Source organism: Thrips palmi, unplaced genomic scaffold, assembly GCF_012932325.1.
Source record: "Thrips palmi isolate BJ-2018 unplaced genomic scaffold, TpBJ-2018v1 HiC_scaffold_8, whole genome shotgun sequence".
Classification (NCBI taxonomy): Eukaryota; Metazoa; Arthropoda; class Insecta; order Thysanoptera; family Thripidae; genus Thrips; species Thrips palmi.
The window spans coordinates 3241396-3507643 of NW_023144635.1; the positions used below are offsets into that span (position 1 = coordinate 3241396).

The window sequence follows — 266248 nt, forward strand, 5'->3', positions numbered from 1 at the left end:
TTGATCAAAACGGTCACAAATGTCTGAAAAGTCGTGTTTTGGGCCGACTTTAAGCATCCACTGCGTCTGATCCGAGGCGGTAAACCGTCCTCCGTCAACGGGCAATTGGTCTTTAGACCTTCCTTTAGCATGCCTTTGTTACGGAGTGCGATTATCTGCCTTAGTTTGGGAGCAGTTTTGCCACAAAGTTGATCAAAACACGATTTTTCAGGCATTTGTGACCGTTTTGATCAACTTTGCGGCAAAACTGCTCCCAAACTAAGGCAGATAATCGCACTCCGTAACAAAGGCATGCTAAAGGAAGGTCTAAAGACCAATGGCCCGTTGACGGAGGACGATTTACCGCCTCGGATCAAACGCAGTGGATGCTTAAAGTCGGCCCAAAACACGATTTTTGACAGACATTTGTGACTGTTTAGACCAACTTTGCGGCAGTACTGCTTCCAAACTGAGTCAGATAATTGCACTCCGTAACAAAGGCATGCAAAAGGAAGGTCCAAAAACCAATTGCCCGTTGAGGGAGGGCGATTTACCGCCTCGGATCAGAAGCACTGGATGCTTAAAGTCGACCCAAAACACGATCTTTTACACACATTTGTGACCGTTTTGATCAACTTTGCGGCATTTAAGCAGCCAGTGCTCGGCGTGTGGGCCAGCCGGGAAACCACCGCGACCCCAGGCGACCCCAGCCACCTCGCCGCGACCCCTCGAAATTTTTTCGCGACCCCATTTGGGGTCGCGACCCCAAGGTTGGGAACCGCTGACCTAGCCTCTGTGTCGCGCGCACCAAAGGCACCGAGGCTACCTTCCAACTCGCCAAAAAGTGAGCCCGCCGTTTTGGCGGATACGTCGCAGGGAGCCGGTCTCTTGAGCTAGTGCTCGGCTCCAGACTCACTCGGTGGCCGCCCTCTGCATTGCCGGCACCCCTCCAGCATCCAGGCCTTCGGGCCGTCGGGCCTTCGGGGCGGTGATGGATTAGTCTCGCGTATGTACGCCAATTACGGAGACTGATCCGTTACGTCCGCCCCGCCCCGCCCCGCGGTCCCGGCGGGTCAACACCTCCGCGTGTCTACACCCCCGCGGTACACCCTCGGTACGCCCTCGGTACGCCCGCCGCCCTGATTGGCTCCGAGACCCCCGCCAGGGACCGCCGGAAGTTATACGAAGTGAGAGCTGGGGCCGCGCGGCGCGGGGACGGGGACGGGGAGGGTGGCCGACGGGGAGGCGACCGTAAACGCAGAGGCTGCTCACCTCATCGGGGCGCCGCATTAAAACGGCAACGGCGCCATGTCCGTAAAATTGATGCTAAAAGTGTTAAGCTTGGGGTAAATAAACTGGGCCTGATGGGACGAGGCTCGGCCCTCGGCGAGGCCCTCGGCCACCCGGGCACCGTCCCTCTCTGGTGGTGGTGGCGCGGGTGGCCGGCGAAGCCTTAGAGCGACGGTGGTGGTGGTGGTCGTCGTCGTGGTGGCGGCGGTGGTGGTGGCTGGTGAGGGTGGCAGAGGTGCGGCGGGTTGCGCAATCGGAGCAAAAGGCAGCCAATCTCGGCAAAAGGCGACGCCAAGGCGACGCCGTGACGCAAGCCTGGTTATGGGAAACAGTGGCGCGGAAGAGAATGACGAGGGAAAACTCCGGGCCGGGATTAAATGAACTATGTAGAGTGACGCAACGGCTGCGGCGCTCAGGGCTTGGCGAAGGACTCCGGCGTCTTGGCGTCTTGGGCGAGCACCAGCAAGCATCAGCTGTTTTCACGAGAGTTGCAGCCAGAGGGGGATGATGGCTGAGTCGTTGCAGTGCCCCGGCCGGGGCTGCTGGGGCCGTGGCCGGGCCGGAGGGGTTGCTGAGTGGCTGCTGCATTGCGGGCGCCTCGACCAGGAACGCCGGGGACACTTTGCACCGATCATTATTTGTGTCTGCATCGTGAGCCCGTTCTTCTTTCGCAGCCGTTGCGTTTGCGAGATCCGCCCCGCCGGCGCCTCTCCGTCGCCCCGCTCGTCATGGCGTGCGGCGAGGCGCGGCGAGGCGCGGCGAGAAAGTCGTGTCTCTTTATGACGCCGACAGGGAATCCCTCTCGCTGTTATTGCCGGACAAACTCGGCCCACGCGTCGCCGACATTTGCAGCACTGCATTAGCGGAGTTGTCGCGAAGAGCAGGTCTGGATCGACCCGGCCGCGCCGCTGTGGACGCCGCCGTGGCCGCTCCTCAACGCCATTTCCAGACATTTGTCACTGTTTTGGCCAACTTTGCAGAGAGACTGCTCCGAAATGAATGCGAGAAATCGCACTCCGTTACAAGGAGGCGCGAAAGGATGGTCCGAAAACCAGCATCCCACCGAGGAGTGCCCATTCCCGGCTGGGAATAGACTCGGTAGCCGGTCAAAGTCAGTCCGAATCACGATTTGCAGACTTATCTGCCCTCTTGAGCGCCTGGCCGGGCCGGGCCATGCCGCGGCAGGGCTGGTGCCACTGCGGTCGAAGAAGGCCAAGAAGGGGCTGCTAACGACAGCCTAACGAAGGCCTTGTCTTGGCGTTCCGCGGCGCCGCGGTACGCCCTGCACGACGCCATGCCCGCCGCGCCGCAGGACCGCAGCCCTCGCCGCCGGTCTGTTCCCCCGCAGTATTTACTCCTCGATTTACACCTCGACGCCTCTGGATCCACTCGGCCGGTCGTTGGCGGATTCGTTTATAGACCGGGAACGATTGCAAATCGCTCGATTTCAAGGCAACGGCGTCACGGCCAGGGCCAGGGCCTGCTGCCGGCCGTGCAGGCCGAGTGTGCTTCGGGGTGTCAAACTGATGAGGCGCCCCGCCCAGCCACGCCCCGCGCCTTCGCCTCGCGACCGGATGGTGGTTTCCTTCAGCAGCCTTTCGCCGAGTTTGTGCTGCAAGTATTAGTGACGCAAACAGGCCAGGCTTGTTGGCTTGTTGCGTGCTGAGGGCTGAACACAGCCCCAGCGCGGGTCTGGCTGCCACATAAGTGATTCCCCTCGCAGTCATCAGGAATAGAGGCACAACATTTTTCTGGCAATGCATTGGCCTGCCTAAGTCATGCGGAAATCCTGATGACCAGTTATGAAAATGGGAACACCTTGCAATGCGATTAGCATTTTTTTTTCACACGATCCCAATATTGGGCTGCTTCCGCCATCCTGCTCGTTGGGTTTCGCGCTTCGCGCACCGCGAGGCTGCTTGTTGATCTGCCACCTGGGCTTCGCGGCCTGGCCATGGCTTCACCGGCCGGATGGGGAAGGGTGCATCCGTCATCGCGGACGCGCGGGCGGGGGAAGGGGGTGGAGAGGGGGAGGGGCCGCGGATGGAGATGAAAACGTCCTGGATGCCCCCGTCATCGCCAGCAGCGAGACCAGCGGGACGGATGGATGGCCGAGCCAAGCCAGCGCCTGCAAGCTCGGGGTAGGCAACAGGCAGCGCTGGTGGAGGTTGCCTGCACGTTTCTCTCCCTGGCGTATTGCAATCATCGTTCTGCCCGGCCCGCCCTGCTGCACGCACTGCTGCTGCCCCCCGGCGCCACGACGATATCGCAGCGGGCTGGCTGCAGGCTGGCGAACGGTGTTGGCTCCGTCTCTGTCACACTCATGGGCCTTCCTGTAGGGGTGCGAGGGAGGCAGAGCGACGAAGCGGCCTGCCGGCCGCGCTGCGCGGGCCGCGCCCCTCACTCGCCGGCCCCCTCCCGATCAACATGTGCCCCCGGGGGGTGGGGGCGTGCTGCGGGCTGGCGGCGGACGCTGTTGGCATGACCAGACCCACACGCCCCGCCGCGCGCCGCGCCACGACGCTGCAGGACGTCGAGGCCCACGAGGACGAGACGCGACGCGGTGCTGCAGTCCGCGCCCCGTCGACGCGGAGGCCGAACCGCGCACCGGTGTCGCGATGCCGGCGTGAGGACGCCCCGCCGACACGCCTCGACGCGGACCTCGGCGCCGGCATGCCGTCCGCCACGAAGAGCGCCACCGTCGTGCCGCCGGGCAGTGAGGCGCCGCAGCCATGGCCGTGAAGGACAGGAAGTGGCCCTCGACGTCCGGGCCGCTCCTCGCCGGCGTCCCCGGAGCCGCCGGGGCCAGGGGGTCCGCCGCCAGGAAGGGTACGTCGCCGTGGCCGAGGCCAAGCTCGTTACCGCCGAGAGGCACAAGTACGCCTGCTGGGCCGCAGTATTAATGCCGGGCTTGTTCCACGCGAAGGGACATCTCGACCGCCGGGCGGGCTATTTGTAACGACCTGCAACCAGAGGATCATGACTCGGCCGCGATCAATCTCGCTCTCAATACAGTGGGGCCGTTCTGACGCGGCACAACGCGGCACAACGGGGCACCAGGTGTCCCCCCGCCTCTCCGCCAGAACGCCGCAGTGCTCGCCAACCAGCGCCCTGTAAACAGAAAGACTGTCAACAGAAACCGTCCCGCCTATCCCCCGTGTCACTTTTAGATTTACTAGAGCAGCCTCATGGAGTTTGTCGTGTTGGCAATTGTTTCGCGGCTGCTGGTTCTCCCAGTGCTTCCAGGGCTGTGAGGGGCGAACCGCTTTGCAACGGTGGCGCCCTCCCGCCTGGTGGGCCGCTGAAATTTACAGGCCCGTTTGCCTTGTGTTTTCCTTGGGATCTGGCACGAATTTTTCTTCGCTAAAGTATAGGCGTCCCCTATTCCCCCGTTCCCGGCAACCCCCTGCGCCCGGCGGGCTGATTCCGAGCACTGTTTTCGTCGCTGTCTCTCTCGCACCCTTACGAGACGCCCTGCGAGTGCGAGAGAGACGGCGCGACGGGAGCAGTGCAGGCACCACGCCGCGTGATTCACACCTGGCCGACGACAGGTTGGAGGCCCTCTAGGCCCGCGGCGTGTTGAGTGGCGCGGCCACGCCGACACGCCGCGGACAATGCCAGACAGCCACTTCATCACGCCGCAGACGCTGCAGTAGCAGGCTCACGCCGAGGGGAGGTTCGTCTCTCTCTCGCCGGGGTGGTACGCCCCTCGAGTGAGAGAGAGAGACCTCCCCCAGCCCGCAGCCCAAACACCGTGCACCGGCCAAACGGCAGTCAAAGGACTCGCTGGGAGTTGCAGGCTGCCGATGGCCCGTCCGAGGACCAAGGCCGCCGAGCACCGCGTCAGCCCCTGATTGACGGCCAGGGTGGCGGCCGGTGGCGGCCCACCATCCGGATATGTACGAGTTATTTCCGCCAGTGGCCCGGCCGATTCCGAACACCGCTGTCGTCGCTCTGTCTCGCTCGCACTCGCGGGGTGGTCCGTAGCGGTGCGAGGGAGACAGAGCGACGTTGCGCCGCGCGGGGCCGCGCGTCGTTCACAGTTTGCATCTGCATTAAAACATCCCGCGGACGCACGTGGCGCGCGGCAACCTGGCAGCGTGCGTGCCTTGTAGCGGCGGGGCGGGGCGGGGCGGGGCGTGCGGGACCCCCTGGGACTCGCCGCCGTTTCCCCGCTATCCGTCAAGCACCGCCAGGGCCGCCAGGGCCGCCACCTTGCCCGGCAGCACCCCGTCCACGCCGTGCATGCCAATACGGCTGACAGCGACACGGTGCGCCACGCCCGCCGTCGGCATGCCGTCGGCCCGCGGCCCACATATTCTGCCGCAAAGTCATCGCGGAGGGAAAGGGGAAGGCGGCCACGTGCGGGGCGGAGGGGAGGGGGCGGGGCGGGGGGGACTCTCTTTGATCACGCATCGCGGCGGGGGCAAGTCGCGTGAACCGAGGCGCGGCGCAGCGGGACAGGGCGGCACGGCCAAGGCACGGCCAAGGCACGGCCCGCCGGCGCTCTGATTGACTGTCAACCAGAAATTGCCATTTTCCTCCCCGCCCCGCCGCGACTCATCTCGCCACCGTGTTGGCCGTGACGGCGTGGGCACCGCCAGGCGGCTAGCGCAGCGGTTCTCAACCTTTCTCGGCTCGCGACCCCAAATTTGTAGCCAAAAATTTCCGCGACCCCCAGGAAAAGTTTCGCGACCCCACGGGACCCCTCCTTTAGCATGCCACTGCGTCTGATCCGAGGCGGGCATTTTGCTCCCTCAACGGGCAATTGGTCTTTGGACCTTCCTTTAGCATGCCTCTGTTACGGAGTGCGATTATCAGTCAGTTTGGGAGCAGTTGGGTCGCGAAAGTTGGCCAAAACGCGTCGATTCAAAACAGTTTTGCGATCGATTTTAAGCAGCCACTGCGTCTGATCCGAGGCGGGCATTTTGCTCCCTCAACGGGCAATTGTCTTTGGACCTTCCTTTAGCATGCCTCTGTTACGGAGTGCGATTATCAGTCTTAGTTTGGGAGCAGTATTGTCTCAAAGTGGCCAAAACGCTCAGAAATGTCTTTAAAACCATGTTTTGGGTCGATTTTAAGCAGCCACTGCGTCTGATCCGAGGCGGGCATTGCTCCCTCAACGGCAATTGTCTTGGACCTTCCGTTAGCATGCCCCTGTTACGGATGCGATTATCAGTCTCAGTTTGGGAGCAGTATTGTCTCAAAGTGCCAACAGGCACAACGATTTTTCAAAGACATTACTGAGCGTTCGGCCAACTTTGAGACATACTGCTCCCAAACTAAGACTGATAATCACACTCCGTAACAAAGGCATGCTAAAGAAGGTCCAGACCATTGCCCGTTGAAGGAGGACGAAATACCGCCGGGTCAGACGCAGTGGCTGCTTAAAATAGGCCCAAAACACGATTTTTCAAAGACATTCGACCGTTTGGTAAACTTGAGACAATACTGCTCCAAACTAAGACTGAAAATCACACTCCGTAACAAAGCATGCTAAAGGAAGGTTCAAAGACCAATGCCGGTTGAGGGAGCAAAATGCCCGCCTCGGATCAGACGAGTGGCTGCTTAAAATCGCCCAATACACGACCCCAGCTACCTCGCCGCGACCCTTAAATTTTTCGCGACCCCACTTGGGGTCGCGACCCTAAGGTTGAGAACCACTGGGCTAGCGGCCAGGGGCAGGATCGGCCTCCCAAAGGGCGCTTTGCCCCATCGCACCTGTGTCAGGCCAACTCACCTTCTGACCGCTAAGTTCCCTTTTCAAACATTCGACCGCGAAGGACGCGAAGGGCAGCGCGAGGTTCCCGACATGACTCACACGAGGCGGAAGACTACCGGTGCACCGAGCACCGAGCCAGCTCGCCGCGGTGCACTCCATTTATTAGCGGCCGTTTTCGCTTCGTTTTCGCGCCGCTTCTATCGGGCTGAGCCGCCCAGCGTCCCGGGCCGCCATCCGTCTGTCAGACGGCCTGTGGGGACACGGCGCTGGCGTGCGCTGCTGCTGTCGGGGCGGCTGGGACGATGGGGTTAAGGAGGAGGCGGGCCGGGCGCTGTTTTCACAACCCCCTGCCCCTCCGCCTCCGCCCGGTGCTGCCCTGCCCTGCCCGGCCGGGGACGGCCGGCAGGCAAAACAAACTGTGAAGTGATTCGCATCGTCTGCACTTCTTCCCGAAGCCGCAAGGCTGCTGTTAATAGTGGCGGCCACCCAGGACTGCCGGACGGCCGGGACTGGCCGGCCAGGACGGCCAGGACCCCGACAAGGATTAATCCCATCGGCCGGCTGCGCGGCTCTGCGCGGCGCTGCGCGGTTTACACGCCACGGCCTCCTCGTTGAGCTTCCCTCGTGTTGCAGGCGGCGCCGCGGCCTCCACCCACGCCGCGCGCAGGCCCTCCACCGCGTCGCTCAGCAGCACCGGCAGTCGCTCCCGCTCCCGCCACGCCCCGCGCGTGCCCCGGCTGTACCTGCCCGGGGACGCGCCGGCCTCCGACGCCGTGCACATCCGCACCAGGCACGGCCACCACGGCCACGGCTCGGCGCGGCGGGGATACAACCACCACCGCGACAGGCACCACCGCGACCGGCACCGCAGGTCTCTCCGGCGACGTCCGAAATGTATCTCGTCGATCTTTGTGAAACCCTTCAACGTGTTCAATATTTGCAGGGGCAGCACGTTCCGGCGGGCGCGCCTGCCGTCCTTGCCGGCGGACTCGCTGGCCACGCCGGGGGACCGCGAGGACAGGCGCGGCGACCGGCTGGACCGGCGCAGCGAGCACACCCCGGACGCCGGGGCGGACCGACGGAGCCCCTCGCCGGACGGCGGCGGCAGGGCCAGAGACCGCGGGGGCAGCCTATCCGTACTCCAGGACGCGGCACTCGACGGCGTCCTCGACGACGACGACTTCCTCGGCCGCCACGAGGACGAGGACAGGCAGCGCAGGGAGGACGACGACGACGACGAGCTGCTGCGCAGGCAGGACGAGGAGCGGCGGTCGCTAGAGTCCTGGAGCTCGTGGACTACATCGTCGTCGTCCAGGTCCAGCACCTCCTCCGGCGCCATGTCGAGGGAACGTGAGTGTTTCTCTCTGTCTTCCCCCTCCTCCCCCTCTTGGAGCGCGCCGCAATGTGCGCGCGGTAACTCGCTGTCTTTGTCTTTGCGCGATATCGGCAGTCTCGATTTCCCAGCGGCGTTGCTCCTCGCTCCCGGCTTCGCCCGCTTGGCTCGTCGGCACAAACACGATCGCGCTCGCTCCGCCAAGAGCATTACTACCCGCCTACACTGTAAAGGCGTACCTCTGCACGCGGAAAGCAAGTAAAAAAAATCTCATTCAACGAACGTTAATGAAAGCAGATGATCCGTCACGTTTCACAACTGCTGTGATAGCCGAGAGGTTAGAGACGTGGGATCGAGTTACCGCAGGCGGCGTTCGAATACCAGCGTCACAAAAGTTTTTTCGACTTGCTATCCTAAGGGTGGTGGTTCGAGGCCATCCGAGCGGAGCCGTGTGCAACAGACCCACATGCCGGAGGTTCGACTCCTAACAAATATTTCCATTTAATTTTACTGCCTCACCCAGTGCGGTTGAAACCCGTGAACGTGAGCCCACTCCGTGCATGGGACGTGGTGGTCCAGGGAGTAGAGGCGTCGGTTCCCAATGCTAGGGTCGGCGGTTCGACTCCCCCAACTTCTTGCGAAATTTTGACCGGGTCGGTCGAGTCCTGTTGCGTCAAGAACCCACCTCACGCCGATCCCCTCATCATGGGCCGTGGTGGCCGAGAGCGTAAAGTCGTGTGATCCCGGGTCCGGGGATCGAATCTCATCATTTCGTTACATTTTTCGACTGCCTTCCTCCCACTGCAACTCAAACCCGTCGTCCAACACGCTGCCAGACGTACAAGCGTGATAGCGTAGTGGTCAGAGTCACATTCACCTGGCCACTCCGCTGTGGGTGTCTAAAAAGCAATCCGCTTCGGCGGGTTGGCCTCGGCACTGGAGCGATGGCGTATTTGATCCATCAATCCAGACCACCCGGTGTGTGGTTGCGGGTGGTGCCTCCTCGATTCGTCGGGGAGGCGATGATAAGTCCTTTGAAGCTGGCCTAAAACGCTGTATGTTCGGTACGGGAGCGCCGGACAGTGGGGGTACCATGGGGTACACAACCAACCCTACGAAAACAAGAAGCTCCCACCAAACCTCTTCTCTGTCTGAGTCTCTCTCTGTCTCTCTGTCGTCTCACTCTACGTCCCGCCCCTCTAAGAGCTTCACTGGGTGTTCGACCCAGCTGTCTGAGCTTTGGGGTCCTACTGGGTCCCCCGGCGAACGCTTGGGTCGCTGACGGGATTAACCCCAGGTACCTGATAGCACCGGTTCCCATCCCGAACACCGAAGTAAAGCAGGAGGCCTCCCCATTAAGACTGGGGAGGGGGTGTAGAGTTCAAATTTTTTTCTTTTCCCTTTCAAATTTCTCAGTCAATACTCGTTCGGTTTCCTTATACGGGGTAGTATGCGGGCTCATTCCAAAGATAGTAATTAAAATTGTGTATGAAACAAAATATATAGACCCGAGCGAGGTGGCCGGTGTTGGTACTTTGGTACTAGCCGTGCCGAGCTGTGGCCTGCACCGCCCGCCGCCGAGCCCGAGCTGGCCCGAGTGCCCCGGGCCGGGCCGAATCGGGAGGCATTGTTGCGCGATATTCCGCGCCGTGGGAGGGATTGTCAATGTTGCGCGCAGGCCGTGGCAGGCCGTCGCGAGCGAGGAGGAGGTGCCATTGTTTACGCCCGGTGCCGCTGGCGCTGTACCGAGGAGGGATTGTCGAATCCCGTGCAGGCTGCGCCTCATTGCCAGCCAGCCACACGCACCAGCCCGCCCCGGCAGCCAGCCCTTATTATATTGTTTAGGATACGCGCTTCGTTTCTGGACTCGAGAGTAAAAGCACGCTGACACCTTCATGTGTATAGTAGTTTTAAGTATGTTTCAAGTGTAAAGGTATCATCTGCTAAAAAGAAAAATATTTGTCACTGCAGTTTTTGTCTCCATTTTAGAAGTAAATTGACGTAGAGGTGCGTTCATGCTTCTACTCGAATTAAGAGGTGTTTCCAGTGGAGGCGCCGCGCCACCCCCCTATTGCTTCCACCCCCCACCCCTCCGCGTCCGCCACCGGGCCGCCTGCGAGGTAGGCAACCCATCGTGCGCCAGCGCTGGCGGGGTGGCGAGCAGGCGGGCGGACGGGTTGGGGCGGTCTGGTGCGGTCTGCGGGTTGGAGGGGGTTGGAGGGGTGCGGAGCGAGAGAGGCCCCTGACAGGTGCATCACGAGCGCGGCGAGAGTGGGGGAGGGCGCAGAGGGGGCCCTGCCCTGCGAGTGCGAGAGAGAGAGAGAGAGAGAGAGAGAGAGAGAGAGAGAGAGAGAGAGAGAGAAAGAGGGAGAGGGAGGGGGGTGCGTCGCTGGCACGGCCTGAATGGCAAGCGAGGGCGTTTGGCTGGATGTCAATGTCGTTCCGCGCCACGTCACATTAATGAAAATTACCATGTAATCAGACGGTGGCCACACGCCCGGCCGAGGAGGAGGAGGAGGAGGTGGTGCCCCAAATCTAAACAACAAACAACTACAAACTGAAATCTTCCGTAAAACCGGGCATCGGGCGTCGTGGTGCTCAACCCGGCCAACACGAGCCAGCGCGCTGCAGAAGGCGTAGTGGGTCGAAAGTGTGTCACAGTGGCTGCGGCGCGGACCGTACCGCCAGTGCTGCCGAAGGGCTGCGACCTCACATCCGCCGCGGAGAGAGAGAGCCATCCCAGTGGTGTTCCGAACGGCCCGTCGTCGCCCTGTCTCTCTCGCACTCGCGGGGCGTCCCGAATCGGTGCGAGAGAGACCGAGAAGTGCCGTCTCCGGCGCTAATTCACTTCCGCGCGGGCCGACGCGGCGCTCGCGGGGCGCGGCGCGACATGTTGATCTCGGCGGGGGTCTTAATGGAGCCGGTAATTGGCACGGCCATTGCCTTGAGCCGCGGCCGCGCTGCTGCGTTGCTGCTGCTGCGGCACCGCGGGGGGCGATGGTGCCTCGCGTTCGAATTGCCCGCGCGGATATTAGAGTCCGCCGAGATTTACCGGCCTGGCGGGGCCCGGCGGGGCGGGGCGGGGTCCTCATGGAGTCCTTGAGGGGCGCGGCGTGGCGCTGCTGCAGCGGGATCGCGGAGGGGGATTTGCAGCGGGGATCTATGAGGAACGGCCCGCCATAAATTACGTAACGTCGCGTACGCGGCGGCGCCACGGCCCGGCTGGGGCTGTGGGGGCTGCCGGGGCTGCTGGGGCTCATTATCGGCGGACAAACTGCACATCGGTGGCCTCGCGCTATTAATTAGCGCAGCCAAGCCTCGCAACTCTTTCTCTCTTTCCCTCCGGCACCGGCACGCTAAATCGGGAGAAAGATGAATGCTCGCTCTCTCTCGCACACACGCAGGCTTTGGGGCTCGGCCCGCCTGAATTAGCCCGCGGTGCCCCACCGGTGCGCTGCTGGCCCCGGCCCCGCAGGCCCTGCTTGGGGGGCTGAGTAATAGGCTAGATGTCGATCGGGGAGGGGAAAGGGACGCCACGAAACGCCCGAATCCAGATATGAATAGTGCGCGCGCGTCCCGCGTCGCGTAGCAGGGCCAGGCCTAGGCCCAGTCCGTCCCCCTGCGGGACCCCGAAGTCTCCCTGAAGGCTCTCCGAAGGCTGGCCGAAGCCTCCCCGAGGCCCGAGGGCGGGCACGGCGGCACGGCGGCGCGGGCATGCAGAGATAAATTGCCCCCGAGGCCGGTCGTGCCGCGCTGCCGCGTGCCGCACGGTGCCGCCGGCCGGGGCCAGTGCCTTCGAGAGCAGCTCCCCGTCAGGCCGTCGCGCGTCGCGTTCGAGGAGCGCCGCGTGGCCGCGGACCTGACGCGTGGCCATGCGCGGCGCCAACTGGCGGCGGCCGTCCACCACGTCCGCGTCGAGGCCGTCGAGGCCGTTTTCCAGGCGAGGCTCCGGCCGCCGGAGGAGCGTGACGAGCCGGCGGAAGGCGTCGGGCCGATCGAAAGGTACGTCACGTCGCGGACCTCGGCGTTGTCTGGCGGTAGGTCAAGAGGGTCTGGCGGGCCGAGGGCCGAGGGCGGCTGGGAGGCTTTGCGCGAGCCTCTTGACCCGCCGGGCTGCGCACATCACCGCACGCGGCGCACGCGTCCAGGAATACTCGGCGCTTATCGCCATCACTGCATCGCGGGGCCAGCAGACGCCCCCCCCCCCCTCCAACCGGCAGCCCGCCCTCGCCTGCGCGCCAAATTGAATCCGAGGCGTAGTTGAGATAGTCGCGGCGCTTGTCCGTCATCGCGCGTGTACGGCGTGCGCGCGGGCCGCGGCGGGGGGCGCGGCGGGGGGATCACGGCGACGGCATGGCGGCGTGGCGACCAGGATCCTGGGCCGTTATTTCGGGGACGCCGCCGACGCGGGGCGGCACACCGTCGGGGCGCCGCGCGGCACCGCCATGTCCGTTCGCTTCCGCCTCGAAAAAGATGAAGAGTTTCTCCACGACGGCGTTCATCACGCGGCCGCCGTCATTAGCGGACAGTGGCGTAGTGCGGGGAGCAGGGGGGAGGGGGGAGGACAACCCCCGACGCCTGGGGAGGGAATGCTGATCGGACTGCGGATGCGACATGGCAGCGTCTGGCGCCGCGAGTCGCGCCGACGCCGGGCTGTAAACCAGGCACTTTAGCCGAACATGCCGCGCCGGGACGCCTGTCGAATGACTCCTCCCTCAAGGCGCCGCGACGACGACGACGATGGCACGCCGCGGGCTGGCTGTTGTCAAACGCCGCACGAACGCACCGAGCAGCTGTCCCAGCTGCCGCTTTCAGGCGCGTTGAGCAGAGTGTCCAATGCGCGTCCGCGATTCCACTTGACGCGCCCCTCCCCCTCCCCCTCCACCGCCAAGGACCCGCGGACGCGCTGCAGGGCAGGACCGCGGCCGTGGCTTGCACAATGTTGTGTCGTGGTGCGTCCCCCCTCCTCTCGCCCATGTTTTCATCTGCCTCGTCACAATCCGCCTCCTACGCGGCCTGCTCCGCCTGCCCGGCCTGCCCGGCCTGCTGCGGCGGCGGTGGCGGTGAACGCATTAGCACGCCAGCAGCAGCCTGAGGCCGGCCGTGTCCTAGCGGGCCAGTCCACGCCGTCCCTCCGCGACATCGTCAGGACCGTCAGGACCGTCGGGGCGTTGTAGCTTCTGGACGTGCCAGCTGCAGCCCCTCGGCCCCGCTGCCCCCGAGGGCGGCGCCGCGCCTTGTGTTCCCCCTTCCGCCCCTCCCCGCGGCCGTGCCCGCGGTGCGCGGCGAGGTGCGCAGTGACCGCCGTGCTGTCAGAAGTCCGTCGAACGCGACCGCGCCTCGCGCCGCGAACAAGGCTGTGACAAGTTCCCGCACACCGTCGTCGTGGTGGTGGTGGTCTACGCGACCTGCGGCACGGTGCGGTTCGCGAGGCCGAGGCCCCGCCGGAGTGATTTGCTACGCATTCAGAGTGCAGCGCGCGCCGGCCTCGCAGTAGTGCACGGCGTCGGGGCTGGCATGGCGGCATGGTGGTGCCCAAGTCCCCCGTCAGGCTCTACGCCCCGCGGCGCCAGTCGTCGGGAAAGGCGGTCGGCTGCCCCTGCCCCGGCAAGCAGGGCGAAGGTGAGTGAGTGAGAGAGAGAGTGGGTGGCAGTCACTTGGTCATTCACGGCGCCGTGCGAGGCTCGGTCTCGCCTGTTCGCCAGTTCGCCGCGAAAACAGTGGCTTTGGCAATTCCCGCCCGCCGACTGTTTCGCGTCGCGTCGCCGCGTACACGCAAGAACGTAAACATTTCGGGAAAAGTGGTCGTTTATATCGTCTGGCCGGCTCAGGCCGGCGCCGTGTGTCACTTGCCGTGTGTTATTTTCTTGTTGGGTGTCGGCCAGAGAACGCCTAGCGCCTCTTAAGAAAGGGGGTGTGTCTGACACCGGCAGGCTAGGGGCCCGGGGACCAGGCTAGCCACGCTGCCCCGCCGGTTTCATTTTCGCCTGATTTATTTTTTCGTGTAGGGAAATTTATTTTCCATTCGGAAAGGACCGAGCCGTCTGCGTAAATCCGAGCCTTTTTCTTTCAGGGGGTTTGACAGCGCGCTGGCGTGTTGACAGACGCGGCATTCTCAGGAATGCCTGGGCTGTCGGTGGCCGGCGTACAGTGTACCGGCAGGCCAAAGGCAAGGCAGGCCAAAGGCAGGCCGCCGAGGGCGTCACCCCGTCGCCGTGATGGGATGCAATCGAGTGCACCGTGCACCGCCAAGCGGCTTCACTCGGTGAAAGCCCCGCAAGTGTCAGCCGCTTGCCTCGGCTTGCCTGCGCTGCTCCTAGACCTAGAACCCGTCGGGGGTGTCTTGACCGTCTTGACCCCGTGCCGCGGGGTATCGCCTGCCTTCGAACGCGCACCACGCGCACTCGCGGACGCAGAGTCTCTCGGGCGGGGAGTACTGCCGGCAGCGCGGCGGGGAACGCCTGCGGGTAGGCCAGCCCGCCAGACCCCCGCGCGTGGCGGCGCGGCCCGCCCGGCCGTCCGCGGGCGGCGGCAAGGGCAAGGCAGCGCAGCGCCGACTCTACGCTGCGGCCTCGTCGCTCTGTCTCTCTCGCGCTCACGGAGCGGGCCGGCGGTGTGCGAGAGAGACAGAGCGACAGTCAGTGTTTGGAGTCGCTGTGCAGGGGCGCCATCCCCTTCTCCAAACAACGCGCCTCAACGCGGCCCGGCCCGGCCCGGCCCAGTCACGCACACGTCGCCCTCGCCCCGAAATGAGTCGTCGCTTGCCGCCTCTCGCCTCCCGCACCTCGGCGACGTGACTTGACGTGACGGCAGCCTGGCCTGGCTGTCGGAGGCTGACGCTGACACTGACGGGCCGGGCCTCGCCGCGGCCCCGCGGCGCTACCCCGCGCGACCACAGCGCACGCGAATAGCTCGGGCACGCAGCACCGCGCCGCACGCAGCCACGAGGCCCTGCCGACGGCGGGTATCGCCGGCTCGCTTTGAACGGGCGTCGCGTCCAAGTCGAACCGCGTCTCGAGTGAACCGCTGCGACCCGCCGCCCCGTCCCCGCCTTGTGCTTCATTTGACGCGGGGGATGCGGCCCACCCCGGGGCGGTGCGAGACTGCTGGGGGCGCTCCGACGTGTGGCGCTACCTCCACCCCTTAGCATCACAACGCTTTCCGTCGCGCGCTGTCTCTCTCGCACTCGGTGGTCGTCGCCTAGGGGTGTGAGAGAGACAGCGCGACGCAATCCCGGTCGGGGAGAAAACAACGGCGTTGTTTGCAGCCATAAACTTTTGTCTCCACGCGCCCCCTCTTCCCTTCCCCCCTTCCCCTCCCCTCTTCCCCTCCCCTCCCCCGCCGCGGCCCTTCGATATGAATGTGTACCAGTAGGTCAGGAGGGAGGCGAGCGCAAGGTGTGTTTTGCTTTCTGTCAGGCGGGACGACTCAAAGCAGGAGAAATGGCGGCAGGGCACGGCGCGGCCCGGGCGAAGGGAATCAGTTTGGAATCGGAGCATCCCGAACGCAGGGCGACGTAGTGCCTCAAAGTTTCCTCGGCGTTGTGGCGGTGATTGTGTTTCAAGACCGCGTGGATGGAGGGGCCCCATTCTCCTGGCGTCCTGCAGACGCGATCCGTTGTTAAAGTCAGTCTGCGGTACGCGGCTGATAAAAAATGAAAAGCCCAGCCGCCATCATCTACGACCAGATTTCCTCGCGTTGGCGTGAACGCGTTAACGCGTCTGTTTTAACGGCGCGTACAGTGGCCCAGTGATTCAGCGGGGAGACAATGACCCCCACCAGGACGGCCGTGCCAAACCGCGACCGTGGCGGGGCGGGGCGAAGCGGCTCGTATATCGTGGACACCTCCGCCGCGGTCTGAGACTCGGTCCGAGGCGAGCCGCAAGTTATGTAGCGCCACGCCGCGTGAATAGTTGGTCTCTTGTTCGCGCCGTCGCGGCACTCTGAGCGCGCCAGCGCGCCGCTCAAATGAAGCGGCACTGTTACCGCGCCGCACTCAAAGCGGTTCCGCGGCCGGCGTGACTAGCGTGACCGGCCGTGACGGCGATACATGACGTATCGCCTGGCCGCCCTGGCCGCCCTGGTCGGCGCAGCGCCGTGCCAACGGTGCCAACGCGACGGGGTGCTTCGCCGGGCGGGGGCGCACAGCGCGCACAGTGGGCCAGAACACCGGTGGAGGCTGTCAATTTTGAGCTCCAGAGTCGCTAAATGGTACTCGAAGCGAACGTGGAATAGATTGCTCGCTCCGAACGAGGAATCCGTTGGTGGGGTCACACGTTCGGTTCGAGTCCCATTTAGCGACTCTGGAGCGCAAAACGTCGAGAGGTTTGGCCCACTGGTCTACTGTGGGGCGGCACGCGGCTACAAGGTCACCAGAGGAAGTGCCCCGTCAGCAGTGGCTGCTTACAGCGTCGAAGCGCGTTCGAGAACGTGCACTGCTTTGGGCCGGGCAGTTCCACTCCTCCAACTTCCGGCCGCCGCTCGACGACTCCAAGACCCCCTTGCCGCTCGGCGTGGCACTGCCGCACGCGCGTGCTGCCCCGCTGCCCGCGTGCGTCGCTATCCCGCGCCGCGAGGGACGCCACGGCCGCGTGCGCGCCGCCGACGCGGTCCTCGTCTGCTGACAGCGCCGACGGCGACGGCATGCCGTTGACGCACGCAGCCGGGTGGGAGGGGGTGGCGGCGTGGCCGCGGCAGGCATATTCACACATGAAAACCTGGGGGGCGGGCCCGGCTCGGCTGGCTCGGCGCACGCCGCTTTGAGACCCATTTGTTTATTTTCGCAATGCTGCTGGTAAATTTTCACCACTGGCTCACCTAGCTGCCTCTGCTGCCTCGCTGTCGGCCAGCGCGTTCGCGTTGTTTAGAGGCTCGACGCGCGAACCGCGGGAACGGCCGCGCTGGCTGGAATGGCCTGCGGCGCCTACGGCCTCCGCACCTGCGAGCGAGTCCGCCTTCAGCATGGCGGCTCGGCACGGGGACCGCGGGGACGCCCGGTACGGGGGACGCTCTCGAGGCACGCGGCCTCGGAGAGCTGCTCGAAGCGGGGAAGCCCCGCATGCGCGATGCGCTTCCCGTTATTTTTTTCCCAGCCTGCGCGGCTTATGAATAGCAGAGTGCGACGCCGTCGAGAGCCGAGGCGGCCAGTGCGGCCGGGCACGCCGAGCACGCCGAGCAGGCCGTGGACGCGGAGGCCCTCGAGGACCCTGCCGGGGCCCCCGCCACGACAGCCGCGATCCTGGCAGTGGAGGGCGTGGCGCGGCGCGGCGGTCGGCGCTGCGGTCCGCGCGAAGGCGAAGCGGCAAAGCGGCGAGGCCCGCGCCGCACCGCAGTGGGCCCGCGTTGTTGTGGTGGTGTGGCCGCCAGTGGCCGCGCGAAGCCGAGCCTGCCAGCCTGCCCGGCCAGCCGCGCGAGGGCGATGCGGTGCGATGCGGCGCGGCCGTCACGCCGAAGTGGACGCCGAAGTGGACACCGCGGAGCACCGCGAAGGCAGTGCCGGGGGACAAGGAGCGTCGTGAGCCGGTGTCGCTGATGTAAGTGTACCTGTGCTTGTGCGTGGCGGGGGCAGGCGAGCACCCTGGACGGACCACGTCGGCCGTGTGCTCGGAGACGCCGTGCTCGGTGTCCCGTCCCGTCCGTGTGTACTTACAGTGCGCCGCGCGTTCGAGGCTGGAAAGGAATGCTGCATCCACCAGGGGTGTTACCGAGTTACCGCGTGATGGGGGTTGCCGTCGTCATCGTAGTGTTATTGTCAACCTGTTTCATCATCATGTTTTCGTGAGAGTTATTTTTGTGATAAGTAGCTCTAAACATGTGGCCCTAAACTCCTGATTTTCACGTGTTTCGACACTGATAGTTTTCCGGAAAAGGTAAATGCAAAGCCGTGTTTTAACTTTGAGGAGGCAGGGCTGGTGGCAGGTGTTGACACCTGCATCGACTCCTCGTCGGCACTATTTCTGCGAGCCAAACGCCTCGTCGCGCCGCGCGCAGCAACACACCACACTGCAAACGGCCGGCCATTTCTCCCTCAGGGTCAGAGTCATTTTTCATGCTGGCATTCCGGCCGCCCCGCGCCTCGTCCGTTCGTCCGTTCGTTCGTTCGGCCGGTTCAGGTGTAAACAGTCGCAGCACTGAGGCTGCCGAGCCCCGCGCGGCGCGATCCCACCACGGCCAATCAGGGACTCGACTCCCTGATTGGGGGAAGATTCGGCTGAAAATTATCTTTCCCATGGAGGCGCAGCTGACTTTATGAATTGCCTCTGAAAATTCTGTGAACCTTATGAAGATATTTTATCGATTTTATTTTGTGATAATGGAGAAATCCGATACCATAATACTTTGGTGCAGCCTTTCACCGTAGGATATTTAGAGTGTGTGGCATCCAATTTCAGTTTTTTCAAACACTATTTCAAAAGTGGCGGATTCGTCCCGGCCAGCAGACTGGTTCCGAGAGTTGTTTTCGTCGCTCTGCCTCACTCACGCTCATGGGACTTGCTCGCAGCAAGCTCGCCTCCATTTCTCTCATGTCTCAAAAGACATGGCGTCCGCTTGTCCCCCCCCCTTTTTCCCTGCCCTGTCCCGCCCCTCCGCCATAGTTTTCCTATCCACTGGCACGGGTTCAAATCTCGCCTCGGACGTGGTTTTGTCTGTGTTAATTGCTCGTTGCGACCGAAGCGCAGCGCGGCCCGAGGCGCGGACAAAGGCGCCACTATTCCGAATCGCGTGAAACACGGCGAAGCGGCGGCAACGCGTCGCCCCGCTTCGCGCTGACCCATATTCCGGCATGTCTTTCGCATCGGGGAACAAAGCGGCAAGCCAGCCGCCCCCGCAGCGCGTTGACGGGCACCCGGGATGACGCCCACGCACGCCCACGCGGCAGAGGAACCGACCCGGCGCTACTCCCCGCGCCAGGGACTCGCCATGCTAACGCTATGGACGGGCTCCGCGCGAGGGGCATCGACAAGTCGCATCAGGCACGGCGACGGCGGACGGCGGGGCACTCCGGGACGCAATCGCGCTCTGCGCGCTCAGGGTGCATTCCGTTGGTCGCCAGCCCGGCCCCGCCTGGCCGCACCTGGTGTGCTGGGTGATGCCTATCTGCGTGACCATGTGCTCCACGACGATGGGAACACCCCGGTCGGGGGCACGCCGCCTCGCCGCCACGCCGCCGCCCAGCTGTCCTGGTCCTGCCGCGCTGCCGCGTACAGCCAGGAATAGCCAGGACAGGACCGCGGGGGCCACGCGCGGGGCCGCGGGGGCCACCGGCAGACGGACGCGGCAGTGCCAAATTATGAATACTTCTCTCTCCCCGCTGGCCGGCCGTCCCGCCCCGCGCCCACCGCGCGCCATTCTCCGCCCGATCTGGACCGCGGGCGGGGCGGGGCGGGCCGTGTAGCGATAATTGTGAAGGGCGCTGCCCGTCTGCGGGGCGCGCTTGGCGCGCTGGGTAACGAGGTGTGGAGATGGACGGCGGCGTCCGAAGCGTCCGAAGCTGGCATCGCCACCCTCTGCAGCGCTCTGCAGCGGACGGCGATGCCGGAAGGACGGGTGGCGACGCCGCGGACGCAGCCGGCGACTTTATGGTGCCAGCTGCCGAGTGTTTTAGGCAGCGCAGCACCTAGCATAGCGCGAGCCAGCGGTACAATGTGTGCCGTCGTTGCAGCGACAAAGACGGTGGCCAGCAGGCTGTTTTCGTCGCTCTGTCTCTCTCGAAAGTGTCCTAGTGGTGTGGTGTGAGGGAGGCAGAGCGACTGAAGCCCCGTTCCGAAAGAGCCTGCAGGAAGACCGGTGGAGGCGGTCGAAATCCCGGACCGCGTTTTGAGCCCCATACTCGCTAAATGGGACTCGAACCGCACGTGTGATCCCACCTATGGATTGCTCTCCGAACGAGGAATCCATTGATGGGGCCACACGTTTGGTTCGAGTATTGTTTAGCGAGCGACTCTGGAGCTCAAAACGCGTCTAGAGTTTTGGCCGCCGGCGCCGGCCTTCTGGCCCACTGTGCCGTGGCGGCGGCGGGGTGGGCCCCGACGTCGGCAGTGTCAGCAGGCAGCAGGGCGAAGACGAGTCGGCGCCAGTCAAAGTGTCCCTTGAAGTGTCCCGACCGTCTGGTGGCATTTCAGCCTGCCTGCAGGGCCTGCAGGACCTGCAGCCGGTGGACCGGCGGGTGGACCGGGGGGTGGGTGCGTCCAGCGTGCCGAAGTCGATTGGAGAATGCCGCGGATACCGCACCGTCCGCAGGCGAGGGGGGAAGGCGAGGGAAGGGGAGGGCAGGGCAGTGACTCCGAACACAGGTAGGGTAGCGCCACTGGCACCCCGACCGAGCGGCCCGAGAGAGCGCGTGTCAGAATGCACAACACGTGGCCGAACTGGCGAGGAATCAAAAGCGGCCGCCAACTTGGTCTGCGCGGTCCTTCTTCATTATCCCGGACCAGTTTGAAGCGACGCAGGGCGAAGGCGCCAAGTAATAGGGCAGCGGTTCTCAACCTTTCTCGGCTCGCGACCCCAAATTTGTAGCCAAAAATTTCCGCGACCCCCAGGAAAAGTTTCACGACCCCACGGGACCCCTCCTTTAGCATGCCACTGCGTCTGATCCGAGGCGGGCATTTTGCTCCCTCAACGGGCAATTGGTCTTTGGACTTTTCTTTAGCATGCCTCTGTTACGGAGTGCGATTATCAGTCTTAGTTTGGGGGCAGTATTGTCTCAAAGTTGGCCAAAACGCTCAGAAATGTCTTTGAAAAATCATGTTTTGGGTCGATTTTAAGCAGCCACTGCGTCTGATCCGAGCCGGGCATTTTGCTCCCTCAACGGGCAATTGTTCTTTGGACCTTCCTTTAGCATGCCTCTGTTACGGAATGCGATTATCAGTCTTAGTTTGGGAGCAGTATTGTCTCAAAGTTGACCAAAACGCTCAGAAATGTCTTTGAAAAATCATGTTTTGGGTCGATTTTAAGCAGCCACTGCGTCTGATCCGAGGCGGGCATTTTGCTCCCTCAACGGGCAATTGGTCTTTGGACTTTTCTTTAGCATGCCTCTGTTACGGAGTGCGATTATCAGTCTTAGTTTGGGGGCAGTATTGTCTCAAAGTTGGCCAAAACGCTCAGAAATGTCTTTGAAAAATCATGTTTTGGGTCGATTTTAAGCAGCCACTGCGTCTGATCCGAGCCGGGCATTTTGCTCCCTCAACGGGCAATTGTTCTTTGGACCTTCCTTTAGCATGCCTCTGTTACGGAATGCGATTATCAGTCTTAGTTTGGGAGCAGTATTGTCTCAAAGTTGACCAAAACGCTCAGAAATGTCTTTGAAAAATCATGTTTTGGGTCGATTTTAAGCAGCCACTGCGTCTGATCCGAGCCGGGCATTTTGCTCCCTCAACGGGCAATTGTTCTTTGGACCTTCCTTTAGCATGCCTCTGTTACGGAATGCGATTATCAGTCTTAGTTTGGGAGCAGTATTGTCTCAAAGTTGACCAAAACAGTCACAACGGTTTTTCAAAGACATTTCTGAGCGTTTCGGCCAACTTTGAGACAATACTGCTCCCAAACTAAGACCGATAATCACACTCCGTAACAAAGGCATGCTAAAGGAAGGTCCAAAGACCAATTGCCCGTTGAAGGAGGACGAAATACCGCCTCGGGTCAGACGCAGTGGCTGCTTAAAATCGGCCCAAAACACGATTTTTCAAAGACATTTCTGACCGTTTTGGTAAACTTTGAGACAATACTGCTCCCAAACTAAGACTGATAATCACACTCCGTAACAAAGGCATGCTAAAGGAAGGTTCAAAGACCAATTGCCCGTTGAGGGAGCAAAATGCCCGCCTCGGATCAGACGCAGTATCTGCTTAAAATCGGCCCAAAACACGACCCCAGCTACCTCGCCGCGACCCCTTAAAATTTTTTCGCGACCCCACTTGGGGTCGCGACCCTTAGGTTGAGAACCACTGTAATAGGGCGTCTGAGTTTCGCGTGTCGCGACGTCAGCGTCCTGACTTCAACTCATTATTCGAAAGACTCGGATTTGGCGCCCACTGTAATATTTTGCGTACAATGATTGTGGGAATGTGTTGGAGTGAGTGCAAGGCTCCGAGCGTATTTGCCACACATGTTGCCTACTTACTGGCGTTTTGCCACCTGAATGCGGGATGTGTTCAAATTTTGTACGAAGAATGTGAGAAGTTGTTCCCCCCTCGAATTGAACGCGGCGGCCTCAGTGAACCTGCTTCCTCCTCGTTTGGAACGAGGACAGGGCCGTGCCGGGAGGGCCAGGGCCGACCCGGCCAGGCCGCGACCCCGCGACGCCCCGCGACCCCGCGACGGGTGGCAGGCATCGCGATAAGTCGACAGGCGGAGGCAGCCCGGCCCTCGGCAACGCCCCCACGGCTCTATTGTTAGCGAGGAAGTGCTCCTCTCCTTCAAGGAGGTGTGTCTTGAGGTAAGTCTGGCCGAAACGCGAGCACTGCAGCCTCGCTGCGTTGGGGGCGGCAGCCCGGCTGGCACGCCGTTGGCAGCTCGGCGGCCGCCGCTCATGCTGGCGCTGCTGGCCATGACCCTGAGCGAGCGGGCCGAGCCGCTGGCCCCAATATCTGCATTGTGCACTCAGCCTGACGGCCTGCTCCTGCTACGGGCTGGCCGGCTGACGGCCGCCCCCAAAATACCGCCCTGTTGACTCTGACCCGCGCCCACTCGTGTGGTACACTGGTACAGTGGGTACGACGGGCTGCCGGCTGCCAGGGTCGCCCACATCTCAGCGCAAGCCAGGGAAGGCCACCCCGCGACCTACGGCACGGCGCCACGGCGCGACTTGTCACTGGGCGCGGAGGCAGGCCGTGGCCTCGGCGGCGACCCTTGACGGCGACCTCAACAGTGGAGGCCTTGACGGCGAGGCGGAAAGGGGCTGTTTACGCGGCCCAATCCAAACTGCAGGCTTCTGCACACAATGCCGCACCCGGTGGCCCGTCGACTGATTCCGAGAATCGCTTTCGTAGCTCTGTCTCTCTCGCACCCGTGGGGCGTCCCGTGGAGGTGCGAGAGAGACAGCGACGGAAACGACTCAAGGAGTCAGTCGGCTGTCGACACAGTCCGGTAGTGAATGTGTTTCCGCGAGAAAACTAGTGTTAGGTGGGGCGTCAGGAAGACTCGAAGTCTGACGGGGCAACGTCTTGGCCTGGCCTGGACGGGCAACGTCCTAGTGCAGCGGCTCCCAACCTTTTTCGGCTCGCGATTTCTATTCATTATTTCTATTGGGTAGGTCAACTGAGCGATGGTCAACTGAAAAGGGCAAAATATTGGAATTTCCAGAACAATATTTTTATAATATTCCTATCAATTTTTCTGGAGTAGAAATATGGGTGGGTCTACTGAGAGGTAGGTCAACCCCTAAAAAGGGTTCTCCGCTCAAATCCCCGCGTGGCAAGACAAAAGAGTACTTTTTCCTGAATTTCCAATCACGAGAAACTGACTCGCAGCCCTGCCCTGTTGATTCGATTCATTCATTGGGCCTAGCTTGGGCCCAGCGACGCGCCGAGGGTCAGCGCGCTGGGTATCGCCAGGATTGTTTGGAATTCCCCTTCCCCCTACAGCCACATTCCGCACGCGGGTGCGCGGGTGGCCGAGGCGGTGTGGGTATGCCCGGGGGGCCTCAAGGCAGGGGGTATCTCCGCGACCCGCCGTTGGGAATACTCCTTGCGTTCGAGAAGCGGCCTTCGCTTGTCGATAGATGATGTTGGTTGCGTGGTGTGTGTGTGTGTGTGTGTGTGTGTGTGTGTGTGTGTGTGTGTGTGTGTGGAAAGGGGGGGCAGCGGCGTAAAGCATGCACCAGAACCGAAGTAAATCTTTCTGCGTGGAAAAGAAGCGGCCGCGATTCCCGCGTTGACCGGTGGGTCCCGATGGCTCTCTCTCTCTCTCTTGCGGGCGGCTGAAGGCGGAGGCTGCTTCCCGGGCCGGCTGCTGGTTGGCCCGGATGGCCGGCCGGCTGGCCTAATCTCCGCGGCTTTACTGCCTCGTTGACGGCGAGGTGGCGCTGCGCGGCGGGGCGGCAACGCGGCAACGCGGCGACGCGGTCTCGTAGTTTCTGCAGCACTTCCGTAGGCTCTCCCCGCAGAGCCCGAAGCTTCAGGCCGCGGTCCCAGTGACCCACGGTGACAATAAACCTGCTTTTATTTTCGTCCGCGCGCGCATCACACGCACCGCACGCACCGCGCCGCCGCGGAGTAAGGCGTCGGCGTGGACGAGACGGACAGCGCCGCGCGCCCCGCTCGGCCCCGCTCCGTGCGGCGATGATGTCATCCCGATTGTCAACATAACCCGGTGCCGGTCCATGAGGGAGGGCCACGCCGCCACGCCGCGCCTTCCCCCGCACCGCGCACCCCCGCGCCAGCGCGCCGTCGAGCCCCGCGACTGAAATAGCCGGGGGAGGGGCGGCGATTGGTGATCGGCGCGAACACATGTGCTGCTCACGGTGTCTGCTAATGCCCGCACGGCTGTCTCAGGTGTGAAGGCGCCGAGTGAGATACACCACGCCTGCAGCCTTCAGGGCCTTGCGGGCCTTTAGAGAGGCTGGCGGCCTTTGGGGAGGCGGCCGTTCAACCGGCTGACAAACCGCGAGCTGAGGGACCCCGGCCGGCGTCCTGCGGCTCCGAACGGCGGTGGCCTGTTTGGCGGCGGCCTGTTTGACGCGCAGGACATTCCAGAGCGTCGCCGTCGTTGTGGCCGCGGTGCAGTGCCCGGAGGATTCCCCGCTGCAGAACTTTGGCCGTCATCGGGGCTCAGGGACGGCCACCCACACACGCACACAGTGGCAGCCGGATGGAGTTTGTTGCGCGGCCCGTAAACGCGAACGGGAACAAGAGGAACAAGAGGAGGGTGATGAAGCTGGCCTCGTAAACACGGAACCCTTTCCGGCTGTCCATTGGGCCCGTCCCTCCGGCCCCACGGCCTTCTCGAGGGCGCGCCGGAGCCGTGTGAACCGCCACGCCCCGCCACGCCCCGCCACGCCCCGCCACGCCCCGCCACGCCCCGCCTCGCCTCGCGGTGAGATGTGCTGGCCCACTCCGGCCCCGTCTGACTCAGCACCGGGGCCTCGGCCTGGGCCCCGGGGGCACCGCCTTGGGCACGGCCTCGGGCACGGCTCGGCGGGACGGACGGTGGGAGTGTCTGGTCCCGGGCACCTTGCACGCCCTGCACGCCCTGCACCGCGTTGTGAGTGAGGCCCGGTGAGGCCGCTAAATATAGGGCCGCACGGAGGAAACCGAAACGGCCAACGAGTTCGACGGAAAGGTTCAACGTGCAACCCGAACCAGGTGACTACTGCCCCGCCTGCCGTGCGGACGGTGCGGACCGGACGAAGACGTAAACAAGAAGCAGTGTATCCTTTCCAAAGTTCTCCTGCTCTCACACACGCACACGCACGCACTCACACGCGCACGCGCTTTGTGCGGGAAAACAATATAGGAAAGAGCGCGGCCTGGTTGGGTGGTGTACAGTGGTGTAGCCCTCGCGCAAACAGGACGGCCGGCAAACAAACCTCTTTGGGCTGGCCGGGCGTCGTTCTGCTTGGCGGTTCCCTCCGCCCCCCCCCCCCCCCCCGCCTTTATACTTCCCTGTACCCCTGGGCCCCTGGGTCATGGCAGTCTGGCCTCAAAAATTTCCTCAGATGTGTGTCCAGGGCGTTGCTCTCATCGTAGCCAAGAGGAAAAAATAAGAAAAGGGGAGACGAAAAGACAACTTTATTCGGCGATAAACCAAAAGCTACGCCGAAGACAGGTCGAGAAGCCACGGACACGTGTGAGCGGTGCTTGTTTTCTCTTGACCCAGCTCCTGTTTTCTCTCCCTGATCGTAGATTGAAAAAAGAAGAGCGACTGCGTTTAGTCTTTTGGCTCGTTCAACTGACGTCATCCGCACCAACCAGGACCGGCCCCTCGATGACGTACGCGTTTGTTCGGCCAATCGGTGACGCAGGCCGCCGCGGTCGGACCGGCCGACACCACCGAGAACCGAGGTGACGTTCAAGTCGCTTCAAGTGTTCAAAATGTCTTCGCGCTGTGTCCTGGAACGTCCTGGACACACGCACCATGGAGGGAGGCTGTGCCGCCGTGCCCCGCAGCTCAGCGGCTCCGGGCGCTCCCACCGCCTGGGAGGTAGGCTGTGCCGTCGCGTGCCGCTGCTCGGCGGGCTGGCTTGGCTCCGGGCGCTCCCCGTCGCCCGACGCAGCCTGACCGCCGGCGCCGCTATGCGTCCGTGACGTCATGAAGAATAGGTGACGTCGTGGCTGTGCCAGGCTGCGCCGTCACGATCGGCGTCACGCTTCCGCGAGACCACGGCGTTGACGGCGCGCAGGGCGTGGCGTGGGCGCGCCGCACTAATGTGTTTTGCGCTGCGGCGAGTTTACACTGCGCGGCGTGGCGGCGTGGCGGCCCCACCACGGCCTGGAGGCGCGGAGGGGGCCGGCGGGGGCGGGCAGGGGGCCGACGGGCAGGCAGGGCAGGGCAGGCAGCAGGGCCGCGGCCGGCGGGCACGGCGTGCAGTTATCGGCAGCCTCATTCACGCCTCGCATCACGCCGGCCGCGCTGGCTCCGCGTCTCCGCGCGCCGCGTCCATCCGCCGGCACGGCCTGCAGCGCCTCGTGCAGCGCCTCGTAGCGCGCAGGGCCCGGGGGTCGCCGGACCCCAGCCAGGTGCGGTGCGGCGCCCTGAACCGGACAAGCGGCCAAGCCCATGGTGTACATGGGCAAGTACGCCGGGCCGGGCGCCGTGGCGCCGCCTTCAAGTAAATATCCTCGCCGTCGTGCGTCCCGCGTCGGGCCTCGCGTCAGGCCCTCCCCCAATCAGCCCGACGGCCGAGTGCCCCGCCACGCTCAGTCATTTGTCGCGGCCGATGGCTATTTATCCCGGGATCATCTCGCCTGTCGTGCCTGTCACGCCTGTCGCCGGCCGCGCAGAGCGATTCCACGCAGTGCTTCGCCGCCCTGTCTCTCTCGCACCCCTCCGGAGAGGGGGAGGGGGACACTCTGGTCGGAATCAGCCGGCAGGACCGGCTATCGAGCGAGCGAACGGGTTGACGAGGTTGAGGTGCACCGGGTCCAAGCGGACGGCTAGCTTGGCCTCGGCCGGGCTGGCGGTGCGCGCGGTGCGCCGCGGCACTGTCAGCGCATCGGTCGTGGAAAACAAACGCCCTGGCCATTGTGTGTGGCAGTGCCGGCAGTGCAGTGCACGGCCTGCAGTGTTCCTGGGGTAATTCGGTGGGGAATGTGTTTGTGCTTCGAGGTCGAGTTGCCTGCCCTGCAGCGTCCCAATACCTGGCTTCCTGGTTTTGCCGGTGCACTATTGTTCGCGCGATTTCCCGGGGTGAATTTATTGTTCTAGAACGTGGAAACGTAGCGCGCGGTGCTGAGTGCCTTTTCTCTCCTTGTCGCAGTGCTCTCCGCCAGGCAGCGCTTCGGCTCGCGGTGGACGTCGTCGGGGTCGTCGTCGTGGTGCTCGGGGCTGAGCTCGGCGCGGTCCTCCCTCGGCGCCATGGCCCCGGGCACGTCCTCCATGATGCGCGCGCGGCGGCGCGACGTGAGCGTCAAGCCCAACCGCCGCCTGGACCGGTCCTCGACGCGCGGCATGATCTACGAGAACGAGGAGCTGCGCCTCAGGACCATCAACATCAGCGCCGAGGTGGAGAGGAGTGAGTACCACCAGCAGCCACCGCCGCCACCGCCGTAGCGCAGTCGGTTAACGCGAGGTGCTCGCCAGAGGTCGAGTCGCGCATCGACTCTGCATGACGCCACTCGGCCACACTTGTTTTTTGCGGGATGATATTTTCATGGGGTTGCTGCTTCTTCTTAAACCAAGGGAGCTGCTTCTCGGGGGTGGCTGAGGCATGTGCCTGTACGTGCAGAAGCCAGCTCGCCCCGCCCCCGCACCAACCCTGGGCCGGCCCGAAGAATACACATCATCGATGGAAAATTCGGGCAATCTGCACATCATAAAACAACCGTGGCCGCCCCCTGGCCTGGCCTGGCCCGTAGCCTGGCCTGGTAGCCTGGCCTCTGCGGCCGGGCCGCGCGAAAGAGCAACAAGCGACTGTGTATACAGAGCACCTCGCGGTCGGGAGCGAATAAGCATTGTGCGTCGCGAGTACACTGCATAACACGAGCACGGCCTCCACGGCCTCCACGGCCTGGGCGCGGCCGTCACCTTGGAGTGGAAAGGCCCTTCCGCAACCGGTTTACTGCTTTTACACTTTTACACTTTTCGGCGCGCTCGCGGCTGCCGCGGTCCTGTCGCGGAGGTAACGGCCACCGGCGTCGTTTTTGTCAGCGACACGCGTGCCGGCGGGGCCGCGCCGCACGGGGAGAGCGGGGAAAGGGCGCACGCCCCCCCCCCCCCCCCCCCAGCCCTCACTACCTTCCGGCGTGTTAAGATAAGACCCCGCTGTGTCGCCGAAATGCCCGACGCCTGCCACGGCCCAAGTGCCTTCTCCCTCGCAGCGGGGAGGGGAGGGGCGGGCGGGGCCGTTACCCGGTCGGCGCTTAGCATGCCGTAGAGCAGGTGGCTGAGTGCGGTCCCCTGTTGGCTCTGAAAAAGCTCTGGCCGTGCATTTGTCGCCGGCTCAGCCATCCCCCGGCCGGCTTGGCCGGCGTCGTCCTCGTCCTCGTGGTCTCCCCCGTCGTCCTCCTCGTCGTCGTGGTCCTCGCCCCGCGTATCGGCGCCGCGCCGCGCCACTCGCTAATTCAGTTACCGCGCTAACTGGGGGCTGGAGAGCTTGGGCCTCGACAAGGACAAGGCGGCCTGGCGGGGAAAGGCTGAGTGGAAAGGCCGGAAAGGCTCCAGGATTTCCAGCAGCGCGCTCGGCTCTGGCTCCAGCGCGGCGTGTGGGAGAGAGAGAAGGGGATAGGGCGCCCCGCTCCGGTTTGACCGCGTTCCATGGTGCACACCTTTTACTGGGGCTGGTCCCGCCCTGCATGCCTCCTGACACAAACACTCACTCTCACAACAGAGGCCCCACCCCACGTCGGGCTGTCACCTCCCGTTCGTTCTGGCCCTGGCGTGGCCCTGGCATGCCCTGGCCGGGGCGGGGTGGGGTGGGGAGGGCGGGCTCGGGGGAGAGTCGCCGGCTATAAGGCTGAGGATAGGGGAGGCCGACATAATTTCGTCATCAGGGCTTCTCGGCCGGAGAAGGGGAGGCCAGGCCCCCTCGCCGCCTCGCTGCCGTCCGGGCGGGGCGAGGCGGGGCGAGGCGGGGCGAGGCGGGCGCCATCCGAGCGATGACAAGAGTGCCAGTGATTTCGCTGATTAATAAGCCGGCTGCAGACTGATTCCGCTCGGCGTTGCATCGCCCTCTCTCCCTCTCGCTCCTACACGGAACGCCGCACGAGTGCGAGAGAGACAGAGCGACGAAAGCGCTGTTTGGAACGGCCTTGCTGGAGGAACCGGAGCAGCGGAGGGACGGCGGGCGAGTGGCTTTGGAGCCAGAGCACTGGGGGCAGCGGCAGCGGCAGCAGGGCGATGATGGACAAGCCGTTGTCCAGCAGTGTGATTCGGAACCCGAACGGCGCTTTGGCCGCTCTGTCTCTGTCGACCATGCTACCATTGCAATCACTTCCTCCTTTAAACAATGCTCAGATGGTCACGCGGTTCGCAACCCCCCTCAGCCACGTGGTGTGCGCCGTGCGACACGGAGCAGATTGGCGGTCACGTCTGCCGCCCGCGATGCCGCCCGCGATGCCCGAGGGGCCGAGGGGCCGAGGGATGTAGCGCAAGCCAGGACGCGACCCACCTTGCAGATGACTAGGCCGTCCCCGCCGTGTCGCCGTGCTCGGTGCTCGACCCACAAAGGAAACGCCCCTCCAAGGCACGCCGCTGCGCCGCTCTGTCTCATTTTCTTATCGTGCACACCTCGGCACACCTCGACACACCGCCTCCACAAAGCCCGCCGCCTGCCGCAGGTGTGGCGCGGTGTGGCAAAATGAAATTTGCATGGCGGTCGCCCCCGGGTTGAGGGGAGAGTACGGTACACCTGAATAGTTAAATTTTTGGGTTCATTACCCGGCTTGGACTGATTTTAAAAAAAACGGCTTGATCAGACTTTTTCTTGTCCAAACATAAGGGGGACATGTATTATTTTTCTCGTGTTACTGTCAGGGAGGACTTCTCAGCAAGTTTCGCTCATTCTGCTTATCTGGGGGCAGGTCAGGACGACGTGAAGAAGCTGCGGCGCGAGAACGACCAGCTTCGCCGCGAGCTGTGGGGGCTCCGGGACGAGTACGACAAGCTGGAGGCGCTGCTCAAGGAGAAGGAGCAGGGCGGAGAGTCGGAGGTAAGGAGTAGAAGAAGAGATTTCAGAGATTGGATCACCTTTTGGCCAACTTTGCAAGACTGGTGCTCCCAATCTAGCTGAGGCTAAGGCGTTCCCGAGTTCAGGCGTGAAAGAGTAGAGCCCTAAGAGAACCAGAACGTTGAGGGAGGCCTTTGACTTCAGCCAGATTGGACGCAGTGGCCACCCAAAGTCAGCAAATTTCGCAACTGTCAAAAGTTTTACTGTTTCCTAGCATGGCCATAACAGAGTTGCTTGCTGCTGGAGTGGTACAACGGAGTGCTTTGTTTGCAGGAATACTCCGACGAAGAGGATGCTGAAGACGTGGAGGGGGAAGAGGAGGAAGCCGAGGAGGAGGGTGACGAGGACCAGGACGGCGACGGTGACGACGGCGACCAGGGCGCGGAGGAAGGGAAACCCAGTCCCCAGGATGGGTCCGCGGCCGCAGCCCCCGCGGCGCAGGGGGCCGCCGCCTACCGGGAGAGGCAGGTGGACTTCGACATGCTGAGCGTGGTGCAGGAGGAGACCGAGAACGACCAGACCGACTCGCTGGTCAGTGTGGGATGCGCATCTAAACACGTGCAAGTCCGGGAACCACTCACAATTTGTTTTCTTTTTCCTCCGCGCAGACGGGCGGCGAGGACCAGAGCGTGTCCCCGGTCATCCCGCGCAAGAAGGGCGTCTGCTTCCTGCTGGAGCCGCTCCCCGAGAACCAGGCGCCGGAGCAGGCGGCGCAGGCGGCGCAGGCGGCCCCGGAGCAGCCCATGCACCTCGTGTGCGACCAGTACCTGCTGGGCGCGGACGGCAAGCCCCTTCGCGGGCCGGCGGGGAAGTTCGCCACGACGGCAGACCTCGCGCAGGACCCCTTCCAGTACCCGGACGCGTACGGCTACGCCACCGGCACCGTCGTCGGCGGCGTGCTCATCCCGGCCGTGGACCCCGCCACCGGCATGCCCTTCACGGGGCTGTTCCAGCCGCCCGCCGACGTCTACCTGGACGCGAGCGGCGACGCGGCGCGCGTCAACGGCGAAGCCGCCCTCGGCTTCGACGGCCTGCTCCTGGCCGGCGACGCTGCGGCCATGGGTCCGGCGGACCGGGCGTCGTCGGCGTCGCCGCTGTGGACGCAGCAGGACGGCGGCGACGTGACGCTGCAGCCGCGCGGCGCCCCGGACGTGTTCGTGGAGGGCGCCTACGCCGCGACCTCGCAAGCAGAGGCGCCGGCCGCGGGTAACATCGCGCAGCTCCTGCGTGACATCAACCTGGGCGTCGCCGATGCACCCGGGCACGCCGACGGCGAGGTGAGTCCCGTTCGAGAACCGCGGCGCGGCTGCGACTTGTGTTAGCCGAAACGTGATCGCGCGGAAAGCAAAATAAGCAAAGCGACCCGGCGATCATCTTGACAGTCACTGCTGCGCCGGGCCGTACTGTACCACCAGCATGTCAGCCAGCGCGTCACAACATTGGCCGCACCGTTGTCTTTAGACTCGTTACAGTCACGCCGAGCATCGCGTGTCACAACAGACAGAACCGCAGAGGAACGTGAAGGCGGGGCGAGGGCCTCGTAAAGCGGGGATGGAAAGATGGAAATAGGTCCCAGACGGTCCGCTTCCATGGCCGGCCGGACTGCAACAACACCGAGTGGAGGAGGAGAAGGAGGACGGGGGTCGGCAGTGGCAGTACCCCTAGCGGACGCGGACGGGACTGGCCCCAGCGCGCGGGGTAGGGGCGTGACCACGCGGGGGGTAGCGCCAACGCCGAATGGACGCGGTTCGGGCTGCTGCGGGGCTCCCCGCCAACGCACAACGCACCGCGAGCCAAGACCGGCGCGGGGCGGGGCGGGGCGGGGCGGGGCACGGTGGCGGCCGGCCAATGTTTACAGCTGCGGCATCCCATCCTGAGGAAACTGAACCCACTTTTCGCCAATCACGCGATTATCGCTCCGTGGGTCGCTGCAGGTTGCTTCGCGAATGGCGCTTCGTCGGTCCGCCTCAGTCGCACTGCCGTCTCGTAGGGCGCGAGAGAGACGGAGCGAAGACACGCTGTGCCGGAACCAAGCTGCTGTGTCGCGCGGGGTCCGCGGGGGAGCTACTCGGGCCGACTTGGCAGGGCAGACCGAGTCCAAAGAGTCGTTTGGTCGGCGTCTCCGTCGCACTCGTGGGGCGCCCCACGCCCCACCGCCTCTTCGGAGTTGCGGGGCGGGGGGCGGGGTGGCTGCAGTGCTCGGCTAATGCACAGCAGCACGCTCAGAGAACAAAGACGCGGCGCGAAGCAGCCCAAAGTAAAGAGGGTCGTCTATAAATGACGTACCGCGTCGCGCCGCGCTCCCGGGGATCTAATCGCGTTTAATTAATTCGCTCGGCGTCCCGGTGCCCCTCTCTCTCGCCGCGCACCCCGCGCCGTGCTAATGACGCGCTTCTTGGCGATGGTGCGCTCTGATCGAGTGATGGAGGGAGCCGCCGCCGTGGCCGTCGGGGCCGCGACGCGACAATGGTCCGCGACGCGGGCCGCGAGCCGCGACGGGACGCGACGTATTGACGTCAAGGTGGGCGGGCGATGACAGCCGCACCGCGCGGTGAGGGCGCGCGTCGCGCCGCCACCACACCGCGAGTATTTTTAGGCTCATGACTTTGCCCGATTACCCCGCCTGCACTCGCACCACTCTGCAATCTCTGTGCAGAGGTCAATGTTGCTAACTCGATATTAACGCGACGCTCTGGACGTGCTTCTCCGCGCACGCCACACGCACACCTGTCCTGTGCGACTGGCCGGCTGCAACTGGCCGAGTGTGGCTAATGCGTCCTCCCTGTTCTGCGCGCTGTGCGGCGCTGTGCGGCGCTGTGCCTCGGCGCGCGCCGCTCTGCCCCGGCCTGCCCCGCCCCCTCAGCCCACCTGGCAGTTGTTGTCTTTCAGAAGCCCTGGGAGCAGCCTGGATTTCCCTGGCGCCGCCGCCACCCGCTCGACAACAACACCGCCGCCAGCGACAGCGCCGCCAGCGAGAGCGCCGACTTGGGCAGCCCGTCGTGTCCGTGCCGCTGCGAACGCGTGCGACTCTGCGGCGTCCCTGCGGCCGCGGGTCCTGTGGGTCCTGCGGGCCCTGTGGGCTGCGGCGGCAGGGCAGTTACCACACCGAGAATAGTGGTGCGCCGGCCGTCCGAGCCGCTCGTGGTGCCAGCGTCAGAGGCCGCCGAACTAGGGTCGGCGTCGGGGGCGTCGCAGGCGTCGCAGGCGTCGCAGGCGTCACAGGCGTCGCAGACCTCAGGGAAGGACCACCGCCACAGCTACTGCTCCACGCTGTACTGGGCCGCCGACTACCCCGTGCCAGTGCCCGTGCCAGAGCCTCAGTCGGACGGCCACACCGCAGCGTGCCACAGCCGCGCCGCGTCCGACGCCGACGCCGTCGCTTGGGGCGGGCCGCAGCCGCCGCAGCAGCAGGGCGTCGCGGCCACCAGCACCGAGAGCCTGCTCGAGCGCCGCCGGAAGTCGTACCACGAGCGCGAGCTGCACAGTCTGCAGCTGTACCTGCCGCCCCCCGAGAGGACGCCGTCGCCGTCACCACCACCGCGCGGCGCGTCGCCGGACCCACCCGCCGGCGCCAACCTGTCTGCAGCGCCGACCGAGGGCCGCGTCGTCCACCCCGTGCCGAGACCCGGCTGCACCCCGTACTACAACACCCTGCCCGCAGCCCACCACCCCCTGCAGGTCCAGGGCCCCGGCGCGGGCCCCGCCGCCCTGACCCTGGGCGATGGCCGGCTCTCCGCCAGCCCCCCTCTGCACGCCGTGCACGCTGTGCGCCACGTCGCAGAGTTGCACCCGCCCCCCGGCCCCGGCTGCCCCGGCCCAGCCGCCCCCGCAAGACTGGTGCGCCCAGCCTCGAGTGTGCCGAGTGGTTTGCGTGTGTTCCGAGTGCAGTGCGAGTGCGTCCCCGAGTGCCGTGCCGGCCGTGCCCCTACACCGCCCTGTTTGTGCCTAACCCATTGCCTGTCTTGCCGTGTTGCTGCTCGCCGTGTGATGCCTATTAACCCTCGCTGGTTTGGCGCTAGCCTCCTTGCCTGTTGCGTGACGCTGTGCTGAACGGAGCGCTGTAAATTTTCGCCGGGCAACAAAAATAAAAATATGGTCACGGCCCCGTAGCTGAGATCACACGCGTCAAAGCATATTATATCAATTTTTGGACGCGTTCCACGGCGTGGGGAGGGTTGGGCCGGGCCGCGGGTGTGGCGCCGCCACGCCGGGCCGCCACGGAGCTGCCTGCCGGAAGGGCCGGCGCTGCTCGCCCTGCCCGCCCTGCCCCCGCACCGCCCGGGCCGCTAAACGCCGCAATGTCGTCACTGCATGCGCGTGGTGCGGTGCGTCCCGGTCCACCGCCACGGCGTTTATTTTTAAAGCGCAGTGTGGACGTGATGCGTGTAGAGCCATGCGACCGGGCCGTCGCCGTCACGGGGTGCAGGGCGGCCGACGGCGGCCTCCTCCCACGTCGTCGTGGTGCCGGACACAATGCTGCCCCAGGTGCGCGGCCGAGTATGACAAACTGCCGTGACAGCGGACTCGGTCTGGTCTCGGACGTCTCGGACGACGGGCCGCATTGTCGCCTCAAACGACGCGCGAAAAATGGCAGCGGCCGAAGGGCGCGGCGCAGCCATGCGGCTCGACAAACAGAAGAGGCGCTGTAGTACCTGGCCGCCGGCGTCCTCACCGCCGCCGTCCCCAACCCCGGCCCCGTCACGGCGGCCCCCGGGGCCAGCGGAGCGCGGCAAATTTTGAAATGATGAAACGTGGGACATCGTTTATAGCGGCGGCCAGGCCCCGGGGCGGGGCGGGAAGCCCTCAGGGAAACGGCGACGCGGCGCGCGACGGCCGGCGGCCAGGGCCCGGTGAAGACCGATGGCGGCGTGCGGACAGGGGGCGGCAGGGGCGGCCACTCCGACACGTCCAACGCTCCGCGCCGCTCCGCACGCAGCCGGCCAAGCGCTTCGGGGGATTTAGCGGGCGGGCAGGTTATTTGTGTGACGACTGCGACCAGTGATGTCTGACGCCATGTCCAAGCACTCCGACCCACTGACTCACTTCACTTCCCCCCGAGGTGGCCGCCCTGCACCGCCCCGCCCCGCCCCGGGCTGCTCGGATAACAAACGCTGCCGCCTCGCGCTCCGCGTGTTTAGCCGTGACGTGCCTAATCAGCCAGGACGGCTTGGCGCCAGACTCGCGCGCCAAGTTTGGCGGCATCAGGCTCCATCGCGCCACACACACGCACACTCACGCACTCGCACACATACACACACGCGCGTGGTGAGCGTGCGGGTGCGGAGATAATTAATGGCCGCCGAGTTACGCCGAGTTCGACTCGCGTGTCGTCGACGCGGTCCTCAACTCCTCGGCGCCGAGGATTACGCGCCTCGGCCGGAGAGGAGCGTGCCAGTGTGCCAGCCCGCCTGCCTACAGGTCCCAGGCCTGCTCCTGGCGGCACTCCAACCCGCGCCGTGCGGCGGGCCGTTGCCGTCGCCGTCGCCGTCGAGGAGTCAAGTCCACGGCAATGCCTGCAGTCCTCCGCGAGCTCCTCCCCCACTAGCAGCGCCTCGCCGAGCCGGGGAAACGGCCGCGGCCGCGGGGAGGGAAAAATCGTTGACGCATCGCTCATCGGTTTCGAAACGACTAAATGTGATTTTGTCGGCGTGGGGGTTGCTGGAGACTGGCGGGGCGGCCGACGCGCGTCTCCTCGTCTCGCCACCACGCGATGGAGTGCCTGGTAAAGCACGGCTTGCGCAGCCGCAGTCCCGCTGGCACGCACGTGCCGCTGAAAAAGCGGTAGCTTCCATCGGTATTCGAACCCACGACGACGCGAGTCCTCGCTGCGGAATGCACGCCTCGCGTTCGCAGGACTTGGGATTTCGCGGGACTCGCCGCGCCGCGCGCCGCGTCCGTGACTTACGACGGGCTTCTGGCTTTTGTCTCTGGGACTAATGGCAGTCCAAACAAAAGCCAGGCCGCTCTCTCGCAAGAATAGATCCGATACAAATTGGTCGTCGTCGTCGGAGGTGGTGCTCGCCGCGGCCCCGTGGCCTCGTCCCGCGCCGGCCACGCCCTCGGGGCCTCATGGCCACGGCTGGAGGCGCGGGGCTGCACAGGCAAGGCCGGCCGGCCGACCCTCTTCCATCTTGCCGCCAAATTGGAAAAGTCGCGGGGTGCCTTTTCAGGGCGCACTTATTCTGGCCCGCAGCGGCGGCCCGCCCGAAGGGCAGCCTAGGGCAGCACAGCGCAGTCCAAAGGGCCCGTGACGTTGAGCGAGTGCTGGGCGGCGGCTGGCCGTGCGCCGGCCGCGCCTGATGGATCATGAGCGTCGAGCTGGAGCTGGAGCACCCAGCACTGTGTGGCCCCGCCCCGCCGGGAATGTTCGCCATATTTACGCTTTCCTCGCAGCGACCGCCAGGACGCCGACACATGTCGCAGTGGCGTCTGGAGCCCCTGCGGGGTAGGCACCTCGCCGCTCCAGTGAACGCGGCGGTGGAGGTGGTGGCCTATCCTCCGTTCCGCAGGCGCCGTGGTAGCATCTCAATGAGTGCGCAGTTGGTTGTGGAAAACGTGCATGCTCCGTTCTCCAATTACAGTGCAGTGTTCCTTGCGTCGCCGAGCGGCCGTGTACGTAACGCGTGGCGCTCTTGTGTGTGACAGGCAGCGGAGGACAGAGGCGGCCCAGGCGGGGGCGTCGTCGTAGCGCTCAGAGGCGTCCCCGCCGACGTCCCGGACAGCGAGGTCCTCGCCGCGCTCGGCCAGCTGGGCGCTGTCGTCGGTAAGCCTGTCAGCCTATCTTTTTTCAAAGCCTGACCTCAGACGCAGTTTGTTGTTCGAACGCCAGCAGCGGCCTTTTGCATCTGCCTCGAGGCTGTCATATTTTTTTCATGATTGGCAGGTGGCATCCGTCGCCTGGGGGGTCCGCGCGACGGCGGCGCTGCGGGGGACGGCGACCCCGGCGGCGGAGAGGGCCAGGGCCTTGGCCAGGGCCTCGGCCAGGGCGGCGACGGCGAGGAGAGGCTGGCCCGCCTGCTTCTCTGGCCCCAGCACGCCCAGCACGCCCTGCCCCAGCAGATCGCCGTGGCCGGTGCCCTGGCTGAGCTTCGACACCTGTCTGACCAGGAGGCCGCGCTCGTCAACCTGGGAGGTACGCGGGGAACCTGATGCAGGGTTGCACAACAGCAGTAGGGCCACCCAACCCCCACGCTGCTGTTAATTCGATGCTCTTCTGCTCCTCAGAGTTCGAAGCCCGCGCGGAAGATATGCGAGAAAAGTCCCTGAATGCCGCCAATGACAAGCCGTTCCGATCCCAGATCCAGGTAAGACTGCTTCCCCTGTTGACGCCTCGAGCCCAAATGAGTGTGCGCGTTCTTGCGTTAGGTGCGCCTGCGCCATCCTGCCCCTGCCCGCGGCCCCCGCCCCGCCGTGGCGCCATCCCCGCCGACGGGCCGGCGAGCAGTGGCCACCCTGCCCCTGCGAGGCCGCCCGCTGTGCGCGCTCGCCCCCGCCATCGCCAATGCCCCCCTGCCGGTGCCCGGCCCCGCCCCGGCCGCCGCCGCCGCCCCCGCCCCGGGGCTTCAGCAGGGACTCCGGCCCAGACTCTTCGGTCCCGCCGGGGCCGTGCAGGCCGTGCAGCCGCATTTCATCCCCGGTTACCACGTGAGTGACGCTCGAACAACCTCTCGCAGGCGCCAAGGTGCGTTCCCGACGACTGTCTTGTTGCAGACGGGGACGCTGCGCCGCCCGAGCACGCCGTTCCCCATGGCCGTGCTCCGCGCGCCCCTGGCGCAGCACGTCGCGGGGCGCGCTGGCCTCGCCGGCCCCGCCGGCCACGCCTTGTCCGGGGCGGACCTCCCCGTCGTCGCCATGCCGATGCCCCTGGTGGCCGTCAAGAACGGGCGGCCGGTCCTTCCCGGCGACGTTCCCGTCGTACTGCCAGTGGCGACGCCGGCGTCCTCGGCCACCACGACCCTGGTACGTTTAAGTCGTCGCACATCTACGTCGTCTATCTCGTTTAGGTGCGGCGGGTGCGGCGGCATGACGCATGACGCTCTCCTGGACTCTTGGAGCAGACTGGCTTCGCCCTTCGCATGCGCCGGACTGCCGGACTCGATGTGCGCACGAACGCGACCTCTCTAGTCTCTCTGTATCAGTTCAAGCATGGCTTCTCATCTACTGGCCTTGTGCGGCTAACCACGTCCTGCAGGTCCCCGCCCTGGTAGCGTCCACGGCGTCCACGGAGGCGGCCGTCGCCGCCACCCCGACCCCGGCGACCGGTGGCGTCACTCCGTGCCCGCCTGCCACCCCCGCCGGACCCAAGCACGGGCTGCAGACCCAGGACTCCCTGGGGTCCACGTCGAGCGTGAGCGTCGACCCTGCGGCCCCGGAGCTCGGCGGCGACCGGGCGGACCGCAGCCAGACGTCCGAGTCCCGACTGGAGGTGAAGTTGCAGTTGCAGGCCTTGCAGGCGCGCATGCCCCGGGACAGCTTCGCTGCCTCTCGTTGTCGCATGCTCTCTGTGCTAACTGTCCTCACGCCAAGGACCCGGTCAAGTCCTCGCTCTAAACGCCGCTCTCTCTGACAGGCGCCCAACAGTCTCCGGTCGCTGCCGGCGAGCCCCGCTGCGTCGCCGGCACCCTCGAGACGCGCGGCGCACGGCAAGCGGCTTCTGCGCAAGCAGAGCTCGGCGCAGAGCCTGGAGGAGCCCGCCCTCAACGGGACGGCCCTTTCGGCGTCGCCGGGCACCCGGAGGAAGGCGGCCAAGAACAAGGGCCACAGCCACGGTGAGTGCGTTGGCCTGGGATTGGGCCTTGACGGCCATCAAGGACACGCGGCGATGACGGCGAGGTGTGTTCCCATTTCCAGGCCAGCCCGACCCTGGCACCCCGGGCGCCGCGTCGTCCAGCGGCTCCACGGCGGCCACGGGGCCGGGCACGCCCCTGGGCAAGCACCACGGCGGACGCCACCCGGGCGACGTGTCGCAGTCGTCGTCGTCGGGCCAGGAGTCGCCCAACAAGTCGGAGCGGCGGCGCCGGGTGTCCATCCTGAGCCGCAAGCCGCGGCGCGCGGCCTCGCCCACCGACGCCATCCTGCCCGCCGAGCACGCCGAGCACACGACCACGGCGTCGGAGCGCGAGCGCACCAACAGCGCTTCGTCCAGGGACTCGCACGTGTCCGTGTGGCGCGCCGCGGCGCAGTCGGGGCGCCGGCGCCTGTCGTCCCTGCGGAGGGGCAGCGCCGAGCGCGAGGCCGCCCGCGACGCCGCCCGCGACGCGGGGAAAGTGCCGTGGTGCGGTTGCTGGGGCAACGGCTGCCTCTGAGAGGACGCCGTCGACAACCGCTCTTCCGGGACCTCCGGCGGTGCCTCTGGAGGTGACTCGTTCAAGGGAGACTCCTCGACGACGGGGTCCACGTCGTCCTCGTCGTCCTGGGGCCCGCGGTCGAGGGCCTGGGCCCGCCGCAGCATGTCCCCGGCGCGCCAGGACAGCACCGCCTCGGGCAACGTGCCATGGTGCGCCTGTTGGGGCAACGGCCTCTGCTGACGAGAGATCCAGGGCCTCCCGCGCCGCTTTGCTTCAGTCTTAGTCCGAGGGCAGGTCCTGGAATGCATCTACAGAGGCCCCCGCCCTCGCAGGCCGCTCTGGCGCTATGCTCAATGTATTTTAGACAAGCCTCTTGCCCGCAAATCTCTGCGCTGCCTTAGTCGTTCGGCATTTAGATTTGTTTGCTTGGCGTGGCCGTGCCGCGCGCCGCGTGGGCGTGGGGCGATGCTGTCCGTCCAAGGCCAGGTCCGAGGCGTGGACTCGAGGCGTGGACGCCACGCCGGCCACCTGCTCATCGGGAGGTGAGGGTGGCCCTGCCGGGTACAGCTGCGGTGTGGATGGGCGGCGCGGCGCGGCGTGGCCGGCCGGGGGTGCGCGACGTGCGGGACGAGCGGAGTGGAACCTGTCGGGGTCGTTCCCCCTTCGCCTTGGTTGCCACTGCACTGCACCCAACGCCCCCCCGGCCGGACAACGGTCGCGCCTCGCTCGCCGGAGTGGTTGTCGGCGCGGCGCGCGCAGCGTGTGCGACACGCGAGCCGCGGGCCTCGCGCCACGCGCTGCCGCGCAGCCAGACGTGATGCTGGCCCCCAGCATGCCCAGGCATGCCTCCGGTGCGTGGCCGCTTCTGGCTTCGTTTACAGCTCCTCTGAGAGCGTCAATTCAATGTTCCTCTCTTTGCTTTTAATATTTTTTCAATTTCTCTTCCTGTGGTGTCTTCCCGACACTCGAATGTACCTGACTATCTGTAGTTTTCGCATATTTTTTTTATTTCTTCTTTTACTTTTCCTTTAAAGCAACATAAATGCTATGTTTTCTCTCTAATTTTAGCGTACAAAGCAACGCTGCGATTAAATTATGTGTAATGCTGTGATATCTCTATCGCTTCGCCAAGGGGAGGCCATGTCCTCCCTCTGAATGTGTTCGTGCGTCGTATGTTCAAGTATTAAAATAGTATTTTATTGAGATTTTTTAAATGTTCTGCACTCTGAATGGGAGTGTAGGTTGGTGTATAAGTATTTTTGTACCTTGTTTGTATCGTTTGTATCGTAATGATCATAACACGGAAAGAGAATTCTAGTCAATGTATTGGTAGGTTCATGGGATTCAAGGCAAAGAAACTGTAAATGCTATTGTGACCAGTTTATTGTTATCAAACTTCATGCTGACTGTGCTCCACGTAATTTCAAAAACAAGAACAACAACAGTATATCCTCGCTATAATCACTGCATTGTTTCCGCCGGGCTGTAGTTTTTCAACGGCCTTAACATATGCGTGTATTTAACATTTTGCATTTATTACATGTAGCATTCCATTTGTTTCTTACTTTACTCGCGTCGTGAATAATCTTTATTTCTTCCGGTCCATCGTGGTATAACTTTGTTAAAAGAGCATTAAGCTTGACCATGCCATTATCAGTGGCCGATTCTGAATGGAACCTTTTCTTGAAATGAGAAATAATAAAGACTCGAGCTCGGTGAAGGCGGGTAGCTTTGTTGCCGGAGGGCAGCCAATGATTTCGTCTCCCTTCCTCTCCTGCCTTGCTCCACTCGCAAGAATCGAATTACCGGGGCCGCCACCACGGGGGCGACAAGGACAAGGACAGCGCGTGTGGCACTTCGCGCCCTGCTTCGCCTGCAGACTGATTCCGAGAGTCGTTGTCGTCGCTCTGTCTCTCTCGCACCTACGCGGGACGCCCCATGACTGCGAGAGAGACAGAGCGACGGAAACGGCCCGCGGAATAAGTCTGCCGCTTCGCCCTGCTTGGGGGAGGCCGGGGTGGACGTCACACCATTGAAAATTAGGCACAAGGCGCCGGAAATGGCGACCCAATGAAGCAGTGCGCTCGCTACACGCTACGCTTGGCGGCTCCGGCCGGATTGCCGGATTCCTGCTCGGAAATGACTCGGCTCGGCGGCGTCCTGGAGGCCCCGGCCCAGCCCCGGCCGGTTCGCGCTTTGCACAGCCTGCCAGGCCAATCAGTGATTCCCCATTCCCTCCCGCGCCGCCCGCACCCCGACGGGAAATCGACTTTGTAATTTCACCCGCAGAAGACGGCCAACAAAAACGGAAAATAATGATTGGGAGGCTGGCTGGCAACCGCCGCCGGTCCGTCAGGGCGCCTCTGCGGCCTCGGCTCGGCTCGGCCCACCGGCTGGGAGGCAAAGCAAAGGTCAAGCCAAGACGGCCGACGCCCAAAGGCTGCCAAAGGTCCAAGGACTCGTCCACTCGTTACGTAACGTTTTTCATAGCCCTATCATTGTTGCTCCTTCTAGGCTGCCAATGAATGCGGGAATGTGGACGAACCCCAAGCAGGGGCACGATGGCGCACGATGACGGCGTGGTGGCTGCCGGCGGCCCGGTGCCATTGTCCCGGCGTGTCCCCGCCCCGGCAACGGCCGGCCTACCTCACGCCCGCCATGGCAAAAACCAAAATAAAAATGTAAAACCATAAACAGACGACAAAACATACGAAGGGATGAAGAGGAAGGGAAGTGAAACTGAGAAGGGAGGCGAAGGAGGAGGAGGAGGAGAAGAGGAGGACGATTAGGCAGAGAGGGTATGCCTGGAAGGTACGTGACGACGTGATCCAGTTGGGGAGAGGAGCAAAATGCGTGGCCGAGGCGGGGTGTTGAACCTGCGACCCGCCAGGTCGGCCAGGTCGACGAGGACGGGGAGTGAGCGGCTCGGCCCGGCGGGAGATGCGCCGGGAATGGCGGCCGCGGCACTTCCTCCCGAGGGTGGTGACGGCGCGGGCGGTGCTGACGCGCAAGCAGCACCGGGACCAGCTGTCGGCGCCCAACTTCCGGCACGACCGCAGCCTGCCGCAGCCCCAGCAGCCCAACGCCATGCTGGCGGTATGCTAAGCTCGCCTCCAAGACCGGCTCCGGCGGCCAAAACTCAAGACACCCTTTGAACTAGAGTTGTCGCTAAGGCTCGAACCGAGCGTGTGACCCCACCAATGGCTTCCCGTTCAGAGGGCAATCCATTGGTGGGCTGTTAAGCGACTCTGGAGCCCAAAACGCGCCTAGAGTTTTGGCCGCCGGCGCCGGTCTTCTGGCCCACTGTGCGCCGCCGCGCTTCGACAACAGCGATCACGTGCACGCTCTCGTGCTGCCTGTGCTCGGCCAGGCGCCCATCTGGCCGGTCGCAGAGGGCACCAAGTCCGCCGTGTGTTCGGACCGGCTCGGCCGGCTGGCTTACCCCAGGATCCACGCGGCCCAGCCCACGCCCTTGCTGTAAGTGGGGAGATGCGCTGTTGCCCGGCCCTCCAACCAAAGTACAACCTGAGCATTGCAACGCCTGCGGCCTGCGGCACGCTTTTGCAGGGAGATCGGCTCGGTGTCCAAGAGTGCGCTCAACGCCCGTCCGTCGGCCCGCACCATCGAAATGTCTCAGCCGAAAGTGACGTGAGTACAGTATCGCGGCGTGGCGGGGAGCACTGCCCGGGCCGGGTTCGAGTCCCGTTCAAGGCGCCTTTCGTTTTCCCCCTCCCAGGTACATGGTGGGCCTGACGGTGGAGATGCAGCACAGCCTGGGCGAGCACTTCAAGGAGCGCATGCGGACTCGCATTGTGGACACGCTGGGGACTTCGTACGCAGAGCTCTCCCTCGGGCCGCGCGCCTCCGATATGCGCCAGTTCTACCAACAGCAGGACAAGCAGTATGTGGGAGAGGGGGCGCCAAGGCCAGCCTCAGCCTAGAGCGCCCGCGGATCGGGTGATAGGCAACCCGCTGCACCTCCTTGACCGGAATGAGTGTCTTTCCGTTCGGCAGAGGCCCCTTCGAGCCGTTCCCAGCCAGCGGCCCCCATGGTGCGCCCCCGGTGGGGCCCGGTCCCGTGGGGCCCGGTTCCAACACTGGTTCCGGGGTGGCCTGCTCCGCCAGCACCCAGTCTCAGAGCAGGGAGGAGCGCCAGCAGTGGGAGGCAGCCCGCTCGCAGCCCAAGCGCGACTTCACGGTGTTCCAGCGCGTGCCGGTGCGTAGTTGTGCTTGTAGCTTCACCGGCAATGCGGCCCCGGCCCCGGCCGCCATGCGCCCCCTATCACGCGAGTCGCCCTGGCCTGGCGCCGCACTGGGGAGCGACGGTGCCTGGGATGTAATGGCCAGCAGACTGATTCCGAGCTGTCTTCGTCGCTCTGTCCCTTCCGCACTCATGGGGCGTGCCGAAAGAGTGCGAGAGAGACAGAAAGACAAGCAGTGTTCCGAATCAGCCTGCAGGGTAGGCCAACCCGCCGAACCAGGTGCGCCTCGCTGTCGACCGTTCACTTCAATGTTGCTGGCCCCGCTCAGGAGCGGAAGAGCATGCCGTACAAAAGACTGCTGCCGAGATTGGAAGTCCTCAGCACGCCGTCCGAGCGGTACCGCTGCAGACCAGTGGATAGCGATTGGGATCCGTTCAAGGTAATGTGACTGTGCTGGTTGAACCACCAGCCCAGCCCTGCACAACGCCATGCCATTGGCAACCCCTCGACCGGCTGGGCTGCAGGTATCACCGAGAGCCAAGACCTTCGTGGCGACTGCGCGGCTGGAGAGGCTGTCCAGGCCGAGATCTTACCCCCAGGTCAGATGAAGCAGCAAGGACCTGGACATGGGCTTCGCCCACATCGGTTAGGCCGGCGTCGAAACCACGCACTACCCCAACCACCCCTCTCTGGTGAGAAAAGAAATTTTGCAAGAAGACCATCCAGACAGCAATCGAGTTATAGCGTCAGCTTGACAACATGCATTTTAAGGGTTTAGGTTAGGGGATCACTAACCCGCAATAAACAACAAGCATCCTATTGTGGAATAGAAAATTAAAAATATTAAGAAAAACCCACTTGAGAGTAAATTTACAGTTTAATGAATAAAAATCAAACAAAAAAAAGTTTTTGATAAAAATATAAAAAATATTGAGCAATTGAGAAAACAGTACAAAATCAAGCTTATGGCCTGACACTAAATATTGGCACTCAAATGACACAAAAAGAACAAACAAACAGAAATGCGTACACAAATAAATAAAACTTCCATATATCTAATGACAAAAATGAGAAAGGAAGGAAGAGGCCAGCTCATTTTTCCTTAAAATGATTGTTAGTTAAATAAAAGCAGTCAACAATAATCAATACACCAATCACTAATCACTTTTGTGTTAATACAAAATGTAGATCGCTGTGTCCTGCACAGGCGGTAGGAGAAAACTAAGGCACATGAGGGGAGTTAAAATTATCTATAACCATCATCAACAATAACATGGGTTTTACCATGTTTTTCAAAACAATTTTCAGCTGTTGCGTAGATAGTGCGCAACCGACGATTTATTGCTACAAAGTGGGGGCTTGTCAAAACTGGAGAAATGTAGCTTGAGGCAAGAAGTTTTTCAAGAGATGCACCTAATACATCACCAGAAAATAGAAGAAGTCTTTCCCATGTTGTTTGGCGAATCCTGTAACAAATTTAGAGAGGATTCTTAAATATTAGGGAGACAAATTGCGAAGATGAAAAGAAAAGGTGTGACACATACAAACAACATTGATACAATGGAGCAAGTATGTCCAAATGGTCCTGGAATGGATGGCCAAAGCTAAAACAAGGAAAAACAGTAGTTTGAAAGGCAATTTGGTAGCTGAAATCAGACATTGATAGTGGTCTTACAGAGGAAAATACACATACCTTTTACCATTATCAATGAACATAACGGCAGCTCCAGAAACATTGAGGAGAACTTCATAATGATGTCTATCCCCATTGTCAATTAAAAAATCGAAAATAGCAGCATCAATCAGGTCTAATAACCTGGGTCCAGTTTGAGGACTATACATTTTATTTGATTTTATACTCTCACAGTAATTACTGTCTAACTCCCACCTAAAACAACATGAGCAAATTGAGAAATAGCTTATCTTGAAAGTGACCAGAAATAAAACGCCTGAAAATGATCACTTATTTGCTTGCTTACTTGGCGGCTCTGTTTTCTTTGTAAGTCCGCTGCCAAGGGCTTCTATACTGTTTCAACTTAAAATTCTGTGGCAGCATCAGAATTAAAGCACCTTCCATCAAAGCCTTATTTCCACAAACTGCATCACTGCGACTACAGTAATGGCAAGTACCATAGAAGCAAGTGTTGTTCTTGCCTGAAACAAAGAATTTAATTAAACAGAGAGTCTGCACCAGGGAGGTATATTTTCCTTCAAATGTGAAAGTATTATAAAAACAAACCATCAGGTACAAAGGTTTTAAGCAGAGATTTTGTGGCTACAGGCATAATATCTCTTAGCAGATTTACTTTCCGTCCAGCAGTTAAAGGTACTCTCCGCAGTCCCAACAGAGAGGCTAGCTGAAATGCAGCTACTTCAGCATTATGTCGGTCTTTGCCAGAAAACACTGGGCCTTCAATGAGCTCATCTCGCTTGTACCTTGATCAAACAAAAACAAATGGTACATTTCTAGCATGATTTGATACATTGATGCTACATTCCTAGGAATGGCACAAACCACTGAGGCTTGAAGAGAGCTCTCTGTCCACCCTCAAGGGTGAATAATAATTTCAACTGAGTTCCACCAGGCGCATTTTGGGCTTTTATAATTTTTGCAGTGCTAATCGTTTTTAGCAAGCTTCCCAGGAGTGGAGCTTGAGTTGGCACCACATGACGAGCTCCAACCCACTGTAGAAAACAAAAGCCTACATTAGCACTGCACAGTCAAATTAAACACAGCTACCTTAGCAGAACAGAACTTGCCTCTTTAGCAACAGACCACAGTTGAGTACTTGTGCCTACAGAAGGCTGCAGGTATTTCAATAATTTACCTACTTCACCTGGGACAAGTGTTGATTTCTTTAAATACTTAAGAGGTAATTTTTTAAACATGATCTCAATTTCTAAAGCAGAACTAATTGATGCATTTTTTATGGGTGGCACTATGTTGATATCAGACTTTTTGACAGGTGTGTCTAATAAAATAACTTGTTTACTTGACGATGAGGAAGAAAAATGGATTTTGTTGAAAGCATACACCTGATAAAAAGAATAATATTTGCATCACATTCTATAAATAACAAATAGTAAAAGAGCATAGGAGTAGCTTGACTTGAATTACTTACTGCTTTAGAAGATTCAGTTTGGCTTTGGAGCTTGTTTGAGTTCATTACAAACGCAAAGTAAAAGTTTATAATAAGGACAACAATGACAAGGCCAAACAGTGATAAGAACATCCACTTATGTCTGGGCATCTGGAATGAAAAGAGTGACTCAAGTGAAACTGAAACTAGTAAAACATGTGTATATAACACTATGCCCTAACCTTGTCTGGAGCCTTTCTGTTTCTTGTTAAACCCATAGACTAAAAAATGTCGAGAGAGAAAGGCTTATGAGTGGAAATAAAAAGCTTTGGGTTCGTTTCACAGCTACATCCACACCATGCCAAAGTCGTACAAAGAAAGTAATGGCAAATTTTTACAAATGTTAGGATTGTTTGTACTGTTTACGTTTTGTTGTCAGGGATGGCGGCATAAATGGGAAAAAATCGAAAGGGCATGATAAACACTGCCATGCACTAAACGGAAAGATAATGAAAGAAAATAATGAAACTCAAAAAATAGTCTTATCAAAATGCTCTCTTTCAGTGCGGTATTCAGTAATAGAATTTAAATGTATTTTTTGAAATGAAGTTTGTTGTTAGCGTTTGGCTATGCTGGGCGGAGACAAATGAAGGAAGTTAGCGTTGTCGTCTGCAGTGGTCTGCTGTGGGTTGCCTTGCCTTGTTGTGACTGTTAGTTTGCACCTTTTGACGACAGTTAGAACACTTATGTTGACGTCAGTCAATTATTACTGAAAAATGTTTATCGTTGGTTTAACCGGAGGCATATCTAGTGGTAAATCCACTGTTGCAAATGTCTTCCGTGAGAATGGAATACCGGTGGTCGATGCAGATGCAATCGCTCGTGAAGGTGGGCTTTATTAGTATTTAAGATTTTCTGAAACTTTGTCTTTCTACCGATGCATAATTTCAACAATATTTTCGTATGTCTGATTGTCCTTTTATAATGTTGTTATGAGCTTTTTGAGTGCTACGCTTATCTGGTTGCAGTTGTTGAGCCTGGCACGACAGCTTGGAAGAAGATAAAAGAAGAGTTTGGAGAAGAAATTCTACTGCCTTCTGGAAAATTAAATCGTGAAAAGTTGGGAGAGATCATATTTGGTGATATTGACAAGCGAAGAAAACTGAATGAGTGGACTCATCCAGAAATCCATCGTACAATTATGTTCGAGGTTCTCAGATACTTTTTGGCAGGTATGTAAACTTTCTCTAATGATTGCATGACTTTGTCTATCCTACCGTAACCTTTTCTTAAATTTATTGTACATTATGAAGGTCATCGTTATGTTGTTTTGGACCTGCCCCTGCTATTTGAAAGTGGAGTTATGCTCAGTTACATCTATAAGATCATTTGTGTAACCTGGTAAGTGGTCAATTTGTCAATTTGAAATTTAATATTATGCAATTATCTGTTGATTATTCAAATTTTTAATTTTCAGCACTCCAGAGCAGCAACTCGAAAGGTTGATCAAACGCAACAGTATGTCAAAACACCTTGCTGAGCAGAGAATTGCTGCACAGATGCCCTTAGAGGTCAAGTGTGAAAAGGCTCATTACATCATTGACAACACGAGTGACATTGAAAATACTCGCGTTCAGGCAAAGCGGGTCATTGGTATTCTTAATGACTCTTGGGAGCATTGGAGAATCCGTCTCTACATTGGAGTTTTAGCCGCAGTGGTGTTTTTACCAATCTTGTATTGGTGGTATTATGTATGAACCAATGAATGAGGATATGGCAAAAGGCTGCTTCAATTCGACATTTGATCTGTTTCATTCTTTAAATGATAAATTTGAATTTGTTGAATGAAATCTTTAGAACTGAATACAAGACTTTTGTAAGTATTTTCTCTGATAAACAGTGTGTAGTATGTTTTGTATATTGAACGCAAAGAGGGCCATGTATAGATTTCTAACTGCGTAGAATGAAGCATATTTCATTATTTTAACATTCCATGGTATTCCAAGCCTTAGTCGAACCCTTTCTAGAAAAACTTTGACTTGTCCAAAGTCAAAAATTTGTTGTCATTGACCAGTATGTATTTGGATAAGTGTTTATGCCTCTGTAAGATAATTTTAGTTTTCTTTCATGTTAATTGTTTGTTTCCCTTGTACTTCCCCCTTCTGTTGGTGTGTTTGAAATACAGGCACAAAATTAACAAGCTTTTCCACCAAAACTGAATCTTTACTTCCAATCAACATACAGTATCATACCCTGAAATTAAACCAGAGAGGGATGTCTTTGAGAGGCAGAAGAAAGCAATAATTTTCAATTCATTTTCTTTTTCATATTTATACAATCTGGTGCTTATGTAATCTCCATTTTTTACTTACAATCAATAAAAACAAAAAGGGCAATTCAGTATACTGAGTGAAAGTGGCTAAAATATCTGACTCTTGGAAGAGTCACCAGATAAGATAAAAAGGAAGGGAGACTAGACACAATTTTTCCATCCACATAAATAATTGTTGTTTGATTCAACCATTATTAAACAAGAAATAAAAGACAAATGTTACCAGTGACAGGTGTATTCTTTGAATTGTTCAAAATGAAGTATTAGCACTAAGGATAAAACTTTCATAGCTAATGTCAATTAAGATTTTGAGAGAAATAGAGAGAAGTGGTATGGTTCATCTCTCCTATATCTCCAATGGCATAACAATAGATCACTATCACAGGAACCAAATCAGATAAAAAATAAATAATGTACACTTGATAAATCAGAAGTAATATTTACAACATAGTATTGTACAGTATTTACAAGAGAGATCAAGATTACATGCAAACTGTAAGAACAAGATCTTTCAGACAACATGAAAGCATACAGTACCCATATCTTCTGGATACGACTTACAACAATTTGAAAGAATTGTGAATCTTGTCAAACATCTAGTAAGAAAATACGAAAATACAAGACACACCAAAACACATCAGTACGGCTTCTCAGACAGGGCATTTGACACAACAAAATAATGCTTTCCAAATTGTTCAGCTTTAATACAGGGTGGCCCAGCAAAGGTGTGCCAGGGCAAGTCTGTCTGCCCTCAAACACTTTTCTTCTTTCTAATTCCATTAAGAGCCATGGTGAGGAGCCATACTGGGTATGACTTGGTGGGCCTTACTGTACAATAGAGATTTAGAAAAAATTCTTAAATTAGTGCGATAAGCTTGTTTGTAAAACTGGTATGGGATAAGTTACAAGGGGTGTTGCACCAGCTGTGATTGCCAGTGGAAGGCTCTGGGTACAGGCAGCAGCAGCATTCTGTGGCTGGCCACCTTGTTGAGGAGGTGCGCCGGCAGTAAGGGTAGGTGGGGGAGGACCAGACACACTTATAGTTTGAGAAACTCCAACAACAGACTGTTGTGCCATAGTAACCACAGGTGGCTGCATAGTCACTGGCGCCATAGACACGGTCGCGATCGAAACTGGAGTGCCTGCCACAGTTGCAATGGACACTGGTACGGTTGCTACACTTGCAGCTACAGTTCGAAGAGTTCCAGTGGCAACCATCATTTGTTGTTGTGTGGGAGTTTGAGCTGATGTAATTTGAGCTGGCAGAGGCTGACCAGCATTAGTGATAGTGACAGCAGGTACAGTAAGAGCCGCAAGGCTTGTTGTTGTTCGTTTGGAACCAAGTCGTAGCTGGGCATTTTGGTCAAGGAGAAATTCATTGGTGACTGTTAAGTCAGATACCTAAAAGAAATAAAAGCTATAAATATATAAATTTTTGCATATATTTCACAGGCAGAAAGAAGCAAAACTTAAAGCTTGTACCTGTTTCTTCAATTCTTCCAATCTTCTCCTTAAAACAACATTCTCCTCTTCCAACATGAGGGACCGTGCTTCGGCAGGAGTCAGAAGCCGGTGTTGGGGTGGTGCTGACACAGTTTGGTGCAATCCATAAGGAGGCGAAGGCTGTGAAGGCTGAGGAGCCTGTGCCACTGCATGAGTGTGCAGGACCATCATGCCTTGAGGGACTTCAGTAGGAGGCTGCGAGTTTGGCAAGCGGGAGTATGGATGGTGCCGATGAGTAGGAGGGAGAATGTTGGCAGCTGGAGCTGGCTGCGTTGCTATGGCTGGAGCATAATGGAACCTTTTTTGATCTCCATCAACTAGTTGAGAGGCATGGCTAAATTGAACCTACCGATTGAAAAAGAAAATAATTGTTAATAAATGGAAGACAATTTTTTGAATGTTTCAGGTTTCCAAGTGAGGATATAGAAAGTATGTTTACCATTGTTAATGGAGGCGGTTGATGCTGGATTTGTGGCTGAGGTAGAGGCTGAGGTAAAGGGAGAGGCTGCTGTTGGAGGGGAGGTTGAGGTTGTGGAGGTGGCGCTTGTTGCACCTGTTGTTGAAACTGAGGCTGAACTGGAGGTTGAATTTCTCCAATGGGCTGATGTGATGGAGACTGAGGCCCATACTCAAGTTCACGTTCAAACTCGCGCTTAGTAAGGTGCCTAAATTTGCACTGTCCTCCACGCCGACATTCTCCTTTCAAAAAATCTTTGCACACTGGGGGTTCTCCATGGCGAGGTGGTGCCTCCAGAGCCCCTTTGCTGCAAAAATTGTACAATAATAGCATGCAAAAACAAACAATAACGGATTGCATATTGCATGGGTGCTATCAATCAAGAATGTTACTACACTCTTACCTGAGAGCCATGTCAACTACATGGTCTGGAAGTTTCCCTCTTGTTTTAAAATATTGTTCTTCCTCTGTAGTACAATGGAGGAATTTGCAATCTTCTCTTTTACATCCCTGCCCATTTTGATAGTCATGACAAAAGAGGAATGTGGTCCGGCAAGCACCATTTGTCACTCCAAGAGCATTTGGATCAACATCATCTGGATGTAAATAGCGACAGCGTTTCTTTCCCCTCCGGCAAACGTTGCGTAAAAAGTCTCTACAGACCTTGAGGGAAAAAAAGACAAGAGAAGTTAAAGACCAAGTAGAGACTAAAATGCATGTCAGAATATAGCACGTAATCATAGGTTTGAAAAATACCTTTGTTTCATTAACATCATTCAAACTGTCATTTTCCCCCGGCATCTCAAACTTTCACTGTACAAGACAGTTAAAATGTGTACAAAGCATAATGATGGAGGCCACTTGATGCAAGATAAATCATGTAAACAAACGTATAATGGTTTTTGCCCCTGCAGAAAAATAAAGAATAAACAGTCAAGTACAGATGAGGGTAAACAAACACGAACAAAAAAAATTATATAATAGAATATTGCTGGAACACAGCTTGGTAGTGTCCTTAAATCCAAATATTGGCCAATAAGTAGAATTTTGGCCGTTGGAAACAGATTTAAAGATAAACTATTTTTCACCAAGAAACAAAAAAAAAGATTTAGATTAAAACTGAGTGTGGTGCCTTGTAAAATGCACTGTAGAATAAATGTTTAGAGTTAAAACTTACTATAACCTAGACAAGGTGTGCAAAAAATGAAACTTACATGCTTATTTAGATTTGTTTGATGGACAGTGGAAAGGTACTTGAGCCCAAAATACGGACAGACTTTGAATCACCGCATAACTTATTCAACACAACTTCCTGTTCATTAGGCCCATTTGCTAAAAAATAAAGATGCAACGCCAAGTGCAATATTCTACTGTCAGACAGAAGTTTCAACAACAACAACAAACCATGCGAAACACGAGTGGTGATTTCTACTACCAACTTAAAACTTTTCATTTGAAAACTGATCAGTCTACGAATACAGAGCTTTTGCGATAAGAACCGTCTCAATAAATAAGAAATGAAATAGTAACACAGTAGATCTGGCTGTGCGTGAAGCCCTAGGCTATTCGGTCAGGTTTTGGGGGAGCTTCGGGCGACATTCTGTTGATAACACTGCATTGCATCCCGGCCCCTTCCCTTCCTGTCTTCCCCGCTCGTGATTTCAAACTGTTTCCTTATATATATCGGTTAACCACATGACTCATATGAATTTATTTGTTCATTTTTTCGATGTGGCATTTGTTTGAATCTCTTCATATAAGTGTCAGTGCATGCAAAATAGTAAAAAACAGTGAACCATTAAGCAGATGTTCAGATAAATTTTTATTATTACTTAAAAAGCAAAATTAAGAATATATTTTCTTTTAGTCATATAATCCGCCCAAACTATCAAGAACATCATCTTGAACTTCATACTTCTGAATAGATGATGTAAAAAAGGAGCCTGTTGAATTATTTTCTCGGTCACTACTTTCATTGCAGGTGATCACATCACTTTCAGCACTTAAACCACTTTCTCCAGGGATGTAAGTTATATTATAATTTTCTCGCAAAAAGTCCAGCACGTCAGTTTTAGTCTTAAGGCAATTGAATACTCTTCGTCCATCCTTAGGAAGAATATGCTCCATCATAAAGACCAAATGATGATGGAAACAGTTGAAGATTGCTCCTAAATCTAAAGAGATGTTGACCCAGTCTTGAATACAAGCCAGAGGAGTAGAGGAATTCCCTAGAAACATTGCAGGGTTTTCCAACATGCCCCGAGCAGCCATCATACCTAGAAAAGAAAGCTGTGTCAGACTTGCAAGCAAGAGCAGTCATTACAGTGATATCTTATTTTTCTCACCTTTACAACCTGTTTCCATGTATAATCTAGTGGCACCTTGCAATGATTTTACATCACCATTAGCTACCAGTGGAACATGGAGACTCTGACAAACCTCTCGTAAAGAGTCTTCATGAATTGGTGAGTGCCTTTCTTGTGTAGTCCGTGCATGCAAAGTTAAGAATGTGACACCAGCAGCCTCCAAAGATCGAGCCAACTCAATGGTTTTCCTAATTTGAAAAATAAATTAAGTCTATAATGCACACAATAATACAATTCCAAGAAACAGAAAAAAATAGAAATACCTGTCCTCATCAAGAAGACGTATTTTTACTGATACAGCAAATCTTTCAGAGACTCGATTGCGAACTTGAAGAACCATGTCCCGTATCAGTTCTGGCTTGGTCAGAAGGTGAGCACCATACCCCTCTTTCATGGCCCAGCGTTGTGGGCATCCACAATTGAGGTCCACACCATCACACAGTCTGAGAAAATATTTACCACTACATTAGGCACAAAAGGTAATAAAACTTGAAGGTAATTAAAATATAGGTGAAGAACATACGGAGAAACAATTTCAGCTGCATTCACAAAGTCCGCAACTGTATGAGCAGCAAACTGAACTATCAAAGGTTCGTCATCTGAAATTAAAAAGGGCATTTCAGTAATTAAATTGTCATAATAATTGAAACAAGTTATGAGAAGACACCACCAACCTGTACAAGTTGTAAACTCATTACTTCTCGCTTTGGCAGATTGAACAAACGAATCTGCCATAATCATAGGAGTATAGCACAAGTCACATCCATAACGTCTAGCCAAAACACGAAACGGCAACCTATGAAAAGCGTCAAACATCAGAGCAATTGAAGACAGAACACCTAAAACAAGTGTATAACCTCTACAATCCGTATACATACTTGCTGTATCTGACCATTGGAGCACATATTTTCAGAAAGTCCTTTTCTCGAAAAAGCTCTGAAATATCAACGTTTACCATAATTCAGTTCTATGGTTTGACAATAAGAAATATGAAATCAAAACACGTTTATGTATAGTAAACAAAACGGCATGGGTGAGCAATGCTACGTGGGTCGGAAGGCGGAGCAGCATGGGGGAGGGGGCGAGGGGGACAGCAGTGGGGTGGGGTGGCGGGGTGTGTTTTTCTAACTTTCCCCTCCACACCCCTCAACCGGAGCAAAATTCAGCCGCCCCCGGGTGGGCTCGAACCACCAACCTTTCGGTTAACAGCCGAACGCGCTAGCCAATTGCGCCACGGAGGCAGACGCAGGGAGGGGGAAGAGCGCATACTCTCAAGTAGCTCAAAAGAAACAGTACAGCAAGGTAGTTTAGTGGAGCCGTGAGGTCACGGCCACTGAAGATCATTGACCCTATCGTCTCATCTCATCGTCTCGCGTTGACGACGGTCCCGCAGTCCCGCCAAACAAATAAAGATGCTCATGTTCCAGAAAAATATTTCAGTAGAGATCGACGATCGACAGCGCTTACTGCATGTGGACCACGGACAGTAAACTCCGCAAAGCTTTTTCTCGCGCACATTTCATCTAAACCCTTTTCGATTACTTTCAATTGTTTTTATTTAATAAAAACAAATCAACAGTAATTTTTTCAGATAGCAGACAAAACGGCCCGTTCATAAAGAATAAACGTGCTGTTGCCAAGTCGCTGAGTCGATGGCACTTGCAGAAATTTAAGTGAGTTGATACCCGCGTCTGGAACGCGATGACTTGAATGTTTTACTAGAAAAGGTGTGTTTACAATCTTTGTCGCTTGAAATTTAACCTTTTCGGGCGTACAAATAAATAAAAAATGATGGAAAATGGGTAAACAAATGCAATCTGGCAACACTGCAGCGTACCTCCCACTTTGGTGTGAAAGTAAACATGTTTCGTCCTGGTGACTTAGGAACATTTGAAGTTTCAAACTACTTTCCATAATTAAACTAAAAATTTAAAACGGCTTTTTATCTTGGATGCTGTTGGTTTTAGTTTCGCCCTTACGCCGCAGCGGGCTAGTTGGACAAAGTAGTTTTGGCGCGAGAACAGTAGCGCCCTCTCCCCGTGCGTCGCCGAACTACACCCGTCGCGTCGTCTCGTCGTTGGCGTACCGCGCACCGCGCACCGACCGAGCGACCCGACCCGCGCCGACCCGACCCGAACGATCAGTCTGTTTGCCGGTGCTAGCATAAGCGGTAAGTGCTCCGTTTTCCTTACTGCAATTTCTCTCCGTAGATTTCACTTGCAACGGTTTGCAGCCCTCAGTAAATTCAAAATATGGCTAATTTTTGGAAAATAAATGACTAACCGTTAGCGGTTGAATTTTAAAGTATCGGGGCTACCCAGAAAATGAAGCTCTTCGGATGACGGAACGAAGCTCCATGGCGTCCTACGCGCAGGCTGCAGCGGTTGCCCGTCAGCGGCTCCCCCTCTGGGTGTTGGTCCGCGACCAAACAAGTCCCTGCACTTGTCGTGTAATTTTAATTTTCTGCTCGCCGTGACTTATTCTTCAAGGAAAAGGATTCCTCATAGCGTAAATTAAAGCAGTTTGCCTCCAAAAGGACTCTGCGCACAAAATCAATTTTTGAAAATGGCGGGTGCTTTGCTTAGTTTGCTTGATTTAGCCGAACTTTATTTTCTCTGATAGTACATTGAATCAAACGCACCCTCGCTTCAGTTAAATTTGAGCATTATTTGGTTTCCTTTGCAGATTTGTTTCTTTCTGTCATGAGTTCAATATCTTTCACCGAAAATTTGTTACACTCAAGATAATTCTGCCAAACTTAGTCTTTGTTTAAAAACCCTCCCCCGCCTTCACCAGTCAAAATTTCATTGTTTTCTGCATTAAGTGAAAAAGTAAGGATAGCTTTCTAGCATGTTTTAATGTCAGCGTATTAATTAAGTTCGGAAACGTTCGACTTGATTCGGTTGGAAGGGGCGGGGCGGGGGGAGGTGCAAGCGCGTCGCTTGGACGCTTGGCGTGGATTGCATTCGCGTACATCGATGCTGCGCTGAAACACTTCTGGACCTCGACGCTGCTCCTCGATGAAAGCCTTCAATCAGCAGTTAAATCATTAAATTTTATCAAAGAACATTATTCAAGTAAATAAGAAAAAATTCTAATCTGTTTCGAGGCTTTTGCTTTCAAAAGATCTTTTTTCTCTTTGCTGGTTAATTTTGTACAATGCTGCTTAATTTGCCTAGAAAGTTCTGGTGCCATTCATTATTTTATCTGTGCCAAAAAAAAAGTTTAAGTTTTAAGTCCCCTCTTCTTGGTGATTGTCCTACCAGGACAAGTTCCTGCAGTTGCTCATTAAATTCCTTCTTGTTCATGAAAAGTACTCATTATTCAATAAGGCACGCTTAATATCACAGCAATTTTTCAGCAGGGGCCGCAGGAATCACATGCTAAGAGGGGGGGCCTCTGTATATTACACCAAGAGGTAAGCTAAGTTATGAATATTTAGAATACTATCTTCATCCATCCAGCCGGAAGATTCATCATGTCATATCTCAAGACTTAAATAACATTATCTTACCTTAATTTTAACAAGTTTCAATCAAGTAAAAAGAAAACTTCAGTAAATTTCCTTCCAAAATAATATTGAGTAGAAGATTTGGTCATTTGCTATATTAAGGATATTTGTTTTGAGCAAAAAGAATCCTCTTGGCTGTTTATTTCTACTATTTTTGCTCTCAAATTTAGTTTGTTTTTGATAAATTTCTTCAATTTATCCGTACTACAGAAGAGGACAAGGAAGACATCGCATCATCTTCTGTAAACATGTGCAGTGATATTGATTCAAATTTTTGTTAATTTTATGCCTGTTTCATGCAATTTTTCCTAATGCTCCTATTGATTTTCATTTCATTTTAGAAGAAGAATGTCGGGAAAGGAAGTTAAGCTCTGATTGACTCTATTTTCTAAAGCACAATTTTGTTTCCAGGTGGTATTTCAGTTAACTTTTTGAGCTTACAATTGACCATGTCTGACGAAGCTGTAACTGAAGTGAGGAAGCGAGGCCGTCAGGCTGCAGCGGATAAATCTGAGGAGGTAAGGTTATTTGGAAGTTCGCTAGATGTCTTGATGGATTTTAGAATTGGTTGTTTGCACTCAACTGTTACTGTGCTCCCGCTGTGTTACCAGGCTCCCGCCAAGAAGGGTCGTGCCTCTGCCTCACCCTCCAAGAGTGATGCACCTGCCAAGCGTGGACGTGGAAGGCCCAAGGGATCGGGAAAGAAAGCCAAGGCTGCCAAGGCTAAAGTGACTGTAATGCCTCCTTTAAATTTTTGATTAAGCTTTATTCTTATGGTTAATTGGTGTTTATAATAATTACCCTCCCTAACCATTTCTGTTTTTCGCTTTCTTGAACTAATGCAGAAGCCAGCAGCTGGAACTGGGCGTGGACGTGGTCGCCCAAAGAAGGAGGAGAAGAAGGTTGAATCAGCTGAAGAAGAGGATGAAGAGGAGGAAGCTGATGACAACTAGAATGTCATGAAAAAACATGCAGGTTTTTGCTGTTTCATTGGACACTGCCAGAAAGAGATCTCCCTATTAGCAGCTGCTCTTCTAATTGGCAGTTTTGTTTGTCTTGGCCAACTGTCTTACCTTATGTTTTAGACTGCACAAATGTGATTATATGGTTTGTTTTATGACACTTTTAGAAGGGTTCTTTAATTAAATACCCCAGAATGTAGCCATATATGTGTAACTAACTGTTTTGAATGATGTGAAGTCTCATGTGTGTTGATTGAAGCTGCAAATTATCCTTTTAATACTGGTATTCTGTTTATAATTTTGTTTCCCTATGGATTTTATATTGTAGACTTACGATCATTTAAGGAAATTAGAAACTCAAAGGGGGTTACTTTTTGGGTCGTGTTATTATTTTTTATTTGTCTTACAATTTTTGCAATTAACACTAGTATTGTTGTTTTCAAGTGGCCAAAGCAATCTATACAGAGATTTTGAAATACTTAAATTAGAAGAACCTGATGTGGAATTTTCTTTCATCTTCATTCATGCCTATCATCTCATTGTGTTCCTGAAATTCATCTTGATTAAAGTCTCATTTTTCATTGCAGTCATCCAAAATGTATCTCATTTTATCTTATAAATGTCAGTTGGAAAATAATTTATCTTGCCTCTCTTTTAATACCTACTCCAATAACATCAAAAGTTAATTGACAAACCAAAAATTACAATGCCATAGATGAGCGAATCTATCTTCATGGACTGAATCTTGTGGTTGCATGGGCAGGAAATTCCAATGGTTTGCAGTAATTCTGTGGGAGATAGCCCATGATTACTTCTTTCAAGTAAGCAATGCTGGGTGTATTTCATCAAGGTTCAGTCTTAGATGGGAACTAATTTCATAGTGTGGTGCTCTACCTTTTCATGTGGTAGTTCCACATGCCAGTCCTGGTCATCCAAATCATAGAGTGGTATGAGATGGTGTCTGTATTGGTCGAATCTTCTTTTTCTTATAAGCAGTATCACCTTAAAAAAACAATCGTAGTATAAGACCATGAGAACAAGTCGATGAGTTCAACCTTCCACAGAGCAGATTCTTACCAAAGTAAATGCCACAAGGAGAACTGCCATTATTGCAACTAGTAAAAGTGAGTATCTGTAACTTTGAATTTCTTGTTCTGGAGAGGTATGTACAGAAGGTAGTGCTGTTGTTGTCATTGAGTTTGGCTCATAAGATGATGGGACAATGGAAACATTCAGCACAGTAAATGGTCTAGTCATTGTATCAGTATCTTTTACAAACTAAGAATATTTGATTTTAAAAATGCCACCTGAACTTAGATAAAAAGTCTACGTATCACTCAAAATATTCTGGGAAGTCAGCACATTAAATGACAAAGCACAGACTCCTTTTGTTTCTGTACTTCAAGAACAGATAACTCATTACAAAAAGGGGTAAAAAAAAAAGTGGCATTGCCAGTTGATGGAAACTGAAGGAACATATTCTCAGATTTCTCAATTATCGGAAACAATTGAATGCACGCGCTGGAGAGCAGAGAAGCTTTAATACACCTTTGATACACTGTCAAAAATTTCGCTTGAGCTATCAAAATATCTGAACAGTTTTCCATCAGTTATGTTTGATGGGGCCGGGAAACTTCCCTCCGAACCTGACAGTGGGCAAGCCGCACGGCACGGCACGACTTGGCATGCAGAAACAGCTGACTGACGACCGACGACGCTGAGATGCCAGCAGACAGCAGACCAAAGACTGACAGACAGGTTTCTACAGAGCGTTGTGATCATCTATTTTCTTGACGGTTTGGGTTTCATTGTCGATGGCATATGAACTGCTCCAGCAAACTGATTTTGTCTTCAATCTTAATGAGGTAGTACACTGTAATGTACCGTTGTTTGTGTCATTCTAGGCCAAGAACTAGGTGATTAGCTGCTTGACATAAAAGCATGATTTCTGTTGAAATGTGATACACTTCAATTTTAATTTATGTCACTGTTATGTTGATTCATTCATTATTCTGTACGTCAGAATTATTGTGGGAACATCCATGTGAATTTTGTCTTTTGTCAACAGCTCACTTAACCTCTTAAAGGACTAACCACTTGCTGCTGTAAAGACACAAGGCAAGGCTTTTAACCATGGATAGCAGTAAAACAGAAGAAACTGAGAAGACCAGTAATGAATCTGAGACAAATAAAATTAACACTGAAACTGATGCCAGTAGTGCCTCTGAGAAAGATGAACTGAATACAAATGCTGCCGAAGCAGTACCTTCGCTGGGTACTGAAGACGGCGGTGATGAGTCTGAAAACAAGGACACCCCAGATTGGGATGATTTCATTGATGAAGTTGCTCTGAAAGATTTAGAGCTTACTCTAAATGATGAAGATAAGGAGGTCAGTTGTCTTCTGTGTTGATACAAAACACGTGTTCATAATTGTTTCCTGCTTATATATTTTTTTAATATATTTATTTATTTATTTATACAATTGCAGCGGATGAAAAATGAAGCTGAGGATGTCAAAGAAAAAGGAAATCAACAATTTAAACTGGGAGAATTCAGAGAATCTGCCATATCTTATACCTTAGCACTCAGAACATGCCCGTTGTCATATTCAAATGAAAGATCCAAACTCTATTCAAATAGAGCAGCCTCAAAGATGAAGCTGGTATGTTGATGATACATGTACTTCACCCTTTCTTTTTCCTTTTCCCATCAGAATCGCCTTTTTTATCCAGCAACATTTTGGTATTTTGTGATTCTAGGGCTTGTCAAAATCTGCAATTGAAGATTGTAACCAGGCTGTGGAATTGAACCCAACTTTCATGCGAGCGTTGTTGCGACGTGCACATCTACTTGAGACTGCTGATAAATTAGATGAAGCTCTCGAAGATTACAAAAAGATCTTAGAGCTCGATCCAGGTCACACTGACGCCAATGTTGCTGTGAGGGTAGGTTTGACTGCTTTTACTATGCTATATAATCGTTATGAAAATAATTATAAACCTTGTTTCTTCCCTTTTTTATTGCAGAGACTCCCTGATTTAATAAATGAGCGGAATGAAAAGCTCAAGACTGAGATGATGTGTGAGTTTCTAATATGAGGCTTTTTGTTGTTACCACATACTTGTGTTTTCAATGCTTGTCATTTAATGTTGCAGCAAAACTGAAAGACTTAGGAAACCTTTTCTTACGGCCTTTTGGACTATCAACTGACAATTTTCAACTACAAGACTCTGGTTCTGGAGGGTATTCAGTTCAGTTCAAACAATCTTAAAGAAAATATGGGACACTCAGTATGTATTTTGCCCAAAGGCAGTCTTATTTTGAATTAAATTTGTAAGCCAAAGCAATAAGTTAAGAATAAATTCCATGTTACTTATCAACTCAGCTTTCATGTAACTATCACATTTTTTTTAATCACACACAACTGACTCATGTGCTATAGTAACTCAACAGATTCATACTCATTTAAATTTAGTTAAATGCCCCTCTCCTTTTTTCTCTAGCAAGATCTTCACATTTGGGACTCCAACCTGTGTACAACACAAGACCAAAATTATATTCAAGAAAGTTAATAACTGATAGATCCAGCTACGAAGTTACGTACCGCTCTGATTTTCTCCCTAACTGACTGGATTGTAGCATCTAATGATTGAATACCAGTTGTTTCATTCAAAGGAGCACTGGAAAAATATCAAACCAATTGAGTCAGTCAAGTTTCCCACCATCCTTTATTGCTTAAAGTGAAGTAACTTACCATTTCTTGGGATGGAAAACTATTTTCTTTTGAACTCCTTTTACTTGGGAGGGCACAAGCTTTAAAATTGAAGGTACAGATTTGCTATTGAAAGTGGATTGAACCACTTTCAAATGGGAAGGAGTACTTGTTGATATTGACTTCGTTTGCTGGCTAGGAAGTACTAGAGGCAAGGCTTGTCTCACATGAGCAATTTTAGATGAAGCTGATGACTGTTTGGAGGGCAGGGATGTCCACGAAACTTCTTTTACACCAACGTCTCTCCAGTCAGGTGCACATGGCAGTGGCCCATAAACGTCAGATGACACCTTTTAATTGAGATGTGATGTGTAAACAAACAACTTACATAAGAGGATTAACACATTCACAGCTGCACTTAAGGTGACAGCTAAACATACCTTTTCCAAAATTTCTGCAGGAGCCAAAACACGAGGGTCATGCTTAGTTTCTTGACCATTCCATATGCAATTAGTGAGTGATGAACTGTTCATAGCATGATCCATGTTCCCTTGTGCTCCTGAATGGTTCCTGAATCTCCTCAAACAAAAGTAACAAGCATTATTTAATAACAAAAAAAAATCATCCAACTGCTTAAATTTGTACTGTTTATGGCATACCTAAATTTAGAAGTGGTTGGGACAGAACTGTCATTTGAAATACATCTCTTAGCTACATCTCGTCTTCTTTGAATAAGTTTATTTCTTGTTTCAGAAATAGATTCCATTTCAGGGGCATAGCACACATGTAGTGAGCCTCCAAAAAATGCTCTTCCATCAATTTGACGTTTAGCAAATCTACCCCAAATTGCTTAATTAAATAATGACGATTTCTAAAAAGGATGCACATCTCATTCTGATGGATACTTGCCTAGCACTTTGAATCCTGGCATACTGAATATGGTATGACTCCACAAACTGTTCTGTGGCATGATTTGGGACATAAATGAGTGACTTCACATCTCCAAACCGACCACAGAGCTTGCGTAAATCATCTTGTAAGCCTAGCGAAGGCACACCAGTAATTATCAGATGCTGTGATTCATCATTTACTGTATAAACCTGTTATAGAATTATTAAACTGGCATTTCAATTAAGGAAATAAAACACAAAGTTCAATGGACATCATAAATGGAAACCGAAAATGTCAGCCAACCAAGGTTCATGGCTCTGGTAGGATACATTTCATACAATACCTTAACAGCTGTTAATTGCCTCCCTTGTCGGTATGCAGGCCTTGTCGTGCACAGATTCAATTGTTCATGATGAGGCAACCTCCTAACTTCACGTCTCTTTCCTTCCATCATGCTCGAATCAAAGAATCAAGAACAGAAACTCAACTCAAGTAACTTTTGGTTTTGTTGACACCACGAACAAAGATTTTTCATCCTATCGTGCGAAGAATCTTCCAACACTATTCGCAGCATCGAAGTGGGCGTTCAAACCTCCGGTCGTCTGTCTTTGTTGCTCTTATAGGAGGAGACGAGGAGAAGATAGAGATAGGGATAGTGTTAGTTGTCAACGTCAAACGATTGATCCGGGTCCGGCACTAGACGAACAGCGGCTTTTTCTGCAACTGCAACCGAAAATCGTACTCTCAAACTTGCAAAGCAGTTCAATTTTATGCAGGTGAGAGTGATAAGGCAGTTGAGCGGCCAGAGGTCACCCTTCACGGCTGTTGTTGATGTATCAGTGAAACTTAAACGTGTTGAAAAGTATCACCGGTTAGCCACATCAGCAGACTGTAATCTATTTTGTTTCGTTCTCATTCATTCATTCTGCACAAACTACACACACACACTTTGGGACAGCCATAAAGGAAACAACAAATAAATTAATTGTCACTTTTGATTTTAAGTTATCTTCAACAAGCTGTATTTTATTATCTTTTGTTTGCAGAATGGCCTCCCAAGCTAAGCTTCGTGAGAATGTTGTCGATGGCAACAAGCTGGACCTTAGCATGTCAAGCCTCACTGAGGTTCCAGTCAAGGATATAGTAAGGCTGAGTCTATTTGACACATTTCCAGCCTAGTTTTTATGGATTCATAACATGGTGTTCTTTCCAGGGTGCAATAAAAAAGGCTACGAGTTTGGATTTATCTAACAACCAACTGACCATCTTACCGGTGATTGTTTGCTTTGATTAGACCTCTTTTTAATCTTTTCGTGAGTTTGATATTTTAATGCTTCTGATCCAATTTGTTTCAGCCGTCTTTTTGTACATTGACATACCTTATAGAGTTGGATTTGAGCAAAAATTTGTTGCGAGAACTACCTGAATCCTTTGGTAGCCTAACAAACCTGAGACGTTTAGACTTGTATGGAAATCAGGTAAACAACAATTTATAGCAGTAATTGCTGTGTGTCACAGTGAATGAATTTTAATGCATTTGTTTCTTTTTTCAGCTCACTCATTTGCCCTTAAGCTTTTGCCATCTAAAGGCACTTCGTTGGCTGGACCTAAAAAACAACCCCCTTGTGCCAACATTAGCTGATATTGCTGGCCCCTGTGGAGACACTCAGCAGTGTCAACAATGTGCTCGTAATGTAGTAGCAACTCTAGCACAAACTGCTATTAAGGTGGAAGAGGATAGGCAGAGATTGCTGCAGGAGAAATTACGAGAGCAAGGTTTGTATTCATACCTCAAGCTCACAGGATAGCTCACACCTAGCATAAATTACTAACTTTTAAATTGTGTTGTATCCTTGAAGAACAAATTGAGCAGGAATATTTGATGAAAAAGAAGCAGCTTGATTCAGAAGACAAAAAGTCCAAGAAAAAGTCCAAAAAGGGCAAAATTGAAAAACAAGCACAAGTTAGCGCTGAAACAGTTAAAACATCTGTACCACAGGCAACTGAAGGCAAACCAAAGCAGTCACAAAAACACCCCAATAAAATTCAAAAGCCAACCGGTTTCTTATGTGGTGAGAAATTTTCTTGGTTTTAAATGCCTTTCTTACCCAAATTTGTTATTTCCCCTGATGGTTAATCTATTTTTATTTTGACAGGTATTTTATTACATATATTCCGAGCCTTTCTTCTGCTGTGTGCTCTAGCGTTGGCCGTCTTTGTAGGCAGTGTTCTTTTTGCTGCTTATGATCGCAAATGGTTCTTCGAGATTGCAAGGAGTTACAACTTCATACCAGATGATCTCACCAGTTTTATATTGTTCTTTGGGAGACAAGTTGAGTACACTCTCAAGCACCCAACTGTCAAGGAAATGAAATCCCAACTGACAGCATGCTTTCAATCAATAGTAGCCAGTATTCTGCACATCTATAAAACGATATGCCAAGAATTTCCTGCCTACTACGATGTGATTAAAAACAGATTTTCATGAAAACTTACTGGCACCAGCTACAGCTACTCTTCATAACTGAACCTTTCTGCACTGCTGTTCGGTACTGTTTTCCTTAGATACTGCATTCATCAACAAGCTGCATGAGATCATGTTTAAATTACTAAGTAACAATACAAGAAAATTTTATTGTGAAAAATAAAAATTTGTCAAATTGGTGAAATAAACATGAACTACGGACGAATAGATTCAATTACCCGCGCTAGAAGCACTACCAACTTAACTAACCAATTACCAGTGAACTTAACACGCGCCAATTGAGACTATTCCCGTTTAGTTTCACACCCAAGCAGAGAAATGGGCCGACAAAAACCATTCTGATTCTCTTATAATTCAGTGTTCGCATATTTTTTTGATTACTTCGTGTAAACAATGTTGCCACCTCCATATGTCACTAGTGTCGCTCGTCCCGGCTCTGTTGTCAAACTAAATCCGACATCTGTCAAATTACTTTCTCCATTGTCGCGCTATCTACTGTCATAACCAAGCAAGAGCAGCAATGAATTCAAATTTTTCCAAAGAATTAGTGCAGCAGGAAGTTGTTAGCCACAATTTGCAAGTTAAAGCCTTAATTCAGGTGAGCCTCTTTAAAAGGGGGTTATGGATGACGTCGGGTCGATTAAAGGAAATGACGATCCTTCACGGCCCCCACAAGAAAATGAACACATTCCCACACTTTCAATTTCCTATGAATTGCCTTAAACTTCTGAACCAATTCTTGATTTAAGTATGCCTTTCCCTGGAAGCGACAATGTGTATTTTATGCCCATTGCGCATTTAACGCTTTCATGGGTGGTCAAAATTTACAATAGCAACAGTACTCTCAGTTTGTGTAACTTCTGCAGTATACCCTGGCTCACCACTATATTCGTCACAATTTTTAGGATATTAATCACATCAATGGCCCCATGGAACTATTGAATGACATGAATGCTGATGGTCGTGAGAAATTATCTCAGCTCCGCAAGTTTATTGAACGGTATGAAACTATTCTCAGAGAAACAACAGACTCCATGGAAAGACAAGAACTTCTGAAAGATGTAGAGAGTCATCGCCAACAGTACACCAGGTATCATTTGAACCAGCTGCTTGCACTCGGCAACTGAATAAAAGTCAACTATGTTTGTTTTATCCACCCAACAAACTTATTGTTTTAGCTCATTAACAGCATTTAGACAAGCAAATATAAATGCTATGCTTCGAATTGAAAATGCTGCCAAAGCTGAACTTATGAGCCACGGTGACAAGGATAATTCATCTGACTTTGGTGCACGGTAAAGTTATTTGTGGCTCAAAAGTGGGACTTTGATTAATCTTCGGCATGTTATTAACAAATCAATAAATCTTAACCAGGCAAAGAAAAGACAAAGCTGGATTAGCAAAAATGTCCAACAATGTCACAGATCAACTTTTGACAATCAGCCGCAACTTGGCTGACACAACACAGCGCAGCGCTGAAACACTGGAAACCTTGGGTTTGTTCATGTCTTTTTAACACCAAAATCATTCAGAGCACTTTCTTCTTATTATTATTTTCATTTCATTTCTGTTCCTTGCAGCAAATTCTTCAACAAGTGTCCATAGCACCAGAGATGAGCTTATGACTACATCCAGTGTTATTCAGCAATCTGGGACTTTGTTGGCGAAGTATGGCAGAAGAGAGCTGACAGATAAAGTTCTCCTATTCTTTGCATTTGCGTTTTTTTTTGCATGTGTACTGTACATTGTTCATAAGCGGTTGTTTTAGAAACATAGATATAAATAAAATTTACTAATAAAATAGGGAAGATGTAACTAACATATTATTTTACAAACATCATTATGATACAACAATAATAAAATTCAAGAAAATTTTTTTCTTCCTCCTGTTAGCTCAAATACAGTGTCACGAATTCTTTGAAGTTCCATTATCTCCTTCTCTTTGGCCTTTTTGTGTAGCTCCAGTTGTGCATTTTCTTTTCTTGCTTCCTCCAGCTGTGAGCCCATGCATTCCAGATCCTGCAAAAGTTTCAATATACAGTACCACTTTCACAATAAAGGCAGGAAATTAATATAGAATTGACAAACAAAAGGAAACCAACCTTAGTGAGGCCTTCAACTTTGATGTTAAGTTTTTCTTTCTCCTCCTTCAGTGCTATAACAGAAGACGTATTGATAAACCAGTGCTTCATTCAATCAACCAAGTATTCTAAATCATGCTAAAAATTTATTTACCTTCTTCATCCTTGAGAATTGACTTGAGAGAATCCGCCTTTTCCACCAGTTGCTCTTTCAAATTCTGTATTTGTAAAGTGGCTTTGGTCAGGTCTTTCTCAGCCAATTCAGAGCTCTCTTTTAGTTTTTCAATCTGACACTGGCTTTTTGATTGTTCCTGCAAGCAAAACCACTCAACTAAATAAACAACATTAAGAGACAACCAAAGTTCAGCTCAAACACAAATTTCCTCAAGCTTAAGATTAATGTAAATCAAGAGTTAATGTTACCTCAATCAATCTCTTCTTCAAGCTCGACATGTCTTGTTCTTTTTCCTCCAAGACTTTAAAATAACTGCTGTTCTCTTTCCTCACATTGTCCAATGTTTTTTGTAAACAATTAACCTGCTGCTGAAGTTTAGAGATCACTTCGTTTGCAATGAAAAGCTCTTCTTGAAGCAATGAACTTCCTCCAGTCGCATGAGTTAAGCAAGATATTAAAGATCTTTGATAATCAGAATTTACTTCCTGTTTATATTCAAGAAGTTGAAAAACTTGAGAGGATGAGATATGCTGTAACTAAATCAAAGGACAAAATGACAATGAGAACACAAATATAAAGGGACAATTCTATAGAAATTCTACAAAACTTACATCTTCACGCTTTGAATTTTTAATGTTCCGAATCAGCTTATTCACATCAACATAAATTGATGCAAGCTGCGATGAAAACTGCATTTCCTTAGAATCATCCAAGGTCGAGACAGAAATTGGTCTACTTCCAGATTTAGCCATGGATTTTGACAGAAGATCTAGGCTACAATCAAATCATAAAGTACAAGATAAATTGACAACCTAGAACTGCTTGGAAAAATAAAACAAAATTATAAAAGTAGAAAAGTACCTGTCCCTTGGGAATTCATCACTGGCTACAAGAGAAAGAACCTTGCCTTTCAATTCACTTGACCCATAAACAAGGGCAGCAGCTAGTATAGTCAAAAGTCTTTGATCTCGAAGCAGGCCGGTATAGAAATTTTTCCATGAACTGTTGCAACATGTCACTACCTTGTTGACAAATATGATAAGATGCACATACATCTGTATAACCGGCTCAGACACATTAAAATTGTTCTGAATATCTATGTTGGAGGCTGATTCTAAAAGACGCTTAATTGTCTGCAAGAGTTGTACCAAGCATAATTCTTATGTTAGCCACAAAGTTGAAATATCCAATCCAAAGTTACAACAGATTCAAATTGATCTTACCTCCTTTTCAAAATATGTTTTCAGAACAATCTTGTAGATGTCCACCTCTAACACTGTACTCAAGAAGTTCAGTAATCCTATCAGGAAATAACTATCACTCCTGATGTTTGAGGTCTCGCTTAACAATGGAACAAATACCTGAGAACAAAAATAATGTAAGACAAATGTTCCATTCTTGTAGTGGGTTATAGCAGAGGAAGAAAGCCTCACTGTTATCAGTTCGTCAACAGTCATTCCATTTCCTTGATTAGACTGAGACTGTATCTGAGATGCCAAAATACACTGCATGGTAATGATGACCTCAGATGCTTTCCTTTTGTGTTCAATTGTCCATGCTATTCCTTGCTTCATTATATTGTAATGGAAATTTGAGAATGATGGTATTTCCAATTGTACAAATACTCTGAGAAACTTAAAGAGCAGCATTGCACAATCCGTATCACATTTATCCATGTCACCTAGGAGATTGATTACTTTCTCAACGCTTTCATTGAACCTAGAGAAAAAGCACAAAAAAATGGAATAAAATGATGAATAAAATAAACATTTACAAATTATAAAATAATCAGGACTCTTACCATGGTTCACCTAAAGATGTAACATTAATTTTGTTTTCTTTCACTAAATCAGCAAAAAATGAAACACAATGTCTCAAATGGGATGTGCTTTTGGTACTAGCACTTTGCATAATAGTACGGAATGACAATTTCAGAAAACTTGAAACTTCACCTTCGTCAGGTTTTTCATGTATGAAATCTTCAAGCAAAAACATTAATTTGCACACCTGTCAAAGTTAGAAAGGAACAAAAACTAGACAAAACATCGAGTACTATCAAATGAGACAGACATGTAAATTTATTTTACCTCCAATTTGCAAGTTGTATTACTTCGAACACTCAGTAAATCACTCATTAAATCCTTGATCTTCACAGTTTGAATCAATGAAAACAGAACAGCTTTGTTTCTGTATAATAAATTAGCCAAGACACTCAGAGACAATTGGATAATGGTGGTCTCAGTTCCAGGCTTTAAAAAATCTATCAACAATGAAATTAATGGTGCAACAAATGTATCCGGATGCGGAATTCTGATTCCATAAGTCAGTGCCTAAAGGAGAGAAAGAAATGGAAAGGAAATGGGAAACAAAGATCAATACCACAATGCGTACCAGAAAGGATGTGGACAGCAATGAAAAGCAGGAAACAAACCTGCAGAACTCTGAGCATCTCAACTTGTTTATCTTCTGCTACTGCTCTAAGAAGCAAATTTGAGACCAGTGGAGTCAACTTCTGAAGATGGTTTAAGATCCTCTCACTCTCAGGAGCATTGCACAAGTCTAAAAGAATATCAAGTATGCTCCAGGCCACTTGACTGGAACTGTCGACCAGCGATAATGTTTTCCCAACATAATGAACGAACTGTCTCAGCTCCAAATCTCCAGACGAGATAATGACTTTAACATCCTGAAATAACTGAAAAAAAAATCACAAAGTTCACAAATAAGGTAGTTTATTACTAAATTAGGGGAAATAGATACCTCCAACAGAATATCCAAAATGTACTCACCTTCAGTTCATTTATCAAAGCATTTTCATTCTTTTCGCTAATGTTCTGGTCGCAGTATTCGCTCAAGGCGGATATTAAAGAGACATACGAGTCTTCCTTATTCTTCACAGACATGTTGAGCGTTTGGATACAAACAGAATTCAGGCAAATTTAGTAACGACTGCCGACTGCACAGCACACCGAACTGAAACTGCCGAAGTTTGCCGCACCGGTCCGCCGGTTCGAATTCAAAAAAAAGGTTCTACCAACTACAGAAACTAATTTTTTAAGGAACATACGTTTTCCTGTTTCCATCTTCGCTTTAGAGCTTTCATTTTTAAAACAACTACAATTATGAAAAATTGCATAATTTGAGCCGAAATATCAAACAAAAGATCTACTGATTTAATGTTTTATTTACGTCAGCTAATGTTTTTTGCTGCCATTATTGGTGCGTGTATGAGAAGTTGTGAGAAGTCGTCTGTCTGTTATTGTTTAGTCTATGTTTACTAATTAACCTTCTTTTTAAATGGATTTATGATTTATGAAGCACATATAACCATAGTCTTGCGTTCGCACAACGTTTCATCAGATTCCACTTCCACACTGAATCCTGAGAGTATTTGTATCCGTGTGTGCGACCATGTTTTGAAGCAGTTTTAACCTTACTCAATCCTATTGCAGTCATGAATTTTGTCATGGATACGATTGAAAGTGACACGGTTAAGCCTGATAACTTTTGTTTAAAGTGGAGTGATTACCAGTCTCACGTGTTAAGTGTGTTAGTTCAACTTCTAGAAGCGGAATCCATGGTCGATGTTACATTGTGTACCTCCAATGGATACAAGCTCCATGCGCATAAAATTGTTCTATGTGCTGCTAGTCCTTACTTTGAGGTAATATTTCTGCCCTTCCTTTTGCACTGATAAGACTTGACTCCTTCTTTGGTATAAGTTTGTTTTCCACGCAGGGGATTTTCTCCGATTCAGCAGAAAGCCACCCAATTTTGATCCTTAGTGAAGTGAACCCAGAAGCACTTCGATGCATCCTGGATTTTGTTTACCATGGAGAACTTAATGTACAAGCAGCACAGCTGACAGAAGTTCTTCAAGTGGCAGCTGCTTTACAAATTCGAGGATTAATGGAGGTATACAAATTTATGAAACAGACAAAATATTTAAGGTTTGAAGATTTTCAATCGCATATTACCTGCTAGGTGTGTGATCAACTTCCTCAACTCGTGCCGTCTCAAGATGAAGATTTCACCGATTCTAGCAAGAATTCACTTCCCAATACGTGCTCAAAAACTATGACAGAAGCTCCATATTCTTCGGGCACAGATGCACAAACAACTTCAGATTTTGACTATGAAAACACTGCATCTATCCAAGAGGTAAAATACTGCTTGTCAGCATCTGTATATTTTTAATCTTCTGTGACTTCTTCTGAACATTTATCAAATTAATTGTGCTTTTGTGGAACATTAGGAGAGGGAAGAACATTGTGTTGAACAGGCACAAAATGGAAAGAAACAAAAAACACAGGACAGTTGTTCAACAAATAACAGCACTCTCAAAGAAAACTCTAATAATGATTGTCAAAACTGGTCGATTGATACTGATGCTTCATTTGAAAATGATCAGATTCAGGAGCACAAAAGAAGAAGACGCAGGGAAAGTTGTAGGAAGGAGTACAGGTTTGGTGCAAGACTTATATTCTATAATTTATGCATCATTAACTAAGTTAAACTTACGTTCCTTTTTGTTGTAAAGTGAGGAACAGCTTGCCGCTGCTTTAAAGGACTTAAAGTCGGGTCAACTTCTACGAGAGACTGCAACCATTCACAATATTCCACGATCTACTTTATATGTTCGGGCTAAAGCAGAGGGAATTCCAATCACAGTCACAAGACAAGAACACTCTGGAGAAAATGTGAATGCTGCAGTTGAGGCAGTGAACAGTAAGTAGGTTGTTAAAGTACTAGGTGCAATTACTATTTAGTTTATGAATTATAATTTCTCAAGTTCCATGTTTGTTTCCTGTTTCAGGAGGAGCTAGCTTTCATCAAGCATCAGAAATGTATCAAATACCAAAAACAGTTTTGTGGCGACGAGTTCGTGCTGCAGGTGGGAGTACTGGACGGATGTGCTCTAAACGACAAAGTTATGGACCTTCACATTGGCAAGCAGCTGTTCAGGCTCTTCAAGATGGCCAAAATCTATCTAAAGTTTCTGCTGAGTTCCATGTAATGATTGCTTTGTGCCTCTGAAAATAGAAAACTGTACCCTGGGATCAACTAAAAATAGTTATTCCATTTTGTTTGTATGCTTTTAGATTCCAAAAACAACTCTTTTCAGAGAGAAAGAGCGCCTTGTACAGGCTGGAAAACTGCCCTGGACTAGTCTTAAAAAAAGAGACCCTCAACTTCATTCAACCAAAAATTCAAGGCTAAAAGAAGCTGTAGCTGCATGCCAAGAAGGTAAAATGTCACAAACAGTGGCATCCATAACTTATCAGGTGTGTACACATTTTTTAGATTTTCTTTAATTATCTATACTGGTGTTTTAATCTTTATTTTTTCGTCATAGGTTCCTAAGACTACTATTTGGAGAAGGTTGCAGAGAGGATTATCACAAAACTCTGATGACCCAGTTAAAACTGTAAGATCAGTTGAAGTCAGTAATGCAGTTGTGAATAATGCTTGTGACACACTTCCAGAACAAGCACAGTATTCTTTTATTGAGGTATGTACTAGTCATTGTACCTCTTTTTATTTTTCTTCTTTTTTTTCCCTTTTAAGATAACTGTATTTGTAACTTTGTACTACTTGTCTTTTACAGAGCAACAATCATCTGCCTGTTACGTACATTGTTGAAGAAGACTTTTCCTCTGCATCCCTGATAATTTAATGTTTTGCATTTTAATTAGTAAGGCATCCATCACCATACATGAGTTAAGTCAAATGTTCATGTGGAGTGTTCTTTTCATCTGTGATATTCATTTGCACTACAGTATTTTAATTTATTTAGCTGTGTCTTTTATTTCCAAGCTCAAGTCAGCTGAGGATTAAAAATTTGGTACATAATAATTGCTGCCTTTGAAATAAAATAAATTTTATTTATCCATTTTACAATTTTTTCCAGTGATCCAAGCATACATACTATTGACTTAATTATATTATTATCTTAGTACAAATTGTTTAATAGCACTTGAGACATTTTAGAAATATAAATTATTATTTATTTGATGGTGCAAATACTTCATACTCTAAGACAGTGAAGTTATAATCACCCATAAGTACACTGCTTGAAGCCCCGTCTCCATCATAAGAATGGGGCAAATTTGAGTAACTTTCATTATTTGTATTACAGTTGTTTGATATGAAAAGATCAGCCCCACCACCAAAAACTGGACCACAACCTGGGTGATAACATATAGCATAGGGCTTCTTTTGAATATTATATTTTGTTGGTGGAAGTCCTGATGAATTTGTCAATGTGAACAGGAAAGCTTTATCAGATTGGATATAGTGACTTTTGGTGCTTGGCTTCTCCCATGCTACATCGTTGAAACCACCACATATGTCTCCCATTGTGCCCATAACAATCACAAATGTTGGTGAAACACCATCACAATGTCTATGAAAGGCATCAGCAGAAAAACCATGACTTGATGCTCTAAACAGTAATCTCCATTGTTGTTTGGTATTTCCATACCATGAATTTAGTGTGCGTTGAAAAGATGTCTTCTCCTTTATCAGAATTTGAGTCCCAGGAAACAGTCTTAATGAAACTCGAGGTTGCAATCGCTTGTCTTCTGACCTTTCCTTGAATTTATTTGGGAGTGCAGCATACCTGTATCTTTCAAGGGATAATTCCATTGGGACAGCTCCAGTAGGCTCAACTTCTTCGGCAAAAACTTGACTGTCAATGAGGAGTAGTCTGACATGATTAATGACACCTGCAAGATGTTGGCAAACCCTTACTCTTTCTTCTTCTGTCCAGTGCGCTGTTGGTTGCGTGACACCTGCTTGGTGCTTTGCCCAATTCAGTACCGCTCTCCATACATCTTCTTCTTCCAAAACTAAATGGTCAGATGAAATTAATTTCAGTAATGCTTCTTTTGGTAAGTTTAAAAAGGAGTTGGTCTGGACACACTCCAATGCATTTTCACCAATGTAGGAGGTGCACCGGTCAACAAAAGATTTTGCTCCCTTACCACCTGATGACCGATCATGAATGTCAAGAGCAGCTGCGAGAAAAGTACATGCATTCAAAACTGAAAGTGTAGATGACACGTGATCCTCACAACAGTTTTTAAGTTCTTCAACTCCCAAGTCTTGTGCAAGGGTGAGCATTTCAAACACAGCACTATCCTGAAGCATTATTGTGCCTGTGTAAACATATCGTGTGAACAACTTGAAGGTGTCCCCTTGGAACTGGGGAAGTCGAACCGGAGTAGGTGTCCCTGGTGCTGCCGGAGCAACAGAACATCCTGGAATGCGACAAAGTTCTCCCCTTTTCGCAGTCTGAAAACTTTTACACCGTGCCATTAAAATTACTCTGTGAGCATATACTGGTACTTCATCTCTGCCCACCAGGAAAACAACATCAGCAGATTCGTGGTCTTCAGCAAGTCGTTGCAAATCTTCAAGAAGACGAGGAATCCCTTTGTCCCCAGGGCAATGGGTAGTATTTCTTGCGCACATCATGCAAAAGTCAGAATCTCATGCAGATCAAACGACCAAGACAGTCATCACTTCACAATTTTTTCAAGCTTTTAAATAGTAGCGGAAACTTGTTTTGCTCTGCAGCACAGTTTTAGATTAAACTTGGCTCAAACCACCTCTGTGTGCAAGGTACAGAGTCCTTGGCAAAAGTTGAGTCGGGGTCCACGACTCAGTTGAACTGGACGGGCGACGACGACGAGACAGATGCTGTTGATGGACTTCTCCGGCACGCCGAGTCGACGCCGACGCCGTGGTGGACTGGGACTGGAGTGGAGTGGAGTGCTGGAGTGAGGAGGAAGAGGGGCAAGGGAGGGTAGAAAGGGGGCCTCGCGCATGACTCCAAGTCTCTCGGTTCGGACCGGAGGCACGTCGGGGGAAAGGGAGGGGGGAGTCTGGGCAGGTAGAGGTAGCAGGTCACCGGCCCGCTGTCCGCGGGGCCTCTGGGCCGCCCCACAAGCCCCACCTCCACCTGCCCGCGCCCGTGCCCCTCCCTCCCCCGCGCCCTCTGCGGGCAGATCCCCGCGCGCTACAGTACGCTGCTACGCCCCACCAGACTGTCTCAAGGCCTCCGTGTCCCTCGCTTTGTCCTCCATATTCCGCGTATGCCAAACAAAAGGAAGTCGACAACAGGTGCAGCGTGGTGCAGCGCAAAGGGCAGGCGAGCAGAGCGAGCTGCCCGGAGCTGCCCGAGGAGCTGAGCTGCCCCTCCTCGCCTTGGACCTTGGACGTCCAACTCGGCCACCTAGCCCAGCTTGTCCTCCACGGAAGGCGGCCCCAGAGCCCCCTCGCCTCGCTGGCCGATGCAAGGACGACGACGACCCCTCGGTTGAGAGCCTCCGGTCGCCTCGTCGCCTCCGGCCCTCAGGCTAGGTCATTAGGCGCATGCACGCGCCGCACAGGTAGACAGGGGCGGGCAGCGCTAGCAGAGCAGGCCAGCCACCACATTCCGAAGCATTATCGTCGCTCTGTCTCTCTCGCGCCCTTACACGGGGCGCGCCATGGGTGTGAGAGAGACAGAGCGACGATGCGATGCTTCGGAAGCAGACCAGCGGCCTGGCCTTGGTGGCCCCGATGGAGCCAGGACTCCTGAAGCTCCCGGCGCGTCAGGTCACTGCTACAGCAGCAGCCCCACACTTACACCGTGTAAGTCGTTTGCCCGCTGTTTGGAGAGATTGCCCCCCGCTCCCCGATACGTTATCGCGAAGTAAAGTCCGCGATTCGTGAGCGTTTAGTCCCACGTAGCCCTCCTCGCCCCGCCACCCCTCTCCCAACGCCTCGAGGTAGGCTGTAGGCTATACTAGTGCCCTGCCGCGTGGGCGGACAGCAAACAACGCGGCCCCACCTCGACTGCAGCAAAAGCAATTTTCTGAATTCAGTCGGCCTGTCTGCCTAATCCAGGCTCACGTCTCGACGGGCAGCCAAGACTTGTTGTCGGGGGACGTTGGGACTGAAAGTAATCAGTGAGAGGGGCAAACCTTACAAATAATAAATCTATATTTACATTGATTTACATCGGAGGTGTAACACCCCTTCACCAGGTCCTTATCTTGGGAGTTGGAATCGCGCCAAGAGCACCGATAGTATCAGAAGCACTGTGCCGACTGGACTGGACGCAAGGCCCTCCGCGCCTGCAAACGATAAACAAATAAAGAGCTTGCGGTCAAATAAATGGGACTCGGAGTCCTGGGGCTGGTCGTGGCCCTCGTTGCCCTCACCTGCGCCGCCGGACCGGTTGGCCGGGTCCGGGAGCACCGCGTTGACGGCGGCGTGCGTCTCGGTGACGACGGGCGGCTCCTCCACGCCGGGGGCCTCGTCCTCCTCGTCCTCGCCCTCCTCCCAGTCCTCGTCGTCCTCCTCCTGGCGGCGCACGGTGACGGCGTGGCTGGGCTCGCGGTACTTGCCGGCCAGCGTGACGCTGCACTTGATGCGCAGCTCGCCCGAGACGGAGAAGTCGTCCTCGGCGACGGGGCGCGTGAGCGTGGCGCTGGACGCACCCTGGCGCACCATGGCGCCCGGCACCTGGAACGCGACGAGATTCAATGTACTTTCTGCTACCCGCGGCTTCGACGCTTATGTCGTCGTAAGTACACGCCGCCTCGCCGCTCACCGGCTTGTTGTTGACCCAGAAGCTGAAGGACATGGGCGCCTCGCTGCCGAAGTCCTTCTGGAGGTGCGCGCGCTGCAGCGCGCTCAGCTGGTGCGGCTGCAGGGGCGGCGCCTGAGGCAGCAGCGAGGCACCGCCGTGGGGGTGGCGTCGGCCGTGCGGCGTCGCCGCGATGGCCGTGTCGGCGTGCAGCTCCGGGTCCGCGCTGGCCGGCGACAGGGAGGTGCAGTTGGCCTCCAGGACGTCACCGGGCCGGTACAGGTCCTTGGACACGGTGAGCAGGGGCCGCCTCACGGTGTCTGCGAGAAGAGGCAGCATGAGCACGCCGTCAACACACCGGGCTAGCTGAGCAGCCAGATGGCAGCCTTACCGAGCACCTCCAGCTGTCCGTTCTTGACGACAGTGGTGAATTTCGGGGCGTCCGTGGACACCTCACACGAGAACGTGCCCGATATGTACTGCGGCACCCGGTTCAGCGTCACTTGGTGTTCGTCCGACCGCGACAGCTGGGGAATGGGCATGCATCATTTTTACAACTTGTTTTCAGCATCCTGCCGACTTATCTCCCTGAACGGAGATCGGGGAGGGCAGCGGCCCGTCCGATCGAACCATCGAAGCCGTTTCAAGCCGCTCTACTCACGTCCACGTGGAAGTCCGGGTAAGGGAAGGCCTGCTTGGCGGGCCTCTCGTGCGGCGTGGAGCGGTAGAACTCGAAGTTGCCGCGGTACCACTTGACGGCGTACAGCTTGTCGTTCTCCAGGTCGTACAGGCACTTGAGCGTGACGCTGCTGCCGGCGCGCGCCACGGGCGGCATCTGCAGCAGCACGTCCCGCAGCGCCAGGCAGGGCCCGGAGCACCAGCACAGCAGGGCTGCCGAGGGAACAGAGGGACGTCAAGCCAGAGACCGGTCCACGTCAACGCCGTCGAACGTAAAGCGACAGCTGCGGGCAGCTGCGGCGCGGAACGCGGAACGCCTGCGAGGTAGGCCAGCAGCTCGCAGCGCTGCCACCGGGTTGCCTACGTCGGCCCACCGCAAGGGGCCAAGCGGGGCGGAGTGCGGAGCGGGGCTCCTTGCAGTGCAGGCGCGGCCTGGAGTGGCCGTCCTGTCCAGGGTCCAGGGGTCGTGGCTGCCGGTCGGTAATGAGGCCAGGACGTCGCCGAGCACGCCGAGCACGCGGGTGGCAAGGCCGGGGCGCAGCCGAGGCCCACTAGACCGCGAGGACTGGGCAAAAGGGGTCCAGCCCCACGCCACCGCCAAACTGCACACAAACTGCGGGCCGGCGAGCTGGTCCAGGGCACGCATGCTTTGTGGCTGGCCAGCAGCCGGCCAGCCAGCCAGCAAACTGATTCCGAGAGTCGTTTTCGTCGTTCTGTCTCTCTCCCACTCGTAGGACTTCCCCTCCAGGAGCGAGAGAGACAGAGCGACGAAACCGACTCTCGGAATCAGCCTGAGTCTGGCTGCCCGAGTCCTTGGGAATTCGGGAGCCATTGTGTGGCCCGCGGCAACGGGCGCCACGCTGAGGGGCCGAGTGGCGTCCTTCGGCGCCGCGCCGTCAGAACTTTTAACGCAGCGCGGTGGCGCGGCGCGGCACGGCACTGCGGATGTTTACGACTGAGTGAGCAGGACGTTCTACGCTGCACGCGTGGCGGTGCGTGGCGGCCAGCTTTACGAGGGTGGCAGCAGCTTGGCGCACGACGCGTCCATTTTCCGGCCCTTTCTTCCCACTTGGCCCCGGCCCACCCGGCCGCAGTGTCTTTCCCTCTCGCACCTCGGGGATGCCCCACAGGAGCGAGGGAGACAAGACAGCCGACGACACCGCGGTGATGGCGCGGCCGCGGCCAATAATGGGCGCACCGGCTACACTTGCCTCTCAACGAACGGCAACTCTATCGCGATCTGACGGCGCGACTCGGCGCTCGGGCGTGAGCCGTAAGCCCGGTGGTGGCAGGCGTGCATAAGTGACGCACTGAAATAGCAGAGCCGTGCTTTCTCTTCAAACTCGCTCCTTGTTTTTCGTCCACACGGCCGAGTGTGCCCCGCACCCCGCACGCATAAAGCGATCTGGCGCGGTGCGGCCAGCCCTGCATAACGCGGCGTGGCGCTGCGCCCGCGGCGCTAATCCAGAGTGATGCACGGCGTGTTTCAGCCCGTCATGTCGCGCGTGGGCGGGTGACAGCCACTACGCCCCCCCCCTTTCTTGTTTTTCTAGGATGAAATGAACATCGGCCGACGAGGCCGCCGGCGCCGGGCCGAGTGCGGACCCCGTAATTGAAAGCACTAGTGCGAACTCTGCGACCGCAAGGGGCGCCACCCTCGCTGGTTTCCCCGCCATGTGGTTCATGTCGCCGTGTCGCTGCTCCATGGCCGGGTCCATGGCCGTGGTCCATGGCCGTGGTCCGTGGCCGGGAGGCTGACTGCGCGACTCACCTGCCGCGGTGAGCAGCCGCACCAGGAGGCTGCCGGTCGTTGTCATGGTGATGTACGGCACTCGCGGCGAGGGAGAGGGGCTCTAGCTCGGCCTCCGGGACGTGGCGGCGCGCGTGTCCATGGCGCGGCGCGGCGCGGGGCACGGCGGCACGACTGGCTGGTGCTGGCCTGCTGGCGGCGTGTCGCTGGTACGCCCGGCGCGTGTGCAAACACTCGACTACTCGGCTATTCAGCACGGCGTGCTGGCGTCAGGGCCGAGCGAGGCGTGCAAGGCGCGGTCGCCCCCGGGGCTGGGCCCCTCTGGTGCCGCGACCATATATGCCGGCTCACGCTTGGAACGCCTCGAACGCCTCGAACGCCTGGCGGCGGTGGAAGTTGGCAATGCCGGTTCCAGCCAGGAAGCCCGACACGAAGGCGCGAAGACGCACTCGGGGCGCTGGCCGGGGTAGCCAGTGGACCAAGACGCACTTGATGCAATCAGTCCCTCCCGCCCCGCCTCGGCGGCTGTCAGTTCAACACGGATTGGCCGGACACTGCACTCAATCGCTGCACTGTGGTGCTGCTCTTGGCGACGGCGGCGCGGCGTCTCCGCAGTCGGGAGCTGTTCTGGGACGCGGCGCGGCCTGCGCTGGGCTCGCTGCGCGGTGCGGTACGTCCGCGCGCGCACCAGACACAACGCGGACTGTAACAAACCGCAGCTGTCGCCGTCGCCGCGCTGCAGCGCCGCCGTGCCGCGACGCCGCGCCCCTCCGGCCCCACCGCCGAGCCGGCCGCACCTCGGAGACGGCCGGGCCGGCCAGGCCGGCCGGGCTTGCAGGCCGCGGCGAGGGGCGTGGCGGGGTGCGGCGGGGTGCGGCGGGGTGCGGCGGGGGCGCGGCACGGCGCTGGGCCGACGGGCGTCCCGTCCCGTCCACGACGCCGCGCCTTCCACCCCGGGACCCGGGACACGACACGGCCCGGCTCCGATTCTCGTGGACATTATGGGCGCCCCGTGGCCCCTTCTATCGTGTAGGACCTCTAGGACAGGGCCGAAGGGAGGGGCAGGGCCTGCCGGGCAGCGGCAGGGCAGAGCCCATTGACCCCCTTGAGCCGCAGAAAACAGACCACTTGGACACGCCCTGCCCTGCCTGCCTGCGTGCCATGACCCCTTCCCCCTTTCTCTCTCCCTCTCTCTCCGGCCGCCGTCCACAGCCCTCATTGGCACAGCCCTCATTGGTTCGTCCCGTCCGTTCGGTTCGGCTCGTTTGGTTTGGGCGTTATGACGCCGTCAATTATGAGGAAATGCATCGGCCAAGGCAATGCGAGGACGCCGTCGACGCGGTTGTTGCGGCGCTTGCAGTGCGGAGGCAACGGCGTGGCGTGGCATCGAGAAGGCAAGGCGGTGCACCAGTGCAACGGTGGAATGGCGTCGAATGGCCGCGCGCTGCGCCGTGCCGTCACGCGTCACGTCACGTGGGTCGTGCGATTGACGACAAGCGTCCGCGACGAGGTCCGCGAGCCCCACCCACGGCGTCGTCCGCCGTCGCCCATTGTCACCACACTTCCGGTCAGCTCGGCGACCTGGAAGGCACCACCCCGGCGCACCCACTGTTGGTCTTAGAAATGAACGCCTCTCAGTTGTTTGGTTCGGGACCGACAACACGTTCCCTCTCGCTCACATCGAAGCTCCCTGACAGTTGGACTCAAATCGAAGACCACTCCAGCGTGCAGTCCCGAGTATTCCAAGTAACTCGCCCTCGCTAGGCGCCAGTTTCCTCCTTCCCCCAGGAGACTGATTCCGAGAGTCGTTTTCGTCGCTCCGTCTCTCTCGCACTCATGGGGCGTCTGCGAGAGAGACAAATCGACGAAAACGACTCTCGGAGTCAGTCTTCAGTCCGTCGTCGCGTCGATTGGCACTCGCGGAGTGCTTCGCGGACCGGCGGACCGATGACGGCATGCTTGCTGGCTCGCGGAACGGAGGTCGAAAGGGAGGCATGCCACCATGGACCTCGACCATGGACCGCCATAGGGCACGCCGCCGCCATGCTGCCGCTCACCACGGACCGAGTTGACCTTCGGGGTGCCGTCGCTTGGTCGTTGGGCCGTTTGCCGCGGACGGGCAGAGGCAGAGGGGCCCCGCCGGCGGTGCGCGCCGCCCATCAAAGAGGCCACTATTGCATCAAGCGGGTCGGCGCCGGCACAGACGCCACCGCCAGTGCGTCCAGCTGTCCTGGCGCCGCCCGCCCGCCGCGCTCATCTCCTCCTCGTGGCCGTGGAGGCCGTCGTGTCCACCCACAGGGTGGTTCCGGGCAAACGCAGCCAGCACCATGGCCCGACGGACGGGTCGCGAGGAGAAGCCCCAGAAATACACAGCCACGCGGCCGGCCAGCGGACAAGGCTCGGCGAGGTGCAGCGCGGTGCGCAGCGTGCCACGGGCGGCGCGCAGCTTGCAGCAGCCTGCCGCCTGCCGCCGTGCCTGAGCGGCAGATGAGCCGCGCAGGGGTCGCAGGGGTGTTGAGACCCTTTTGACAATCTCTCATTTGCCGCGAGCCTTTGATGACGGCCGGGACAGCCAGTTTGTGGCGAATCGCCGTGCGTGTCTCGCGCCGTCTCTCCGTCTCTGTCCGTCTCTGTCGCACTCGCGGAGCGACTCGCGGGGTATTTCGGTGCGCGGGCCGCGGGCAGAGTGGGGTGGATTCACACAAGAACAAGGATCGCAGCATAAAAGCCCCCTTCGCTCAAAGGCCTTCCCTCCCGCCAAAAGAATGCGTGCTGCTACCTAGCCGGCGCCACGCCGCGCCTCGCCGCCACTGGTGATAAATAACGCGCGCGACTAGTGGCGCCGCGGCGTGGCGGGGCGTAGCGGGGCGGGGCGGGGCGTGGCCGCAGCCGGCAGGTCGGCCCCACTCATTCCTCGGACGGATCATCGCCGATGATGGCCACTGGGTGACCCAGGACGGGCGCAGGTGCGTGCTGGTGTCTTCCGTGTTCTCGCCGTTCTCGCCCACCGCGGCACATAGCTTGGACCACGGCGAGCAGGCAAGCACGCAATCACGCATGCATGCCTCGCTTATCCGGCCGCCGCGGGGTCGTCTTTCGCCTTCGTCTTCCTGCAGCATGCACTTCGTTGTTGAAACACAAGTCGGGGCCTTGCGTCTGCCTCGCCTCATTGGATACCCGCGGTGGGGCGGGGCGGGGCGGGGCGTGACGCTGCGCTGCCGTGCGATATGGGCCGCGCGGATACTCTTCATTATAAATAGCATTGTCCGGGCCGCGATGATGAGCTGGGGGAGGGGAGGGGGAGGGGGATGCCTTGCTGCCGGCCCTGCCCACTGCCAACTGTCTCCTGCCGGCATCATTCTTAGCACCCGCCCATGCATCATATTATTTTCCCCTGGGGCGTCCGTCGCTCTGTTATGACACGCCTAAAAGTTGCTGGTAGTTACGACCCGGCGCCTCCGCCGGGTTCGTCTCGTCGCGGCTGGCCGCGTGGAGTACAGTGTAGGCTACTTTGCCGCCGGACCGCGTATGACCCACGGTCTAGCGCGGCGTCTTTCTCGACACCACGGACACGCTGGTTGTCCTGGTTGTCTGTTGCTCGGGAGGGGCCAGAGCCCCAACATTTCGAGAGACAAAATCTGAGCGCGCTGTTCACGGGTAGATAAACAATTTGGTCGGCGTCCAAGAGAAATGGCGCGCGGAGACACTAATATTTAGGCGATCGCGGCCACGTGGGCGCCAATGGGAAAGAGAAAGAGAGGCGCGGCGGTCGCCGAATGTCCATTATTTAGCGTGTTTGTGTTGGGCGCGTCGGCGCGTGGGGCTGGGCGGGGTGGCGGGTCGCCCCCGAGGTGATGGCGCCGCGGCGCAAAGTCGAGGCACTGCAGTATGTTGCACCGCGGGGGTGGCGGCCTGGGGCCTGGCCTGGCGGGGGGCGGGGTGAGGGACACATCGTGTTCTTGCGAGAGCGCCGCCCGCCCTCTCTAGAATGCCCCCTCTGTCCTGCCCGTCCTGCCCTCCCTTCTGTCTTCTGTCCCTCATTACTTCTAGCATCCTCTTCATCCTTTTGGTCGGGCCGCGTTAAACGAGCGCCCCGCCGCAGGCAGCGCCGCGCAGCGCCTTGGCCGCCTGGGATGCTGCTCCTAAAATACACCCCTCGCCATAAGCCGTCCTGGCGAGGCGTGCAAACTGAGCGACGCGCGTGTAGTGTGGCAGTGTCTCACGCACCGCGCCTGATGTATCCGTGCTGGCGCTGTCATCGGCGATGACGTTCTTGACGGGCAGCACGCTGCAGGACGCGGGTCCGCGTGTCGCTCTGCAGTCCGCAGCATCCGCAGCCCCTCGACGCGCTGGCAGGGCAGTGCTGGCATTGCCCGTGGCGTTGGCCGCCGCGGTGGCATCCCGCGCGAACCGGTTCCGGGAAGCGAAGCGAACAAGCGGACCAGTGGTGGGGCCTGGACCTCCTCCCCCTGCACCAGGGCCCTGTGTTCGCACCCTCGTTCCTGCTGTGGCCTGTGGCCCGCGAGCTGCGAGCTGCGAGCGCGAGGAAGTACTGCACTCTAACGGCCCATCACGGCCCACGGACGGCCCACCGTCAAAGCCGCGCATCCGCGAGGTTCGCGTCGCCCGCGTGCCGCACGCGTCACGCGTCGCCGCGCCTCGGAGAATGCCAGGCCAAGCCGTTCCTGGGCCTTCCCTTCAGTGCCACCGCGGCCGGGCGAGTTGAATCGGAATCCGCACGAACCATTGACTTCGGCAGGGGGCTCGGCGCACGCGCCGCGCGCCCCACTTGAAGCACGGCCAAGGAGTGGAAAAATTGGCTGACATTTTCTACCTACTAAAAGTCACTGGTATTCGAAACCACGATCGCGAGGTGACGTCGCGCTCGATTGGCCAACGATTGAGAGGTCGAGGGCTTAGCCGATCGCCGTCGCCAGTCGCCGCCGAGGCTCGGGGACCCCGGCCCACCCCACCCCCTATCCCGGGCGCCATTCACGCCGAGAGCATAGTTTGTCTGCATAACGTCCCCATTGTCTCCCCTGGGCCCCTGGGCTGGGCGTACGGTGGTGGGGCCACGCCACACCACGGTGCCAAAGCAGCCAAAGCTCCCCTCCCAAGCCCGTTCATTCTGATCGCGTCTCTCGAACGTCGTCACCTCTCCCTGCGGCTCCTCCCTGCCCCCCGTCGCCTCCACTCCACCTAGCGCCCATTCATTGTTTCCCTGACCCTCTCTACGCCGCCGATACCCGCGCTCGGTCCCCCTTCCACTTTCCTCGGGAACGAACAGGGAGGTACTAATCTGTCGCTCTGGAGGGCACAACCTCACTGGAAACGATTCGAGAGGACAGTTCAGAAAAGAGGTACGTGGTGACCCAAAAGAGAATTCCCTCCCCTAAAAAATAACAATAATGTGTGTCGTCTACACTGCGGACGCTTTCCTCGAAATTATTGGCTTGAATTCCGGGAAATTATGGACACTCCCCCGCGGAAAGACACAGCACGGGAGCGATTTAGCGGACCTCTTCGTCGCACCCCGACTCCGCCCACGGCCCCACGGCGAGCCAGCTGGCGAGTGTTGAAAAGCAGCCTCAAAAGATTAAACGCCGCGGCATCGCCAGTGGGCAATTACACGCGAGAGTGCACTCGCGGAGCGGAGCGCGCCGCCGGCCGCGATTCAAACGTTGCCGCCAGGAAGCGCCGCCGCGCACTGCGGCTCGAGCGCTTCGCGCCAGGTTAGGTGGCCGCCCGTCCCCTCCACCGGCGGTCCCATGGTGTAATGGTTAGCACTCTGGACTTTGAATCCAGCGATCCGAGTTCAAATCTCGGTGGGACCTTCCACACCTCCAACTTTTTCCGTTCCCTCCTCACTTCAAGGTAACATTTGATAAGCACCCAGTGTTTTCCCCATTGACTTTAACAAACAATTGAGATATTGTGCTAGATGAATAATGTACTGTTTAGTTCAATCAGATATTTTCTCACGGATTACACAAGTGAAATAAAATATTGGAAAGTATTATTTTTTATCCTTATGATTTATTATTTGTATTTATACAGTTGAGAACATGATTATTCTCACTTTGCATTGTACAAAATGGACATGAGTGTCACAATTGGGCCATTTCAAGTAGTCAATTTGAGATCTTAAGCAGACAACTGTGCTTAAATGCAATTAAAGAAAAACAATCTAACCAAGCAATCATATTGTTTTCAAAATTTGCAACAGGAATTGGTTGACCTAATGCTGTATGTACAACACAAGGCCTACTAAACATCAGAGGTTCAAGTTAATTTTTAATTTTAACTATAATTAACTACAAAAGTTACTTATTTACAGTTTGGGAAACTAAAGTAAATCAACTGTGAATTTAGACATGTTTAATATCCAGACAAAGTCAGGAGAAAGTAGAGATTCAAGCTGTCATCATATAGAAGTCACTTCAGGCAGGTCTTTGTTGCATGAAACTGGTGAAGAGACATTTTTCACCAATCTGTCACAAAGTGCATTCCAGTATTGCACTGTAACAGGTAATAAAAACACATTTTTAACAAGAATAATTTCAATGTTGACAAATCAAAGACTTCTTTTTTTGAATCTTTTCTTTTATAGAAATGAGGCACTTTACGGTTCATTATTACTGCTCTTTAAAATTAGGGACATTAATTTAATCACTTTGTTAGGTCAATACTGAGAAGGAAATCCAGATACTTAGCAGGTACAAAATAACAACAAAAAGGCTTGTTGTATGTTAAAAGTGGAATGAGTCTTGCACAGCCTTAACAAAACTTAAAACTCTTCATTTGTATTAGTGGGGGTTAGAATGCTGTTTTAAAAGCAAACCTAATGAAGATAATAGTCAGAGCCACAGGTAAAGAGAGTTGGATGTCCTGCATCCATCAAACTAAATCTACATAACAGTCACATTTGAAGTCAAGAATTTTAAGTACCTATGCCACGTCCAAACATTCAATGACATTAAAAAACAAACCTGAAGCATAGAAGCACTTATTGATTCAGTCAACTTCTGATAACTTTTTATCACAAGAAAAAGGTTTAAATCAGACTTAACACAGACCAAACACTCAAAGCAATGGGCCATAATAAAAAAAATTAAAAAGAAAAGCTTAAATGAGGACACATGGCAAGTAAAATAGCATCGCTGATTATGATGCTGATGATTGATGAGCCGGTCATAATGGTTCATCTGGCTCCCACATATTCTCAACTCTTCTTCGCTTATGGCTGCTTGGGTCTTCGGCAAAAGAGCTGTATTGTCCGTCCGGAGGTTCCTTCGCAACTGGCTCACCAGAAAATTCACCTATGCTACCTGTATTATCATAACTGTCGTCTCCTTCAAAGTGGATATCATCAAAACCTTCATGTTCAGTCATGGGTGCAGAAGATTGAGTAGTCCATTGACTTGAACCCGGCTCTGACAGCATCTCTATACTCAAATCTGAGGAGACTGAATCTAATGGCACAAGTTCATCTTTCACTGTATCACCGGATTGAGAGAAATTCTCTCCACTACCCTTACTTTCATTTTCCTGGTTATTTTGATGGTCACTTGATGATTTAACACTAGGTTTGTGGTTATCTTCATATTTGCTTCCCAATTGGTCTTCTACACTATCCACAGGAGATCTGTTATCACTACTTCGCCTGCCTGTACTTGTTTGCCTATTGTCACTGCTATGGGTTCTCTTATTGCCAGAGGACTGTGAACTTTCACCTTGATCTTTAGTCTCAACGACAGGCTTGTTGACACTGGCAGGTGGTGGAGTCACACCTTTAGTACTGGAACTCATGGACATTGGTGATGCATTTGGGGACTGGCTTGAAGTTTGAAGTGATTTCCGAATTGAAATTTTGGGCGATTGACCTGCTTGTTGCCTTGTGATTGATACATTAGGTAATTTTTTACTGAGACTAATTGGGTCTTTAGTTGGTGGGCTGAAATCCACATCACAATCAGTATCCATGAAATTATCATAAGTGTCCATTGTCTCAAATCCTCTACCACTACTTGCACATTCAGAGGGGAAGCCCTTCCCTAGCTGTAAATGCAGAGCCATTATCTCTCTTCGAATAGCTACATTACGTCGATAGGCTTTCAGTTTTTCTCGCTCTGCTTTCAAATTTTGAACTTCAAGTGCCAGCACTTCTTGTCTTAATTTTAGGTGGACCTTCTCCAGTTCTCTGTAAAAATCAAAAAGAAAAATTAATTTATTAGTAACTAGGCTCCCAACACTCACAGCTCAGGAAAACTGAGAATTTCAATGTAAAAGGTGACTTTTAAATCTTACTCTGTGACTCGTGGTCCTGATCTGTTCTGGGCACCATTGACAATTTCTGCTGCTCTCACTGCTTCTGGGTCCCTTGACCTTGGTTTCACAAGGCTTGAAGGCATAGCCGTTGCATTCACTGGAGTTGGGCGGTACGCAGAGGCAGCCGTTACACCCATCTTTTCAAGTTTCTGACTTGCGATAATGCTATCAGTGAGAATAGTTGTTACTCTGTCATCACTTTCACTGTAGCTTCCATAAGCACTTCCCCGAGGCCTTCCTCTTTTACGATTAAGAAGAGGATTCAGCAAATGAAGAGGTGGTGGTGGTGGTGTAGAAATGGATGTGTTGCTGCTCTGGCTAGGCCCCTGACGAGTTGGGGCCACAGTAATGGTTAAATTGGGTTTACCAGGAACATGGAGTTTAACAGGATCTTGAGCATCCTGAATCTGCAATAGTTACAGAAATAGTAAAATTACTACCCACACAAGCCACAGTAATTAATTCAAAAGTTCAAAGGTACCTACCAGAGGTAACTGCTGTGACTGAGACTGTTGCTGGCTATTATACATTTGAAAATTCTGGTTATCTGCACCACTCAAACCAGCCTCTGAGTAAGAGGCATTGAAGTCCTGATTGTCTTCAAATTGTCCTTCCAGCTCACAGTTTGGTTCCAGGGCTCCAGCATCAACCCATTCAGGCTCCATCTTCACCCTAACATCATCATCCATGTAGCCGCTGGGCCCAGCCTCAGGATGATCCGTCATACCAGCAGCCCCACTGGAAAGAGACAAAAATAAGATGAGAAATGCAAGACAGCTTGTATCATAGAGGGAGAAGCTATTCAACATCCGTCCCTCAAATTCAGGGAATTCCCAGCACTTGTTGAACATGAAGCCCATCCCTCCTAAAAGGCAGGCGATTGAACCTAGAATTGCCCCAGTGCCTAAAACTCTACCTAGAATCTTCATCCCAGACAGAAAACTCCGCCTTGAAAGCAGCGCTGCTCGTTCCGCTAGGGGATCCGGGTTCGTCATTGTCGAGCTGCTCCACCTCCGCCAGGGACTCTCCGCGCGCTCTGCGCGCAGGGCCCCCCTCCCCCGACCCCCCCGGCGCGGCGTCATGGAGGTCGCCGCAAGGAAACATGCCCCTGATCTTGTCCTTCTCCACGTCGGGGCCGTGGTGGTGCTGGCCGCTGAGCGAGCGCACCATGCCGTGCCGCACCACGGCCGTGGCGTTGCAGTCCAAGTCGCACGCGTAGTACTCCCGGCCGCCCGGCTTCTTGTGCTTGATGCGGTACACATAGCCGTCCAGCACCAGCTTGACGGCGCCGCGGGCCGTCTTCATGTACACGGCGCGCTCGTCCCTGACCACCCGGCCCTGCTGGACGTAAGGGTCTCGCTCCCGCCGGCGGTGCTTCATGTCAACGTCGTCGTGGTCGGCGGCGTCTACAGTGTAGTGAGTGTGCTCGGTCGGCACAGCCTGCCTGCAGCGGGGGGACTGAGCGCGGACTGCGCCGAGAGCGCTCGGCATTTGGCAGGGGGAGGCGGGGGGCAGGGAGGAAGTGCAGCGGAGACTGCCGAAGCGGTGCCGAACCAGTGCCGAACGCGTATCGAGCCAGCAGCGCAGCGTGGGAGCTGTGCCGTGGTTGCCGTGGGAGCGTTGGGCAGGCGAGGCGGCAGGCAGGCGGACGGGGCGCGCGGCTAACTTTGGACGGGGAAAGGGGAAAGTGCTTGCTTGGCTTTGGGCTTGGACGATGCCAACATGTGCACGGGCGTGGTTGCCAAACGTACATCCCTTCCCTTTGCCTACCGCGAGCAGACCCAGGCGCGCAGGGTTAAAATCGTGACGATTTCAGAAGCTGGACTTACCAGTTAAACCCATACACAAGAAATTGTCAAGAAAACCATCCCTTGCCTTCCCACCCAGCAATCATTATTTTTCATCCCCCCCCCCCAAAAAAAAAAAAGGGCTTCTGTCTGAAACAATAAAGGACAACCTATTGTTCATGTTGGTTTGGATGGGCTTCCCCACCTTCAACCCCCTTCAATTCACTAGCGTTTGACTGACTGTCTAAATCTAATAGAAATAGGTGATCGAAATTATCATATTAATTTACTTACCCCATACCAAAGGTAGCTTCTAAAGAGCTAGGATCATCTCTGCTACCGGACTGCTCTTGCATCTGCTGCCTGTGAACAAAGAAATTAAAAACTTCACTAACTTGCATCATTATACTCCTTTGTTGCACAATATTCTGAACTCCAATGCTGCTGTTGTCTAGAAGGCTGAAATGTCTTATTAGTATAGATCTCTCTTCAGTCTTGCATGCTCTCAAGTAAAAAACTGTTACAGTCCTGTAGATAAAAACGACTTGAAAATTAATACTCCTGCTGATAAAAACTTTGGCGAAAATGCTTTGACACAATGTTGCATAGCATAGTAAGCTAAAATAATTTCATACCATTGTTACAAGAATCACAGTCATTCAAGAGCAGAAACACTTAATGTTGACAATACAAATGACAGCCAAAAGAAAAGTGGATCTGTCAGAACATTTTTGTGCACAACACAACAGATTCATTATATGCAAAAGTGGAGTATGTGGGTACAAAGATTACAGAAATTCTTCAAAGACAACATAAACATTTACTCAACATAATCCTTACTTCTTATCTTAGTTTTTTAAAGTAGTAAAATGATTAAGAATTCATTTGCAGGTTCAACAGGTAAAACATAATTTAGGAAATAGACAAAAATCACAATGACAGACAATATTGAAACAGAGAAATATTCAAGCCACAACCTAACAAAAAGACAGAAATTCACAGATTTAAAAAAATATACTCTCTTGTTGATTTACTATTGTCATAAAACACACTTAATTGTTTGGATCTGACTCGACACAATTGATCATTCATAACAAGAGATTCATTGTTCAGACAATTTAATGCCTCAGGAGCCAGGCTTTGCCCGTGCTGACCAACATTCTGCTACACTTACAAAGGTAACATCCAAGGGTAGATCTGGAACGGGTGAGGGAAAGTTTTACGCCAAAACCGACGTTTGGCTCTTGCAATATCTCTCATAATGCTAGCTTCAGAATCTTCAGGGGGGTGATTGTGCTCAACCAAAGACCTGGGGTTGTGGTACTGTAATGCAAGAAAACAAAAGGTAAGAAACAGAAGTCTTGCTGTAACAGCATATGTGTATATCAAAAGCATCTACATTCAATTCATTTATGCATTTGTAAACTTACTGGTCTCTCACGGTCTGTAGTGATGGCCCCTTTGCATCTTGTGTCAGACCTAGTGGGAGTGGCACATGTCCAGCGGATAGCATTTGCTGATATGGCTTTTTTAGAGTATGAATAACCATTGAAGTGAAGCTTATCCCCACCCTGATTGTTCATGGTCACTTCACATCTTGGATGTGCATTATTTAGTTCTGAATTTTGATCAAAATTACTGTCCGAAACATGGTCAGGAAAATGCTCTAGGCGCTGCTCCAGAAATCGTTCAACATGGGATTCCATCATCACCTCTACAATAAAATGGAGGAAAATTTACTTTAAAAGACAATATCAGACAACAAAGTTGGGTAATCGAAAAGTGTCTGTTAAGTGTAAGTGTTTTGTGTTTGAAACCATGCAGAGGAGTTCCTCATACACCATGCATTTGCTCGTCTCCTTCAAAAGCTTCATACAGATTGAACAGAGACAAAGAACTAGAACACTAGAAGCCCAAACCATCAAATGCTTAACCCCACTCAAAACATGAAACCATCACCATAGCCAGTTTATTACTATTCTACTTGACACAGAGTAGGGCGGTTGCAACCTCAGGCACTTTGTCTTAAGCTCAAAAAATCTACAAATGGAATACAGGTACGGGCTTCAGTTTGCTACACATTTATCATACAATATTAACCAATGAATGAAACATATAATATTAAAAGAAACAAATGTGAAACATTTTCCATGAAATAAAATGCAATATTATTCAGCGCAAAATTATCAAAGGTAGAAAATTTCTAGAACGCAATATCACATAGACTGTTGGGTATCACACTTGACATGCAGTTTAGGAGGTGCGCCAGGTACCTACATGGAGCCTCCAGATGCATTGAGAAACAGGGGATCTTGGGCTTCCCTTGCTCTGATGCTCTTGGTCATATCCTCAATATCACAAAGGTTTAAGAAATGAAGCTGTTTCATCTCGGTGCTTTGATTCATTTCGTTAATCTCGTGCAACCTGCGTCTCTTCTCCATTTGCAACTGCAGCGATTGGTAGGGCATCACTTCTTCAATCCCCGGAAACCTGAAGTCCAATGAACATGTAGCTCATTAAGAGGCGGACCACTCAGTCCAAGGATGGTGCCATCCACCCAGTGCGCAGTGCACACACACACACACACACACACACCTGCTCGCTTCCTGCAGGTAAATTTCATGAATGGGAATGGTTTCCAGATTGACCCTTCGCTGCATCGCGGCCAGGAACCGCCTCAGGTTGTGCTTGTGGGGGTCCGCGTCGTGGTTGTGCGGGGACACCGCCACGATGGTGCCCAGCCGATGCTTGTGAATGACGCGCCCCATGCAGCCGCGGGTGGCGCACCGAAAGTACGAAGACGACTCGGTGGACCTGTTCTTGCGGTACATGTGTCCGTCGAAGTAGTAGATGGTGCTGCCATCGCGCTGGCCCGGGCACTCTTCCATAGTCCAGTCAAAACGGCCAGCTCAGACCACAATTCACGATTTCACGGAGAAAACGTCAGGGCGTCCCATTGGCAGTTCCTGCTGCGGGACCGGGACATTCTAACCTAACTCTGGCTTCAGGCTCCTTTTGCTTCGCCAGAGTTCGGTGTTGACAGAAGAGTCAAGTTCGAATGTTTTTCAGGTACAAGAGGCGTCTTTCTTAGCGGCGAAAACGTTCGAAGGCAAGTTGTACGGCAGAAGAAACAGTTAAAACGAAAGTTCCGACTAGACAGAAACTTCAACCTCTCAACACAACAAGCGATGCTGCCAACTCTCCCCACTGGAGGAGCAGAGGAGACGGAGTCCACCAAATGAAGGTGAAGACTCGTTTTAAAGAGGTCTGATGAGCGTTGGAATAACTTCTTCATATTATTTGCTTGAAACACCAGTCTTCTTATTTTCAGAAGTAATTTTATGATGCGGAGAGAAAGCAGGATTTACGCCCACTACTTCAGCGGCAGCGGTTGAAGTCAGTTGCCAAGGCGGTAATTAATATTTCATCTTGCAAATGTCTTCTATGAACTCTTCCTACGGCTGTATCCAGACATACATTCGTAAGTTCAACAGAAATATTCCAGTCTCCGAACAGAGTGCACAACACATAATGACAAAGAAACAATTTTTTACCCCCTTAGCTGAAACAAATCTAAAATGCATTTTTCTTTCAGCTTTCAGCTTCAAAAACACCACTATGATGAAATGATCAACTTCCCTGAAAATTCCTACCAAAACAAATAAAGAAAAAAGATAACAAAAATGTTGAGTGGGGCAAAACAGCCTATTTCAAATTGGGAAACAAGAGGAAAAAAAATTCAAACTAATAGTGACTTCTACTGAGATACTACGAAAACCTAGACAGTGAGCAGTTATTTGATGGACTGATAAGGCTGTGATGAAATACAGCATGAATCTGAACAACCATCAAACAAAACCTGAAAAGGAATATCTAGAAACACATGTACAAACACATCAATCAATTGGAACAAATTAGTTCATCTTATAAGGAAATCTTGAAAGAAACTTACCTCCCAAATGAATTAATTTGGAAGAAGTCAAGGTCTCTAGATCCATGACCTTTCACAGCATGACGCTCCTTCAGCAACTCCTCAACCCATGGTTCAGGTGCATGGTTGTGGCATACAGTAACACTCATTTGGCGATCATTTACTTCAAATGATGCTCTAGCCATGCACTTGTACCTCCCATGTCGAAAGCATTTCAGAAACTTTCTAGTCCCTTTTGTTCTATTTAAACAATAGTAGAAACCATCCCCAGTGGTATAATATGTAGATCCTTCCCGAAATCCCTGTAGGGCTTGTACCAAGTTCGACATTTCAATGTCTCTTCAGCAAACTTCTTCTCATTTTACTTTAGAACACTGGAGAAAACCACAAAAGCACAGTGAGTAACGCAGGAAAACTTTTATCACAAGTGAAAAAAGTACTTAAATTGCGAAGGGAATGATTTGAGAGAGTGTGTAAACACTGTTGGTATAAGAACAATGACCATAGTTAGCTGCAGCCTGCATTCAGTCCAATCAAATAACCACAGAGCTTAGCATGCAAGAAGTTATGAAGTAAAACAAAAGAAAAAGCATTCTTAACAGGATGTGCAAATGACACTGAGTTGTACCTAGATATTTAGAGTAACACACATTTGTCAATTCTATGTATAATTCCTTTAACACAGATTACCCTAAATCAATTCTGACGTACAAACCAAATTCATGTAAACCACAGGCACAGATAGATAATAACAAGTCTTAAATCTGTCACATGCAATGGGATGAGCCAAGTCAACCTGAATCCTGAATGAATGCACTCGCACACACACACTTGCACGCACAAATGAAGAAGAAAAGGGTTTCCACATCCAAAATAATTGGGATTCCTTCAATGTAAAAGATGATATTTCCATCATCAATATATTTTAACTATTTTCAGAGTTGAAAGTTTTCCATAGAAAAAGGATCCAGCAGCCAATTAATATTATTGCTGGTATCCACAAAATAAAGAAGGCCAAAAGCAAAAAAAAAAATTAATCAACAATACCACTTTGATATTAATAAACTATTTATAAAAGAATATGACTCAATGTGATATTCTTCATGCAGAAATTGGCTCCTTACAAAGATAATTTTGATGATTTAGGGGAGAAAGCAAAGCTGCCAGCAGTGAATGGCACACAACACATAGCTGTACCTTTTAGAACCTTGGGATTTCCTTCCAATTTTGTCTTCTTGGTCCTGAAATAAAGAATAAAGAAAACCCATTGAATATCAGACCTGGTGTCATACTGCCAAAAAATTTTGTGACGAATTTATATATATTTCTCTGCATGCCAAGACAATGACACACGTACCAATTGTCCGTCTGAAGAAATAAGCCCAGATGGAAGCCGAGCACTGATTATGTCTGACAAATCACGACCAGGGTGAGTGTGGGTACTTCTAATCCGCAACACTCTGCGCATTGCAGCATCTAAATTTACTCGAGCAGGGCAGTCTTTTAGAGAGCACCTGTCAAAAGACAAGAAAATGTGTGAAAATATTTCAAAATCCTCAAAACTTTGTAAACTAGAAAACTGATATTCACCTGAATACGAGTGTTCCGTCCTTTTGAGCACCAGCCTTCCTGAATTTGTGCTGTCCGATGATCAAACCTATGCGCCCTTTGGTTGTTTTTGTCAACATAAATCTTAAGCCTGCTGGCAGCTTCTCATCCCAAGATGAATTCATGTTGATGTTACTGAAGGCAAGTGTCACCACACAACCTTTAAGGATGAAAAAAAATTCTAATACACAGCACTCCTAAAATCTTTTATCTTATTCTGTGGCCTCTGATATCACAAAATTAAAACTATCCTTAAGAGAGTAAGAATAACAACCCTCCACCTCAAACAAAATATTACATAAACATCTTTCTTCTATCTGTTAGCAGCAATTTTTTTTTAAATCTTTAAAAAATTTGATACTAGCCACAATTTTACATCACATCTTCTGGAGGTAGAGTGGCCTTCGACCTTTAGACAAGAGTTTAGTTCCAGAAACATCAACTATAGCATCATTTGCACATCGCTTCACATTAACAAGCTACGTTTTTCACATGCTAAGACCCAACAGCAGGACCTCAATTAACAATAACTTTTAAACCAAGGCACTGATGCATATGTGATTGCTCCAATTCTAGCTGTTACAAATATTCATGATCATTAGGAGATTTTTAAAAAATAGCTAAATGAGAAAATGCTGCAACTTATTTGGCACAAAATGTATAAAGAAATTATTCGGACAAAGGTCATCATAACCTTAATCTGCAGTACCAAAAATCAGCGCAATTGGGTTCAAATTATAGATATAAATTAAAAAATGGCAAGGCAAGCAATGGCATGATCATCAAATTATTTTATTGAGGTAGTTATTGAACAAAGGGGAATTGGAAACTGCGCCCATACAAATCAAGATTTGTCGCTGCTGCAAAGGGTCCAATTTTGAAGTCCAATTAACAGTAATGAACACAGATGCAGGCTGAGAACTACAGCAAAAAGTAAACGAAACAGAAAAGGTAAGGTAATATCACCCCTCTAGAGAATAATTCTGTTCCTGACAGGTCTACCGCCACCAAACCAGAGACAACGCATCCCGTCCGTCACTACTGTCTAGTCGCAGCAGTAATTGCAAGAAAAATAAAGAAATGAAAGAAACAAAGCTCAAGAATTTGGTCAAGGACTACGTGGACGCGCATTGGTGCCCAAGCAACGAGAAACTAAATTGAGTTTGTACTGATCAGTAAAAACATTCTCATTAACATGTGGGTGAAGCGTATGTGTCGTGTCGTGTTGTTGGGAAAATGTGACACAAATATCAAACGAACATGTCAATAGGTTACGAACAATGTTATCCCAATTCTCGATCGTGGTCGACCGGTATGAGCTGATTGAAGTACTTCACTAACTAATTCTCAAAATAGAAAATCTAACGCGGTGCTAGCGTCCATCGCACACATCACCCGCAAAGAACTAACTGTAAACTGCAAGCTTCAAATGTCTGCCGCAGCAGGCTCCAGCGCTGCGGTCGCGCCCGCTTCAAGCTTGCGGCCGGCAGGATGCAGGATTCGCGGCGGGCCGCGGCAAACCTGGACCGGGCCGGGCGTTCGGCGTTCGGTCCACCTTCGTGCCGGATTAGCAGCGAGCAAACACAAAAAAACGCGAAGAAAAAAAAAAACAAAACGCGAGCAGGCGTGGGCAGGCTTTTGTTGAGCTCGAGCCGTTCCAGTACCTTGCCTCCCCCACATCCCCCGCTCCCGTCCCCGTCCTTCCGTCCTTCATCCTCCAGCCTGCCTCCCCCAACGTCTCGACCACCTCGATCTCAGGTAGACCAGGTGTCCTTCGCTTCCCTATGTTTGGTTTGGGTTCGCCACCTTCACCCAACGAATGCACTGAAAACAAAGAGAACTACATAACCGAGTGGCGGTATATCTCGTAGATACTAGACCGATGTACCAGCAGAGGCAGGCTGCCGCCAACCGCCAACCCGCCAACTAGCTTGAAGCGAAGCGGCTGACTCAAACGCCCACGAAGCAGGCAACCCATCGTGCTCCGTACTGCCCTTGGCCTCGAGATTCTAGGCCTACTATGGCGAACTCATGCGAAAGCATGCCGACGGGGAAGTTCAAATTCCGCGTCGAACGGCGGGCAATGACCGTCAAAAGCCAAGCTGCGGGCGGGGTCCGAAAATAACCACCACCCCCAACCGTGCGTGCGGCCGCACCGCAAGGCCCTCCGAGGACGCCGAGGAGTCTCTCTCGCACTCATGGGGCGTCCCGTATAGGTGCGAGGGAGACAGAGCGATGAAAACGACTCTCGGGCTGCAGCCCGTGCGCCGTGACAAGCCGCGCGGCACTCGCGGGGAAGTCCAGGGCGAAGGCACACGAGGTCAAAGGGAAGGCCCAAGACGTGAGGTTTGCATGTTTAATATCACACAGCCGCATTCATGTACATGTACGTGTCATGGACGTGGCCGTGGCGGTCGTGGCCGTGGCGGTCGTGGTCGTTGCCGTCGGGGGCGTCGGAACCCTCCGGGTAGGCGGCGTATCCGTAGCTGTACTGCGGGTAGGCGTTGTTGGCCGGGGCCATGCCGTAGTCCGTGCCCACGGGCGCACGGTCTTGAAACAGGAGGTCTAGCTCGTAGGCGCTGCACAGGGGGGCGTCCACTTGCACGGTCTGGTGCAAGCGACTGTTGTCCACCTCGTAGCTCTGCAGGAAGCGGTCGTATCTGTACAGGCGAATTTATTACCAACGCTGTAACGTGAGAGCAGACGCGATTAACTAATATTTCCCCACTCACCGCACCACGGGCTCGAAACGGTGTCCCCACAGCACCTCGGACGGCAAGAAGGAGGACCTCGCCTGCACCACCTGGCCGGTGGACTCGATGGTGCCCTCGAGGAACACGAGGATCTCGTACTTGGACCGCAGCAAGTCCTGCGCCGAGTGGTAGTACAGCGGGCTGTTGTGGTCCAGGCGGTGCACCTGCGCGACGCGACATTGAGTCGAAGAGAGACAGAGAGACAGAGGGAAGCCCCGGCCCGTGGCACTCACCGCGGTCAGCGGCCAGATGAGGAACAGCTTGCCGTACACGCTGTCCACGGTGAGCTTGAGCTCGGTGCGGTGCGTGTCGAGCCTCTCGCCCTCCGCGGTGCGCCGCGTGTGCAGCAGGTGCGCCCGGAGCCGCGCGTCCACCATGTGCGTCTTGCGGATGTCCGCCACCCGGAACTGCAGGCACAGGCGGCCGTCCCTCAGGTTCACGACGGCGCGCCGGCTGAAGAGCAGCGTCTGCGAGCGGCGCTTCGGCCGCGTCAGCTTCGCGAAGACCATCCCCACCGTGAAGGCCTGCAGCAGGGAGGGTTGTAGGAACGGTGGCGCCGCCGAGAGGAGACGCAGGGCGCTTGCTACAGTAGTACAGTACCTGGATGATGAGGCCCAGGATGCTTTGCATGCAGAGCACGAACATGGCCTCGGGGCATTCCTGCGACGGGTACGAAGTGCCGTAGCCAATCGTCATCTGCGACTCGACAGAGTAGAGGAAGCAGCCCGTGAAGTCGTTGATGTTCACGACGCAGGGCGGAGGCTCGCCGGGCGCAGGCGTGCCTCTCCCGAGGTCTCCGTGCGCGGCCGCGATCAGGTACCTGACGGCAACATCAACGTCGACCTACGGCCACCTACGGCACGGGCAAGCCAGACAGGCTCCAGACAGTGCTCCACGAACCAGATGAGGGCGAACACCATCCAGCTGACGACGTAGCCCAGCACGAAGGCGAGCAGCGTGTAGCGCCAGCGGCAGTCCACCAGCGTGTTGAAGAGGTCCTGCATGAAGCGCCGGTTGCGGTCCACGTTGTTGACGGGCGTCACGTTGCAGGCGCCCGTCTTGTCGATGGCGCGCGCCTCCGACTCGTCGTCGTGGTGCCGCGCCCACCGGCCGCACCAGCTGCAACATCGTGCGCGGAGCGGCGCGGAGCGCAGAGCGCGGGTTCAACTCCCGGGCTGGCCCTGTAGTTCCCGCGTTTCCCGACAACCTCATTTGTTTTTTCTTCGTGCAAATCGCAAACGACAACGACATGCCCCAGACACCTGCTGTTTGTACACTACTCGTGCCGTGGCTGAGCTATCACAAGTGCGCCGTGACGGTGGGCGCGGTCCTCCCCTCTCGCGGTCGCGCCACCACGCGGAAGTACTCGATGGCGGCTAACAGACTGATTCCGAGAGTCGTCTTCGTCGCTCTGTCTGGCACTCAAAGAGCGTCCCCTGAAGGTGCGAGGGAGGCAGAGCGACGAAAACGACTCTCGTAATCAGTCTGAAGCGTGGCGCGTACCTCTTCAAGCCGGGCATGGAGCTGTGGCTGGAGCTGGACCGCGCCGTTGGCTCGTCGTCCGCGTCCATGTGGATGAGGGTGTAGGCCGGCTTGCCCGCGACCGCAAGTGAATTCCCCTCTGAAAGCCGAACCAAGCGTGGCCAAGTTCCATCAGACCACCCTCACCCTCTCCTTTGCCAGCCGCGCGCAGCTGTGTGTTGCGGGTGGCCTGCCGGTGCCCGCGGTGGCGTGGGCTCGAGTAGGCCGCGGTCGCCGCGGCAGGCCGCGCTGCATCCCGAATCCCCGTCGCCGCGGATGACGCGACACCGCCCGGCCGGGGGCAGGGGCCGCGGGCTGGCCGCTGTAGAGGCCGCTGGCGCCGGGGCGGGGGAGTGACGGCGACTCCTTATCGGTGTTTGCTCTTATTTTGTGAATTGTGTTCGGGGCAGCCGGGCCGAGCCCTTGGCCGAGCCGGCCGACTGATTCGGCACAGTGTTACGTCGCCCTGTCTCTCTCGGACCGACAGGGATGCGACAGAGACGGAGCGACGCACACAGCTGAGTACGGCGGAATCAGTCTGCAGTGCAGACTACAGGCAAAATGCTGTCTGGCACTATCGGCGTCAACCCGCGCCATCCACTTGTAGCCCGCCTGTATGGCCAGCCTGCCACCAATCTGCCACGCGGGCGGCATGCCACCTATGCCACCGCGTTCGACGGTGAGGGTCGCTCGCTGGTCACTGGCCGATAGCCCGCCACTGTCCGAAAGTGGAATAGCCGGGCCGGCCGGCAGCGGGTAATTCACACGGCGCGTGGTTCTCGTTCTCATCGTGGAGGTCCTGGACCTGCCGCCGTGGATGTTGCTTGCCGGACAAACGCCGACAGTAGGGAGAGCCCCGTGAGTGCGAGAGAGGCAGCCCTTCCCTGACCGCTTCGCCAACACACGCAGCACACGACATCGCTGTACTATTACCGATAGCGCGAGCCGCGGCCGCGGGGTGCGCGGAGACGCCGGCATGGTGGACAAGGTGGACGGCGCGCTCGCTCAGGGACTTCTCCCTGGCGGGCAGCGCGAGCCCGGCGCGCACTTCCGGCTCGCTGCGGCTGCGGAGGAGGCGGTCCAGGGCCGAGTCCTGCATGCTGCGGGTTGCTGCGGGTTGCGCGCTGCGGCTTCGGAGCCCCCAAGGGGTCAGGTCATGTCCGTGGCGCGAGGGGAAGCCTCCATGGCTCTCCGCCGACGGAGATGTCGCGGGCAGGACCTGGTCCTCGAGGAGCGCGAGGAGCGCGAGGGCCGTGCGGGAGGAACTGGGGTGGCCCGTCCGCAGACACGCAGAGCGTCATGCCGCGCGGCTATCTGCGAGATAGCGCCGCTTGTTTGCAAACCGACGTTTTAGTAAATATTCCGCGCGACATTTACCGCCAAGACTGGAACAAGATAACATGCTCCTCGTGCTCCTGCACACCCGCCTGAGAACACGGTTTGCGGGTGGATGTGTTTGGGCGCGTGAATTAGGTCGGTAATTGCAGTGACTTAATCTTCGCCGCCTCGCGATGTACTGGAGCTGGAGCGACCTTTTTTCTGGTCGAGAAAACCCAGTGTAAACGGAAGAAAGCACGGTGACCCGTTCCACCACGCAACTGAACTACCGCGCCAGCCGGCGTGACTGCTGCCAACCTTCCACGACGCGCAGTTCTACGAATCTGGCTTAACGTACGCGTCCGTACACTTTCATTATACTGTGACATTCAAATTACTTCTGTCGAACATAAAGTCAATGTGCGAGGTGGGTTAAAATACATTTATTTGCTCAAACGTTTATTTGTCTTATTTGTGTGTGTTGCCGGTTTGAAAAGGCCTTCTTGTAATTCGTGCGGTGTTGCCAACAAATCGAATGAATCAGCCGCGAATCGAATGAATGAAAAACGCGGATTTGACGCGAAATACTCATTGATTTGACCACATGAAGATGGTAAACTGTACAGTAATTCATAATGAACCGATAGAAAAGCTTACCCCCGCCGACGGACGCCTCGTTCGTCCGGGAAATGTTTTTTTCGGTGCGATACCCTGGCTGCATGTGCTTCCAACCCTTCCTCCAGAGTGCGCTTATTGCGTCACTTTGGCCAGCCAATCAGCTGATGAACTGCTCGCTACCGCATGTAAACCGCCGGCCATGTTGAGTTGGAATTGAACAAAGCTACGAGAAGGAAGGGAGAAGATCGGCTCGGCGTGTTAACACCGCACCCCTACCATCCATCATGGCTGACCCGGAAAAACAGCCCGAACAACCCAAGGCTGTCCCACAAAAGCCTGTCATCGGTACGTAATGTCAAAAAGTGCGCAGGGATCCGTGTTGTGTGAGAAATACGGGCCCAAGCCTACGCGGTGCCGCGGTCGGGAGGCCCAGCGTGCTTGGCCGGCCGGCGGTGCGGTGCGGGTTTTGGCCGCGGCCTTTTCCCGGGGCTTGGTGCGCGCTTTTCCAGTTGGGGAAAGGAGGGCTGTTTTTTCCGGCAGGGGTCGCGACCTTTCGGCCGGCTTGGCGTGGGACGGGACGGCCGGCTTGGTGCCACGCGAGAGTGCGGTGCGAGCCCCACGGCGGCCCCGCCGTGCGCAGCGCCGCGCGCCCCGAGCTGCCGTGCGCTGCGCGTTCACCGAGTCGTGCTCGATGGTGTGTCGCCGCGTGCCCCGTGCAGCGCGGGCCGTTGCGCACGCCGCGGGAAATTAGTCTGGGCGTTTTCCGCGTCGCCGCGTGTGTAGTGTCCCCCTCATTGTTGTCGAAACTTGACGTGTTTGAGGTGGGCCCCACGTTTTCCGCGATGGCACCGGAGAGGTTATTTCTTGTCGGCTGCTGTTGGGCCCCCGGGTCGGCGGGGCTGGCGGGGCCCCTGGCCGCGGCGGCTCGCCAGGGAGGCGACGAGGTGTCGCGGCCGCGCGTCCTCCTCGCCGCCGCAGCCGGGTCCAAGGTGGCGCGATTCCGGGTGAGGTGCGGGATGGGGTTTCTATTCATGTTATTTATTCGTCTGGATTCGGGCGACTCGGGCCAGGGCGCGGGGTGGGGTGGGGGGCCTCCTCGTTGAGGGTGTACAGTTTGCTATGTTTGTCCCGGGTGTGCATCGTTGCACTCGGTGCTGAGGCGCGTTACCGGGTTTTGGGGCCGGCCCGGTCATGTTGGTGACAAATTTGGTCCGGCGGCGAGTGGAAAGGGCGCCAAGGGTCCACGCCGTCGCCCTTTGCCGCTCATTGAGCGCCGAGCCGAGAGCCGAGCTCGCGGAGGTCAACGCCCCCGGGCCGTAGCAGCCGTAGCCCGAGTTGCCATGACTGCCGGGCCGCGCAGGCCGCGCAGCGCGTAGCGCGTAGCGTAGGGAGTAGGGCCGCGGCTGGCCGGGCTGGGCCGGTAGCTAGAGGCTAACCTTGGCGGTCGATAACGCGCAGAGCGATGCGTGTCTCGTGTGCGCCGAATCGCGGAGATGCACCCCGGCTCTGTCTGGCCGAGGGCTGCACATTCCAGCCTGGTTTTATGGTGGGGAACGGTTTTCAACTATTTTGGTTCTAGTTTTTAGAACTTCAAGTTGTGTGCACATTGTAATGAATGAGATGTAGTTTATAAAAATTGAAGAGATTTATAAATTTTGTAATTAATTTTATTTTGATAAAAGTGCAGTGTAAATTTGCATGTTTGATGAATTTCTGTTGCATTAATGAGGTTGTGTCTTGTCTGTTTCAGCTAACAAAGTAACCGGCGTTGTGAAATGGTTCAACGTTAAAAGTGGGTACGGGTTTATCAACAGGAATGACAGCAAGGAGGATGTCTTTGTGCATCAAGTAAGTGTGGGACATGCTGTATTCTTTTGTCATGGTGTTGTGACATTGTTGTCTAAGTCAACTTGTTTGTTCTCTGTGAATTTTCAGTCAGCCATTGTTAAAAACAACCCTAAAAAAGCGGTGCGCAGTGTTGGTGATGGAGAAGTGGTTGAGTTTGATGTCGTCGTGGGGGAGAAGGGGAATGAGGCCGCCAACGTGACTGGTCCTGCTGGTGAGCCTGTGAAGGGCTCTCCCTATGCCGCTGACAAGCGCCGTGGCTACCGTCAGTGGTACTATGGAGGACGTGGCCGTGGCATGCGCCCCCGACGTGAAGGCAACCATGAAGGTACCGTTTAATTTCTATTCTCTCCGTCAGTCTCTCTCTCTAAAATTTGAAGCCTTTTCTCTAATGTGGCATTTTACCCGCAGGTTATGAAAGTGGAGATGGTGGTAAGGGAGAGGAAGGTGGTGAAGGTGAAGGAGGTCAACAGCAACAGAGGCGGTACAGACCAAGGCGTCGCTTTGAGCCCAACAATTACTACAATAACTATCGTGCCCGCAAACCCCAGCAGGGCGGAGAAGAGGTACTTATGACTGCAAATTTTGTCTTGTGTGATTGGAGCTTTCTTCCTATTGTAGTGTCTGCTTCATTTTTCAGGGTAAGGAGGGAGAGGAAGGTGGTGAAGGTGTTGAGGGAGGCCGCCCAGCCAGAGGCAGAGGTGCACCCCGTCGCTTCTTCCGCCGCAACTTCCGTGGGGGTCGCGGAGCTGGGCCACCTCGCAGACCAAGGAGTCAGGACGGGCAGGTAAGCAACGCCTGCATTTGAGTAGTGAAATGGCAATTTGATCGTGCATTTTTTACAACTTTGCGCATTGGGCATTCTGTCCAGCACTGTAGCAATTGTTTCCACTGTGTATTTAGTTTTGAGTGCATCTTAGGCATATTGTTAGACCTTCAATTCTGTCTATTGGTAGTTGTTTTTCCTAAGTTTGGATATGCCTAGAAGCTCCTAGTTCATGCCCCAGAGGGTGGTCTAGTTTCTTAGTGCTTACATTCTTTGAAAGTGGATGTCTCCTGCTCACATTTGTCAGGCAATGACATGAGGAAGGTATCCTCTAATGTTTGTGTATGCGTGTAGAATGTGAGCGAGGGAGAGGGAGGTGCTGAGGGTGCCCGGCCCCGTCCACGCTATCGTCGTCGCCCGTCCCGAACCTCCGGCACCAGCCAAAGTGAGGGAGACAGTAAGGTCAAGGTGAGCTTCGTGAGTCACTCCCTATCTGCCTGACCTTGTCATTGGCCCTACATCATTCTGAATGAACCACTCTCATCCTTCCCATTTTCCCCTGTTTGTGTCATATGATGGGAGGAATATATTTTAACTATGCCCCTAAAGATTAGGGTTATTTAGTACCAAGACTTAAATGGTTCATCCCTAGAATATTTAGCTAGGAATTATTTAGTGGGAATATGGTTTCAGGGGTGGTGGACAGAATGTGGTTTGAGCATGAATTGCTTTCTGCAGCTAAATGTGTTACCCCTTCCAATATCAGCATGCTTCCATGATTTTTTAAAAATCTTTCCTCACCTGTGTGTTTAATATTTTTTATTTTTGCAAATCCCTACTGGTATTGCTATCCTGAAAGATGAAGTTCCCTATATAATTTTCTAACTATTTGCATTCCTTGTTTACACCTAATGAATCTCAAACCTTTGCTGTAGTCTTTCACTTCTGAACTGAAATCAGACCTTCCATGTTGGCATGATCCTTCTGTCATATAATCTAAATTTGAATCACAATTTACATACATCTTAAGCATTTCACTCATTACATAGCTCTGTAGTTCAGGAAATTTTTTCAAGTCATATTCTAGTGTACCCTTAAGGTTGATGTTTAGTAGCATGATGATGTATATTATGATCACTTGTTAGGTGACACGTAGAAATTTTTATGTATTTGCATGACCTATTTTTTTCTATTTGTTTATTCACAGCCTGAGTCCACTGAAGCCCAGACCACACCTGCCCAAGTAAGTCGTAGTGCTGTATAGAGTAGATGTAAGGTTGGATTGTGGTCATTCCTTATTCAGTTGCATGATCTGTCCTCACTTTTGTCAACCTCGAGGGGTATACATACTTCATGTTTTGCTCCTTTCAAGAGATTTACGGTTCACTTTCCTATGTTAAATTAATCAAGTTTTTTTTTCTTATCCTTAGCTAGTGTCTTCAGTGATGGTAATATTTTGTGATTATTTTTCAGGATTCGTCACAAGCTGTGCAGCATACAACTACCACAGAGAGCTCTGCCTAAATGCAGTCTGGCCACCTGCCCTAACACCTGGCCAACTAAACATCATTAATTTGTTAGTGCAGATCCAAGTTTGTTTAGCAATAAGCCCTACACCTCCTTGCAAGGCTCAAAATGAAACTGATGCTATTTCTTGGCCATGTCAGGTTGTGTTGTCATATCTTTAATAATTTTTTTTTCCTTTTTGTTTTTGTGTTGATTGATAGTGTTCTGTAGCATGTCATATGACTTTGCATGAGTTTTATAATGTTTTTGTTTTCAAAACCTGTAGGTAATGTTTGTGGGCCCTTTATCAAGATTGATACTTTGTACTATTTATAACACATAGCACAATTTTTGGAAATCTCGATCCCCTTGTCATTATTTATGCAAAGGTTTTGTTTTGAGTCTTACGTACTACTACTATGGAAGCTATTTGTAGGAGAGTGTATAGTTGTAGAGCAAGCGGAGGAGGCGGCCTTCGTCTTTTTTTCTTTTTCTGTGTGATGGAGATCGTGTGCTGCGTTCTACCGCCTCACGCGTTGCTCTCATCCTTACTAGCATGATTGCTGATCAACAACAAATTAGTTGGGTCAGGCTTACCAGTAAGTAACCAGCCAAATAATTCATGCTTGTCCAACAATGCATGTGTTTGATGAAATAAACAAAAAGTCCGTCATGGAACATATGATCACAGTAAGGGTACCGCAAAAGGTCCATGTCATGAACTGTTCATTTTGACGAGAAGCAATTTAATTTATTTGTAACTTAAAATATGTGAATTATTGTGTTTTGACCTTCATGACGCTGGAGAGTTTTTTTGTTGCCTTTTTTTGTTTTTTTTTTAGGGAGGGAGGGGTGGGGGGACTGTACTGCAGTTAAACTGTGGTTGATTGACCTTGATCTTTTTTATTTTTCATGATTTTTTTTTCTTTTCTTTTGAAGCTATTGTCATCTAGCTTTCTGTTCACTTTTGATGAAACTGGTTCTGACTTGATGTTGCATTTAGGTTTTTTACACCCTGTAAAGTGAACAACGATTTGGCATTAATGATGAATTGCCTGCCTTTGTACAAAACTACCAAAAATTTTTCACAACATGTGCATTTTGAATAAACAAGCCAAAAAGATCTGAATCCTTTACTTTATTCAACACCCAACTTATCCTGTCAGATTCAACTCCTATCATTGTTAGACCTAGTAAGCCTCCTGGGAATCGCCAATGTGTGCTGCATTAACATGAAAAATAAAAATGTAGCAAAATATTTTAATAGAATCTTACAGAAAGCAATTCTTGACTCTTGCAGCATTTGAGATTATCATCAGCAAATGAGGAATTTTCCCGTAAGTTACTGGTTGAGCTTGATCGGTCAATGCAGGAAAACAGCTGGAAGTTCAAAGTTTCACATTGCTTCAACACCATACAACAAAAATAATAAGTTAAACTAAGTATATGTACAATTCTAATAGAATATAAAATACCACCACACGCAACAAGCAGCACCAGAACCTGCAGTAATATTTATGATACAGGCAGCATTGAATCTTAACATGGACAATTTTTTAAGGTTTTAAAGAATCGGACCAGCAGATTAGTTCTGTTTTAAACCGGTCGACCGACCAGCTACATCCGATCCCGCCTCTGCCCCGGGCCGCTGTGCGCCAGTCCAAAGGCCGGATGAGTTAGAGACACACTCATTCTCTAAATCAGTCGCAAAGCAGTTGAGGTGACGAGTTAATTTAAACGAAAAGTGGTAAATAGATTGCTCCTTAATTTTATTGTTTTTTCTCTTGCATAAAATTTCTTCCCTTCAGTACAGCCTACTTAAGAACTTATTGCTCCAATTGCCTATCATAAGATAATGTGATCATGAACAAACAATTGTAAATACTTGAAATGTATAACATGAAAACAATCAAATTGCTCAATAAAGCCATAAAAACTAAAAAACGAAAAATTGGCATCAATTTCATGCATTCATTTTGTTACCTAATATTAAAACTGGAAGAGAAATGCAAATATCAGATGCATAATTTCATATTGAAGAAGATGAACAGTTCAATATTGTGGCCTCATTGTGAGGCAATACAAGACATTACCATTGAGGATCAAAGCAAACACTGAGATCGAATAACAAAATTTTAATATACACTATCTCAACAAGATCTTGAGGCTGGCCTCACAAACCATTCAATGAAAGTAACAATACAAAACCAGTAACATCTATTCAAACATAAATATTCTGTTTGAACAAATCAGTCAAAGTAATTTGATGAAATCTGACATAAGCTGATTTAGGACCTTGACCCTGAAGTAGATGCAGAGTCAGTCATTGATGTATTAATTGTTTCAAGGCCATGTTTCTCAATATACTTTTTCCGTGCATCCTCTATCATTTTAGCTTTGCGTTCTTGAAATGTTAAGGCAGCTCCTTGCACAGGCTTGATTCTAGATGAAGCTACAGTTGTGGCAGATGCCTGAAAGAGACAACAACAAATTATAACATTGCAAGTTTCTTCAAAATACACATTGACACATAATGACACCAACCTGATCTGTAGGGGTCCTTTGAGAGCGTGACGGCACAGAAGGACCTTGTCCCTCTGGTATGAAGGGCACCAGACCCTCCAAAATATTAGTTATTGTTAAGTCAACATCCCATGTTCTTGCTGCAAAGCCAAAGAAAGAATATGCACATAAATTAAATGAACTTAAATTATTGGTTTCATAAACCATGAAACAGAACTCGGCATAGTTATTAGGATATGGTTGTTTACCTAAGTCTCTTCTAATGGCATCAAGAGGGACATTAGGCAAAACTTCCTTAACTTGATTGGACATTCGGAGCATTTGCTGACCAGTTGGTTGCAATCTAAGGCTGTTGCACCATTAGCTATGGCAACAGGTCTATAAAGTTCAGCTAAGTATCGTTTCTCATATTCCATCTGCAAAATTAATTTTATGATAAAAGAAGAATTATAATGTATAATAAGTCAAGCTTTTTCAAATATAGTATTTAAAAAAATCTCCTTACTTTATCTCTTGATGTGAATTTGGTTGTTTTAATTTCAAGGTCTTGGGCAATAGCAGTTTCTATTCGTTCCATACACTGTGCATGAGTTTCATTTTTGTCCAGTTCAACAACATTTAAGTACCTAGGAAGCACCAAAGTAGATGATTATAATTGTCAAAATATACAATACGTATCAAAATGCAAGGACGCAGCGCAATCAGGGAAGATTGGAGAAAACCTAACATACCTCACAGTAAATACGGTGAAAGGGACAAACAGATAGTAAAAAATATCCCAGAGTTCTGATGCTGCGACCACAGTGACAGCAATATCAGCAATAGCTGGACGCCAAACTCTAATACTAGCAGGTTGAATTTTGGAAGTGGTTTCCAGAGGCCAAGTTTCGAATCTGTGCAAAAATCAAGTCCATGGAATCAGCCAACCAGTTTAAGGCAACAATTAATATAAGGGGGAAAAAAAGACAAAACATACTTCAATAACCCCGTGGTGCCTGTTGTTGTCGCTCCTTCAGGCTGAACCAAGACTGGAGTGTCAGAACTATTCAGATGGTATCTAATATTGGCCAGAAGTACTTCTCCATGACTCCAACTCTTCAAGCTGAGTACCCATGCAGAAGGAGCATCCCACCTACCCGGCTAAACACAAAAATTTACAGATGAATCACAATGTAAAAGTAATAAATTAACAATCCAGAAAACTGGCAAAGTGAAATTTGTAAAATCTTACAGTGACACATCCACTCAACAGGTGAATGGGAATATAATCTAGCATTGAAATGTGATTGGCAACAATAACTTGAGCTGATTCATCACATTTTTCTTCACATTCTTCTCTTACAACAATGCCAAGAGTGAAGCACAATGTTTTCAGAATCATACTGCCAAAAACAAAGACAGAGATTAAGAAAAATCTAATCCATAGTTGGTTAAATAAGAGGCTTTCATCCACAGGTGCTACCTTTTAATGAATGACACATGGGGAACAAAGGCTGCAGCCAATAAAACTTGAAAACCAATGAATGAACGAAGAAAAGCCAAAAGTAAACCAAATGGGGAGTACAAAAGAAGAGGTATCAGTCGCCATCCAGTTGGAAACCTGTAAACAAAGAGAATGCATTCTAATTAATTCAAATAATGGAATGCAATATAAGAAATGAACCATGTTTCAATTTCATGATAATATGACGATTGGTTGTTCTGATTTATTTGGTGTAATAACAGAAAGAAAATAATATTTTGATTTGTGACGCAGCTTGTAAGTGTTAAGGATCCCCTCGCTAAAACGCTGAATCACCAGAGTTCCTTAAAGGAGGGCACAAGACTATATCTATATCGTACAGTTAACATTCACTTATGATCATAGATAGAAGTCTCAGGTCACCATAACACCAAAATAAAAACATCCTTGACAGAACAGAAACTCTACAACAAAGAATCAGCCTCTCCTAGGTCAAAGATGACAAAAGGCCACAAAACTCAGTCCTTTAACGAGTCACGTCAATCAAAAAAAAAAAGGTTCTCCAGAAAATTAAATTTGAACGGCTAGAATAGGTGTTAACGGATTTTACCGTGACGAAAAAAAACACTGAGGAAAAACTCTATCATTCGTTCAGCTATATGTTTATGTGTACGAACCTTTCTTCACGGAACAGTTGCTGAATGCCTATGGTCGACATTTTGAGGCTAGCAGCAAAACAAAACCATGTGGCGTTGAACAAATTAAAAATCTTCAAACGGCTGTGTTTTGCAGGTCATACAGTTTAGATTTGAACGAATTTTACATGTTACCAATTTTACTACGAAAGCTAGTTTCAGCCGACAGCAGCCATTAATTGCTCATCCGCACTCTGGCGGAGAAAGATGGAACCCCTCTCGACATTGTCAGCGAGAGATCGAAACAATACATCGAGAGTTTTGTTTTTGTATGTTTGTAGGTTATGTTGTCCTACCGATTGACGGCCGTCGTGTGCTTGAGTGGTGCTTTAAAGATTGGTCAAAGGGTACAAAAATAAAGGACTTTTTCACAATGAGAAAATCAAAGAAGTAAGTAAATTTTGTATTCATCTTCTGAAACTGCATTAGGTTCCTCCGAACTTGAGTAAGTATATGGAACATCTGTGCGAACAGCACATGACGAGAAGGTTAAGCACAGTATGTTATTTTGATAAACTCTGTGCTACCGCTTCTTAATTTTCAAGCTGTAATTTCTTTCATCGTTTTATTTCTGGTTGTTTTGCTTTCATTTAATCATGCACTGACGTGCAATTCACGTAGCCGACTTTGATTTTTTATCAATTTTCCTTTTCAGGCATCGTACTATTGCTTCCTCATTTTTAATTGTTTTGTACTTTTCAGGCGTGGTGTCAGTATGCCTTCAGCAAGCAACTATGATGAAGAAGACGATGATGCCTTTCTCTCACGGTCAACTAGACAACCTGCATATGAACCCTCCGATTCGGAAGATGAATACTCTCAACAGGAAAAAATGCTTCTTGAAAAAGCACGATCAAGTTCTTCAAGGAGCAAGCCAAATAAGAAAATGGCAGTAATGGACTTGCCACTTGATGATGAGATGATGAAGAAGAAGGAGACGAAGAAGCTGATTACAGTGGACAAGAAGGGGAGGAGGATGAAGATGTTGACATGGATAGTGATATTGAAGGGAAAGATGATGATTTTAACCTACCTGATCAACGAGCATGGGGAAAGACTCGAAAAAATTACTACAACACTGACTATGTTGATCAAGATTATGGTGGTAAGTAGATTCTTTTCAATTTATACTCATCTACTCACAATAAATAAAGGAAATTACTTCACTGAAATTTTCTCTTTGTAGGATTTGATGGAGAAGATGCAGAAGTGGCAGAGCTTGAAGAACAAGAGGCACGAGAAATTCAGAAGCGCTTGGCTGCAGAATTGGATGATAATGACTTTTCACTAGATGTCTTCACAAAGGTGATAAATTTCTAAACAATTGATCCCTAAACAACTGTCTTTTACTTATTCTGTCATGCCTTGCTTTCATGTAGACTAAGGAAGAAGAACAGCCAACTAATAAAACTGCAGAAGAAATTATTAAAACTGACCTCAGCCAGTTGAGTTCCAGACAGAAACTGGCCCTTCTTGAAAAAGAGGCTCCAGAGTTAGTTGGAATCATTGAAGAATTCAGAGGTAAGTTTTTTGAAAAGTCATGTTTTTTATTGAAGGAATGGAGCAGTCATATGAAGACGTCTTTACTTGCCTGATAGGTAGTGCTAGTGTAAAACCCTCCTTTTTTACAGGTATTATGGAGGAGCTTCAAAGTAGACTCCAGCCAGCTTTGGCTTTGGCTCAAAACAAGCAGGTTCCGTCCCCTCAGTTGGGACAGTACATACGCACAAAATACCACCTAGTTAACAAGTATGAGTGCCCTTTTTTTTGTTAAAATGTTAAAATATGTATTTAAGACGGTTTTTAATTTTTTTTGTTCAATTGTATTTTTTTTAAAGCTATGCCATGAACATGGGATTCTACCTATTATTAAGAGCTCGGCGCTTACCTGTTGCTGCACATCCTGTAGTGAAGAGGCTCCTTCAGTATCGTCAGCTCTTGCAGCAGTTGGAGCCTCTTGAGGAAGTAACATCATCTCAATTAGATGATTTACTAAATGCAGCCAAAAGTGGTTCTTTACCAGAAGTCCGTGAAATTGGATTGGACACAAAGTATGTTGTTCTCTGCTTTAAAATAATTACATTATTTTTCTGAATAATAATAATAATATATTATAATTAATTATAATAATTTCTACATCAGGAAGAAGAAGCAGCTTCGACTTCTGTCTCTATCTAAGATCCCTGATGTAGATGACAAAGGCTTGGATTCCAGTAAACTGGAGGATACTCCAAGTCCAGATTCCAAATCATCCAAGGCAATTCGATCCCTTAAAAAGGAGTCGAAGAAAATTGAGGACAAGATGCCATGGGAAAATGATTTTGAAAGTGGTGGAGGTGAGAAGTTTATGACCATTGTTGAGTTTTTTTTATTATATTACTCTCCTTTTGTCATACTTGGTTAATATTTGTCTTTCTTTAAAGATGTGCCCTGGGCTACAGGCAGTGGCAGTGATGGCGAGGATGGAAATGAAAATATGGAGGGTGAGACTGAAGAGCTGGATGTGTCTCAAGAAGATGCAGATGGGAAGAGGGCCATCACATGGCAAATGGCAAGCAACAAAGGTCTCATTCATCGTCGTAAGAAGATAGATCGCAACCCACGGCTCAAGAACAGAATGAAGTACCGCAAGGCTCAAATCAGGATAAAGGGCCAGGTAATGACATTTTTCTTTGATACCTTGCTCTCCTCCCTTCTACATATTTCAAGCCTTTTTTTAAAAAAATTTAAGCGGTCTTGCTACCGCTTCTAGCTTTGTTTTTTCAAGAAAAAGGTAAAATATTCCTATTTTTCTTTTTTTGTATTAATTGTTTGTGATCTCTTGTGTGTTAGATTCGCCAACCTCGAACGGAAGTGCAGCGTTACGGAGGAGAAATGACTGGCATCAAGAAGACTGTCAGCAAGAGTATAAAGCTTAAGTAACATTTTGAACTATTGTTATGTAAATAGATTTATGGCAATTAAAGATCATGTTGAAAATAAGCTTTGCCTTACATGCACATAACAATATGGAGTGGAAATTAGTTCAGCCCTTTGATTCCTCAGAATGTGGTGACTTGTGTTTCAGAGGTTTAATTTCTGTTTGGCAAGCAGTAAGACAGGAGTATAATGGCCAGCATATATTTTATTTACACATGAGTACATAAATTTTGGGTTAAACTGAGAACAGGCTTTAAAATTTGAAGAAAAACAATTGTTTAACATAACTGCCAAACAAAGTTTTTAGCAAATAACATTTACTAATGACTAGTCATATTTAAGAAAACATTAAAACTTGATGGAATGATGACTCGAGCTCAGTAAACTGAGTGAAATCAATTCACCCTGTTAAAAGCAATTCATACTCAACAAATGGCAGCTTCAAAGGAAAGTGAAGTAATGGTGTTGCATATTTCTTACATTATTGTCATTAATGTCTTATCTTGGTTACTGGCGGGCATTGACGATTTGAACAAATTCCGGTTTCAAAGAGGCACCACCGACGAGGAATCCATCAATGTCCCCAGACTTGGCAAGCTCTTTGCAATTGCTTGCTGTGACTGATCCTCCATAAATAATACGAGTTTCATTGGCAACCTTCTCTGAAACCTTGGCTTTCAGCCAGGCTCTCAGCTTTTCATGGACTTCTTGAGCCTGGAAGGAAATAGATTGTCAGAACATTGAGGAACTTCCATAATGTGAGCATTACTGTAATTAACAGAGTGCCACATACCTGCTGTGGGGTGGCTGTCTTTCCTGTGCCAATAGCCCAGACAGGTTCATAGGCAATAACAACTTTGGACCAGTCCTTGATCTTGTCGGCGATGGCTTGGGTCTGGCGGTAAACAACTTCCTCGGTCTTGCCAGCTTCCCTCTCTTCCAACTTCTCACCAATGCAAGCAATGACAGACAGGCCCTCTTCTAAAGCATGGGCAGTTTTCTCTGCCACAAGCTGCAAAACAAAGCAAAAGTTGAGAGGATGAGCAATAAAAACCAGTTGGATACAGATATATATTTACAAAAAACAAAAACATTTACCAGGTCGTTTTCTCCAAAAACGTTTCTACGCTCAGAGTGGCCAAGGATCACCCAGTTGACTCCAAGATCCTTCAGCATAGCTGGACTGACTTCACCTGTAAGGAGTTGCAAGACAAAATGAGAATGTGTGATGCAATGATTTCACTTCACAGTAATCACTTTGCATACCTGTGAAGGCTCCTTTAGGGACCTTGTAACAGTTCTGGGCTGAAACCACAACATTGGCTGGAAGCAGACCCTTGGTGTACTCTAAGTAAGGTGCAGGGCATCCCACGATAACCTCTGTAAAAATCACAAAAAGTTCGGCTTAAATACAAGTGCTCAAAACGTAACCAACTAAACACATTTCGACAGCTGTCATTGACATCCAGAATAATGGAATGCTCGGATCAAGCTTTAGCAACTCGACAAAATTAGATAATGCTCTATGCCCATACAGAAAATGTTGGTGCACTACAAAGTAACATTGAAAAATCAATTCCAGCCTGAACCTGTGGAACAGGTCAAGCAGACATACAATAGGCAAAGACAGGCAGTTTCATGAGTGTGAAACTCAAGCAGACTAAGTTATGAATCGGAGGGCGTGGCCGAAATCCCGTTTGAGAAGTAGAATCAAAGGAAACTTACCGACATTGGGGTCCAGGGGTCCAGCTTTCAAGAATGCAACGATTTCCTGGATGCCTTTCTTGTCACCGTTCATCTTCCAGTTGCCACCAACACAGAACTTGCGGCTCATCTTGGGGGTTTTGGAATTTGACTGTTGATTGGAAGAGAGAATCGCTGTGAGCGACCGAGTGTCAGATCTCAGTGAGACTGGTCAAGAGAACGTGTCCGGACCGACCCCTGTTTTCAGCTGCTTCCCCTTCGTTCCCCTTTCAACTGTGACCTTCACCGTGGGCAAAGGGCGCTGGGGTGGGGGGAGAGGGGCGGGGGGCGGAGAAAGCAGGCCACGGAGGGGGAGGGCCAGACAAGAGTGCCAACCGCCTCGCCCACGCGCCAATCCAACAGAAATTGAAAGAACCGTGCGCACACCAAAATGTACGCCGTTTCTTAGGATTTTAGAGGTTTTCTTTACACAGTGGCTGTGATCCAAACAGAACGAGTCGATACGCACGAATACCGCGTCCGGAACTTTATTTTTGTTGTAGTGCGCGTCTTGTGGCGCGAGAAACGAAAACGCGCGCTTACACCTGCCGCTTGAAATGTTTGAAGCCCTCTCTCAGTGCGTACAGTGCACAGTTTGCCGACAGCTTATCATCCCTACAGATTGCAGGGGGAAAACTGATGTATCGTACATAACGGCAGCTGCGGCAAGCAGCGGCAGCTCTCAAAAAACGCCAGGCGCCAGGCGTGGATAGGCAAGCCCGCAACGCTGAGCCGTCTTGACAGGCGGAGGGTTGCCTATCCCCAGTTCGCAGGCGCCAACAGCGGCGCGACTCCTCGTCGCTCTGTCTCTCTCGTGCCCAACGGGACGCCCCATGAGTGCGAGGGAGACAGAGCGTCGCGGTGGCGCGGTGGCGATGCTCAGGCAGGCAAGGCAAGAGCTCGGGCCGGACGGGACGCCCCGTGAGTGCGAGGGAGACAGAGCGTCGCGGTGGCGCGGTGGCGATGCTCAGGCAGGCAAGGCAAGAGCTCGGGCCGGACGGGCTTGGCCGCGCCTTGCCGCGCTTTGCCGCCACCGCGTCGACATCTCCATGGAGTGGAGGCCGAGTGCCGAATCGGCCACCCCGCATGGCGTAGCGTCGCGTCGCGTGCCGTCGGGGTGTTCATCCAGTTCATTCAGCCCAGCCCCACCCTCGCCGAGCCAACGGGCGTCGTGGCGCCAACGGCCGGTGGAGGTGGCTGGTGGCCCCCGCCCCGGCTCCCCGACCCATTGGTCATGAGGCCATGTGGCCCTGGTTGCCCCTGCGGTTCATGCCGTACCGACGCCCGCCCACGCCGACGCCCCACCAGCGAGCGTGCCTTCCCCGAGGCCTTCCCCGGCGGCCTCGCCGTCGCGCCGTGCAGTGCCGTGCAGGCAGGGCCTCCAGTTCAGTAGCGTCGCGGTGCCGCTGCCAGACACGCGACGCCCTCCACTCTGCAGGACGCCGTCCTCCAGCACGCCGCCCTCCAGCACCCTGCACGGCACGGCGTCGTGGACGCAGTGAGTCCGCGGTGGCCAACAGTCCAGACGCGTTTTGAGCTCCAGAGGCGCTACAACCGGGGCTCGAACCGAACGTGTGACTTTGAAGCTTAAAACGCGTCTAGAATTTTGGCCGCCTCGACCGACCTTCCGGCCCACTGTGGGCCGGCCCAGAGCGTCACCGTTAAGATAACGTTTTGTTTTGACGCTCAGTCATCCTGGCTCCGCTGGCACCCGGGTGACGGCACTGGGGTGATCGCCGACGCCGCCGACGCCGCCAAGGACTTCGGGTCGACGCGATCCTCCGCTCCGCCGAGCTGATTGGCCGATCTCGCTGGGCGCGACGCCGACGCCGCCCGAAGCGGGGGCAGCGCGGCCAGCGCCGTGAGGCGTCGCCGTCGCCGTGGCCATCACACCGGTAGACGTGCAGCGCGCCGCAGACTTGAAGATGGAAATGGACACGGTAAGCGGCGCCGTCAGCGGCAAGACCAACGTGAACCCCCCGACCAAGGACGCCCTGCCCGACGCCGACGAGGAGAAGAGCACGGTAAGGCTTACAGTGCAGCGACTGGGTGGCGGTGGCGTTCGAGGTTCGACGGTCACGGCCGAGCGGGGTGTTGCTGCGCGCTGCGCGCTGCGCGGTGAGGACGAGGACACCATCGACAAGCAGGGCGCCAACCTGTTGTCCGCGGACGCGGTGGACGGCTCCCCGTTACCCATGTCCGACCGACCGACCAGTCCGACGGCGCGGCGTCGAGGCGTCTGCTGCAGCATTTGTGTAAACATGCAGCAGACGAAAGCGGCCCACGGCTGCAAATGCAAAGGGCCGTCTGCCGCAGCATTCATGTGTAAACACGCAGCAGACGAAAGTAACTCGCGGCTGCAAAAAAGCTGAGCCAGGCCAGTGCTCGCGCGAACTGCTCGAACCTCTATGGTTAGGTTTGTTCTTATAAAATTAGAAAGGAAAAAGACCCGGGACTCGAACCCACGCTCTGTGCCATCTTGGCCCCGCATCTGGAGGACACAAGCAGCACAGTGTTACTGAAATTAAAACAGTACCGTCTTTCGTCGTGTCGCAAAGCCGAGGGCGGGGTTGCGCGGTCAGGGGCGGTTGTTTTTTGCCACGTCTTGGGTGCAATACTGCGTGTTTGACGCAACGGGCCCTTCACCGATGGCCGGCACCATCGGCATGCACTCACGGCAATGGCCGCGATAAGGCGCTTAGATTTATTCCGGTCGAGTGGCGTCGGCATGGCGTCGGAGACGGGACGAGTCGACCGGTCACCTTCTGCGTGCGTTTTCACGGTGGACCTCCGTGCGCCCGCGCTGCGTTTCGCGTGCATTCGGCGGGTCGTTCGTTTGAGTTCAAAGCCGGCCGTCGTGCGACAACTTTTCCATGACGGACGCGGCGCGGCTCCCGTTCCCCCTCGAGCTCAACCAAGAGCTGCGCTGCAGACTGATTCCGAGAGTCGTTTGTCTCTCTCGCACCTATAAGGGACGCCGCACGAGTGCGAGAGAGACAGCGAAGAAAGCGACTCTCGGAATCAGTCTGCTGAGCTTGAGCTGCACATACGGATCAGCCCCAGATCATTGTGCGAGACCGCAACGCCGCCCGCGGCCTTGCCCTGGCCTTGCCCTGGCCTTGCCGCGGGTCACGGCCACCGCCAGCATCGGCCACCGCCTCGGGGAGGATGCCGACGGACGGCATGCCGGCGGCGCAAGGCGCATCTCGCGTGCGGGCTGCGGAGGCTGCAGAGGCTGCGGACCGTACCGGGGGAAGTCCGCCACACCATCGCAACCCCGCGGCGCGAGGCGCGCTGCGGCTCGGCGGCGGCGCATATCGCGGTGCAGCAGAGACCAGAGCAGCTCCCTGCACTCGAAGCCGTGCCGCGCCGCCAGTTCGGCGCGCTGGCGCGCGCTGGCGCCGGACGTTGCGTATCCCGGCCGCGGCCGCGGCCCCGCGTCGCGCCGTGGAAAGCGCACCTTCCACCGGGGCATTGAACAGCAGCAGGTGGCGGAGGCACCTGTGTAGCCTCTGCCTGCCTCCTGCGTCTGTCGCCAGTCGCCATGCACTGCACGCCTGGCGAGCCAACGGGGACCTGTTGGGCCGATGATCACACGCCGCGCCGTGGGTGCGTCAGCACTGTCAGCGCCAGCGCCACGGCAAGGCTCACTCCGAACAAGTACTTGGTCGCTCTGCCTCTCTCGCACCCGAATGGGACGCCCCACGAGTGCGAGAGAGACACGTTCGGGACGTGCAACTCTCGATGCCGTTTCCGCCGAAAGCCCTTTGTGGCCGAGGCGCCGTGGCGACGCATACGGCGTGCGTCAAGCAAAACAGCAAAACGTCAAGCAGCAGGCGGTGCGGCGCTTGAGGTTCTCTCCGACTCACCGTCCTGGCGTCCTCGCGTCCTCACCGATCGGATCATGGAATCTATTTCATACTTTTACTTTTATTTTCAAGTGGTGGTGCTCGCTCTGGCAGACGAACGCGTGACGGTGGCGCCGGGTGTCGCGCGGCAGCGCGTTCACTGCGTTCCACTATGACATCCCGATTTCCACGCGCCTATGCAGTGTGTACCTATGAGGTTGCTCTATCAGTTCATGCTTCGGTTTCACCCCCCCTCCCCTCCCTCCCGATTTTTACGCTCGAATCGCAATACAGTGGCTCCGTCTCTGGCGTACCCTTCATGGCCCGGACAGCGGCTCCGGGTACTGGGTGCCGGGTCCGTTACCCGGCGTCCCCAGTGCGCATCGCCGCATCGCCGCATCGGCACTGCGCGACCGCTCATGCGGAAACAGGACGGACTTCCTAGCCGCGCAGATTCAGTGACAGTGCTCCGCCACGCCCGGCCAGGCCGCCGCGTCGGGGGCCGTCCCTAAAGCCGCGTCTGCGATTGGTAGGCGAGGCCGCTTTGTGCTTCACTGGCCGTCCCCCACTTCTCGCGTGGACACACAGACGCTTCAAAAATAGTTTGGGCGGCCTGGACATCAAACGGCGGTGGTGTTGTGCCCGCCTTCCGTGGGGCCAGACGGGGCGGCAGGGCCTCCCGCACCAGGACCGAGGTCGTCGACCCCAAGCACCGGCCAGGGGTTGGTGCGTGGGGCGCTGTCGCTCTGTCTCTCTCGCACGCGTGCGGAAAAGCCGACGAGTGCGAGGGAGAAAGCGGCCGCGGACCGCGGGCTTGCCCGGCGTCAGTCTACAGGGGGAGGCGTGGGCCTGGCGCGGGCTGCGGGGCCGCGGGGCCGCCAAGCTGTCGGGGCCTCCAAGCCTTCAGGCACCTGCAGGCATTGTCCCGCTGGACAACACTGCGCTCGCGGCTCGCGCTGCTCGGTCGATGCCTAGATGGCTGAGGCCGGGGGCGGGCCGCGGAGCTCGTATCGACCTGGAGGCCCGGGTGCTGGGGGCCCACTGCCGGCTTGGTAGGCCCGGTACTCGGATATCCTAATGCGTGTTCGCACTGGGCGCCGTTGGCGTCCTGGGGCCCTGTTTCCCTGGAGGACGCGGAGGAGTGTTTCCACGCCAACGAAGCCACGCGACAAGAATGGCACTGAGCGGCCATGGCGCGTGCCGGCGCTAGCAGGGTGTGGAGCTCTCATCCTTTGGTGAGCACCAGGAAGATAGGCGGCATTCCTGTAGCCTTCCTCTTGTGGGGTTTCAGGAGGCCTGTTGGTGCACAATGGTTCCAGGGACCCCGCAATTCCCGTGGCTCACAGAGCACAGCCCACTGCAGCGATAACTCATTCGCTTTTTGCGTGCTTCCAGCCCATCAAGCCTCTGGACGCCAACCGCTATGCCACCAAGAAGACCATCGCGCAGGGCATGCTTGACATCGCCCTGCTCACGGCCAACGCGTCCCAGCTCAAGTACATCCTGCAGGTGGGGCCGCGGCATGAGTTCTACACGCTCATGCTGGGCCTCATCTCCACCTCCATGATCCTGCAGGTGAGACCCGCCAGGCCGCCAGGCTCAGACCCCCGTTTCGGAGGCGGGCGTTTCGACGCCTGGTTGCTAGGCAACCCAGCGAGGCTGAGTTGTCGCTGAGTCCAGCGCAGCCCAGCCACGGGCAGCCGTCGGGGAGACGTGTGGCGTGCCGGGGACAGAGGAGAGAGGGACATTATCTGTGCAGACCGTATGCATATTTGAATAGCACTTGCATGCTTGAGATTTATTTTTGGTCGCTGCCACTGGCGCCCCGCCCTGAGCCTTGATGGCCGACGTGGGCACGGCCGGCACGGGGCACTCCGCCCGATCAATATCCATAGCCATCGGCCGGCAAATACCGCCGCTGCACTTCCCCGTCGACTGTCCTGTCCCCGGGCTGTCCCCGGGCTGCGCTGGACTCGTCTTTTATTCACTGTGCTCGTCTTGGCGGTCCTGCCTGACGTGGCCCGGCCAGCAGACGGACTCCGAGAGTCATTTTCGACGCGCTGTCTCCCTCGCGCTCGTGGGGCGTCCCGTGTGGGCGCGAGAGGGACAGAGCCACGAAAGCGACTCTCGGAATCAGTCGACAGGGCTCCGCAGCTACGCCCACCCCCTGGGGCTCGCCGTGGCCGTGGCCGGGCCGTCGTCGCTGTGCTTCCCTGTGCATCGTCTTTGTTTGCATTTGGCGGCTTGCCTCGACTTGGTGGTAGTGTGTGTCGCGTACGGCGTGGTGGTGATGGCGGTGGTGGCGGTCTTGGTGGCACGGCGTGGCTGGGGCGCGGTTACGTCCTCAGTGTCCCCATCAAGAAAATCGGAAAATCGAAAATGGAACATGGCAATGGGCAAACGAGCAGCGTGTGAACGTGATCCCCACCTCCCCTCCGCCTTTGTGCTGACAACCCCCCGCTCCCCTCGTCGAAATGTCAAAGGGCCGGCGGCCCCGCCGACGCGGGCAGGCCAGGACGCGCCAGGACGGCAGGGGTCGAACTGCCATCAACACGGGCCGCTCGCTTTCGAACTCGGCGCCGCAGGAACCGCACAACCACACGCACCCTTGCGTCTAGCGCCCTGACCACTAACCCGACGTGGCGCTACCCCGCGCGTGAAAGTACCCCCGCTGACTGCGGGGTATCGCCGGTACCGGGCGGGCGCGAGGCGCGGCGCGGGGAGGGCCTCGTTGGACGGGACGGGGATGCTAGCCGGGCCACCACGCCCTCCGCGCCGCACCCCGCCCCGCCCCACCGTGCCGCCGTGCTCTGGTCCACGACGAGGCACGAGACACGAGACGAGGCCCTCTCCTGCCGCAGGTGGCGCTGGGCGTGCTCTTCCTGTCCCTCAACGTGCTCCGCGACTGCCGGCTGCACCGCGAGGAGTACAACCGCTCGGCCATCACCATGAACTACGTGGGCATGTGCGGGTGCGTGCTGGTGACGGCCATCAACCTGCTGGCCTCGGGGCTGGACCCCGGGCTGGCGTCGCTGGCCGGGCGCCCCTCCCCGGACATCCCCGCCATGAGCGACTCGATCGCGGCCGCCCTCGTCAACGGCACGACCGGCACGGCCAGCACCGCCATCACCACTCTGCCCTGACCCGACCTTGGCCAAGGTCACCGCCTGCCCTTGGAGGAGGCGAAGTATCGCGCATCGCGACCAGATTGATTTATCTGAATTTCATTGTCGCGCCGCCGCGCCGTGACGCGGACGTGACTCACGGTGGCGGATAAGAGGGCGCTTCTGACGGGCCGCGTCGAAGGGTTTGATTAACTCGCCCGGCCGAGAGGCGAGCCGAGACGGCCCCGCGCTGTACGCGCCGACACGACGCGAAGCACCCCGACGCACCGCAACAACCACACTGTGCTCTGCTAGGTGCTCGTGGGGATCATGTTCCTGTTCATCGGCGCGCTCAACATCAACAAGGACAAGGACAAGCGGCGCGCCGTCATCTTGAACGACATCATCCTTATCATGGTGTTCATCATCTCCGTCACCAACGTGGTGATCGCGGGCTTCGGCATCGACAATGCGAGCCGGCCGCTGCGCCTGCTCTCTGACGAGCGCGGCCCGTACAGCAGATAGTCCGTACAGCCCGGCCCAGCCGCCCCATAGCCACCCCGACCGCCACCACGGCCGCCGCCCCCGCCGCCCCCGCCGCCGCTGCTGGACGCTGCCGCTTGCCGCAGGTGTCGGCGGGCGCGCTGTCCCTGTACCTGGCCAACCTGTCGCCGGAGGACGTGATCGCGCAGCGCCGCCGCGCCAAGTGGCTGCACCTGCTGGCCGTGGGCTGCGTCATGCTCTCCATGACCTCGGACGTGGTCAAGATGGGCTTCGGCCTCGACCCCGCCCTCCCCTACAACGCCTCCATGCGCTACTACGAACCGCCAACATCCTAACGTTCCGCGAACACTTCCCTATTTTCTTAATATTTCTTAAAGAAAAAAAGATAATAATACAAAAGGCGGGTTCTGACAAAAACTTTAGAAGCGATGGGCCGCTTTTGTTTGTCCTGAAATTGATCTGCTGGAGACCATTGTGGGGACGCTTCTCTGGGAGGGCATGCTTCATCTCCACCGCTATACATAGCAAATGACTTTCCTCCTCAACTCGTTAACGATGCCAGGGCCAGGCGGCCAGGCAGGAGGCTAGGCGGGCTGGGGCTGGCAGCTGTGTAGGGAGGGGCGGGGCTGGAGAGGGACTCGTTGGTCGGCAGGACGGAGTGGACATTTTTCTAAGGACCAATATACAATATCTGGGGGTAACTTAAAAATCTCATAATTTCTATGCGTTGATCTGACCTATCAGTATTTTGTAAACAAACGATGCATTTAACAAAAAAAAATGAAAAAAATAAGATAGTTTGTAAGTGTCTGTGACGGAAATAAACGTGACTTCAGTATTTTATGTAAACAACAAGCTGTTTAGTGGTTTAGTCTCATTTCTAAAACAACAACCGACCAACCTCCCCTCCTCAGCCCACACGATGTTCGATGCCAAACAGTAAGTACAGTAACTACAGTGCATCACGAAAGCAAGTAGCTTTTCTTAAAATGTATTTTTGCTTTGCGCGGCTTTGTGGCATTCTTGAGTGCAAAAGAGTTCAAGCTTCAGCACGGCTTTCCCATTGTTTGTTGTGTAGGGTGCCCTCGCAAAAACACTGCATTTTTCATTTTCAATCGGTTTGTCACAGACCCAGAGAGTTGGATTGCCTAGCCTGCCCTCGCCAGGCGCCATCCGTGCCGTGTTGATGGGGTGGCCTGTGCATTGCCTGCTCTCTTGGCTTGGCAGGCGCTCGGCGTTACGAAACAGCCGACATCCGTGGGGCTGCTGTCAAAGCATTTGAGCAACTATTTTCCTGTTGCCGCTGTGCTGAGCTGTTTGCACCGCAACCCCGAATTAGAAACGGATTCTTAATTGCGTAGTGGACGCTTTGAATTTAGTGACCCGCCTTGGTTTGTGTTTTCTCGTTTTCTCACACCTACGCTGCCTGCCACTCTCTAGGTGCTGAACGGCATCATCCAGGTGATTCTGAGCACGTCGTACAACATCAACAAGACCAAGCACCACCTCGGCGCGACCGTCCTCAACGACATCGTGCTCTCCTGCATCGTGCTCATCACCACGGTCAACGTCGTCATCGGCGTGTTCGACATGAGGGACCCCGCGGAGTACCCGACGGACGGCTCCACCACCACCCAGTCGGTCCTCAAGGCCCTCGCCCTGCAGGGCGGCCACTCCGACTTTCTGTACGACCTGCAGACGTCCTAGAGGTCCTAGAGGTCCAAGACGTCCTAGAGGTCCTACAGACTAGATGCGCACTTGCGGCTCCCAAGGCCTGCAGGACTATGCCAGGACAACACCTGCCGTGCCAAAACTGTCCAATTCGACGTGGCAGCGAGCTCAAAGCCACCGGCTGAGTCATGACGAATCAAGTATAGTTTTTATATATTTCTCTTGATTTTCGAGTAGTGTTAGGCTAGAGGGAAAGAACAACGAATAGCAATAAACATTTTTAGGAATTTTAATGGAACGCAAAAGAATCATTTAGCAGAGAATATCGAACGTCATAGTTCAGTGTACAACATATACAAAATAAGTATTACAAAGAATGTGAACAAATAAACAACAAATTATTTCGTTACTGCAATTCTCTCCTGCCAGTCTAATTTCTGACATTTCTACAAAAACATACTTATCCTCTAACGATAGGATGGATCACAGGCTGACCAATGAAAAGAAGTGAACAAAAGAAATAAAGAATGACAACAAGGGGAGAAATTTCAATGCTGGAAACGACAGCCGTTAATCTTGATTAATATTGGTCCTCTGAACTGGAACCGTAACCGCGACGAAACCCTCTATTCAGAATGAGACTAAATCAAACCACAAAGCTCAACAAATAGTGGGTGACAGAAAAAGAATATCAACAAATCATCTCCCCTCAGGCCTGCTACGCAGTGTTTACATTTTTACTTTTACATTTGTTCTACTGGAACGCAATATGTGAGGAAATGCGGCGAGAATATGGGGTCGATGAAGACGATGACGATGATGACGATGATCTCGGGAGACGCCGAGGCGCGGGAGTATAGGAAGACGAAGACGAAGGCGTGTTGACCACTGGCCGCGTCCGCCCGGCCCGGCCGCCCCGGCGAGGCGCACGGCGCGCGCACCCAGCCCCGCCCGGCCCCTCGCCTTGCCCCTCGCGCTTGCGCGGCTTGCGCGGTGTTGTGCTCCTGCGGCCAAAGCGCGGCGCGTCCACGGCGCCGTGCCAGCGCGCCCGCGCGAGGGTGGCTGTGGTCACGGCCACGGCCAGGCTGGTGTTAGGGCGGCGCGCGCCACGGCCGGGGCAGCCGGGACAGGCTGGGCAGGCCCCTTACTTCTTGCCTCCTGCCGCAAACACAAACAAAAATACGTAAGACATAGCCTGGCCGCGGCTTGCCGGCCGGCGCGCGGTACTGCGCGGTACTCGACGGAGGCGAACTCACCCTTCTTCCCAGCGGCCTTGCCGCCGTCGCCCTTGCCGCCCTTCTCGCCGCCCTTGGCGCCGCCCGCCGCCTTCTTCTGCAATCAGAAACAAGACATGCATGACGTCGGGCACGATGCGCGTCGGTAAAGGCACGCCCCACCTCGCTGGCACCGCCGCCACGGCCCTTTGGCACGCCCTTTGGCACGCCACTCACCTCGTCTCCTCCTTTGCCACCTGAAACAAACAAGAGGAGCAACGTCAACAACGCGGAGGGTAAAAATACGCGCCGGGAGGCTGGCCTCCCGCCGAGTACAGCCACTCGGTACCAAAACCCGCCCGCCCCGCCCCGCCCCGCCACACGCACGCGCACAGCATGTTGCCTACCCCGCACTTGGCAGGCGCTGTGGAGGCAGAGCGCCGCGCGGCGGCCGGCCCGTCACGCGCGCGTGCGTGCGGGGCTGCCTATCCCGCACTTCGCAGGCGCTCGGGTCGCCGTCGTCCGTCACGGCACGGCCGCTTCCGCGACTAACAGACTGATTCCTGGAGTCGTTTTCGTCGCTCTGTCTCTCTCACACCTGTGCGGAACGCTCCATGAGTGCGGCAGAGACAGAGCGACGAAAACGGCTCTCGGAATCAGTCTGCGGAGCAGCCTTTTTCGAAGCGTGCGTAATCGCCGTGTCCATCTAGGCCTTGGGCGCCTCCTCCTGCATTTTCGTATTTATACCCCACGATGATGGCCGGCCCCAGTGACGCGCGGCCCGCGGCTGATGCGATCTCGTGCGGGCGGCACACGGCAGTGTCGCGGCATCTCCGACCGACACGTGTCACGGCGCGGCAGGCGGCAGGCACGGCAGGCACGGCGAAGGAGCCGCGATCGAAGGGTTACGTGTAGTTGCAAGGTCTCGCCGACCACCCGGCAACCAGAGCGGTACCAGCCTCTCGCGGCGGCACAGCGTGGGGGAGGGAAGGCCCAGGCAAGGGCCCAGGCCTGACCCGTCCCGGCGGTAACGGATGCGGTGATGGAGGCCTGAAGGCGCCTGAAGGCCTGCAGGCCTGGAGGGTCCGCGTCGGCCGGGGCCTTTGTTCTGCCGCGCCGAGGGGATCGATTGACATCCCTGACAACCCCTTCGGCGGCGTGCACGTCCAGCGACGCGCCGTGCCGTGCCGTGCCGCGCCGCGACAGATGAAGCGCCGCCAAGGTGGGCGCCCCGGACCCCGGGCAGGGCAGGGCAGGGCAGGGCAGCACAGCCGCCCCTAGCCCGGTGCCTGGCGGGCCTGGCGGGCCTGGGCCTGGTGGCCCGGCCATCCCAGCTGTATCGATTGCCCCCTCTTTCCCCGGGAGAGACGGGAAGCGGCCGCGCGGGGGCGGCACGGCGGCAGCGGGCAGGGGGTGACTATTTGTGGAGCCTTGCCACCCCACGGACCGCGGACCACGGACCCCGCGGCTGATGACACCCTCATCCCCGCGTCCCGCGTCCGTCGCCCCCTTCCGGCTTAAGGGCGCGCGGCTTGGCGCGGCTGTCCCGCCCTTTCTCTGCGGGGAAGTACTGCGCCGCACACAACACCGCCCCCTCCCCCTCCCGGAAGGCGAGCTCCTCCTTGGCGCCCCCTCCTCCTCGCGTGCCCGCCGCGGTGAAGCTCGCTTCCCTGGTGGACGCCCGCCCCCTCGTCCGGCCGGACGGTCCAGGGGACGCCGAACAGGAGTCTCGTCCTTCGCCGCGCTCTTCGTCGCGTTCAACCCGGAGCCAGCGGACTGATTCTGAGAGTTGTTTTCGTCTCTCTGCCTCTCTCGCACTCACGGGGCTTCCTGTACAGGTGCGAGAGAGACAGAGCGACGAAAACGCCTCTCGCAATGAGTCCACTGGAAGGCGCGCCCTTCCGCGGCCCTGAGGCGTTGACCCTTGGCGGGGCTTTGTTTGGGTCGCGCGAGGCCGCGTCTCCGCGGGCCGTCCCCGCGGGGCGTCGCTGCGTGGCTGCGTGGCGCTTACCTTTCCCCTTGGCCATGGCGAGGGTGTGGGCGAGGTCGGCGCTGTCCTGACTGGGTTGACTGCGGCGCGGCTACGCGGCTGGCGCTGCTACTCGCGGTGCCGCTGGCTTGGCGGGCACGGGACGCGGGCAATGGGAGTGCGCGGCGCAAGGAAGCGGAGACTGCAGGGCAGCGTCACGGCAGAACTCAGTGACTAAGGCCGCACGACTGCCGCCCGCTCTGGCGCTCTGGGGGCGAGAAGCTCCCGGGCTGGGGGTGGGCCGAGGGGGGGGGCGGAGGGGAAGGGCAACATCCCGCTCCAAGCGTCACAACAACCCCCTCCCCGAACCGCGGTGCGCGCTGCCGCCGTGGCCGTAAGCCTTGGCACTTGCCTTGGCACGTCCAAGCGGTGCTGCCCGATGCCGCCATGTCTCAGCTGCTACGCCCCTCTGACTTAACTTTGCTAATTTTGAGGGCAGGGGGACAGGGCCCCGGGGTGTCCCGCGACCGCAGCACGCAGGAACCATGGAGCAGCCGACTGTTTCCGAAGAGCGCTTTGTAGCCGTCTCTCTCGGTTGCAGTTTTCGATCACGGTTACCAGCGGTGGCCGGACAAAAGACCACCGAAAAAGGCCTAGCGCTGAGACTTTGAGTGCCCCTCCCTTGGGCCCCGGGTTGTGAATGTAATTTCTTTTTGCAGTGCCCACGCCCACGTGCCTGGGCTGTTGCGCTTCATCGAGTCCATGCGGTTATGATGGGTTGATTCGCGGCGGCCCGGCGACATTTAGTGGACGGCCAGCAAAGTGAATTGTCGTCCTGTCTCTCTCGCATCCCTGCGGGTCGCCCCACGAGTGCGGGTGAGAGATAGAGACAGAGACAAAGGCACTGTCCGGAACGAGCATGAGCTCGTGACAAGGACGAGAACGTGCAGCCACTTCGCGCGCTTCGCGCCGCGCCCGGCCGCCCAGCCCAGCCCCGCACAAGCCGAGGCACAAGCCGAGGCACAAGCGCACCAAGGCCTAACTATCGAACCGAAATACGCCTGAGTGGCCAGTGTCGGAGACCAGCCGACCAGCCCAGGCCTGGGCCAGCCCGCGAATCGCGTCGGTGCTGTGCTCTTGCGCGGCCCACGGCACGGCCTCGCTGCCTCACGAACTGAATGGCTCGGGCCTCTCAAGCTGGGGCAGGTTAGGCAGGTCAGGGTGTCGTGCGCAGCACGCGGCCCTTACTGGTTCAAAAAAAAAAAAATAGAGTTCTTGGAAGCCATTTCGCATTCTTTACACCACCTCATTTTTCGGTCCTAGTCATCGCCGAAGAAAATCACAGCGCCATATACAGATAGTCACTTTATTTGTTATGTACATATGCGATTTACACTACAAGATAAAATATAACAAATCACATCATTAATCACTTCAGGACTATTGCACACAATTCCAATCAAACCTCCCATACACAATAAAAATAGGAAAAAAAGGGTGAAAAAAAAAGACATATTGAAAGAATGTTACATTCCAAACGAGGAGAGTCCTCTTTGTATTTTTATTTTAGGTGGTGATGGTGGCAACAATATATATCAGACCATATGATAAAATGATTCAATAAACTTCTATCTATAAATATTTTAAATCAACCTAAAAGAGTTTCAGCAAATGATTAAAAAAAAAAAATCCTTCAAGAAAAACAAACAAAAAAGAGATACAATCTGACATAAAATTTCAGAACACAAATTTGTTGACAAAAGTTGAGATCATGATCAGACAACTTAAAGGAACATGTGTACCTTTCATAAAAGTAGGCCTCCAGTTGAAAAATTTGGGGTTTGTCCGACTGAAGTCTTACCAAAGCATGAAAGCTGATCAAAATATCAAGATGACTAGGGAGACGTGTGTTTTGACATAAACTGCTTGACAACAGACACTTGAAATTGTGATACAGTCCCTTACTTCTACAATCTCAAAACTCTGGAAGCCAGTATATAAACAACTAACTAGAACTGAAACACACACAAATACACCGCTGCTCGATCAGACAAATTGAAAGAATAGTGTTAATTTATCTAACTTTCATAAAATTGGTGCAATTTCACTGAGACAAGGTATGGACGGACAAGTAAGAGAAAAGCCTTGTTGCCTAGTTCAGCAAATATGTCAAACATAAATCAGTAGGTAACTTTTTTCACATAACAAATACATGAGGAATAATTAAATTCATTATCAACTTTGCTTTCCAGGGCACCCATAAATTTTGGTTAATTCTTAAAAAGAAAGAGAAATGTTTAGAACATACACTATTCCTCATATCCATGTTTGTTGATGAACATAACATCAAGCACAAACACTTCATGATGCATCCTGTAGATTTAGCCAAGTTTGTCCCCCCCCCAAAAAAACAACTTAATCTAAGAAAGCAATTTTTATACTTCCTTCAATCAGAATAGATGGGTAACAACCTGTATACAAAACAAGTTTATTCAGGAAAGTATATGTGTACAAACTGATACTTTGGACAAAGTACCTTACAAATTAAAGAGATTTATTAAGAATGATGATTGAAAATCTTATTGGCTGGGTGGGATCTAGCACCACGGAATAATAGCCCAAAAGTAAGGAGCATTGATTTCAGAGCACATTGAAAGGAGGAAAAATGATCCAAAACGTCTGGCAACACAATATGGGAGATAAATAATTCACTGGTTGACAGATGAACTTGCTCAGGTAAAATTTGTGAGTTTTAAAATAACATTTCTAATCAAGCAGTTGCATGTTGTTGTTGAGGAGTGGATGCTTGAACAGGAGTGGCTAAGGCAGGAACATCTTCAGCTTTGCGGAGTTTCTTGATTCGCTTCCATTCACCAGTACTGTAGTTCATTTGGAAGTGAGTCTCTACCATCATAGTTATGATACTACCTTCTTGATGAACATTCTCTTGACTTTCACTTAATTTTATTGTAACCACATTACCCAAGTGGGGACATGGATTATCTGAAATAATAATTAGTTTAAAATCCAGAACTAATCAAGCATATTTTGAAGTAAATGTATAATAGGTTGATCTTACCTCTTGAGCCAGCCATGAACCCAAGTATAAGAGCCTTTTCAGGTCTAGTAACTTTGTTGGCAGTTCTAAACATTTCTTGAGCTTCCACCATTTGCTCTCTCTATCATAGTTTTTAAAGAACAGAAGATAAAAAAAAAACTTATTAAAACAATGTACTTTTTAATTTCAGTAACATTCACAAGGAGGAATAGTGAGCGTACCGTGAGAGAGAGTTGCCTTCTTTCTTTGGCTGCGACTGGTTGTACAGGTTGAGTGGCAGCCTGAGAGGCGGCTGCTACAGCAGGCGAAGCAATTGCAGATGTGGGTGTCTGTGCTCCAGCAGTGGCTGGTGTCACTATAGTGGCTGTTGCAGCAACAGGTTGTGCTGAAGGTGTGGCTGCAGCTTGCACTGGCGCAGCAACCGCAATAGTATTGACAGCAATAACACGCGGCTGAGACACGGGGATGGATGTCCCTGCTGATGCTGGCAGAGGTGTGGAAGGATTCTGAAACCCAGAAATATCAATCATTTATCTTCCAGAACTTAATGTTATGAAAATTGACATCGCTAAAAATATTTATACCACTGTCTATATTTGAGCAAATTGAAAAGAGACCTACCAGAATTATAACAGTTTCTGCTGCCGGGATGGCTGTCTGAGGTGTGCCTACAGATGAAAGAAGTTATTTTAAGAACAATTAACAGATTGATTTGGATAAAATTGAAAAGACCTTGTAAGGACGTCTACCTGGATTTGCAACCGTAAGGACAGTTGGGACTGTGGCTGAAGCTGACTGGGCTGCAGCAGGTGGATTCACTGGTGCGAGACCAGCAGCATAGTCTGGTGTGACAGGTGTTGAAGGTGTGCCTGGAGCAGCGCCAGCATTTGCAGCACCAGACCCTGGGGTAGCTGCAGCATTTGTGGCTTGTTGGCTTGCTGCAGCTTCGGACGCTTTCCTTGCATCCTCCGTTTCTAAATAAGAATGTAAATTATTAGAACTGATAGATTCAAAAAGTTGATGACTTTTGAAGATAACAGATGGTGTTCCATGAACACACATACCTTGTAACCTCTTCCTTTTCTTAGCCTGAGCATATCCCATAGGTTGTTCATTGATATCAATGAGTTTAATACCACCATCTTTACGATTCACTGGAGTACGGCCTAATGAGGTGCGCTGGTTGTTTTGATTGTTCACAACAGGAGACTTGAACCCTCCGGTTGGAACTCTGCTAGGAATACCTTTCAGGGGAGCTGAAATAAATTTTTTTTTTTTTTTTTAAATTAAAACAAGGAAATAACCCTTTGAAACAAGATAATATGATCTAAATCATTACTTGTATCAGTCATTTTTCTTGGCATGCCTCTTGATCGGACCGGTACTGTTGGAGCAGCATTCTTTTTTAAATGAGTCACAGCATCAGCTGATTTTGATAGTAGATCCGCCCTAAGAGTGGCAGATTTTGGTTTCCGTTTCAGAGCAAAATGTTTTACTGGTTGAGGCTAAAAGTTGAAATGAAGGAGGAATTTTTTTTTATAAAGTACCACGATTAACATTATAAGATAATACATTATCACGCCAAAATAAAAACAAACAAACCTGTTGGCCCACAACAGTGATCAAAGCATTTTTATTTAAGTAGTGGCATTCAAGGGGCAGCATTCCACCATCAGTTTGTTTTCTCACTGAAAATTAATGGCTGGATAAGCAAACTGGCTAGAATAGGAGTTAGAATTATGAAATGAACTCGACACCTTACCTAACTTTCGCAAGTCATTTACAAGATCAGAAAATATTCGCTGATTGTCATCATTATTTAAAATCTCTAAATTTAGAGATCCAGTTGTTGGTAATGTTCTCATAGTTTCTGCTAACATAGACACCCATGCTTCACCATCGTTCAGTGCCACAACAAGTATATCATCAAGTTCATGTCGCCACTGGAATGAAATGAAGAAAAATGAATATCAAACAATTACATCATGAATCAGCTCAATATATTCCTAAGAATACAACAAACAAGTGTCAAAGGAAAGCACCAAGAATGAAATATAATCTACAGTGTATTTTATCATGAAATCAACATAGCCTCAAATTCAAAACATTTCCTTAAAATATAAATCTTAAACAGGTTTATTGTACGCAGCGGGAAATTAAAATTTTAAAGTAAGAAAAATTGACTAAGTATGCACCAAATTCGAAATATGTTTAAAATTAACTGACAAATAAAATTTACATGAGAAAGAAACGAATGGTGAGGTTAGAAAACCAAAAACGACGCCCCCTATGTAGTTAGACCAAATTATGAATGAAAACATGCGTTGAACGCTGTAAGGAGACTTGCTCTAACAAGAAAAAAATTCCGAAAGAGAAACAGTGATCAAATCGACAAACCAACGCATTGTTATTGTGGGCATACCTCCTCAACGTTCCTGCGCGGGATGTGGAAAATGGACAGCAGAAGTTTTAGTTTGACTTGAGTTTGCAGGTCCGGAAAACATGCTTTTATGTTGCGCAAAACTTCGGCATTTAACTGTGAACATATAGAGCCTCCAGTCCACGAATCGTTTGATATTCCTAATTTATTGTGGAGCCACAACGAAGTGTCACTATCCCTCACATTCGCCATATTGGCGTTTGACTCGACCTAGTTACTCCACCGCCTTCTCATCGGTGAGCGTCCCACGAAAGACCGCGAGTTTGAAACCCGAAACCAACGAACCAACCGAAACTTCCCTCGAGAGCCCTGTGGATTTCTCCTCAGCAGATTTGAGGTAACTTCTTCCCTAGCAAACTGATCAAAGATTTGTCTAGTTTGAATTCTCGGCCAGAGTCTCCGCAGACAAGCGGCAGTTGTAGGTGGGTCTGAATTTGTTCCTGTCTGAGACAAGCCTCCTATGGTCTTGTTTTTAAGAACTGCAGAAAAGTTAAATTGTTCGAGTGAGGTGTTGACAGGATTCAAGAAAAGACGGTGTAGATGTTAAGATGGCCCTTTTTAAACATATCTTAGTGGTCTACAATCCTGAAATAACTAGAAGCAATGTCAAATTTTCAGAAAACAACTTAGTACTTTCCAGTTAATGCAACTAATACACTTGAAATAGTAAAACCATGATGCCAATTAAAATAAGTTTAACTTTTTCGCCTTCAGGGGAAAGCTTAATGAATGTTAGCTAGCTAAAAAGGACAAGAATAAATATTTATTGTAACATCTTTAAGGGTATTTCATCATTTGCAAAATTGCTACAGAATCGTTATTTACACTGGCCATATCACAAAGAAAACAGAGCACAACTGAAACCTGTCCCTAAGTTACTTAATTTAAAATGGAATGGTATTGTTTTGCCTCAAAATTCAATCAACATTATAGTAAATTCGGAGAAGGTATCAAGCTCTTTGGTTGTTAATAAAAATTAGATTAAGAAAGGTAAGACCTTCATCGGGCTACTAGCAAGGACGTACATAGAGACTGGCCCAACACTGTTGCCACTCATTTACAGAGATCATTTCAAAATTAAAACATGGCAATTACAATTCTACTAGTCTTCAGAGAATGAGAAACCTTTGCTCTTGAGGTCTTTTCTGGCTTCTTTGATTTGCTGTAAAATAAATTATATGTTAGAAAGTTTACAGTACAGAGAAGACAGTCACAGGTAACAATGGAATACAGCATAATTGGACATAAAATACCTTATTCAACTCTGCTGCCGCTTCTTCACAATCATTAAAGGTGAATACTCGGTAGAGGATGATGAAAACTGCATACAGCTGCACACACAATAGAATTTAGAATAAATAAACTGTCAGATACTGATATAAATCTTTATCTAATATGACATACCCCAAACAAGCCAATTAAAATAACGGGGAGCGCTAGTACTAGAAGTTCGTGGTTGTGGAGGTAATTTTCAGGTTGTGCTGCATTTGCAACTAATGTTGCCCACAGGCCTGTAAATGCGGCGAAAGCCAAAGCCCACTGCATGAGTTTTGTGAGGGCCATCCTGAAAATAATACAAAATAAATTCATGAAAAGTGAGTACATTCAAAGGCTTCCTCTTAGAGCAGTCCAAGATAATGACTTAAACCGTGACTTAGAGAATAAATTATCATGGGAAAATAGAGCCATATTGAGGTAAAAGGATAAGCTTATGCGGCAGCGCTGAATTCATTGCTGAAAGATGAAAACAAGAGAGAGGTGCTTCTAGGAGCGGCCTCTAGAGTCAGGTTATAGTTGTGACAATACACTTAATAACAACTAGGGGCTTAAGAATCTTTCAATATTTATTTTGAAAAAGAAAAAAAATCAACATTTTAAAGTACCTAGCTTAGTTTGTGTTGTCGTCAGCGAACAGTTTTTAACTTGTGTGAATCAACTCACAACACAGCTGATCTAGCCGATGTTTACATGTTTTACGTCACGGCCCCCTTGGAACGCGGAACTCGGAACGCGGAACGTGGCAGTGAACGTGGCAGGTGCTTTCGGAACGTGCTCTTTCCAATTCCAGTTGGCAGTTTCAGCATGAACACTGCCGCAAATTCAATTTTCTGACTGGGACAGCAAAATTTCGTTAATTCCGGACACTTGCCAGCCACTTGTGCGTTTCTACCTTTCGAGAAAAGGCGGCATACTGTAGAATTTTGTTGTTTTCAAAGAAAGGGCAAGTGATGAAGCGTTTCGGTTTATTACTCGCTTGATATTTCAATGACTTTTGCTCATCGAAGAAAATGAATGAATGAATGACTGACTGAAATGACCGGCGGAATGAATGACTAGTGCGCTAGGTCGCCACGTAGGTGGCGCTTGCGCAGGGAGGACTCGGTTGGGCTTCGGATTCGGAACGCGCTCCCGTTTATTTTGGTTTGCGTAGTGGATTCCGACGAATTCCACTCCACTCACACCACGCACGGCGTACAGTGTACAGTGTCGAAGCCGCAGTGGGGGAGCGAACGTACACAACGGGAACGGAGAGAAACATGTCCGGGAGGAGGAGGTTGTTGATGTGAGTGCTCGTCTTCCTCAAGAAACCACACCGAAAGTAAAGAATGGATAGCTCCGAGTACGAAATGGTGAGGAACATGACCCTCCTGTTCTTCTTTGAGAAGCTGTTGGACAAGGGCGGCCCCAGGACACTCCACGATCTGAGTTGCCAGTTCGGAGCGAAGGGTTTCACCAAAGAAATGAGGCAAATTGCCGGAGGGTCGCAGTCCGGCCTCAAGAAGTTCCTCACCCAGTACCCCTCGCTGTTCACCGTGGACGGCGATCACGTGCATGTGAACGCCTTCAACTCTACGCCGTCCGATTCTGTGGACGGTGACAGGTCCAAGAGAGACTATGCCAAAGAAGCTGTGGATTACTTTGTGAACAAACTTCTGCAATACGGGGCAGGGACCGAAGTCCCGATCAAGAGCTTGCTGGGACACAGATCTCAAGCATCACCTGAGGTTCGTCACATATCAGGGCAGCATGTCAAAGAGTTCCATGATTTCTTGTGCCGCTACCCTGAAGCGTTCATTGTGAAGGAGGACACCGTGATGCTCAAGCAGTGGGAGGGCAGAGAACCTCAACCTTTCCATGAACTCGAAGAAGTTAAAATTGATTCCAAAACTCTTGAGAGGCTTTATGAATTTTTTGCTAAGGCTATTTACAAGAATGGACCGCAGCTTGTAGAGCAGCTGTTTCAGGCCTCTCTAACTTCACTACCTGAAGATTTGTATCATAATATATTCCACACTTCTCAAGATCTTTCCACTGTTTTGAAGATGCGTTCGGACATGTTTCATGTTCAGTCTAATCTTGTCACGTTGGTAAACCCTAACATGAAGTTTGAAGAAACAAATGAAGATCAAAACCAGGCTAACAACAATACCAACAGTGGCAACAATGTCAACAATAATCAATTGGGACCTGGTGGCCTTGTCCCTTTGGTTCCACTGTCTCCTCCCCCGTCAACAAACGTTCAAAATCAATCCTTGAAACAACGAGTGAATTCAGTCGTAATGAAAGCCTTGGCTGACAATTCCGAAAAGGACAGAAGCATTGCTTCAGTAGCCGTACCATCACCTGTGCCAAGCAGTGCTCCTGCAGCGCAGACTGCTCAAAGTGTTGAAGCGTATAAAGCAAAAGTGTTCCAATCAACCCGTGTTATCTCCAATGTGAAGGAGAGTTTGCAAGTGATTGACGATATCTTCTTAAGAGTGAAACCTGGTGCACCTCCTGTTGCTGTGTCGATGGATTGCGAAGGCATAAATCTTGGTACTAAAGGACAGTTGACATCCATCCAACTTGGACTGATGACAGGACAAGCATTCATCTTCGACCTTGTTACCTGCCCGAGCCTGGTCACCTCCGGAGGGCTTCAGAGACTACTTGAATCAGAAGATGTTGTAAAGGTAAGCCACTTCTTTCATGTTTTAGATTTTTAAGTTTACTGTGAATTTAGAATTTAAAGTTTCATTGGCGTCAACTTTCATTTTACTGTCGTTAATTTGAGCACCCCTTTCTCTATTGTTTTAAAATTCTTGTTTCTAAACACGAAGTTGACTTAGTTTCTTTCAGTTGAGTGCTTGTGTTATCTTATTGGCTCGGCCATGTAAAAATTTTCCTTGCACTTTGCGGCAAGATTACTTTTTCCCTTTTTTTACTGCTGCCTCTGCAGCGCTTTTCTCACCAAGTGCTGTGATCAAGGGAGTACGTAATTAGGTGCATTCCATATGATGCGAGGGGTTCGTCCGGCCGCCCCACAGCGTTACAGTGCCGCGCTGCGCACTGCGCCTTCACGCCCCCTCTCTCCGTCTCTATCTCTGTCTCACGCGGCGTGTCTGTGCCAATGCTCAAGTGTGGCCCCCTCGTATCACACCACGCGGGGACTTCCCTCCCCGGCACGGCCGGAAACAGGCCGCCCCGCCGCCCCGTCCCGCCCCGCCCCGCCCCGCCCCGCCCCCTCCCTGCGCCCTTGTCTCGCGGGTCGAACGGGGAGGCTTGATAACGGGGAGCATGACGGCGGCGGCCATCCGACGGGCTGGCTGCACGCGCGCGCCCCGCGGTGGTCCTCATTTGTTGTCCGAGTGGAGACGGGCGGCGCGGTGGCGAAGCAGGGGGTGGGCAGTACGGCAGCACCGTGTGCACCTGTACCCTGGCGGTGCTGGCGGTGCGCGCACCTGGTCGAGGTTCGGCCCGGCCCGGCCCATTAGAGATTGCTTGGTCCGCGGTGCCGTGCTGCGCCGTGCTGCGCCGTGCTGGCCGTCCGCGCGGTCCCCTTGAGGGCTCCCCGAGGGCCCCCTTGGGGGTGAACCGAGCGGGCTAAAGCTGAACCCTGGCGGCCAGGGCCGTGGGCTGGTGGCACAGGTGCTCGACGCCCCCTTGATGCTCCGCACGTCGCTGGGTCGGCGGGGGCCTCGACCGGGGCCCCGCCCTAGGCCCCAGGGCCCCACCGGGGAAGACGGGTGTTTCTATTTGCCGGGCCGGAGCCGAAGGGCAGGGCTGCAGGGCGGGCAAAGCCTGGGCAAAGCAGGCGGTGCGGCGGCGCTGCGTGGAGAACAAGGCCGAGCGAGTGGCGCCCCGCCCCGCCCCGCTCGGGGACAATGCATCCTGGAAATGAACCGCTTTCCGCCTTTCCGAATCCTTTCACCACGTCCCCTGTTTTTCTGTTTTTCCGTCTTTCTCTCGCTTTTTCCATTTCGGCGGCGAGGCTGGCGTCGAGTGCGGTGGTGGTCTGCAGCAGGTGGCCCTGCATGGGGCGGACGCGGGGCGGACGCGGGGCGGACCAGCAGCCACATTAATGGATATTGCAGTGGCCCTCTCCGCGGCCCTCGCCGTGGCCGCGCTGCCCCACTCCAAGATTGATTGCAGCGAGATGTCAGGGTGCAGCGGTCCGGCCTGGCCGGCCTGGCCGGACCCGGGGGATGAGATGACGCGACACGGGCACAGCCGCCAGCGCGGCCCTCGACTTTGGAGCCCGCCCCACCTGGCCGACACGCCTAGAGCCGCCTGGCTCTGTCTCTCTCGCACCCCCTCCGGAACGCCCCGCGAGTGCGAGAGAGACACCATGGTGGTGGGCTTTGGCGCGGCTCAGCGGGGACTGAGGCCGACATTGATTCGGCCAGGGCTGTTTGTTGACTGTCGCCGTGTGCGGCCGTGTGTCAGCTGGGCCGCCGATAGTGGTGTGTGCCTGCCCCGCCTGCCCCGCCTGCCGCGGTGCGCGGGTCGTCGCGGGGTTGTAAAAAGGCTGGCGTATGTTGGGCTTCGCCAGGCTTCGCCGGCCTGACAGCGGCCCATCGGCGTGCAGACTGATTCCGAGAGTCGCTCCGTCTCTCTCGCCCTCATGGGGCGGGGCGTCCCGTGCAGGTGCGAGAGAGACAGAGCGACGATGCCGACTCTCGGCTGGGCTGGCTGTGGGTCTCGGTGATGGCCCGCACGGCGCACGGCCTTGCGCACGGCACGGTGGCCGCCGTGTTCCCGAGGGGTGCGGCCGGCCGGCCGGGCACCGCACCCGGAATCCCGCAGGACCACTTCGACCTTCCCTCCCTCCCCTGCCCTCCCCCTCCTGCGGGATATCCCCGAGCAATACCATCTCGAAGCTGGCCAGGACGGCGCCGGGGTGCGCGGCGCACGGCCTGGAGGAACGGCACGGGCGATGCACGCCCCGGCCCGAACCTCGAAAGTGTCGGAAAACGGCGAAGTTGGCGGCGTTGTTTGCGGTGCGCGTCGGCGGGGCCCGATCGACTTCCCGCGGGATGGGAGATTAGGGCGGCGTGGAGACAAATGGCCCGGCGGCCGCCTGCCTGCCTGCCTGCCTGCCTGCTACCGGGCCCGAAATGGCTCGAGATCAAATGTGGTCTAGCTTTTCAAGTTCAACTGCCTGAGCGCCTGTTGGATAGGCAACCCGCTCCGCTCGCGCGTGCCGCAGCGGCCTACCCCTCCTTCGTAAGGCGCTCCGCTCCGCCACGCCGCCAGTTGGGACGTCGTTTTAATTTGGTGGAAAGTTTGTCTCGCGCGTGTCGGGGCTGGGCCTCGCTGGGCATTAGCACCCGTAATGGTTGCCTGCGATCCGGTAATAGCGGCCGGGGGCTGCGGACACGGGGTGGGGGCGGGGGCGGGAGCGGTCGGACCCCGCGGGACCACTCAAGGCCCGGCGCTGCGCGGGGCGGCACGGGGCGGCGCGCACGCAGTCTGAAACATGCATGGACCACTTGCACTCCGCCCCCCTGGTCCCGGTCCCTCACGTACGACGCGCCCACTCGCCGGCAGAGCGGAGGCAGGCCCAGCAGGGTAGCCGAGTTGGGGTTGGTTATTTGTCAGGAACTTAAGCCATGCAGTATTGAGCGTAATCTAATGGACGGGCCACACCGCACTGGCGGGGGCGGCGCGGCGGTGGTGCCATTTTATCTGACGCGAGGTGGGGCCGTGTGAGTCTGCCTGGAAGGGACCGAGCTAGGAGGTCCTGGAACGGCCTTGGCGTGGCCTGGGACGTCCTGGAACCGCCTTGGCGTGGCCTGGGACGTCCTGGAACGGCCTTGGCGTGGCCTGGGACGTCCTGGAACGGCCTTGGCGTGGCCTGGAACGCCTGGAACGCGGCGAGCACCTGCTGGCTGCACCGCGCCGTGCATCGCGGAGACGTTCCAGGCGGCCCCATTGTTTCACGGTGTCGTCGAGGAGGGCCCCGCCTTGGCCCGCCTTGGCATGGCGGTGCTTGGCGGGCGTCGCGCGGTGCGTCGCGTCCCCTTGAGCGCGTGCCAAGATGGAGGCCAAGATGGTGCTGGCCGAGGCGCGGGGGCCGCCCTGCCGCCCCGTCGCCCCGCCGCCGTGACTTGCAACACGGTGCATTACCGGGCCTCGGCCCGCAGAGCGATGCCAGTGTTTCGTCGCCCGTCTCTCTCGCGCCCCTCCGGGGGGCGCCGTGAGTGCGAGGGAGACGGAGCGGCGTGTGGGGGCCTCACCGGCCGTGAGGGGCGGCGACGTGATGTGATAACGTTTGCTCTCGGCGTAACCACAGTGTAAGCAGGGCGAAGCGGGCGGCGCTAGGGCCGGCCTTCGTTTTGTGGCGCCATCGGGCCGAGGCCGTGAGGCGCCGTGAGGCAAGGCGCCGTGCGGCACGCTGGCCCTTGGCCGGGGTGCACCTAAAGTGTGGTGTCTTGCTGCACGACTTCCAGGCCTCGCCCAGGCGGGCGGGGAGGGTAGTCGTCGTGAAACATGCATGGCGACGACCGCGCGCAGGTGGAGCTCGAGGTGGAGCTCGAGGTGGAGCACCGGGGCCGGACGTACCAGACGTACCTGCCCGCCGTTCGACCCTCCCCTTCCCACTGCATTGGTGTGCGAAGCGGCGTTTTCCAATCGCAAATCGAATCTCGAATTCTTCGAATCTAATCGAATGTTGTCGATTACTCGGTTCAAGTTGTTTTGGCTCCGAAATTTTATTCTTAAATTACACATTTTTCGTTCGTTTTTTAAATCGAATCGAAGCAGGCAGATTCGATCCGATTGGGTTTCGAACGATTTGGCACACCTCTACAGTCTTCCTGGCAGTCCGTGCGCAGGGTCTCGCCTTGATTTGTCGGCAGTCGTACGACCTTCCCGACAGCCGAGTCGCCCCCCCCCCCTCCCTCCCCTCTGGTTCCGCCCCTTGGTCCCGGTGATCCGCCGGGGAGGACAGGACGCCAAGACAAGGGGCGCTGTGCGGCGCCGTGCAGTCCTCGGGGTTCGTGTCCCGAATAATTCAGCAAGTTGTTGACACCGAGAAGAAATTGAAAGTGGCCCCGCCTCGCCGCCCGGCCCGATGCGTCTCATTTGCGCGCCCCGCAGGGCCTGCGCACTGACCTCTGGCGAGTCGTTTCGTCGCTCTGCCTCTCTCGCACTCACGGGGCTTGCCGTAAGGGTGCGAGAGAGACGGCGACAACGGCGGTGCTCGGAATGAGTCTGCGAGGTGGCCATGCCCTCCCATCCCAGCCGCACACAAAAAGGTTGGCTGGCAGCCGAGCCGCGGCGGCGTTCGCCGAGTCGGTACGGATTGGGACGGGGAGGACGGGGCTGTGGCACTGCCTCCCCCGGCCCCGCCACTGCACTCGCTTGCTGCACAAGGGCTAACGGCTCTGCGCACGCGACGGGACGCGGGACGAGTCGCCGGGCCGCGAGGCCGCGATGGGGCGCGTCGGCGCTCTGTCTCCCTCGCACCCCTGGGGGGCGCCTTGAGAGTGCGGCCGAGGGAGAGAGACAGACAGAGAGCACGGTTCGGTTCGGATCCAGCCGGCCGGCTGCCCCGTTTGCGGGCGCGCCGCTCCGCGCCGTCACACTATCGGCCCGGAGATGGCCCAAGTTTGATTGGCATTCGTCAAGGCGGGGCGGGGCGGGGCGGGGCGGGTGTAACGAGACGGCCCCCATGAATACGTACGCGGGTGGATGCGTGTTAGTGTGATGCTGCTGAAATATTTAGCGTCGCTTTAACTCGCCAAGCACTCGGCCAAGCTCCCGTTCGTATTGGCCGCGAGAGCGTCGCCCCGGGAGTCGCACTCGCTCAACGGGCGCGGCTTGGAGGCCCCGGAAGGGGCTTTAGGGGCTGCGCTAAGAGCCGCGTGTTGCCTACTTTCGGGGCGCTCTGAGCGGAACCGGTTGGGGGAGGGGAGGAATTCACTCGTGCCGTTCCCGGCCGAATGCGCGTCGCCGAACCGAAAGTGGATTGGAAGTAATTTTGACGGTGCGACGCGAGCGGCCGTCTCTGTCTCGCTCTGGCGGGGGTGCGTGCGGCGCGGCTTTCGAAGGGGAGGTTCTGAGGGGCTCGGCTCGGCCCGCCTCGCTCGATGTGACGATTTATTACGGGCCTGGTCGGGCCGACCCGAACGCACGCGGCACGCGTCAGTTGTTTATTGTGTGTATATTTTTGATTTTCTCCCCTTTCCTCCATTCCGGGCACGGCCCGGCCAGCGCGGCCACAGCGCGGCGGTGGAGTAGTTTGTAGCGGCGCTCGCCCCGCCCCGCCCCGACCGGGGTACTAGTGTATCGGACCCATGATGGCCAGCGCCGTGGCCGTAACGGGGCGTTACTGCGCCCGCAAACGTTCTTTACGATCACTCCCCGCGGACGTCGTCCCCCTCCCCCTCCCCCGCACCTGGAGTATCGCCGTCGCACCGTCCCAACTTTTTAATCGCTCCCCTCGCCCTCTTTTACTGCGTCACGTCACCTTTGGAAATGATTAATCAACATAGTTTCCCTGCTCGGCCCCGCCCCGCCCGGGGAGGTGAAGGGCGTCCTGGGCGGGCGCGGGGCAGGCAGCGTTACGTGGATGGTGGACGCGACCCGCCGTCGATGGCGCGCCGCGGCGTTACGTGTTACCTGGATGACCCGGGTCCCCGCCAGTCCCCGCCGGTCCCCGCGTCAGGGCTGACAGGTTTGAAAGTAATGAATGTGCTCCGTCATTATCGGTTTCCGTTTTGGCCGCCGGAAGAGATTTTCTCTGCTCCTTTTCCGCGCGCGGCTTCGCGGCAACGGAGCAGGCCCGTGTGCCCGACTAACTATGGCGGGCGTTTGTGTTTGGCAGTGTGGGTGGCTTTGGACGGACAACTTGATCCAGGCCGCGGCCTCGGCCTCGGTGGTGGCGGGGGGCGGCCCGGTGGGCCCGTGCCTCTGCCCCGATTCCCGGGCGTATCGGCCTGGGACTGCACCGGGCATGCTGCATCGGGCACTGCATCAGCGTCTCCAGGACGCCGCGACGCCGCGATGGCGCGATGTGGCCGTTGCGATAAGTGGCCGGCCGTCCCGGCGTTCCGTTCGGGTTCGGTCCGTTCGGTCGATGGCGGCCGCGTTGTCGTTGTCGCCGCTCGGCCGCCCGACGGGCTGCTGCCTGCTCGGCCAGGGTGGCGGCCTTCTAGTGGCGGTGGCGTTCCTGGAAGTGCACGTCGTGTTCGCAGTCATGCACGCCCTCACCTGGACGGAAGGCGCCAACCTGCAGGCTGATTCTCGTCGCCCTGTCTCTCTCGCACCTGTACGGGACGCCCCAAGAGCGCGAGAGAGACAGAGCGACGAAAGCGACTCTCAGTTGACTGACGGGCTGCTCAGGCAATGTAGGCAACGCCGGCATCCCACGTGCGTCTGCCTGGGGAGCGCGCCTAACGCGCCCAACGCGCCGCGGAACAAAAACAATACGGGTAAAAATACGATGGGGTTCGGGGGCGCGGGGCACCTCGCCGCCGCCGCCACGCCCTCCCCGCCGGGCCCCGCCGCACTACGGCGTGCTCTTGATGCCCAGGTGCGCGCTAATGCTCCACTGATGTATGGTTATCGCCGAGTAAGTGTTTCGCGGGCCGCGGGCGTGGTGGCGCACTGGCGGCGCTGCCGGCCGCGTCTTCGAATGAGTGACGCCGTTGTTTCGGACGCGGCGCCCCGTCGAGTCATTTAGTGGAAGCAAAGGCGGTTTCACGGCTGAGCCCCCGCGGCCCCCGCGGCCCCGCGCGTGGCGTGGCGGCGTCTTCATCAGGATGGGCTTGTACCTGCACTGCGTGTACGACGAGCGGAGCGCGGAGCGGCGTCTGCCGCCGGCCCTTGTTCGCACGCAGGGCCGACGCCTTGCTGTGGGCGCGCGGTACACTGTACTGCTGGATTGGCACTGGAGTTGGCTTCCGCTTTGCGACGCTCGAGTTGTTTGAATCTGTTCTCCACCTCGCGGCGGTCGCTCGTGGATCAGCCACACTGCCTCGTCTGCACACTGTACGCGGTGAATGTCATCCTGGGCCGCCTGCCGCCGTGGATGGGAAATGCGCTGACGTAGCGCAATTGTCGTTGGCATATGCATGCGGGCGGGGCGGGGCGGGGCGGGGCGGCCACCCCGAAAGGCCTGCACCCTGGCTGGCATTTCCCTCGCCGGGCTGCGGCTGCCCTTTCCCTTGGCCGCGCCGAGCACTGCTTGCTTCGCTCTCTCTCTCTCATCCTTACGGGACGCTCCATGAGTGTGAGAGAGAGAGGGTGGCGGCGCCCCCTGTCGTGGCGCGTGGCGGTGGCCTTTGCTATCGCTCCGCGGGGCGCCGCTTGCCGCTTCCCACCCCATAAAAAGAGGAGGCGCCGGGAAATGAAGGGTGGCGCGGCCTGCTTTGCCTTGCCTGCCTTGCCTTCCACCTTGCCTTGCCTTCCAGCGCCGTGACTGCCTCATTCAGCGACACGTCGACCCGTCAGGCCGAAGGGGCCGATGGGGCTGCCCCCGCCGTGCGCCGTGCCGTGTGAATGGCTCTATGGCGCGCGGACGTGTCGCCGCCAGCGCGGTGATTCCGACCGAACACAGTAGCTCTGTCTCTCTCGCACTCGCGGGGCGGTCCCCAGGGGTGCGAGAGAGACGGCGGCGTTCGGAGCCAGCCCGCGGGTCGCTTGGCTGTGGACGGCGCGGCAGCGGGTCAGGGTCGGCGTCGGCGCGGTGGCCTGGGCCGGGCCGGGCCGGTCATCGGTGCACCGGCTGCACCCGTTGAGAGCGAGAGCGGGGGAGAATGGAGCTATCGAAGTTTATTTTCGTCCGTGTCCCCCGCGGCGTGGGCGCAGCGCGCAGCGCGGCGGAGGCGCACTTGATCGAGTGGAGCGGCGCGTCGCGTCGCGCGGGGCTGCACCGTGTCGTGGTGGTGGTGGCGGTGGTGGCTCGTTGACGCGGCCCTCACCGTGTTTGCCGCCAAATCGAGCTCATTACCATTTTGCCGCGAAAGCGCGAGTCGATGGTGGACAAGTGCCTCTTGGTTCTGGCGTCCTCGGAGGCCCTTGGCGCGGCGGGCGCGGGTTTTTCGCTTGCCCTAGTTTCCCTCATTCTGTCTCTGTCGTGCCGGCCGATTGTTTTGCCCCTCATTTTTCATGCCCACCGCGGCGGCGCCGACGTCGTCATGATTGTCGTTACGGACTTCGGCGTTCGGAATGCGGCTTACTGATTCCGAGAGTCGTTTTCGTCGCTCTGTCTCCCTCGCACCGATGCGGGACGCCCCGTGAGTGCGAGAGAGACAGAGCGACGAAAACGACCCCCGGAATCAGTCCGCAGCCTTGCGAGCGTGTTCCTGGCGATGAGGTACCCCGCGCCTCTCCATTGCGCGGCCCTCCCCGCCGCCCCGCCGCCGTCGTCTGAGCCTCTCTGCGCTCTGCGTCGCTCTGCGTTCGAGGAGGACCTTGCCGCTTTTTATTTAACCCAGCAAGACTGGTTCCGAGAGTCGTTTTCGCCGCTCTGTCTCTGTCGCACTCATGGGGCGTCGCGTAAGGTTGCGAGAGAGACAGAGCGACGAAAGCGACTCTCGGAATCAGTCTGCAGAGGAGATAACAAGGCGGCTCTGTACTTTGGCTCGGGATGCGAGAGAGAGACATGGGCCGGGACGCTGCTGGTGCGCTGGTGCCGGCGGCACATGACCGCAGCCGCTGGTCGGGCTGTGATGACGACCAGGGCGTGGCAGGGCGTGGCGCGCCATGGCGGTGCGCGGGGGTCAGCGGCCCGCCGTGCTCGCCGGGCTAGCCGTGGCGCCACGGGCCGTGCGCCGGCCGCGTCGTGCCGCCGGGCCGCGAGCTGTCCCATCCCATCCCATCCCGTCCCATGGGCCATGCCGGGGCACGCCAGGACGGCAGGATGCATGCCTGGAGGCCTGGAAGCCTGCGGCCGGCGGGGCGCGGAGCGGAGCGGGGGTCGCTGAAGCACGCCGTCGAAGCCACCGCCCTGGCGCCCTGCCTGCACACGGCCCGGCTCGGCCCGGCTCGGCCCGGCTCGGCGGGTGACGTCACCCGGCGCCGCGACGCGTGGCGAGCATGGCGAGGGGCCGGGCGGCCTACCCGTCGGGCGCTGTGCCGCGCTACGCCGCACCGCCGCGCCGCCAGATGGTCCGTGGGCTGGGAATCAGACTTCGCGGCCCGCACCGCAGCACCGCGCGCACGCATCCGATTTGCCCCCACGTATCCCGCACCGGCCGCACCGCCTGTCTGTCTGTCTGTCCGTCCGCGTCCTTCCGCTGCCCGCTGGTCCAGCCCCAGCCCCACTAGTCCAGCCAGGCAGCACCAGCCAGCCGCTTGAGACGTCAAGATGACTCGGAGTCCGTTACGCGGCCGTGCCATGGCCATGGCAACGCGCGGCGAGCGCGGCGAGCGGCCCGGAGGGACGCGTGGCGAAGCGGCAAAACGGGCGAAACGGGCGGCGCAGATGAGCAGGCAACGGGAATGAGTGGAGTCGGGGAAAGAGAAGGACCGGCTGCCGGAGAGTGGGATGCACGCTGCACGGCCTCGAATGAATGAAGGAAGGAATGAATGAATGAACGGATGCAATGCAAGGCGCTGGCGTGTGCCGAGCTGCTAATTGTCGTCACCTGTGCGTTTGTTTCCGTCTCTCTGCCTGTCTGTCTGCCTGCGTGCGTTTCTGTCCGCTCGCCCGACCGAGTCGTGTACACTGTGTACAAGGCGCGCTCTGTGTCGGCGGCTCGTCGGTTCATTTTGTCCCGTCGGCCCCACGGCGGCGCCCCACAGCCTGAACCCGTAAGGCCCGAGCCGAGCCGCCACGCGCCGCCACGCCGGAATACCTCTCTCCCTCTCTCTCGCTCGCGGCGGAGTGGGCGTCGCCGTCAGCGGGCCGGGCCGCGCGGTTTACAGTGGCCCGCACCGCCACGCCACTCGGCCGGCTCGAAAGTGAACGCGCGCTGTCGGGAGCCAAGAGCGAAGCGGACCCAATGAACCAGCACTTGTCGCCGTGTGCCGACTGATTCTGACCCCGCCCCGCCCCGCCCCGCGCGGGGCTCACCTGGCCGGCCGGGCCGTCCGTGTGGACGTGGCCGTGGACAAGCAGGCCCCACTCCACTCCGCGCCCCGCCCCACGCCGCTCTGCTGCTGCTGAGGCAGCCCGTTGCAGCTCGCATGTTCGTCATCGCTGCACGCAGCTGCTGTCTTGCAGCTGTGGACGGGCCGGCTAGGCTAGGCCTGGCCCGGCCCGCCGCGGGACCGTTCTAGTGTCGTAGCTAGGTTTCTAGTCTGGACGAATAGAAACCTGCCTTGCGGCCCTCCGGCTGGACCCGCTGGACTCCTCTCAGGCCCTGGCTTCCATTCCGGGCCTGGCCGCGACGCCACGCCACGCGCGCGGCGCAGTGCAGCGAGTGCAGTTTTGAAAACGAAACAGCGTCGCGGCGGCAATGCACGGCGCATCGCGTGGCGTGGCGTGCCGTGACGTAGTGCTGGCTTATCCGCAGCCGTATTTCAGCGGGGCGGCGGGGCAGGTGTAGTGCCGTGCGCCCTGGCCGCCCTCGCCCTGCTCCTCCAGGTGGATCCGCAGTAAAAGAGAGCCCGGTTCATCCCCTGAAGGCTGTCGCGGAGGGGAGGGCCGGCCCCCCGGTCCCAGGGGCAAACCTTCTTTACGGCACCGCAACCGCATATATCTATATTTGAGTAGCGCCAGGGACATGCCGCTGAGGAGCGCCTGCTGCCTCACCCCCCGACCCCAGGACCTCCCGCGGCCCGGACCGGCAAATTTGGATTTATTTGCTTGGTAAATTTGATATGACTCGAGTCGCTTTTACTCTGGCGGCCGCCGCCGTCGGGACGCGAACCCGCAGCCCCGGCCGACGAAGGCGACGCGGCGACGCGGCGGCCCCTGCGCTGCACTGCAGTAGCTGTACGGCGCTCGGCATCGCCCCCTTGGCTTGATTTGCAATTCAGGGCCGCCGCGCCCCGCCGCCTAGCGTGGCCGAGGCGGGCCGAGGCGGGCCGAGGTCACCACTTCCCGACCTTCAAGGGGGGTCTTTTACCTCTGATATGCTTTATTCGGAAGTGATTCCACCTGCACGCGGCACCCCGCGCCGAGGCAACCTGCCCCGTGCTGGGACTGACTTTCCATTTGGCGTTTCGACAAGCGTGGACACTGAGGGAACGCAATAGTTTTACGGCTCCTGGAAAGGACGATAAATTTCTAAATTTTCATGTCGAAATTGTTGTGTGGGGGAGGCGTTGTTATTTCAAAAAATTTGATTCTGGACTAAAACGAAAATCTCTTTTTGGAAAGCTTGTAGGAATCAGCCTGTGGAGGTCGTGTGGTCATATCGCTACCCATTTCCATCGCTCTGGCCTTGCCGCTGGAATGCACCTAGCTCTGCTCTCGCCCCCCCCCCCCCTTCCCCTCCCCCCCCTCCGCCAACCCCTTCGGCGTGGATTACACCGCGCCGCCTCGACTCAACGGAAAACTGTCAAAGTCCTCAAAGGCGGCACTAAGTCGGCCGCGGCCGCGTTGGAACCGCGCCGCTCGCTCCGCTGGCGCCACTGCGAGGGATTTGGCCATTGTGGATTGTCGAGACGCATGGGAAAGGCAAGCCAGACGCGACACTCTGAATGAGTAAAGACGCCGTGCTCGGGATTTCATGTATACAATCCTGTACGTATTACAGTGTGCGTACAACCGAGCGGGGCAGGCACACCCCTCCGGTACATTTACATGGAGATTTGCGTGTGGCTGCGGCAGCGTTGCGGCACGCACGCCACGCGGCGCTCATTGAAACTGCTACCCGCTTGCGCCGCTTGGGCCGTTCGCTGTGTGGCTTCCACTGCAGCGCGCTCGGCTGCCCGGCCCACAGTGTGGGCCCCACACGCGGCCAGCCCCCCTCGGCCCCCCTGGGCCCCTCGCCCTGCGTGCGTCGGTCGGTATTGAAATGACTGCCGCCCCCCACCCCCCGCCCGGAGGCTTTCCGACTGATGAAAAGAGCGGCGATATGCCTTTTCATGTCCTGAATGCTCCAAGAACTCCCACCCTCTCCCCCTCCCGCCCCCGGGGTCTCCAATTCCGCCTTGCCGCAGCGCTGTGCAGACTGCTTCAGAGAGTCGTTTTCGTCGCTCTGTCTCTCTCGCACTCATGAAGCGTCTTGTTAAGGCGCGAGAGAGACAGAGCGACGAAAACGACTTTCGGAAGCAGTCTGCACAGCGCAGAGCGCAGATCCCCCCGCGGCGGCTTGTTGTAATCTCCCTTGACCGCCGGCGCATTTTTCATCGTTTTGCTTTGTCGCTGAAGGAAAAGGGGTGGGGGTGCAGCGAGGCCCTTTTGTGTCGTGCGGCAGTGTGGCGGCCGTGGCGGCCGTGGCCGTGATGACTGCGAGTGGTGTGCGTTTTCCGCCCTTGCAGTGGAGTGGCGATGCTGCCGTGCGCTGCCGCCCTCGCTGCATGTCCGTCCAAGCTCGCCCTGCAGACTGATTCCGAGAGTCGCTGTCGCCACTCTGTCTCTAACGCCTAGTGCAGGTGCGAGAGAGACAGCGACGAAAACGACTCTCAGTCTGCTGTCGGCCGTGCCGTCTAGTCGGGGCGTGGAGGGGTGGAGGGCGCGCCGCGTCGTCGCGATGTTTGCTCTCATTGCGGTGGCTGTCTATTAATCTCTGGCGTCAGAGTCATCTGGCCTGGCCCGGCCGCCGGGCCCCGCCTGACGTATTGCAGCCCGTCCATCATGGCAACCACCCCCACCCCCACCCGCCCCGTGATTGTCCCCTGGCGTGACGCGGCGGGGCCCTCCGTGCCCTCCCCGTGCGTGCGGCGCGCGGTGCGCGGTCTGCGCGGTTCGCGTCGCGGCGGAGCGGCGGAGCGGCCTCTCAGGGGGCGTCGTCGAACGGCACGGCACGGCATCCGCCGCTCTTCTTGAGTGTGGGTAGTACGTTCGGGAGCGTTGCGCTGGTTACGGCCGGGCACGCGTTTTACCCCCACCGCGGAGAAGCCCCCGCTGGCGGCAGGCCGGCAGGGTTGCAAAGCAGTGCACAATGTTGGCCGCCGTACCCCCGCCGCCCCCGGCCGAGCTGGCAGCCAGGGCTTCTCCCATGCTCCTGTCGGGACCGGCCTAGCACGGCCTGCCTAGGACTTCCCTATCGGCCGGGGAAGTGTGTCTGTGGCGTGGCGCGTCGGGCGTGGCCGGGCACTTGGCACGTCCTCGGGGGAGGAAATTGCGACTCCGGCCAGCAGGCGAAGCAGGCGGGTGTAGCCCGTCCTCCCCCTCCCTTCCCCTCGCCTGACGGGCGTCGTTACCCGGCACCAGGTAACAAGATAATACTCCCCACCCCACCCCGGCCGGGCCCCAGGGGTGGAAGGCGCAGTGGCGTGCTGCGAGCGGCCCGGATTGCCGAGTGGCGTAGCCAAGTGGCTGATTCCGAACGGCGCTTTGACACGCTCTCTGTCTCTCTCGCACTCGTGGGGCGGTCCGTGGAGGAGGAGGCGCGAGAGAGACGGAGGACCGGCCTTGCCGCGAGCGGGCCGCGAAACCCGAAGCTAATGGCGCGACAAACATTTGCAGAAAGGCGTGTGTGACGCGAGGACGGAAGTAGCTTGTACCTGACCCCGTGCTCTCCTCTTGTTGCAGGTCATTCACGACTGTCGGGGCGACAGCGTCAACCTCTTCAACCAGTTCGGCATCACGCTCACCAACGTCTTCGACACCCAGGTAGAGTGCTGGCAGCCGGCAGACTGATTCCGAGAGTCGTTTTCGTCGCTCTGCCTCTCTCGCACTCGCGAGAAAGACGGACGACGCTCCGAAGCGCCTGCGAGGCAGGCCGCCGCGCGACAGGCGTGCGCTGCACGCAGTGGCTGGCCGACCTCGCAGGCGCTCGCCGCGCCATCGGCAAGGCCATCGGCAAGGCCATCGGCCATCGCGCCCCTCCTCTGGCTTCACCGTCTGTCCTTACCAATGCGCCTCCCTGTTTGCAGGCGGGCCACGCTATCCTGCAGCTCATGACGACCGGCAAGCCGGTGTACAAGGTGAAGAACGTGTCCCTGAACAACCTGTGCGCGGACTACGGCGCCCCGCTCAACCCCCTCAAGGACCAGCTCAAGAACGTGTACCGCCGCGACCAGCGCTACTGGGCGCGCCGCCCCTTCAGCAAGGACATGATGCTGTACTCGGCCGCCGACGTGCTGTCCCTCGTCCCGCACGTGTACAACGCCATGATCAGGTGAGAGGGAACACCTTGCACAGTGGGCTAGGAGACCGGTGGTGGCGGTCGAAATCCCGGACGCGTTTTATGCTGCGTAGTCGCTAAATAGGACTCGAACCGAGGGTGTGACCCCACCCATGGATTGCTCTCCGAACGAGGAATCCATTGGGTGGGGTCACACGCTCGAATTGGGTCCCATTTAGCGACTGTGGAGCTCAAAACGCGATTACATGCTGCGCCACAGTATGAGGCTTCACTTTCCTCGTCACTGAACCCCCTTCCCTTCTTTCAGCCGAATCACTCCAGAATATGGACAACTCCTGGCGGAGCTGTGTGACGAGCAGGTCTACACTTTAATCCGTCCGACTGAAGTCAAGCAGCGGAAAAAAGTTAGAAAACTGAATTGGGAGATAACTGACTTGAAAAATCGGTTAGCTCAAGCTAAACTTTCTAAAAATATTGTTCTCAGTAATAGAGAAATCAGATTGCTCAGGTAATGCACCTAGACTTGTCTTACTAATCACGTTTAATATCCCGATTGTTACCACTTCCTCTCTTCCTCACTCTGGCTAACTGCTATTTCTTCTTAGGTATCTGGAGCTCACTGAAGAGGAGAAAGAGAAGCTGAGAGGGTCTTACAAAGTGGCCAGGAAGCTGGACAAACTAGAGGGACGAAACCAAGACCGGTGAGTAAAACATTCTGTTGTGCATCTGAACGCCTGCTTCCGTGTATCCTGCCTCTTAATCTTTTCAATGTATTTACTAACAGAGACAGCAAAAGTGATGATGATGACGATGACGACGATGATGATGAAGACAACGATTGTTACAATGGGGGCCCTGAGAGCAATGATTTTAATTCCTTGGATTCAAATCAAAATGCTAGTGGCAAGACTACTCCTTCAGATAACTCACTTTCAGGTATGTAAGAAAAATTAATGAAATTCTGTTTCAAATTAACATCTAGTAACCTCTTTACATAATGTGGATTTCTCTCTGATGCATTTATGTAGGTGGTGTATCATCGCCCCCCACTACAATTTCCCAGCCACCCAGTTTGACTGAAACAATGCATCAAGTTAATGAAATAATATCTGATGGGGGAATAGACCGATTGTTGAAAATCGAGCGTTTAGAGGCTGTGCTGTCTGAGGCTGTGCTGTCCACTTCCACCCCCGACACATCATCGCTCATTTCTCAATCCTCAACCTCTGACAAGTGAGTCTATTTATTCTGTGAATGGTTTTGGAATTGTATTGGATTGATTGGCTTCACGTGGGTGGACCAGTCAGTCTTTGTCATTGCATTCATGTGATTAAGATTTTGTGTTGAATTTTAGGATAGTCAACTCGGTTTTTGTTTGCCACACAGATGCTGCAATTGCAAGTGCCATGAAAGAATTCAGAGCCGTTCATTGGGTAACTCAATGAGTTCTGCTCCTAGCATTGGAAACTCTTCCGAAACGATTCGGGCCAGAGCTTTAACAAACAATGTTGGAAGCACCGTTGATGCAGAATGCCAGACAACTTGCACAGGTGCAATAGTCATGACCAACGTGTACTTTGGTCCAGAAGAAGTGGTCAAAGAGTTGACTACATCACCAAAGAAGTGATGAATTAGTCTTATCAGCATTTCAAGTTTCCCATGAAAATTGTTGGCATATTTTCTATTGAAGCACTTCTGTTTTGAAAGCATAAATTTTAAACACGTTAGTTGTGCTTCCTTTAATACGGCTTGTAAGTGTCAGTTTGTAACTTAGGGAGTTAAACATTTCATGCATTTTGGCGAATTTGCCTTCTGTTAGAGCAGAGGGCTTCAATTCCCACTTTTCGCACACTGTTCTTTCCTTACATTTTGTTTTATGGAAAAACGTTAATAGTTTGTGGATTCGCTGTAGCATGAGGAGTAAGCATTTCTATCTGTATCATGTTATTTGATTCTTCACGGAAATTTTTTTTCATCTTTTATTATTATGTTTGAATCATACTAGGATATAAAGGCCTTCATATTTATTCAACTGCAGAGGATTGACATATTTTGTGCCTGATTCATTATGTAGTGGACTGTTTTCTATTTTTATTATCACAGGAATGAGTTTGTTATTTATTGGTTAATTGTGGATCATGTGTTGCTTGTATAGCAGAAATTAATGAGATCTATGTTTGTTAGGATTTTACATGAATTTATTAAGAAGAACACAATGAAAAGACAACTATGTTTGACAACTTGAATTTTGTCAGAATGGAAAGGATGAAATGTATTAAATTTTTGTTCAAGAAAATCATGTTATGATGTGAAAATTTTTGTACTGGTGTACCTTGTGAGAATTGTGTACAGCTCTGCATTAATACTGTTCTTAGTCTGTGTGTACTCCTTTAGTCTCCGGCTGATTGTAATATATTCATAAAAGTATCACTATTACTGCATATCAGTGCTCCAAAGATTAGTTGAGCTACTGTAGATATTATGAAAGGCTAATCATCTGCTGAACCCCAATGAATGTGAGGAAGAACTGCATGTTAAAATTGTTCATTTATTTATCCAGGTATTCCAAAAGAATGAGGAGCCTGGTTGGTTTGTGAGTGTTTCCTCTTTCTGTTTTGTACTTGGATCTTTCATAAAATTACTAGAATAGCCATTTCCTTTCATGGAAGTAAATCCTGTGATCGCTGTCGTAATATCAAAATGTGATGTGCAATCAAAGTGGCCATTGGTTCATGAAACTCTCAAAGATAGGTTTCCTTGAGCAGGCAACACCAATTTATAATTAACTTGCTGAGGCTTTTGTATGTTGTGCAGTAGATCAAATTTTGGTATGTGATCTAAACTGGTAGGTCTGTATTAATGTATGGCTATGTTAAAGCCAATTGTGATATTTGCTTGTATGTTCTTTTATATGGGAATTTTTCTTCTTGTATGGCGATTGCCCATAATTAGGTGTGATGACCGAACCACTGGCAGTAGTCAATTCAAATTTTACCAAATTCACAGTCAAATTCTTCCCATTTTAGCCAATTTTAAAAATTTTATGAATTATTTTTTTAAAATGCAATTCAAACTGAAGCCTGATGAATTTATTATTTAGTTTGATTTCTAAATTGTTTCAATTTTGCTGTTGTAGAAATTGTTGCCAGTGGCTCATTTGACACAACTGTTAATTTTATCCATTGTTTTGAAAAAGTGATACCATTATCCACTATTCTCACTGTTAGCAGGTTTCAATAACCTATGTTAAGTAGCCAGGAAATTTCCAGCCGGTCTACTGGCTGTTTTTCCTTCTGATGCTTCCAGGCTTGTAAATTTCTACCCTTGTTATGTTACATGAGTGGGTGTCAGTATTTTTCTAATGTTGCACTGTGACACAGATTGTACCTTGTTGATTGTAAGGAATGCAAAGTGCCACCTGTTCAAACAGTATTTGTGTAAACTATGTTATTATGGCCAACCATTAAACCAGTGTGTATTATTCATCTATATTTTCCCCCACAGATTGATAATGAGTTACAAGATGTGCCATGGGCTAAGCTTCATTGAGTATGTGGGGTTTTTAATTTTATTGTACTTTTAATTATGTAATAATTGAAGCAATGTAGAATCTTTTATAGATTGAGCGCATTTCTGATGCCTCTAATCTCTTCTTCCATCTGAAGGACCAAGGTCCTCAACGCAACATGAATGTTTTCTTTATTTCCCTTGATTGGTCGAGAATAAAAAGCAGTTTGAAAAGTGGACCAAACCTTATTGCTACCTCAGTTAATGTTCTTGACTTTGCTTAATGTAACCATATTGTGGTACTGTATTAGTCTAGTGACAATAATTACAGATGTTAGAGTTTAATGGATCTGTGTTTCAAACAGCTTATGCAACTTCAGAACAGAACATGCTTTATGTTCAGTGCTATTATCATGGTCAAGTTAATGTTCAGATTTCTAAAAAGGATTTTTTGGTTCTAAGGTAAGACATTCTCAGTATGTCTTTTGGTCTTAACAACTAAGCTGATCTGGTGGTAAAAAAAAACTCTTTACAAGACGTTCTAGTTGCTTTTTGTTCTTTATTTTGCTAATGGATATCTCTGAATTCTTAATTTTGATGTGATTATTGAAGTGCTATGGTTTATTTAAGTGAAGTCGATAAACTGAGTGTTTTGTTTATTTCTTTTTAACTTAATTTAATTTATTTATTTAAAGAAATTTTGTGACATGGGGCATAAGGATAGGGTACAAGCTTTAATATTGTAAGAATTTTTTTAAAAGCGCCCTTTTTCTATATAAATGCTGATTGATTATGCTGATCTGGACTAACTCAAACTTATCAAATACTGTGTTTATTTGTATGTGATGGTATGTGTTGTATTCATGTAAGTGTGCTTTCATATCAGCAGAACATTGTAAGCAATGTGACAGAGATACATGGTACTGAATTGTAAGTCAGCTCAAATTAGGTGTTTCAGGTGGACTCATTAGTTCAACTCAATAAAATTTGTTTATAAAAACCTCAATGTGGCCGTGATATATTTTAACACCAGCGCATTTTCCCAATTACAAAAACATTCGGGTACCATCACTCTGAGATTGGACACCTCTGCAGCAAGTGTAATGATTCAATTTTGCCTCTTCACTCGGAAAAATCGCAAGTTTCTTATTCTTACAGCCAGGATGCCTCTAATTTCCCATCACGGCGCTGTGACGTGTCGACGGCGTGGCCTTCCTGACTTGTACTTGACAGGCATTTTTTTCGGTCCCCTTACATTCACACACACAGTACTTTCACGTACCTTTAGGACCTAGCTTGCGGTGTAGCCAATTGGATCGGAAGCAGCATAAGGCAAAAGGGTTTTAAATGTGAGTTATGTTTTGCCCTGTGAGACACAGAAAGTAAATTTTTCTAAATGAAACCAAAGCAACAACAAAAACTGTATTTGCACACGTATTTGTGTATATATTTGCTCCACAGATTAGTTCACAGGGATATCTGATATTGGAGTCAGTGCATCACCTTACTACAATATTTGGTTTTAATTATATACATTGTTTGATTGTAAACAGACAGGAGATGTGTCCAAATAACATTAAGCAAATCATCTTTCTCAGCTTTGGTTCTTTCATAATAAAATGGTAAAAAAAGATTAGTGGCTCATGTAGAACACTGTTAAACACTTACAAATAATTATTTGTTATAAAATTAAGACATTAGAATCGAACAAGAGGTAAAGGAAACAATACTGTACTTGTTAAAAATATATAAATATATTAGAAAGAAAACATATCACAGGTTGCACATACTCTAAGATTTATTCGCCTGGACCTATAGTATCGATGACTAATATTCATTTTAGGTAAGACATGGCATTTTGGAAGTGCGCAAATTTAAAGATAAGTCTTGAAAGACAGTTTCATTAAGGCAAGATTCACTCAAAGAAGATTAAAAGATACTAATTTCAATGGTTTTGTAAAGGAAAACAAAAAAATGTCATCATACAGTATTGCCAAATATCACAGCAGACACACACAATTAGTTGAAGTAAAACCTTCTAGTCTATGTCCATGTAAAATTAGTGCTTCCTGAAGCTTTTCAGGAGTCATACATCGTATGTTTATATCACATCTCATCTTGATGTTACTTGAAATTGACAATTGGATTTAACAAGCAATTAAGAATGAACCTAACACAGACATAAAGGTATTTAAACGCTGCTGTCAGAGTAAAACCTTCAAGCGTCTTTTCCCACAGTAAAATAGGACCCCTTTCACATTGGAGACATCCCATGGTTTCCAACTGTATTCGAGGTTCAGGTCCAAGATGTGTAATTGACCCTCCAAACCAAATGTGGTCTCCCTGCCGGATGTGATATGTCATGTTTCGGAATGAATCACCAGCAGTCAAATAAACGTCGACGGTAGACTTTCCCCACAGGCCCGTTTTCATTTGCACTTCCAACTCAAAATCGTACCTATGCGCCAGAACAATAGTGTTACTTACACAAAATAAAATAAAATATATTTATTTGGTTGCAAAGATTAAATTACCTGTCCCAATCTGTCAATGAGCATCGGCCAGTGTGACTGGAGAGTTGCAAGATACGTTTGCAGTGTTGTTGATCGGAAGGTGTAGGATATAAAGTAGGGCTGCAATGATCTGAAGATTGGCTCAAAGTATTGCCAGCAATCGCACATGCAACCATGGATCCCAAAGAGCTCGGTAAACGGTTGACAATATCTGCCCATGCATTGCGAACTCTTGTGACTTTGACATTTGACACATACCCATTCCACTTGACTCGAACCCCTAAAGACATAAATTATATGAGAACAAGCATTTTCTTTGCTTCTGAAAGTATATCATGCTGTACTGTACCAACCTTCAAGAGGAGAACAAAGCTGTTGCACATGTGCCACAGTACTTCGCTCCCATGCTGGTCTGTGGCACATTGATTCAAATTGCTCCCATGTCAGCACTTCATTGTTTACTTCTCGGTCGACAACACTACCAATGACATGTGGTTCTGAATCTGAGTGACTATGTATATTGTCTGCATCAATATTTATAAAAGCAGGAGTTACTAGTAATATGGCAGCTCCCACTGCAATAATAATCTGGCAAACAACAAATGAATTATTACAGAAATGATGAATGGACCAGCTATGCGGAAAACACTAACAACTCACCTGCAAAATTATGGCCCCTTTAGCTAATCGAGCTGGATGAGATCCTTGTGGGCTCTTGCGTCCACGCAACCACAAGAGAATAAGCAGTGGAGTAGCAGCAAGGGCTGTGGCTGATGCTTGTAGAACTTCCCTTCCAGCAGATAAATACCACATTTGTATTGCCGCAGCCAGAGGCAACAGAATTGTTGCCAAACCAGCAAGTGGAAGAAATAGAACCACGCCAACAAGGGCTAGAGCTGCCCTAATTAGGCCATACCTGTGACAAAATGAAAGAAGAGCATGAATTATATCTTAACAAAGGATAGATGTTCTGAACGCTACTAGATTATAGTCTAATGAATACACGTACCAGGTGCTGCCTTGAGCAGTTAGTACAGCAATTTGCCACCAGGCCAAAGTTACACAGTGAGGAATCAAAGTCCTGTATGTTCCTCGCCAGCGATCACGGGCAGCAATCTTAAAGAATACTGCTGGCATCAAGAGATAAAACACAGCCCGAAAGTTCAGACAAAACTCAATGCCATGTCCTATGACATAGGATGGAAAAGTGGGAATCTAGGAAAAAGGATAAATTCAAAACATCAAAATTTAAACTACTGTAAAAATCAAAATTTAAAATAAAAAGACTGAAGCCAAAACAAATGATACATAGGAACTACCTTAACATCAAGAAATCTCCAACTTTGAGTCACAACAGAATCCAAATCATAAGGATATTTGGCAAGAACATTTACAGCAAAGGAAAACAACACTAAAAAGTCGGGTTGCTTCCGAGGGAATTCAAAATTTGAAGGGCGACGAATTCCTAAAGGTTGTGGTACAGAGTTGAGGAATGCATAGAGAGACAGGAACATCAGACTTGAGGCCAACACAGTGAGCTCACTGTGAGGAGTCCAATGAGGGGCAAGAAGAGGATAGATCTGAAACCACAAAAATTAATTTAGGTTAATATGGTTACACAGAGTGGCACACTGCAGAGCACAAATAAAAAATTTAACAAAACTGTTAATCTCTCACTCACCATTAAATTAACCATCAGAGCAACAAAGAAGTGAGCATATGGTTTCAAGTTATTTTTGCAATACTGGAATTCTGCTTCATCTGGATTGAGGCTACCCTCACTGTAACGCAAAAAGAGACCTGACCAGACCCTGAAGTGCTGAAACTCATGACGATGCTGTAACATCTGTAAGAAAATAAAAATGTTCAGGTGTAAACCAAGTGTGATGATAATAATGAAGCAAGTGGTGTATCTCAATATACCAACCTGACATGTAAATATAATCATTGCCATGAAAGAGCCATGATATACTGCAACAGGGACTACTGCTGCCCAGTCCACGGACTCAATTAAATTGTAAACAATTAGTGCTAGAAGAACCTAAAATTATAGAAAAAATGTTGTTATATAAGATACTTAAAGCTAAACAGAAGGCAGGGTTTAAAAAAATCTAAATCTTCTCTTACCTGAAGTGTAGTTGACACCAGTGGACGACTAATAAGGGTACGATGTGTACCAATAGCAGAAAGAACAGAAACATAGGCATAAGAAATAATATTTAGTGGGTTCAAAGATAAGGCTGGTGGAGGCCTCTGAAGATCAAACATTCTCTGCACAAGGGGCAATTCTCCATGAGCATAGGTCACAGCAGCAGATATTAAATGTTCTTCTGACAACTTTTCTCCCGGTGGATCAGCTCGACCAGCCCAATCTGAAGGTGAACACTTATGTAACTTGGATGTAACTCAACATAAAAGCAAAGAATAGACTAGAAGATAATTCGGAGATGTTCAAATACCTTCAGAATGAGTGCCAGGCTTATCCTCATCATCACTGGCATGATTTAGGTGGTCAAAAGAGGAACCATTCACCCCATTAGCTTTTGTATCCTTGTTTGATATACCTTCGAGAGGTCTAGCAGTATTTCTAGGATTGCTATATGGTTCCGTAGGATTGTAACCAAATGTGAGATGGTTGAAAGACCATCTGCGATGACTGGCTGAGATGTCTATTGCACGTTTCACTCTTTGAAATTCACGAATTAATTGTTCACTAGTAATATAATCTTCTCCAGCTGACAACCTAGGAATCATAAGTACATCAAATAAGTTGCTTTCCAGAGAATTTAAGAGCTTATAAATTACAATTTAAATTTACCTCTCAAACAATTTACGCGCTGCTCTGCGAGCTATTTTTTCCTCTTGAGGCATGGTTAGGCAGGCTTTGACGTCGGGGAAATTTAGTTCTGTGATTCCTGAAATAGAATACTTTTGAGTGACATTATCCCTAATCAATATTTAAAACCAATAGAGTGGAGCAATTCAAACCTTGCCCCTTCTCCAAACATTCTTGCAAAGTGTGCGTAGCTTCTTCATTGCCTTGTTCTGATGCTCTAATTAACCAGTATACTCCTTGTCTGGCATTTTCCTCTTTATCCCCTGCATTTTGAAAGTTAATTTATCAATAAAGCTATGCTGTGATACAATTATAAAACAGAAAAAAAGAATATATCTCACCAGCTTGATCTTGCAGTAGGTCCTTGGCTATAACAAACTGTGAATCGGCACAGCCATCCTTAGCGAGCTGACCACGCAATCCATACAGAGTCTCGTACCCAGCATCTGTACCCAAAAAATTAAAAAGTAGAAATACTAAACAAAATAATATGACAAGCCAGTCAAGAGACAAGTTTAAACAGGTCTCAGAAAGTGGACTTTTCAATAAAGTACGAATTAATACGAAGTCTATGTGATGGGCACTACCGCATTCGAAGATGAAAATGACAACCAATTAAGGTAGAAGGACACAAGAATAAAATACAATCATTCAAAAGACATCAAATAAAAAAGTCAGGTTAGGACGCGCATGAAAACATAGACAACACGGAGGGAAATCCTTTCAAGTTAGACAATTTCAATGGGTTTTGTTTCTAAAAGAGACCTGGTTTGAAAACAGTTGATGTTTCCTTCGAGAAAAGCCTTACCTCGTCGCACTTGCCATTGTTTTCGACCAGATGTCCCTCTGTATGTGAAACCGGCCATGACCTAAAACCTCCAGCAGACGCCACTCAAGTGACGTATGGAAATGAGATCAGGGGGCGAAATGGTGGGAGACTTGTGACGTCACAAACGCGTCTTAACAACCTCACAACGGGGAAAGTCACCGAATAACTCGAAATGGTATTGGAATTTTCGGAGCAAATTATGGAGCTCAGTCTCAAAGAGAGTCGAGTCCACTTTGACCCATAGTTCGGGCCAGTGCGGCTGACGACTGGAAAGGAAAAGCCCACGGGATGTCATTCATGTTGTGCAGGATGCCTATCCCCGAATCCGCGGGCGCTGCTCTGTGCTCCGCTCGCGGTCGCGGTACAGTAAGTGGAACGGGACGCGCGGTGAATGCGAAATTTTCTGCTGACTGATTCCGCGAGTCGTTTTCGTTGCTCTGTCTCTCTCGCACTCATATAGACGAATTTGATGTGAATGGATGCGCCACCTCCAATCACTGCCTCGAGCCACGTGCGTATCGATGGAGCGAGGTGAATGACGAACACAAAACAACAGTCAAGAACATTGTATTGCTTCGGTTTCTGTTTGTACACTTTATACATGATTTTTTTTTTACAATCGTTACCAAGGCTAAAATGAAACGACATAAATGCATAATACACTCGACCCAGACAAATTACACAGGTTCGCAGCGTAACACTCTGCTGACAAGGGGTCTGCCACTTCTTGCACTCATTGTGCGCACCCGGCCTGCACACACAGCTCACACTCACTTAGATTTTAGCTGAAAACGCCTGTATGTAGGCAATTTCTGAGACAAACGCCTGTGAGCAGGCAAATAGCATGGCTGAAATCAATGGGAAACTCACTACTTTAACACTCAATTGCACATAATTTTAGTCAGTGGCAGTGTGGCAGAATCCTCGCTGCTGAGCACCAGCTGAAGGAAGGTCATGGATACGCCGCGGAGACTGAGAAGCTAGTCCTTTTTGTCTCTGTCTTCCCTGCGGCGCAGCAGAGTATCGCCGCCAGGTGATTCACGGGGTATCGTCGTCGTCGGCGTCCTCGGGGCTCAGGGGCTGTTGAGCATGTCGCCCAGGAGGCGCTCGATGGGCACGTCGCCCACCGTCTGTCGGAAGAAGAGCTCCTGCAGCGACCTGGAGCTGAGGGCGCGCACGGCGGGCAGCAGCAGCAACAGGCGGCCCAGGCGCGCGCGGCCGCGCACCGAGCAGTACTCCGACATCATGGCGTGGGTCTGGTCGGCCAGCGCCTCCACCTGCAGGCCGTCGCTCAGGCCGCGCGCCTCTGCAACGCGAACAAGCGCGGGGCGCCAGGTGAAGGGAAACTGTAACGAGGTTCGAGTTGCTCGGCGGGCTCTTCCCTCCGCGCCACGGGTACTATACTACTTACCGGCTTTGAACAGCACCAGGGCCTTGAGGCAGGCGTACTCCGTGTGGTCGACCCTCAGCACGATGAAGCGCGCCACGGCCTCCTCCAGGCGGCGGGCGTCCTCGGCCAGGGCGGACCGCCGCGACGGCGGGGACACGGCGCCCGCCACCAAGGACTCTGTGCACAGCGAGGACGTCAATGGCGTTGCCGAAGGTGCCGAAGGGCATGCGCAATGACCACCCCGAGTGGTTCTTGTTCTTACCGTGGTGGACGGGCAGCTGCCACTGCGCCGCGCTGAGCACGAAGAGGTCGGGCCAGCCCTCCTCCAGCAGCACGGACTGGTCGGCCCCCGAGAGCTTCAGACAGAGTGGGTCAGGGTCAGCGGGCCAAGTGGCGGAAGGTTGAGCTGCCGCAACGATTTCAAACAATTTGACGCACCTGCAGGAAGGCGGGGATACTCCGCGCCCACTTGACTGCCAGGAACAGGATCTTGGCGGCGGACTCGTACACGTTGTCGAAGCACGCCGGCGGCGGCCCCAGCGCCGTCCCCGGGGGCAGTGGCGGCAGCGCCTGCTCGCTGGCCAACACCGTCACGGGGGTCAGCCTCGGCAGGTCGGTGGCCGCGGAGGGGGCGGCGGCGGGGGCCGCCCCGTTGGCGGCCAGGCTGCCCGGCGACGGCTGGCTGCGCGCCTCCTCGGAGCTCGTCACCTCGTCCTCCTTCTCGCGCTTCAACGGCGACCTCGCGGTCCCGGGGCTGCTGCTGGGGCCCGGTGCGGCGGTGGGCGTGGTGGGTGAGAACGGCTGGAAGGCGAGGGGCAGGCCTGCGGGAAAGACGTGGGGAGTTCGCTTGGCATCCGGACGACGTCCACGGCACTGGGAATAAAGCCCTTCCTTGCGCATCAGTAGTACTCACCGAACGTGTGGCCGTCGAAGATGCCCGGCTTGAAGGGCGATGGCGGCGGGTACAGGATGACGGTGGCGTGCATGTCGCCCCCCGCGCCGCCCCCGGCGGACGCCGTACCCAGGCCCGCCCCCAGGCTGGCCCCCAGGCCGCTGAGCCCCATGCCGCCGAGGCCCGTCCCCAGCCCCACCCCCAGGCCGGGCGAGAAGGGGGAGGGCGCGGCCGCCATGGGGTGGCCCCCGGACAGGCCGGACAGGCCGGACAGGCCCTGCAGGGAGGGGCCGTGGCGGCGGGGCAGCGCGTACGACATGGGCGGGAACGAGCCCATGCCGACGCCCACGCCGCCATGGAGGCCGCCGTGGAAGCCGCCGTGCAGGCTGGGCGGCAGCGACCGCGGCGCGCGCTCGTGCTGCACCGCTGTAAAACAAAGAAGGCATGCGGTTGAGGCGGTTGAGTCTGCCATGGTTCGGATGCCCGTCCCCAGCGGGCTGATCCCGAACAGATTTGTCGCTCTGTCTCTCTCGCACTCATGGAGCGTCCCATGCGGGTTCGACGGAGACAGACCGACGAAGCACAGTTGGCTTCGCGCTTCGCGTGCTGGACTGGCCGGACTTTGTCCGCTTGCGGCTTGCGGGGGCATGTCCAGTATGGCGGGGTATTATCTGCGGACAGGCATCTCGTTACGCGTGAATAAATGATGGCGCAGGTGTAAGGCAGCGGGGCAAAGCGGAGCGCGGGGTAGCAGAGGGCAGTGATTGCGCCTGACACGCGTCCAGGGTCGCGTCACGCGCGTGCCGCCGTGCCGCCGTGCCGCCGAGCCGGCACCTGTGCGAGCTGACACGCGTGCCGGGCGCGTGGCGGTGGCGCGTGCGAGCGGCGGGGTCCCGGGAAGAGCATCGCGACGAACGACTCACGGAACCGAAAACACGCCGTGACCTTGCGTAAATTCTGCGGCGGACAATGCGGCGAATTTTGCCGTCGGCGTCGAGGGGGGTGCATCGTTTCATAGTGATGAAGACATTGCCAAGCCTGGAGAAAAATGAATAAAAAGGGTGCGCGCCCAGCCAGGCGGCACTCGCGCGCGTCACGCCGCTTTAAAAGGTGTCATATTTTAGTCATCTAACGCGGGGCGGGGCGGGGCGGCGGCGAGGGTGCATCACCCCGCCCGCGCCGACAGCCTCGCCAGCCCCGCCAGCCCCGCCGCATGAAGCGATCAAACTCCGATACCCCCTTTCCCCTCCCTCTCCGAGTCCCTCTCCCTTTCTCTCTCTTGTCGCCTCTTTGTGGGAGCCGCGGCCTGCCAGCCACACTTGCGCTGGTTGCGTTCGGTCCTCGGCTTGCCGGGGCTTGCCGGGGCTTGCCGAGGCTTGCCGGCTTGCCGAGAGCCTTGCCTTGAGTCGCGGCGTCGTCGTCGCTGAGTGGAGGTTACGTGGCGAGGGCGGAGGGCGGACAGCGGGCCGGGCTGGAGGCCAGCCAGCCGGTCGCTCTGTCTCTCTCGCACCCCTACGGGCCAACGGGCCGCCCCGTGAGTGCGACGGAGACGGAGCGTCAGCCTGCAGGGCGCGCGCCGTGCGCGGGAGGCGCCCAGCTGGCACCGACAGGGCGATACTCACCGTGTTTGCTTAGAAAGAGGCGCGACAAAAGTTGGCCGGCCCGACGGGCCCGACGGCCGACACTGGTACGGTGCGGTGTAGGGGCTACACTGTAGGGGCCACAGTGTAGGGCCCGCTAATTGCATGAGTCAACAAAACAGACAACGCCGCCGGGCACGCGGTAATGAGGGGGAAAAAGAAAGCGCGACGCTGTGCGAGCACGTGCAAAAAAAAAAAGGTTGGAGTGTTTGAACCCCGCGACTTACACTTACCGTCCTTCTTCATGTTGACCTCGAGGCACTTCCGGAAGCGGCAGGCCTGGCACTGGTTGCGCCGGCTCACGTCCACGGTGCAGCTGCCGCCCTCCTTGCACACGTAGGCCAGGTTCCTGCACAGGGCGCACGCCGAGATGCGTCAGGGGGAGGTTCCCGGAGGCCGTCGAGGCCGGAGGCCTTGCCGGAGGCACAGGGAGACAGACACACGAAAGGGAGAGTGCGGGCCGGGATTCGAACGCGAGACCTGGCGGTGTGGAAGGGTCGCCGAGGTAGGTGAGGGAGGGGTGGGGGGAGGAAGAGCGAGGCCGCGAACGGCGCGAACCTTGACGCCCCTCTGCCGTCTTGCCGCCCTAGTTGTCGTGGAGCCGCGAGGGAAAGCACATCCAGGGCGGCGACAAAAGACTTGTCTCCGGCAGTCGCTGCTCGTCCAAGGGGTCGGGACCTCCTTGCGCCAGCGCGGCAGGCGCGGCGGCAGAGCCTGGCAGAGCCTCGCTCGCAGCCAGTTGTCTTGTTGCCTCTCGAAAGCCAACCTCTTTCCCGCTCGCCGCGCCTCGCCGTTCTTCCCCGCCGACTAGGCAGCGCGTAGGCTGTCCCAGGCCGCATTGTCCGGTGGCGAAGGGTAAACACACGGCGCCTGCGAGCTGTTAGTGGCGCCGGGGGAGGGGGAGGGGTTGTTGATCCACCCCGGCGAGCGACACTGCGACTGTTTGCGTGGACGGCACGCCGGCTGAAATTACATTGCGTCCGGAAATCACGCCTAATACCTTACACTGACATTCGACACTTCACGCGGCCTCTCTCCATTAGCGTTTGCTTGATTTTCGTTTTTCAACGCCTGGTAAAAGCCTGCAGTACATCACTTTTCACTTTTATCGATTAAAAAAAAGGAAAGATCAACTAAAGAACAGAAACCAACTTTCATAGTTATTTTTCGAACTGTTCCCTCATGTCACCAGAAGCAAAGTCATAAATACGTTCTCAAAATAAACTCGTAAATTTTGGTCAAATTTTAGTCGTGGTTTGAATAAAAATGTTGGTACCGTATAGTACAGCGAAAGTTGATCTACCTCGGTACACAGTCGTGGTCTGCAAGAGAAGCTAGGGGTCTTGCGTGTTTGTCTGTCCCGTTGACGACCGCACTCGGGGGTGAGGGGAAGGGGGAGGGGTGTCACAGTCAGGCTGGCATGCACTTCGTACAGAGAGGTTGCAGTACAAACAAGTTTGTGGCTGAGCGACAGCGGAGCCTTGGTCGCGCACGAATCAGGGCGTGTAGCCTTCAGACGTGTCATCATTCCGTCGGGATGATTTGGCTGTCTCACTGTCCGTTTCGTACACGTTTAAAAGAAAAGTTAAAACGAAAAGTAGTTGGACCCGTCGATCGGAAGTTATCGTACAGCCGGCGGTTTAGTTTCACAGTTTAGAATTTATTTTCCGAACGCGACGCGATTAGAATTTTTACAATATATATTTAAAAAAATATTAAGCTGATTACTGATTGTAATGTCGCGAGCACGTACGACAGTACTCATATCGCTCAGCCATTCACGCGGGAGTTAAAAGATAGTGCTTTTTACTGTGTAGATGACAGTGTCTACATTTTAGATAATTTTATAATTGTTTGCCGTGGGCTTTTTCATTTTCAATTTTAAATTAGTTTGAGTTAATTTTTTTACTGAGGCTTTCTTGGGTTGCAAAGAATTCCAAATAGAAAACTGTGTATTCGCGGCTCAATTTAAGTTCTGGATTTTTTTGTTAGTGTCAGACGATTTTTCGAAAGCCCGGTAGTGACAAAGTCCGCCAGTACAAGTTTCCTGGAGGTGCTGTCGAGGCGGTTCCGTAAGTAGCAAGTGGCCCGTCTGTGATAAATCGTGTGAACGTGTGAGTGAGTTTGTCGGAGTGGGTGTGAGCTGCGTACGCGTGTGTGCGTGCGTTTTGGCGTGCTGCAGGTCACGGAGCTGGCTGTCGAGGCTCATGGCGTCCGGGCGGATGGGCTGCCAATGCTGCCCCCACATCCCGGGGTCAGGCCAGGTGGGTTTGGAGGGCCGTGGGCCGTAGGGGCGTCGCAGGCAGCCCGTCGTATCGTGGGGCATCAGTCCTGGCAGCCGGCGCGCACGCACACGCACGCACACGCACGCACACACACACACACGCACACTGTCGTGGACGGCTTGGTGACTTACGGCGGCAGTCTGTCGGCCCGCTGCGCGAGCTGCGCGGCCTCCCTCGCATACCATTCACGCGAGCCTTCCTCCCTCGCCCGGCTGCCCGAGCGGTGAGAATTTTTAATCGCCATCCTCGAAGGATGCGAATCGAGCAATCGATTATCCGAGCGCCGATCTGCAGTCGCGGGGGTAATGTAGTTTTAATTGGTCCATGAATAGGCGATGGCGGTGCTGGGCGGGCGGTGCTGCCCCGGTGGGGTGTGCGGAGTGTGCACACGGTGCACTTGCCTCGAGCCAGAGGGTCTTGTCCCTGTCGTCGGTCCTCTAAGCGCTGCGGTCGTTGAAGGTTCGTCATGCAAGAGCAGTCAAATTAAGAAAAATGGTATGAGGCGGTCGACGCTCCTGGCAACATGGAAGGGGTTACAGAGGCGTCCGAGCGTTCGCGTCGTCAGTGGGAGTTCGGTGATTCAGTAAATTGGCAGTCTGCAACTCAACAAGTTTAGAGGTTTCCATGCCGTCATCACGTCGTCATCAGCAAACTCGTTTTGGTAGAGGCTCTCTTACCGGCGGATGCTGCGCTTGAAGAAGCCCCTGCAGCCGTCGCAGCTCGGCACGCCGTAGTGCTTGCCGGACGCCTTGTCGCCGCACACGCGGCACAGCGCCTCCTTGCGGGGGTGCATCACCGCTGCAACAAGCACCACACTGTGAACGGACTCGGCGCGCCGTAGTGCTTGCCGGACGCCTTGTCGCCGCACACGCGGCACAGCGCCTCCTTGCGGGGGTGCATCACCGCTGCAACAAGCACCACACTGTGAACGGACTCGGTGCACCTCGCGGATCGCAAGGCGCCAAAGACATCAGGCTCGGCGGCAGTCCCAGGCTGGAAGCTGGAAGGCAGTGGCGAGGCCAGGCGGAAGGGTGGCAAGGCGGGGACGCGAGGTAACGCGGCTTTGATGGCCGCCTGGCGGAATGCCGCATGGCGCGTCCTTCCTCGTCCATCACACTGTGCGTCCACGCTTGTCCGGACGGCCCGGGCCCACACTTCCCTCATCCGTGCGCGCGACCAACTTTGCGCCAAGTTGAAAATAACCTCGGGAAGCTCGATCAGGCGGCACGTCGAAAGACACCGCGAACCCCGATCGGATACCGATACCCGCGGCGGCCGCGTCGCGAACCCCGTCCGCACGCATTATTGACGGCCAGGCTGAACCTGTCTCTCTCGCACCCGTAGGGAGCGCCCAGTGAGAGTGAGAGAGACAGACAGAACGAAGAGACCGCACCGTTCGGCATTGGCCGCGGCCGGGCCGCCGGGGCGTGTCGTGTTGTGGCTTGTTAGATGACTTTTGCCGTCGCGTGGTCTGCAATATGAATGATCAGTGGAAGCAGACCACCTGGCGGCACGGCCACCGGCACGGCCACCGGCACGGCCGCGACGTGGAGGGCGGAGCGCGGAGCGCGCGGACAACGCCGGACAGGTGGCCAGCACCGCGGCCAGCCGAGCGACGCCGGGACCACCCCGAGGCCGGGGCGGGGCGGGGCGGGGCGGGGTGGGACCTCCAATTAGCGAGCAGCCCTTCCCCCGCCGCGCAGCCCCGCACTCCAAAGTCAAAGCGATGTCAAATTGATATCAAATTGAGGGGCGCGATAAGAGGGGAACGGATTGCGGGATCGCGGCGCAAACAAGGCACCTGTTTGTCCAACGGCCGCGCGTTGGACTAGAAATTGCATTTCAATCTTTTCCTGTATTTTATTTTGCATGGTCTTAGCAAGGGCTGAGAGGGCCAAAGGGTCTTCTTCCTGAATTTCGCTGCTTCGCCACCAACAGCCACGCTTCCACCTGCCACTCTCTCACTTATGCACTTTTCCCATTTTGCTACAGTTCATTTTTTTTCTTCGATTATTTTTCCGCAGCCAGTTTGCAAACCACCTGTCAACGGCTTCCCGTTCGTAAAGTACCGAATTGCCGTCCTTGGCCCACCACTGCACTGACAAGCCGCGGGGCAGAAGCCAAACGGTACGAAAGAAGGCGGAAATGCGGATCGCCGGATGGCGCGAGTGCAGCGCGTGCAGCGAGAGTGGGTGGCCACGGTGCGTGTAACTGCGTGCGCGTGCGGACACGACACGGCCGGACGGCCACGCCATGACACGGTATGACACGAGTGCAATCGATGTCAAACCACAAGGCGACCTTTCGCCGTCAGTCTCAGGCTACGTTTGTATTAGTGTGTGTGTGTGTGTGTGTGTGTGTGTGTGGCGCGGCATTGTTATCGAGGAGCTGGCGCACACACTCACGCACACACACGCGGCGCACTGGCGCTTGGGGATGTCTGCACTGCAGTGTAAACACACACATACGCACTGCCCACTGACGTGCACTCGTCCCCGGCACACGACACTGCGTTGCGTCTCGAAAAACAAAAACTGCTCTGTCGGATTTTGGCCTTTGCCATGACACGCCCCTCGCAGCAATCGGAGTGATTTTTTTTCGCCCCGGCGTAGTGTTGCTCTCGCACTCGTGCATTGCCCCGCATCACCGAGTCTATCGACCTCGCTGATCGACTGTCGCACTGGCTGCACACGCCCCTCGCACCTCGAACGTCCACGCCAAGTCTCCCTCTCTATCTGAAATTCAACGGCGACGCGCGAGCAGGATAGCAGATCTGCTGCACGAGCCGTGGCGCGGGGGCAGGACTGTTTTTGGCCTCGGAAGCCATGATTGCGGCGGGCCCGGCAGTCCGCCCAACAGGCTCGGACTGGCCAGGGCAGACAGGCAGCAAAATCTGCCGGGGCCTTTCGGGTTTGGGACCAGCAACGTCACAAAGTTGGTCAAAGAGTCCTAGCATATAGGACGAAAGTAGACGTTATCGCTGATTTTGGGCGGCCACTGCGTCCGATCTAATTGCGGCCAACGGCCTCCCTCGACGTCCTAGTATTCTTAAGACCCTACTCTTTCATGCCCTGTACCGGGAAGACGTTGACCACAACGATTTTGGCTTTGACCGCAACGATTTTCCGACCAAGTTGGTCAAAAAGTGGTCGAATCTCGGAAATTTGCTGATTTTGCTGACTTTGGGCGGCCACTGTGTCCAATCTAGTAACCGTAAAAGGCCTCCCTCGACGTCATAGTATTCTTAAGACCCTACTCTTTCATGCCCTGTACCGGGAAGACGTTGACCACAACGATTTTGGCTTTGACCGCAACGATTTTCCGACCAAGTTGGTCAAAAAGTGGTCGAATCTCGGAAATTTGCTGATTTTGCTCACTTTGTGCGGCCACTGAGTCCAATCTAGTAGCTGTAAAAGGCCTCCCTCAACGTCATAGTATTCTTAAGACGCAACTCTTTCGTTCCCTGTATCGCGAGGGCTATTGACCGCAACTAGTTTGGGAGCGGTAGCCTTACAAAGTTGGTCATGAAGGGTAAAAACATAATGATGATCGGGGGCCTTTTGCGGTCTTATCCGCTGGGGCACGGAAAAAAAATATTTCGCTATTTTAGCGAACATCTGTTTGCTGAAGGAAAATTCGCTGGAATAACGAGCAAATTCGCTATTTCAGGGCATTTAGGACTCTGATGTAGCGAACTCTTGTTCGCTGTTCTACAAATTTTTGACTTTGGCGGCCACGAGTCCATTCTATACCGTAAAAGGCCCCTCGACGTCATAGTATTCTTAAGACCCTACTCTTTCATGCCCTGTACGGGAGACGTTGACCACAACGATTTTGGCTTTGACCGCAACGATTTTCCGACCAAGTTGTCAAAAAGTGGTCGAATCTCGGAAATTTGCTGATTTTGCTCACTTGTACGGCCTGAGTCAATCTAGTAGCCGTAAAGGCCTCCCTCGACGTCATAGTATTTTACAGACGCAACTCTTTCGTTCCTTGTATCGCGAGATGCTATTGACCGCAACTAGTTTGGGAACGGTAGCCTTAAAGTTTTGGTCATGAAGGGTAAAAACTAATGATGATCGGGGCCTTTTGCGGTCTTATCCGCTGGGCCTTTTGGGGGCCAGTCCGAGCCTGCCGCCCAAGCGGGGACCAGCGGACTGATTCCGAAGGAGGCCCTCATCGCCCTGTCCCTCTCCGACTCGTGGGTTGCCCGGCAGGGCCGTAGGGGTGCGAGAGAGACACTGCTCTGGATGAGCCCACCGACTGCATGTTTTAACGAGCGGCATCGGCCCGCGCCGCACAGTGGGCCAGAAGACCGGTGGAGAAGGAAAAAACTCTAGACGCGTTTTGAGCTCCAGAGTCGCTAAATGGGACTCGAACCCGACGTGTGACCCCACCAATGGATTCCTCGTTCGGAGAGCAATCCATTGGTGGGGTCACACGTCCGGTTCGAGTCCCTTTTAGCAACTCTGGAGCTCAAAACGCGTCTGGAGTTTTGTCCGCCTCCACCGGTCTTCTGGCCCACTGTGCGCCGTCACCTGTGGTGTTCACTGGCGGCCGACATCGGGTGGCCATCGGATCGTCCGTGCCCCGCCGCTCATCGCAGCAGAATAATTCCGACAGTCGGTTTCGTCGCTCTGTCTCTCTGGCACTCTTGGGGCGTCCCGCATAGGTGCGAGGGAGACGCAGCGACGAAAGCGACTCTCGGAGTCATTCTGCAGGCGACTTATCGGTGGAGGAATAATGGAGGCGACAGCGACACGACAAGCGACGAGGCGCATCGACTTGTCGATTATTCCACGTTATTCCATTACGGCGCGGCGCACACGGCACACGGCGCATAGTGCGCGGCCCGACGGCCGGGCCACTGCAAAATGCAGGCCGCGCCAGCAGCAGGAGACTTCCTGTCGCCGTCCCTTTGTTGATACGGATAGAAATAACTCCAGTGGAACCTTTGCCGCCTTCAACTGTTGCAGCAAACTAAACTAAACGCACCTCGGCAGTGCTTCCCTCCCTGGACACGGTGGACGAGTGCACCGTGGAGTGCGACCGGGACGCTCTGGGCCTTGTCTTGAGGGTGGCGGGGAACCCAGCCGCGCGCGTTCAGGTCGCCAAGCCGGGCGGCGCCGCACCGGCCGGACAAGTCTAGCCAGAGCAGCCGGTGGGCTGAATCCGAGCACTGTTTTCATCGCTCTGTCTCTCTCGCACTCATGGGGCGTCCGGCCACGGAGCGAGAGAGAGAGAGCGTCAAAAGCCGCGCTCGGAATCAGCCTGCAGACAGAGCGAGCAGCCAGAGCAGCCAGAGCAGCCAGAGCCCCTGCGAGAGGCGGGGTAGGCCGGCCCGCGGCACACGGGAGCCGCGACGGCCGAGGGTTGCCTACCTGCGAGGCGTACTCCTCGGTCTCCAGCGGCACCTTGAACAGCGCCGCAGACGGATGGGGAGGCAGCCCCTGCCTTCAGGTCGCCCCCCGGGGGCGCCGCCCGGCCGGACAACCGGCCCGTCAAACCACATGTCAGGGGCCCCTGTCTCCTCGCATTTGGGACGTCCGGCCACACAAACATGGAGAGACACACCCAAACAATTTTCGCGCTCTGCCTCGCGGGCCGAGCACTCCAGGCAGTTCAACAGGAGCCCACTCGAGAGGCTGTTTAGGCCCCCACAGTCACAGGGGAGGGGGCCTATTAAAGATCTATCTGGGGCGTTCCCCCCAAAGCAATCATCTTAAACCCCGGGCAAATTGCACCTCCTTTAGCACAGCAACCCGCCGGCCAAGCCGTCACCACATTTTCACGGCACTTGGGCTCGCACGGGATCTTCCATCTTTAGATTACCATGAACAAACTCACAAAGTTTTTTGTAGCGCCTGCCTCAACGTGTGACCACTCACGGCTTTTAAGATAAGTTTTGGGGGCCCCAGATAATTTTTTTAAACCCCCCCGAAATAAGCTTGCTTCTGACTAAAATTTCAGTAAAATGTCGAACCAAGTCGGAGAATGTCTTGGAGTTGTGTGTGAACGCTGTGAGAGCGTTCGAACCATTCCGGCAATATAAATGCAAGGCATGAACCACGAGAAGTTGGTACTTGAGCTCCGAACCTCAAAAGTAAATCCACAGACACAAGACTCCCGCCCCGATACTCACCTCAGCCACGCTGCCATGCAGGCTGCCATGCAGGGGGTCCCCGCCGTTACCGATGGCGGCGAGAGCTAGCAGCGCTGGCGGCGCCGTGGCGTCCGTGGTGGCGGTGGACGCCGAGGGCGTCGTCGTGGACCGCGCTGTTCCGCCGGGGTGGCCGTCAGGGGTGGCCGTCAGGGGTGGCCGTCAGGGGTGGCCGTCGAGGACTCGCGGCGTCCGCGAGGTCTGGCCTGACGTCCGCGACGTCGCAGGACGTGCTGACGGGGTGGCCTCGGCCTCGGCCTCCAGGGCACGCTCCTCGGCGTCCGGGTGGCGGCGGTAGCAGCAGCGGCCACCGTCGAAGACTATCGACCACCGCGACCGATCGCGATCTGGCTGCGGCCTGGGTACGGCCTGTGCCCCCTGGCCTGTGCCCGCCCCGTGCCCGCCCTGGCCGGGCTGTCGAAGGGCAGGGCGCGCAGGCAGGGCAGAAGGGCAGTCTCGCGGACTCCGGAGGGCTGGGCGGCGCGTCACTGGCGGCCACTGGCCCCCCGCCAGCCAATGGGGTGGCGGCGCGAGCGTGGGAGGAGCCAGGCGGCCAATCGGAGCATCGACCCGCTCGTGCCCTGCTGTCCTCTCACTCGCTCTCGCCGACAGGCGCCCCGCCCGCCCCGCCCCGCCCCGCCCCGCCCCGCCCCGCCCCGCCCCGCAGCAGCCAGGGTGTCACGTGTCTGTGACCCCGCGGCCACTCCATGTCACGCTTCGGCCCGCCAAACAAGACATCCATCGTGTTGGGGTGAAACTGAAAGAGTTTTCTTTTCTTTTAAATCCTTTTGTACCTTTCGACAAACCCTTACGGTGCAATCGCAATGTGGCTATATTTAAGAATAAAGTTGACGCTCACTTACGAAGGGAGATTTTGGGCTCATGTCCGTTAGGTCAAAAGTGCAACACATTTCTATCTTTAGCTCAGCTTCTGCGACAGTCTCTTTAATTTGTTTCAGTTGACTTGAGGTGACTTGGGGTTGAGGTGACTAAGTCAGTGTGGAAAACAGTCTGCGGTTGCGTGTGCCACTGGTAAAATCATGTTTATTTTACTGCATTTCTTTATGTTATGAGAGAATTTCTTTGCGAAAAAGAGGAAAAGTCGCAATTAAATGGTTCCTTTGGCGCATTTGTGTGCCGATAATCTGGTGTGTCGGTGTGCCGGTGTGCCCCTCGGCTCGGCAGGGGTGGAGTGGCACACCGGAGTGGCACGCCGGAGTGGCGGGGTGGCAGTGAAATGCAGGTCGATGTCGACAGGCGGCGCCACCTGTCCCGGCACTCGGCGGTTCGCGCACCGTTTTGTCGTTTTGTCGACCGCGTATCGGACAAGCATTCGCCATCGGGGCCATCACACTGTGGGGTTCTTCCATTTTCCCTCCTCAGCCCGATCGGCCCGTCTCGCACTTCCCCAGGCACCCCAGGCAGGGGAGCGTCGACTTGCCCCAGCAGCTAGGCAACACCCATCGCGGTTTCCGGGTGGTCCAGGTCGGACTGGTCTAGAACGTCACCGAAGAGGGAGCCGCAAGAAGGACCAGATACCTAGGAGTAAGGGCTGAGCAAAAGAACCAGCAAGAGTCCTCGTGCGCGCATTTGAGTTTTATGAAGTCAACAATCAAACCTACGCAACTCAGAACGCGCTCGCGAATGTTGGCCGGCTCCAAGAAAGACACGTCCTTTGCTTCCTTGCGGTGTCATGAGGCATCGAACAGGTGAAGCCCCTCCCCTCTCTACCACCGCACGCGAAAAGCCTGTGTGGGTCTGCCCGGTCGGAGCCGGGTCGGCCCTGTCCGAAAGGCGCCGCGGTCGAACGGTCGAACCGGCCGATCGAATGACCATTCGCGTTCGGCGTTCGGCGCCCGGCCTCCGGCCTCGCGGGGGGCCTTCCCTTCCCTTCCCTGGGGCCCTGGGGCTGATCTCGCGATTGACTCGACGCGCCCTGCCGCCCTGCCGTGCGCCACGCCATGCGTCATGTGCCGGCCGGGGCCTTGTCGTCGCCAACACTGTGTCGGCGCGGCGTGTCCGGCAGACTGCTTCCGAGAGTCTTTTTCGTCGCTCTGTCTCTCTCTCTCTCGTGCAGCGCCCCTATGGAACGCCCCACGGTTGCGAGGGAGACAGCGAGAAAAGCAGTCTTCGGAGCAGCAGTCTACAAGGAGGTCCCCTCCGCCTCCCCACGCACGATGACGCGCGTCGATTGGCCGCCATCGGAAATCAATTTGTGTTGTCATCCCGTCGCGTCGTCGCGTCGGTGTCGGTGTAGAGTAGCGGCGCGGCGTCGCGTCGCCTCGGCGCCAGCTGCGTGCTCTCACGCCTTTTAGCGGCGAACCGCCGCGCCGAGGAGGACAAGAGGGAAGGGGAGACGCCGACGGCGCGGGTCTCAAGGCGCCCAGAACCGACGGCGTGGGCGCGACATCGCCAGCACCGCTTTCGTCGCTTTCTCTCTCCGACCCCTAGGCAACGCCCTCTGAGTGCGAGAGAGACAGAGCGACGAGAGCAGTTCTCGGAATCAGCGCAGGAGGTGGGCCGGGGCGCCGGGGCATCGAATCGGCCGAACGCCCCCAGGTGGACCAGAACCAGAAACCACCAGAAACGCCCTGGAAACGCCGGGGCGCACGGGTCTGGCGCGTCCAATATCTTGCACATCGCCTGAGCAAAATCAAATAAAAAAAAATTGCTGCAGGCTATTAATCTAAATTAGACCTTCCGCATCAATTAAAATCCATTCGCGGTGCATACCCCGACCGGTGCCAGTGGTCAGTTAGTCCCAAGGTAGAACGGATTTATACCAGTGTTGGGAAGTTGGTCAGAGCATCCAATTATTTCTGTTCATTTGGCAACAGCTTGCTTTCCATAATTCGGCCAAAGAGTTATTCAGATGATGTTGTTCTCGGTCGGGTGGAATCGAGCTTTATTTCGAAGACAGTTTGCTCGAGGCCGTGATTCGATTGGGGTACTCTGGGCGTGATTCTGCAAGTACCAAGCCGAACTGGTTCTGTTCGTCAGCGGTCTCATGTTTCAGATGAAGTCAACTTGCAGACCAAATAAATCATGCCCCTCAACCTCCCCTCTCCGTTCCATTCGCGCGAATACCCCACACTGCGGCTACACCAGCCCCAAACGGAACTACCCCGCGCGCACACTCGGAAGGCTCTGCCGTAAGGAGTATAGACGCTATTGTGGGAGAAGCATATACACTAAAATCAACTCTATTGATAATTTCAAATACTCTCATAGTCACAGAGATTTATTGAAACTTCCACTTTGTTTCATAATTTAATGTGGTTCACCCACTTGCCAAGATTCAATCAAGTAATAACAAGATGTTTTGAGACATAACCAAGTGCAGTCAGAACAGCAATTGCCACATTCTTAATTTTCAAATTTGCGTGGGAATGTAATATGCTTAAGATAGGATCATATACCATCTTATTTTGCCATAGAATTAGGGCTTAGGTTGCATCGTAAATCACATGCGTAGCTGAGGTGTGTTAGTTTCTCAGTTGAGGGTTAGATGAAAATAGACAAATTCATTAACTAGAATAATTTATTTCTCATGGTAGAAAAAGGAGAATGCATGCTGTTTCATGGACCATCATATTATACAAGTTATATGAACTGTTATGATTGAACGGTGTGGCCAGCCTCGCTTAGCCCAGGCGCACTGTGTTGTGGAGCCGTGCCAACTGCTCGAATGCTGTGTAATATGAGGTATCATTTAACTACCTGAGAGAGGACATACACAAAGAAAGGAAGGAAGATACATCATGATAGCAAATCAAATTTTAGAGGCTCTGCAGGAGTAAAGTAGGACATTCTATTGGAAAAACTTCCAAATTATAACTATACACCAAATCTAAAGCACTCCATTACATGTTCCATTTAAATATGTGAATTGAAAGCAATATCCATTGATTAAAGCATGTTCAATACACATGTTCTACATGATTAAAGCAAGGAAAAAACAGGAATGATAAAAATTGATTTTCAATAAAAATCAAACACTGATTTAAACATCTCTCCTGCAGGCCCTGCACACCAAATGATTCTAATTTACTTACATTTTAACGTTTCACAAATTTGTGCACATCCAAGAAAATACAAAAAAGAAGCCCTATTTCAGCAGTCTTTTCAAAACAACAAAAAAAAAGAACCATTCAACCAGCCTGACATTTTGAGACACTGCGGGCTGCACTTACTGCTCTAACATTAGTTAACTTACTCATCACTCCAGTAGTAGTCTTGATGCTGATGCAGTTAAGTTAAACGCTCCAAAATCTACCGTATTTATAGTAATATGCTTAACAGAACCCAGAAAAAAATTACTAGGCGTAGTATTTTTACAGTTGAGAACCAACAATGGGCAATGTCTATGATTACTATACTTTTGCATGAAATACATTATTAATTACTACCTTGGTAAAACAAAATCATGTGGCTGGCATCATAACAGACAGAGTTCATTCATCAATTGATAAACTCAATTCATTCAGTGACAAGTTCATGAAAGCCAAATTAATTTCCACTTCAAGAAGTTCATTTTTCAAAAAGGACGAAACACAAGATTTTACCATGTGTTTTGTCATTGAATAATCAAATACAATGGACCTGTTATGATACCAACCGTTGTAGAGGAGTTTTCTTAGCAACTCAAAATACAATCTGTTGATATAGTAATTGAAGGAAAAAGGCAGAAAAATGGGCAGCAGGAGTGTTCTGAGAAACACTCTGCACTACAGAAACCTCCAAATGATCCTCTAGAGTTAGAAATTTCTGAAATAATTTCACAAACATTTCTAAGGTACACACATGCAGTGGACATCAAAATCTACAACATCAAAGATAAGGAGTGATTATAGGCTTTTTTGCAAGCTCCACATTGACACAAATCTACATGAAACAACCAAAAAAGGGCAATGTGATCATTTATGCTAGTATTACAACTCAATCCACAACAGCTATGGATTTGATTCATTTCATGGGTCAGGTGTATACAATGTATGTACTATGCTCTGCTGTCCCTGTTCATATAAACTATTACAATTTTTTTTTTTGTCTTTTTGTAATTTTCTGATTTGTGGGTTTCCTTCAAATAAGAGAATTATTTAATTATGAGGTAGTGTGTTGAAGACATAGCAGAGCCATGTCCTGCACCCTTAACGTTGCTCCGGCCGGCCGTAGTCGGCTTAATGATTTCCTTAGCATAATCTAAGACAGAAGCTGTTGTATTTATAGGGGGATTCTGGTGCGCTTCAACGCATCATTGCATCCCACTCTGATACTCCTCAAGCTCAATAATACTATAACATCATTATTTTTTCCATGAAAGATTCTGCGTTTCCTGATTTGAAACAGAAGATAACGGAAAGGAGAGGACTTCCTTGGGAATTCACAACTCCTCAGGAATAACTTAACGGCATAATCAACAGCGGTCCTGAGAAATTCACACATCACATTCACTCGCACACACATGCACAAAAAATACAATAGTTCATCTAATTATGCTTTAGTGTACACAGCAATAACAACAAAATATGCTCTCATTCATGAATAAACATCTGAAAACAACATTCATAAACATTGGAACAAGAATCAACCAGACTTCTGTTTAGGAAACGCCACACCCGTTTAGAAGAGCAGTGAGAGAGATATCAGGCGGGACTTGTCATCGGTCGGTTATAATCATAGGCACTTACAAGAGTACCAAGAGCTGTTCCAAATGAGTGATTCTATCAAGGACATTTAACTCATGGGAACACTTTTTTTTCAACATGTATCCAGATAAATATCTGTAGTATGGTTTAGTATCCACCTAGGTTTGCATCATCAGTCTGAATCCGTAAGATTTAAGACAGTAAGACTTCATGCACATTTCTCTTAGCGTGCGTTGCATGTGAGCTTTCAAAAAACTTAGCATCTTTTGCTTTGGAGGGTTTGAACATTTTGTAACAAACAAGAGGCTTGACAGCAGTCTAGTCTGTATGAAATGCTTCAAATTATTGTTTTGGAAAGCAATCCATGAAATTGCTTTAGGAAACAATGAAATGATTCAGCAGTTCTCAAATTAATTTGAACCAAAAGTTTGACAAGAAAAAAAACTAATGAATGAAAGAATTGTGATTCAATTCAAAGGCTATAGCGTTTGGTTTGGGCCGGCTGGCTTTGAACTACTGATATGGTTTTCCTTGAATGGTCATTGACCAAATACTCCAACTAGCTCGGCTTCACCTGTTTTGATCCTATGTGTGAGTTAAGTCATTTCTCCATTTTTCCACATAGCCAAAAAAACGCTATGTGCCATTAAAATTTTTTAACCTTTTTTTGTAATATATTAAAAAAAAAATCTAACAAAAAAAAATTTTCTCCAACAAAGTATCAAAAATAAACTTCTTTCCGTATAACTTTACATACTGAAAAGGGAATGCTAGATCATCAGAATCAGAGCAATCCCTTTTCCATTTCTCTAAAAAAATTGTCAATATTTTTAAAATATCTTAAGTTTTTGTACTAACTAAACGACTCAATCACCTCCTTCAGCCTCATTGTACCCTGAGACACATTATACACTTTATTTTAAAATCTCTTAGAACGCACTTTATGACTGAACATTTGAACGTTCGGTGGTACTTACTCCGTCTACAAGTTTCACTCAACAGCAGAGGGCAATTGTGGCACAGCACTCATACCATGCTGCAGTTACAAAGCCAAAGTCAAAATATATTAATTAGGCATAGTCGACAAATACAAGGCCAAGCCATGCCAGGCTTGAAGAGAGACTGGGACATGAAAATTCCAGAGGCAGGATTCCAGAAGGATGTAGCGTGCACCAGCATATCACTAATCTAATCTACACAGGCTGACGGCACGCACCCTGTGCCCGATTCTTCAGTTTCATTCATCTAATGAAATCCTGCCATATCGAATAATATTCCCATTCTCTCCACAAGGCAACAGATGCCCCCATCAGGAACAATCACCAGATGGTCTGTTTTGTTGCTCCTGCAGCAACTAACCCTGTTAACAGCTCCTTTCTCCTTAAAACTCTAATCCCATTTTGGCACATTATTCTCGAGCTTGAGACTCTTTGGGCCACAGCTACTTTTATTTGTCCACTACGCCCCAAACAAAAAATAATCAGCCGTCCATTCCGCATCTCTACACAGACACTAGATTCACCAACCACTGGCGGCTCCATCCGCGACGTTCGCTCCCTTTTAAGTGTCTTCAAATTCATCATACAAAAAAATCATAAATAAAAAAAAAATTACAAACCAACAAAGAGAAACTAAAATCGTCGCAAAGTCAAGCCGGTGGCTCTCCCCGCCCGGCCACACTGGACACAGTATCACATCTTTGGTATGGTGGTGGCTTGTTGAGGTAATACGTTGTCACTTAGTAGGTTTAGCTTCTGTCAGAGAGCGGTGTGCGACTCGATGCTCGATGCGGCACATCACTAGGCGGCCAGGCACTTGGCGGCCAGGCGCCAGGCGCGGCCAGGCGCGTGCGGGCGATGCGAGTGGCGAGGTAAGTCCAGGGCCAGGGGAGGGGCCGCACGCCACACGCGCATCGCGACACGGCCTGCGCGGCGCGGCGCGGCGCTGCGCGGACCAGCCACTCCTCTCCTCCTCGTCCTCGTCCTCGTCCTCGTCTTCCTCTACTGCTGGTCGTTGCTTCCTCTATGGCTGCCGCCGCCTTCGCGTCGGGGTGGTCGCCCACCGGTTTGCGCGGGGGGAGCGACGGTCTGCACCATGGCACGGATGCGGCGCTGCGCCGACTGCAAAATGGAAAAACAAAGGGGACACATGAGAAGAAGAAATCCAAAATTTCCAGCTATTCAAATAAGAACGTAAAATTTACTCATGTCAAGAATTAAGCAAAAATGAAATTAAATGAAAACCTACCTGCACTGAGAAGAATGGTCCAATAATATGGACAGTAGTTTCAACCTCCTCCTGAGGAAGAGATCCTTGTTCTGGGAGCTTGATGATGGAGCCAGTGACACGCTGGAGTTCCCTAACATTCTGGCCTCCCTTGCCAATGATGCGGCCAACCTGTCCTGATGGAACCAGGATTTCAACTGTGAGACGCACATCCTCAGATCCAGCAACATAGCCTTCTTCTCTCATCTTCTCGAAAATCAGGTACTGTGCCTAAAACAAAAATAAAAGATTTAGAAATTTTGCTGCGAGTGGGAACAAGTGAAGCAGACAACTAAAATTTAATAGCATTTAACTTACCTTCCACTGAGACTCTGGGTTACCAATGATGGTTACTTTACGTTCAGCCTGAGGGGGCTGGGGTTCCCCTGCATTCTGAGCATTCTGTGGTGGTGGTGGTGGGGGAGGGGGTGGGGTTTGTTTGTCATTTTCGATGGGGGCAATCTTAACTGAGGCACCAGAGAATCTAATTATATTCCTGATGTGTGTACCCTTAGTTCCAATGATTGCGCCTACAGCATTATTAGGGATATACAGGAAAGTGGTTTCCTAGATAAGATAAAATAAATTTTAGACATTGATATTGACTTTTAATTTTAAATAACTTAACAGAAAAAGACATATCTTATCTTTAAGAAACGTACCTGAGCATCGTTGGGACCGCCAGGAATGCCAGGTGGGCCACCAGTGGGAGGAATTGCACCACCAGGCGGGTACATTCCCTGGTATCCAGCAGGGCCAGAACCATAAGGAGCGCCGGGGAAACCACCACTTCCTCTTGATGAGTAGTTCATATTGGAGGTAGACATCATGGCCATAGGATGGAGTCCAGGGAACATCATACTTTGAGGCTGAAAGAGAAAAAGAAGTAAAGGTTAGAATACATGACACACTGGGAAATTTATGAATTCTAATAATTCCGCAAATAAATGTGGGAGCAAACATTTCTCAATACTTACAGCCATGGCCTGAAGATCATTCTCGTAGCTCTGTCTCAGTTTGGAGCTGACCATTGATTCGGCGCGAGACATATTCTCAATTGAGCCTTTCACTGTGATTATCCGTTCCATGTTAAAACTGCTTACATCATTAATACTATATCAGAAACCAGAAATAATAATTAGCACAAAGAAAGCAAGCGACTACAAGCAAAACTAAAATAGCCAGCTTTGGATGTCACTATGCCAATGACAGTACCCACCTGGAAACGGTGATTTTGGTGTCGGTCTCTTGCATAATACGCTTGATTGTGTTGCCACCTTTGCCAATAATACGGCCAATAAGATTGTTGTGTGCTAGAACTTTCAAGGTGATTTCTCCCTTGTTGGTATTGGTGGCCTCTTGCTGCATGACCTCCAGGATCTTTTTGCAGGCATTGGTACAGTTATCTGGGTTTCCGTAAATTGTGATAGCCTTCTCAAGGGAGCCAACATTGTCTTTACGGTGGACATCCACTCTGCAAAAACAGAAAACTATGTTAATAACAAAGATCTACGCCACAAACCAAACTCAGTCAAACTTGACATGAACATAAATACCTCGCTCTCGTCTGCTGGGTAATCTGGCGGATGGTGGTGCCCTGGCGGCCAATGATAGCGCCGACCATGTCGCTCTGGACGAGAATCCGGAGGGGGAAGTCTGTCTGGCGTGAAGCCCCAGGGGGGCCCTGGAAGGCCATGCCACCGGGACCACGAGAAGACCTGTTCCTGTTTCGGCGTTCCATTGCCATTTCTACTTTAATGAAGTTGCCTTCGTATTCATAACCGTTGAGGTCGGTGCACGCCCTGCAACACAGGAGCAACAGGTGTCAGGCAATGACCCCTACACAACACACTCGCGGAGTAAAACAAAACGTAAACACAGGCAGACACTCACTGTTGGGCGCACTCGGGGGACTCGAAGACCACAGCCACGGTCTGAACGGAGCCGTCCCTGGTGTTGATCTTCTCGATGCTCACGATGTGGCCGAACTGGCTGAGGAGTCCTTCCAAGTCCGGCGGATGCACGTTGTTGGGGACGTTGCCCACGATGATTTTGGACGCCGTGCTGGACAGACGAAACATGGTTAATTAGACACGGCAGATGCAGCAGCTTGTCAGTCCTCCGCGTCGTCCACCCGCGTGCTGGCCAGTGCCAGTGCTGCCAGCGGCTGGTGTGGCGTGCCGCGAGAGACTCAGAGCAGAGCCGGGGGACAGCCTGGCAGCCTGCGACCGCACCGCGCACGGCCTGGCACTGCACGGCACCTGGTGCAGCTAGCGCAGCTGTGCCACGGCTGGGCTGATGACTTGGCTCACTTAGCGTCGCTGCGGCGGCCATCGGCGGCCATCGGCGGCCGTCTAGCCCAGTCGGTGCCGGTGGCGCCAAGACTCTAGACGACCACGGTCACGGCGGCCCGTCGCGCACACTGATAACATAACCGGGACGCGGCGCCGGCGCCGGCTCTGGCGGCGAGACAGTCACCCACTCACGCGCCGGCCAGGAAGTCGCGGCCCTAGGTGCGGCGGCAACTCCGGCCGAGGGAAGTCCCAAGTCCGCGAGAGCCAGGCAGCCCGGCAGCCAGGCACGAACCGGCCGGCCGGGACATGCTCCTCGGCCTCGGCCCCTGCGTCCTGGACCGGCACGGGCACGGGCGGCCCTGACATCGACGTGGTGTCGACAGGCCAATCCGGCCGGCGGTGCCGGCCGTCGTGCAAACGCCAAACGGTATCACTGACCGGGACGCGAGAGTAACGCCCTCTGACCGCCCATCCCATCCCATCCTCGCCGCGGTGCGCGGTCTGAGGCACCACGCACCACGACGAGCACGGCCAGCACCACGGCCAGCACCACGGCCCCGCGTGGTGAAGGCCCCCGTCAAGCCCCGGGCGAAACGCCCAAAAAGGAGAGGGGGGAAGGGGCTCAAGGAAAATGAGAAAACATGGCACGTCGAAGCAGTCCATGTGTGGCGGGCAGCAGGGCGGCGGCAAAAGCTCCCGAGAAGTCGGAGGTCTGCCCTGCCACCCCAGCGCCATGGGGCATGCATGGGCCGTGCCATGGGGGCCTGGGTGGGCCATGGGCTCCACTCGCTGGCTGTTGGGCTGTTATCGCCGGGGCCGCCTGGGACCCTTCCCTCCCCCTCCCCCTTTTTCCCTTGGCCAGAGCCGCGCAAACAAACCGCCCGGTGAAAAATGCGGCACGGCGGCTCAACCGCGCCATGCAGGCCCAGCCGGGCCAGCCAGCCGGGCCCGGCCTGCCAGTGTGCCTGCCAGGCCCAAGCGGCCCGAAGCGCGAAGCAGCGCGAAGCAGAGCCAAGCCAAGCCCGAGGGGAGAGCCGGCAACGCCGCCATTGCCAGGGAGGGGAATGAATGGGACGCGCTCCTTTCCTCACTCACGCACACGCACGCACACCGACACGCGCACACACTCGCCCTCACACACACGCAGGGGGCCCTCGTCTGCCCTCGTCTCGGCAAGGCACATGCACGCCACTCGAGGCGTAAGTCGCCGGTCCCCCTGCCGGCCGTGCCGTTGTAAGTGTTCCTGCTAAAAGTAAAAGCAGCCGAGAGCAGAGACAAGTGCCCCTCCGGCCCCCGCCCCCTTCACCGCCGTCGTGCCTGCCGGCCGTGCCGGCCGTGCCCCTCCCCGTCGAGTCCTTTCGGCGCTTTCCGTTGCGCGAGACAAGAGACGCGACAAGTGCGGCGGCAGACGGGAGGAGGGCGGGCGGGGCGGACCGGGCCGCACAGCATGTATGAGAAACTGCTGGAGGCTCAGGACTTCCCTCGCAGTCTCGCAGTCCGGCTGGTGCCCCGCCGCCCCCACCTCGCCCCAATTTAGAGCGATGCGCTAAACACGCCGCGGCGATCGGCAGGGGCGCCGGCCGGGTACGGGCTCCGTCACGCCGGCCACGTCGGCCACGTCGGGGATCATCCGGATTCTCGAGCTGCAAGGCGAGCGAGGCGAGCGCTGCCCGACGGGGACGTCTCCCTCGGACCGCGGCGCGCGGCCGCCGAAATCAGCATCAGCCTCTCAACGGGGACAGCGGGCAGCGCCTCGGGCGCGCCGTGCCGTGCCGCGGACACGCACTGCGCGCCTCGCTGGCGTGCTGGCGTGCTCGGTGCGCGGGGTGACTGGCCAAACCGCGACGGCGCGCGGCGCGACACGACAGGCAGGCTCGCGGTCGCAGCGCCTCGCGCCAGTCAAGTTCTTTATTTGCTCCCCGGGGTGCAAGCCGAGCAAGCCGAGTCGCCGGCGGGGTCGCCGTCGGCAGGGCAGGCCGCGTCACGCCACCGCGCCGAGTTTGGACGTTAGGACCTCCCCGCAGAGCACCGCGGACGCTGGCCCCCCATCGGTGCAGCCGTGACTTGCACGTTCACTCCGAACAGTGTACTCGCGCGCACTCGGGGGGCGTCCCGTAGGGGTGCGAGACGGAGCCCCGTTCGAAGCCAGCCCGCGGTGCGATGACCACACGCGCAGGCACCACCCGTAAGCCAAGGCACCGGATTGCCAAGGTAGATAAACAAGATAAGCGGCCAGATCGAACGGCCGGCCGGCCGCACCGCTTCGAAGTGGGAGGGTCGGTCGTAGGGACGCGGTGGGATCGTGGGAACGCAGCACCCTGGCCCTTCGGCTGCCCTCAGCCACCTTTAGCTGCCCTCAGCAGCCCTCAGCTGCATTCAGCAGACAAGAGACCAGGCGACAAAGTTGCGTTCCCCTTCCCTTCCCCACCGCCGTGGATCTCGTTAGCGCCAGTGCGCGGCCAGTAGGCTGATTCCGCTCACTGCTCTCGCCGCTCTGCCTCTCTCGCACTGATGGGCCCCTACAGGTGCGAGAGAGACAGCGACAAAGGGGACTCTGAGTCAGTCTGCGCGCGATCCGGTCCGGCCAATCTCGCGACGCCATTGGACTCCGTTCGCGGGGGGTCGCGAGGGAGCGCGGCCGGCCGGCGACGGGCAGTTTGAAGTAGTGGGCGACACCCGGCGGGCCCCCGGGCCCCGGGCCTGCCCGCCGAGTTGACCGTCCAATTGCCGGCAGCGCGGCAGCCGAGCCCCAGTCCCGCGGACTCGGCGCGGACTCGCCTCGGACGGACTCGAAGCCGCGGGGCTCGGCGCGGCCGCACCAGTACAAAGCCAAGCAGACGACAAAGAGAAACGGAACGCCGTCCGTGGCCTTGCCGCGTGCAGCGCGCAGCTTGCAGCAGGCCGACGCAGCGCTGTGGCGGCGGCGCGGCGGCGCCCGCGACGGCGGCCAGCATTCCCGCCGACGCAGTCACGGCTCTGCAAGGCACACGCAGCACCGCCGCCATCAAGCACGCAGGCCAGGCCGGCGAGGCGGGCTGGCCGGCGGCACATCCACTTACGCTGCCGCAGCGCGATGTGCCGCGATGCGCGACCCTCAGCTGACACGGCCGGGACGGCGGGACGCGGGGACAGACGACGGCGGGGTGGCGGCACACAGGTCGGGCAGGACCAGGACCGCCGCGCTCGCCACAGCCACACGTGCACGGCCGCGGCACACTGGCGCGCAACATTCTTGCTCTGCCCTGCCGCACCCCGCCCCGCCCGGCGTGTTATCTAGGCGGCCGCCCTTATCGGCCGATAGACGCGTCCGCGGCGCGGGTGGGCCAGGAAGGGCCAGGAAGGGCCGGCCACATGGCCCAGCGGAGAGCATCCGCCCACCGCCCACGCAGCCGTTGACGTATTGGAGGTAACCTTCGGGACTTTACAGGCTTAACATCTAAGGCCTCCGCAGGTGCGTTTGTGCGGATCGAAGGGGCGGCAGGCAGCACACTCAAGGGTGGCCTCCCTAGGGTGGCCCCCTCGCGGCGCCTCCACTGAAAATCCTCACCCCACCCCCTGCGGACGGGCGGCCACCTCTAAATGTAAGCGCCTTGGCGACCAACGCAGCCAACACCGCCCGCCTTACGTGGAAACGCTCGAGAGTTTTTGACGGCACCCCGGCCGCTAAAATCCAGCAGGCCATCACGGTGCGGTCCCTCGGGAGTGCGGCGCGCGCCACCCTTCGGGCACGAGGCGACCCGAGGCCCGAGGCCCTCGCAGCCCGGCCGGCAGGGCCGGCTGTGTCCAAAACAACTTGACAATCGATAAAACTCCACACTCACACACATGCATGGTGGTGCACGGGGCCCGTACATAGCGCAGCAGCGACCAGGCGCTTGGCAGCCGGCCGGCCGGCTACCCCCACGCCCTGGCCCACCCCGCCGTCAAGCCCGGCCGGCCCGGCCCGGCCTGGCCGGCTACAGGGACCACAGCCACAGGCAGAAAGAGAAAGGTCAGTCGTCCCATTTCGGTCCGCCACGCACGGAGTGCCACGCCCCTCAAGTTGCAGCCCTTGAAGGCCACGACGCAGGCCACCTGCAGCGACGGGGTGGCCGCGACGAGGACCACGGCGACGACGGCCTGCGCTGGCACGCCCCGGCGCCGCCACCTGGCCGTATTGAACGGCTAAGCTCACGCCGTTCGATAGCTCCCCTAGCACGCGTAGCACGCCGGGCGAGGCGCGGGGAGAGGCGGCGGCGCTCCGGGAAGAGGCCACGGAGCGGTGGGCGCCGCGGGTCCCGCAGGTGCATATCCGTCGACAACGTACCGGCCGCGGACGCCGTCCAGCTGCTCCTCGCCGTCGTCGTCGTCCTCGTGAGGGTGCGGGGCAGCAAACCGCCGGCCGTCGGCGTCGCCACGGTCCCTGCGCGGGGACATGTCGTAAGGCAGGGGCGGGGAGGTCCTCGACGGGGAGGTTCTGGTCGCGGGGTCGACCCGCGGCTGGCGGTACAGCAGGGCAGACGTCACGGGAATTGGCTCGGAGGAGAACGCCGTCAACCCGGACAGGTCAGCGGGCAGCACGCGGCCGTACCAAGCCACCATATGTCCGGGCTGCTGCTGGCGCCAAGACGTTCGCCAAGCGGGAGCCGGGGCGGGGCCAGGCGGGGCCAGGCGGGGCGCGGTCCGCGGCCGGCCAGTCACCTCGGGGCGCGCTCTGGTCGCGGCTCTCCGCACAGCGGCGAAGGGGGCGTAGGTGCCCGGCTGGTGTGCAAGCTGCACCGGGGCCAGCTGAGAATCGCCGCGTCGAACTCTCTGCGTTGCCGCGGAGCGTCACGCGGCGTGCTGGCCTAGCGCACTACTGGAGGCTAGGCTGTAGGCCTAGCGCCGCGCCCCCGCGTCGCCTGGCCCAGGCCTGGCCGCAGCGCCGGGTGGCGTCGGGTCATTTCGGGTCGTAACGACGGCACGACGGCCTGGCCCCGGCGCGCCCCTGCCCTGCCGGCACCCCCGAGCGAGCGCCACAGCCGCCTCGCCTCGGTCTGCCCGCGCCAAAAAATCAATACAGGCAGCCTAGCACGCCTAGCAGCGCCGGCGAAAAGAGCGGCACAAAAAGAGCGCGCGCCAGAGAGAGCGCGCGAAGCGCGAAGCGTCGGCCCGAACCTGTTGCTGTTCAATGCACGGCGCCGGCGCTGCGGCCCTCGGCTGCCCTCGGCGTCGTCGTGTTGCTCAACCCCAACGCGATGAGCCGTCGTCGTGTTCAATGTGTGTGTTCAAAGCGTTGCCCCGAGGTCCCCGTCGTGCATCCTCCCGGCCATCAGGATCGGCGAGGCCTGATTGCCGTCGAGGGCACCACCATCGCCGTCCTTGCAGGCTCACGCCACTCTCCATCAACGAGGATCTGCAGACGACACAGCATCAACGCGGCTGTCAAGGGCTCCCCGGGCGGCCCCTGCCCCCAGGACGCCGTCGACGGCCACCCTTGTGCCTTGTCGTCCTTTCCAGGTGCTCCGGGCACACGGCACACCCACCTCGCGTGGCGTGACGGCGTGACGCACACGTGGCACGTGGCAGGGGCCCAACCGGCACGACACGGCCCGCGCAGCACAGCGCCAGGGCACGCGGCGGCCAGGAACTCAACTACACCGTCGAGCCGCGCGGCGCGGCGCGGAGAGCCTGGCCGTAGCGAGCCGCCAGAGCCGATCCCAGAGCCGAGTCGGGCCGAGCAGAGCACGCCGTCGTCGTGGAAAACACGCATTTTTCGGCGGCGGCCGGCGGCACTGGCGGCAGCGGCAGCGACGCTGCTAGTCCGGCGCGGGGCCTCGAGGTGGCGCTAGCATCGCTGTTTTTCTCTTTTCCCCCACCAGGCGCCACCGCCACAGAAAGCTGTCAATACGCCGCTCCGCGCTCCGCTCCGCGCACTGCACACTCTTTCTCTCTCGCTCCCCACATTTTTCTCCTCGTCCCCTCTGCGTCCCGCCTCCCCGGCCGGTCTGGGTCCCGTCCGTCCCGACCACGCTGTGCCCCGTCCCATCCCGATGCCCGCAGCCCGCACCACCCGGTTGGAACCAACGGAATGAGATGAACTGGGAGCGGCCGGGCCAAGCCGCTACACAGCTATGTGGCGGTCAGCTCAACTTGTCTCCCTGACACACCTCTCAGCACGTACAGCCACTGCCCCCGAGCACCAGCACGGCCTCGCATCGCCACCGCGCGCACCGGCGAGGGCGTGGAGGCTGGGCGTGGACGCGGCCGCGCCCTCCGTGCCGTGCCGGCACCTCCACGTCAAGCGGCAAGCGGCCCGGCGAGGCGCGATGCGCGCGGCGACGACCACCGAGGCAGGGCGTCGCAGGGCGTCGCGTGCACCCCGTGACACGACGTCCTGGCGGTCCTGGCCGGCCAGGGTCGACAGCCTACAGGCTGCCTACAGGTACCCGGTGGCGTGGCAGGCTACCGCAGGCTGCCGGCGCGCAGGGGCAGGGTTGGGCCGCGCCGTGGAAGCGCCAAGGATCCTCCAGGTGCCTCCAGGTGTTTCCAGGTGGTGCCGGCTGGAGGGACAGCTGCGCCAAGCCGGCCCGACGCCGGTCTCCTCCACACGCCAGCCTTACCTGGAGTGGCTGGAGGAGTGTCCGTTGGTGTTCTTGCCATCCTGGCGCTCGTCGTGCAGAGACTCCGACATGTTGAACTCGTTGTTCTCCTCCTCAAAGGCCATGGTGAGGCTGGAGTTTGGTATCCGTATGGAGCACAAGCACTGAGTACACACACACGCCCTGCACGCACACGCACGCACACACACACGCACTCGGCCTGGCCTCGACGTGTGCAAGCCTCGAGATAGCGTTCCGCCGCACCGTACAGCTCGGCTCTCACTGGATGCCGAGTGCCGAGTGCCGAGCTTCACTTCGCCGGGCACGGCGCTGTACGCGGGCGGCGGCGGTGGTGGCGGGGTGGCGGTAGCGGCGGCAGCACCCCACCCCCCACCACTCACCCTCCGCGGTCTCCGCCGGCGGCGGGGCAGGCCGAGCCGCCAGCCAGCACGCCAGCGGCAAGCGGCACAGCCCACTCCTCCGATCCGAAACTCGCGGGCCTAGGCCGGCGCGGGGTTAGCTGCCGTCTGCCGCCGGCTGAGGATGAGATATTTGGCGTAACCCCTTCTTTTCACTAGCGCCTAGTCGCGAGGCCGCATCCTTCGTCCTTCGGGGATGAGATGAGCCCCATAGACACAAAGCCTCAGCCACGCCGCCCCCTCGGACGCGCGGCCTGCCCGCCCGTCCCGCCCCGCCGTCTACACTTGTTGCTGACAAGCCCGGCAAGCCCGGGGGGCGAGTGGGTGCACCTGCATCGCCGCTGCAACACCCTGCACTGTTACACAGGTGCTGAACGTCCTCCGTCTTGTCTTGCCCGCTTGGGTTCGCGGGGGGCGCCGAGACCGCCAAGTCAGGCACAGGACGCCGCAGTTCGCGGGGTGCCCGGGGTGCTGCTGCAGGGCGGGAGCCACCACTCTAGGCTGCATGGCAGGCAGTGGCCACTGCCACACGCAATGCAAAATGGCTTCAGGGACAAAAACAACGACGCCCCGTCGCCGTGATTCAGTCCGGCAGCGCCAGTTTCATACTAATTGGCGTCCCCCGATCGCTTGTTATCGTTCGACGTCCGCGTCGTGGGCGGTACATACACCGCATACGCGGTGCGCACAACGTCCTTGCTGCACCGTTAGCGCGTTGGCCTGCAGCGAGCGTCGCACACGCGGTTCAAGTACAGTACTGTAGTGACAAACAGACGGGGCCACTGTGCTGTACTGCACTGGTACAGTGGACACGCTCGTCTCGTCTCCCTCGGCCATTGGCTGCCGTTGGCGCGGTCGCCGTGCGCGGCAAGGTTTCTGCATTTTCGCCCACGAGTCGACCCGCCATCACGCCCTGCACCCTCGCCGTCGAGCCTCACAGCCTCACGCAACGTTTCTGGGCGTGTCGACGCCATCCAGCAGCATGCCCCCCGCGGGGCCTCGCGGGGCGCAGGGGCCGCCCCAGCCGGTCCGGCGGGCCGCGTCCTCCCGCCGCGAGCGGCAAGAGCGGCAAGCAGAGGGATCCGCACGGGGTGCGTCCGGGCCTCGGTCCGGGCGGGGGCCGGGGGCCGGGGGTTGGCAGGCCAGTGCGTAAGCGCGCTTGAATCGATTTTGCGCGGAGGCTGGCCTTGCTGGCCTCGCTGGCCTCGCTGGCCCGGGGTGCCCGGGTACAGTCCGCCGCAGCCAGGCTTTGTAGGGCGGCGGAGGTCCAGGCAGTCCAGGCTCCGCAGCGCCCAAGGGCGACAGGGCGGCTGTCACGGCGGCACCACGCGGCACCCTGCAGCCAGGCCGCGATGTTGCCAGATGGGGCGTTCCTAGCGCCGGAATTTTCAGAGCCAGTGAAGAAGGTCGATATTCCTTGCCTCAGAATGCAGGACATTTCCCGAGGGAAAGGCCAGATCGAAGGTCTGACGATTCTGGACCGGAGTGTCTCTTGGCCTGTGGCCCCGCTCGTGCGGTGGGCCGGAGGGGGCGGCGCCGGGCGTGCCAGGGCGGTTGCAAGGGAAGGGGTGTGCATCTGGAGGCGCGGCGGGCGCCCGGCGCCAAGAAGTACCACAACACGGCGTTACTTGTTACACGAGCACTCGGTCCAGGGCCACTCCGGCCACTGCATTTGCCGTTCAACAGGTTCCCGCGAGGGGCGCTGGCGCCATGCTGGCGCGCGTTGGCGTCGCCGCGCGTGGCTGCCGGCGGAACGCGCGCCCCGGACCCAACGGAGCTGCCCGTCAAATGTATTGATCGGCGTCCCGAACGAGTACCGACTTGGTACCGAGCAGCAACCCGAGTAGCACTCGGTACCCGCCGAGTAGCACTCGGTAGGTACCCGCCCGGAGCACGGCGCCAAGCGGCGCCAAGCGACGCCGCGGGGGTTGGTTGGGGCTGGTTGGCAGCCGCTGCACTGCCGCCCTTCAGGCAGCCAGGCACGGAGGCGATGGAGGCGCCCCGCCCGCGGCCACCCACCGCACATCCAGCATAACGAGCTGACGGCAAATTTAGCCGCCCTCGCGACGCACCCTCGCTGCGACCTACGACTTGCGCCGTGGCCCCAGCCCCAGCCTCAGCCTCCCCACCCCGGGCCACGCCACGGCACGCCGGGCCGAATCCGATTTGTGCAGCCGGGCTGGAGTTCGCGGAATCGCACATCCCCGCGGCCAGACAATAGGCGTAGCGGGGACCGGGGCGCGGAAAACCTCATCAGCCCGCCTTCTGGGAAGCACTTCGGGACCTTCCCGTCCCGGCCACGGTGCGGAGTAGTGGTGCGGCTGCGGCGCTGGGGACGTTCACCTGAGCGGGGCGAGTACCTCCGCGAGGCTCGGCTTGGGGTTCGCTTCGATCGCGGGGGCTGCGGCTGTGCAGCGTGGGGGCGGCGAGGCGAAGGGGTGGAGGGAAGGGAGGGGCAGCGAGGGGCGCACGCAGGGCCGGCAGGGGCAACGACTGGAGAGCACAAGACATTGCACCCGGGCGCCAGGCGCTACTGTACCGTGCCGGCCGTGCTGGCAAAATCACAGTGGAAGTGGAACCCGAGGAGGGAGGAGCGGGGCGGTGGCGGGTGGTCAGTGAGGGTGCACTGCAGGACGCTCCACGGTCACTGGCCTCCAGGCGCCTCCAGGCCCTCTACCTCGAGCCTCTCCAGACCGGGGGGAGTCTAATGCAAACCCCTCCTTTCCTTCGCCCGCCGGGGTGTGGGGGCAGCACGGCACCCTCGCCAGGGCGCGGCGCGGCGGGGCGTCACAGCCCCCGCGCCGCACTTCGTCTAGCGCGTTCGTAACAAAGTTGGCGGCGCGCTTACCTCCAGCCATTGCGATGCTCCTCGCCGTTGTCTTCAGGAGTTCTGGAACCAAGAAAAACACACGAGTGTGAGAGAGGCGAGTAAATAGCGAGCAGCAGCCCGCGCTGTCACGAGCGGGCAGATTCCGAACACTGCTCCGTCGCTGTCTCCCTCGCAACCCTTAGGAACGTCCCATGAGTGAGGGAGGCGGGGCGCCCAGTGACTCACCTCCTCTTAGTGCCGCCAGCGACAGAGGGCTCCACGACGAGGCTGGATCCCATGAACATGGAGCCTGCAACAGAGGAACAGAGCGGAGTCATTGGCGGTGGCGCTAGACGGCCTCGTCGGGGTGCGTCCGAAAGAGAGTGTTTTGGCTGGGGGTAGAAGGGGTGGGGGCTCGGCAAGTACCGCCACCGGAACTCCAAAAATAAACCGCGGCTCCTTCCGTAACGCACCAAGACGGGGAGGAGAGAAAAGGCGAGGGGAGTGGAACGGAGTGGATGGCCGAGGCGAGGATAGCTCGTTGCAGTGCAGTGCCGGCACAGTGCAGGCCGCGCTGCAGCAGCGAAGCAGCGTGCCTGCCGTTGGCGGCGTTCGCGGCCCCTCGCCACTTTGTTACTTTGTTGCAGGCCCTGCAGGCGGGGCATTTGCTTCTCGTCGCTTTCCTGGAAACACGGCACGTCGCGCAGGTCGCGCAGCGTAGCAAGCGTAGCGCACCCGGGGTGTTTACCTGCCAGTCCGCCCGCCCGCCTTGTAGCCCTGGCCCTGGCCCACCTGGCCCTGGCGTAGCTCGGCCCGCCACACCCCGAAATAAGAAGCGTTCCGCGAGGATTTTCCTGCTTTCGTTTTCGATGCGCCAGAAGCTTCCAGCTTCGGGTGCTACAGGGTGTCGAGGGTAGAGAAACCCAGTGACGTAACCGCCCGGGCCCAGACTCCAGAATCCGCAGCCGCGGGAAAGGGCAATGCCACGTCGCCATTTCCGGCGAGGGCAAGTTTCAAGTACTGGCGCCGCTTCTGCCCAACTTGTCAACTCATTTCCACGACGAGGCTGCAGTGTTCTGTAGAGGAGGCCTGGGCTGGGGCTGGCCTGGGGCAGCTTGGGGCGCTACCAGACCTGTTGCACGGCGGCGCGACGCTTGTCCGAGGCCGCGTTGTTTTGGCCGACGGGAGGGTCCGCGACGTGGCCAACGCCCATGGCGGGCCCTGGCCTAGCCGCCCGACTCGTGGGTCGTCGTTTTGCCTTTATCATCCTCGTTTCCATACGCGCCTCTTCATGCTCCGCGGCGCGGCGTGGCCGGACGGCGGGGCGCAGTGTAGGTCCAGTCCGCGGCCACCTCGCCGGGCCTCGCCCACTCCGCGAACCGTCAGACGCACGGACGGGGCTCAAGGTCGCATTTCGGCGACCGGCCGGCCACGGAGCCACCTTGGCCGCCACGCCGCGCCGACTGGCCGACTGGGTCGAGGCGCGCGGAACGCCGCCAGTCGTCTCCTCAAACGAATTCGTTTCCAGGGGCTTTATTTTTACGGCCATCCTTTGAGGCCACGCCGCCGAGGCAGCATAAGTAGCCCGGCCGCGCGCTTCCAGTCCCGCCCGAGGACGGCGTCGTCGTCCCGGGGGCCGTTGGGGCCGTGCCCATGGCCGTGCGGGGCGGGGGGCGTGACTCACAACGCGCGGGAAACGGGAGCGCGCGAGTCCACGCCGCGGTGCGCGGTGCCTCGACTTTGGCGAAATGCACGCCGTGCCGCGACGCCGCGCGGTGCAGGCCAGCCAGCCAGCCAACCAGCGCGCCGTGAGTCATCCGCTCCGCTTTGTCCCCGTGACGTCACCGTTGGACCGGGACAGTCGTCGCCCTGGTGGCCGGAGCGGCCGGAGCGGCCAAACCACACGCACGTCCGCTTCCTGCGCGACCCGCACCCTTTGACGCACCCCACTCTCAACAAACACCCGCCAAAAGCCGGGATGAGTCTAAACCCGAGGCCCGACCATCGCGTCGCGACCTTCGCACTTTGCAGTGCCGCGACCGCTGGTCCGCCCCCAGCTCGCGCCCCTCCCTCCACCCCCAGCCTGGAGCCTCCATGAAGCCTCCAGCAAGGTGACCTTCGAGGTGCGTCAGCGTTACTCCCCCGCGTGGGGCCCCGCCAGGGGATGATTGCGAACATGTTCCCGTCTCTCTCGCACTCACGGGGCGTCGCGAGAGTGTGCGAGAGAGGCAGAGGGACGTTCGGGATCTACGCAGCGCGGGGGTGGCTGGCGGCTCGGCGTCGCGGGGGCGGCGCTGCGCAAGGCTGCGCTGCTGGGGGCGGCTAGGCTGCCTCCTCTTGAGCAACAACATTCCAGCCGGGTCGCCACGCCAGGAGCGCGCCGAGCCTGGAATGTGCTTGCCAGGCTGCGAAAGCTGGAAGGCAGCTGGAAGGCGGGGGCAACACAATCATTTCCGAGCTGCTGGAGAGAAGCGCCTTGACGAAGGATTTCATGTGGGCTGCCGTCCAGCAGGGGTTGTTTCTCACGAGGGCCGTGGGCGACTCACGTCCCACACCCACCCACACCCACTGGCAGCTAGCAGCCGAGTTGGATTTCTCGGAAGGTTGTTATTTGCCAACGTTCTGCCGGAACCCCTACGTCGGTACAGTACCCCAGGAGACTGCCACGCCCTGCGCCACTGCACTGCAGAGTTCGAACGCAGAAAGCACCCCCCGCGGAGCCCTGCGGACCCTTCACTGCGAGGGGTCGCTCCCTCCCTTTCACCCGGCAGGCCGCGCCGTGCCGTGCCGCGCCGCGCGGGTCGCTGTGTGGTCGCGGAGCCGCGACTCAGCCTCCCCTGCATCCCTTGCATCAATCTGCATGCTGCAGCCAATACTGCGGCGGCATGGCTGCACGGCATGGCTGCACGGCCGCGATGGCGGAGGGCTGCGGAGGGGCACCATGGCGGCGTGGCACAGTGGAGGCGGCCAAAACTCCAGCCGCGTTTTGAGCTCCAGAGTCGCTAAATGGGACTCGAACCGAACGTGTGACCCCACCAATGATGGATTCCTCGTTCGGAGAGCAATCCATTGGTTGGGTCACACGTTCGGTTCGAGTCCCATTTAGCGACTCTGGAGCTCAAAACGCGTCTACAGTTTTGGCCGCCTCCACCGGTCTTCTGGCCCACTGCGCGTGGCATGGCGCGAGCACGTCGTGCACGTCGCAGACACGCGCAAGGGCCGCGGCCTAGAGTCCTAGAGTACAGGACTCTAGGTCAGGGCAGCCGCCCCCGCACTGCACGCAAGCACCGCCAAGCCAAGCCAAGCCCTAGCCTGGCCTCCAGACCACAGCGACCTTCGCTGTGCCTTATCTCCGGAAGCCTTCCGAAGGGCCCGTCCCGTCCCGCCGGCCGCGAGCCCCCCACCCTTCAAGTCCTGCCCTTCACTGTAATGCACCGCCAAGATACTGTCTGTGAAAGGACACACGCCAGAGACAGGGCCCACGCGCCTAAGCCACCCAGCAGAGTCGGAGCCTCCAGCCTTCAGCAGGGATAAGGGGCAAGGAACAGTTGCAGAAAGGGGAAAAAATCATGGGAACTTCTAAAAACAAACAGAATTTTAAGAAAATAAATTTAAAATAGCTAAATGAATGTTAAAACCTAACATGTACAGTGTGCAAAAGTCTGACAATAATGACCAACTTGAAGTAATGAGCAGATGGATGGACACGATAATCTTGACATATTGATCAATACTAAAACTAAAACACTAAAAATTAACTGGAACATTTAAAAAGGCCAATAGGTACAATGCGTTTAAGTAATTGATAAATTAATGGAATATGGGAGAACAGTTATCATCAGATGACTGCAGTAGGGTTGACGTGCATAGGCAGGAGTAGTGTGCACAGATCGAGGCATGGGGAATGAAGGTTAGTACGATCAAATCGACAAAATAGGCAAAGACAACATAACGTCGCTGCATTGAGGGCACCAGGAAGGAAATATATTAAACAGATGACCTACCTAAAAGAAAAATGAAATAACAAGAAAAACTTCTTTGTAATACAAAGTGAAAAGTGACATAAGTAACCTCACAAAAAGCATGCGTGGAAACAATTTTATTTTTTATTTGAAGTGGATGGAGAAATGGATTGATGAGACTGAAATATCATAGTATGCACCATGGCACACACGATAGAACATGCTTGAAATACGATTCAAACGAAATAAACGAACTATAAAGAAAACACAAACCAACAACAGGTGCCTCGTTTGCAAAATTTCCCCAAGGGTGGGGGCCCCAGTTTCCTAGCGACTCAGACATCTCCCAGTGTAGGACACGTCACAGAAAGCGGGCGGGTGATAAGGCGAGATGAGGCGTTCATTCAGAGAGAGAAATCAATGCCCCGCCGTACATCGAACATGACTGTGCGAGCACGGCCACGAAAAAACACGCCAGCGCTCCGAGAAGCAGCGAAGCAACGAAGCAGACGACGTAGAGCCCACTACCAACCGCACGCCCCCTAAAAACGCGACGTAGCGTTCGAGCGATAATGGGTTGGCAGCACTACACGGGGCGGAGGTCAGGTCGCTCGAATCGAAAGCCCGCTAGACGCTGGCCCGTTCAAAGCGGTTCGCTCAGCGTTCAAGTCCCGGCTCGGCTCGGCCCCGAGGCAGGCGTGCTTGCGTGCCAGCGCAGCAGCCGAGGCAGGGGCGGGCAGAGTGAGTAGGGGGCCCCGGCATGGCCCCGGCCTGGCCCCGGCCGCCGCCATGTTGGGGAGGCCGACTAACCAAAGTCTTGGCGCGGACGGCATGGCCTGCCGCCGGTGCCGCGCTTAGCAGGTTGCCGGCGTCGCGTCGCGGCCGCGCGGTGGGGCCTCTAGGCCGCCAGTCTGATAGCGCTTATCGCTGGGCCCGGCCCGCCACGCCCCCACAGCACTCACCGTTGAGTTTGTCGATGGCTTTGTCGGCCGCGGACTGGTCGGGGCAGTCGATGAACGCGTAGCCACCGCGCTTCACCAGGATCGCCCCGCACGAGACGCCGTTGTCGTCCAGCAGCTGCCGCAGCGCCTGCTCGCTGGCGTCCTGCGGCAAGTTGCCCACGTAGAGCTTGCTCATGGCGGTCTTGTCGTTCTTGCGGGCACTCTGCGGCCAAAATCTCTCTCGCTGCACGGAGGCTTGGCGGGGCGCGGGGCGCACTCTTCTCTCACAACAAACAGCGACTGTTACCGTGCCGTGCTGAGCCGTGCCGCTCCGCAGCCCCACGTGACCCCCTACCCGGTACGCAGGGCCCGGCCCGGGCTAGAGGCCGGGCCCGCCTCCGCCGCACGGCCCGGCGGCAGGACAGGCTCAGGAGCGGCGGGGCGTGGCGGGGCGCGGTGGCGGGCCGGCCGCCGGGCCGCCGGCAAGCGGGCGTCGTCGGCGTCGCAGGCTGGGCGCGGCGTCGTCGCGACGTCTGGCGTCGGCAGCGTCGTGGACCCCGCGGGTCGCGGAACTGGCACTGGCCGCGGCCCCTCAGGTGCGTCGCAGTGCCTCGCAGTGCGTCGTGGGCGGGGCTGGACCACGAGCTCCGCGATGGCGAGCGCACGAGGCCGCGCCCCCGCGCCGCCACTTCCGACGCCGACGTCGTCCCTGCGGTCCCTGCGCGGGGTGCTTCGTGAAATGGGTTTTTAATTAACGCGTCGGCGCCTTAATGTGTGCTTAACGCGTGCTTATCGCGTGCCAAGCCAAGCGTGCGAGCGCCGCCGGGCCGCCGGTTCGAGCCCCGGCCGACGCCGAGCGCCCGGTCCGGCCCCGGATGACGACGCGATGACGTCACAGCCGGGGGGTGCAGGCACTGTGAGTCAAGGGTCCCTGATGAGGCAACGGCTCTGACTGTTCGACGACCTGGGTCGATGTTCGCAGCCTCGCAGCAATGACGCTGACGGACCACCGCAGCGTTCTCTTTCGTTTTGCCTCCGCCCCCGCGCCGGGTGGTGTGGCGGTGACGTCAGCGAGCTGGCGCTGCAAGTTGCAATCAGTTACAGAGTACAGTGTCCGCGAGGCGAGGCTGTTTTCCTGGTGCAGCAGCGATCGCAGCACCGCGCAGCGCACTGCCCGCGATGCCCAAGATAACCAGTACGTTTTCGTCGCTCTGTCTCTCTCGCACTGGTGCTGCGTCTCCGGCATGTGCGAGAGAGACAGAGCCGCGGAAACGACTCTCGGAATGAGACTGCAGCCGCCGAGCGGACTCTCCACGCCGCGCGCCCGGGGAGTAGGCACCACGCAGTGCACTGGTGTTCTGCGGGACTGCCGGCCTGCACGTCGCGGCGGCGTCAGCGCGTCAGCGCGTCAGCAGACTGATTCCGAGAGTCTGTTTCATCGCTCTGTCTCTCTCGCACCTATACGGGAAACCCCATGAGTGCGAGAGAGACCAGCGACGAAAACGACTCTCGGAATCAGTCTGCAGCTTAGGATCAGCGAGGATGCACTTGATGTTCCCCCAGCCGCCGCCACCGCCGCCATGCTCCGGGCGCACCGGGTGGGTGCCGTGCCGCCCGTGCCGCCACGCCACACCCACACACTCCGACCGCCCCGACGCCCCGACACGACAAAAGTTTCCAGGAAAACAAGGCGCGCCAAAGTTGCCCGCAACGGCATCGCATCGCCGTCGTCGTCGCCAAAATTCATAAAAAGTTTCTCGCCGCTCCGGGGCAGCAAAGCGCAGCCCAGCGCAGCAAAGCAGAAACTTTGGCGTGTTTTCATGGGAGTGTGCGGCCGGCTGGACTTTGCCCTGGCCAATATAGTGGAGTGTTTGTATCGAAGGGGACGGGAGGGGCACGTTGACGGGGTGGGTGGCCGGGACGGCAATTTTGGACGCCCGGTTGCGTCACGCCGTGGGACACGTCGCTGCGGTCTGGGGTCGCGGACCCTCGGCCTGTCGTCGGCAGTGCCGTGGAGCAACAGGAAGACACGTAAAAACCAATAAAAACGGCCTGGGCTCGAACCTCGAACCTGCTCGAGGCCGAAAATTGCTGTCGCTGACAACGCTGTAGTGTAGCGATGACAATCGCTTTGCACTGGCTGTCCATGTCCATGCAGCCATGGCCATCATCCGGCCAGGTGTCCAATTAGAGATGACGCCCCGGCCCCCCGGCACACCAGTGTGGTGGCCTCCCCGTCAGCCTCGTCGTCGACGTTTCCGACGACGGGCTTGCAATAAATAAATCCCTCAACAAGGAGGCTGCATTTTGGCATTTTGCATGCGAACAAAACGCCTTTCTCGCACTGGCAGGTCTTGCAGGCGAAGGCATTCCCGAGGAATTAGCACCGGTGCACCGAAGAGCGCCTCACCTCGGCACGGCATTCAGCGGCAGCTTACAGTGCTCCGAATCCATCCTCAGGTTGGTCGTTTGGAGGCTGTTGTTGTGCTGCGTCGCTGCGTCCTTGCCCCACCTCTCCTCCCCTCAGGCCGCCCTCAGGCCGTCCTCCTCCCCCTCACGCGTTTCCCTCCCCAAAACATCGTCGCTCTCCGTCGCTCGGCCTAGCTCAGCTCGGCCTCGTCGAAGCTTCGAGGAGACCGGAGGCTCCCCTCCTAGACCGGCAACCCCGCATCCCGCCCGGCCCGGCGGACAGCCGGACCGACACGCGGACGGGCGGGTGGCTGCCTGCCTGCCTGGCGGGCGGGTGGCTAGAAAACAGCCTGCTTCGGCTTGGCCAGGGCTCGGCCCAGCTAGGCGGCAAGCCCGAGCAGGCAGCCCAGGCTGGCGGGCGGACTAGGCGGGCGGTCAGGGTGCAGCGTGGTGCAGCGCGGCTGCGGCCATGATGCATCGATGCAGCGCCGTGCAGCGCTCGCCCCTCCCTGGAATGAAGTAATTTAACGCCGTTTTAATTCGCACCGCGTCGTCCTGCCCGACGCACTCGACGCACTCGATGCAAGACGCCATTCCGAGAGTCGTTTGCGTACGCCGCTCTGTCTCCCTCGCACCAATGCGGGACGCCTCTTGTGTGCGAGAGAGACAGCGGCGGAAATGACTCTCGGAATCAGTCTGCTGACATTTTGAGATCGGCGTTCCCGATCCGCACTTTGGAAATAAAATGGAAGCACGGCAGGCCGCCTTGCTTGAACTCGTCACATTTTCTGTGATTCCGAGTCTTCTTATCGTGTCTGTCGGGCCGTGCGGTGCGGAGTGCTGCTTCTCTCGGTTCGGAGAGCATCATGGCTTCGGATGGGCAGATTAGGTCGAGCGCGCCAATTTCGGGGGGCCCCGGCCTCTGGCCCCACCCCACCCCGCCCCGCCCCGCCCCGCCCTCGCCAGGCCCGGCTACACTGCTCGAGAGCGAGGGTGGCCTATTATCCTGAGGGGCCCTCCGTAAATGGCCCAGGCATGCGGGCACGCAGCAGACCCCTCGGGCTGCAGGCTGATTCCGAGAGTCGTTTTCGTCAATCTATCTCTCTCGCACTCACGTGGCGTCAGGTACCAGAGAGACAGCTAGCGACGAAAACGACTCTACTGGTTCGGCGAGCGTTGGGGGACGCCGTGAAGGGCACCAGCAGGGCCAACAGGGCATGCAGGGCGGGGTGAGCGCGGTGCCGGCGCAAAGGCAAGGAACTGGGCGCCGTCCAGCGCGCCGGCACGGGAACGGGAAGTCCCCAGATTTTGAAGCTGGGAAAACCTGCGCGGCCTTGCGCGCGGCCACGGCCGCAGCCCGCGTGCGTCCGCGCCCTGACCTAGGTCAACCCGGCCTGGGCCCAGGGCCACCGCGGGCACTGCGTGCATGCTGCGCGTGCTGCGTCACGGCGAGCAGCGCGAGGTGACCGATAGCCGCGGTGCCGGCGGTGCCCGGCGCGCCGTCCAGGGTCGCTCGCTCGCACACCGTCGGAATGCTGTTTGAACGCGGGCCGTTTCCGGAGGCCGGCAAGACTTCAGGTGTACTGGAGCCGAAAGCGTGGGACTGTGCCCGGACGCCCGGGCCGGACGTGCTGGCGGAGAGCCCCCTAGACGCCGCGGGGCCGCAGGGCCGCAGGACACCGGAGCCCCTGGAGGTGCCTGGAGGACGGAACCGACGCCGCGCTGGGGACAAGGCTGAGCGCTGGAAGCGCTGGGCGTGGCAGTGCGGGGGTGGGGAGCGGGGGCGGACGAGGACGGCGAGGGCGCGAAGCGAGGCGGCGCGGCATCTGCGGCATCTAGTGGTGCATCCTAGAGGGGTGGATCGCGTCGAGCCCGTGCCCCGCGCTGCCAGCGCTGCCTGGCTGCCTCTGGCTGCCTCGCGGTCGCGCATGCGCACGGCGGCCGTTGCCACGACGACCCAGGCAGCACGCCCGAGCTGGCAGACCCTTGCCGGCCGGCTCCCCATCGATTGTTGTTGGCGATGGCGGTCTTGGCTGCCTGCCGGCTGCCTGCCTTTTGGAAGCAGCTGCCTGCCAGCCCCGGCTTGCCGCCCGACCGCCCGGAGCTTTCGGCGTCGAGCAGGAAAAGGACCTCTGCGCCGTCCTCGCGTCCTCGCCGTCCTCCAGCGGACAGGGCTGCAGGGCGGGGGCCCAGCTCGTCGCAGCCGCGAGTGGAGCGTCAGCGAGATAAATTGTGAAATTTCATCTCGAGCCTCGAGTTCTATGGCTGTGGGTGTTTTGAAACGCTTCCGGCGCGGCGCACGGACGCATCCGGCCGGATGAGCACGTCGACGCCGAGGTCCTCGGCCACCCCGGGGCGACGGTGACGTTGCGGCCGGGGGCGCGAGAGGTCCATATTGAAGCCAGAGCGCTGGAGACTCGTGGGCGAGCGGCAAGCGCGGAGCGGTATTTGCGTGGGGCGGCCATATTGAAACTAGAGCGCTAGGGGCTCTTCGGCAAGCTGCGCTGCGTTGGCGGGGCGGCCGCAGACGGCGGCTTTGTGGCTTGGCGGTTCGCCGGCGAGCTGCATATTGCTGTTTGGGTGGCGTTCCTGTTGAGTTGGGGCGCGGCGGCGCGGCGTTGTTCCACCCCCGCGTTCCACCGTTCCACCCCCACGCGGCGCTGCGCCGAGCTAGGCCTACCAAGACCCGGGCGCCCGGGCCGTACCGCCGTACCGCCGCCCAGGCGACGCGCAGCGCCCCCCTCATCTTGGCGTGAAAGCCACGTATTGATTTGGACGCGAGCCTAGACCCCGCCCGGCGCAGCCCGGCCCGGGCTGGAGGGCCGGAGGCTCCGACGCGCTCGGCCCTAGAGGCCCCACCCCGGCCGCGACGGACGCGAAGCGACGGCCGCGGCGACGCCGAGGTGCGCGCTGGCGCTCATCAGGGCGCCGCTCGACCGCCACTTGACTGTCGAGGAAGGGGTCGCCGACGAGGAGGTCGCCGACGACGACGGGGGCGGGCGACGCCCGGGACAGGTCGTCCTGGCGGTAGCCACGGCGGCGGCCCCCCTCCCTTCCCCTTTCTCTTTCTGAAGGCCCCTCCAGACGGCGGGCTCCTTCAAGAAGTGCCCCGCGCATTTCGCTGCCATGCGTAACAGTCGAATTGAGGGGGCAAAAAAAAAACTGTTTCCGTCCCATTATAAAGCACACCTGTGCGATGCCTCCGTGTGGTGTGCGAGTGTTATACTTTTGCAGCCACTCCACGACGCCTCAGGTGCGTTCGGACCTCATTAGGCGGACAGCTGGCAACACCTGGCGCAGCTGCCGCACCTGGCGCTGCCCTCTGACCGGACGTGGCGGACGGCATGGCCGGCATGGCCGGCATGGCCAGGGAGACAGAGACACCCGCGGCGAACGTGCGTGTTTGTTATTGCCCATTCCTTGTCGGCGTGCGTGGGTGCGGCGGGGCGGCTGGGTGGCTGGGCGGCGGGGGTGGGTTAAGCGACTCTACAACCGACGGCCACCTCCGTGCCGCTCGCTGGAACCTGCTGGAACATTGAAAATCGTGCAGAACGAGCCAAAGGGCGCCGCCGGCAAGCCGTCATGGGGTGTCACCTAGGGTGTCACGGAGGCCACGCGGACACCGGTCTCCACCGTTACTACGTTGGTGCTCAGTGGCATGGCACTTGTTGGCCGGGTCCAGGCTGCTGCGCGCTGCCCATTCCCCTACACTGGCGTGCCACGGCGTGCCACGGCGTGCCCAGGTCCAGGACGGGCAGGTTCGCGATCCGCTTGCGATCTGGCCGCCGCTGCCGCCGCGCCTCGCACGCGATGAGCTGAGGCGAGGCTCGGCGAGGGGGATGAGGGGGCGCGCATTATACGCCGAATTTCAATGTTTACGAGAAGAGATTGTTATACTCGGGGGGCTGCCGAACTGGTTTCCGGTCAAAACAAGGGTAAGGCCACGACGGACTTGTGCAAGGCGGGGAGGAGAGCAGCGAGCAGTCCGCGCGGAGGCCGCGGAGGCAGGGGGCTTGAAAGGGGACCTGTCACGGGGCGAGTGCCAGCGTGCCAGACCCGTGCCCTGGACTGGACAGGCACACGGCGGTGTCGCAACACGCACGGCACGGCATGGCGCGGCACGGCGCGGCAGCACCGCGGAGGGCGCCGAGCCGACGTGGATCCGACAGGCCGGAATCCCTATTGCTCCAGCAGCAGGGCCGGCTTGTTGTCCTCGCGGTCCTCGCGGGCCGCCCGGCCGCGCCGCCCGGCCACGCCGCACGCAACAACGAGGCTCTGCTTATGAAAGCGCGCGGCTGGCAGGACCTGGCAGGACTCGGCCTCGGACCCGGCCTGCAGAAGCTCAACCCAATCAGGGGGAAAATTGGTGCCTTTCGCGAGACGGGTCTGGTGTATGTCAGTTCAACTACGTACTGTATCTAAACAGGCTCCCACAGCTTCAGGTCTTTTGATACCAGGTTGCAGTTTTTGATGCCAGGTTGCGACTCTGCTAAGCTTGCCTTCGCTGGGACTTTTTAGTGCCAATCGCGCTGTCTCTCTCGCACGGCCGTGCGTGTAATTGTCCTGCGGGCACACGCCCGCCCCGCGCCGCCCTGCCCTTCCGGCCACGCGGGCCGCGGTGTCTTGGTCTTGTAGTAGTACGCCGTGAGGGGCGGCCAGGCGGCCAGGCGGCCACGTGGTCGAGTTTTTGGCGCGTCCCGAACGCGCGGCAGCGGCGGCCCGGAGAGTGTTGTTTGTCGCTGGATTTTTTGGCTGCCGTCGGCCGAGGTCCTCGCCAATGCGTGCGAGTGGTGCGAGCCGAGGCCACGATGCTCCGCAGACGCGGCGCGCGGGGCGGGGCGGGGCGGGGCGGGGCGGGGCGGGGCGGGGCGGGGCGGGGCGTTGTCCGTGGGGCTCAGGTAGGGGCTGAAGCGCTGAAGCAGCGTGGGGTGGGGAGCGCGCCGAGGACACGTTTGGCGCGCGAATCCTCCGTCCTGAAAACATGACGAACGACCTGGCTGCGGTCGCGCTTCGTCTTCGGCGAGGCACGGCTGGCACGGCACGGCACTGGCAAGGCCCGCTCGCTAACGGAGGCCAAGAGTCTCCAGTCGTAAACCTCGGCGTGCAACGGGACGGCCTCGGCAGCTACTAATAGCGTTCCAAATCTAAGAGATTTTCGTCGTCGCGGCCGCGGCGTGGCCGTCAGCGGCGTAGCAGCGCCTCCACGCGGCCACGCGAGGTCGACGACGGGGTGGCACAGTGGTGGCATGGTCGCCGCCGTGCAGCTGTCGTTTGGAGGAACATAGTCGGGGTTCAGTTGAGCCGCATTGTGTGTGTATCGTGTTGCCCTCCACCCCTGCCCTCCCCTCCCCTGCCCCACGCCACGGCCCCCTCAGCCTTCCTGCATTCTCCAGCGCCCTGCCTACCTGGATAAGGCTCTCGGCCTCCAGGACGGCGCGCTGGAGGGCTGGAAGGCCTGGTTGCACGATGAAACCCATCGCAAGGACCGCGACCAAACACGCGTGGTCGTCATGGAGCAGAAAACGAGCTTGCAGTGAGACGAGCAGGGTGCTGCTGCAAAGCGTATTGAAACAAAATGAACCCAGCTGCAATGAAATCGAATCACCAGCAGAGCAGAAAGAAACGAACACGCCAAATGATGTGACTGCAGCGAGCCCTGGCGCTCTCCAGCCCTCCCAGCCCTTGGCGCCCTGCGCCCCGCCGCTCTCGTTTTTCCCTTTTCTCGTTCGGCTCCAATTTTCGCCGACTAATTGCGAATTTCCCCGCGCTGATAACGGCAGCCGGGGAAGGCTGCGAAGGCGTCGCCAGGCGTCGCCAAATTGCGTTGCGTCAGCAAGGCCGGGCAAGGCTCCTCCACCTTATCATAATGATCTCGACAGAGGACGAAGGACGAAGGGGCTTGCCTAGGCTACCCGGGCTCGGCGCGGCCCCGTCAACGCGATGACGCCCCACGTCACCGAGACCAATTTGCAGCTTGACGTCGCGATTTAGCGCCGTTCCCCGGGGTGGGCGGTGATGGCGAGCGGTGAGTGGTGGAGCCTGCTGCTGCAAGCCGAGGACGCCGAGGAGCACCAAATGAAAAACACCAGCCACTTCATCCCCCGCTTTCACAGACTCAAAAGCCCCAGCCTCGCGGCAAGCCCCGCCCGCCCCGCCCCACCCCACCCGCCACACCCCGCCCCGCCGCGGCCGACGCCGAGCAAGTCGCGAGCGGGTTGAAAGGGACGCTGGGGCAGGGCTGGCAGGGCTGGCAGGGCTGCGCAGGGCGGAGGGGAGTGGCGGCAGTGGCAGCAGTGGCAGCCACCCTCGCCCTTCACGAGCCCTTCACCGGAATGGGCAAGCGAGGCGTTGCACCCCGGCCGGCCCCCGGGCCTCTCTCCTCTCTCTCGCACCCCGTCCCGTGCAGCCCCCTCCCGCGGCCCCTCCCTCGCCCACCTCCCGCGGCCCCCTCCTCGGCCGCCCCGCGCCCCGCCTGCAGCCAACCGCCGTGGTGCTGCACCGCCGCGCCCGCGACGCCCCGCGACGCCGCTCCCCGCCCCGCCCCGCCTCACCCCACCCCGCCCCACCCCGCCCCACCCCGCCCCACCCCGCCCCGCCAGCGTCTCGACGACCCGCCAATCCGGGAGGAGCCTGCGCAGCCTGCTCTGTGGCGGGGTAGCGATCTCGTGCTGCGCGCTCCGGACGGGGGGCAGGCGGGGGGCGAACTTTCTCCCCCCCCCCCCCGTCCGTGCAACAATAAGCCTTCGCCAGTAACTTTCTCCTTCGCCCCCAGTGCGGTGCGCCCCCACGTCCTCCACGTCCACATCCCCCTCGCGTCCCCCGCCCCTAGTGCCCTGCGACCCCCGTGTGTTTTCGCGGACCGCGACGGCGTGGGGGCAACGGCCCTAACCTTGGGCCCCGTGGACGCAGGGCGCGCAGGCAGCAAGGGCTGCTGGGCGTGGCGGTGGAGGGCCCCGGCGGGGCCAGGCTGGGGCCAGCGCCCTTCGGTAAGGGCGCAGCGGCGCAGCGCGGCGGGGCGTGGCGGTTCGCTGCCAGGGCGCGGCCGGTCGGCGGTCCTGGACCTTTCCGCAGCGACCCCCACCCCCCTGTCCAGCTAATGGTGTCCCTGCCCCTCAAAGGCGGCGAACATCCCCCGCGGCGCCGATTGAACAAACTGCTCCAGGGGCGGAGCGGCGGGGCGCAATTTGTTTTCAATCGAACTACATTTCAGCGGCGGAAGCACCCCCTGAGTCAATATATACCGAGCGGGACGGGACGAAAGGCGCCCGTTTTCAGGTGATTTAGTGGGCCGAGGCGGCCGAGCCGAGGCCACTCAAGTGTGATGCATTCGGGAGCCGCGCTGAAGCAGTTATCCTGAATCCAAAAATAGCTCTTCGGCAATGTTAGCGGGTGAATAGCGCGACTCCGAATCCAGTGATTTGTACCAAATTGATGAACAGCGTCCTCATTCTTCGCATTGCGAATCCGCGAGACGCGCCTTTGCCTCGCGATCCGCGAGGAAGAGCTGGAGCCAACATGGAGACTGAAGAGAACACTTGTCTGGAGAACCTGCTTATCGCTGGAGAGCCTCTTGGAGTGCACCAGCCAGCCTTCCACCAGGCTGCAGCGGGGAAGGCGAGCTTCCATTGGCCGAACGAGTGGGCATGGCCGCGGATCTGTCTTTCTCTCTCTCTCTCTCTCACGCACATACACGCGCAGAGTATATTGGCACACACGCAGCTTTTCACTGGGGGATGTACAGTGCGCACGCACTCACCCACCAACCGACGCAGCAAGCCGGTCAAAAAATAAAAACCAAAATAAAACTCTGCCCCGAGACAACATCGTGTCGTCGCAGTATCGTCCCGGCCGATGTGACTGCATCGGTTATCGGTACACTGGTGGCGGTATGCACGCTCCACCCATAAATCTCTGGTCGTTTTTGTGCGCGTGCGGTTTGGAGTGCAGCGGACCACAGACCAGCGGACCAGCGATCATAGGGGGCCTCAGCCTCAACCCGCAGCGACGCGGCGCGCAGCCCTCGTATCGGCAGCAGCGCCGCGAATCTCAAACACCGCCACCGCCACTACGGCGACGCGGCGCGGTGCGGGGCGACCCCCTGGTTCCCATGAGGGTGCGCGGCGGTTGGGGAGCTCCAAGCTACCCGTCATTTACATGCGTATGAAGTGCGTACACCGTGCGTGCGTGCGCGGCAACCCCGCGCTCCTCGCCGCGCTCCTCGCCGAGCTCCTCGCCCTGTTTCGGGGGTGCGCCCGAGTGCGCCGCCTCGCCGACCTCGCCGCCGTCGTCGTCACTGACCTAGAATAATCCAGAATAAATTTAGGCTCAAACAATTCTTTCCGCGGTGCGGTTCTCTCTCACATCCGCGGCACCGGATAGCGGCCGGAGCCTCGGAGAGCGCACAATGCGTGGGCAGGAGGCTCGGTGTCGCCTAGAGGAGCGCAGCTGTCTCTGTCTCTCTCGCACTCGCGGGGCGTCGAACCTCTCGCTGCGCGACGCCCCGCGAGTGCGACAGAGACAGCGGCACGGTGAAACGTGAGGCGCGGAGCACCTCGGGCTGCCTGCCTGCGTGCACTCCGTGTTGTGGGGGTCAGGGCACCTATTCAACGTGGCTGTGCGTGCGGCCCCTCCGTGCACTGTGAGCAGCAGGATGCACTGGAGGATGCGGGGACGGGCGGGGACGGTCCGCAAATCGCAGTCTCCGACCAGCCAATGAATTGGTTTGGCACCGAATTTCGCCTGCAGTGGAAGCTTGACCCGGATCAAGGTGGTCCTCTTGAGTCACTGTCGCTGTAAGAACATTGAAAATCAAGTCACCTCTTTTTTCCAGGTTGACGCGGATCCGGCGAAGCGAGCTCTGCCGTCGCTGTCCTTCCACCAGCTAGCTCGGACTCCAGCAAGGAACACCGCCTTTGGCGAATTCCGAAATAATGACTTTGGAAATGGTCCTTTCGGCGGAGCAATTTTTGCTTCCGGTGATGAATGAATAGTGGATGGGCACAAGGGCCGCGCCGGCCGCGTGAGTGGCAGTAGCTTGGCAGTGTGCTGGCCACAAAGGGGGCGTTTAGCCCTTTGTCCGCTCGGGGCACACACGGGGCACGATCGCACACTTTGCTCCGATATTCAAATGAAGGGAAAACCCTACACCTACACTTTGTTCTCAGGAAACGCTAAATTAATTTTATTATTTCAGGTTCCGACGACGGATTTGGTTAGTCCTTAAAGAGTTCGGGCACTGTGTACACTCTCGTACCTACGGCTTTCACAAAAAAGTTGTCGATTGAAAGGAACGTAACCTGTATCTGTTTTTACGCCGCGAGAGTTGCAACTTAAAATTTACCCGCGAAACAGCCGACTCGCGTCTAGCGTCTCGGTTACCGTCAATTCCGTCACGTCACATACTTCGGCCGGCATCTCCATGCCATTTCCATACCTTAATGAGATCGCGTTCTGCAACCTGCGGCGTCCTGCGGCGTCCTGCGGCCCGCGGGCGAATCTGGCGGGATTAGCCAAGGGCCTCGCGCGGCTGGGGTCGGGGGAGGGGGAGGGGGAGGGAGGGGGTTGTTTGCAGACAAAGTTTGTTTGCGCTCTCGCAGCATACGATCAGCGCGTCCCGAGAGCCGAAAGCCGAAAGGAAATTGAGACACCTCGCGGGGGTTTCGTCATCGCCTCCTCCCCGGTGGCTCGCGGCTCGCGGCGCGCCGGTGGCGGTCAACTCCCACTAACCTCCCCGCACCATCCATAGTCATGCCCGGCCGAGCCTTCCCTTCCCCGAAAGTCCACTTTTTATGCTCGCCGAGAGCGTCGCGGCTTCGGCGGTCTGCGGCGCGGTCTTGGGCAACGACGCCGTGGCTGGATCCACTTACACTGTGTGCTCGGGGGGCTTCGCCTTCGGCCCTCAATCAGGGCTCACGCACTGCGTCGCACTGAGTCGCACTGCATGCGGGCTGCCCACGCGTCTGTCGTGCAGTGCGGCGTAGCGCGGCGTGGACCTACGGGCGTACGATCCTCTCCTCACAATTACGTTTCATCGATTTCTCGTTCTTATTTTTGGTCCCGCCGTCCGCGGGCGAGGCGTGGCTGGGGCCGGCCTGCAGGGCCTGCAGCACGACGTCGCGGGCTTGCCTACAGTGGCCACGCCGCGGCACGCCCTGGTGCATCTTGGAGGCCTAGGTCTGCACGTTCACGTTGGCGGCAGGCGGCTTGCAGTGCCCCCGCGCCGTGCGCTTCCGGCCGGACTCCGAGTAGAGCACACCGCCGCAGCTGCACGCGCTGACCAGCGCGACGGCCGTCGCCACAATGAAACGCGAATCAAAGACCGATTGACGAAGGCGCGGCCGATCGACGGCGACGGCCCTTCCAGTGGCCTGGCATGCCCTCCCCGGCGACGTGGCTGACGTGGCCGACATGATGTGGCCGACGTGGCGGGCGTGGCCGTGTTGAAATTGGCCGAACTGTGTGGTATTGATTCGGCGCGTTGCTCAACGCAGCCTTTGGTGACGGGCAAAGCACGCGCCGAGCGCGACGAGCGCTGAGCATGGTCAAGGAGGGCGTGTTCCAAGTCGAGCTGGAGAGCCCCGTGTCGAAGCCTCAATTCAAAACTGCGAAAAAAAAACCGGAAAAAACCTGTTGTTTGAAAATATTGACCTTTACCTAAAGCTAACAGTGCAGGGGCTATGTCCATTCATAGCCAGCGACCGAACAAACACATGTGGTAAGAACACGGTGCACGCACCACCGAGGGCTTTCCAGAGAGCGTTTGCGTGTTTTCAAAGGACGCCATCATTAATTTTGAAAAAAAAAAGTAAAAGAGCGCAGCGAAAAATTCAGAGCGCTGCGCCTCGCCTCGCTTCCCCTTCTGCAATCACCCTTCCAAACAAGTCGCGCGCCCTCCGCTTCCCTCCGGGACGCCGAGCCGCCGGGACTGACTTTCACTTTGTTCTTCGATTCCGCGGAAAGGCTCGTCTCGGCCGGAGCTGCCGGGCCTGCCCCAACCCACCCCTCGCTCTTCACTCCCCCTCCCCTCCGCGACCATTTTTAATTGCCGCGCCGCGCTAATACGCGCGTTGCGTTCGCATCCTGCGCGGCCCTGCGTGCCCTCTCACTCTCTCACCCCTTCCCCGGCCTTGGCGCACGCTGCGTGAGCACTGCTTGCACCGGGATCGCGGCATTTCGCATTGGCTGCCTGCCGGCCCGGTGTGGCCCCGCCCCTCCCCCTCCCCTCACCTGGCTGCGATGCCGCGATGCTGCGATCCGCGCTGATCTGCCATGCATCGCGTGCATCGCGCCCGGCGCGCAGACTCGTCCCGTCTCTCTCGCACTGGCGGGGCGCCGCGGAGGGGTGCGAGAGAGAAAGAGCGACGCTAGGAATCTTCGGTTTCGCTCGGCGGCGGCCGACCCCGCCGACCGCCCTCACCGCGCAAATCCATGCGCGGCCGCGTCATCGCTGCTGGGCCCCCGCCAGCCCCTGGCGCTCTCTCTCGCGCTCACGGCCGGCGTCGCGTATTGGCGCGAGAGAGACCGACCGACGGGGGCCGCCCCGCCCCGCCCGGAATCAGGCAGAATCAGAGGGTGGCTCCCCCCTGTCTCATTTGGGCACAAAGCTCGCGGGGCTCCGCTCCGCCCCGGCAGCCCCGGCCAGTACAGGAGCTGCCAGAAACAGCCTGCAGACTGATTCCGAGAGTCGTTTTCGTCGCTCTGTCTCCATCGCACCTAGAAACGGGTAGCTCCATGTCTGCGAGAGAGACAGAGCGACGAAAACGACTCTCGGAATCAGTCTGTACTGTCTGAAGGTCTGAAAGGCCTGGAGCTGCCAGATGTCAGCACAGGTTGCATTTTCTCATTACCAGGCGACAGCGGGGGGTGCATGCCGATGGGGTCTCCTGGGGGATGGTTTGGGGATTTCGCGGATACAGAAGGAGGTTGCTTGCAGACTGATTCCGAGTCGATTTCGTCGCTGTCTCTCTCGCACCTATACGGGACGCCCCATGAGTGCGAGAAAGGCAAGCGACGAAAACGACTCTCAGAATCAGTCTGCAGGCCCGGAAAACGGAGCCACGAACCGAACACTCTTTGCAGTGATTACTGCGAGGGGCGTCATTTTCATTTTCGGACTGAGATTGCATTCCCGCGTCGGGGCGTCGGGGACTGCAAGGGCCTCGAAGGGCCCCCAGAGAGGGTCTTGGGGGGTGTGTCATCCCCTCTCGCTTGGCAACGTGCGGAAAATGAACAGCGTTTCTCGAAAAAGATGAATCTACTCTGAGAACTAAAAGTTCAGCGCTAACTGAAGACTGATTCCGAGAGTCTCGTTTTTGTCACTCTGTCTCTCTCGCACTCATGGGGCGTCCCGTGTCGGTGCGAGGGAGACAGAGCGACGAAAGCGACTTTCGAAATCAGTCTGCAGGCAACCTCCTCAAAATCCACTGTTGGAGCGGGTTCGACGCTCGCGGCTGAAGCTGGATCATGCTGGGAGCTGATGCCCTCGGATTCCCTGCTTTCGGAGTTCCCTGCTTCCCTCCCCGAGAAAGCCGCAAGCTGCTTCCGCTGCTTCCCCAGTCCGCGCGCCGCTCAATCTCTCTGGGAAATGTCTGCAGTACATGGAAACGGCCGGAGCTACTGCCACTAGCACGACTACTTCGGCCCGCCTCGCCGTGCTTGCCGTGCTTCGTCTCGTGGGGGCGCGGCGGTTTAGCGTCTGTTTTAGCGCCGGCCCGCCGCACTGCACCGCGCCGCCGCCCCGCCAACGGGATTTCACGGGCCGTTCTTGGCCTGTAAAACGCCGAGCCGAGCCGCGATTCGGGGGAAGACGCGTGAGGAAACCCCGGCATGGCGTTACTAGCAGACTGATTCCGAGAGTCGTTTTCATCTCTCTGCCCCTCTCGCACCTACATAGTGGAACGCCCTATGAGCAACGATATAGACAGGAGACGAAAACGACCCTCAGTCTCCAGTTGGCAACCCCTTTCGCGCCCCACGGCGGCAAGCCGGCGAGGCGGCCCAGGCCTCATATTGGCCGTTTCAAGCCTCACCCACACACACACACGCAGACGTACTTATGTATCCTGATTGTAGCTCTTGAGCAGAGCAAAAACTCGGTGCGCGCCCGGTTGGCTCACCTTTCATATGCTAATTACATCGCATTGCGAGCTGGCTGTCTGCGCACTGTGTGTGTACGTGTGCGCGTGTGTGTGTGTGCCCGCGCGCGCCTACCGGTGAGCGGGCGGGAAGGGCTGGACGGGAAGGGAAGGGCGGAGGGAGGGTCTTGGAGGCGGACGGGCGGCACGCGTCTTGGCTATACTCGGCGGAGAAGGGCTGCCCCCGCCCCTCGCCGCCCCTCGCCGCCCCTCGCCGCCCCCTCGCTCCGCGAAAGGAGGCGCGTCCGCGGCGCGGCGGCACGGCGGCGTCGCGTCCCGCCTCCTCCCTGTCCCTCGCGCTCCTGGCGGCCGTCCTGGCCGCCCTGGTCGTGCCGGCGGTCCTGGGAGTGCCACCGCCGCCGCGGGACTGTCTGATTGCTGGTGCCTCTACGCTGCCGGGCCCAAGGCAGCCCACGGCAGCCCAAGGCAGCCCAAGGCCTGGCAAACACTCGATAAGCCTTATCAGCCGGAAGCCCACGAGGCGGGCCGTCCCTGGTCCCTGGACGGCCCCTGGTCCCCGCGCGCCAGCGCGCCAGTCCCTCCGTTTTTTGAAATGCTGCAGCGGCCATAATCGCCGCACGAGATGTCACTGCGATGCCCTTTGAGCTGGCTGAGCCCTTGGGGCCCCGCGGCCCCCCGCCTCGCCGCGCCCCGCCCGCTAGGGCTACCGGCAGCGGAACTTCGGAACGAGTGATTCGAACACGTCTTCAGTTTTGGGCCGACCCTCGTCAAGTAAAGGGCTTTTGACGCGGATCGTTTTTCTGGACGCCAGTGACGCCGCCTGGCTGGTGTCTCGCACGAAGTGGATGGATGGGCGGGGTGGACCAGGGGCAGTTTCGGAATGGCTTTTTCGCGACAGTTGACAGTTATGGAGGGACTCTGGATTTTCTGCACCCTCTGCTCTGATCGGCGTGCCGCCGCGTTCCCCCTGTGAGTGTGTTGGTGCTGTTTGCCGTGTTTGTTGGCGATGGAAGGGAAGGGGCGGTCTTTCGGCTATTTTCGCACGCGGAGTCGCGGACCGGCTTAGCCTTGCAATCTTCCTCCCTCTCGGCCTCCTTCGGCCTCTTGCAGCGGGAGAGGGTCGCGGCAGCCGCAAGGCGCGCCGCTTTTGAAAAACGTTCGCTAGCGCAAGCCGCGCGAAGCTTGCGCCAGTGACGAAATTAGGGCGGGCTTTTCGGACTCGGAAAAAAGAGAAGAAAAGGCGAACGCGGTTGCGTCAGGGAAACCAGTTTGGGTCATTTTCGGCGCAAGTGCGCAACTGCAGCGGTCTAGTATGCTCCGGCCGCCGCCCCCGCACTCACTCTCACACACATACGGCGCACATCATTATTTTTTGCGACGTTGCTTGTTGTCTCGGCACGTCACTTTTTCGCGCGCCACGCCCTGCCGGCCCCGCCCCGCCCCGCCCCGCCCGCTCCCCGTGGTCCTGCCGTCCTGCCGGGCCGGTCCAGTTGATTACCATGCCGCGGTCGCGAGGCGACGCGCGGCCGTGGCGAGGCGCACGCGCGTGCTGCCGCTGTTTGCTATTCCGCACTTTTTTTGCGCATTTACATGCGTGGACAATGCGAGCCGCGACGAGCGCATCGCGTCGTGGTGGGGCGTGGCGGGGCGTGGCGGGGCGGGGCGGGGCGTGGCGGGGCGTGGCGGGGCGTCAGGTGACGGAGGCCGTGGACCTGGTCCAGAAGGCCGGCAGCGCGAACGACAGCCACGCAGTCGTGCGCCGCGGATGCACCCCTTTGGTGACGGAAGGGGCAGGCTATTTAGCAGGCAATTTCAGATACTACACTGTACGCGTCTGGGTACGCCCCCACTCGGGCGCTCAACAACGAAGGCATTCATGACTGAGTTGGATTCGACGGTGCCGCGGAACGTTTCCTGGCGCCCTGCTGCGCGGCGCCTTCAACGCTTTTCGCCAACTCTGAGGGCGCGCCAAGGCAGGCGTGCTGCCCTGGAGTCCGAAGCCGGCCCGAGAAGACTAACGAAACCACCCCAAGAATGACGGGAATGGGCTGAAATTGAACTCGCGGCGCAGTTTGGCGTCCCTGGCGCTGCTGCTTGCCTGGCTGCTGCGGGGCTGCGGCCGGGGCTCCATGGCGCCCATGGCCTTGGGCGGCCGGCCTGCGCCCTCCGTGCCTCCGCGCCTCCCGGGGTTGGGGAGGGATGGCAGGGGGTGGGCAGGGGGAGGGCAGGGGAGGGGAGGGGGAGGGGCGCGCGGGCTGGGGGTGGGGCGGGGCGTGGCAGGCGAAGTGCGTCGCGGCTCTCGCGCCGCGGAGCTCCACGGAGCAGCTGGAACCGCCGCGCTGTGATGAAAACACCCTGCCGGGTGTTTTACGGCTGCCGCCAAATTAGAAAAGTGACTGCGCAAGCAGGGACTACTGTACGGTCCAGTTTTGGAGCGCGAGTCCCTCGGCGATCTCGGCGGACAAGGCAGCGTCCGGCGGCCGGAGGCACGCCGGAGGTGTGAACGAGTTCGATCGGCAATGATGGCTGCGGCGGGGCTTCGGCTTCGGCCCGGCGAGGCTCCAGAACGTAGGTCACGGATGGACGCCCTCCTGGAGGCTCGCTCCAGCCCGCTCCAGCTCCAGACCAAAACAAGCCGCTGGAGGGAGGGGCCGGGCCGGGCCGAGCCTGATGCGAGGCTTCGTGGAAAGCCGCATGCCGCATTCACGGAGAGCAGGGCACGCCGTGTGGGCACGCCGGCACGCCACGGCGTTTGTTTGGCGTTTTTGTCCGCGGCGTGGCGGGGCGGAGCGTGGCGGGGCGGGGTGGGGCGGCCGGCGGCATCATCCAGTCGGAAGGGGCCCAAATTCCTTTCCGACACGCAGACTGCAGACTGCCAGTCCAGTGCGTACGTAGGCCCGTAGGCCCGTGATGGAACACGCACCGAGGCAGTGAGGGCTGCCAACGGCTGCCAGGGTCGGCAGGCCTGCCACCGGCAAGGCGATCTGACCCGGCCCGGCTCGCCCAAGGGCCCAACGTCCCCGCGCCCCGCCTTGCCCCGATCGAGGAGAAGAGCCTTCCCATCTCCGAGAGGCGAGGCCGGCCGTGCCTGGAATCTTGGAATTGGCGTTCGCGTGCTGGACGCGCTGGCGCTGGAAGCTGGAGCCAACAACACGAGTTCTCTTCTCCTCTCCGGGGCAACGACATGGCCGACAGCGGACAGCGCCGACCGCGTCGCTCGCCCTCGGCCTAGGCGGCCTAGGCCCGGATCGCACCAAGAATAGCAGCAAAAAGAACGGCGCGACTCGTTTTTTGAGGCAGTTCCGCCGTTTCTAGTGCCTGACAGCTCAACGGCGCGGTGCCGGTTCCGCGCGGGTCCCGCCGGCCCGCCGCGGCAGCGGTATGTCCCGGTCCTGGCAGGATTTAGCACCTGGACTGGACAGTCGTCCGGCCGGACGGTTCCATTCCATTCCTTCCCATCCCGCTGGAGAACGGCGTCCTATTCCTATTGGCGTCAGCCAGGCCAGCACCGTCAGCACGCCACGCCGCCGCGTGTCCACGAGTTGAAGCCACGCGGCCTGCCGCGCTGCCGCCACGCTCAGCGGTTCCGCAATGTGCCGCGGGGCAGCGCCACCGTCACCCCGCAGTTCCGTACATTGCCACCGGCGGCCGGCGGCGCCACGGTCGCCGAGCTGGTTGCGAGCGCCGCCGCCCAGAGGGCGCCACACGCGCCCGCCGCCTCCACCGAGTACGCGGCGTCTCCGCGCGAGGGCGCCCGCTGACGGGGCCGCCCAGCGCAGCCCAGCCCCTGGCCACGTAGTTCGGCCCGCGGCCACGGCCTGCCGGAAGCCGGAGCAGCACTGTTCGCGCGGCAGTGGCGGCAGCGTGCGAATCCAGTCGGTGGAACAGGGCAAAGGGGAGGGCAAAGAACAGGGCGGCAGCGTGCGAATCCAGTCGGTGGAACAGGGCAAATGCGACGGTAAAGAACAGGGCGGCAGCGTGCAAATCGAGTCGGTGGAACAGGGCAAAGGAGAGGGTGAAGAACACGGCATCGCTCGGCAACGGGACGTCAATCTAACTGCCGGAAAGTGAAGTGCATGCAAGACGGTTTTGCACGCAGGCCAGCCTCTCCGCACTTGCTTGTTCCCACACTATTCATTGTGCTGCCATCTGCCATGTCGGCTGCGTGCGTCTCTCCCATAAATTAGTAGCCATATTCCTCAAGCCGGCGGCCAGTTTGCAGCGATGCGACGCACGACGATGTCCAGCCTCTTCAGGCCCGAAGGCACTTCCGAACTGACTGGCCAGCAGAACGCGCTGGCCCTCCCGTCCCACCGTTTGCTTGGCAGTCGTCACAAACATCCGCTATCGCGCCACTTCTTATGCTCGCCCCTTTCCTCCCACGACTTTTAATTGTCTTTGATTCTTTGGTTCGTCTCCACCGGACGTTCGTCTGACTTTTGGATCCGTTCCAAGGTCAGCCCTACACGTGGCGCGGGCGAGGGAAGAGAGGAGAGAGAGAGATGATGATGGTGAGAGAGCTGCACTGCGCCAGCCCGGCCGAGTGTCTGCTGCCTGCGAACTTGGTTTTTGTGCTGCGGGTTGCCCCCGGACAAGTCCGCTGGTGCCGTGCCCCGAAGGCAGAGGGGTGGTCTTCCCCGCCCCCAAGACCCCCCGGACAGCCTTCCCCGCTCGCTGGACGGCTGGACGAGTGAGCGATGAGTTCATTTCGTTTCATTTCGGCCCAGCCCCGTTCGCCGTCGCGTCCCCCCGTCGTCGAGGAACAAATGAGCCGAATGAAAATCGGCCGGGGTTTATCTGCCTTGTAATTAACTCGCGACTGACAGCTGTCTGCTGCCCGGCCTGCCTAGACGGCTAGACCACGACGGCCTCCTTCAAGAGGCCCCAGTGGCTCCGGTCGCGCTGCTGTTCCTGCTGCTGCCGGTGGCCCCGCGGCTGCTGCTGGTCCCCTGGCTGCTGCTGGCCGCCTGGCTGCTGGAGCCCCTGGAGTCCCTGCTGGAGCCAGCCTGGCTGTGGCTGCCGGGGGCGCGGTCGAGGGCGCGGTCGTCCTGGCCGTCGTCGGCCTGCCACTCGGAGAGCGCCCTGGGCGGTCGCGGCCTCGCCGTCGCGATGCCGAAGGGGGGCTCCTCGTGTGCGGGCGGGCACTCCGGCTTGGGCGGCCGCGACAGCCCCTGCTCCCGGCCGGGGAAGGCCGTCACCGGCCGCGGGCCCTCCGGCACCTCCTCCACGCGGTCCACCAGCGGGCTGACGTCCAGCGGCACGTCGGGGTCGCGCGGGGCCACCTGCGGGGCGTGGGGGCGTCGTCGGGCACGTACTAGTAGGGCGTCGTGGCGGTCGCGGGCTCACCTCGAACACGGCCAGGACGGCGCTGTAGTTGCCGGTGCCCGCGCCCGTGATGATGGCCCGGCCCTGGTCGTCCTTCCACTCGTGGTAGTGGAGCACGGCGTGCGGCTTGAAGCCCTGCCGCGCCAGCAGCCGCTGCGACGCCCTGGACGGCGCCACCGCCGTGCACACCGTGCCGAGGCCCGCGAACAGCTCGGCCAGCCGCAGCGACGCCAGCTTCACTAGGAACGACCCCACGCCTGGGGGCCAGAGCCTTACAGTGCCGCGCCCCGGGCCGGCCGGGTCAGAGGCCGCGTCGCCCCGCCGCTGCGTCGATCTTCTTTATTGGCGGTTACAGTCACAGCCCATCCTGGCTTCGCCTGGCTTACCCTTCTTGCGGTAGTCGGGGTGCACGACAATGTGATACACTCGGTAGTACGTGTCCAGGTTGTAGCGCTCGAACAGATTGGCTGTCTTCTGCAGGTGGCAGCGCAGTGCGAGCCACTGCTGGTACGCGTCGCCCTGGACAACCTGGCGGAACGGAGTGGAACGGGGTGGGACAGTGGAACGGCCGGCGACGCCGTGAGGCAGTAAAGCCGAGTGAGGTTTCTGTCGACGGTTTTGTTTTACAGTGCGACAGTGCGTACCTTGATCCTGCTGAAGGAGCGCATGTGCTGCGTGCGCTGCACCACCCTGGCCACCATGACGGCCACGACGCGCCGCTCGTCCTCGCCGTCGTCCTCCTCGTCCCGCGCCTCCGCTTCCGCCTCCTCTTCCACCACTTGATCGCCTTGCTGCTCCTCCAACTGCTTCCTCTCTTCCGCCTGTCTTCTTTTCTTTCTCCTCTTGTGCCTCCGCTTTCGTCTCTCTTTCCGCCAGCGCTCCTCCTCCGAGGACAGCACGGTGCCGTCGTCGTCCTCCTCGGCTTGAACGTCCTGCTCGTCCTTCTGCTCGCTCCTTTCGCTGCCCTCTCTTTCGTCCGCATCCTTGTCCTCCGCGACCGCCGTCGCGTCCACCGCGTCCACCGCGTCCCCGGACTCGTCCTGTGTCTCCACTGATCCCGCCTCGCCGCCTACCCCGTTTGCTTCGCCCGCCCCTTCATCTACTGCGTCGTCGTGGGTGTCCCCGCTGTCGCCGGCGGTGGGCACACCTGATGCAGGTTGCTCTTCGCCGCCGTCGTCCTCGTCCTCTTCCTCCACGTAGTCCTCTCCCTTGAGCACCACGATGGAGGTGCCGTCCTTCATGCAGTCCCTGGCGCTGGCCAGGAGGGTGGCTTTGCTGACGGCGTCCGACTTCATGTCCAGCGCGACACACATGGCCTCCTCGGGGATCAGGTACTTCTGCAGAGTTGGCAGAACGTGAGAGATTTCTATGCAAAGTAGAGTCCTAAAGGCCCTCAGCCGTTTCGCATGCATACCTCGATCAGCTTGAGACACTCGTCGAACATCTCTGGCCTGAGCTCCTGCGCCGTGAAGCCCGCCACCTTGCCCCAGAACATGGGCTTGGCCAGCTTCCCGTCCAGCGAGGGTTCTTCCCTCTCAATGATGTCCATCTTGCTCAGCTTGCGCGCGGAGGAGGTTCGCCCAGGAATCTATTTTTGAATGTTTTTCTCCCGCATTTCGACGGCCCGGCCAACATCAAGTCCTGTCTGCAGATAAGACAGAGAATAGCGGTTCTGCGGACCCGCCATGACTCATTTCGAGAAAATGCGACGAAAGACAATTCCGGAAAAACAGATGACGGCATCCTAGGTTACAGAACAATGAGAACCTCACGACCGCGCGCACTGCCAAGGCGAACATTACCAATGCTATTGCAACTCGGCGCAAAAAAGTGTGGAGATGCCGGGGATCGAACCCGGGGCCTTTCACATGCAAAGCGAACGCTCTACCACTGAGCTACATCCCCCCACGATGTTGCTACGGCTTGAAAGTTGATAACCCCCACCACCAACCGTGTCGACCGGATGATGAGAGTCGCTTGGGCGAGGAGGGGGAACTAGTGGTGTGGGGTATGGAGGGGGAAGCCCGCGCCAGCCGCCAAGTCCCGCGCCGTGCCCCGCGGCCCCGCTGTGCCATGTCCTGTCCTGTTGAGTGAGTGCCAAATAATCCCGGCAGGAAAAGAGGAAACTGTCTGGGAAACAAGCGCGACACCGCCTCGCGAGAGTTGGAGTTTGGAGGCGAGACTGCTGCGCACGACGTCGCACTGTCCAGGACGCCAAGTGCGCAGTGCTCGTTGTTGCCGGGCTGCATCGGTGGCGGCGTTGGCGGTCTGGCGGCCCAACGCGGCCACGGCCCCAATGCCCCAATGGCTCGCGGCCGGGCGGGGCTGGACTGTTATGCGCGAACAGTACCCTCGAATTACTTCATTAACGGGACGGACGGGCTGCCCCGGGCCTGCCCCGGGCCTGCCCCTCACCGCGCACGCCGCGCACCGCACCGGGACTGGGCGACGGCAGCGACGGCACTTCCCCCGAGGCCCCGGAGGAAGCGAAGGCCGTGGCCGCCGAGGCCCCACACAGTCCAAACAACAATTACTACCCGCTCCTCGGACAATTAGAGCGAGAAATTGGGTGGGGCTTGGGGCCGGCCGGCGCCGGCAGCGACCCCCGTCCGTCAAAGCGGTCAGCAGGCTGATTCAGGGAGTCGTTTTCGTCGCTCTGTCTCTCTCGCACCTGTACGGGACGTCCAATGAGTGCGAGAGAGACAGAGCGACGGAAACGGCTCTCGGAATCAGACTGCAGAGCCCCGCCGTCGCCGGGAGTCGAACCCTTGGCGCCGCCGTGTCACGTCGCGATGACACGTGTCCGTCACGGCCGCGTGGCCGCGTGGCCGCGCGCGTGTCGGGGCTGTCGCTAGCTGCAGGCCTAGGTCCCTAGGCCGGCCGGCCGGACGACGCGAGGCGTGGCCGCGGTGGCCCCACGGGGGGCAGGCACGCGAGTCGCCAACGGGCCGCGGATCGAGTGTCCGGAGTGTCCCATGCACAGGCCGCGTCCGCAGGGTCGTCTCTGTCGCACTCAGAGCGGCCGTCCCAAAAGGGTGCGAGAGAGACAGAACGACGAAAACTCACCTTCGGAGTCGCACGCCAGAAGCCGAGCAGCGAGACAAAGCCATAAAGGCTGTGTCGCCAGACCGTCGCCAGCGGGCACGACGGAAGCGGGAGACTTAGTCACAACCTGGAAGAAAGGCCGAGAAAGGCGGATCACAGATTCGAATAGGAAGTTCGGAAGTTCGACAACCGGCTAAGATAAGCTGCAGTAGCCGCCAAAGTTCTGTCAAGATCACACTTCCTTCTTGACATGTCTCACAGTTTCGACCAAACAAGGATGTTTTCAACTCCAAATACTTGACACGAGGTTAGGCGGGCATTATAAAATGGCAAATGTATCGCAATAAATTTGTATTTTAAAACTTGGCAGGAGGGCGTTGCAACTGAAATAACAGTGCTGCACGGCGGCGGCGCTGAGTTGCAGTTTCCGTTTCCCGAAACAACAGCAACAACAACAACAAACAAAACCAACAACACCAACAGAGCCGTGCCAACACTACACATTGCGTAAGTGGCTGTCTCACTCCGACTCAATTACCTGCCGTTGCGGCGAAAGGGATGCGAAGGGGCTGATGGAGCTGTTCACCACCACAAAAGGCTGCTCTTGTGAGTGTGTGTGTGAGTGAGAGAGTCGAAGACAGGACAGAAGCGGCGCGGTGGCCTCCCCCACAAGTACAGGCGCCTTGACTCGCCAAGGCACCACACCACCCACCCCTACCAGGTCTATGCCCCAAAACGACATCCTATTCCTCTTTCCCTTTGGATTGTATTTTCTCCGGCGCAGCATAATGAAGACACCCACGCCCCTCAGCTGCCGGCCAAGTCAATTGGCTTCAGGTGTGGACCGGCAGCTTGGCACCAACAACAGGTGTGAGCGGACGCGTTTCGTGTGTGTGTGTGTGTGTGTGTGTGTGTGTGCGTGCGCGAGTGAGTCGCACTGGTAGGTGTGACTTCCCGCACCTCGCCTCCCCGTCGCGGCCGCTGTGCTGCACGAGCTGCACGCGGTTGTTGTTGATGTTGTCGTCGTGGAAGGAGGCAGGCAAGTCGTTTTGTTGTTGTTGCTGCTGGCCCTGCTGGCACGCACGCGGTCCAATCCAATCGGCGATGCGGTTGACGCCGGCTTGACCGCTGCAGTCAAGCAGTGAAGCCTGGCGAAACAGAAGGGGGCGGTGGGGTGCCCGTCCCTCCTCTCTCTCCAGTTACGACGGAGGCAGGCGAGGCAGGCCGGCCAGGCAGTGTGGGGCCGCAGTGCGGGGCGCAACGCGAGGCGAGAGCCCCCCTCCCCGCCCCCATGCCGGCGCGCCGCCGACTGTGTTCGTATCGTCCCGTCCCGCGCACCGCGAGGCGAGGGCGAGGCTAGTTGGCCAACGGAGCTGCACCCGGACGGACGCGCTGGTCCTGCCCGCGAACCGCACACCCGCCGCCCGCGCCGAAGACGCGTGCCGTGACGCGAAGCGACGTGACGACCACGAGTGTGCCGCGCCGTGACGAGCGTGACAGTGACGCGACGCGAACGAGCGAGTGACTGTTTGTTATGTGTGGTCGTGCCCTTTGGATACCGACGACCCGCCAGTGACACTGCCGCTCACGCTGCCCTACACGCCGGTGAGCCCCACCACGCACCTTATTGTTGTTGTTGTCGCTTCTACGCGGCAACCAGTGGCAACCCCGGGCTCACTGATGGTCTCTCGAGGTCCAACGGCGGTCTGGGTTCCGCCTGGTAATTCCCTCGGGTCCGATGTTGGAGCTTGGGGCCGTGTCGTGTGTCCGCTGTGTCCGCCGTGCCCGCCGTGCCCCGGGGCCCTTTTGGTCTTTATTTTGCGTTGGCCGTCGTGTCGCCGTCGCCTTTTGTTCTCAAATAAGCCATCGCCTGCATGGATGAAACACCCGGCCGCGATCTCTACACTCTGAGAGTGTGTGTGTGTGTGAGTGTGTGTGTGTGTGTGTGAGTGTGTGAGTGAGTGAGTGTGTGTGTGAGTGTGAGGACGAGGGGCCCGAGCCAACAAAGGCTGGCATAATTTCCGCAGCCGTGCCCTCCGGACTCCGGATTCTCATTTTATTTCAATCCTCCATCTCCTCGCTCTCGAAAGCCGCCGAAAAGCTCGGCGCGCGGCGCCCCGACATGGCAGGGAGGGAGCATGGCTCATTCCGAACACATGCGTCGTCGCTCTGTCTCTCTCGCACCCCAGCGACACGCCGCGCGAGTGCGAGAGAGACGGGGCGACGAAAGCACCCAGCGGCGTCCCCCCTCGCTATCGCGGGACCTGTCAAACTCCGGTCAAACGAAGGCGGCCTGATGGACCAACCAGCAGCAGCAACGGACTGACTCCGAGAGGCGTATTCGTCGCTCTGTCTCTCTTGCATTGATGGGCTGCGTCGTGGGGACGCGAGAGAGACAGAGCGACGAAAACGACTAAGCAGTCAGCAGCAGCAACGAGAAGCGCGGGACGCGGGTCCGCCAGCCAGCACACTGGCAGCACACTGGCAGCGCTGGCAGCACGCTTGCAGCATCGCCGCGCAATGCAGTGGATGCAGTGGCACTTTGTCCCGCTTTGAATCGTAATCTATCCGCCATTAGGGACACATGCAGTCGACGCCCCCTCCCCCTCCCACTCCGCCGTAATCTGATTGCGATGCCATTGCTATCGCTATCGCGACATTGCCGAAAATCCAGATCGATAATCCTCCGTCGCTCCACTTTCTTGCGAGCGGTCCCGCGTCCTGATCGTCCTGCAGAGTCGTTTTCGTCGCTCCGGCTCTCTCGCACTGATACGGGATGCCCTGTCAGTGCGAGAGAGACGGAGCGACGAAAACGACTCTCGGAATCGGTCTGCTGCTCGTCCTGCTCGGCGTCGCTGCGGCTCTCCACTACAGTGGCGTAGGTCAGGCCCTTGGTCTGGCCGGCGCGGCGCGGCGCGGCGTCGCGTTGGTCGCGTTATCGGCGCCGTGACTTATCCGGGCGGCCTGCTCCAGGTGGGAGGCTGCGGCCTGATTCCGAGCAGAGCTTTTCGTCGCACCCTTGCGGAACGCCCCATGAGTGCGAGAGAGACAGGGCGACGAAGCGGTCCTTCGGAGTCGCTCGGTTCACGCGCGGCGTGCGGACAAGCTTGAGCGGAGGGGAGGGGCCCTGCCTGTCTCTCTCGCACCCGTTCGGGAATGAGAGAGAGACGCACTCTCGGAATCGGCGTGCAGACGTCGCCAGTCGTCGCGGAGATTGCGTCGCCGTGCTCGCGGTTCACACGGCCTCTCCTTCTCGTGCTGACCGCCGCATCGTCGCGGTGCAGCCAGCCCGGTGCAGCCGCGTGCGTCGCCAGCTGCGGCGCGGCCAATGGGGACGCCCCGTTTTGGCGGGAAATTTGAATGAAGTCCCGCCAAGCCGCGGCGGCAGCAGTGGCCGTCCTCATCACACGCCCTGCGAGGACTGATAAGCCCTCCAGCGCGTCCTCGCCGTCGTCGTCGCCGTCGTCGCCGTCCTCGCCGTCCTCGAGTACCGCGGCGCGGCGGCTCCTAGAGGGCCCCTCGCACGCCCCAAGGCCTGCAGCACGCTCGCCGCGCCTGTATCGCCCCGGCAAGTTTTACGACCTCCCGCCGAAGAAAAATGGACTGATTTGCAGCAGCAATGCGCCGTCTGCTGTGCTCAGAGATTGAAGAGTCGTCTCGTCGCTCTGTCTCTGTCGCACTCACACTCGCTCTCGTTGGGGTGCGAGAGAGACAGAGCGACAAAGCGCCCTTTCGAATCACGTGGCTGCGGAGCGGAAAATCTGCTGACGGCGTAAGGGATGCGCGGCATAACGGAGTACATCGGGGGAGGGGGGGGCTAAACCTCTCGGCCTCTGCCCCCGCGAAGCGCCGCGAAGGGCGAGGCGAGTCCGGCAGACTCACTCGGCCGCGGCCTGGCCGCCAGGCCGTCCGTCTTTGTTTACTTTGACTGCAGCCAGAGTTTGCATTTGTTGTTCACAAACTTCCTGGCCGGCCTGAGATGCTTGCCGGGCCGTGTGGTGTGGCGAACCAGACCGCTGGCATGCAGGCCCTCGCGGCGGGGCGGGGCGGGGCGGGGCGGGGCGCGGTGTTTCTGCACTCCTTGCCGCCGGCTCACCTTACTGCCAGCGAATGACTTCTGTTTGGCCGCCACTTGGGAAAGGAACGGGGGGCGTGTCCGAGGCGAGGTGGCCGCCGAGGCGCGTTTCGGACGCCGCGGACGGCGAAGCACTGTCCACGTCGACCGCATGGCCGCATGGCCGCATGGCCGCATGCAGAGCGACTCCAGGCCGAATGAACCGTTGCAGTGAGGGGGTGGGCCGCCGGGGAAAACCCACCAAGTCATGGGGCCCTTCGACGAAGGTACGGCACTGCTCGGCCAGCTGTGCGGACGGAGGCCCGCGCCCCGGCGGCCCCGGCCCCTGACCTGTGTGGCTCGCCGCCCCCGCCTCGGCGCGCTGCCGCCGTGCCTCTAGCCGTGCCGCGCGGCCCCGCCTGGCCAACGCGGTCAGCGCGATAAAGACGAGCAAGACGAGAACGAGGGAGCCAAGTGGCAAAGCCAAGTGGCAAAGCCAAGTGGCAAATCTCTTATGATTAATCAATCAGCACGGCCAGGCCGCCGGGCCGCGGGGCTTTCCGCTGGCGGAGCGCGTAGCTCGAGCGAGAAGGCCGCCGATAAGCGGGAAATGGAAGGATAAAGGCCGCCCGCCCCGCCCCGCCCCGCCCCGCCCCGCCCCGCCCCGCCCCGCCCCGCCAAGTGAGGCTACGCCTGCTACGCCACCGTCCGCCGCACGCCGCCCCCGCGCCGCCTCACACACTCCGGGTCACTCCGCAGACTTTGCTCTGCTCTAAAGTGATTTAGAGGAGCTTCTTGTCTTCGCCGAAGAGCGCGGCGGTGATTACGGCGAAAGTGGCAACAATGACCGACCGGCATCACGATAAAGAATGAATGTTTTGCGCGAACCTGACCTGACCTCCCACACGATACGGACGGGCATCATCGCGGTGTTCGATGATTTGATTGTTCCAAAGTTTGTTTGTTATTGAGTCCGGCGGTCAGGCTGTCCTCATCGGTTGCATTGGCCTGCCCAATGGCGGGCCAATGGCGGCCCAAGGCCAGGGCGGTCGAGTTCGCCGCGGCCTCGCTTGGCGCCAGCACGGCCAGCACGGCCAGCACGGCCTGCTCGGCGGCGACGGACTGCCACTGGCCGCATGAATGCCTGTTTGTCGCATCGCGTCTGCCCGTCTGTCCGTCAGCTGGCCAGCCCGTCCGTCGCGAGTCTGGAAGGCACTTCCTAGACCAGTGGTTCTCAACCTTAGGGTCGCGACCCCAAGTGGAGTCGCGAAAAAAATTTTAAGGGGTCGCGGCGAGGTAGCTGGGGTCGTGTTTTGGGCCGATTTTAAGCAGCCACTGCGTCTGATCCGAGGCGGGCATTTTGCTCCCTCAACCGGCAATTGGTCTTTGAACCTTCCTTTAGCATGCCTTTGTTACGGAGTGTGATTATCAATCTTAGTTTGGGAGCAGTATTGTCTCAAAGTTTACCAAAACGGTCAGAAATGTCTTTGAAAAATCGTGTTTTGGGCCTATTTTAAGCAGCCACTGCGTCTGACCCGAGGCGGTATTTCGTCCTCCTTCAACGGGCAATTGGTCTTTGGACCTTCTTTTAGCGTGCCTTTGTTACGGAGTGTGATTATCAGTCTTAGTTTGGGAGCAGTATTGTCTCAAAGTTGGCCGAAACGTCTTTGAAAAATCGTTGTGCCTGTTTTGGTCAACTTTGAGACAATACTGCTCCCAAACTAAGACTGATAATCGCACTCCGTAACAGAGGCATGCTAAAGGAAGGTTCAAAGACCAATTGCCCGTTGAGGGAGCAAAATGCCCGCCTCGGATCAGACGCAAATCGACCCAAAACATGATTTTTAAAAGACATTTCTGAGCGTTTTGGCCAACTTTGAGACAATACTGCTCCCTAACTAAGACTGATAATCGCACTCCGTAACAGAGGCATGCTAAAGGAAGGTTCAAAGACCAATTGCCCGTTGAGGGAGCAAAATGCCCGCCTCGGATCAGACGCAGTGGCTGCTTAAAATCGACCCAAAACATGATTTTTAAAAGACATTTCTGAGCGTTTTGGCCAACTTTGAGACAATACTGCTCCCTAACTAAGACTGATAATCGCACTCCGTAACAGAGGCATGCTAAAGGAAGGTTCAAAGACCAATTGCCCGTTGAGGGAGCAAAATGCCCGCCTCGGATCAGACGCAGTGGCTGCTTAAAATCGACCCAAAACATGATTTTTAAAAGACATTTCTGAGCGTTTTGGCCAACTTTGAGACAATACTGCTCCCAAACTAAGACTGATAATCGCACTCCGTAACAGAGGCATGCTAAAGGAAGGTCCAAAGACCAATTGCCCGTTGAGGGAGCAAAATGCCCGCCTCGGATCAGACGCAGTGGCATGCTAAAGGAGGGGTCCCGTGGGGTCGCGAAACTTTTCCTGGGGGTCGCGGAAATTTTTGGCTACAAATTTGGGGTCGCGAGTCGAGAAAGGTTGAGAACCGCTGTCCTAGACTAATCCGCACTACGGTCCTGGTCGCCCTGGCAGTGGTACGTGAGGGAATGCCGCGCAAACGCCCCTTTTGTTGCGTGCGCGGATTATTGTGTGTGTTGGTGTGTGTGTGTGAGTGAGTGTTTGCGCGGTGGAGCATTACGCATGCAGGGGGCAGGCCGGGCAGGCAGTGCAGCTGCCAAGCGCGAGCGCTCTGGGTGGCGCGCGGGACGCGGGACGCGGGTCGCGGGGCGGGAAGCAAGGGAAGCAAGCCGCCACACGACAAATGAGCGCAGCTAGCGCCAGCAGATCGGGAGCCGAACCCACTTTGCTCATCACGGCGAGAGGACGAGGGTCGCTAAACGAATTTCACGCGAGTTATCTCAGAGGCGTCGCTGAGGCGGCCCTACTGCGGCGGCCCCCGGTCGGTCGGGGAGGTCGGGGTGGCGGTCGCCGTCGGCGTGCTCGCGGTGTACGGTCCCGGGGGGGTCTTTGAATGCAACGGATGCGTCACGCGTCTGGGGCGCCGCGCCGCGCCTTCGATCCCTCCAAGAAGAGCAAGAGGGCGGTGACTGGCAATTACGGTGGGCTGGCGGCTCGCGAGGGGCGCAGGGCTGCGCAGGGCTGCGCAGGGACTCGCAGTGCACCGACCGAGGCAGCCGAGGCGGGCCAATTTAGCCGAATCCAATTCACAGCCTTGGCGCCGAAGTCACAACATCCGTCCGTGCAGGGCTGCAGGGGGCTGCAGGGGGCTGCCGACGTCCGCGCTGACGAAGACCAGGGAGCCCGGTCCCAAGTCGGGCCCCGTGCGGCCCCGGGGCGGGGCGGCCAGAGGCTAACCTTGTTGGGCTGCAGCGCGGGGCTGCACGCCAAGGGTTCGTCGGCTGCGGGCTGGCTTGGTCGAGCATGGAGCACTGGCGGCTAAATATAGCGACCATCTCGGAGCCCCCTTCCAGTCTGCAGGGCGCAGCGGTGGCACTGCGGCGGCCCTGCCCGGCCTCGCCCGGCCCCGCACTGCCGGCGGCGAGGGGGCCACGAGGGGGCGCGGGGGCAAGGGGCCGAACCGCGACCTGGCGCACCAGTCGCAGGGCCCCGCCATGGCCCCGCCATGGCCCCGCCCGCAGCCAGGTCAAGTACCCGGCCGCGAGCCTAGGCGTTCGGCCGGGACGAGGGAGAAAAAGAAGCAGCCTTGAGCGGGGATCGAACCGAGAAAGTTGGGTCCCCGAGTGGCGCGAAGGCGAAGGGAGAAGAAGAAAATGATGAGCTCGTCATGAAGTTTTCCGCCCCGGGACGCCGGCGGCCCGATTTGGCGGGTCGTCGTTGCGCCGATCGCTCTTTTCTTGTCTGGCCCGGGCGGCCTGGGCCTCGGCCCGCGCTGGCAAGCCGCGCCGAGCCCACCGCACTTTTATCGACGAGTAGTGGCGGCAACAGACGCCGTGCCATAACGTCCCTGGTAACGACACCATTTCGTCCGCTGTGCCGTCGCGCCCACACGATCCAAGGGGACGACGACGCGGGCCTCCTCCGGGCCCCACGGCCGGGCCCCCTGCACAGTGCACACGCGCCGTGCCGAGACCGGGCAGGTAACGCCCCTCGTCGGCCCGGCCAGGCCCGGCACGCACACACCTCGCTGGAAAGGGTAAAAGAGAAATTACGGGGAAATGGAATGTAAGCGACGCCAAATCGAGAAAGGAGGGGGGGGGGGCTTTATTCCTTGTCAGAGACTTTTCTCTCTCTCTCTCTCTCTCTCTCTCTCTCTCTGCCGGATTTGATCGGCTCCCACGGCTGGGCGTCGGGAGGCCCTCCGGCTGGCCCCCTTGTAAGAGAGACGTAAACCGTGAATGGAGCTCGCCAGGGAAGAATGAACGCGCCTTGATTTAAGGGTGATAACTTTTTATTACGGCTGGCGCGCGGCGCGTAAAATCACTTGTAAATTTTTCTCCCATTTTTTTCGGAGGTTGGTAAAATTCAAGTTTATCGTTTGTTCGTTGTGCTGGATGTAAAAAGGAGCGCGCAGTTATGGAGCTGTTGGAGTGGTGCCGTAAAATGGGACGATCGTATAATCCCAGTGGCCGTGCACGATGTGACAATGTCGTCGTCTTGGTCGTCGTTGTTTCCGGTAGGGGTGCTGCGCTGGCCGGACGTCCAACCACCCATGTGCGCTGCGCAGCGCACAGTGTGCTAGAAGACCAGCGGCCAAAAATCGAGACGCGTTTTGAGCTCCAGAGTCGCTAAACAGGTCTCGAACTAAACGTGTGACCCCACCAATGGATTCCTCGTTCGGAGAGCAATTAATTGGTGGTGGGTCACACGTTCGGTTCAAGTCCTAAGCGACTCTATTACTCAAAACGCGTCCGGAATTTTGCCGCTGCCGCCACTGGCAAATCCGTCCGCGCAACTGGTGGCGTGGCGGTGCATCGACGGGCCATAAAAATAAAAACAATTGGTGGCGCCGCCCGATGGGGCCGCGGCCTTCGCGGCGGGACTCGACAAAAAAGTTGGAGAGAATTGAGAAATAGTCGGTCAGAATTTGAAAAATTGTCGGTCTGATTTGAGAAATAGGCGGTGGTGGAATGGGGTGGTCACCTGGTCGGGCTTATCGCCGTGCTGCCATACCCCGGATAGCAGCGTAGCAGCGCGTAGCAGCGCGGCGTGGCGCAGATTTACTGCCCACTCGGAGTGGCTAGGGCAGGCCGAGGTGGACTGGGCACTGGGCAGGCGGCAGGCCGGCAGGCCCAGGGCGGTGCCAGGCTGTCCGGATTGAAATAGTGGCAAATTTCGATTCCATTAGTCGGGTTTAACGGCGCGCCGCGAGCGGCCTGCCAGCGCTAGGCGCATCGAAGAAAGGCGACTCCTGGCCCGCGCGGCGCGGCGCGGCCCCGCGTGGGTAAACTGCATTCCAGTAGCACGGCGACGACGCGGCGACGACGCCATGACGCGGCCCGCGCCTTCCTCCTGGCCGAGCAGTGGTCTAGCAGTGGTCTGTCAGCGCCAGCAGGGCCGCGGGGGCTCTTGTAAACTGTCATGTCGGGCGCGGCGCGCACTCCGGGCGAAGTCGTCCTCGTCGTCGTGGACGCGGGTTGGGTTTATCGACGGCGACACTTTTATCTGTGGACGCCGCCGCGCTGGGCCGCGCTGCTGATGGCGCCGTAAAGCCCTGGCCAGACGGCCGCGGCTAATGGGTCTTGAGGATGCCGTGGTTGTCCGGGAGCTCCAGCAGTGTGTCGTCGACGCGCAGCCTCAGCCTTGACCGCCGCCGCCGAGATAACGAACCGCGCGTCGTTTCCAACGAGCAGAGCGCGCCGGCGTCGACGAATAGGCCCATCTTGTGGAGGAGCAGCGCCGCAGAACCTGCTCGAGGCGTGTGTTTTCAAAGCTCTCGTCAACGGCACACGAAGAATCAGAAATGGACCTTTTCAGCCAATCGGGATGGATCTAAATGCACCCAAGCCTCCGTTCGGAGAGGTCCTGGGGGGTCAGCCGCGGCAACGAACACGCACAGCTGCAGCGGCAAGGCTGGCCTAGGCGGGCCGACCCGACCCCCCGTGAGCAGCGGGTGTCTCGGACTGCAGTGGCGCGGGGCGGGGCGGGGCGGGGCGGGGCGGGGCGGGGCGCGCGCCGCACGCGCTGCGTAACACTGTGGTTCCGCCCAGGTAGCGTTACGCCCCGTGCGTGACGGCCCCTCTTTGCCTCCACCCCTTCCGTTTTGCTGGAGTCGGGGGGGGGGGGATAATTAATGTAATGAATTGAACGGCGTGCGCCCGGCAAGGACGGCACGACGGGGACGGCCCGGACGGCCCGCGGGGCTAGCACGTCACGCGCAGACACGCAGCGTGCACCACCGGGGTGTCGTCGGGAAGGTCGCGGGGCGGCAGCGAAGCTCAAGGTCGTGGGTTCGAGCCCGGCCCGGGGCGTGTTGTGTCCAGAGCGAGCAGTGTCGCCATCGGCTTCCTCCTCCGCGTCGTCGAGGCCGACACCAGACTGGCGGGCAAGAACACCCCTGAAGAATTGATGACGGCGAGGTCGTGACGTCTGCGCGGACGTCATCGGCGTGCACCTCGAACGGCCGGGTTTGCAGTGTAATGATCCCGTTGCCGGGTCAAACAGTTCGAACAGTTACCTAGCGGGCCGAGTTAGCGGACAGGTGCGAGGCGTAGGTGGCGTTGGCGGGGATGTCGCCGTGGCGGAGGTTGTCGTCGCCGGCCCTCATTCGCGGCCCGACCCTCTGCGCGACATGACCCTGGGGCCGCTGGTGCTGCTGGCGCTGTGCGCGGCGGCCGCCGTCCGAGGGGCCCCCGCCAACGCCCCCGCCAACGCCCACAACGACTCGGACGCCGTGGTCGCCATGGTGTCGCCGAGCTACGCCAGGACCGCCGTCTCAGGCGACCACTCGGAGTGAGTAGCGATACCGGCCGGGGGTTACACGGGGTCCCCGACGAAGGAAAGTTGTGGCCCCGACAGCCCTGGGGGCGACAGAACGCGCCGCGCGCCGCGTCGCCGGCGGCGGTCGGGAGCGCCGTGTCGCCAGGCAACCAGGCGACGCGGTGGTGTTACGGGACTGCCTACCCGGCGCCTGGCTGGCCTTTCTGGCTGCTGGAGCGCCGGCCGCGCGAGGGCCACTTTTCGCAGTGTGTGGGCCTGCGTGCTGCGCGCTGCACTCTGCACTGCAGGCTGCAAGGGCCTAACGAGCAGCGTCTTGTTGGCCCTCTGGCCCTCTGCCCCGGCCGCTGCCTGTCGGTGCCATATTATTCCTTTATCGGGCACCCCGTCTCGCCGTCTCGCTCGGCCCACTGCGGTCAGTCGGACAGGAAACAGGCAAGGGCCGAGCGGGCTGGGCGGGCAGGGCAGGGCTACATGCAACCCGACTTGCTCGGCCCGCCGGCCCGCCGGCCCGCCGGCCCGGCCCTGCATGTCCTGCCCACGGCCTGCCGTCGGCCTGCCGTCGGCCTGCCCTGTCCGCCATTGGCGCTCCATAACTCATCCCCGTCCTCCAGATGGCGCTCGCTGGAGCCGGCAGTCTCGCAGCGCGGCCAGGGCGGACGCGCCCTGAGCTCGGACCCGGACGACGACGACCTGGCGCTGCAAGTCAACAGCCTGACGCCCGGCGGCGCCAAGATGGGCGGTAGCATGCCGAGCGGCTTCAAGACGACGCCGCTGCACGCCGTGCCGCTGTCGTTCGCCTCGGACAGGTACTCCGGGGCGCGGCCCATCCTGGACAGTGTCGTCGACAGCAAGGACGCCGGCGTGGTGGACGAGTCGTTCCCGCCATACGCGCCCGTCGACGAGCCGCTGCCGTTGCAGCAGGACTACAGCGCGCCGGGCCCTGGCTTCGACGCCCCGCCGTCCGGGTACGACGCCCCGCCATCCGACGGATACGATGCTCCCCGTCACCACCACCATCACCACCACGGGTACAACTACGGCCCGCCGCCACCGCCGCCACCACCGCCCCCACCAACGTACGGCCCGCCACCGCCTACGTACGGACCACCGCCGCCTACGTACGGTCCGCCTCCACCGCCCCCAAGCTATGGACCGCCACCACCGAGTTATGGACCTCCTCCTCCTCCTCCGCCTCCTCCACCGCCGCCAAGTTACGGCCCCCCGCCCCCTGTCTACGGTCCGGCGCCTCCGCCAGCGGCACCCTACGGGCCTCCCGCGCCTCCCCCGGACACCTACGGCGCGCCGCTCAACGCCTACGGCCCGCCACGGGACACCTACGGGCCGCCGCCGCCCGCCCCCTACGGCCCGTACCCACCAGCACCGCCGCCGCCGGAACCCCTTCCCGACCCCGACGACGACCTGGACAAGGGGGTGTACACGCACTACAACATCGGGCGCAAGCTGTACTACGCGCCGCTGTGGTTCAGCCTCTACTTCTCGGGCTACGTGCTGACGCAGATTCTGACGCACGTCTGGAGGCACAGGTACACGTTCCCGCTGCGGGTGGAGGACGCGCTGACGGCGGGGCGGTCGGCCTCGGACAAGGAGGCCGTCATCGAGACCGTCACCGAGACCGTCACCAACGCCATCGAGAAGGCCGCGGACAAGTTCAAGAACAAGACGGCATGACGGGCGCCGCGAGCGCCCCGGACCGGCGCGGTGAAAAAATGTCTTGCTGGTGCCGGGATTCGAACCCCCGCCGGGTTCGGCCGTCCCCGCACGCGACTGTTTTTCGTGACTGCTGCGCCGCTCCGGGCGCAATCCGCAGAATGACTGACTGACTGGCCCTCACCGTTGTTGTGAAAGGAACGAACAATTAAAATGGACGCCGGTGATTTGTGTACGTGTTTTCATTTCTCGAGTCCCACTCGGCCTTCCTTCCCCGCGATTGAGTCCTAGCACACTGCACACATGGCCGATTCCACCGGCGCGGTCCCGGCGGCCCACCGCTGGGTGCTGCCAGCGCTCTGCCAGTGCACCAGTGCACATTGCAGTTGAGCACGCGCCGCGTTGCCGCGCGCCTCGCTATCTGTATCCAATTACAAGAGGGGTCCTTGCGCTTCGCGGCTCGCTTCGCGGCGCCACGTCCGTCCCGACCCGGTCCGGTCCGGCTGGACACGGAGCAGGAGACGGTAGCCGAGAGGCTGGGCGCGCGCGCCATCGAGCAGGCCCCGCCCTGGCCCCGCCCTGGCCCCGCCCTGGCCCCGCCCCGCCGCTCATAGTCGTGATTCCGACCGGCGTGGTGCATGTTGGCGCCGTATGTGCTGCCGGCTAAGAGAAGCAAAACATGACCGCTGCAGCTCAGCTCCCTGCTTCCCGCATTCGACCGCCGCCCCGCCCCGCCCCGCTGGCACCGGAGTACCGGAGAGCTAATAAGTACCTGGCCTTCCCCTCGTGCAAGATATACACTGGGCGAGGCGGCGCGCGGCAGATGGTTACTCCCGATCGGTCGCAACATCTCACAACGGCCGTTGCGGCGGTGGCGGCGTCGTCGCCCCGGCCGTGGCTTTGTTGTGCTGCAGCGCTGTCGGTGCTGTCGGCGGTGGGCAGCACGGCGGCGGCTGCGTCCGGGAGGCTCGGCGTCGTGCATCGAGCCCCGCCGCGCCCCGGACGCCACCCCTGGCCGGCACGGCCGGCCACGGCGCAGCGGAGCATGTTGGTGTTGAGTGTCAAGTCGGGCAGGTCCCCCACTGCCCCCCACAGGGACCCCGCCGCACCCCCTTCCAGGGCCTTCCAGCCTCCGGCCCGGCCGACGGGTATCGAATGTACTTCTTTGTTCTCTCCTTCGGGGAGACCAGCACCAGGGCCGGAGGGCTGGCCGGCCAGCCTTCCTGGCGCTGGCCGCGAATAGATCACGTGCGCCTTAGTTTGCTGCATGAATCCTGCGTCCGCCGCCAGCCCAGCAGCCAGCAGTATAGCTAGCAGGCCCCGGAGACACCCGGGGCTGCACCGCACTGCACGTCGCCGAGGTGGTGGTGGTGGTCGCGGCGGCGTTTCCGGTGGCCTTCGCGGCGTGCCAGGACTGCCAGGACGACGCCGGGGCGGCGCGCCGCGGTGCGCTACCCGAGCATGCCGCGCCGGGCCGCGTGGGCCGAACGAACACGGCGCGTGGCGAACACACACGGCTAGCGAAAAAAGAAACGAGTAGGAATAAGACTTTTCAGTCAACAAGTCTGAATCACGCCTCGCGGGCCGATTCGGCACCGATATTTCAGTGAGCGTGACGGACGAAAACGGAGGGAAGGGTGTGGTGCGGTGCTGCACCGCGGCGCCGCGGCCTGAAGAACAGCAACGCCGAAAATAGTGCCAACTCGGGGCGGGGCGGGGCGGGCGGGGCGGGGCGGGGCGGGGCGGGGCGGGGCGGGCGTCCATTCACCGGCATCATCGCGGGGCGGCGGAAGGCGCCTGGGTCGCCGCGCCGGTTTATTAATACGCATTTTTCTCGGAAAGTCTTGTCATCCCGGCGTCGTCGCGGCGTGGCGCACATGTTTGCGGTCAGTGCGCGCCGCGTGTCTGTCCGTCCGTCCGTCTGTCTGTCTGTCTGTCTGTCGGTCCGGCCGGCCGTCTGTTCGGCGGCGCAGCGGGGTGTCATCCGAAGCACGCCGCGAGGAAATATTTGAGCCGAGACGATAGAGCTTTCACCTGGAGGCGACGATGGGAATTTGAACGGGACGGACGCGTCGCGTCGTCGCGTCGCCGCCGAGCCAATCAGAGAACCCCCTCCCCTCCCGTTCCGCTCCCGCACTGCAACGGGACGGCAGTAATATTGTGGCGGCGTTAACGAGCAGCCGAGTGCGTTGACACGCGCCAAGCGGCGAAGCGGCGACCGGCCTCTCGGATTCGAATCGGCTGCTGCCGGTTAGTGTGATAGGTGTGAACACGCCGCCGCTGTCCGGGACGCCCCCCCCCCCAATCTCGGCCGGCCAGAGCGGGGGCTCCCAGTCCAATTTGTAGTTGTCGGCGCATATCGGATGGAATCTCCAATGCAGGCCCTGCTGCCCGCCTGCCTGGGCCTTGGCCTGCCCTCGCGCTCGTCGCGCACGTCGTCCGTCCTGCGTTGCCCCGCGTTGCTCCGCGTCCGAGGCGGTGGCGGTGACACTGTGCTGCGGTCGCGGGAAGAAGGGGGGGGGGGATTCAGCTCGGAGACGACGCGGAGAAAAAACAAAGCGAAAAAGGACGAAAAGACGCAGGGCCCTTCTTCGGGGGATCGGTTTGGGGTGCACCGAAATTGGCGGCATGCAAAGCGGGCCCAGAGAGAAAGAGAGAAAGAGAGAGAGAGAGGAAGATAGAGCGATGCCGCATTCCGCGACGACAAGGCCCCACAAAGTAGCGCTGCGTTTGTCGCGGACGTGGGCCGGGAGGCCGGGAGGGCGTCCTCTAGGGCGTCCTCTGGGGCGGCCAGGTCGCCGATAAGCAAAGCAGGCAGCGCGCTAATGGCGCCGCGCCGCGCCCTGGACGCCAAAAAGAAGTGCACCGCCGACAAAAAAGTGCCCCGTTTCCAGGGCCTGCCAGGGCGCGGCGCTGCAGCCGTGCTGCAGCAGAGCGCTGATGACCCGATACGAGCGTTTGTCCGGGACGGTGTGGGCAGAGCCGGGCAGAGCAGGCGGATCCCGAACTGTGCTTTCGTCGCTCTGTCTCTCTCGCGCTCTCGGGACGGCCCGGAAGGGTGCGAGAGGGACAGCGACGAAGGCACTGTCCTGGATCGGCCTGCAGAGCGCAGCGCGTCGGCCCAGATTGTTATTTGTTGACGATTGTGCGCTGCTTGGTGTGCTGGAGCGCGCTTCGGCGCGCATCCACGGACTGTGTGAGTGTGTGAGTGTCCGCCCGTCGTCCGCAAGGGCCGAGCGGTGCCGTCCGTGGGCGTTGTGGGCGACCCTGCAAGTCGTCTTGCAGCTTGCAGCCCGGCTTGCAGTCGGCTGCAGTCCTGCGGGCAGGTCGGCGCGCCCACGCGGCCGGGGCAGAGCGCCCACGTCCACGTCGGCTCGCCCGGCTTGCACCGAGTCCCATGCGTCTGTCGGCCGCCGTGCATCGCGCCGAATCGCCTTAAAGTTAAATTGGCCGGATTGGCGGGGTGCTCCGCGCCGCGCGAGGTAAGTGAGGTCGCTAAGCGGCTCGAGCAAGGCGTCTGCGAGTACACAGTGCGGCCCCGCCCCGCCCCGCCCCGCCCGCGTTGCACAGCGGCGCAGTGTGCGGCGGCAAATGGCGCGGCGACGAGGCGCCAGGGTCGCGCGAGGCGTCGCGGCGCCTCGACGACGACGACGTCCCGACGACGTCCCGGCGACGCGATGCTACGCGATGAAGCGGCGCCCCGAACGAGGAGCGGAGAAAGAATAAACGGTGGGCGGGAAGGAGGCTAACGCGATCGCCGCCCTTGTTGCGTCTAGCGCGTCTAGCGCGTCTAGCGAGCGCCACGCCCGGGCTGCGCTTGCTGCGCTTGCTGCTGCACGCACACTGTTGTGTGCCGAGGTACGCAAGTACGCACTGCGACGCACTGCGACGCACTGCGCAAGTCGGAGAACGGCCCGCGACCCCCCACGCCGACAAGGTGGCCGCCGACGTGGCCGCCGTCGAGGCGGCCTCGGCATGTTCCTCGTCCATGTTCCGTACCGCCGCCATGATGATCCGCTAATTGTCGGCGGATTGACGCGCTGGGCGGTCTCGTCCGAGACCCGACCCACGACCCCACGTCGCAGTGCCAAAAGACCGATGGGGCGGCCAAAACTCTAGACGCGTTTTGAGCTGAGAGTCGCTAAACAGGACTCAAACCGAACGTGAGACCCGATTGAGCCCTGTTTAGCGACTCTGCGGCTCAAAACGTGTCTAGAGGTTTGGCCACCTCCACCGGTGTTCTGGCCCACTGTGCGTCGCCGTGTCGGCGTGGAGGTCATGGCACGACGGCATGTGCCGCACGGTCGACCACGCCGGACGCGCCGCGGAGGACAAGGAGGCCCTCGCGTGGTTGCGGCACTGCGCGGCACTGCAGCCGGCTGCGGGATTCCAGCGATGCGGAACACGTCGCTGGCGAGGGCGGCCTACAGGCAGCCTAGCCCTAGCCGGCCCTAGGCCCGGGCAGGTACTAAGACGCGTCGCGGCGGGGATTCTTTGGGCGAGATTGCGGGCGAGACGAGTCAGCCAGGGGAAAATGCACTCTCACTGACCCGAGCCCCGATCCATCACCCAGCCGCCTCACTCACACACTCACACACACACTCACACACACACGCACACACTCGACGCGATAACGATGTTTTGATCGGAAACACGCCAACGAGATGAAGAAGAAGGCGGAGGAGGAGCGGGGGAAACAGTTTCTGGCGAGGAGGCTCTCGCCGACGTGAATCCTTCCGGCGAATTTGCCCCCCTGCTGACTCCTGTCCCCCGCATAGTGCCCCGCCGTGCCCCGCACTGCCCCGCAGTCCCCCGCAGTGGGCGCGTGCGCGGCCTATGGCGAAGCGGCGGGGCGTGCCTTCCGGCGTGTGTGTGTGTCGCCGTGTTCAGGGGCCTTTCCTCGGCGGGGCTCGGCGGGGGGCCCTTGCACTTACGGACGGCAGCCCGCGGCGCGGCGCGTGCTGACCGCCGCGGTACGCCCACTGGCGAGGAAGACACGACCGCCCCCCCCCCCTTCCCCTTCCCCCTTTTGCCGTTATCGTGCGTGCCCAGTGCAGGGCCGGGCCTCCCCTTCCCCTCCCCCTAGGACAAGTCTTTGCCATTATTTTAAGGCCGCGAGTATAAATGGAACCAATCCGGACGTCGGGAGGTTGAAGTGGAAGGCGGAGCCCCAAGAGGCAGTGGCGGAGCCAGAAGCATCCGGAGCGGTCAGAAGGTGGCTGGTAAATAAACCGATTATTTCAATGAAAACCATCGCTGCCCCCTAGCAACGAAGGCTGGAGAAATTCAAATGACGAGAGCACTGACAGCAACATAAACACCGCGCTCGTGCACTGTACGTGTACAGTACGGACGCGCGCGCCCCCGCGGCGTGGGCGTCAAGTGCATCGGCGCGGTGAGGTCACGGCTGTCGTCGAGGTGATTGCTTTGCGGGACTCCCACAGGCACCGCGTCGATTGTACCTCGGTGGAAAACCGCCTGCGGTGGCAGACGGCGGCCCCGGACAGTCGCAGACACACGGCCGCATGGGCCATAGGCGGTGCAGTGCGAGGTGACAACGGCCCTCTGGTTTGGCGTGGCGTATACTATTTCTGGCGGGATCGCAAATCAGGCCCGCCAGACCGCAACGCCAGTCCTTCCAGTGTGGTCGCGTCGCCAGCCGCTTATTGGCAGTCGCGTATTGGCTGTGGAGTATTGGCAGTGGAGTTGGCTGTGGCGTATTGGCAGTCGCGTATTGGCAGTCGCGGCTGCAAATAAGACGCCTCAGGCCGCTGCGAATAGTGACCGCATCCTGTGGCGGACGCGGCCGGCCGGCCCGACATAACAAGCAGCTAGTCGCTCTGTCTCTGTCGCACCGCTGCGAGGCGAGCCGCGAGCCCGCGAGTGCGAGGGAGACAGCGAGTGCGGATCCTTGAATGAATAATGCAGGTTGCGTCACTCTGTGTCTCCGTCGCGTTAGCGGCTAATTTGTAGGTAATTGGCGGGGATCGCGGCGCGTGGACAATGGCTCCACGGTTCCACAGTGCGCCGCGAGGTGGCGCCGTGCTCGCATTCCACTTCATCAGACAATGGCGAGAAAATAGAGGGAGACCGCTATTCGCCAGCGAGGAACACGAACACGTCATCTGATTATCGACATGCATGCATATTTACGAGGAAGCGATAGGATTTTCCCCCGGCGATATGTACCGCCACGATCTCGAACAGGCTCGGACTGGCCCCCAAAAGGCCCCACCGGATAAGACCGCAAAAGGCCCCCGATCGTCATTATGTTTTTACCCTTCATGACCAACTTTGTGAGGCTACAGCTCCCAAACTAGTTGCGGTCAATAGCCTTCCCGATACAGGGCATGAAAGAGTAGGGTCTTCAGAGTACTAGGACGTCGAGGGAGGCCTTTTACGGCGACTAGATTGGACACAGTGGCCACCCAAAATCAGCAAAATCAGCAAATTTCCGAGATTCGACCACTTTTTGACCAACTTGGTCGGAAAATCGTTGCGGTCAAAGCCAAAATCGTTGTGGTCAACGTCTTCCCGATACAGGGCATGAAAGAGTAGGGTCTTAAGAATACTAGGACGTCGAGGGAGGCCTTTTACGGCGACTAGATTGGACACAGTGGCCGCCCAAAATCAGGAAAATCAGCAAATTTCCGAGATTCGACCACTTTTTGACCAACTTGGTCTGAAAATCGTTGCGGTCAAAGCCAAAATCGTTGTGGTCAACGTCTTCCCGATACAGGGCATGAAAGAGTAGGGTCTTCAGAGTACTAGGACGTCGAGGGAGGCCCTTTACGGCGACTAGATCGGTCGCAGTGGCCGCCCAAAATCAGGAAAATCAGCAAATTTCCGAGATTTGACCACTTTTTGACCAACTTGGTCTGAAAATCGTTGCGGTCAAAGCCAAAATCGTTGTGGTCAACGTCTTCCCGATACAGGGCATGAAAGAGTAGGGTCTTAAGAATACTAGGACGTCGAGGGAGGCCTTTTACGGCGACTAGATTGGACACAGTGGCCGCCCAAAATCAGGAAAATCAGCAAATTTCCGAGATTCGACCACTTTTTGACCAACTTGGTCTGAAAATCGTTGCGGTCAAAGCCAAAATCGTTGTGGTCAACGTCTTCCCGATACAGGGCATGAAAGAGTAGGGTCTTAAGAATACTAGGACGTCGAGGGAGGCCTTTTACGGCGACTAGATTGGACACAGTGGCCGCCCAAAATCAGGAAAATCAGCAAATTTTCGAGATTCGACCACTTTTTGACCAACTTGGTCTGAAAATCGTTGCGGTCAAAGCCAAAATCGTTGTGGTCAACGTCTTCCCGATACAGGGCATGAAAGAGTAGGGTCTTCAGAGTACTAGGACGTCGAGGGAGGCCCTTTACGGCGACTAGATCGGTCGCAGTGGCCACCCAAAATCAGCGAAAACGGCTACTTTCGGAGATTCTGTCACTCTTTGGCCAACTTTGTGACGTTACTGGTCCCAAACCCGAAGGCCCCGGCAGATTTTTCTGCCTGTCTGCCCTGGCCAGCCCGAGCCTGATCTCGAACCGAACGCAGCATTGTGTGCGGGCAGGTCTGCGGAGGGTTCGCAAGTCTTCGCTTGAAAAAATTGCCCTATCTACGCTGCAAGCCTTCCAAAGTCTGTCCAAAACGTAAAACATCTCATCCGCCTTGTGAGTCCGGTGGACAATTGTTGTGTAGCGGTCCGGTACACATTTCGGCTGTTTGCTGCGCCTCCGCTGCTCCGCTGCATCGTCCTATCACCGCCTGCTCGCCTCGTTCGCGGAAAGGGCCCGGCCGGCCTGGCCTGTACTGCGCCCACGGGCTGGGCCGCGAGGCCGCGGCTCCCAGCGGTGTCATTCCGAAGAGGTCTCTCTCGCACCGAGACTGCACGCTCCATGAGTGCAAGAGAGAGAAATGCACGCTGTTTCGGACTCGGCCTGCAGACGACAGGCGCGCTACTGACTGCCATCACCCCCTCAATCTCGCTTCGATATCTCGCCTTGGCGTCGAGGAGTCGAGCCGGGCCGGGGCGACACTTTAAATATTTGCGCTCTGTCGCCGCTCGCGCAAAAAGTGAAATTGAAAACAGGATAAGGAGGAAGATACGGGTGAAGAGGTGCGGGGCGGATGGGGAAAGGAGCTGGGCAGTCTCCTGCTCAAAATGGTCATGGATGCAAAGCAGTCGAAGCAGCCGAAGCAAGCCCCCTCCCTCCCTGCCCGTGCGGAATATAGTGGCCAGCCGGCCGGGCTGTTGATGTTGATTTAGTGGCGATCTGCAGACGGCGATTACACGTCCTTGGGGCCGCATCTCAGACGCCACGCCCCGCCCCACCCCGCCCCGCCCCGCCCCACCCCGCCACGCCTCGCCCAGTCCAGCAGCTCTGAATGTAACACACACGCGGTTCTGTGTTGCCTCCATATAAGAGAGAAGGGCCGGGGCCGGGCGGCGCGCAGTACGACACGGAGGCCGAGACAGGCCTCGTTGTCATTGGGAAAGGGCACCGGACACATGCACGCGCACACACGCAGACGCGCACACAGACACGTACACTCTCACACACGCACGCACAGGTGGCGCTCGGCGCTAATGTGCCTGGTTATAATTGGACATGTGGCCGCTCTGGTAATCCCCGTGACAGTCGACAGAGGGCGGGGCGGGGCGGAAAGCCGCGGGGAGTTCAAGAGGTCGGCTCTGAGCCGCGCGCGTCCGCGAGCTGGGGAACCACCTCTTCCATGTCAGCCCGCGAGTCGCGTGTCCTGGGGAAAGCGCTTGTCGGAGGAGAGCCGGTCCGGGAGAGCAATGCTGGCTGCCATGCAAGCATGCAAGCGTCCAAGTCAAGGAGCGAGGAGATGCGGTCCCGTTGCGCACGGCTGCTGCCGGGTTGCCTGCCTCCACGGCGTCCTCGTCCTGCCTGGCAGCCGAGGCTTCACTTCCATACACTACAGTGGCCTGCGCGGCCGTTCGCGTCCAGCATGACGCCACCGGCGACCAGGGGCCAGGGAAGCCCCATTCGGCTCTCCCGGCGGCACGGCGCCAGACATGCACATCTCGCGCGCCGCCGCTGTCTCCAGGCGACGCGCACCGCCGCACCGGGTTCACACGCTGCTTAGTCTCTTTTTCGTGGTTGCGGTTTCGGGAGCGCAACACATGCATCCCAGCGCCTGTCCGGGATTGGTAATGGTTATGATTACCCGCGGCGCGTCCGTCCGTCCGCGTGCCCCTGCAGTGCCCCTGCCTGCCTGGCTCTGCCTGGCTGTGCGCGCCGCGGTGCGAAATCGTGAGTCACTTTTGCCGACGGAATGTTTCCGCGGCTTATCTCGCTTGCTCGCGTCGCTTGCGTCAAGGCGCGCTACCTCTGTGTACACAAACCGCTCGCGAGAAAAATTATTCGCATTCATTTGCGGTCAGATTTTGACGGAGGATTTTGTTGTTGTTGCAGGACATGGAGGCCGACGAGGTGGAGTCGGACTGCGACGGCCCAGAGCGCCTGCTGGACGCATGGCTCGGCGAGCTGGACACCCTGACTGGGGTGAGTCTCCGGGGGCGACCCGCTTTTCGTGCTTTTCCGCTCATTTCCTGTAGGAGACGCTTCTGATGAAGTTGAGGGATACACTGTAACTGCTGTGACGTGGCGGCGGCAGTGCGGCCTGCTGCACGCCCCGCAGGCCGCCACCGCGGTGGGGCGCTCGGCCGTCACGTCGAAGGGATGCTGCCGCATGCCGTGCCGGCCGCCCTTCCCGCCGCAGCCAATAAAATGATGCGGCAATAAATATCTTAGCGGAATCGCCGAAACTTTGTTTGGGGCGGCTGCCTGCCTGCCTGCCTGTCCCGCGCCGATGCACACTGCTCGCCGCGTCTTCAATCTTATCGTGCGGTGGCGCGGCGCGGCGGAACGGATGTCGGGGGAGACATCCCTTCCTCCCGGCTCGCTGCAGTCCCTGATGGCGGGGGAGGCACCAGCAGCACAGCGCCCGGCCGGCTGGTCGGCCCCAGAGGCCAGAGGCAGCCAGAGGCCCCCGACGGACGCGCAGGGTGGCCGTCGTTGTTGTGCGCGAAGTAGGGAGGCAGGGCAAGCCCCAGGGCCCCGCCAGACACCCCGGCGGGGCCACCCGGGCCATCCAGCCGCCACTTCCGCCGCCACCCAATCGATTGAGTGATTGATGCGAGGCGCGCGCCGAGGAGGCGGGGCGGGGCGGGGCGTCAACGGCGCCTGGACAGACAGGCCGCCCCCGCCGCCGCGACGTGTGCGTGCGCTGTGTTGTCTCCGGGGGCACGCAAGCCAGCACGCGCGGCCCGCCGACGCCCTTTGATTCATTATCTGCTAACAGGCGAGTAGCGTCGCCGCCGGTCGCCGCGCTCCAAGCTGCGCGTTGCGCGCTGCGCTCGCTGGGGCGCTCCGCCCCCTTCGCAAGGTCTGCGCGGCGCTGCGACAATGCGCTGCAATTACCGCGCGGGGCCTCGCGGGCCAGGAACCGCATGGGGCTGCAGGGTTGCAGGGCCGCAGGGCGAATTAAAGTGTAGGAAAGCGCCCCGTGCTGTGCGTCCTACCCACACAGTGTGCTCGCCCGGCGTAATATCGGGCAGTAGGGGCTGCATGCCGAGTACCCGGCCCTTTTGGCGCCACTCGTCGTCCCCATGAGTCAGAGGAGGGGGGGGGGGGACTGGGGGGCACTGCCACGGCCGTTATTACTAAGCTGCAGCAGCGGCAGTGGGCGGAATGAAAATTGTTTGCGGAAAGATGGTTTGGCCGGGGGTTGTCCTCAGAGTGTCTGCAGGCTTCTCCTTCGCCGTGTGTGTGTGTGTGAGTCGTCTGCGAGGGGTGGCCGTCACCTGTCCGCCTGTCTCTCTCTCTTTCCCTCCCTTTTACTCGCGGCTCCCGTTCTCTTTGTGGTGTCATCTTCGCAAAGTGCCTTCCCCCTTTCCCCTCCAGCCCGCGCCGGCCCGCCCCGGCCCGCCCCGCGCTAGCCCAGGCCAGACTCACGGTGGCGCCCCTCTCACTCTCTCTCTCGCACTATCTCACTGTCTCACTCCCTCACTCCCTCACTCGTCTCCAGCGCCACCAGTGCACCGACAGACACATCTCCAAGTCCAAGTCGAGGGTGTGGAGGCAGCGGCAAGCGCTGCCCCTTGTCGCATCCTCTCCTCTGCCTCTCTCTCTCTGTGTGTGTGTGTGTGTGTGTGTGTGTGTGTGTGTGTGTGTGTGTGTGTGTGTGTGTGTGTGTGTGTGTGTGTGTGTGTGTGACGCCCCGTCCGTGTGTCGGTGCGGCTCACCGCAGCAGCCCAGCCAGCCCCCCAAAGCAGGTGGCACTGAACCCGGGGCGCGCTCGGCGGCGCATCCTCACAGAAATGAAATTGGAAGCTACCCCCGCGTCCCGTCGCCCCTGTCGCCCCCGGCGTCCCCGGCGTCCCGGGGCCGGCTCGGCGCGGCTCGGCGCGGTCCTGTGGCCCCGCCGGGAATTTCAATGCGGCCACTGCGAATATTCATTATCCGCTCGCGGGGCGGACATTCGCCTCACGGCCAGGCTAGCCGGGCCGGTACGGGTGGCTGGCTGGAGCGGCTGGAGTTGGCGGGGTAGCCACGGTCGCCATGGCGACGGACCGTATGCTGCCGAGTGGGTGCCAAGCAGCTGCGAAGCTTGAACCGGGCCGGCGCAGCGGCGCAGCGGCGCAGCGGCGTGGCCCACCGACCGCCTTCCTTTCGGGAACGGCTCCTCCACCGTTTTATGCGATTTTATTGTCCGCAGCGGGGGCCGCGTCCGCGCCCTGGAAGCCCTGGAAGTGCGCGGCGGCGACGCACGGGCGACGCACGCCGCGTTATTTCGTATAATTTTATGGTGGCCGGCGGCGGACGAGGGCCGCGGCGGCGAGCCAAGCACCTGGCCCGTCGGCCCGGACGTCCCGCGGCGTCGCGGCCGACAGTGGTGGAGCAGCGCGGAACTTCCCCGCGATGGGTCGCGCCACTGCAGGCTGAGAGTCGTTTTCGTTGCTCTGTCTCTCTCGCACTCACGAGGCGCGAGGGAGACACGGCGACGAAAGGCCTCTTGGAGTCAGTCCGCTGGCGCCGGCGGTGCCAAACGCCGAAGGCAGGTGCTCGCCGTCAAAGGACCGCGCCGCGTGGGAACAGGTACAGACCACCGGCCACCCCGTTGTTATCAACGCACTGTATCTACGCCACTGGCGAAGCCCCCGCCGGACACTCCAGGCGGACACTGTGGGCGGACGGGCCGGCCCTCCAGGATGGCGCCCCGGATGGCCGCCACGTCCGCGATGAGGAATGCTAATGACTCTGGGGCTGGCGGGGACCTCGGTGGGGACCTACACGACGTACACGGTGGCATTGCCGGCATTAGCAACTTTGCACGACCTGGAAACAGACCCCCCCCCCCTGCTCGACTAGGGCGCTAGAGATTGCACTTCGAAGTCCCCCTCCCCCTCCCCTCCGGGTGGCGCGGCGCTGCCCCTCGTTGGTCGAGACGCAGCCCCTCGGCAGACTGATTCCGAGAGTCGTTTTCGTCGCTCTGTCTCTCTCGCTCTCATAGGGTGTCCCCTATAAGTGCGAGAGGGACAGAGCGACGAAAACGGCTCTCGGAGTGTACTGTCAAGCTGTAGCACTACTTGTGCTGCTCTGTCATCATTGCCCAAGCAGAGGTCGGGGTGTCGGGGGCGATGACTCTGGCAACGTGGGGCCCCCTTCCCCGCAGGGCCGCTCCACACCAGTGGGCTTACTGCAGTGCGGCCGCGAAATGTGGTTGCATTTAGGCCCACGCCTTGCAACGCGCGGCGCCAACCGTCTGGAAATCTCAGCAGCTGCTCTGTTTGGAGAGCTCCGAGTTTGGTGGAAGGAGAGACGGGGAGAGGACCCCCGCCGTGTGTCGACGTCCCTTGTCGTTTAATTAATTGTGTTTCCGTCTGGTCCCCTCCGCAGTCCGCGTGGCCCGCGCGCCCTCGACGGCGTCGTTAGGGAAGCGGTGGCCCGGCCTTGCCTTTTTAGTGGGCGTTCGCATGCAGTGGCCTGGCTTGCAGTGGCCCCGTGCTGCGCACAGCGTAGGCCCCACCCCGACCCACTCGCACCGCGCGGCACGGCCCGGCACTGCCCGGGTTTGCGCAACATGCTAAATGGGGGGCCGTTCCGGTGGACGCGCGGCGTCAATATCCCGGACAAGTCGAGTCCCCCCGCGGTGCGCGGCGCATGGAGGTGGCCGTCGTCGTCCGTCCCGCCTCCCGCCGCCTGGCCGCGCCGCCCCACAGTGGGACGGAAGACCAGTGGAGGCGGCCCAAATTCTAGACGCGTTTTGAGCTGCAGAGTCGCTAAAGGGGGCTCGAACCGAGCGTGTGACCCCATCAATGGGTTGCTCTCCAAACGAGGAATCGATTGGTGGGGTCACACGTCCGGTTCGAGCCCCCCGTAGCGACTTTGGCACTCAACACGCGTTTGGGGTTTTGACCGCCTCCCCCACCGCGGTGCGACGGCCGACGGCGTGATGCAGATGAGGTGCGATGGCTCTGGAGCCCTCCCTCCCGGTCGCGGTTCGTCCGACGCCAGCTTCTCGACGCCGAGCGTCGCGGCGCCACAGCGTCGCCGGGAAGGCGTCGCCTGGTCGCGTCCAGCAGCCTTGATTTGCATTTAGGTTTGGCCAATCGCCCCCCTTCCCCCTCCCCCTCCTCTCGGGTAACGCCATCTGTGTACTGATCACTTAGAAGCGGGACCGCGGTGGTGGCGGCGGTGTCCACTGCTAGGGCTCGCTGTGGCGCCAGCCGACCAATTGCAGGCAATCAGCATTAGCGCGCCGCCGGCCCAGCCCCCGCCCCGCGGAGCCGCCAAGCCGCGAAACGCACACAGCCCGCCCGACTACTTGTGCGTCCCGCGAAAGGAAATAAGTGAGATCCATGTTCATTGCCTCGTTGTCGAGGAGCCACCACCGCCGGGGAAGAAGGATGAGGCTCGCCGTCAGTGGGAGTCGAACCCGAGCCAGCCGCCCGCCAGCCGCAACAGGCACCGCCGGCACACTGTAAACTAGAGAGATTACTCCACTAAGCGGGGTGGACTCGGCACGGCACTGCCGCCGTGCCACCTGCTGTCCTCGCGGCTAGATACTCAATCCCGCCTTGAGATCCCGCTGTTGTGGACAGAGACCGAGAGAGTGAGAAAGAAAGAGACTAAAGAGGGTGGGGGCCGGATTTGATTTGGTTTATTAATTGGCATGTGGTATCGGGTGCAGGTGTGTCGACCGCGCCGTGCAGGTGTGGGCGGTCGTTCCTTGTCGGTGTGTGTGTGTGTGTGTGCGTGCGTGTGTGTGTGTGTGTGTGTGTGTGTGTGTGTGTGTGCATCAAGTGCGCGGTGTTATAGATGAGCCGGCCGGAAAATCGGCCGTGATTACGGCGGGCGGCATGAGTTGCCAGACGCGCCACGCCTCTCATATTGTGTGTGTGTGTGTGTGTGTGTGTATGTGAGAGAGTGTGTGTGTGTGTTAGGCTGTGTGGGGGGCACCGAGAAAACATAGGTCCCAGCGTTTAATGACGCACGCGGTGCAATTTTCGCGACCGTTTAGTCACGGGGAGTTCGTATACAGTGCCACGCCCTTGCTTGTGTGTTGTGTGGGTCTATATACGTAGCTGAAATGTCTCAGCTCTAGCGTACACCATAGACCAGCGGTTCTCAACCTTTCTCGACTCACGACCCCAAATTTGTAGCCAAAAATTTCCGCGACCCCCAGGAAAAGTTTCACGACCCCACGGGACCCCTCCTTTAGCATGCCACTGCGTCTGATCCGAGGCGGGCATTTTGCTCCCTCAACGGGCAATTGGTCTTTGGACCTTCCTTTAGCATGCCTCTGTTACGGAGTGCGATTATCAGTCTTAGTTTGGGAGCAGTATTGTCTCAAAGTTGGCCAAAACGCTCAGAAATGTCTTTAAAAAATCATGTTTTGGGTCGATTTTAAGCAGCCACTGCGTCTGATCCGAGGCGGGCATTTTGCTCCCTCAGCGGGCAATTGTTCTTTGGACCTTCCTTTAGCATGCCCCTGTTACGGAATGCGATTATCAGTCTTAGTTTGGGAGCAGTATTGTCTCAAAGTTGGCCGAAACGCTCAGTAATGTCTTTGAAAAATCGTTGTGCCTGTTTTGGTCAACTTTGAGACAATACTGCTCCCAAACTAAGACTGATAATCACACTCCGTAACAAAGGCATGCTAAAAGAAGGTCCAAAGACCAATTGCCCGTTGAAGGAGGACGAAATACCGCCTCGGGTCAGACGCAGTGGCTGCTTAAAATAGGCCCAAAACACGATTTTTCAAAGACATTTCTGACCGTTTTGGTAAACTTTGAGACAATACTGCTCCCAAACTAAGACTGATAATCACACTCCGTAACAAAGGCATGCTAAAGGAAGGTTCAAAGACCAATTGCCGGTTGAGGGAGCAAAATGCCCGCCTCGGATCAGACGCAGTGGCTGCTTAAAATCGGCCCAAAACACGACCCCAGCTACCTCGCCGCGACCCCTTAAAATTTTTTCGCGACCCCACTTGGGGTCGCGACCCTAAGGTTGAGAACCACTGCCATAGACTGTAGTAAGTCCAGCTAAACCACGTCCTCACGCCGATGTGGTAGTCATTTTGATTTCTTCCGGTAATAGTTTTACGGGGCCTCGCCTCCCTTTTGTCACTTCTTTCCTCCTTACCTGCGGCCTCTCCTCTCGGAGTATGTGCGTGTGTGTGTGTGGGGGGGGGGGAGGGCCGGGGAGCACACCTGTGATAAGGCAGTTTGCTTGATAAGCCCTCCCGCTCCAATAAACGCGCTGGATTACCCGTCCGGCCGCGTGCTGGCTGCCTGCTTGGCTGCCTGCCTGGCTGCCTGGCCCGGCCGGTCCCGCAGGCCTTGACTTTGAAAGTGACGGGCTCGGTTCTCATGCCGGCTGGCTGGCCCCGCCGGCCGTGCTGGTTTGACTCCCTGCGGCCATAAAGTTAATTAAGTTAAGTCTCGGGTCCCGTTGTCCGGCTACTGTCCACCGCGGCTGTCAATAGCCGTGATGGCGCCGCGGGGCTGCAACGGCGTCGTCCTGGCTGGTGTCGTCCTGGCGTGGCGTCGAGGTCCTGGCAGGAGACGCCACTGGAAGGGCCGGAATACAGTAGTAGCATCGGCCTGGATTGTGCGCGGGCAACCTTCCCTTCCGCGCCAGTCGTCCCCCGACGAGTGCAAACGTTTGACAGCGCCCTCTGCTCCTCGGGGCCCCTGTGCCTTCGGCTCCTTCCGTTGCCGCCGGTTTCCGCTCCTTGCCGGACAGTCCCTTGGCGCGCCTCGGCGGCGGTCGCGACGTTCACACAGCAATCGATGGCTGTGGGGATAAGGCTGACAGGGAGTACCCAGTTGCTTGTAACGGAAATCGATTATGAATAAGAACGTGCGCGGTCTGGCTCCTGTAGGCTGATTCCGAGGGTCGTTTGCGTCGCTCTTTCTCTCTCTCGCACTTTGAGGCGGTTCCTATAGGTGCGAGAGAGAAAGAGCGACGCAAACGACTCTCGGAATCAGTCTACTTGGCCGCGAGGACAGCGTGGCGACCGACGACGCCGAGGGAGGCCGCGGGGGAAACTGCCGTCGGCCGCCGTCGGCCGTCGTGCCGCCCAGAACGTGTAGTGGCATTTTGATGGACGAGATCCGAACGGCGATAGCCCAGCCCGTGTCTGTGTCCGTGAACCCTGTCAAGTTCAATTCCGTCGAGTCTCCCGTGCCACACACCGCCACCACACACAACGCTACGCCCCATCCAGCCGCCGGCCGGCGTCCTCGTGCGTCCGACGATACTCCTCGCCGCGCAAGGCGTCTCGCCGCAGCGCTGCGGCGATGGCGATACCCCGCGCGGCGCGTGCCCGGCCCGTAGTTGAGTTCACCGGCCGCAGAGCGCGCTCGGCTCGCTGCGTGCGGCCGGCGAGAGCGCGCCGGTGGAAGGGTTGAGTGAGTACGGCACCGCGGCACTGAGTCACATCGGGTATTTCCGGTCATTGTCGCGATACTGCACCTCGTCCCCCAGGCCCCCAGGACCTCCAGGCCGCCGCACACATGTCGCCGTGGTTGCGTGGGACCTGGAGAGCGGCCGCGACGACGCCCAGGGCTGCGCGACGACGTCGTGGTGCACTGTACTCGCAGTGCGTCGGACTTGCGCACCAGCACGGCCCGCATGCGGCCGCATGGCGCTGTATCACTGGGCCTCTAAGCCGGACTGGTCGGGCGCCTTTCGAGCAACGGCATTTTCTCTCTCTGTCTCTCTCTGCCAGCCGGTCGGTCCCTTTCGCCCGCCGAGAGCGCGGCCCTGTCCGAAGCGCCCCGCTGGCCGACGACTTTTTACGCGTCTCCGATGTCGTCCGTAATTGATGGCAATGGCTTTATTGTTTTAGACGCGCCGCTCGATCCCCGATCGCCGCGCGTTATGGGTAATGGGCCTCGTGGATTCGGGAACTGGAGACCGGCATAGGGGCCCCGCGGTCGGCACCGTCGGCACGCGACGCGACGCGACGCGACGCGCCCAGGGCAGCAGACTGATTCCGAGGGTCGTTTTCGTCGCTCTGTCTCTCTCGCACCTACACGGAACGCCCCATGAGTGCGAGAGAGACAGAGCGACGTAGGCCGAGGCCGGCGTCGTCCAGCACGGTCGTGTTTTGCTGCTCAGCTGCGGCTGGGCCGGCTTGGCCGGCTTGGCCTAACGAGGCGCTTGGCTCGGCGCCACTGCTCCACGTCCCCGGCCAGCGGGCCACGCGACATCGGGGCGCTAAGCAGCCACCCCTCGCCGTCCAGGGCCTGTCGGCTCTAAATATTAAACGGGCGTTCGGCACGGTATCGAAGGGCCATGGGAGGGCCATGGGGCGGTCGAAGGGGGCTCGGGGGCGCCGTAATGTGCATCCGACGAGCACGCCGACACGCCACGGCGGGGGCGCGGGCGCGGAGTGGAGCCCCACGAGGGCCGTGCCGAGCCCTGCGCCCTGCGCGCCAACGGCCAACAGATGGCCGAGCCGAGCCGGGTCAATCCGGGGCGGCATGGAGTACGGCGCGACGATCTGATTGTCGTGGAGCCGAGCCGAGCCGAGCGCGGCCGAGCCGAGCCGGGCCACACGGAGCCGAGCCGTGACTGCGGCCGCGGCCAGCCCTTTGGCTGCCTTTGCCGGGGTCATTGCGCCCAGCTCGCAGCCCGCGCGGCGCAGCCAGGGCCCAGCGGACCAGTGGACTGGTTCCGAGAGTCGTTTTCGTCGCGCTGTCTCTCTCGCACCCACATGGGACGCCCCATGAGTGCGAGAGAGACAGAGCGACGAAAACGACTCTCGGAATCCGTCTGCAGCGAGCGCGGCGTGCTGATGGTGTGCCGGGCGACCCGCATCGCATGGAGCGACGCGGAGAACACGGAGCAGTGCGTGCCGCTTCAGGGCCAGGGCCGCGCCGCCGCGCTCCCAGTGTGCCCAGTGGCGCCACCGAGTCCCCGCCAGCTTTGGCGTGCGGCGTGCCTCGGCGTGCCTCGGCGTCCGTCCCTCTCGCACCTCTACGAAGCGCCCTGCGAGTGCGAGGGGGACGGAGCGATGTGTACCGGCGAGTGGCGAAAGCGCGCCGGAAGCGGCGGCGGGGGCGGCGGGTCTTCGCGGGGGGGCGCTATCATCATCATCGCCTACCGGCTGCTTCCGAACAACGCGCTCGTCACCCTGTCCCTCTCGCACCCCTGGGGCGTTCCGTACGGGTGCGAGAGAGACAGCGACGCCGCTGGCCGTGTCGAGCGTGATGCCGTGCTGTTTATTACCGGGCGGGGCGTCGCCGTCGGCGCGTCTCTGGGGCAGTAGGCAGTGTAGGCGACTCGGGGTGAGCACCCCGTCGTCGCGCGAGACGCACGAGACGCGCGTAACCTAGTTTTAGTGCGGCGGGGCGAGCCCCACGAGAAAATAATGCACGAGCACGCGGAGCATGCCCCCTGTTTAACAGTGAAGCGACTTTGAAAAATGAGGGGGTGGGGTGGCAACTTTGGGCGGGCGCATCTTTCTCTGACTGCGTAGAGTACACTTTCTTTGTTGGAGCACGGCTTAATACTCCGAGCGCGGTGACAGTGACAGTGTACCGAGAGCGCGTTGGCGCGGAAGGGGAGGGGGAAGGGGAGGGAAGGGGCTAGGCACCCCTGCGATGGCTGCGCGCTGCGCGCCCTCGCGGGGGCCGTCACGTCGAACCCAAAAAAATATGACGCATTAGAAGTCGCGGCCGGGCCGCGCCGGGCCCGGCAAGCTCTGCCGTGGGCCGGGCTTGGGACCTGACAGACGCACCGTGATCGATCGAGAATAGATTGGAGAGCTCGGTGCGTACTTCAACTGTGCACCGTCAGTCATGTTTCAATTTTTTATGCCCCTCGTTTTGTTCTTTTTATTCTTTTTATTGTTTTTTTCGTCGGTGTGCGCGTGGTGGTGGCGTAAGCCGCGGAGCTTAGGGGCGGATGCGAAAGGTGTTAAAAGGGGGAGGGGGAGGTTGCGCGACTTTGCGGCGGCGACGTGCTCGCTGCTCGCGTCGTCTGCCGAACGGAAACGAGACGGACTTTATAAAACGAGCGAGTTGCTCTCGTGAGTTGGCGAGTTGGCGGCGGCGCGGCGGATTGGACCATAAATTGAAAGTGGCCGCGTTTGCTGCCCCCGCCGCCCCCGCCTGGCCCGGGGCAGGTGCGCACAACAGTGGGCCGGCAGACTGATTCCGAGCATGCCGTCTCTCTCGCACTGCAGCGGGCCGCGCCGCCGCGCCGCGAGAGCGAGTGAGACGGCCTCGCCTCGGAATGGGCCGCTACACTGCCACGCTAACAGCGCGGCGTTGGCTGGGCTTGCAGGTGGCCCGGGTGGCACGGCACGGCAAGGCAAGGGCCGCCAGAAGGGTTGCTAATTCCAAGAGCGATAACTCTTCTTGGCAGACCCCTGTGAAGCGAGTCCGTGGAGGGGGCGGGGCGGCTGTGACGCGGCCTCTGGGCCCGCGGCGGCCCGCGGCACATGGCCCAGTGACATGGCACTATGGCGTCAGTCTGGTGACTGCGGCTCTGCGGCCGAGGCTGGAGTGCGGGTCGCCAGACTCGCCCTCCTCGATGTGCAAGTGGTGGGCTCCTCGGCCCTTTGGGGCATTCGGTCCTTTCATGCCGTCGTCCGACCCCTCTTGAACCCGCCCCGCAAGTTGGCCGACGCAGCCTCACTCAGAGTCGTTTTCGTCGCTCTGTCTCTCTCGCACTCATGGGGCTTCCTGTAGGTGCGAGAGAGAGAGAACGACTCTCGGAATCAGTGTGCTGCAGGCAGACTCACCACTTCTTCATCCGCGATCCGCGGCGAGCTCGCATGACTGCGCGCCTTTTTTCAGCTTCCTCTTATTTTTTCGCGTACGCCTTTATGCCCGCGTTCGGTTCAATTTTTTTGGGGGCGCGGCCGCAGCGCTCGGCTGCGCGCTGAAAAGCCTGCCTTTCGGGCGGCTGTTGTTCCGCCCGCGATTGATACAGTACCGCAAACGGAAATCCATCCATGTTGGTCAAATAACGCGCAGGGGCGCCTTTGGCGGGGGTGGCTTCGAGGGCGGGGGAGTTCGAACAGAGTGAGTGTGAGGGACGGGCTGGCTGGCTGGCTTTCCACTTGGCGGCGCACGAAAGCCGCCAGATAAGCGAACAAAACGTGGAGGCGACTGCGAAAAATGAGGTGCGGGAACGCGGCGCGGGGGGCCTACGCTCCCACACTGCAAGGGGCCTGCACTGCGAGTGGGGCCCATCCATTCCCCGTCGCGGCCAAGAAGTGCCGCGGAATGCAGCCGGCCTCCTCTAATTGCCACCGGGTGCTTTCCGATAAATTGGACCGTCGTCGTCGCCGTCCTGGCCCTGGCCCGGCCGCTCGTCGTCGCGGTGGTCGGGCGGGGGGCGGGGGAAGGCCGGGCGACTATGGATGGGCCAGAACTGGGCCGACCCGGCCGGCCTGAGTTACGCCGGTGTCGGTGGAGATGAGCTGTTGCGAAACGCGGGGCCGTGGGACACTGGTCTGGTCCGGCCTGGACTCCATTGCAGGTTCAGGACTGCAGGTCCAGGACTCCAGGCGCCGCCTGGACTTGGCCGTCGGACATTTCCATTCTGGCCGGCCGAGGTGACTCACGGCGGTCTCGGCGATGATCGCGGACGTGCCGCCTGGAATTGGGCGACCGCAGCGGCGTGCGTCCGGCTCGCTCTGGCCGGCCGGCTCGGCCCGTATCGATCCACGCGTGCCGGGCTGCCGGGGGAGGCTGGGCTGGCTGGGCTGGATGGGCTGGGCGCCTGCAGCGAGGGCTGCAGCGGACGGGACGACGGCCCTCCCTCAAAAGGAATAAGACAGTCGCATTTCATCGGCGCGGCTTCGCGCGGCTTGCATCACTTCCACCCCGCACTTCGGTTTCGACGCGCGGCCCTCTTTTGCATTTTGTTTTACTCTTTATGCACCCTGCCCCTTTTCCCTTCTTATTCCTGTTCCCCGTTTTTATCGGCGGCTCCTCGCGTCGCTCTCGATCGCTGACACGAGTGTGCCTGCAGACTGTCCCGCCGAAATGGCCCTCCTCCCTCCTCCCCGCGCCCATCTCAGCATGCATAAAGGCGCGCTGTGGCCCAAAGTGGAGCTGAACGGGGCCTGCATGGCGTGCGTGGCGCGCTGGCGCGGTCAGTGGAGCGGCTCCAGCCAATGGCTCCAGCGTGTCCAGCGAGCCCAATAAGGAAGTTATCAAAGGGCCCCGCGGTGCTGGAGTAGCGGCCTGGGTGGGTCCGCCAGTGGTCCACGAGGGCAGGGCGCGTTATGGCGGGGCGCGGCGTCGTGTGCGGTCGCCAGGATCATCTCGGCGATTTCCCAGCTTGGATTGGACGCAGTATAGCTGTCAAAAGTGGGCCGAAATCACGATTTTCAGACAGCTGTCATTGTTTTGACAACCTCTTGACCCCAGACTCCAGGAGAGGGAGTTCGGGTATGTACCCAGCTTCGGGCAGTAATCTTTGCTGTTCATAAATCGACACCTCCTAGGAACAAGCGGCTACCTTCCGGGAGCTTCCAGACACTCGGCTATCTCTCAGTAGCTTTCAGACACTCGGCTATCTTTCAATAGCGTCCAGACACTCGGCTATCTTCCTGAGCGCTTCGGAGACTCGGCTAACTGCTTTTCCCACTTCCCGAGTTTGGGTGCGTATATATTTTAAACCAGTTGAAATGCCCCCACCGGGACCTAACCAAAATGTGTCAAAAGTTTGTCAGAGTAGATTAAAATCATGGCGTGAGCATGTCCTGATAAGTGTAACAAAGAAAAACGCTATCGAAAGGACAACCCTAACCTCTCCGCAGAAGTCAGTTAGCCGAGTCTCCGAAGCGCTCAGGAAGATAGCCGAGTGTCTGGACGCTATTGAAAGATAGCCGAGTGTCTGGAAGCTACTGAGAGATAGCCGAGTGTCTGGAAGCTCCTGGAAGATAGCCGCCTGTTCCTAGGAGGTGTCGAAATATTATCTCTGTGTCCTCAAAAATTTGCGAGTGATTAGCACTTTGGTGCGGTGGCTGAAGTTAGGGACGGACCCCAAACGCAGCCAGGACTGGGGATTCCTTTTTGTGGCCATTGGCGGGCCGGGCGGGCCCAACTGCAGTGGGCCAGCAGCGAGCAGAGCCCGCAGTCCAGTCTGGCTGCGGTAAGCCTGGCTGGAAACAAAAAGAGCCACTTGGTTTTCTCTTCGTTTTGGCGCAACGTGCTGGGGCGGGGCGGGGCGGGGCGGGGCGGGGCGGGGCGGGCGGGGCGGTGTGGAAAGGTACAAAGTGACGCGGATGGAAGGGTTGGGAAGGGCTGCGCCGGAGGGCTCGGAGGGCTCGGAGGGCGGAGGGCGTGCGACCCTCAACAGGCGGAACGACGCGCAGCGCAAAGAGAGGCGGGGCACGCGGGGCAGCTTCTCCGGTTATACTTGTCGCTCGCAAAGTTTCCGTCTTTGAGTTGCACACTCGACCGGGCCGGGACGACGCGCCCCGCTTCACAGTGGGCCAGAAGACCGGTGGAGGCGGCCGAAATTCTACACGCGTTTTGAGCTCCAGAGTCGCTAATATGGACTCGAACCGAACGTGTGACCCCACCAATAGATTCCTCGTTCGGAGAGCAATCCATTGGTGGACTCACACGTTCGGTTCGAGTCCTATTTAGCGACTCTGGAGCTCAAAACGCGTCTGGAGTTTTGGCCGCCTCCACCGGTCTTCTGGCCCACTGTGCGCTCGCTCTGACGATCGCCCACGTGCTCGCTCCTGCTCCCTCCCGAAGTGCCGCTTGCTGCTTGCTTGCACGCCGCTCCCCCTTGCCCTTTGACACACTCTGCACGCCCCCTGGTGGCGGGGCTGGCTTTCAAGATGGCTGTAAGGTGATCCGCGACCAGGACGAGGAGGAGGTTGAGGGCGAGGAGGAGGAGGACGCCTGCTGCACGCGCGCCTCCCGGGGGTCGGGGGAAGGGCAGCTGCAACGCGACACACAAAAGACGCGGTTTCTAATTAGTGGCGAGGGCGGGACTCTCCCCGACTCGGACTAAAGCCCCGCAATACCTGTGGTCCTGCGGTGGCCACCCCTTCCCCTTTGTCTGCCGGGCTAGCGGGGCGGCGGGGCGGCCCAGTCCAAGATTGGAGCAGTTTTGCCCGAACTGCCGCGCCGCGTCGCGCCCTCCCGAGGGGGACTTGTCGACGGCTGCGGCGGCCAATAACAGAGCGAGAGAGAGAGAGTTGCCCGTTGCCGCCACCATCAGAGGCAAACTTTGAACTTTGTCATCGCTGTTATTGTTACTTCAATCGCCGTGCACAGCCTGGCCGAGCCTGGCCAACCTTGGCGGCGTCGCTACACTGTTGCGTCGCCGAGGGGGCAGCCCTAAAGCCCGAGGAGGATTAGATGCCGCTGCCGCAAACGACGAGCTGCCGGTGTCTTGTGGCGAGAATGGGAACTTGGTTCGACGCTGGTCGCCGCCGTGAGACGGCCGTCGACATGACGAGACTGACAAGAAGGCACCCCTTGCAGTGTATCGCAGCAAAGACGGTAGTACCTACTACAGTGGCGCGGCGGTGCAGCCGGAAGTGATTTACGGCCGCTCCCTGGACCACTGCGCCGTGCGGCCACTACACTGGGACTCGGAGCACGCGCACGCGCACGTGACGGGACGCGGCGTGCGCTGCAGGCTGAGCCGAAGTCGCTCTGTCTCTCTCGCACTCGTGGGGCGTCCCGAGGGGGTGCGAGAGAGACAGAGCGACGACGGCCCGTTGGCCGTTGGCCACGTGCGCCTCGACGTGCGCGGCGCTGTTGCGTCGTCGTCGTCGTCACTCATTGGCTGCTCGTCGCTCGGCTCGTCCTGCGCGCGGGCCTCGGCTATCTGGCAGATCGTCCCGAACGTCGTCGCCGTGATGTAAATGAAAAACGCAGGCAGGCTGCTGACGGCGACGCTCGGATCCGGGATGGGCGGCGCGGAGGCCCACGCCAAACTGCAGGCTGCCCGCCGGCCGCACCGCACCCGCACGCCGCCAAGTGCGCGAAGCCCGCCGAGGGGCAGCACGACAAGTACACCGTGCTGGCGGTGTTGGGAAACGCGGCGGAACCAACCGGTAATGGCCGCCACCGGCACGCCGGCAACAAGCCGCGATTGTTGTTCTCCGTGCGCGTGTGTCAGTGTGTGTGTGTGTGTGTGTGCGTGGCGGTGGATTATCCGGCGGGGTGTTGTGTGTATCATCTCATCTCAATGCCTAGTGTATAACGCTGGGCGTTGGCGCTGCGCGCGCTGTGCTCGCTGCGTGGCGCTGCAGGGGGATTACAGATTACAGTGTCGGTGCGGCAGCCACCGTGCGCCGCGCTGGGCTGCCTGGCTGGCTGCTGCCTAGGCCCGCCCGCTGCGGGGCGACACCCGTTGTCGTGCAATAATCACGTAACGCGATGACTTGATTAAATAAAGAGCATCATCGCACCGACTTGGCTGCAGGAGCCTCCCCGGCGTGGCGCTCTGTCTCTGTCGCACTCCGTGCGCGAGCGAGAGGGGCAGAGCGACGACAGCAGAGGCGGCCCGCGGGCAACTCTTTGCGGGCGAGTTAGTTGATCGGCGCGCCTGGTTTGCGTCTTAGTTGTGTGGAGGGAGAGCCGCTAAGTGGCTGGAGCGCGAGCAGCAGAGCAGCAATGTAATTAGGGCTTGCTTACAGAGTGGGATTATTACCTTGGGCGAGCAGCGCGCCGAGCGCCAGGTGAGGGGGAGCTTGCCAACTTCGGCACCAAGATGGAGGCTGCCTCCCTCCCCCTTTCACGCGCCAATATATATTCCGAGAGAGGCTGCGAACGGTCCCGGCGGTCGCCGCCTGCGCCGCCTGGCGGGTAGGCCGCCCGGCGGACTGCGCTGCGCTGCGGTGGCCTCGGCTGCTCGTCGACGGCGTGGTGCCGGACCGCCCACGCGGGCCCCCCGCTGCCGCCGCCGCCGTGAGTTGTGGCGGCCGGCGGGCGGGGCGCGAGATCGTAAGTAAAGGAAGGCGTCGATGGGGGCGAGCGGGGCGTCGCCGTGGTCGCGGGGCGTGAGAAACAATTACGACGCGGTCCTCCTCGACGCGGTCGTTGGTTTTGTGGCGGCCGTTCGTGGCAAGGCCGAGCACGGCCCGGCCCAGCACGGCCCCCGCAGCACGGCCGCCGATCTGGTCCCCCAGGTGTCCCTGGGGACCTCAGAGACCGGGTTGACGGGACGCTTGGGACGCGGTGAAAGATGGACACGCCGATAAGACCGGGCCTCCCGCCCCCTTGCCCTCGCCCCCTGGCCCGCTCTCCGCCCCTCCCGGGGGGCGTCCGGGCCCGGGACGCGCGGGGATACACTCCGGATGAAGCACTATCGGCAATATCAGCCCGCCGTCGTCTGCCGCAGTTTCTGGAGCCGGTCGGGGAGGGAGGGGGGAAGGGGGATGGCAGGTTTATTGGCTCTTTGCTTCCGATTGGAGTCGCGGGGGCGTCGGAGGTGAGCACCGGGCAGACAGTGCGGACGACCTCCAAATTGCCCCAGATTTGGCGCCGGCCCCAGTTTGGTCGGCCGGAGGCCGGGGGGCACCTGCACTGCAAGGCACACAAACACCACAGCCACGCACATAGAAGCGACGGGCAAACTCCGTTTTTATGCAGCAATCTGGCGGTGGCCCCGATAAGCCCCCTCCCGGTACACGGACCGCGGCACCACGGCCGCGACGTGCTTTGCGTGCGCGAGGACGGCGGGGACGGCGGAGGAGAGGGTGGCTGCCGCCGCACTGCCGCCGCTCTGCCGTCGCGGGGCGCGGCGGTAAGAAGATGCGCCCGGCGTGGATTGTGAGCATGAACATGGCGGAGAGTGCGTGCGGCTGTACTCCGCGTCGCTGTGCGTGCTGGGCCCGGCGGCACGGCGGCCCGGACGGGGATGGGATGAGGGGCCCACATGTTCTCTTTCAATTACCGAGCGGAACGCGGGCGGGGCGCGGCGCGACGGAGGCGGAGGAGGAGGAGGAGGAAGCAGCAGTGGAGGGCGGGCTTTTCACCGTTTCGTGAAATGTCGAGCCGAAAATACAATAAATGGTCCTGAGCGAGGCGGGAAGAGAGGGAGGGGTGCAAAGAGCGGCTGGAGCACGTGCAGCTGCAAAGGGGAGTCTGGGGGCGGGGAGGGGAGGGGGACTCGACAGCTGCAAGGCACCGGGCTGGGTGCGGGCTGGAGCCCTCTCGCACGCACACACACACGCGCGCGCACACACACACGCACGCACGCACACACACACACACACACACACGCAGCACACTGAAGCGTGCGCGAGACTCGAAATCTGATGGCTGGAAAATGGAGACTCGGGCGACGACGACGACGCGGTGTAATCAGCTGTGGCCGAGCCCCGAGGCCACGACGCCGTGCATCCGGACTCTGGACGACCGGCACGGCCTGCGCGGCGGGCGCGGGGAGCACCTAGCCAAGCCCCCGCCCCGCCCTGATTGCACGCTTGCACGTCCAGCCCGGGAGGGCGGCGGTGCACTAGAAGGGGGCGAGTGCGATGTTGCGGCAGGCGCGACACGGCGGCACGGCATCGACGGCGTGGTGCGCGGTGCTCGCAGCAGTTAGCATGTACCGTGCGTAACTCAGAGGCCTGCCCCCTCCCCCTCCCCTTCCGGCGAACCCCCTTCACCAATCCGGCGCCGTTTTTTACTCGCTCGCATATCGGCCGGCCATTTATTTGACTGTTCGTGCGTGCCCTGTGTGTGAGTGAGTCGGGGGTGCTGGACCGGTTTTGGGATGAGAGGGGAGGGGGCCAGCCTCCAGCCAGAGGGCAGGTGGCTGCAGCGCGTCGTCTGCGTCGTCTGCGGCAGGTGTCCCGAGGCCCGTGCGGCCAGGTGGCGGTCGGGGCGCGTGGCGCGCGTGGCGTGGCGCGGCGCGGCGCGGTTACCCAGGTTGCCCTGTTGTCACGGTCCGACGGGTCCGACGGGCGCGCGCTCACCAGCAGCAGCATCCCTCTGAAACGAGAGAGCCTCCGCCTACACCTTTAGTGCAACACAATGCCCGTCCCGGCCCGCCCTCCGCCCAAAGGGCCAAAGGCCCAAAGGCCCCAGCACACACGTGCGCCACTCATCGCAAAGGAGCTCTCGCTCTCTCTCGCTCTCTCTCGCTCCCGCCGGCTGCCGAGCGCGCCGTATACTGGGCAGTGAAAAGTTTGGTGGGGCTCAAAGAGGCCCCGGTCGTAGACATGCGCTTCTTATACCGGCGGCGACCGCACGCCGCGCGCTGCGGAGCGTGTTGATGTCTCTGTGCGGGCTGGGCCGGGGGGGGGGGGGGGGGCTGCGCGCGCTGCTGTAAGCCCCGGCAGAGGCAGGCCCACTGTAAGCCGGCCGTATACTTCTCAAAGAGTTGGCCCTGTCGCGGTGACCGCGTGGCCGCGGCGGCTGTCCGTCCGCGTGGAAGTCGGCTCGAGGGGGCTTTGCTCGCTTTGAGGACTCCCTGGCCCGGCCTGGCTCGGCCCGGCCGGGGGGGATATTGCGCGGAATGGATCGGCCGACCGCGCTGCCGGACACCACAGTCGCTGTCTCGCTCGCACCCCAGCGGAACTCCCCCGACGAGCGCGGGAGGGAGAGAGATGCGAGAGCCCTGTCCGCTTTCGGAGCGAGCCTGCTCTGCTGGACGCCGATGGTGATTTGATGACGGCGGCTGGACTGGGGTGGTGGCGCGGCCGCGCTGCCGCAGTCGATGTTTTGCCCGCATGGCCCAGGCAGCTTGATGCAGCTCGCGGGGGAGGACGACACTACCCGAAATCGAGGCTCGCTTTTATTCTCGTCCGCAAAAATGGTGTTGGCGGTGAAAATTTGTGTTGGTCGTTCATTAGTGAATGAATGAAAGTGTGCTTGGAACGCCCCACGGTTACAAATTAAGCTTAGTTCTTGTTTGCCGCAACTCTTTTCTGGCGTGCGGGTCTTCGACTGGTCATGTCGGCGCCGCTTTGCTTGAGTGGCCGTGGCCCGTCGGCCCGTGGCGCGCCCAGAGACAAGGCTTGCTTCGAGGCTCGCCGACGCCGCCGCCTGCAGCTGTTGCTGTCTCTGCCTCACTGCCCGCTACTGGCGCCGACTGGATGGCTGCATGGACGCCGAGTACCACAGGCGCCGCGCCGCGCCGCCGCTGCAGACTGGCTCTTCTGTCCCTCTCCCTCTCGTCGCGACGCCGGTGTCGGATGAGTGCGGCGAGTGAAGCTCGCTAATTGAGCGCTGCAGCGAGCTGTCGCCCCGTCTCCCTCGCGCTCCAGGGACGTCCCCGGCGGGCGCGAGAGGGACAGAGCGCCGCGACGAAGCGTCTTCGGCATCGGCCTGCAGGCGGCGAGGCGGCGGGGCGGCCGGCCGCGGTAATGGTAAGGTGGCCGACGAGGCTCGCTGCACGCGGCGCGGCGCGGCCTGCCTGGAGCTGCAGCACTGTAGGCTGGAGGCTGGCTGGAGGCTGGCTGGAGGAGCTGGAGGGAGGTGTTGCAGCGCCGCCACAAATATTGCGTGCAACTATTTATCCCCAGGCTCTATATATGGCGCGGTTCGACTATGGTAAAAGGTACCCACTCGGCGGCCGCGCCACGCCACCTCCTCGCCATCATCATCAGCGGCGTGCTGGCGCTGCAGGTCCTGCAGGTCGTCGGGCGGGACGGCGCCGCACCGTTGTCGTCGCTCTGTCGCTCTCGAGCGAGAGAGACAGAGCGACGAAAGCGACTCTCGGAGTCAGTCTGCTGCACGGGCTGCAGGCCGCGGGCCGGTTTTCGGAAGCGACCCGCGCGTCCTCGTGTGTGTGCTCCAGCAGAACGCGTCCTCCGGCGTCGGAACGAGATGGCACCCCGTAAAAAAGTAATCTGGGTCGCCGTCGTAGAGCGCAGAGTGCGTCCGGCGAGGCGACCTCGGGGCTCTCGGGCCTCGGGGCCGCAACGGTGCGGCCGCCCGTCGCGGGGCGTCGCGGGGCCGCTATGGGCTCGGACTCGGCGGACGGCCGGACGCGGGGTCAACGGCGTGGCGGCCAGATGCAGCCCTGCTGCGGCGCGCAAAGGCTGCGCGATGCCGCGCCCGGCCGTGCATGTCGCTGCTGGCGCTGCTGGCGGGGGTCTCGACGGCGGCCACGCCGGCCGGGCATAGGGCACTGGCGCAGCGCGGCGTGCTCGATACGTACATGGCATTGCCGGCATCAGCGGTGCTTTCGAGCGGACAGCCGCGGCGCCGGCCGGCCGGCCGACGAGTCCTTGACGCTCGCCTGCATCGCCCGTTTGCCGCTCGTCTGGCGCTGCGACGGCGACGCCGGGGCGCTAAGGGCAGCGCGGCGCGGCGTGATGACCGCGGAGCCCGTCGAGTGCGTGACGCGGCTGCTGCCATGGACATCCTCGGTCCAAGGACGCGGCAGGTTGCGCAGCCTCTGCCATTAGCAGGGACGCTGACGTGGACGCTCGCCGCCAGGGCGCCGCCAGCCGCCAGGCTCTGCACTTCGCGTGCGGCGGCCGGGCGGCCGGCGAGCGTCATCGGGCTCCGACGTCCCTCCGCCCCGGTGGCCGGTGGCCCGGTGGGGGGCGCCGCGGTGGTCACACGACGCCGATTGAGGCCAGCGTCCAATTCATCACGAGGCGCGGCCGGCCGGCGAGGACGTCGCCGAGATACGGCCGCCGAGGACGACGGCGACGACGAACCAGTCGAACATGATGACGCCAGCCAGTTTATGAAGGCGGCAGGTTGATGTCTGTGGTTTTATGTGCGACTTTTCGGGCTGGTTCTGTTGGATGAGGAAACGGAGCGGCCTTGCGCCGTGTTGCACTCGGCGCCGACATGACCCCCGCCACGCCGCCGCCCCTTGAGGAACTCTGTCGCTGTTTAGCGAGCACTTAGCACGCGGCTTGTGATCGGCCGGGGTGCCGCTCTGCCCTCAAGACGCCCGCAAGCCGACCGCGAGCCGATTTCGACGCTCCGTCTTGCCTCTCTGTCGCACTCGTGGGGCTGTGAGGGAGACAGAGCGACGACGCACCGTTCGGAATCCATCGACCGATGTCTAATAGGCGTGGTTTCGCGCCGATCACAAGCTAGGGCTGGGCTGGGCATCATCGGCGACCCCGATCACGTCGTCATCCACGTTTGTAAACACCTTCCACCTTACAGCGTCCAGGACCAGGAAAACTAGGAAACGGCCGCAAACAGGCCAGTCGTGTTCACACACACACACATACACTCGGTTGCGTGGCGGGATATCGAATTTCGCACGCATATTGCTGGATAAAACGCACGCAACACGCGTGGCCGGAGCTGGACCGCGCTGGTTTGTTTTTGCGTCTGCTCTTTGCTCTCTCTTTTCATCTTTATTTTTTGCCGGCATGGCGATCGTCGTCGTCTCGTCTCGATGTCTGTCCGTCCATCACAAGGCGCACCTGTTAATTTGACGCCAGGCCAGATATAATTACGCCATGCCGCGCGAGGACTGGACTGGGTCGCCCCGGTCGTTGGTTTGAGGAGGCGGGCGCGGAGCGCGGAGGATATCGGCGCGGTTCGCGCGAATCGCCGAGAACCGCCCGCCCCGCGCCGCCCCGCCTCGCCCCGCCCCGCCCCGCCCCGCCCCGCCCCGCCCCGCCCCGCCTCCTTTCCCCGATATGAGTGGCGTTCCTGGCCTGACCGATTGGCGAACATCCTTCCTCTTGTCGCTCGGCGGGAAACGGAAAACCACGGAAAAGAACAACGCTGCGGTCGCGGCAGCCCTCCGCCAACAATGCTGCGAGGACTTGTTTGGGACTTCCCCGCGGAGAAACGGAGAGAGAGCAGCGCCACCCAGATGATCCAGATCCAGGCGAGGCAGGCCCAGTTGTTGGTATTAGCCCCGCGGTGGTTAACATTTTAATCACACACCCGCACAGGTTGATCAAGGCCCAGGGCGACGAGTGCTGAGCGCGGCCGCAGCACTGGACTAAGCCACGGCACCGTGCTGCAGTGCTGTGCCGCCGAGTTGTTGTTTCCTTCCCCGTCGTTTGATTCATTCCGAGAGCGTTCTTTACGGGCAGGAAAGCCACAAATCGTCTGCCGTCTGCAGCGATCGCTTGCCGTTGCTGCTGCTGCCTCGTTCGCCGCATCGCCGCCGCCACGCTCATTCTGATGCGC

The 266248-nt window shown here is 57.0% G+C and overlaps 32 protein-coding genes, 1 long non-coding RNA gene and 3 other non-coding genes across 59 annotated transcripts; 14 read left to right on the forward strand and 22 right to left on the reverse strand.

Moving 5' to 3' along the window:
* Window positions 1-7293: 7293 nt before the first annotated feature.
* Window positions 7294-37911, forward strand: LOC117653040 (protein bfr2). Its single transcript, XM_034398381.1, has 7 exons — window positions 7294-7298; window positions 7935-8341; window positions 27739-27993; window positions 30500-30627; window positions 30919-31176; window positions 31254-31766; window positions 37870-37911. Exons 1-7 carry the CDS (start codon window positions 7294-7296, stop codon window positions 37909-37911), a joined length of 1608 nt encoding a protein of 535 aa, XP_034254272.1.
* A 6549-nt stretch (window positions 37912-44460) lies between these two features.
* Window positions 44461-49429, forward strand: LOC117653795 (dephospho-CoA kinase domain-containing protein). 2 transcript variants are annotated; one of them, XM_034399700.1, is made up of 5 exons: window positions 44461-44573; window positions 44659-44826; window positions 48243-48446; window positions 48528-48615; window positions 48692-49429. In XM_034399700.1, exons 2-5 carry the CDS (start codon window positions 44739-44741, stop codon window positions 48969-48971), a joined length of 660 nt encoding a protein of 219 aa, XP_034255591.1. In that variant the 5' UTR covers window positions 44461-44573; window positions 44659-44738; the 3' UTR covers window positions 48972-49429. The 2 variants fall into 2 exon arrangements, with proteins under 2 accessions (XP_034255591.1, XP_034255589.1); XM_034399698.1 differs by lacking the exons at window positions 44461-44573; window positions 44659-44826 and adding an exon at window positions 47857-48102.
* LOC117653783 (glycosaminoglycan xylosylkinase) lies at window positions 45033-47649 on the reverse strand. The gene is made up of 9 exons (XM_034399675.1): window positions 47457-47649; window positions 47257-47385; window positions 46895-47170; window positions 46650-46819; window positions 46374-46570; window positions 46114-46288; window positions 45828-46022; window positions 45679-45738; window positions 45033-45600 (listed from the first exon to the last, which is right to left on the reverse strand). The coding sequence occupies exons 1-9, from the start codon at window positions 47490-47492 to the stop codon at window positions 45381-45383; spliced, it is 1458 nt and encodes a 485-aa protein (XP_034255566.1). The 5' UTR covers window positions 47493-47649; the 3' UTR covers window positions 45033-45380.
* A 336-nt stretch (window positions 49430-49765) lies between the features above and the next one.
* On the reverse strand, window positions 49766-52942 carry LOC117653780 (zinc finger CCCH domain-containing protein 10-like). Its single transcript, XM_034399672.1, has 6 exons — window positions 52721-52942; window positions 52263-52414; window positions 51910-52169; window positions 51489-51813; window positions 51029-51394; window positions 49766-50947 (listed from the first exon to the last, which is right to left on the reverse strand). Exons 2-6 carry the CDS (start codon window positions 52305-52307, stop codon window positions 50408-50410), a joined length of 1536 nt encoding a protein of 511 aa, XP_034255563.1. The 5' UTR covers window positions 52308-52414; window positions 52721-52942; the 3' UTR covers window positions 49766-50407.
* Window positions 52943-53304: 362 nt separating this feature from the next.
* LOC117653788 (tRNA-dihydrouridine(20a/20b) synthase [NAD(P)+]-like) lies at window positions 53305-54958 on the reverse strand. Its single transcript, XM_034399679.1, has 6 exons — window positions 54751-54958; window positions 54547-54668; window positions 54396-54471; window positions 54136-54315; window positions 53852-54060; window positions 53305-53782 (listed from the first exon to the last, which is right to left on the reverse strand). Exons 1-6 carry the CDS (start codon window positions 54828-54830, stop codon window positions 53370-53372), a joined length of 1080 nt encoding a protein of 359 aa, XP_034255570.1. The 5' UTR covers window positions 54831-54958; the 3' UTR covers window positions 53305-53369.
* An 81-nt stretch (window positions 54959-55039) lies between these two features.
* Window positions 55040-55113, reverse strand: Trnan-guu. Its single transcript has one exon. It is a non-coding gene; the product is annotated as a tRNA-Asn (tRNA).
* Window positions 55114-55908: 795 nt separating this feature from the next.
* LOC117653799 (high mobility group protein I-like) lies at window positions 55909-58982 on the forward strand. Of its 3 annotated transcripts, none has more exons than XM_034399705.1 (5): window positions 55939-56042; window positions 57237-57290; window positions 57795-57901; window positions 57995-58117; window positions 58229-58982. In XM_034399705.1, the coding sequence occupies exons 3-5, from the start codon at window positions 57833-57835 to the stop codon at window positions 58334-58336; spliced, it is 300 nt and encodes a 99-aa protein (XP_034255596.1). In that variant the 5' UTR covers window positions 55939-56042; window positions 57237-57290; window positions 57795-57832; the 3' UTR covers window positions 58337-58982. The 3 variants fall into 3 exon arrangements, with proteins under 3 accessions (XP_034255597.1, XP_034255596.1, XP_034255595.1); XM_034399704.1 differs by having other exon boundaries at window positions 55941-56042; window positions 57234-57290; XM_034399706.1 differs by lacking the exon at window positions 57237-57290 and having other exon boundaries at window positions 55909-56042.
* Window positions 58700-59924, reverse strand: LOC117653798. Its single transcript, XM_034399703.1, has 3 exons — window positions 59423-59924; window positions 59240-59347; window positions 58700-59133 (listed from the first exon to the last, which is right to left on the reverse strand). The coding sequence occupies exons 1-3, from the start codon at window positions 59600-59602 to the stop codon at window positions 59077-59079; spliced, it is 345 nt and encodes a 114-aa protein (XP_034255594.1). The 5' UTR covers window positions 59603-59924; the 3' UTR covers window positions 58700-59076.
* Window positions 59925-60005: 81 nt separating this feature from the next.
* Window positions 60006-61727, forward strand: LOC117653792 (tetratricopeptide repeat protein 1). Of its 3 annotated transcripts, none has more exons than XM_034399695.1 (6): window positions 60006-60103; window positions 60414-60736; window positions 60836-61009; window positions 61107-61292; window positions 61374-61428; window positions 61503-61727. In XM_034399695.1, the coding sequence occupies exons 2-6, from the start codon at window positions 60479-60481 to the stop codon at window positions 61616-61618; spliced, it is 789 nt and encodes a 262-aa protein (XP_034255586.1). In that variant the 5' UTR covers window positions 60006-60103; window positions 60414-60478; the 3' UTR covers window positions 61619-61727. The 3 variants fall into 3 exon arrangements, with proteins under 3 accessions (XP_034255586.1, XP_034255584.1, XP_034255585.1); XM_034399693.1 differs by having other exon boundaries at window positions 60069-60210; XM_034399694.1 differs by lacking the exon at window positions 60006-60103 and adding an exon at window positions 60120-60261.
* On the reverse strand, window positions 61639-63531 carry LOC117653789 (RNA-binding protein 48). 4 transcript variants are annotated; one of them, XM_034399684.1, is made up of 7 exons: window positions 63294-63531; window positions 62969-63159; window positions 62719-62895; window positions 62500-62629; window positions 62102-62409; window positions 61952-62027; window positions 61639-61877 (listed from the first exon to the last, which is right to left on the reverse strand). In XM_034399684.1, the coding sequence occupies exons 1-7, from the start codon at window positions 63402-63404 to the stop codon at window positions 61809-61811; spliced, it is 1062 nt and encodes a 353-aa protein (XP_034255575.1). In that variant the 5' UTR covers window positions 63405-63531; the 3' UTR covers window positions 61639-61808. The 4 variants fall into 4 exon arrangements, with proteins under 4 accessions (XP_034255575.1, XP_034255574.1, XP_034255573.1 ...); XM_034399683.1 differs by having other exon boundaries at window positions 62500-62635; XM_034399682.1 differs by having other exon boundaries at window positions 62500-62638.
* A 42-nt stretch (window positions 63532-63573) lies between these two features.
* Window positions 63574-65636, forward strand: LOC117653790 (leucine-rich repeat-containing protein 59). Of its 2 annotated transcripts, none has more exons than XM_034399685.1 (7): window positions 63574-63726; window positions 63997-64093; window positions 64164-64223; window positions 64306-64428; window positions 64504-64726; window positions 64810-65022; window positions 65107-65636. In XM_034399685.1, the coding sequence occupies exons 2-7, from the start codon at window positions 63998-64000 to the stop codon at window positions 65436-65438; spliced, it is 1047 nt and encodes a 348-aa protein (XP_034255576.1). In that variant the 5' UTR covers window positions 63574-63726; window position 63997; the 3' UTR covers window positions 65439-65636. The 2 variants fall into 2 exon arrangements, with proteins under 2 accessions (XP_034255576.1, XP_034255577.1); XM_034399686.1 differs by lacking the exon at window positions 63574-63726 and adding an exon at window positions 63793-63841.
* A 145-nt stretch (window positions 65637-65781) lies between these two features.
* On the forward strand, window positions 65782-67238 carry LOC117653794 (vesicle transport protein SEC20). Its single transcript, XM_034399697.1, has 5 exons — window positions 65782-66033; window positions 66341-66525; window positions 66614-66730; window positions 66810-66931; window positions 67016-67238. Exons 1-5 carry the CDS (start codon window positions 65956-65958, stop codon window positions 67201-67203), a joined length of 690 nt encoding a protein of 229 aa, XP_034255588.1. The 5' UTR covers window positions 65782-65955; the 3' UTR covers window positions 67204-67238.
* On the reverse strand, window positions 67234-70693 carry LOC117653777. Its single transcript, XM_034399664.1, has 12 exons — window positions 70481-70693; window positions 70123-70386; window positions 69779-70021; window positions 69493-69698; window positions 69125-69410; window positions 68915-69052; window positions 68553-68824; window positions 68303-68465; window positions 67940-68227; window positions 67671-67827; window positions 67538-67590; window positions 67234-67454 (listed from the first exon to the last, which is right to left on the reverse strand). Exons 1-12 carry the CDS (start codon window positions 70592-70594, stop codon window positions 67299-67301), a joined length of 2340 nt encoding a protein of 779 aa, XP_034255555.1. The 5' UTR covers window positions 70595-70693; the 3' UTR covers window positions 67234-67298.
* Window positions 70694-70905: 212 nt separating this feature from the next.
* Window positions 70906-73580, forward strand: LOC117653779 (transcription factor Ken-like). The gene is made up of 9 exons (XM_034399671.1): window positions 70906-71355; window positions 71430-71606; window positions 71676-71852; window positions 71947-72155; window positions 72232-72419; window positions 72508-72704; window positions 72794-72976; window positions 73048-73203; window positions 73300-73580. The coding sequence occupies exons 1-9, from the start codon at window positions 71146-71148 to the stop codon at window positions 73366-73368; spliced, it is 1566 nt and encodes a 521-aa protein (XP_034255562.1). The 5' UTR covers window positions 70906-71145; the 3' UTR covers window positions 73369-73580.
* On the reverse strand, window positions 73557-76576 carry LOC117653782 (BTB/POZ domain-containing protein 9). The gene has a single exon (XM_034399674.1). It carries the CDS (start codon window positions 75168-75170, stop codon window positions 73695-73697), a length of 1476 nt encoding a protein of 491 aa, XP_034255565.1. The 5' UTR covers window positions 75171-76576; the 3' UTR covers window positions 73557-73694.
* An 88-nt stretch (window positions 76577-76664) lies between these two features.
* LOC117653787 lies at window positions 76665-80386 on the reverse strand. The gene is made up of 6 exons (XM_034399678.1): window positions 79721-80386; window positions 77933-78162; window positions 77663-77798; window positions 77296-77591; window positions 76904-77207; window positions 76665-76816 (listed from the first exon to the last, which is right to left on the reverse strand). The coding sequence occupies exons 1-6, from the start codon at window positions 79764-79766 to the stop codon at window positions 76731-76733; spliced, it is 1098 nt and encodes a 365-aa protein (XP_034255569.1). The 5' UTR covers window positions 79767-80386; the 3' UTR covers window positions 76665-76730.
* Window positions 80387-85461: 5075 nt separating this feature from the next.
* Window positions 85462-85533, forward strand: Trnaq-uug. Its single transcript has one exon. It is a non-coding gene; the product is annotated as a tRNA-Gln (tRNA).
* Window positions 85534-85715: 182 nt separating this feature from the next.
* On the reverse strand, window positions 85716-96789 carry LOC117653778. Of its 4 annotated transcripts, XM_034399667.1 has the most exons (8): window positions 96633-96781; window positions 95336-95513; window positions 95103-95259; window positions 94943-94986; window positions 90109-90177; window positions 88513-88765; window positions 88007-88434; window positions 85716-87899 (listed from the first exon to the last, which is right to left on the reverse strand). In XM_034399667.1, exons 2-8 carry the CDS (start codon window positions 95476-95478, stop codon window positions 86891-86893), a joined length of 2103 nt encoding a protein of 700 aa, XP_034255558.1. In that variant the 5' UTR covers window positions 95479-95513; window positions 96633-96781; the 3' UTR covers window positions 85716-86890. The 4 variants fall into 4 exon arrangements, with proteins under 4 accessions (XP_034255558.1, XP_034255556.1, XP_034255557.1 ...); XM_034399665.1 differs by lacking the exons at window positions 94943-94986; window positions 95103-95259; window positions 95336-95513 and adding exons at window positions 90989-91137; window positions 91245-91528 and having other exon boundaries at window positions 96633-96789; XM_034399666.1 differs by lacking the exons at window positions 94943-94986; window positions 95103-95259; window positions 95336-95513 and adding exons at window positions 90989-91137; window positions 91245-91528 and having other exon boundaries at window positions 96614-96775.
* On the reverse strand, window positions 91546-93416 carry LOC117653796. Its single transcript, XM_034399701.1, has 3 exons — window positions 92410-93416; window positions 92092-92304; window positions 91546-91854 (listed from the first exon to the last, which is right to left on the reverse strand). The coding sequence occupies exons 1-3, from the start codon at window positions 92700-92702 to the stop codon at window positions 91770-91772; spliced, it is 591 nt and encodes a 196-aa protein (XP_034255592.1). The 5' UTR covers window positions 92703-93416; the 3' UTR covers window positions 91546-91769.
* A 906-nt stretch (window positions 96790-97695) lies between the features above and the next one.
* LOC117653781 (G protein-activated inward rectifier potassium channel 3-like) lies at window positions 97696-100890 on the reverse strand. Its single transcript, XM_034399673.1, has 7 exons — window positions 100561-100890; window positions 99610-99727; window positions 99007-99225; window positions 98707-98926; window positions 98340-98630; window positions 98086-98270; window positions 97696-98013 (listed from the first exon to the last, which is right to left on the reverse strand). Exons 1-7 carry the CDS (start codon window positions 100724-100726, stop codon window positions 97716-97718), a joined length of 1497 nt encoding a protein of 498 aa, XP_034255564.1. The 5' UTR covers window positions 100727-100890; the 3' UTR covers window positions 97696-97715.
* Window positions 100891-101717: 827 nt separating this feature from the next.
* On the forward strand, window positions 101718-106808 carry LOC117653791 (Y-box-binding protein 1). 5 transcript variants are annotated; one of them, XM_034399688.1, is made up of 8 exons: window positions 101718-101907; window positions 103313-103410; window positions 103498-103735; window positions 103819-103973; window positions 104054-104194; window positions 104528-104641; window positions 105381-105416; window positions 105647-106808. In XM_034399688.1, exons 1-8 carry the CDS (start codon window positions 101847-101849, stop codon window positions 105695-105697), a joined length of 894 nt encoding a protein of 297 aa, XP_034255579.1. In that variant the 5' UTR covers window positions 101718-101846; the 3' UTR covers window positions 105698-106808. The 5 variants fall into 5 exon arrangements, with proteins under 5 accessions (XP_034255579.1, XP_034255578.1, XP_034255582.1 ...); XM_034399687.1 differs by having other exon boundaries at window positions 101722-101907; window positions 104048-104194; XM_034399691.1 differs by lacking the exon at window positions 104528-104641 and having other exon boundaries at window positions 101722-101907; window positions 104048-104194.
* A 619-nt stretch (window positions 106809-107427) lies between these two features.
* LOC117653784 (ancient ubiquitous protein 1-like) lies at window positions 107428-110540 on the reverse strand. Its single transcript, XM_034399676.1, is given in 10 exon segments — window positions 107428-108150; window positions 108224-108342; window positions 108451-108555; window positions 108558-108618; window positions 108708-108828; window positions 108934-109095; window positions 109179-109342; window positions 109434-109584; window positions 109665-109802; window positions 110342-110540. Coding segments are annotated over 10 exon segments (1245 nt in total). The 5' UTR covers window positions 110383-110540; the 3' UTR covers window positions 107428-107967.
* Window positions 110541-111204: 664 nt separating this feature from the next.
* LOC117653786 (something about silencing protein 10) lies at window positions 111205-113341 on the forward strand. Its single transcript, XM_034399677.1, has 8 exons — window positions 111205-111464; window positions 111546-111664; window positions 111739-111880; window positions 111991-112108; window positions 112198-112410; window positions 112502-112695; window positions 112783-113015; window positions 113192-113341. The coding sequence occupies exons 1-8, from the start codon at window positions 111350-111352 to the stop codon at window positions 113279-113281; spliced, it is 1224 nt and encodes a 407-aa protein (XP_034255568.1). The 5' UTR covers window positions 111205-111349; the 3' UTR covers window positions 113282-113341.
* Window positions 113342-113711: 370 nt separating this feature from the next.
* On the reverse strand, window positions 113712-115236 carry LOC117653793 (triosephosphate isomerase). Its single transcript, XM_034399696.1, has 5 exons — window positions 115004-115236; window positions 114545-114658; window positions 114377-114471; window positions 114072-114290; window positions 113712-113992 (listed from the first exon to the last, which is right to left on the reverse strand). The coding sequence occupies exons 1-5, from the start codon at window positions 115110-115112 to the stop codon at window positions 113786-113788; spliced, it is 744 nt and encodes a 247-aa protein (XP_034255587.1). The 5' UTR covers window positions 115113-115236; the 3' UTR covers window positions 113712-113785.
* A 1629-nt stretch (window positions 115237-116865) lies between these two features.
* On the forward strand, window positions 116866-122535 carry LOC117653797 (ninjurin-2-like). The gene is made up of 3 exons (XM_034399702.1): window positions 116866-117045; window positions 120265-120444; window positions 122289-122535. The coding sequence occupies exons 1-3, from the start codon at window positions 116947-116949 to the stop codon at window positions 122496-122498; spliced, it is 489 nt and encodes a 162-aa protein (XP_034255593.1). The 5' UTR covers window positions 116866-116946; the 3' UTR covers window positions 122499-122535.
* Window positions 122536-122566: 31 nt separating this feature from the next.
* LOC117653041 lies at window positions 122567-123329 on the forward strand (the record flags this gene model as incomplete). Its single annotated transcript, XM_034398382.1, has 1 exon — window positions 122567-123329. A coding segment is annotated over one exon (246 nt), but the record flags the coding sequence as incomplete, so codon positions are not given.
* A 1090-nt stretch (window positions 123330-124419) lies between these two features.
* On the reverse strand, window positions 124420-127569 carry LOC117653800. The gene is made up of 4 exons (XR_004588249.1): window positions 127374-127569; window positions 125600-125619; window positions 125405-125480; window positions 124420-125306 (listed from the first exon to the last, which is right to left on the reverse strand). It is a non-coding gene; the product is annotated as an uncharacterized LOC117653800 (long non-coding RNA).
* A 1187-nt stretch (window positions 127570-128756) lies between these two features.
* Window positions 128757-133129, reverse strand: LOC117653942 (negative elongation factor A-like). The gene is made up of 10 exons (XM_034399995.1): window positions 132812-133129; window positions 132152-132332; window positions 131992-132077; window positions 131729-131894; window positions 131454-131645; window positions 131139-131363; window positions 131011-131057; window positions 130611-130895; window positions 130411-130510; window positions 128757-130334 (listed from the first exon to the last, which is right to left on the reverse strand). Exons 1-10 carry the CDS (start codon window positions 133019-133021, stop codon window positions 130102-130104), a joined length of 1725 nt encoding a protein of 574 aa, XP_034255886.1. The 5' UTR covers window positions 133022-133129; the 3' UTR covers window positions 128757-130101.
* Window positions 133130-133570: 441 nt separating this feature from the next.
* Window positions 133571-134873, reverse strand: LOC117653943 (dolichol-phosphate mannosyltransferase subunit 3). The gene is made up of 4 exons (XM_034399997.1): window positions 134713-134873; window positions 134234-134393; window positions 134083-134160; window positions 133571-133991 (listed from the first exon to the last, which is right to left on the reverse strand). The coding sequence occupies exons 2-4, from the start codon at window positions 134390-134392 to the stop codon at window positions 133932-133934; spliced, it is 297 nt and encodes a 98-aa protein (XP_034255888.1). The 5' UTR covers window position 134393; window positions 134713-134873; the 3' UTR covers window positions 133571-133931.
* Window positions 134874-135232: 359 nt separating this feature from the next.
* On the forward strand, window positions 135233-155755 carry LOC117653941 (egalitarian protein homolog). The gene is made up of 8 exons (XM_034399994.1): window positions 135233-136782; window positions 150687-150767; window positions 151031-151275; window positions 151550-151750; window positions 151848-151943; window positions 152027-152178; window positions 152271-152475; window positions 152629-155755. The coding sequence occupies exons 1-8, from the start codon at window positions 135436-135438 to the stop codon at window positions 152867-152869; spliced, it is 2568 nt and encodes an 855-aa protein (XP_034255885.1). The 5' UTR covers window positions 135233-135435; the 3' UTR covers window positions 152870-155755.
* A 377-nt stretch (window positions 155756-156132) lies between these two features.
* On the reverse strand, window positions 156133-161187 carry LOC117653940 (wolframin). Its single transcript, XM_034399993.1, has 14 exons — window positions 160907-161187; window positions 160440-160544; window positions 160251-160361; window positions 160081-160177; window positions 159722-160005; window positions 159390-159634; window positions 159190-159303; window positions 158944-159108; window positions 158582-158842; window positions 158272-158477; window positions 157923-158178; window positions 157616-157850; window positions 157284-157542; window positions 156133-157207 (listed from the first exon to the last, which is right to left on the reverse strand). The coding sequence occupies exons 1-14, from the start codon at window positions 160962-160964 to the stop codon at window positions 156874-156876; spliced, it is 2730 nt and encodes a 909-aa protein (XP_034255884.1). The 5' UTR covers window positions 160965-161187; the 3' UTR covers window positions 156133-156873.
* Window positions 161188-161478: 291 nt separating this feature from the next.
* On the reverse strand, window positions 161479-167927 carry LOC117653042 (nuclear receptor subfamily 2 group E member 1-like). The gene is made up of 9 exons (XM_034398383.1): window positions 167812-167927; window positions 165083-165198; window positions 163611-163635; window positions 163231-163370; window positions 162970-163138; window positions 162756-162834; window positions 162580-162673; window positions 162339-162494; window positions 161479-162233 (listed from the first exon to the last, which is right to left on the reverse strand). Exons 1-9 carry the CDS (start codon window positions 167925-167927, stop codon window positions 162001-162003), a joined length of 1128 nt encoding a protein of 375 aa, XP_034254274.1. The 3' UTR covers window positions 161479-162000.
* Window positions 167928-176817: 8890 nt separating this feature from the next.
* LOC117653261 (insulin-like growth factor 2 mRNA-binding protein 1) lies at window positions 176818-198485 on the reverse strand. 8 transcript variants are annotated; one of them, XM_034398821.1, is made up of 12 exons: window positions 198214-198485; window positions 193536-193599; window positions 193329-193370; window positions 187808-187903; window positions 183101-183271; window positions 182764-183009; window positions 182427-182681; window positions 182185-182302; window positions 181870-182076; window positions 181526-181774; window positions 181190-181438; window positions 176818-181062 (listed from the first exon to the last, which is right to left on the reverse strand). In XM_034398821.1, the coding sequence occupies exons 1-12, from the start codon at window positions 198386-198388 to the stop codon at window positions 180943-180945; spliced, it is 1992 nt and encodes a 663-aa protein (XP_034254712.1). In that variant the 5' UTR covers window positions 198389-198485; the 3' UTR covers window positions 176818-180942. The 8 variants fall into 8 exon arrangements, with proteins under 8 accessions (XP_034254712.1, XP_034254711.1, XP_034254714.1 ...); XM_034398820.1 differs by having other exon boundaries at window positions 182185-182320; window positions 198214-198482; XM_034398823.1 differs by lacking the exon at window positions 198214-198485 and adding an exon at window positions 197525-197729 and having other exon boundaries at window positions 182185-182320.
* Window positions 198486-211196: 12711 nt separating this feature from the next.
* On the reverse strand, window positions 211197-220569 carry LOC117653043. Its single transcript, XM_034398384.1, has 6 exons — window positions 220435-220569; window positions 219665-220357; window positions 219407-219548; window positions 219042-219277; window positions 218702-218977; window positions 211197-211202 (listed from the first exon to the last, which is right to left on the reverse strand). The coding sequence occupies exons 1-6, from the start codon at window positions 220567-220569 to the stop codon at window positions 211197-211199; spliced, it is 1488 nt and encodes a 495-aa protein (XP_034254275.1).
* Window positions 220570-220853: 284 nt separating this feature from the next.
* Window positions 220854-220925, reverse strand: Trnaa-ugc. Its single transcript has one exon. It is a non-coding gene; the product is annotated as a tRNA-Ala (tRNA).
* An 11901-nt stretch (window positions 220926-232826) lies between these two features.
* Window positions 232827-234870, forward strand: LOC117653044 (extensin-like). The gene is made up of 2 exons (XM_034398385.1): window positions 232827-232987; window positions 233587-234870. Exons 1-2 carry the CDS (start codon window positions 232827-232829, stop codon window positions 234662-234664), a joined length of 1239 nt encoding a protein of 412 aa, XP_034254276.1. The 3' UTR covers window positions 234665-234870.
* Window positions 234871-266248: the final 31378 nt, after the last annotated feature.

Excerpts from the sequence above, each read along its gene's own strand:
- LOC117653040 (XM_034398381.1), top strand. Across the intron at positions 8,342-27,738 it reads CGGCGCCATGTCGAGGGAAC|TGCTCTCCGCCAGGCAGCGC; the intron begins GTGAGTGTTTCT and ends TCCTTGTCGCAG. Across the intron at positions 30,628-30,918 it reads AGCAGGGCGGAGAGTCGGAG|GAATACTCCGACGAAGAGGA; the intron begins GTAAGGAGTAGA and ends CTTTGTTTGCAG.
- LOC117653783 (XM_034399675.1), bottom strand. The coding sequence starts at position 47,492 with ATGGGTTTAACAAGAAACAGAAAGGCTCCAGACAAG. Across the intron at positions 46,820-46,894 it reads TGTGGTCTGTTGCTAAAGAG|TGGGTTGGAGCTCGTCATGT; the intron begins GCAAGTTCTGTT and ends TGTTTTCTACAG. Across the intron at positions 46,571-46,649 it reads GCTCTCTTCAAGCCTCAGTG|GTACAAGCGAGATGAGCTCA; the intron begins GTTTGTGCCATT and ends TGTTTGATCAAG.
- LOC117653795 (XM_034399698.1), top strand. The coding sequence starts at position 47,991 with ATGTTTATCGTTGGTTTAACCGGAGGCATATCTAGTGGTAAATCCACT. Across the intron at positions 48,447-48,527 it reads TCTCAGATACTTTTTGGCAG|GTCATCGTTATGTTGTTTTG; the intron begins GTATGTAAACTT and ends TACATTATGAAG. Across the intron at positions 48,616-48,691 it reads AAGATCATTTGTGTAACCTG|CACTCCAGAGCAGCAACTCG; the intron begins GTAAGTGGTCAA and ends TTTAATTTTCAG.
- LOC117653780 (XM_034399672.1), bottom strand. The coding sequence starts at position 52,307 with ATGCCGGGGGAAAATGACAGTTTGAATGATGTTAATGAAACAAAG. Across the intron at positions 51,814-51,909 it reads GTAGTTGACATGGCTCTCAG|CAAAGGGGCTCTGGAGGCAC; the intron begins GTAAGAGTGTAG and ends CAATTTTTGCAG. Across the intron at positions 51,395-51,488 it reads AACCGCCTCCATTAACAATG|GTTCAATTTAGCCATGCCTC; the intron begins GTAAACATACTT and ends TTCAATCGGTAG.
- LOC117653788 (XM_034399679.1), bottom strand. The coding sequence starts at position 54,830 with ATGGTAAACGTTGATATTTCAGAGCTTTTTCGAGAAAAGGACTTTCTG. Across the intron at positions 54,472-54,546 it reads TGAGTTTACAACTTGTACAG|ATGACGAACCTTTGATAGTT; the intron begins GTTGGTGGTGTC and ends TTTTAATTTCAG. Across the intron at positions 54,316-54,395 it reads GCAGCTGAAATTGTTTCTCC|ACTGTGTGATGGTGTGGACC; the intron begins GTATGTTCTTCA and ends ATATTTTCTCAG.
- LOC117653799 (XM_034399706.1), top strand. The coding sequence starts at position 57,833 with ATGTCTGACGAAGCTGTAACTGAAGTGAGGAAGCGAGGCCGTCAGGCT. Across the intron at positions 57,902-57,994 it reads CAGCGGATAAATCTGAGGAG|GCTCCCGCCAAGAAGGGTCG; the intron begins GTAAGGTTATTT and ends CTGTGTTACCAG. Across the intron at positions 58,118-58,228 it reads CTGCCAAGGCTAAAGTGACT|AAGCCAGCAGCTGGAACTGG; the intron begins GTAATGCCTCCT and ends GAACTAATGCAG.
- LOC117653798 (XM_034399703.1), bottom strand. The coding sequence starts at position 59,602 with ATGACTAGACCATTTACTGTGCTGAATGTTTCCATTGTCCCATCATCT. Across the intron at positions 59,348-59,422 it reads TCCTTGTGGCATTTACTTTG|GTGATACTGCTTATAAGAAA; the intron begins GTAAGAATCTGC and ends TGTTTTTTTAAG. Across the intron at positions 59,134-59,239 it reads TGGAACTACCACATGAAAAG|AATTACTGCAAACCATTGGA; the intron begins GTAGAGCACCAC and ends TATCTCCCACAG.
- LOC117653792 (XM_034399695.1), top strand. The coding sequence starts at position 60,479 with ATGGATAGCAGTAAAACAGAAGAAACTGAGAAGACCAGTAATGAATCT. Across the intron at positions 61,010-61,106 it reads CAGCCTCAAAGATGAAGCTG|GGCTTGTCAAAATCTGCAAT; the intron begins GTATGTTGATGA and ends TTGTGATTCTAG. Across the intron at positions 61,429-61,502 it reads GCTCAAGACTGAGATGATGT|CAAAACTGAAAGACTTAGGA; the intron begins GTGAGTTTCTAA and ends TTAATGTTGCAG.
- LOC117653789 (XM_034399681.1), bottom strand. The coding sequence starts at position 63,404 with ATGATGGAAGGAAAGAGACGTGAAGTTAGGAGGTTGCCTCATCATGAA. Across the intron at positions 62,645-62,718 it reads CCAACCACTTCTAAATTTAG|TTTGAGGAGATTCAGGAACC; the intron begins GTATGCCATAAA and ends TTGTTACTTTTG. Across the intron at positions 61,878-61,951 it reads TTAGGGAGAAAATCAGAGCG|GTTGGAGTCCCAAATGTGAA; the intron begins GTACGTAACTTC and ends TGTTGTACACAG.
- LOC117653790 (XM_034399685.1), top strand. The coding sequence starts at position 63,998 with ATGGCCTCCCAAGCTAAGCTTCGTGAGAATGTTGTCGATGGCAACAAG. Across the intron at positions 64,094-64,163 it reads AGGTTCCAGTCAAGGATATA|GGTGCAATAAAAAAGGCTAC; the intron begins GTAAGGCTGAGT and ends TGTTCTTTCCAG. Across the intron at positions 64,429-64,503 it reads TAGACTTGTATGGAAATCAG|CTCACTCATTTGCCCTTAAG; the intron begins GTAAACAACAAT and ends TTCTTTTTTCAG.
- LOC117653794 (XM_034399697.1), top strand. The coding sequence starts at position 65,956 with ATGAATTCAAATTTTTCCAAAGAATTAGTGCAGCAGGAAGTTGTTAGC. Across the intron at positions 66,526-66,613 it reads CATCGCCAACAGTACACCAG|CTCATTAACAGCATTTAGAC; the intron begins GTATCATTTGAA and ends TTATTGTTTTAG. Across the intron at positions 66,731-66,809 it reads TCATCTGACTTTGGTGCACG|GCAAAGAAAAGACAAAGCTG; the intron begins GTAAAGTTATTT and ends AATCTTAACCAG.
- LOC117653777 (XM_034399664.1), bottom strand. The coding sequence starts at position 70,594 with ATGTCTGTGAAGAATAAGGAAGACTCGTATGTCTCTTTAATATCCGCC. Across the intron at positions 70,022-70,122 it reads AGATGCTCAGAGTTCTGCAG|GCACTGACTTATGGAATCAG; the intron begins GTTTGTTTCCTG and ends TCTCTCCTTTAG. Across the intron at positions 68,228-68,302 it reads AAAATTCAAAGCGTGAAGAT|TTACAGCATATCTCATCCTC; the intron begins GTAAGTTTTGTA and ends CCTTTGATTTAG.
- LOC117653779 (XM_034399671.1), top strand. The coding sequence starts at position 71,146 with ATGAATTTTGTCATGGATACGATTGAAAGTGACACGGTTAAGCCTGAT. Across the intron at positions 71,356-71,429 it reads CTGCTAGTCCTTACTTTGAG|GGGATTTTCTCCGATTCAGC; the intron begins GTAATATTTCTG and ends TTTTCCACGCAG. Across the intron at positions 73,204-73,299 it reads CACAGTATTCTTTTATTGAG|AGCAACAATCATCTGCCTGT; the intron begins GTATGTACTAGT and ends TGTCTTTTACAG.
- LOC117653782 (XM_034399674.1), bottom strand. The coding sequence starts at position 75,170 with ATGATGTGCGCAAGAAATACTACCCATTGCCCTGGGGACAAAGGGATT.
- LOC117653787 (XM_034399678.1), bottom strand. The coding sequence starts at position 79,766 with ATGACAACGACCGGCAGCCTCCTGGTGCGGCTGCTCACCGCGGCAG. Across the intron at positions 77,799-77,932 it reads ACCCGGACTTCCACGTGGAC|CTGTCGCGGTCGGACGAACA; the intron begins GTGAGTAGAGCG and ends CCCATTCCCCAG. Across the intron at positions 77,592-77,662 it reads CGGACAGCTGGAGGTGCTCG|ACACCGTGAGGCGGCCCCTG; the intron begins GTAAGGCTGCCA and ends CTCTTCTCGCAG.
- LOC117653778 (XM_034399665.1), bottom strand. The coding sequence starts at position 91,523 with ATGATGGAATCCCATGTTGAACGATTTCTGGAGCAGCGCCTAGAGCAT. Across the intron at positions 90,178-90,988 it reads TACCCTTGGATGTTACCTTT|GCAGCAGATGCAAGAGCAGT; the intron begins GTAAGTGTAGCA and ends CTTTGTTCACAG. Across the intron at positions 88,766-90,108 it reads GAAGCTACCTTTGGTATGGG|TGGGGCTGCTGGTATGACGG; the intron begins GTAAGTAAATTA and ends GTCTCTTTCCAG.
- LOC117653796 (XM_034399701.1), bottom strand. The coding sequence starts at position 92,702 with ATGGAAGAGTGCCCGGGCCAGCGCGATGGCAGCACCATCTACTACTTC. Across the intron at positions 92,305-92,409 it reads TACCTGCAGGAAGCGAGCAG|GTTTCCGGGGATTGAAGAAG; the intron begins GTGTGTGTGTGT and ends ATTGGACTTCAG. Across the intron at positions 91,855-92,091 it reads AATGCATCTGGAGGCTCCAT|ATTTTTTGAGCTTAAGACAA; the intron begins GTAGGTACCTGG and ends TTCCATTTGTAG.
- LOC117653781 (XM_034399673.1), bottom strand. The coding sequence starts at position 100,726 with ATGCAGGACTCGGCCCTGGACCGCCTCCTCCGCAGCCGCAGCGAGCCG. Across the intron at positions 98,631-98,706 it reads TCCTGGGCCTCATCATCCAG|GCCTTCACGGTGGGGATGGT; the intron begins GTACTGTACTAC and ends TCCCTGCTGCAG. Across the intron at positions 98,014-98,085 it reads CGTTTCGAGCCCGTGGTGCG|ATACGACCGCTTCCTGCAGA; the intron begins GTGAGTGGGGAA and ends TCGCCTGTACAG.
- LOC117653791 (XM_034399687.1), top strand. The coding sequence starts at position 101,847 with ATGGCTGACCCGGAAAAACAGCCCGAACAACCCAAGGCTGTCCCACAA. Across the intron at positions 101,908-103,312 it reads CCCACAAAAGCCTGTCATCG|CTAACAAAGTAACCGGCGTT; the intron begins GTACGTAATGTC and ends TGTCTGTTTCAG. Across the intron at positions 103,736-103,818 it reads ACGTGAAGGCAACCATGAAG|GTTATGAAAGTGGAGATGGT; the intron begins GTACCGTTTAAT and ends TTTTACCCGCAG.
- LOC117653786 (XM_034399677.1), top strand. The coding sequence starts at position 111,350 with ATGGATAGTGATATTGAAGGGAAAGATGATGATTTTAACCTACCTGAT. Across the intron at positions 111,465-111,545 it reads TGTTGATCAAGATTATGGTG|GATTTGATGGAGAAGATGCA; the intron begins GTAAGTAGATTC and ends TTCTCTTTGTAG. Across the intron at positions 112,109-112,197 it reads AAATACCACCTAGTTAACAA|CTATGCCATGAACATGGGAT; the intron begins GTATGAGTGCCC and ends TTTTTTTTAAAG.
- LOC117653793 (XM_034399696.1), bottom strand. The coding sequence starts at position 115,112 with ATGAGCCGCAAGTTCTGTGTTGGTGGCAACTGGAAGATGAACGGTGAC. Across the intron at positions 114,291-114,376 it reads TTTTTGGAGAAAACGACCTG|CTTGTGGCAGAGAAAACTGC; the intron begins GTAAATGTTTTT and ends TTTGTTTTGCAG. Across the intron at positions 113,993-114,071 it reads AGACAGCCACCCCACAGCAG|GCTCAAGAAGTCCATGAAAA; the intron begins GTATGTGGCACT and ends ATTTCCTTCCAG.
- LOC117653797 (XM_034399702.1), top strand. The coding sequence starts at position 116,947 with ATGGAAATGGACACGGTAAGCGGCGCCGTCAGCGGCAAGACCAACGTG. Across the intron at positions 117,046-120,264 it reads CCGACGAGGAGAAGAGCACG|CCCATCAAGCCTCTGGACGC; the intron begins GTAAGGCTTACA and ends GCGTGCTTCCAG. Across the intron at positions 120,445-122,288 it reads CCACCTCCATGATCCTGCAG|GTGCTCGTGGGGATCATGTT; the intron begins GTGAGACCCGCC and ends GTGCTCTGCTAG.
- LOC117653942 (XM_034399995.1), bottom strand. The coding sequence starts at position 133,021 with ATGGCGAATGTGAGGGATAGTGACACTTCGTTGTGGCTCCACAATAAA. Across the intron at positions 131,058-131,138 it reads CCTTACGGTTGCAAATCCAG|GCACACCTCAGACAGCCATC; the intron begins GTAGACGTCCTT and ends TTTCATCTGTAG. Across the intron at positions 130,896-131,010 it reads CAGAAACTGTTATAATTCTG|AATCCTTCCACACCTCTGCC; the intron begins GTAGGTCTCTTT and ends TCTGGGTTTCAG.
- LOC117653943 (XM_034399997.1), bottom strand. The coding sequence starts at position 134,392 with ATGGCCCTCACAAAACTCATGCAGTGGGCTTTGGCTTTCGCCGCATTT. Across the intron at positions 134,161-134,233 it reads TTTTAATTGGCTTGTTTGGG|CTGTATGCAGTTTTCATCAT; the intron begins GTATGTCATATT and ends TTGTGTGTGCAG. Across the intron at positions 133,992-134,082 it reads CGGCAGCAGAGTTGAATAAG|CAAATCAAAGAAGCCAGAAA; the intron begins GTATTTTATGTC and ends TTTATTTTACAG.
- LOC117653941 (XM_034399994.1), top strand. The coding sequence starts at position 135,436 with ATGGATAGCTCCGAGTACGAAATGGTGAGGAACATGACCCTCCTGTTC. Across the intron at positions 150,768-151,030 it reads CCAACGTCTTCGACACCCAG|GCGGGCCACGCTATCCTGCA; the intron begins GTAGAGTGCTGG and ends CCCTGTTTGCAG. Across the intron at positions 151,944-152,026 it reads GAGGGACGAAACCAAGACCG|AGACAGCAAAAGTGATGATG; the intron begins GTGAGTAAAACA and ends ATTTACTAACAG.
- LOC117653940 (XM_034399993.1), bottom strand. The coding sequence starts at position 160,964 with ATGGCCGGTTTCACATACAGAGGGACATCTGGTCGAAAACAATGGCAA. Across the intron at positions 160,545-160,906 it reads ACAATGGCAAGTGCGACGAG|ATGCTGGGTACGAGACTCTG; the intron begins GTAAGGCTTTTC and ends TTTTGGGTACAG. Across the intron at positions 160,362-160,439 it reads CCTACTGCAAGATCAAGCTG|GGGATAAAGAGGAAAATGCC; the intron begins GTGAGATATATT and ends TTCAAAATGCAG.
- LOC117653042 (XM_034398383.1), bottom strand. The coding sequence starts at position 167,927 with ATGCACCCCCGCAAGGAGGCGCTGTGCCGCGTGTGCGGCGACAAGGCG. Across the intron at positions 162,674-162,755 it reads GTATCCCCGCCTTCCTGCAG|CTCTCGGGGGCCGACCAGTC; the intron begins GTGCGTCAAATT and ends CTCTGTCTGAAG. Across the intron at positions 162,495-162,579 it reads GCAGCTGCCCGTCCACCACG|AGTCCTTGGTGGCGGGCGCC; the intron begins GTAAGAACAAGA and ends CGCTGTGCACAG.
- LOC117653261 (XM_034398820.1), bottom strand. The coding sequence starts at position 198,388 with ATGAGCAAGCTCTACGTGGGCAACTTGCCGCAGGACGCCAGCGAGCAG. Across the intron at positions 193,600-198,213 it reads AGCCATCGACAAACTCAACG|GCTCCATGTTCATGGGATCC; the intron begins GTGAGTGCTGTG and ends CCTCTGTTGCAG. Across the intron at positions 181,775-181,869 it reads GCGGTCCCAACGATGCTCAG|GAAACCACTTTCCTGTATAT; the intron begins GTACGTTTCTTA and ends TATCTTATCTAG.
- LOC117653043 (XM_034398384.1), bottom strand. The coding sequence starts at position 220,569 with ATGGACATCATTGAGAGGGAAGAACCCTCGCTGGACGGGAAGCTGGCC. Across the intron at positions 220,358-220,434 it reads AGTGTCTCAAGCTGATCGAG|AAGTACCTGATCCCCGAGGA; the intron begins GTATGCATGCGA and ends CCAACTCTGCAG. Across the intron at positions 219,549-219,664 it reads GCTCCTTCAGCAGGATCAAG|GTTGTCCAGGGCGACGCGTA; the intron begins GTACGCACTGTC and ends CCGTTCCGCCAG.
- LOC117653044 (XM_034398385.1), top strand. The coding sequence starts at position 232,827 with ATGACCCTGGGGCCGCTGGTGCTGCTGGCGCTGTGCGCGGCGGCCGCC. Across the intron at positions 232,988-233,586 it reads GTCTCAGGCGACCACTCGGA|ATGGCGCTCGCTGGAGCCGG; the intron begins GTGAGTAGCGAT and ends CCCGTCCTCCAG.